Source organism: Neolamprologus brichardi, chromosome 12 (genome assembly GCF_056152115.1).
Source record: "Neolamprologus brichardi isolate AB-2024 chromosome 12, ASM5615211v1, whole genome shotgun sequence".
Taxonomy (NCBI): domain Eukaryota; kingdom Metazoa; phylum Chordata; class Actinopteri; order Cichliformes; family Cichlidae; genus Neolamprologus; species Neolamprologus brichardi.
In genome coordinates, this window is record NC_142115.1 from 6503780 (window position 1) to 6788862 (window position 285083).

Genomic DNA, 285083 nt, shown 5'->3' on the forward strand with positions numbered 1-285083 from the left:
TATTACAAAAAACAAACACATTGCTTGAAAACGTGTATTTTGGTCACATGTAAGAGGAAAGATTTGGGAAACTCAATAAAATCTCGATAAATGTCCACCAAAGCCTTGTAAGATAATTTAAAACAAAACAAAAAAAAAACATTTACCAGACTAACAGGATATATTTTCTGCATTTTAAATGTTAATTCAGTAAGTTTTCCAAGTTCGCAAATCCTTCCGGATTTTTTAAATATAGATTTTTTAATAAAACTATGTAGTTTTAGTTTTTATAGTTAAAACGACTTAAGTTAACTAGGTATTTGTAGTTCCCTTAACTAGTTTATTTTCCTTTAACCAGTTGATTAGTTTTAGTTAACTATAATAACCTTGGTAATGAGCCTGTGACCGTAGAGTCACCGTGATTAGCCGTGACAGGCCTGTGTCTGACATAGCAAACCATGAACTGCGTCCTGGAAGGAAACTCTATAAAAGGTAATATAAAGAACACTCGAAGAAGATACGAACAGAAATTTGCTGTAAAAATTACATATTTAATTCTATAATCTTGATTAAAGTTGTTCAAGCTACGAAATTGTTCATTTGGAACGAACAACGGGACTAGCTTATCTGATGTAGCTAAACTGGCTAATAATGAGTTAGCTTTAGGGGGTCATGACCCCTAACATTTTCAAACAGAAAAGCGCACTTTTCTGTCTGAAAATGTTTCGTTTCATGGTATTAAGAGAAAGAAATATTAAGGTTATAGTAAAATAATACAGTATAGTAAATAACAATATTGTGTCAAACTTGAACTGTGGAGGGGCTGTGTTGTGTTTCAGCATTTGGGAAGGCTATTCATGCCCTGTCCCGGGTTGGAGATGAGCTGTGGTTGGATCCAACGGTCAAAGGGGTGAGCAGCAACAGCAGCTAGATGTAAAAATGCTCATTGACGCTTTATTAGGTACACTTTGAAAAAGTATTTGCAAAGTTTAAAAAATTTAATTAATGGTATTCAACTGTTGTAAATGGCTTGTTGTCCTATAATCTGTCAAAAACGATTGAATAATATCAAGTCACCACATGTCAAAGAAGCTCTATTGGATCGAGTTGTGGTTGAACATTTTCATGTTCTCAGGTAGGCTGTAGCATTTAAACCATGCTTATTTAGTACTCAAGGGCCTAGAAAATATCCCCTACAGCATTACACCACCACCATCAACCTGGATTGTGGACAGACGCCAGGAGGGAGTCATGCTTTCATGCTAATTTATGCTGACCCCACCATGTGAATATTGCAGCAGATATCAAGACTCATCAGACCAGCCAACATTTTGTAAACACTACAGATGGGTGTTAGAAAATCACAGTAGACCAGCACATTTGGTATTAACAAGCATGCAACCTTGAAAGTCACTTCAATCCTCCATTCTGATGATTGGTTTGAACTTCAGCATTGCATTGTTGTCATGTGATTTGCTAATTAGATATTTGTGTTAATGAGCAGTTAAACAGGTGCAACTAATAAAGTGACCAGTGTGTGTGTACAAGAGCCTCCACAATAATTTCTCTCTCTCCCTCTCAAAGCTGGCCCTGAGATCAGTGAATTCTGCTCATTCTGCATACGCCTGCTTCCTCTTTTCGCCACTCTTCTTCCAGCAGTACAATCTGGATTCAGTCAGGGAGCAGGACAGTGGACCAATCAAATGCAAGCTAGTCATGAAGGTATATTGGCATTGCTGGTTTTTCATTTGTAGGCAGAAACATCATCGTAACAAGTGACTGTTCTGTAAAATTAGGGCTACACATCATGCCGTTCTTTCAAGACTTTATGATTAAACTGCGTCTCTCTGTTTTAAAGTCCGTGCTGCCACTTTTCCGTTGTTCGACTTCTATTGAGCACAGTGTGAAACGGTGTCAGATATCAGTCAGCACTGGCAGTGACCAAGTGATCGTTCAGTTTTTCTGCAGACACGGTAGGAAACTGCATAAATGACAGTAGGTGTGCATGCAGTTTATATTTTGAACACATGGTGGCACTGTGCTCTAAATGTCTCTGTTTTTGAGTTAGGCATAACAAAAACCTACAATGTGCGTTTCCTGGAAAGTGAGGCGCTGCAGGCAGTGTTTGCCTCACACCTCTGTCCCAATGTGCTGAAATCTCCTGCCAGGTTAGCATTTCAGCATTAGAGCCTCACTCTTCTTTTCTACAATCAGTACATGCTGGCTGCCTGTTGGTTTTGTGTTTCAGACAATACCAAGAATATATATTGACAGAAAAAAAATGTTAAAAGTAAGCAGCCAGAGCTGCCTGTGTGTGTTTTCCTCTTTCTTCAGGCTTCTAGGCGATATGGTGATGCACTTCCACGCGTCTCAGGAAGAAGTCACTCTGTCGATGTCCGCCCCGAAAGTCAGTCTGAGAAATTACAACGAGGGGAGAAATGGTCAGTTAATGTCAGACTGCCATTTAGCTCAGCCCACGTGTGACTGACACGTTTCACAAAGTGCTTAAAAGTTGCACAAGCTTTGAGATGAACATTAAACTTCCTAACATACTGCATGTTCAGTTCTTTAAGCACATCAAAGGAAACACTGTAACGACTGCTGTTTGACTTGGATGTACCTGTGTGACAGATCACATGAAGATGATGCACACTGAGATGTCCTTACACCCAGACGAGTTTGACTACTTTCAAGCCGGAATGGACTCGGACATAACCTTCTGTCTGAAGGAGCTAAGGGTAACGGGGTTATTTTTGGAGGCCTCCTTGCTCCTGTCACATGAGAATATTATGTGTGCGGAAAGCGAGAGTGACACTAGCTCACATGTGAGCAATTCATGTCTAAGATTGCTCTCCTGTACTCGGTGCTCGGTATCATTTCCATGTGAACTTTCCCCTCAGTGCTGTCACTCATCTTTATAGCAAAGATGTCTTGACCCAAGTGAGGCTACCATCTAGGTAGAAAAAGTAACTGAAGTTGAAGGCTCCTCATTGCATGCTTTATTATAAACTTTAAAACCAAGTAGGAATGAGTGTGGACTTTATGGGCTGCTTAAAGATTGGCTATTTATAATTTGATTAGCAGAAAAAGCTGAGAGAAGTGTAATGTGTAGACTAGTGTGATCAGTAAAGCAAAATCACTTGGCTTATAGAAAAAGGAGACAGTTTTGTTGGATATTTGAAATAAGTCTGTGTACGTTCAGTTAATGAGACTTGGCCTGCATTAATGCCTACAACTCTTCACCCTAATGTCTTGGAAAGTCACTTGGGCTTCCCGCTGTGAGGCTCCTCGTTAGCCCGCCTAGTCGTCTTGTTCCTGTCGGTTTTGGAAAATCGGGTTTGGACGGATTAGAAACTAGGCTTTAAGTTTTAGTCTTAGCCTTAATTTGATGTATATCTCCAGGCTGATAATAGTTAAACATGTCACAATATTAGCCCACACTTTTCAGCAGTTAAACTCAGTTGTTGCTTTTTTGTTTTTTCCAGGGGTTACTGTGTTTTGCGGAGTCACATTGCCTTCCGGTGTCGGTTCACTTTGGCGATCCAGGAAAGTACGTTTCCTTGCTACTGTCATTACCTTGAGTGGAATTTATTCACTCAAATTACACAGGCTCTGTGGTGCTGTTCAACAAATTAACAACAGCTAGACTGCAAAATTCTTTAACGTTTATATATCACATCACTAAGTGAGCAGTTGTGGTGTGTTTGCTGCTAAAAAGTAAAAAGTGCTGACAAATAAAAAAAGAAAAGAAAAAAGAAGACACAGTGAAGGGATTTCTGCCATGGAAACGCACTTTGTTTGCAGGCCTGTGTGCTTCTCTGTGGAGGACATGGTCCTTGAGGCCACTGTGGTGCTGGCTACGCTGGCTGACTTTGAAAGCAGAGGCCCCTCACAGCCTACAGAGACCCCAGCTACACACAGGTAACGACCACCCCTGGCTTCACTGGCAATACTTTTAATCATCAGTGCCTGGGGGGAAAGAAGGGTAATTACTGCAGTACATTTTTTAAAATTAATTTGAACAAAATAAAAAACCTGAGAAAAATCACAGAACATAAAAGGAATTCATCTCATTGAAAACACAAGAGACCACACAATCTAGTTAGAAAACAAGTCATTGCCAGATAAAAATGCTTAAAAAAAGATCAAAATCATTCAAAAAAACTGTCATAAACAAAAAATCTGCTAAATACTGCAACAGATAAATCATGCAGATTTACTTTCTACATAGTCCAGATATTTTATGACATAGAGAAAGGGTCCTCAGGCCTTTTTGAACTGCCTGTTTGTTTGTTTTTTTTTAGTGGAGTTTGATGTCATTTGTCTTACCCAGTCTATAATATCTGATAGCTTGAGCTTCCATTTACATTTTTAAGCTATTAGCCTAAAAGTTTGTTTGTAATTACGCCCCTGGATGGCAATCAATTAGAATCTGCACTCATCGGACACTTTATAGAAAACCTTTTTGCCTTCAGAAATATTCCTTAGCTATTTTAGTCCATACTGACATGACAGCATCACATAGTTGCTGCAGGTGTCTTGGCTGCATATCCATGATGTGAAACTCCTGTTCCACCACATCCCAAAGATGCTCTGTTTTACTGAAGTCTGGTGACTGTGGAGCCCATTTGAATTCATTGTCTCATTCAGGAAAGCAGTTTGAGATTATGAGAGCTTTGTGAGATGGTGCGATACCTGCTAGAAGCACATGTCAGAAGATGGAGACGTACACTGTGGTCATAAAGGGATAGACGTGGCCTGCAACTATAGTGTGGCCTTTAAATGATGCTCAGCTTGACTAAGATCCCCAAAGTTTGCCAAGAAAATATCCCCCACACCTTTACAACACCATTACCAACTCAAACTATTGAAACAAGGCAGGAGGACATGCTTTCATGTTGTTTATTTTAAATTGTGGTCCTGTCATCTGAATGTTGCAGGACTTCTTTCTTAAATCATCAACATTTTTTGATATTCTGTTGTTCAATATTTGTGAGTCAGCATGAATTGGATTCTCAGTTTCCTGTTTTTAGCAGACAGGAGTGCCACTTACTGTGGTCTTCTGCTGATGTAGGTTATTTGAATTACTGTTGACTTGAAGCGGTGATACATCCATCCATATATTTTGTATACGATTATTATTCTAACGATTTAAATTGGCAGGAGTTACATGGGTTAAGGAATTATGGCGTGTGAGGAGTGTATTTTATCGTTATGTTGACCAGCTGGTGTCATTGTCGCAGTCTTTGTGCGTCCAGTTTGTCAGGTCTACAATCCAGTGTACTGAAGAGCTACCTGAGCCTCTCTCCTGGAACTCAGTCAAGCTGGTTTGCCCTCATTGGCTGTTTTTAGCCTCTTAAGAGGCATCATGTTGCAGCAGCCAGCCTTGTGTCTGTAATGGAGATAAATAGGGCAAGGTCAGGGCACGCAGAGTTGGGTTAGAAGCCCGTCAGTGTGACAGTCTATAATCCCCTCCTCCACGCTATGCTAGCCAGAGTCTCTGTCCTGCTTTGCTAGCCTGCTCTCTCCCTATTGTCCTCTACTTGTGCGTCTAGTTGGATCTTATTACACCATTCCCAGCTGCACTGCTCAACATCTGGGTCATTTGTAGCTCGTTTTGCTTGTGTACACTGCTGGAAGTCTGCAGAGACATCACCAACCCCATGATTCGACCCTCTGCAGTGCTCCCGTCCCTAATGCTCAGAATTGATCTACATTTTAATACTTTTTTTTCCTGATGAAATTCATCATGCAGGATATTTCTGACTATATGTAATGTATTTGTGTTTTTCATGGTATGATAAGTACAACACTTGCTTGCTTGCAGACTCTGGGGCCTTTAGAAGCCTCTTTACTCCTTCCTGCTGTGCTCCTAATTACGTGTCTAGGTTACTTCTGAGGTTGACGTGTCGTGTGGTTGCATGCACGAGGTTGTTGTTTTGTTCCCTTTTACCGAGCTTAAGGCTGCTTTCACCATCTGCTGATACAATGCTAGGTAGTGTTTTTGTAAAAGCAAATAACGGCTATGTTTTTAATATTTATATGGATTGGAAGGTACTACACAACATCCTCATTTCTAAAACTAGTAGATATGTTTATCAATACTGTCTGAATATATGTGTGTAAAAACACTCTGAATCTGTGTTGAGATACAAATTTGCACCCATGTACCTGCATCATCTACAGCTTGCAGACACAAGTGTGTTCTGTCTGTTCCCAGCTGTGCAGATGCAGCTGCTCTGCCTGTGGGTATACATGAGACTCAGAGCAACAACCTCCAAGTTCTTCCTGATGTAACAGAGCTTGTTGAATCCAGCCAAGGCAGCCCTATAACCTACCCACCTGTTCTGATGCAACTCCAATGCCAGGGCGACAGTGCTTGTGCTGGAATGACCCCACCTTCCAGCATGGTAACAAGAGCTCGCTCTTGATTTTTAAATCTTAACTGGGATCTGGAGATGGCCTGTGTGTTCCTTGTGGTTTGGATGCTCTACAGTCTTTCTGAGAAGTATGGTTCAGGGTGTGCTGTAATGGTTTACAATATCAGCTGAGACATGTCTTATGTTCTTTGTCACCCTTTAAGATTTAAAGACTTTTGCTGAACCCAAAACCTTTTATCAAATATCTTCTGTGCAACTTTCCCTGTTAACACAGGTTTATTGCTTAATAGTGTTTAAATTTAAGACTCCTCTGATGAGCCTTCAGGTCATCCTACAAGCTGCAGACTGCACTGTGAGGACACCTCCGGTGCAGGCCCGACTCAAGACAGGAAGCGTTGCCAAAATAAAGCATGCTAGTCGAAACTCCACCATCCAAACTTTTTTTCAAATGCACAAGATTATGAAGGCAGATGTGCAGCACTAAGTGAACTTAAACTTTTGCCTGTGTGCATGTGAAATAACTGACTGCTCCAATACTGTTCTGCATATCAGTTCTGTAGCATGTCATTATTTTGAGCAAATTAACTGTAATGATTTATCATAGGAATATATTTAGAAAAATCCACCGCTCGCCCCTGCAGGCGGTCAATCCTTCAAGCTCGAGTCCTCTACCAGAGGCCTGGGAGCTTGTGGGTCCTGCGCAGTATCTTAGCTGTTCCACTCAAGATCTTGAGCCAGTCTCCCTGTGGACACTGTTTTTAAGTGACCCTCATGCAGTGTCCTCTGTTGTACTGAGATTTAACGTAAACATTGACAGGTGGTCAGAGCAAATGCACAAGTGCTGTAAATCTAAAATGAGAAAAAAAATGGCAGAATGTTCTTGAATGAACTGCATACACTCATGTTTGGCTATTTGTATCCTGTAGATCTGCTCCCTGCTGTTCAAGGCCTTGTCCTCAGAACCTGGTGATGACGATGATGATGGTGCTCCCAGACTACCTGTCCTGGCATATTTCAGTGATGAGGAAGACTATCCGAGAAGCCCGTCACTCTGAGGGAATAGCAGTCACTAATTAACAATATTCTTTAAATAGTTATCAAAGTGTTAATCTCTCCAGAATAGTTTTTATTAAATATTGTTTATTGTTAAAATGTTTTTTCCAGTTACTGTTCATTGGAACAATATACCATCCATGTTGTCGGTCAATAAAAATGTGCCATCTCGGGACGATGCCACACCCATCTGATGGTAACTGGCACGCATTGTGTCTGAGGAATGTTGTAGCACAAACAAAATGTACAAAGTGTTCCCAGACTATAGAGTAGTGAGCCAAATGTCCTTCATGTGAACAAAACGCAGCTGCAGTGTTCAATACACATCAGAGCCATGAAATACAGCAGGTTAATAAATATTATAGTCTTTATTTAAACATTGTACACATGTGAAAATGTTTTTGTTTCTCCCACATAGACATGCTCTGGTTTAAACAGAAAGATGAGGCGGATGAAAAGGAGTCATCCAGGGAGGTGTGAAACAGGAAGCAGGGACAATGGAGCTTACAGTGGTAGTGCCAAATGACTGGGAGAAGTGCTTTATCATTTTTGTTAAGGCTGCTTGGATTGTCCTCAGTGCTGTAACACTTAGAAAAAAAATAAATAAATCACATTTTGCCAACTAACACTGTTCACCGTCCTGAATCTGTTCTCATTTCAACATGACACCTGACAAGGTGTCACATTAAGGAAACTATCCTTTCGATTAGTGCAGATTGTAAACAGTGATCTAAAGATCCATGGGAAGGATTTTCTAAGTGTGGGATGGCTTTAGTACTATTCCTGATTGAGTGCAGAGAGGAAGCAGATTTCAGGAGAACGGGGGAGGGGGGATAAAAACAAAACACTGGGGTTAAAATGATGGTGTTAAGACAGCAGGGCATGATGTGAAAGCTCTCTTTTTTCCAACTCTTATGGTTACTTAACAGTTTAATGCTTTGTGCTCAGTGCTGGCACATTTTTAGGGGGAAGGTTGAAGACTTATTTGCCAGTATCAATGACACATGATACAAGGCACATTGTAATATTACACAAAAATGTGGATTTTATCGTGAAATCTTCCTGTAGTGACGCAAAGAAACATACTGACCATTTTTCACATGAAACCTGCAGTGACATGACTTAAGAATGCGCCACTGGAGCTCTACAAGCAGGGGGAGAGGAGGGAGGGAGAGAGACAGGAAAAGCAAATGGTGACTGTGAACAAGAGTTTCTGTAAGCTGCTTGACGCGGCGAACAATCCCCACGGAACAAAGAGGTTACAAAAATACATTTGGTCACCTGACCAATTTCCGCTGCGTTGAACTATTTCAGATATGCTCCTTAAGCTTTGTGCGTTTAAGGCTGCGAGACCAATTCAGACCAGCGGATATGGAGAAGTCTCTAGCCTACACATCCATTTCATTGACACCGATTGCACATTACTCAATAGACACACACCGAGGAGCTCATGTGCATTCATCACCCATTCATACACACATCACACATAATCACAATCAAGACTTCAGCAGCAGCTGTGAGATTAAAGGGAGGACATCAGTTTGACTCTATCATTTATACTATATATATATTTATCTTGAGAGGCTTTTGAGCTACAAAATATTCTTAAGTTACAAAATATGTGCAATACTTGAACTGGTATGGAAAAGGCAGCTGCCACTCTTTATGAAATCTTGTTGGATTATCCTGCCACAAGAATCAAACCATCTGTGTATACCCATGTCACATCACACTTGTTTTGTTTCTGCAAACATTTAATGTAACATCCCAGAACAACATACCATTCATATCAAACATATGCTCCCTGCCCTTTCGTACAAGTTTCCAGTCCCTTTCATAAAGGCTTCCTAAGTACCACTGTATTATTAAGTGCTTGCACAAGACAGACCCATTTATTGAGCCTTAATGCTGCCATTTCTCGTGCGCTTCCCTTCTTGAGGACTGTTTAGTTCTGTTCGGCAGGCCAGTACGTGGCCACATTCACATGCTAACACACACTCTTGGGCTATGTCAGCATCCGTCTTCTCTGAATTGCAGCTTCTTTCCTGCGGCAACTATCAGAAGAGGCTGACTTATCCTCATCAGCATGCCCAATGATCCCAGCCAATGGGATTATCTGGTGAGCATTGGAACACTGCAGCCCGGCCAACGGGGTGTGTGGCCTTTAGTTGGATTTATCTGGCCACTGTCTGATGTAGAAAACGACAGAGAAAAGGGCATGTTGAAGGATTTCTTTTGTTTGTTTTTAAATGTGCGGGGCCAAGTGGGGGAGACGGTGGGTGGATGAGGCAGAGTAGATCCTTTAGGTGTGGGGGAAGCAGACATTAGCTGTACATCCTGGCCAGCAGGAATCAAAGCAGTCCATCACCTGCAGCGGCAGATGGATACTCCGTGCAGACTCTAGTCAGTGTACTCAGCTACTATGGAGAGCAGTACTGTGATGTCATCTGGTTTTCCTCCTGCATGGACAGGAAACAGCAGCCAGTTAGGTTTGTTGCTTGAAAAACACGTTTGTAACCGTTCAAATTACAAAAAATACTCATCTTTTTTGTAATACTCGGACACTTACCTCTTACATTCAGTCCATTGTCACAGGCAAACTGTGCGAAAGGTGACATGTAGTTGGGGTCATAGGCCAACACGTGGGCCTGCTCTGCGATGCTGCGAGCCGTCTGCTGAATGCTCTCATAGTTTGTGTTCTGAGGAACCAAACAAAGCAGGCATTAGGCGTTTATCGTGCCCTTTTCTGATTCTACGGCAGACATGTTTGTCACTCACCTTGAGTTTCTTCAGCTCTTGCAGTATCATGTAGTCTGGCATGTTGTCAAAGAGCCCATCAGTGGCAGTGAGGATGATGTCGCCCAGTTGTACGTCAAAGGAGGTGCTGTCTGCAGCGTCAGGGCTGAGGGACAGACACAGGTGAGTTTCAGGTAAGAGACGGGTGCAGTAATTTTTGTCATTAAACGTACCGACTGAGCTTAGCAACAGAAACTTGGTTGCTAATGGATAATGAAAAGTTCAGGTAATCATCACATGAGGTTTTTTTGTTTTGTTTGTTTTCTTGGAAAGGACAGTTGGGTCCAAGAAAAGGTGCTGCCATTATGAAGGCGCTTCAAATACACAGAGGCAGAAACCAAGTTAGTTTGCCAGTGTCGGGTTCAGTTCCTGGAAGATGTCCTTACCCCCGAAATCCAGTCGAGAATGTGATTCATTACAAACTGTCTGGACTGCATCATGACACAGTGAGCCAAAGCTCCCAGGAACAGCCTGTCCTGTGCTCTAATTTTTTAATGTATTTTTTTTATGAAGCCAAAACTACAGTCACATGGGGAGAAAAAGCTGCTGTAGCGGCTGTTCTTGCAGCTAGTTAGCACTATGATGACACAGCCACACTTACCAGAGCTGTTCCTCACTCTTTGTTATATGTGCACACTGGGTGATTCATCATTAACATATTCATAAGCCAAAGACATTTGTGACACTTGATAATTACACAGCCAGTATAGTTATGAAGATAATCATCGGGCAAGAAGGCAGAAATCTGTGGGCTTATAGCTATGAAGCAATGCATCAAGAACATGATGTTTCCCTTGTATATTATTACTAACACAAAGACAGGCAATGAAAATGAACGTACAAACGGACTTGTGGCAAATAAAGAGCGGTGTGGCATTATAGAGAGTGCAAAGTGCTTAGCTGTATGTTTAAACATCTTTATTCAACTTTTTAGTGCACTCTCAGGAATGCTGTAACTAGTTGTTAGCTTTGACCCTTGCACTCTTTTCTGTTGGTTGCTACATTAGTGACTGAAAGCTTAATCTGCTGATGCACTAGGACTAAATCCTTCAACCAAATGAAATGCTCGAATGTAAAAGGATTTCTCAAATCTATGGGCTGTCTGAAACAGAAGCAAGGTCAGCATTTAAGAAAAGTAAATACATATATCTATAGTAACAAGTAAGCTCACTTGCAATCTTTTGTTTATATTTATTTTGTAAGAATAAATTGCTTAATTTAAGAGGAGTCTGCTGGTGCAGGATTGGCTGTGGACTTGTGGATTTGCCCTATCAGCCCACACAGACTTTGACCTGAGGTAAGAGGGAAAGCTTGGCACACATCCAGGGCCTGTCCTGCATTCTGACATCTACTGTGCTGCTGCTTGGCACGCCACAGCAACGAGACACAGCAGCACGTGGCCTCAGACACACTGGTACACTGCAGCTCGCTGCAGCGCAGTCGCTATAGACGCTCAGTCTTGCAGCAGGCGCTATTGAATGTTGTGCAGTGCATGCCGTTTCTGCAAGCAGTCTGCCTTGTTATAAGTACAGTATCATGTATCACATCTACTGTAAAGAACACATGAATGAGCAATGAAGTGTGCTGATGACACCCGTCCGTGTCACCGGCAGACTCGCTCAAATGAGTGTGGGAGAGCAGATGCACCAGGTGTTGCTCGTTAAGTGTTTCACCTGTCACTGAGGACGGCCCCCTCAGCCCCTGGGGGAGCAATGGACAGCTGGAAGGGGGTGTTGAAGTAGTGCTGCTGCTCATCTGAGCGGTGGACCACCTCCCCTCCCCGGACCACCAGGAAGCCAGAGTCTCCCAGGTTGGCCGTGTGCAGCCGATGACTCTGCCGGTCCAAAACCACGATGCAGGCCGTGCTGCTTCCTAAAAATAAAAAAACAAAACCCACACGTCACTTTTTATTTTCAATGCAAAACAAAGAAAATGTTTAAGATTAAATAAACAAATAAAAATGGGTAAATGCAACACTATAGCACATTAACCATCTCTGCACCCAAATACGTGTTCAGCTCCCAAAAGAAGAAAGAAAGCACAGATGCAACATTTAAAGCTGGAAACAGCCAAAAATCTTTCAGCTTCCAACAACAACGGACCTGTCCTCTCTGGTGCTGCAGACAAGACAGGACAACTAACTTATGAGTCTGAACTCAGAAGTTAGCAGGAAGCCAGTTAGTCGTCATGTACAGATGCCCGACTTATTTTTTATAAAAACACAAATGTATAGCATGACTTTACTCGTAAACACAGAACCACAATACCAGCAAGATGTATGGAGGGAGAAGGAAGACTAAATAGATTTTAGGACTAGGAAAACAATGATCACAGCACTCAGCATTCTGAAAATACACATCAACATCAGCCGCTGCAGAGGCTATATGTGGAAACGAGGTCAACAGATCTTCGCTTCATCAAGCGGCTAACTGATAAAAAAAACATTCTCAAGGCACATTTTAAAAAACGGGAGACATCTGTGTGAAAGGTCACACAGATTTAGATCAAGCGGCACAGTGCTTCGGTGTCTGCATGTCTGTTAGTTTACCACGTAAGGTTTGTTTGTGTGTCCATCTGATTTCTGATTAGAATAAACTGACATTTGCACCGTTTTGCCCTTTTCAGAGGAGGCCGAGTTGTAGGACAAGTACTGTGGTTGCTAATAACAATAACAATTAACAACGCCTGAGTTCTTTTCCAGTATGGCGTGAAAGTGTGACAATAAGCCAACATGCACAGCACTGGCCCACTGGAACTGGAAAAGGTTTGAGCTGGAAACCATTTATTGATTATTTTAATACCTGTGCTTCTACTATTGTCACTACTGTCACATGTAAATAAATCATCTCTAACAGCAGGAAGGACGGTCATTATGGAGTACAGATTTTAATACATACATTTCTTTAAAAAACAAAAACAAAAAAGTAACACTTTCTCTTACTTTTCTTTTAGTTTTACACAACTTCCAAGTGAAACTGGGAGAAAATGAGGTCAACTTAAAAGCACAAACTTAACAATGAGAGAAGATTTTTTTTAAATTTGTCCTTCTGTGATGAAAGGAGGAAACACGAGCTAGTAGAAGAGGCGGACAGCGTGTGATCACACCCTGCTGGTGAGTCATCTGTCCCACCAAAATATGCTCTTTGGGGGGATCAACCTTCAAACCCCCTCACGCACTCTGACTCACTCCCTTTCTTGTCTCCAGCAGTACAAATTACTCACGCTACCGGCCTCAAGAACATTCCTTCTGCCATAAAAAAGCAACACAATACAGCGTTGTTTCCCCTGGTGCACATGTGATAACGGGATGGAAAAGTACTGACATGCGCCGAGACAGATCTGTTCCAAACACATTTGTTCACTGATGTTACGCGTTTGTACACGTTCTGTCGTCGGGAAGCGGCGGAGAGCAGGAAAGAGATCGGTGGAAGTGAAGTGCATGGAGCAGGTTGAGCCTAGGACTTTCTAATGGGAGCTGGCTGTTCTATTACTCATGATGCAAAAATCTCTAGCCAGCTACCATTAAACAAAACAGATGTAAATGCAGCCCAGCCCAAGAAAACTGAGCTCCATGGAAAGCCTCCTGTTTATTGCCTCTGCACAGCAATGCTTTAAAATCTACGGCCCTACACAGTGCAAGTATGTACCAGAAATGGAGCATAAAGATTTGTCCACAGCAGCTGTCTGCAAAGACTTGTTGATGTTTCTTGACAATTTTCAGTAAACCCACAACGCTGTGTTCAAAATTTGTACAAATTTTAATGATTAAAAACAAAAACAGCTTTGGTGGCCTTTATCGTCAAATAGGCACATTAAGTTGTAGGCGCGACTCAGATTTGAAGTCAGCAGATGTTCAGTGTTTTGACCTCTTCGACTACCAGCTCTCAAGGTAAACGTCTCTCGTCTATGTGGCACCCTCACTTTGGTTGACCCATTTCCAGAAATGGCCTCAAGATATGAAATGATCTGATGAAGTTAATGAATTATGGACTATTTCCTATTAAGCCATGGCCTTTGAGGCTTTTAATAATGGCCGCCATTATTTCAGAGCAATCTTTTCCTCTATCAGCAGAATTAGGTTTGTACCTCAATCCCAGACTGTTATAAACCAAATCGGATTTTTATAGTCAATTGTCAAAAAGTACATGTCACTTGATTCAATTTCACACTTTTAAAATTTGCTTTAAAAAAATAAAATAAAATCCTGCCAACCAGGCTTTTAAGATCCAAGAGATATTTTTTTGTGAATCACAAGAATTTGTGGATGTTTTTCATCACCCAGAGAACATTTTGTACCAGTTTGTATTATGTCACTTGTTGTTTGTTTCTTCTGTGAAGTAATGATGCCAATTGCAAACCAAATCAATATGTACAATTGCACCACCCTAATACTTAAGATGCGAGTCTTCCAAAGACTCGATGTGAGAGCAATGGTCTTTTTCACCATTTTGAACTGTTAATCATAGATCACCAGTTGGGCCTACTGAAGGTTATTTTTAGAGAGCGTCTGCACATTGTTTCTAGCTGCAGTTCAGTGTCAGATTTCAAGGCAATCAGGCTTACAGTGCAAGAGATGTGGCTTTTCTTATATTGAATTTGTTGTGCTGTAACCACCTTGATACCATCTAGCCGCCTGGGATCACATTACTTGGAAAGCATTTGCCCATCATTTCCATCGACTGTGCCAAATTTTATGGTTGTAGCCCATTTAAGCTCATGATTTGACAGATAATAAAAAATATATATAAATAAACTGATACAAGCTGAATATGGTTCTACGCTTTTGGGAAAAACTGAAACCCTGCGTTTACAGTGGCTGCACTCACCCAGTAGTGGCACTTTGTTCTGCAGTAGCTCATAGTAGCTGGTTGTGAGGACTCCCACCGGGTTGCTGGGTACAAAGCGTCCTTCCTTCACTAACCTCTCACATGTCTTCATCAGTGTACCCGAAAACTGTGACGGGTCCACGCCATAGTCTCTCCAACCACCTACACCATCCGCCACACCTGAAAGGAGTTGATTTCATTATGGGAAATAATGATTAATCCCTTATTACATTAAAAAAAAAACAACTTTCCTCATAACCATTAATTGTGTAATATGTACAATGTTTAAAAACAAAAATGAAAGAAATCTGCAAACTGGAACTCCATGTTTCAGTTAAGAGCATTGAGGATTAAACTAGCACCAAGATGCAGATATGATTTTTAACATTCCACAAGTAAGCCTGGAGGACAATGCCTCGCAGCAGCATGATGAACAACAACAATCACTCCCAGCAAGATGGAAAAAGACGCAAAAATGACAAAATGTACAAAGCTTTCAAATGTCCCATTGCTCAATTCAAGCATTTCTCATGCTGATTGGTAGAGTCTCTGCTCATCTAACGACTTCAGAAAGTTGCTTCAAGTAGCTCCACATTGCCGTCCAGCTTTATGTTTGTTGTAATTTAACCCACCTTAAAATCTGTCCCCTCAGTTAAATGCATTAAATCCATAAGGGAAACCTTCATTAACCTTTTTACAGAAACATGGCCTGCTTATTTGAGTTTCACTAAGAGCTTTTGTCCCATAAGGAGCACTTAGCTATGTGCAAGATTTTCCTAGGAAGGAAACTCTAGTCTTGTTACTCCCAGGGCGCAGACATCTGCTCCACTGACCATACATGGAGGAGTCTCACCACCCTGTGCCACAGCTAAGAAACAGGCCTCCTCAAGTCAGGCACACAGTTCAACTGATGTGCCGAAAAACAACAACTTTGCGAAAATATCACAGTAATCAATAGCAATCATTTAGAAATACCCAGACAGTCGTTAGATATGCATAAAAGCTGCCAAGGTCTTCAATAATAGGTTTACACGGGATCAAGGCTTCCGTGCTTAAGAGTCTTTTTCATCAGCAGGTTTTAAAGTCTGTATCGGTTTTGGCTGCTTAAGATATTCTTTATGTCATGAATGAATGCTGCAAGCAATATGAACCCACTAAAAGTTCAAGCGTACAAAGATGCAACAAGCACAAAAGTCTGAAAAATACACGCACAAATTTAACACTCAGAAGGCATTGACACGAGCCTTCTGATCCGTTTCATTCTGAAAAAAACACGTGCAACCCACGGAGGGGCTGACCCCTGACCTGTCAGTCACGTCTTACCCAGTGTACATGGAGCAATGTCTTATTGTTTGGTTAAGCTTTCATCAGCAAACAGACATGGGATACTCACCCAAAACATCGGCAGATCTGTGTCGGGCAATGAAACACGCGTCGTCCCCATAGCACATCCCTTTCTTCAGGATGCCTCTGCGGAAATCCTTTCCAAAACCGCAGCTCGCTGTCACCAGACTGTAGTCACGGCTGTCTGTCTGAGAAAGTCCGCCGATGACAGCTCTGGCAACCAGTCTACCGTACGACAGCACGGACAACATCACCTACGACACCAGCTCCCACCGAAAAAACCGGCCAAGCTAGCAGTCCTGCTAGCTCAGCGTCGACGCGAGCACACTATTATATTGACTCGCTAGTTTGCTAACGAGGCTGGAGATGTGCGGCTGAGCTACCCAGACAGACAACAGCCGCCACGCACGCCCAGACAATGCCTCCCGCTGATATGACTACAGCCTCTGCGTGCTTTATTCTTCCGCCTTGATAACTAGGAGAAAGTTAAGGAAAAACGTCGCCCGTTCCCCTCCAGAAACCCTGTAAGCGTTGATTCTCGGCGGCCATGGCGCCACTTCTGCCTCGGAGACGCTACATAACACAAAATGTGGACCTACAGCCCTGCGGTCTCAACACACTCTGCTCCACGAACCCGGTCTTGTGACTGCTCTGACGTCAGACATCGTTACGCAACGTACACTTCCTGATATGGAAATATTATATTCAGTCAGCTTTTACGGCATAAAAAGGCCACAAAACTCCAGTAGTAGGCAGGTTTTACGCGTAGATACACATTTTAAGGACAAAAATACATTTACATGGCCTTTTTCTGAACAACTATAACACATGGAAATAGCTACGAATATATTACATTAAAATAAATAAATAAGAACGCAAATAAAAACATTAAGACTTTTTATTTATGAATTTGCTACCCTGTACATATACAAGACTGCTCACATCTGGGATTATTTACCATTTCCTTAGATGCAACGTAGTTTGCAGTATGTTCTATCTCCCCCTTGTGGGTATCCCTGGATGGAAACTACCCTTAATTATAAGATGTTCTTGAGCAAGATGGTTAAGTATTTTCGTTTACAACTGTTGTTTTTTTAAAAAGCTGTAATTTCTTTGGAATAAATACACTCAGACAGAAAATTTCCCCCTAAAACACACTCAAATGTTTATTAGAAAGATTTAGACATTACAAGAGTGTATCTTTATTTGTTTAATTTAGCACGACTTGTTTAAAAATGTGATGCAGTGTACAGTCAGCGTTCTAAGACACTGACGGTTAAATGAACACAATATAAAGTTTACAGAAGTAAACAGGTGTTTGTGACTTTCTCCATAGTTGTATAGCCATTAATAACATTAATTATTGACAGTGGGGGGGAAAAAACAATGATAAAGGAATAAGACATGAACGAAACTGGAAAAAAATTGTGCACAGCTTCAAACAAGGCATTCCTGTGCATAAGTAGCCATATTGTTACATTTTTCCTGATTGAACAGTCATATGTGGCAAAGACTAGCTGCAAAATGGGAGTGCAAAACACCTGAGGTTTTCATGGTGACATATCAATTTACCCCTGTGGACAAAACAACAAAAATATTTTGCTTTCATCGAGAAGGAGTGAATATCTTTTCAGTATTGGCAGCATGAAGGATAATCAATCCCTCAAATGCAGAAGAACAGAGCAGAACAAAGAAGTCAGAGTCTGGCCATCCCTTCATTTCTTGGCTTGCTTGGTGACCATGCTGCGGGGGGGAGTCACAGGACGGCTGCCGTTGGGCTTCTTCTTCTCAGCTGGTTTCAAAATCTATACCAGGTTGAAAACATTTAATGAATAGCTGTACACTGTCTGTACAAATAGCTTAGATTAGATCACTGCCACGAAAACGCAATGCTTAAAATAAACAAAAGGTACTGTACCTGAAAAGAGCACATGAGAGTCTCATCCACGCTCATCATGGCACCGGCGTTGTCAAACTCCCCACAATAGTTAGGCGCTGAAAACAAAGTGACGAGCTGCCTCTTTGCAAAAAATTCATAGCCATCCTCGACAACCTGCCAGTGAGAAAATGCAAATAGGAATGACATGTTTACACATTTTCAAAATACATAAACTAGGATTAGCCTCGACTAAATCATGCAAGTAGACATTAAGGTGGTCAGATCTAAAGCGTAGTCTAGCAGTCTAACCCAATGGGTTATGGTTCACAGGATCTTTAACTCAATATAAAAACTCAAAACATATTGTCAGGTTTGTAAGTGGAGTCTGAGCGGAGTTTAAAATCAAAACCAGCAGGGTGTGAGTGAAATGAAGACTTGAAGCTTTAACTCAAGCACTCCAACAAATAACAAAATAGATTCCATTTATTGTTAAAGGCATCTATTATTAGGCCTTACTGGCCTACCACTCCAAAATAACCTTTATGTATCTAATTGGTTTGAGAGGAAACTAGATTTCTGCACCTCCTTAATAGTGGCACTTCTACAAATGCACATGCATGTTCCCTTAGATGGTTTTAAGCCCAGAAATTCTGCATGAAAAGTTGTTATTCAACGCTTTGGCAACAACTGCAGACACTGGAAGGCAACCCATCAAAGACAAACCGATTAAAAACTCTGGCATGTACCTGCAGAACCGGAGTTACCAGCAGTAACTACTTTATTCTGAGCTTGCCGTTCCTCTCTGACAATGTAGGCTGCTCACTTGTGGTAGATAACAATGCAATCAGTCGATGACTAGCCATACTGAATGTTGATAACAGCTTTTGGCCAAAGGCTAACGGTGCAGACTGATTCAATTTTATGTTTGTGGAGCAAATGAAGGGTGTGCTGCATCTGTCTGCGCTTTTCTGGCTTATGAGGCTTATGACAAAGCACAGAGAGCTGCACAAAGTACCGCGAAACACCAGCCTATCAGTTTTGCAGCACACAGATAAATCTGATTGGACACTATACACTTCACAATTCATCTTGATACTTCTATCAGCAGCTACATCATCAAGTACATTAGTGGCAAAGGTTTACTGGTCACTATTAAAGTCTAGCCTGGCCTCTGGTCAGGAGTTTCAAGTAAAACTTGTGTATTTACGTTCACAATCACTTGTCTTAATTGCAGACTCAACATGCCTCAACATGCCTCAACAGTGTTTTTCCTTTTTGGTTGTCGTACTGACCAAACTCTATATTTACATTAATAAGCTACACATTATATTCTACTACAAGCTACTGTCTATTCTGAAAAACATGTTTTCCACAAAATTACACAAGACTGTATTGAAAGCTGAGCTCTCTTATCTTTGCACTGGCATTAAGTGGCAGCATTAAAGTAATTTGTGACTATTCTAACATCAGTTTCTCTCCATATTCTTTATAGAAGTAAAGCTTTAATTGAACACGTAACAACCTCTGGAAATGCGCAAATAATTTTACTTTGATGCAAACGCAAGCCAAAAAGGTCAAAACCCACTGTCCACTACTACACACACCATGTGTGCTAGTATATCATGTCCTGTACCAAGTGTATCTTGCCTCTGGCCAGTACACGGCCACCTCCCACCTCCCACAGTGACGTTTCTGTTTGTGATGACGGAGGTGATTACCTGATGGGCACGACAGATCAGGTCCAGGTCATGCTTGTGCAGGAACTTGGCTACCACCTCTGAGCCAAAGGTAAATGACACACCCCTGTCGTTCTCCCCCCAGCCCAACACATCCTTGTCTGGATCAGACCAAAGTAAATCGCACAGCAGGCCCTGGTCAGGCACGTCAGTGGGACGCATGATGCGTCTGATCTGCTCCATGGACTGAAGGTCAGGGGACAGTCCTAAATGGAACAGTAAAGTAAAAGTACAAATAAACACACTGATACTGAGGTCAGCACCGATTGGAACTGGGTGAGCTCCATGTCAGGTAACAAACTGCAAAAACAGCATTTCTCAAGGACAAATAAGAAACGCTGATATCAAATGTACACTACTTCTAACATCATGCATACAACCAAAACACTTTAGAGTTGATAGTAGAGTTTTGTGCCAAAACATTCATTCTGCACATTATAACCTACCGCCATGGCAGCAAAAGATCTTCTCATCAACAATGGCGGCAATTGGGAGGCAGTTAAAACAATCTGTGAAGGTCTTCCAGAGTTTGATGTTGTACCTTCTTTTACCTAACACAGTAAGACAAGAAATTATATTTAATTTTTTTCCATTATCTGATACCAACAACCTCCTCCAAACAGTTTAACCAGCAAAAGATAACACAACAGAGAGTCTGACAGGTACCCTTAATGGACACAAGAGGCCCCAGGTTGGACATTTCTAGTCATTCAACAATACTCACACTCATCATAAAAACCATATATTCTGTTGATTGAAGCACACTCATGGTTTCCCCTCAGCAGGAAGAAGTTTTCTGGGTATTTGATTTTGTAGGCCAGTAGAAGACAGATGGTCTCCAGTGACTGCTTCCCCCTGTCCACGTAGTCCCCCAGAAACAGGTAGTTGCTCTCAGGAGGGAAGCCCCCATACTCAAACAGCCTTAGCAGGTCATAGTATTGCCCATGGATGTCACCTGCAGGGCAAATACCAAGCTGAATTATACACATTGCTATTGAGTCATACACCACTTATCATACGTCAGTACATACTATCAGTCAATTGCTGAGTCAATCTTTCTGGTAAGTAAGTGCATAGCTTTTCTTACCACAAATCTTGAGGGGGGCCTCCAGCTCCAGGAGAATGGGTTGACTGAGGAAGATCTCCCTGGACTTGAGGCATAATCCACGAATCTCGTTCTCCTGCAGCTGAACATTCTTGCCAGGTTTTGCTCCTCTGACTGGAACAAGAAGACAAAAATCAACAAAAGTCAGTAAGAATAACACCTAAACACTATTCCAGCTAACCCGGGCATGACATCTCTGCCCGGACGCCAAGTGGGACAAACGGTGAGTGTAGAAGCCATATGCCGTGACGGACTTCGCGGTGTTTGTGTATGAGAACACAGTGTACATGACATGTCGTTTCACACCCTTCAGACACACCAATATTCTGACTCAAGAGACGCATTACATAAAGCTGGTAGCCGACATTAATTAAAATATTAAGTTATCTTGCAAATATTTCTGATTATTGTTACTAATTATTGCAACAAGATGAACACGAGCTAAAGCTAGCTATCTACTATTAGCATTTACCATAACATTTAAATAATAAAACAAGTGTTTCGTGGAAATTTTGTATGTACTTACCTTCTAAAAGCCGCTGGATGATACTATCTATGTTGAGCTTGTCAACATCAGCCATTGCAAGCGTCGGTGTTACGAAATAATCGCTCCAGTCAAATCTAGGTCTTTGCGTTGACACACTTGTGAAAGCTAGCCCGCTAGCTATCCTAGCATTAGCTTGCTAATGTTAGCTTCGTCTATTTTCCGGCTGAGGGTAAAAGATGTTGCCGCGACCCTGATACCGTTTAGCCACTCGCCGACACTTTTGACAGCCTAATACGCTACTTAAAGATCGCGATTTTAAAAATGCCAACATCAATTTTTCGTTTTGTTAAAAAAAAGGGACGGGGACTATAAAAAAATAAGCGTCAACCAACACAAACGGTTGCTAGCGACGGTGTCCCGTTTCTGTTTTTCCTTTGCCGCACCTTGTACTGCTAAGCCAGCGGCTTGTGCTGGTAGCTGCTACACTACTGCCCCCTACTGTGCTGGATGGGGACAGCGTCAGACCTTCTGAAGTCCTTTAATGTTTTTTTCTTTGGATATTTGTTGATTTTTCACTCATTTTCAGTCCAGTCCTTGTACCTGACAATTTTCAGAGGGATATGTTTTTTTTAATTTGCGTGCTTTGTAAGCTACTTAACCCACAAAAGGGCCCTAACTCAATAAATGAATCAGTGTTGTTTCTACACGTAACACGTTGAGCCACTTTGGTATTGCCACCTGACACAATACCTGAAAGTCATGTCGTTTGGAGAACATGAAAATTATACCAAACACACTGCCAACACAGTACAAAGTATATCTGGATAGAAAAACACACACTATGGTTTGGCCTCCTCAGTCACCGAGTCCTCAACATTATCGAAGCAGTGTGGGATCATCTCGACAGAAACCAGAATAACAGGCAGCCAACATCCAAAGAAGAGTTTTGATTGTCCTTCAAAAAGCCTGCAGAACTATTCCTGAAGACCGCTTAAAGAAATGCTAAGAAAACATCCCTAAAAAAGTTCAGCTTGTTGTGAAGAATAAAAGTATTCATATCAAATATTGACTTTGAAGTTCATTAGAAATTTCAAAACTTTTGGCTTATATAGTGTATTTCCATGTATGTTTGATCTCGTTTCAATAAATTGCTCCATTTATTTTCCATTTCCCTAGTAAAGTATAACGAAATTAGGTTTTTTCACCATACCGGATATTAATTATACGCAGTTCCTGTTCTGTGTTATCTGATTAGGAAATAATTCAGTATGATGAACACTTTTGCTTCAATTTGAAAATCAGTTAACCAATAAAAACCTTAGAGATGCACCAATTTCTAGACAATCAAGAAATTGATTTACATGTAAAATAAAGAGATACATAAGTATAGTAAATGATACTGGGGTATACAGAAAGTGTAATTACAGATTAGCTTTACCATTAACAGAAGGTGAGCTATGGTGGAGTAGCCACATAGAGCCTTTAAAGGACACACTGTCTACCTAGCAATCCTTTCCCTTATATTTATACACTTAAAGTACTCTTTAAGGCAAAATTGAACAAATGGGACTTGGAGCTTCTGGGTTCCAGTGTTCTTCTCCTGATCAACAGTGAGCACTGAAATAAAATCACTATATACAGATAATTAAATATCACTACTTATGGAAGATGAAATACACCGAGATTCGCTTCTTCAATGCATCTCTCTGAGGTTGAATCTTTCTTTATTGATTTGTCAAAAACATCCGAGGTCAAACTCTTAATTTCAACTTTGAAGAGATTACTCATATATATTCAAATAATATACATACATATACATGTTATAATCATGAATGAATGAACACATTGATCCATGTGCATATTCAAAAACTGAAGCTGAAGTTATTTACGTTTTTGCTTTCTGTTTTTGCTGTCATATGTGATCATATCTCAGCACAAATACGACCCAGTGAGGGAGGATGTGATTATTCCTGGTCTTTCTCTTCACCGTGTGTGATGACATAGACGAGGTTCTTGTAGTCCAGGTTCCCTGCTACATCTGGAGGGAACGCCTGAAACATCTGCTCCATCTTTGGGTACGAAGTAAAAAAAAAAAAGAGGTTACAGAGCGTATCTGCATTTATAAAAACTCAAGGCTCAACTATCTGTTACATCGTCGGAGGTGGAGCACTAACCTCTTCAGCAGAGAATCTGTCAGCCTGGGTCGTCAGCATCTCTGTCACACTGTGGAGACGAGCAGTGATGATGAGCAAATGAGACGCAAATGTCACGAGCCGCTTAAGAACCAGACTATTACTCACAACTCTTTCTTTAGTGTTCCTTTTCCCTCAGGGTCAAAGACTTTAAAAGCATTAAGGATAGTCTCCTCTGGGTCAGCACCTGCAGATAAAAAGTGGCAGTTCTGCATTGAAGAAAAATGATTTCATTTTTTGAATGTCATATAACAGCATCTTCGTTTACCTTTTAGTTTCTCTCCAAACATGGTGAGAAAGACAGTGAAATTAATGGGCCCTGGTGCCTCCTTCAGCATGTCATCAATCTCTTCTTGTTTGACATTTAAACGGCCTGAAAAACATGGAATATATGGTGAAACAGGGGTCGCAATTAATGCTCATTTTTTAAACTGATATATTATTTATTGAAAATAGTCCAATAAAGAGATTAAAACAAATCCACAAAAGCTCAACGGAACTATTAGATGGGTTGACCATGCCATCCAGCCCAAAATGACCAAAGAAGGAACTGGAAGGGGATGCAGTTGCTGGAAATTTGGAATAACAACAGTTTTCCAGCTTTGTATTAAAAAAAAAATCAATTGAGATTTTTTTTCAAGGCACATTCAACACTTGGTCCTTTAAATATATTCTAAAACCACTGGAACATTTAAACAAATGTAAAACATGACGTCAGCAAGCTCGATGGATAGTACTCAATATAATACACAACATTTTCCCAAAAAATTAAACAAAATTGAATCCCAGGTTGATAAAGACTAGAACAGATTTGTTGCAGTAAGTTAAGGTTCCTCTTATACAAAATAAAAACTAAATGAACAATAAAACTCTTTTGAATGACTCTATCTAATCAAAGTATTGGAATAGAAATGCAAAATGGAATAAATCACACAACAAATGTCGAGAATAACTAGCTCAGGAAATAGCTATCATTATATCCAGAGGACATAATATCGTTTATTGCAAAATGACTCAGTTGCAGGTTTAATACATTTAGTAGAAACAGTTGGAGATATTTCCAGGTATGCAGTAAATATGTTGACAGTAAACCCTAGGAAGGAAAACATATGTATTAAAATAAAAAACTTTGAAATATGTGGAAGACCGGGAGTCATGTGTTATTTGAAAAGATACAAATATTCTTTTCTAGTCTTTAAGGACCCCAAGGCGCTTTACACGTCCAGTCATCCACACACATTCACACACTGGTGATGGCAAGCGACATTGTAGCCACAGCCACCCTGGGGCGCACTGACAGAGGCGAGGCTGCCGGACACTGGCGCCACCGGGCCCTCTGACCACCACCAGTAGGCAACGGGTGAAGTGTCTTGCCCAATGACACAACGACCGCGACTGTCCAAGCTGGGGCTCGAACCGACAACCTTCCGATTACAAGGCGAACTCCCAACTCTTGAGCCACGATCGCCCCAATGTAAATTTGATCATGTTTGTTTGCTGTGCTTTTCTTGTTTAGTCTGTGTTGTAATATGTTTAATAGGTTTGCTTGTTTATGTATAATATTAATAAGTCTTAGGTTGGGGGAAAAGTCAGCTAATGATTAATCTCATGACTACTACAGCTCGATTTATCACTTATCTGTTTGTTCAGACAGTATTTTAAAAATGGCAATTATACATCCCAGAACTCAAGGTGAGCTCTACTAGCTGAGACAATAAAATTCTTACATGTGAGAAGCTGGAACCTGAGAATGCCTAAGGTTTCTTTTGTTTTTTGCTGGACTTGTGTAATGTATTCATGTGAAACCGTCACAACAGGAACGTGACACACAGTGAGTTTACCTAAAGCTGCAAAGGTGTCCCTGAGGTCGTTCTTGTCAATGAAGCCATCTCTGTTTTGGTCCATGATAGTGAACGCCTGCGGGAGTATACAGAGTGAGCAGACATCGCAGTGAGTAAACTGCTCAAATTCAATGTGAAAGAAAGCGTTTGGCAGAGTACCGACTTCTTTGAACTCCTGGATCTGGGCCTGTTCGAACATGGAGAACACATTGGAGCTGGCTCCCTCCGCTCTCTTCTTTGCTTTCTTGGGTGCCTGTGGGGGGTTTAACGATGACACTCTTAATTAGATCCAATAGCAATGACACACGATCATCACCTGGCTCTTCCGTACAGCCTTACTCATTATCGGTTTTACTGTCACACGTGGTAATGAGCCGACGATCAGCTCACTCTCACTAAGTGTGTGTGTGGGGGGGGAGGGGGGGTATGCATCTATTGCACAAGAGGAAAGGTTTATACTGGGGGGCACACATTTCATTAGTGAGGATTACAAACACTGTCAGTTTGTTATGGAAATATTTATTCGAGCCTCCAGTTTTGGGAGCACACAGGGTAAGCCTAGGGAGGGTGTGGTCCACTGCCTGCACTCTCATAGTCCCAGGATCACATGAGGGATTATTCTATAGGGTCTATGTGATGACAGGAGAGTACACTGAGCCCTGTTTGATCAGAAATCCCTCAGAGGCAAGGATTATGTTGAGCTATTTACATGACTGCCAAGGAACTGGGAAAAACACTGTAAGGGGGATGCAGCGCAGTGACATCATGTTGCTCGGATTCAGGGTCCTCTCGACAGCTGCTGTCTAACCCTTGTTGTGGATTAGCTCTTGTATATCTCATGGAAGGGACCTCTGGCACTCAGATACATTTATTTCATTATTTATTTTGTTTTAAGAGGATTCATGTACTCGTGGGCAATGAGGCAGAGTTGTTGCCCAATGCACATCACTGCTGGACCAGCGGAAACTTTATTGGGCCAAATATTACGCGAATAACCACTGACCTCTTCATAGCCTGCACCTGTTGCTCGTGTTTCTCTGCTGTCTGCTCCGCACTCCCTTTGTTTTGCTCTTTCCAACCCGGTTGGCTGCTCTTCTAAGTCTCTTCTCTGTTTTTTTGCTCCCTTTCTCTCACCTCTCTCCTCTTCATCCCTCCTATTTCCTCTCCTTAAATGTTGTGTGTGTTTTAAATGTCATTGCTCCATTTTATTGTAAACACGGAGGAAAAAGTTGCAAGTAAATTTTTTTTTTTTTAAGATCAAAGCTTTCCTTAGAGACAGTTAATTTGTTGTCATTTTGATGAAAATACGAGTAGTCGAGTAGACAAATATCTCATCAATAGGACAACGGGAGCATTGTCCGATTGATTATTTAAAGGAAAAAAAGGCCTCACAACATATTGACATGGAGTACATTGGTGCGTTATCTGTTGTTTGAAAGGAGCAGACTTTGACGGACTGTTATACAGATATCTACAGTAAACACATTAATCACACAGCAGAGACAGACTGTCTCCTCACAGTCTGGCGCTTATTTTAAACAATGTTAAAGACAATAACAATGAGATCTGTATCCACTCACCATGTTTCAGTGTTAGCTGGATTTGGACCAAGCAGTATCCTCGCTGCTTTATGATGAAGCAGCCCCCAAAACGAGGGGCTGATATACTCACCCCTCTCCCATCTATAATGGCGCACGCTTATGGGCTATAAATACTCCATGCCTTGTTTAGGCAGAGACACAGGTAAAGAGGTCTATTCTCTCACTGCCACCATTGTCTGAGTTCATGAGATTTAGGGATAATAGCCAAACACACATACCCCATTACTGAGCCCCCAGAATAACAACAGGACATAGCTCTGGCTCGGGAAGGACAGTTGTGTTTGTGACTGACAGTTGCACTTGAAGGGATCCATCATCCAGCTGTCCTGTTACTGCTCCACAGAGACTGAGGGACAACCTCTGACTGGAGCCATTTCTTGGTAGCACAATAAACAGAACTGTTAGCTGAAGCTTTCCGAGCCCTCAATCAGAGTTGATCATAAACAGTATGTCATGCTGTGGAAAATAGGCAACCTTATTCATATCATGTGTTTTTTCAAAGCAGTGTTCAGTTTCTGTCCTGCGGCAGTGCTGGACATCCAGCAGTGAGACTGAGCTTCATTAGATAATTAACAAGGTAGTGGACGCACTTAATACACCATACTGCAAAACACAGCGGTGTAAAGGTGAAGTTTTAGCGCTAACTGACAGCAGCTTGAGCGGATTTTATGTTGGCAGTTTGCTTCTGAGATAGATCGGTGCTCTGGATCACGTCAGACTCGGGCCTTTGAGTATGTCTGCAAATTCCTCAAGTTCATACTGAGCTTGGAAAACTGCTTCCAGGTGCTCTGGTCTCACAACTTAGAACTCACCACAACACCACCTCTTTGGTATTTCTGAATTCATAATGAAAAATCATTTAACTTCCATCTTTACCCATTTGATTTGATTTGACTCTGACGCTGAGCTCTTCCATCCCTAATCAATCACATTTGTATATTCTGTTCTTTTTTAATCCCCTTTTATTGTTCATTACGTATCTTTTATTTTTCATATTTGATGAAATCTGTCTATTATTTATATTACTAGCTTTGCTGTGAAAATAGAGACAAATGCGTCACCTTTTACTAATTTACAAAGACTCCTCTTTTATTTCTTTGACCAGTCATTTACCCAGTTTGTCCAGTAGATAGTGCTAGCAACCCACAACATTCAGCATCCAGGCTGAACTAGTATAGAAGGCATTTTGGACCAGTTTCTGGAGCATTTAAGAGCTTTCTTAGGGTGTCTCCATACATTTTATAGTAAAATTGTCCCCAGATAAAATCTACAATAAACAATCATGGATGGAAGTGACTGCTCACTGTGTGTTTATTTATGGCACACTTGTTTGTATCCAGTTAAACAGCTGGATACTGTTTACATATGTTCATGGTTTTCCTGACTTTTGTTAAAATGTCTAATGTCACAAACAGGAATTATTATTTATTTATTAATAAGTTATTGTAATTGTGGCTCAAATGGCACAGTGCTGTCCTCTTCCTACTTTTTGCACCATACTGAACCTGTTATAAATTCAGAGCAGACTCCCACGACGTCTGTGAGGGTTTAGCGATTTTGGCCTTAGGCGAGTGATGGGACTGGGACATTGCATCATTTTCAGCAACACTGAATCTGTTTACTTTCGTTGTCTCACGCAATTTCAAAACCTTTAGTGTTCTGGTGTTTCAAAAGTTTTATCTGCAATCAAAGTGCCTCAAATAGGGTATTTAATTATGTTGATATAATTTCTATTCATGGACATTTTAGGATAATATCACATTTTCCAATGAATAAATCATCAAACCTTTGCGTGGTTGCTAATCACCTAACTGAGGTAAATTGCACATTTAATATAGTGCAGATGCATTGTGTGAACTCATATACTTCGTATGATAATCTCAAATAACAACATTGAAAAAAGAACTCCCAGGTATTAACAATGTTGTTCGCTTTCATAAGAATGCCAGCGGAAGGTTGCAACTAAAATGTAGCTTTAAAGTTATGATTTAGTCCAAGTGTTAGCTCTTAACCAAGTTAGCACAGTTAATAAGTCAGTTATGAATAATGGGCAGTATTTAACACTTGTTTATTTTACTGCATGCAACTACATTTCTTTCTTTTCTTTCTGCTCTCCTTTCTCTTCTCTTCCCTCATCCCAAAACTGCTTTTGGAGATGTCTGCCCCTCCCTGAGCCTCTTCCTGTTAAAAGGGAGTTTTTCCTTTTCGCTGTCGCCAAGTGTTAGCTCACAGTCTAATTGTTTTCCCTCTAAAATTATAAGATCTTAAGCGCAAGAAGGTAATTGTTGAGAACTGGTACATTATAAACAAACCTGAATTGAATAGAATTATTCTTTCTTTAATAATTGGCTCATAATCACCTATTATTTTACAAAGGCTGCAACCTGGCAAAGAAATGGACTGCAATTTATATAGCACTTTAAAAGAAATCTTACTGACCACTCAAAGCTCTTCATACACACATTTATGCCAGGATTTATTCATGCACTATATGTAATTTAGGTATACCACACAGATTTTAGACCAGAAAATGACATTAGGCAACAGCATTAACTACTACACCACTGCATTGCCCTGAAAGCAGTCAGCATCACTGCATTTTAGAGATGAGCATTTGAACGTTCCTCACAGCCAAAGATGTGTACGTTTGCTCGACTGGTGATTCTAAGACTGGCCATGGGTGTGGATGTTAGCCCTGTGATGGAAACCCTATTCAGAGAGCACCATGATTCTCAGCCAGTGACGGCTAGGATAGGCATTGTATAGGATAGGGTGAGGGGTTAAGAAAATGGTTAAATGCGTATTTAAATAAAACAGGCTACAGTTATAACCCTTAACCTTGCTCCTGCTGAGCACAGCCGAAGGTTCTCAGCAGCGTGCACAGGCCATCTTTCTGTTTTTTCATCTCTCTCTATAAATGGTAAAACACCATTAACATATAGGTATTCTGATCACACTGATAAATGTTCGATTCATCTAAAATGAATCTCCAGTGAATTATTATCAGAGTAGCTGCAGAAACGTGCGTGAGACACTCTCCTCTTCCGACTGAGACTTAGGTGGAGCTTTTAATCCGTAATAAAATCACCAAACAAGCTCGGAGAAGCTGCTATCATTCATCAAAAAGCTGACACTTTATTAAATATACTGTCAGCATTTTCAAAGAAATGCCTCATTCAGCGACCTCATCAAAGCTATGATTTTATTGTTCCCATCTGTGCACACAGTCCTCATTTTAAGTAACTGTGGATTTCTTTTTAGATTAAGCTTTTACAGAAGAATGTATTAATTTGAATGAGGTGACGCGGGTTACTGGAAGAGGCCCGTAGTGCTTTGTTGATGATGGTGGTGAACGTGGGGTCAAGATTATATTCAGAGCTGATTGAGGCTGTGAGATTGAGCAATTTTTCAAACGGCTGAATTTGGATTTAGGGACCTTGACAGACACAGTCTCAGCAACTGGAGCCACATTTAAGTCCAGCTGGGTCCCTGCAGAGCCTGGCCTCTCTCTATATGTTCCTGGTGAGCCAGAACAGTGTTCCTGGCTGGCACTGGAAAATGTCTGTGATTGAAAACAATTTATTATATCTGCTGGCAGATAGAATTTCTCTAGCGTGAGCAGGCGATTGTGCACAGAGAAAACGTAAAAGATTCATCTAAGAATGTGTGTGTGTTCCATACGAACTTTATGTCCTTACTTAGTGAAGTGTGCTTGATCAGAGGTGGGCTTCATTCTCACTCCTGTTGGCTCGGGGTTCACAGGGAGGACACATTGGGGTGGTGTCCTTTCCCCTGAAATTTGGAGCATCGTACACTTATTTTCCTTACACTTTCATGCTCCAATTTGTGCATTTTCTGCATCAGTTTATTTATGTAAAGGAAAACACAATCATCAGGCTGCAGCTCACACTTCAACGTATGCTGGGACCTCAGCGGCTTTCCGTCTTGCTTTCAAATAATCATTCTCAGCTTTTCTCATTTAGTGGCATCCTTGCTAAGCTAGACACGGTCTTCTGTGCTTGTGTGCTTTCAGACATGAGAGTCAGGGTGTCTGATATCAGGCTACCTCTATGCCACTGATAAATTCATTCATTTTGATATATCAACCCCTCATTTTTGAGATCATGTACATATCATCTGTGCTAATCAGGTTGAATGAAAACGATAAAGGCCCACAGCAGCATTTTATAATAAAGAAAAACAAACAAACAACTTTTTGAGACAATATATCAGATCTCTTGTTTTGCTCTGTCAGATAAATCTGCTGTTGCCTGTATCTAAGGTGTCACAGAAGATGCTGCAGAGCTGCTGACTGAGACCACAACGCTGTGTGTCTTTAAATATGTGTGTTTGCATGCGGTGGTTATAACTGTGTTTGAAGAATTGCATTAACATATAATTCATTCTTGTATTTTGGGGGTTAAAAAACAGACTTTTTGGGAGGCATTCCTTTTCTGAGTGACGTTCCCGTGGTTCTCTTCCTCAGTAACTCCTCTGCTACTTTCAGGTTTTGTTTTGTTTTTTTCATTGCGGTGGGGGTGAAATGACACAGATATTGAAATCTACACCTGTGTGTGTGTGTCTCTGAGATTTATTTCTCTCCTCAAATGTAAATAAGAATAAATCATATATATATATATATGCATTCTAAATATGTCAGAATGACAACAGAGGACGATTCAACATCATCAAGCTGGGACCGCTGCTGGTTCTCAATGTATTCATTACGTTTTTCATACATCCTAATGAGTTATAAGAATCACAGTGTTTTCTATAGCTCAACTGTGAATGCTGGTTTTCTGATAACTACCTTCCTTCTTACATATGAATCCATCACTTTAGCCTCACCCTAGAGCCAGAAATAAAATGCAATAAGCAAAACTTTTAATAATTTCCCTTCGCTCTCCCCCTAAGGTGTTTGTCTGTGGCAGAGAAATATGTCATCGTCCCTGGAGGTGCTTAGATTATGACTCGAGAGAATTTAATTTTCTAACTGGGACTGATTTTTCATATAAGGGATATATGAGCGAGAAGCTACGTGGTGCAAACCATTTGGGTTTTACCTGTGCAAGGAATCACACAAAGCCCATCCGCACATAACCTTCCTTCTGACTCTGTGGTGTCAGCAGGGGGAGCACCCGACTCCAGTGTTGTAGCAGTACAGCAGCATCTCCAGACCAGAGGAATGAGTTATTTTAAGTAGACAAAGAGCACCCTCATGCTATAGTCAGTTAGACAGTCGATTTTGTGACAGTTTAACTCTTCCCAGCATTCTGCTGTCAGTAATAGGAAACGAGCCAATTTCCTAAAATCCATCGTTATGTTTTTATAGTCTTACAGTGAGCGCGTTTACGTCCTAATTTGCTCCTCTTAATGTGAATGCACGATTAAACTCAATAGCCACCAAGTCACAGTGGCTCATTTCTATTCTATAGAAATTGATCCAGAAGAAAATCCAAATATGGTAAAAATAGTGTAAGTAGTAGATCATGTGGAATGTTTAATAACAAATGTGGGATTGAACTTTTGACAGTAACTGTCTGCCATCAGAAAGTGATTTGGGAAAATAGCGTAAAAACATGATTGAAATGTTCATCTTTGTGTACATTTTCCTTTAAATGTGGAGGAAGAGTTTCATAATGCGCAAGTTTGCTCTAATTTGCACGACAAGAAGGCGACATGCGGACTGATAAGTGGCATTCTAATAATAGTTGGACTACACGTATCGATAATGTAGCCCATTCTAATTTGCAACTCTGCCTCTAATTAGTCAGTCCCATGTGCTCGTGTAATAAACACGCTAAAAAAAAAGTAGGCTTGGCTAAATTCCCAGAACTCCACTAATCTGCACATCATCTCCTTTCCTTTTCCAGACACTATTGATCAAACTCGGGCTTTTTCGTCACTATTGATAACTTTGCCTAAGCGAAATCAAGTGCAATTGTCCAGTTAATGTCGGGGACAGAGGCACGGATACATTTTGTTCTTATTCTTTTTCTTCTTTTTTTAAGACGTGGGCACTTTTCCAGAAAAAAGAACAACTCTACTTTTTTTTTTTTTTTTTTTTAAATTCCTACTCCAACAAAAGACATGTTGGCAGACTTGTCAAACATACGTGCGGACTCTCGTGCTAAGTCTCTCCGTTACTTTTTTTAAAAAGTGGGACCGGTGATCGTAAACGTTGTTTAACGAGGGGGAATCCAGCCCACATATTTATTGCAGCCGCTGAAAAAAATCTCCTCAATATCCCCCAAGATGGCCGCCGATGTAGGATCGATGTTTCAATATTGGAAGAAATTTGATCTACGGCGGCTGCAGGTTAGTGCTATTCTCACCTTTCTCGCTTTATTTTTCAGCGGTATGCCTTGCTACTGTACTCCGGGGTGTGCTTGCTTGTTTTGGGCGGACGTGAAGCGAAAGGAAGCGCTGTTTGCATTGATAGTTATTAGAAATTGATCCCTCTCCTGCCTTTGTTCAGTTCAATCATTGATCAGCGGTGGAGCGACCGCGGAGCAGCACAGCCTTCTGTGCCACACCGATCTGGGATCAGCACCGCGGACAGCACTGATGTTTATGCATTAGCTTTTCTTCTTCTTCTTCTTCTTCTTTTTTTTTTTACTCATTATTGTCCGCGACGAGCACAGCCGTACTTACATGTACGGAAACTTTTAATGCGCCTCCGAATCGCTGTCCTTGGACGTAGGCTGTAACTTTTTCTCCCAGCTTAATGTTTTATGCGGTTTGTGTCGACGGTCGTTGCGTTGCTGCTGCACCTTTCAGCAGGCTACAGTGCATTTCTTTGAATTTTACATTTTCTGCTCCGAAGGATTTGCATGTCGGGAAGTTTTTAAGTGTGACGTGGAAAGTTAATTTAGTTATTTTGCTCGGACATTTTTATTATGATAAAATATTTAATGTGCGGACTAGTGTTTGGGCTGTATTGACACAGTAGACTACTGTTAGGCTACATTCACACAGCGTTTATTCGCGGTTCACAGACGACCTTTTTCTTTTTCTTTTAATTTTTTAAAAAATTTTTGGACTGTCATGTCGCTGGCACCAAAATGTTTGTGATTAATAGCGAGGAGAATGTGGCAGGTGAGCGGTTTGTTTGTATCACAGCCATAACATGTAGTCCCGTTAAATAGCATGTCAGCCTCCGTAGCCTTTGGCTACAGCTTGAGCCACTCAAACTCAAAGTTGGATTTATGAAGCACGGCGCTGACGGGCTCGTAGCTCGCTCCTGGTCCTGGAAGCAAACGTTGAAATAAGGTTGAGGAAAGCTAAACGCTGTTTTCAGTGTCCACTCCGCCCCCCACCCCTGCTCCTCTCTTCTCCCCCCTCTCTCTCTCCATCCTGAAGCCGCATAGGGCTGCTCGGCCGGGGGAAGCTGTGTAATTGTATTCCCCGCTAATGTTTGTAAATCAGCCTCGGCCGGCGCAAGGGCACCGTCTCTGCCGTTTGACTGATGTTCTGTAACATGAGAGATGACAGGGGCATGGCAGTCCGGCTCTGTCGGAAAAGCCTGCCGAGGAGCAGAAATCAGATCTTAGTGGCTCTCCGGTTGGTCGAGTGTTATTCCAGCTCCCGGCCGCTGGACACCTCTCACACATCCAGGCTGGGGATCCAGAGGGGCGAGGGAGCTATTGTTGTTGGCGGCTTCATGCAGCGTCCTCCCTGCTGGCTCTCACCATGTCACCACGGCACCAGATTTATGATAGACGTATACATGCAATATATATATATATATATATATATATATATATATATATATATATATATATATATATATTATTATTATTATTAAATGCGTCTCAGTAGGCGAGGAGCTAAATGTAAAGTGCCCCTTAAGGATGCCCTCTGTCAGGACCACTAATGTGGCGGTATATAATAAAAATGGAAGCCCCCATTCGGTAACTGATGATAATAAGGCTTATAATAACCAGCTGTATAAGTTAAATTCATGGTGCCTGTAGAAAAGTGTTAACTCATACTTGTTAAATGAGGCACCCTTTGCTATAAAGTAGTAAATCCCTTTCAGGTCGTTTATTATCAGCTTATTAATAAATAACACCTCTAGTAGTGAATGCCTTGAAGGTAGATGGCATTTGAACTATAAGTATGCGGTGCATATTATAAACAATAAGGCAATCAGGTGGAAACAGGTCATTGTGTGCAAAGGCAGAAATACAGGTGTGTTAGACAGCAACTAAGCTGAGATCCATATGTTGCTACCTGTCTTGTATTTTAGCACCTGTGATAGGTGCACTCATTAGAGTGTTAAAACTCATTGCACGCATGCATGTGATGAAAGTTGTGGCCGTGTTGAAAATTAATCTTTTCTTCTTCTATTCGGTTTTTTTTAACCCCGAAACCTTTAATATTTTTCCACAAATTTGATCACATTATCCTGCAGAAAGCAGCTCCGGTAATGTAAAATCATTACAGCCGTTTCGCCATCTATTCCCATATAGAACCCGAGTTTTTGCTCTAGCAGAGTACAACTGCAAGCTATTTATTTGAACAGTTCACACTGGAACATTTATTTTCTCATTACAAGTTATTATATCAGTAAACCGAGTGTGCGGTGTTTTTTTTTTTTCAGTGTTTGTGCAGTGGATTTGTGCCTCTTGAGTTGCACAGGATGAATAATTCACCTGCAGGCTGATGAAAAGAGGGCAGGGAAAGTGCGAAGTGCTGAGGTGGAGTGACCTTGGTTCCTGCTGGCTGCAGGTCACCCGGCCGTTGCTGTGGTAATCATTCACACCAGCCAGATGGCATTTCCGTGGGCGAGCATGAAAAGGACGGGTCAGGGTCTGTCCTGCCAGGTCCTGCCAGGCTCAGAAGCAACTCTGGGCCAGTGTGGTACCTGAGGAGTAAGAGAGTGTTTTTGGATGGTCTGGCGATGAGAAGCCGTGGTGAAACCAGGTGGAAATGCAGCTTGATTACAGTCACGGTTTGTTTAGTTATCACACATAATGTTACCTTTAATTGCCCTTTGAGAAGTCGGAGAAAAGGCTATCGTCAAAGCCGACTTAAAAGGCCAATTAGATTTTCCTTCAGCAAACTTGGGCTCTGTGCCTTTACTACCAGTCACTGTAATCCCTCTGTTGATTTTTTTTTTTTTAGTAATGTCGCAACGCTGTGCTCATATGGTGAAATAATACTCTGCTTATTTGTTACCGTTTCTCAGCGTTGTTTCCAAATTCTCTTGCATGAATCGAAGAGGCAGCGGGGTTTTAGATCAGGAACAAAAGCTTGTGATTGTACTACATTTAGCATGACTCAGTTGCTCTGGTGTCAGCTCTAATCCACACACAGAGACAACAGTATTGCCAAACAGTGAAATTGCTTTGCAGCCTGTGAGCCTGGCTGCCTCCGCTGCCAGCCTGCTCTGTGTGCTGTTTGCCAGTAGCTCCTCCACACACGCACGCACACACACACACACCCTGCAATCTCAAATTGGCTGTGAAAATCGGTCTCTGTCTCCCTTTCATTCATGCTTTCATATATTTGTTTGCAGATATTGTTAATGTCACATGCGTCACCATAATCTCATTGTAGTGGAGAGTAAGTCCAGAGCGCCTCAGATCTTGTGTTATTTATCATAATGGCTGTATCATTTTATTCACATACCGCGATTGATGTAAAAGGATTTGAAGCTGACCTCCACGGTGGCTGCTAAAAGTGCTCATTAGCTCATTTTTCAAGACTTGTCTTTCAAATCTTTGCAAGATTAAGTGCAAACCTAAAAGCCAGCTCACTTGTGCTCGCCTCTCATATAAACATTTCTTAACGCGGTTTTGTTATTCCCACTTCTGTGAATCGATGGGTGGGGCATGCCTGTCACGGTCCCCGGTATCCTTCAGCTTGCCCCTGTCTTCCTTTTGACAGTGACAACAAAGCAAATAAGAAAGAAGGGGAGCTTTTACACGACTATCTGGAGCAAATTGAGATGTGAAATCCAAGAGCCATAACCCCCGGTACATAAAACGGAGAGGAACATTAGAGAGCGAGAGGAGTGAAACAGACTTCAGCATTAAGCTGTTTAACCTCTCTGTGTAGCATTAGTGGTAGAGACTTCAAAGCAGATGCTTCAGCGTTGGAAGCAGAATGACAAATGGGTTTAGAGACAGCTACGGTGAGCATTCTCACAGGAAGACTAGGCCTGTCATTAATGTCAGCTTAATCACTTTGACCTTCCTTCAAGTAGATTTCCATACCTATCCAATCATTTTGCCTTGCTTGGGCTCCTGTTTGCAGACTGTTTCCCTTTTTCTTGGTTGATAAGCCCTGGTGTGATGATGTTACTGTTTATGTAAACTTGAGATGTCCTGAAAGCTGTAAAATGAAAGGTTTGGATAATACCAGCTACAAACATAGTACCGTTCTCAAATAGCTCCTCCACGGAAAGTGGAGTTGATTGTGATGTCCTTCGCAGTCTTTATAGCTTTGAGGAGAAAAATGACATCTGCAATCTATCTCTACTATTTTATGCCTCATAGTTTATCTCCGTCTTTTGGAAATCACACATTTCATCATCCGTACGAAAGCGTTTAGTAGCAATGCGGTAGCGAAGCCTCCAGCCACTACTGGCAGCACTGAGTGCGTCGCTGCTCACAGCACTTAAGCAAGAAAAGACATACTATGAAATTAATGATTCTTGTAGTCTAAACCATTCCAGTACTGATGCTAGCATGCTGTATGTATGTTAGTAGCATCAGTTTTTTTTTCAATATGCCATTAAATATTTCATATGTGCTGTTTATGCTCCATCCATCCATCCATTCGCTTCCGCTTATCCTTTTTCAGGGTGATGGGGGGGGCTGGAGCCCATCCCAGCTGTGTGTGTCTTAGGGCGAGAGGCAGGGTGCACCCTGGACAGGTTGCCAGTGTGTTGCAGGGCTAACACATGGACACAGACAACCATTCACACTCACATTCACTTCTGCATTCACACCTATGGGCAGTTTAGAGTTTCCAATTATGCTACAATCACAGGGAAAACAGTGGTTGGACACTGCAGCACAACCAGAATTATCGCGACCATAGGCAATGAACTTGTGATTTTTCTGTCTTTGAAATGCTTTGAAGATGGGAACCAGGTCTGTGAACACTTGCAGTCAGCTCCCATCTTGGCGACTTTGGTCTGTCAAGACGCTGTTAAAATGGCACTAAGCGGCATTACGAAGGAGTCGGTCTATTAGTTTGCAATTGAATTGGGTAAAAAAAAAAATTCTGGTGCAGGTAGAGTCTCTCTCATGTCTTTTTTTTGCACTTTTAGTAGTATTATGGCAGGTGTCAACCAGTGTTAAGGTGTACTACTTCCATTATGATGGTTATTGTTAACACTGGTCCCAGTATGTCATATGTAATGCTTTTGTTTTTGCATTTTCCAGCGTGCCTTCCTGGCTATTCTGGCCCACAATCCTTTGTGGTGAATGTGACGAAGTCATATATCCCAGTTGTATGTTTGCAGTCCTGTGAAACTTTCGACATGGAATAATAATTAGCTGGCTCCGGACTTCAAGTAGTCACAGACAAAGATGACTTAAAAGTTCTATGTTTAAATAAACAGGCTCATTAATGCTAGTCTGTGTACACAGAGCTGTTCACAACCATTTAGTAACCAAATTAGTTGTCAGTCATATATAGTTTTACTGAAAAAAAAAAGACACACATTTTATTTTTTCATTGTTTTAATCTGATTGGTATTTCTTGATTTCTCTGGCTAAAGACGTCCACATCCGTGTGCCTGTGGTGGTGTTTTTGGTGCCATACTTTGACCAGTTTTGGAGATGATTTGTCTGTTTCAGGCGTGTTTGCTGGGAGTCATTTGTAAGGGCAGCTGCAGTACTGAAAGTAAAGAAGCGTTTTAAATAATGGATCTGAGGTTGCTCTGCTGGACAAACTATGTAATGACACTATTGTTAAATGACTTGTGCCAGATGTTTTTTTTTGCCTCAACCTTGCTTAGAGGATTGTGACAAATTTTATGAGGCGCTGCGCTCAGCGACTGAAATGCTGTGTGATGCAGAACTGTAATATGGAGGTATGGTGGTCTAAGGTTGGGCTTAGAAAACACAACCTTTCCCTGAGTGATTTGTAATTTTTTAAATGTATTTTTTATTGGAAGTATTTTCTACCAAAGAAAGGTTTGCTTTTATTCACTCAGGTTTTGAGTCTCTGAATCTTCCCTATCTCCAAGAATAGATACCACTAGAGGTAAGTGAGAAAGTGTGCGCGTGTGCACATGCGAGTGTGTGTGTGTGTGTTATGTGAGTAGACCCTTTTCAGTCACAGCAACAGAAATTGACATACCTCACACATGATTTCATAGCACTGATCCCAAATTACTGTGGCTAATGACTACTAAGATTTTTTTCCATTTACCTGTGTTGTAATTTGCTACCTTCTTGAAGTTATGCATATTAGCTGTTTTCTCTCGTGTGGTATTGTGGGTAAAAACATAAAAAAACACAGTACTTCCAATGTTTCAACAAGAACACCCCCTTGGTAGTTGACAGTGCTTCATAGCAAGAGACGCCAGATTTTTCATAGCAGTGTGTTCTTCATACTGCTGCCCCTAGGCTGGAGCAATTGTTTTGCAGGAGTAAATAACCAGCTTTAACAAAACTTCAGGGACACATTAGTGTGCTGGAGGATGGCTCCATGGCGGTAGGGCAGCCTCTTCTTCGCTCGCAGTGAGGCAGGCGGAAGCATCGGGAGGAGAGAGCTAATGGCTCATCGGCATTGGTATAAAGCTGTGTCCTCTCCCTGCTGACAGCCAGTCCCCTGCCCAGTAAGTCCATATTGAGCTGCGTTTCTCCACCGCGGCCTTGGCTTTATTTGTTTTGACTGTCTGACGCCACTGCAGACGTATTGAGCAGCAGTCCTTTCTTGTTCATTTTACTAGGCTTACAATGAATCCTGCTGCCCTCTCTCTCTCTCTCGCTCTCTCTGTGTCTCCATCTCTCTAAATAACGTGCCTCAGCTGTATTTGGGAGGGTTTCAGTTGCTGTAGTTTATTCCCCTATTGTCCATTTTGTCCTTCATGAAGGAAGAAAAAACACATTTTTGTTTTGTTTTTAACCCTCCAAATGTGCAGCTGCCAGGTTTTTCTGTGTTCTGATGCTGGTTGTCTGGTAACGTGGGTTTGCGTGGTGTGAAGGGTGCCCCGGCGCGCACTCATGAGATCAATGCTTCACTAACCTTCTCCAGGTTGTCTTCGGGGATCTCAGCCACTCTCATTATGTGCCAGTGCTCAGAGTGTGTTTACCAGACTGGAGGAATACTAGTCTTATACATGCCACCGATTTGTAAGGCCCATTTGTCCTCATTTAAGTGGGAAGAGAGAAGAACCACGAAAGACAGTCTTTTGAGTATTAAAGCAGCATTTGTTATTACTAAGCAGATGTGCTCTTATTTATCAAAATAACACAAAAGGTGTGTTATAGCAAAAGCAGATGGATCGGGCTTGTTGTGTTAGCCGGTCTCGTCTTTGTGCAGCTGCTACCCCCACACAGTTAATTACTCCCTTATTCATCTCCAACAATGGGAGGGGATGGAATAAATCTGAGCCGCGCACTCTGCCCGCTTCTTCCACCAGGAAGGTGCAGACCGGGACCCTAAAGCGAGCGAGCGGCTTCAAGAGGTACAGTTTATCATTTTTAATGGAGAGGAACAGGAAGTGGAGACGTGAAGCTCGGCTCTTGATTTATACGTCGCCTCAGTCGGGGGAGAGAAAAGAGCAGGTCTGCCTCCCTGTCCACACCTCTGGTTTGCTTCCACTACAGTCATACCCCTGTGGTGTTCTCTGCTCCTCTTCAGCACCGCCAAAATACACTTGCACTTTGTCCGAGCCACTCTGGAGAAATGGGTAAACAGTGGGAGAATTTGCTTCACCTAACCATAAGATTGTTGGGAAAGGAGATTGCCCTTCTTTTCTTTTTTTAATCATAAGTTATTAATATCGCCAATTATACAGGTTAACAAATGCATTTATTTTTCTGGCGTGTGGGAGCTACCCAGAAATCACTTTTAATCTTTCCGCTGCTTCCTGCCTCTCACTTTCTCAAGCTTTGTTGTTCCCTGAAAAGCCCAGTGATGTCATGCTTCCATTGTCACCTGTTCATTTACTTTCGTGGAGGAGAGCATCGGGGTATTGATTAGGGTTTGCAACTGTGTTAGCAGCTCTGCCGGTGTGTAATATAGGCCTTGAGGCTATTCTGTCTTTCCCTTCAGTCTCACGAGTGCTTTCCAGACCTTGTAATCTTAATTAAATATGCAACTTTTGATCGCAACAGGGTCACTATTTTTGAATTTAAATGTGGTCACCCCCCCACACACACCTCCTCGTCTGAGAATAAAGGCAGACATTTTGAATATTAATGACAAAAAATAGAGGAAAGAACAAAGAAGTGAATTGAGACTCGCTTTTTTCAATTTCCCTTGTTAGCCTCCTGCTGCATTCCCCCTATAGTTTTTTTTCCAGATGAATTTTATGATATTTTCCTCCTACCCCTCACTCCCCCCACACTCTATCGTTCTCCCTCTTTCTCGCTCTCTCACTTCTCGGCAGTTTTCCCCAGACAGGTTCCACAGTGTTTTAGAGGGGATGGATTTAATTGCTCTGTGGGGATTGGTTGGCTGTGCCGGGCTCGGCTGTTTAATTAGTGTACCCTGCCGGAATTGGTTTAATGCTTCATGATCTTGAAATTGTCTGATTGTTCAGCCCTCTGGGGACTCTCACTGCCTACGTAGGCCAGCAGGTTTAGCTAAACATTGCTCCAGGCTTTTGCTGTATGCGGCAGGAGGAACAGTATGCCTGAGGAACTGGAATGTGGCTAAGGTGGTGGTGGAGGAGGGAGAAGTCAGAGGACACGCATGTGAAGTGGACAGTCTTCTCATTCTCCTTCACTGCAGGAGGTCTGCACAGACCTCACAGGAATTTATATCTTTACATTACTTTCATCTCCGCTTGACACTGTATGGAAATCATCCAATTGACTATTAATGCAGTACCAATATTTAGACTGCAATTCAGGCTTTCTGTATGATAAGCATATGATTTTTAGCTCTGGCCAAGCAAAATAATTGCTTTGCTCCTCTGTTTGCGCTCACAGTTTCTCGAAGAAGCTTTTTTTCTGCACGCTTTGGCAAGATTGTTTTAATGCAAGCCACTCTCTGCTGCGACAAGTCCATCAGGATCATCTCACATGGGTCTCTGAGTTATGTGCTTGGTCACCTTGAGTGAGGGGAGATGGTGGGAAATTACATTTGTGCAAATGGGCGCGGAGTGTGTCTGTGTCCCCTCGGTAGCCTTCTGCAGGATGCCCTTGGTTTGGCGCAATCATGGCAGCGATGTTGACCTCAACAGTAATAGCGCTTGGCATCCTGAATAAGGGAAGAGCTGTTCTGTTGTGTGGCCATACAGTCAGGTACATATAGTACCCACTGAAGGCTAAACTCATTGCGCTTCATCAGACTGATCGAGCCCACTCACTCAAAGAACTCAACCTTGAAGTGTATAAATCTCTAGTGGATGATAATAAGAATACCTTCCTCTGCCTCTCTGCCTGGACTTCATAATGTGTTTGTCCTCACAGTGAATGATGACTGAGTGCAAAAATGATTACTGTTTGTCTGAGAGCTTCCTCTATTAGGAATCTCCAGGTAGACGCCACACGGATCATATACTCGGCAGTTGTTGACTGGATCCTCCACGCTGCACCCAGGGGGTAATATCTTTCATTGGTCCTGCGTTTATTTTTTTGTTTACATCTTCCGAGGCACCGAGCGGATGCATACGATCACCACGGCGATGGAGCGCATGGCAGCTGAGCTGCTCCCAAATGAGTCGCACCCTGAGCGTCATCCCCTTTTCTCTCTGGGGGAGATGCCCTGATTACAGAGTGACTTTGTGTTAGAGTTGAGGGGCCTCTCCAGCTGTTGGCATTGTTTGTGCAATGATGATAAGGGTTAGCGAGTAATCAGAGTTGGGTTGTGCCGACAGTTGTTTAATCTCTCTGTTATGAACGTTGTTCAGCTACGTCTGTACATTTTATCCATTTGTGATAAATGCTACTCTTCATGCTTCCTTTTCATTTAGCACTAAATAACAGGAGGACTACCGGAACATAACATGAAGCCGAGTCATATCAGCAGGATTGGAGATATTCATTGTTCTCTGTTATTTTTAAAGGGACACCCTCAAGTCAATTGCGGATCATGGCCAAAGTCAACAACGCCGCTCCTTCATAAATAAGCCTCAAGACTTAATATTGCAGGGCTGGTTCTCCTTCAAAGATAAAAATATTATTGCATCCCACCCCCATTCCCCGCTGCCTTTTGGGCAGGGTGTGAGTCCAGCGTCCGTCTAGACGTGCGGCATCATTAACCTGCCGCGACCTCGGCCTCTGATGAATTCACTCTCACATCCCCTGAAGCCTAGCGTTAGCAGCCCTTCTCGCATCCACTGGGAACTGGGGCTTCTCCAGGCTGGCCATTAGAGCCACTAGCCTCTACTGTCAGGCATTAATAGGCCAAGTGGCCGGAGCTTCTCTCAGACTGCTGAATAATTCAGACCGTCTGGTCCCTGTCTGGTCCCGGGGCGCAGGGGGAGGTGAAGTGGGGATCAGGGTGCACGGGGCTGCGTGGTGGTGCAGGGGTTAATAACAGGTCTCCCTCCCTGTGTCAGCAGCTGCTCAATTCCCCCCCCCTCTGCAACCCCCTCAACAAAAGCACCTAACCCCACCCCACGTATGAAGGAAACCTATTCAGTTGATTAGATTTTTCAAAATGGATCAATTTTTAATCAGTGGAGCATCTGACTATGGTCAATAGCATTGTCGCTGGGAAGACAGTTGTTGGACAGCCATCTTTATTTACAGGAATGTTTGTTTTTTACACTATGTAGATGGGAAGGCAGGAAATGGCTTAGGCAGATCATTGCACCACTGCAGTCCTGGGCCTGTCCAGACCGAGGCTTGTAACAACAGCAACAACCAACATCCAGTGCTCTCTGATCAGACTCTTTGGAAGATCACATCGAATATGAATTCACATCAGAGCAGAAAGGTGGATTAGTCTAGTATCTTTTCCTGTGTGAAACATGGGTCTGGTCTGTCCAAAGAGACATCTCTTACACATTTACATCTGCCTAAGTAGTGAGTAGGAGTGAAGAGCCAACAAACTAGCTGTAATACTGCCATCAAAATTTCATTGGGCTGTGGGGAGACCCTAACATGTTAAATAATGAGGAGCCCATAAACTTAATGTTCAGAACCTCTCTGCAACTGCTGATGATGTCTAGTTATGACTCGATATGTAGGCAGAATTATGGGGGGATCATCCTTCTTCAGAGTGCACCTCATTTTTGCACATCTGGTCTTTAAACACCCGACTCCCAATATTATTTGTGTGATCGCTTCAAAGACGTGTATGTTGAGAATGAAAATGTTTACAGTGGGCTGCAGCATTACCTGCCTTTTTTTTATTATTAACATTTGAAATATAAATGCTATAAATATAAATGCTATAAATTCTTGAAACTTTAATATGTAGCGTGGCATTTATGAGAGGAAGTTGACACAGCCTTGCTCGGTAACGCACTCTAAATAACCGAGTGTGTACTGGAAACATGAAGTTAACAAACATGTCAAAATCAAAAGCAAGCATATAAAAAAAGTTTCAAATATATTGAAAGGTATACATTTGCTCACACGGCATTCTTTTCAAAGTATGCAATAGACCAGATCATGCAATATCTTATCGAATCAATAGTGTTCTCTGCTGACTGGATTAAATCAGTTAATCAAAGTTTAAATAATTATAAGCATAGTATGATTATGTATGTACAAGTTCTAGACTAATTCATGGTCACAGAAGCTAAAAGACTGAGCAGGTGATGTGGAGTAGAAGGACAAAAGAAGACAGAAGGTGATGGGAGAGGGAGGAAAACGCAAAACAAAGACGAAAATTCTAGCTACAAGGATAAAAAGACAATAGACTAAAATCAGAGGGAACATATTCTCTTCACAGTTCTAAACACTGACTGTAGGTAGAGTAAGCAGTGGAGTGGGTGGCTGGACAAAAACAGTAAGATTCCTAGGACGTAGCTCGGCAAGCAGTGACTAAATTCCATTTACAAAGGCTGACATTGAGGTTTGTCAGGTTGTTTTTTTCTATAGAAGAACTGCATTGTGCATATATACAAACAGATATAAATGCTATTTACAGATTGACAGACACAGAAGGTGAAATATTTTTCTGCTTTTACATGATAACATGGCACTGTGCCACGTGCACAGTAGTTTCACAACATACTGGCATCATTGCGTGTCGAATCGGTGGTATTATGAGATACTGACATAACGTGGCATACACTGGCATGATATTATCCTCTAATTTGTATCACAGTGTAATGACATGGGCATCATTGCAGTGACCCTTTGGCGTAATGATATCACACTCACATAATGACTTACCGCTGTACTGACATAATGACATTTTGGCTTATTTACATATTTGTATATTGAGCATATCGTGACATAATGACATTTTGACATATTGACCATATCATGATGTAATGATGTTGCTGTCATTGCACTGGCCTCCATAGGGATCTGGGTCCCACTGCTTTGCTGGCATATTGACTGTGATATATGACATAAGGACACACCGAATGGCATATTGACTTATTCAAAATATTGGCAAATGGCACTGGCATGACTTGGTGACATGCCTGCCTTATTACCAAGATGGTGTTAGTGTGGCTTGTTGGCATTATGGCAATGCAACACTGGCACATAGTTGTATAAGTACACACTGACATACGGTTGCTTAAAACCAGCGCTGTGATGCTTCCTTGCGTCGTAATATTTGTGCACCACCATGCAGCCCTGAATTGCCAGGCTGTTCCTTAATGTCAGCGTAGAAATAGGGCTGTGCGATATGACCAAAATTTCATATCCCGATATAAGAATTCTATCATCCCGATAACGATATAAATCACAAAAATGTAACATTTTCTGTAAATTCTGTGAATCTCGGGCAGCTCGACTTGCGGGAAGTGTTTCCAGCTGCGCGTCATGTAGCTGGAGTCAAGTGTTTTAACCGATGCATGAAACGGTACATTTTTAGACATAAGTTGTAACGGCCGACGTTTTCTTTGTGAGTATTTATTACACGGCGTGCTGCGGGGAAAAGCCTGTTCTAACCTTTGAGTCTAAGGTTTATTTTTTAGCACCTGGCGGCTCTTTTTTTACTTCTCATCCGTAAATAATCTGCTCTTTCACGTGATTCAGTTTATTTTGAAAAGTCTCAACAGGATCTTGAGCTTTATTGTGAAAGGTTTATGTGGAACATAAACAAGCGGACACGCGATGCTGTTACCGTCGTTGTTGCTAACCACAACACATAAAAACAGGCTTGTCCGTCCATTGTGTGGTTATATTAAATATAAGAGAAAGAGAGAACTTTAATAAATTAATATAGCCACTACAGTGACCATCAAAACCATGAAAAAATATTGCCGTAAACAGTTTATTTTGCGACACCAAGAAACAAACTATAGCGTAAAATGAAATGATAGACGTTTTTACATCGTCATCCGATATAGCCCTATGTAGAAATGTTTCTGACTTTATATATTTTTAATGGAGCGCACAACCAAGAGTAACCTGACGTTTCTGCATTACCCTGCCCTGGATATAATCAACTTGGGTTACAGTTACTTGTTACAGCTTTATTTTTGCTTTATATTTTTGATGCTCCAGTTTCCATTCGATGGATGAAACACTCGGGATAACAAGAGTCCTAATCAGATGGTGTAACTAGTGAGAAAGGCTCTTGCAGAGCTTAGACTTGACATAAAACCCCCTGTCCTCCATCTAATCTTCCTTCTTAAACATCAAACTTATGCAAAAAGAAGCAATGCTCTCTGTAAGAAGTACTTATTTTTTGCTCACTAATGAAAATGTTTTGAATCTCTTTGGTGCGCCGCCAATGGCGTTGTTTTCCTTCTTTGCTCTCTGATTATAGAACTGTATAAACTGGGCGAGATTTTGAATTCTTAGTTGATTGCATGCCTGTAGCCATGCACTTTCTCTGCTTTCCTCTCTAGACCTATTTCTACTGATAGCCTTTTTTTCCCTGGTACAGAGAGATGTAGTGCACTTTATATGCAGTTATGCTGAATAGGTGCTGATGTATGTTGAAAACAGTTTTGCAGGTGCCTTGTCAAAATGTGCAGTGGATAGGCAGTAACACAATTCTGTTTAATATGCTATCAATCACCCGGTAGATTCCCATTTGTACATACAGCATTATGAGTCTGCCTCTCCCCAGACTGTCATGACATTGCTGGTGTTTAGCTGCTCTCATGTCCTCTAACAGTCTGTCCCTATTGTCTGTTTGTCTGTTTAATATGCGAAGGTGGTCATTCAGGGAGTCGTTTTGGAACAGTGTAAACGAAATCGGCAACAATGATTAGCTGGCGCTGCAGAGGAAGTGTCCGTCTTTGTGCGAGTGCATTTTGAGACCATCAGGCCTCCCTCAGGTCATCTCGCTGCTGCAATCTCAGCCTCGTGGAAGACACTCTAAGAAAAAACCCAAACAGCTCTAGAGTAAATACACTGTAAATGGAGTTACTTAATGGGAGATTTTGCATGCTTAATTGCAAGTATGGATTGAAGGTCCATTAAAAGGAGTCCAGCATACAGTTTGAATATACTTGAGATGGATTGATCCATTGACTTCCTTTTCTATCTGAGAGGAGTAATTACAGGCAGAGAGTACTTAATATTTTTCAATACTTTTCTGAATTTGAAAAACAAGAAATAAACCTCTGTTATTGTCCAGGCAGTCCAGTTTCTGATGCGGGAACTTTATTTTTTTTGTTTTGTTTGTTTGTTCAGTGTATGCAAGCATGCTTCAGGGTGGCACCGTAGAAGTCCAGAGGGAAATATCAGGCTTATTTATTGGAGCCTTTTTAGCCCCAGCTCAATAGCAGCAGTCTGATGGCTGGGGTACACAGGGACTATCTGGCAGAGGAGGAGGTGGGGGAGGAGCTGGGCTTGGCGTCAGCCCCACTGACAAGCTCTTATTTACCGTTCAGATCTATGACTCTTTTTATGTACCTAATCGTAAAGCACAGAGATTTATCGGTGGTAACGGGACAGTGGGGGAACACCCCAGGAGACTGCTCAGGTTCAGCCCCACACTACCTGCTACCCTGGCTTCAGGTTCAGTCTACCTGGCCCAACATCTTCTGGGAAAAGGAAGATGAGGAGGTCCATAATTCTGTCAGGTATGGACAGCTGATAGCACATCTAATAAAAAAGAGGGTCATAAAAATTGGATGCCTAATGGATGACTCTGAGGATTAATAACAGCTTATTGGTCAGGTGCAGTGACCTCTTGCAGAGCTAACAATGCATTGGCCAACTGGGCTATCGCTGCAAGCAGCACCGCAGTAGATGACCCGACCAATAAACAGTAAGGAAGATTATGAGAATTATATTACTCATACTATTTCTGATACCTGCTGTATTCCCTTATGCTTTTTTTCCTGGTTTGTGAAGTGCATTTGAATTTTGTTGGTTTATAAATAATGCATTAACTTCTGGGAGGAAAAAAAACCCCTAAAGGTTGACATCCTCACTTACCATCATATTTTCTCATGTCTGCCACTCCAGAAATGGCAAACGGGGAGGCGGGGGGGCAAAAACAAGAAGGTATTGTAATACTGCCTTTGTTCTGACAGGAGCGCTCTTAGAGCCTATTTTATATTCCTGCTGAAAATTAAAATTAAACTTTCATTGTTGTGCATGCTGTTTAATCCAATAACGATCTGATGTAACAAACTGCCGTAATATCTCTCAGCATACTTAATCGGAGCGGACTTAGCCCTGTCACTTTATATTAACCTCTGCTGCAACAAGAGAAGGGCTTCACTAATCTGCCATTGTTGGGTTTGGCAGTGTGTAGCTGGTGCAAAACAGATTTGGCAGTCAGCGCAAAAAGTAAAGGCTTTATAATGACAGTGGGGCCTCTCTGCTATTTGGGCTAATAATGTCAAAATCTAATAATGCTGTGGCCCTTGGAATTAGATGGGAGGTGAAATGGGTGGGAATGGAGGTAATGTGGAAAAGGATTTCGGTGGGGATCGGGTTTGGCCTCCCCACCTCCTCTCGTTATGTCGTTCGCTTTTAAAATGGCAAATTAGGAAGCAATTTAATCCCTAATGACCTTTTAAATTCTCCCATTGTGGGTCTGCGCATGTGTTTGTCTTGTTGTCGATTAAAAATGTATGGTTGCGAGGAGGACGGCTGAAAGAGAGTACTGTCCTGACACATGACAACATAGTTGGATGCAATTGTGTTAACAGGATATTAGATTCGCGAGGAAGCATCCGAGCAAAGGGACCTCAAGAGTCTCGGCTAACGCGGTGATCTCACAGTGCTCAGCAAGGCGGCATCTGCAGCGTCATCAAAGCGCTCGACTCCTGTGTTTCCCCCCCCTGAACGCAGCCTTGTAACCAAAAACAAAAAGCTGATTGGATGCTCTCCCAGCCTCCCCTCATCCCCTCTGCTGTGGATGAGGTCTCAACCCGGGAGATAAAATAACAGTTATTTCTCATGTGCTATGCCATTTTGTCAGTTTGACTGTTCCACTTATTCAGTGTTTTTTGACTTGCTGAGCTTGAGGGGATGTGAGTGCCATTTCGCAGCTAGATCTGAGTTGTGTTGATTGAATTAGACAAAGTCGGAAGATAATTAAGAACCGCAAGGCACTGCAAAACTGTCTGCTTCCAAACTGGTGAAAATGAGACGCTGCCACATCAATGAGCTAGCTGGCTCTGCTTGATGTCAGTGGTGGGTTATATCAGTTGACACCCTTACCTCCTAGTGCTGGAGCCAGTTTCCCTCCTTTTCCCTTTAATGTTTCTCCAAATATGATTAATCACAAGCCGTTAAAACCGTTGCTTCTGACAGCGCACCACGTTTGCACAGCTTTGTTTGTTTCTTTCACGCTAGTAATATGATCCTCAGCTGCCAAGTGTGGTTTTATGGCATAAACACAACCCCAAAGAGGTGTGTCTGGGAGTCAAATGGGAACAGCATCTCTTAGACTTAACTCACTTAGTCACTTTAAGTGTTTGCAGTCGCGTTTGAGAATTTTATGGAACTTTTGGACATTGATCTGTTGATATCTCGCAATAATCAGATTAAATAATTGTACTGGCAGCTAGATTGCTAGCTTCTATTTTACATGGCACCTACTGTAATCTTAATAAAGTGTTTTTACTGCTAAAACATGAAGGTACTGTAAAGTATATTATAGTCATATTTATCTATATTTACAATTTGGCACCGATGTCTCTTGTCTACTTTGAACTATAACAACATAGGAGCTTTTGTTTTGTTTCCACAAGACACTCCTTACACTCCAAGGTTATGGGAACTCTGCCGAATGCCACATTTTACCAAACGCAGCCGTGACTTGTAGTCTAAACTTAAAGTAAACTTTAACAGTATTTTTGGTCATGCAAAAAAACTCCCACAAACAAGTAAGCCAAAACAATCAATGATTTGAATGTAGACATGGACATTATGGCATCATTAAAAGAAGTATTGTAGTTTATTGCAAAAGCACTGCATGTACAAAATGCCATGTAGTTCTACAGTAGTTTGTTACAGTTCACTAGTCCATCTGCATGGTGAAAAAGCAAATCTGTATTTTTTGACAGATGTAACTTTTTCACAAAGTCATTTAAGAAATGGGGAGCGGAGGGGTCAAACAGCTGGATCTGTCTGGTAATGTGCTGGCAGCTCATGTGCAGTCAGGCACCTCTCAGCCTTTCAGTTCCAGCCGTTGTATTTTTCACCCCGTTTTTATGGATGCCGGCCGAGTCGTGCTTCTCTTTCATTTCCATTGGCGGGTAGGTAATGTAGCTGTGAGGTTAATGTTGAGAATCATATAGCTCAGGAACAATAAAACTGACACCGCGAGACCCTAAAGAAGTATGTTTATAGTAGCGCGCAGAGTCTGCTTTTGTTTGTGTGAGGCTGAATGCGGAGAAGGATCGGGATTGTTCCGAGGCCTCCCCAAAGGGTCTGGACTGCATGCGAGGAGGGTGGGAGCGCAGTGGAACACGGGGTGTCAAAGGCTAATTTTCAAAGCCCCTCACGGGCGCTCATCTCTCACTGTGAAGTGGCAAGCGTGGCAAGTGGCTTGCATGTTGTCATGGATACTAAAGCATGGGACCCCAGAGATGGGGAGCGGGGGACGAATGGCTGCCCTGTCTATAGGATTCCTGTCAACTCTGGCCTGATAGATGGCATTGACGGATCATTTTTCATACTGTAATTGTTCTTAGCAAACACAGAATACCCTCTAGTATAAACAGTGGTGTGCCGGCGGGCTAATAAAGTGGGAAAATGGAAAGGGATTCACTGATCCACAGCTTCTTTCAGTTTAAGAGACAATGCCTCTGTTGTCCAGGCGAGGCTTTCTGATTAGAGCTGTGAAGGCTGAGGAAAAAGCCCGGCCGAGAGAATAAAACAAGGCAATCATAAAGCAAACGGCAGTCACTTCTCTGTATCGATGTGGCTAGGCGGGGGTGAAGTCTGTGAGAAGTGTTGACAGCTGAAGGAACAACAGGAGTAGGTCTAGGAGTGATTCGTTTTCTCCCCCCTCTCTATTTGGCCAGTGAAACGGTGAGGGAGAATGCTTGTCCAAGATAACAAATACAGCACAAGTGCAGATGCATAGCAGGGACTGGGAGCTCTATCTGCCAAGCTCTGAGATAGCCAAGCGCCTGAGCTGGGTGCAAATGACTCTGGGTACAAAGGTACTATTTGTTCACCCTTGTTTTTGTATGGGCCCCGTGTCTCTGCTATTACTATTGGGATTGACCCAGTGCCATCTTGGAATGCTCTGCCTGTGCACGGGGCTGCCGAGGTATGTAAGGGACATGACCTGGGACTTATGATGTCAACCGGAATCAGCGGAGCTCCGATCCAGCTTTCATTAGTTGTGATTCTTTAAGAAATCCTTTCAGAGGTGCAGATTAATGGTGATGGCGGAGAGCCAGGGCACCAGCTGGACACAATACTTTGGAATTCTCACCAGAGCAGAGGGTGTAATGTACCCATCATATCCTGGGTGATTAAAATTTTAGCAAATTACATCAAACTTTTGAGATGCCCACACTTTTGCTCACTCATTTGCTCTCTTCATAGCTATTGAGGGAGCCTGTTTATCTCTCGCCGCCGCTTCATAGTCCAGCTGTAAGCATTTTTGTTTTTGTTGGGTTTTTTTTTTTTTTTTTAATGCAGGAGGAGGTCGGTAGGTGGATGATTCGTTGACTAATGTGTGTGTTGGAGGGGGACCTGCAGATGTTGTGTGGCGAGGCGAGCAGTCCTGGCACTCCTCGTGGAGCACCTCGCCCTTCTGACTGCACTGTGACACGCCGTGACGCCCGAAACACTTTAGGCTGACCCGGCCGCTCACCTCCTGCCTGATGGACAGATTAAAGGACCATTAAACATAATTACTGTTTCAGTTGGAGAGGCCAACTCATCCTGTCAGAAATGGTTACAAATTGCTTTACCTCTGCTCCCCCCCGCCCGGCTCTTAAATTCTGAATTTCATTACATTTGTCTACTTTCTTGCCATCAACAAGTTCGGGCTTTGAAAGCAGAAATGGGTTTAGCGAGGAGAATTGAAAAGGCAAATGGTGATTAATGGAAGGGTTTGAGAAATGTATTTTTGGAGCTTGCTTTGTAAAGGTTTTTCAGCTTCTGAGGCTCTAAGCCAATCAAAGCGAGCGTGATGGCTGTGGAGAGGAGTGTGACAGGTAGTTGATGTGATCTGGAGTGGAGCGGTGTGAGTGTGTGGTCTGCTGCGCTGTCTGTCTGATTATGTAAAATGTGGTGAGGTGGTGTAACGTTGGCTGGCTGTTGCAGTGGTTTTTGCCAGCTTCACAGGGCCTGTTGCCAGTTTTACATGAGAATGTGCAGCAGTGCCTCGTAATGCTCTCTCTGCTCTCGGTATCCATAAGAAAACCCACACTGCCGCCCTAGGGAAATTGGTCGATACCATCATCCCAGCTGGAGGCGCAGGCGGCAGACAGAGTTTCCCCATTTTTTTCTTTCTTTTTTTTAAAAAAAAAACCACATCAACACTGATGTTTACTATGAGATCTTCCTCTACTGTAACCTGCCGCTCTTGCGCCCCTTCTCTTCCTCATTTAGCTGATTATTACACCCATGGTGAGAACAAACAGTTTCCTTACTTAATAATTCACATCACTTTCATCTGATACTCAGTTACCATGGGCAATTTAGTAGTTGAATAATTTTGTGAAAAATTCATTTATTATCGCTGTGCGTTATGAATCTGCAGAGACAGAGAGTGGAGTAGTGGAGGATTTTAAATTGCGTCTGTGGAGCGAGAGATCCGAGGGTAGGTAATGTGTTCTAATGTTCTCAGCCATATGCATTGTTTTCAGGGCTCATCGGTTTTACATCGATTCCCACTGAAGTGTTTAATTGCATCATGAATATGATCTAATTCTGTCCTTTTCACTGAAACTGGAGCACTCTCTGTAAATGATGTACGGCCTTGACAGCACCACATCAGGATGTATTTTATATGGAATGTAAATTATAGTGTTAAATTAGCCTGGAAAGATAACTAGCTGGCACGGGGGAATGGACTCAACAGTTTAATTTAGTGTCAAAAGGCCGTGAAGGGATAAATCACCTCTCTCTCCCCTCTCTGCTGTGCCATATTAGGCTTTAATCATTCTCTTTTCTTGTAATATCACTTGTTTCTCACTGCTGCCTAAGGAGTTCTTGAGAACTACACTGCATTTCTTGCAGCATCAGTCGGCTGCTTACAAATGCTTCAATTTGAGCATATAGAAGACAAAGCTTGCATCTTTCACTTTCACAGTTTCCCCCCCCTACTTCAAATACAAGCAATTTAGCTTTCCCCTGAAGATCCCAAATGGCTCCTAAAGACCTAAACTAGCTCTCTTTACTCGTAGCAGCATCTTTTTGTCACGTGAGAAAGTACTCAGTTGTAATCTATAGGGCCTGAAAAATTAGGCCAGCACGGAACTGCTGGAAACCGCAGTCCCTGGAGTGGCCACTGGAGGCTGCCTCCAAAACCGAGCCAGTCCCCACAGTCTCTTATGTTAAAATGCCCCATATTAACAGCATTAAATGGTGTGTTTATAGCCTACTACAAAAACTTGCTTTGGTCTCCATGAGTAGTTTCCTGCTTCAGCTGTACTATGGGTGATTTGGTATGCTTTCTGGTAGAGAAAGTCACTGGTTTGAGTCCAGCTGGAGACGCAAATCACCTTTGGGGTTGCACCAGGAAGGACATCCAGCATAAACCTGCCAAACCAAACATCTGGAGCTACTCCTGTGGCAAGCATTTGTTTCCATTTGGGTCCTGGTAAAGCTAAAGTTGGGGCTCTTGCTGCTTTGATTTGATTTTAAGTCACCCAGACACAAGCAGCTATAGCTCCCAGAGGTCTGCTGGGCATCACCTCCACTACAGTGAGTTGTGAGGTTTTTTTTTACCTGATTTTTGTTTCTGAAAAAAATAAGATCCACGTAACAGGACATTCGTTTTAAATTTCGATAGAACAGTGGCAGTATAATGTCCTCATAAGTGGATGTCAGGCCCTTGTAGAGCACAATTTAGTATTTTGGTCTAGACAACCCAAAATGTGATGTCCACATATGTGGATGCGAGGTCCTAGGAGGTTAATGTACATATCTAACAAATCAATTTTTTTCATTTTATACTTTTTTTTCTTAGTTTACTGTTTATATATGTGTATTGAATCCTTGGAGCTCGCTAGCCTTAGCTGATAACTTACACTACATCATAAAAAACAACAACACTAACTTTGAGACTATAAAATGCAGAATCCAGAAACCAATAGGTGATGTCAAGGTGTCTAGGTCCATCTTTTATATTCTTCTATGGAGCAGACAAAAGAAGGTTAGGAGTGTAAGGCGTCACTGCGTAGGTGGGGGTATTCTTAAACAGATAAAAGCTGTTAGGAGATAGACTTGGGCTTTATAACAAGGATCTCCCCCCGTTTCCTGTCCTCAAGGCTGGAGTGTTTGTCTGAGTGGCCTTCGCTATTATCCAGAGCTACCCTCCATAGGCCGCTGTGCCTGGGAGCAGCCCTCTTGCAGCCCGGCCCTATCTACTATGATTGTGTCCTTGACAACAACTACAAGAATCCACCTGGCCAAGATCTGGGTTTTAATGTGAGAACTCGTTTGGCTTTGTGTTCCCAGAGCCCTCGTTGTGAATTGACATTCACTTTAATTCACTTCTTACCCACTTGATGGGGATGGGTACATAGATGGAGGAAGATGGGCTCAAGAAAGAGCTGAATTGGTACCTCAGGTGACTCAAATTCGGATATGTTTTTTTTAAAAAAAGAGTGAGTCACAGACATCCTATAAACCAACTACTGCTCACTCAGGGTACCTCCTCACACTTTGAATTCCTCTCAGTATACCGCTGAATCTGACAGCTCTCTGGAGAAAAGAGCCCTTAAATTATCAAGTGGGGCTCTAGTTGTTTTCCTTGTTGTTTTCAACTCCTAAAAGGAGGGGGTAGGGTGGGCTTTGGGGATGAATTGGTATGTTAAATGAGCTATGGGAGGTCTGCTGAGTTTTTTTTTGTTTTTTTTTGAGTAGGGGGGAGTTCAGTCAGACGAGAATTGCTGCGTTGGGTGTTTGAGGCAGCTGTGTGAAGTCATTTTCCGGGAGTGCAAGCGGGAGAGAGGTGCGGATTAGGCAGCGCCTCTGAGCCGGAACAAGTCTGTCTGGGAAGGGATGAAGGCTACAAACCATAGATCTAATTCCCTCTCACGCTGCTAGACAGCAGAGACACTCACACATAGCCAGTGTGAATTAGGCCCATTTGCTCCCCTCAGTCTGAAGCGAGCGAACACGGGGAGCAGACAGGGAGAAGTTGACATACTCCTCACATGCTGCCCTCGCTCCCGACTCCCCGCGCTGCTTCCAGCCCACCTCCAAAAGCTGTCTCCAGCTTACGCTCGGGTTTTTTTTGTTTTTTTATTGTTTCTTGTGCTGCAGGTCTTTATTATTGCTGACATTAACATGAACACAGTGCAAAAACAGGCTCCAGTGTAATCCTATGAGAGGGGGTGGGAAAAGGGCATTCCACTGGCAGTGCAGAAAATGTTTGCACCTGTGGCCACATTGATCGCGTGCTTGAAACTCCAATGCTCTGAAGTTCATGTCTTTTTAATGTGTGTAATGCCTCGCCTCAGGTCATGCGATTGCCCCGAGGTTACGGAAGGTCCACGAGGCTGCGTGCGGTGGTGGATTAGCTGTCCTCCTTCCTCCCTGCCTACCTTGATAAACATGGTACCCTGTCTTTGGCTCTGCGTGCACGGAGCCAAACCTAGTGCCCTCTCGTCCACACACAAAAACCTGACCCCAGAGCTCAGATCAATGCGGCTGACCCAGATACACTGTCCCCCTGTCTCTTTGTGATTGGACATACAGTGGTTTGCTTGTGGGTCAGAGGCAGCAGGGGAAGTTACAATTCAGAGCTGAATGCTACCCACCATGCAAAGCAGGCACACAGTGGCCTTGAGGCTGTTTGAATTTCACCCAAAGTGTGAGCAGTATTTCTGTTTTTTCTTGCAATTCCACCGGCATGGAAAAACACGGGTGGCTTTAGTTACTAAGCTTTTGTTTAAGAGCTTTGCTAGTTGTGAAGAAAGATGGAGATGTTGGTGTAAGAGGCTCCACCTACCCCCCGTCCTCTCCCTGTTGTGCTTGTCTCTCCCATCACAGCCCTCTCCACCCTGCGTGCCCAGTAATGAGTTGTATTACATGCTCTGTGGTGGGCATGTCTTGTGTTAGGGGCCTGTATTCAATCTTTGTACTGTGAATGCAGGGGAAGGCTCTTTGTGTGTCTTTGAGATGCGCTGAATTGAGACGGTGTGCACCGAGTGAAGCTGATGAGGAGAGAGCGAGTCCTGAGAGGAACATGTGGATGCCTGGCAGGCAGCGAAACGCTCTTGTATGTTTGTGCGCGCTTGTGCGTAGACGCCGTGTTTACGCCGTGTGCGTTCGCTTGTGGAGGGGCGGATTTCAAGGAAGTGTGCTGCTGAGCTGGATGCGAGTTGAATTAGTCTTAGTAATTCAGTTTACTTATCCCCACATTTTCAAATGGCACGCCAAGAGGTAGTGTATATTATATGAATGAAAATCTACTCCAGTCGGCTCATTCATCACTTGAGCCTCTCATTGTAACCCGCTCTGTGGACTGGCGAGGGGCCTAGCTATGGGCTAAGTGATTTTTATGAGGGAGCATCATGGGGCTCAGGTCTTATTCCTTTTTGTAGGAATGCATTTTCTACTTAGATGGCAACAAACTGCATTTGCACTTAAAACATATTCTGTAATCTTCTGTTATTTTACATACAAATTGCATCCTGGGCGATGCATTCATCATTGCTCATATCCAGCCCACTCTTAAATGAAAAATGTATCTGAGATGAATAATGGATCCTTCCATAGTATAATTTTATGTTTCTTGAATATACTCGAGAGTTCCTCCTCTGCTATATCCTCTAAATTTTTCTGCCTTGTCTGGATGAAGTTTTAGATATGAAGAAAAATTACTTATTTACCGTGGTTATTGTTTACCTGAGAAAATTTTACAATATGAATCCTCTTCAGTGCAGATAATATGTGGAGTATGGCGTCGAAGGAAGAAAAAAAAAAAAGCACTCTGCCGTTGTACAACTCCAGGATACTTTATATTTGAACGGCAGTCAGTCACGATCGTGTAGCGTCTTAAATGTTTAGTGTGTGGAACTCTCGGTCGGGAGATGATGGGGTTTGTAGACAGCTAGCGTACACGGCTGCTGATGTAGTGGCAGTGTGGTGGGGTTTCCTCTTGGGGGGGCTACGGGTGGGCAGCCGTGTGTGAAGCTGGGAGAATTGAGGTTGAGTAGCCGAGCCCTCTGTCTTTATCTCTAATTACATGGTGAGTCTTGGGGAGATTGGGCAGCACTGTAAAGCCCCGGCAGATAGCTTTGCGGCACCCTCCCCCTGGCTGTTACAGCGCAGGATCTAGGGGTGTGAAGCAGAACCAGGTCTGGTGGGGCCCTAATGCCCCTACAGATTTTCTCTCTGGGGAGCCCCGGGCGTTCTTTCCTCTCCATGGCAGCGCCGCAGTCTGCCGCATTCCAACCTGCCGCTCGGGGAGAAGCACACCGAGGCTCCGGGAGCCCACTCTGTCGTGCTCTACTTGCTCCTGTCGGTTTTTTGTCGTCCCCGAAGTTTCGCAGCTCGTCCTGGGAGACGTCTTGACACAGAGTTGCAGATGGGAGGCACTGGACCGAGGCAGCTGGTGTCACAATGTGGATTGGAATTCACAGTTGGGATAAAATATGAAACAAATATGTCATTACACATATGTTTTCCGCTGTTTGTTCACCCAGCTGTTTCCTAGCTCAGCTCCCCCCACTCCCCCTTGCCTTGCCATATAAACCTGGGCAGGGCTGACTACTAATAATCCATGATTTGTCCCATTGTGCCCCATTTATTTTATTTTTTCCCCCCCCAGTTACTTATGAGCATTATCCTCTGTAGCTGTCACTTTGGTCTGCTCAACAGAGCTGTGCATGCTGGAATTTAATGTTTGCACTTGTTTTTGATGATACGAGGCGACGCCATCAAAAGACGGCACAGAACATACTTCACTACAAATGAAGGCAGAATAATTCCCAGTCAGTTAAGTGTCCTTTGATTCTTTTGCAAGTTTAATCTGCAGAAATCAATAAAAGGATGCACGTTGGGCCTGGGAGTCAACAGCAGCCGTGTTTGATGGGTAAACGGACAGCCAAATGGATGATGCGAGGGAGCATTCATCTTTCTTTAGGCAAATTGGGCTGCTAGGTCCCGACTAATTGATTGATCGCATGGACTTGCTGATACAATCAAAGCCTGGCCTGATTTATGGCGATAAATCGATTGATTAATAAGGTTTTCTGGGATGGGTTTGGTCCGTGATGGTGGCGAGAAGCAGGGGCGGAGGGGAAAGACACCTCCGAGCCACACATCCGTCTTGGAGCCATCAGCCGTGTTGGTTTAGTGTGGTAATAAGAGAGGCCCGGATCTCCCAGCTGACATTTACAAAGAGTCGCTTGGCTATGACCCGCTCCCTAGATTAACCTCCACTTGTTCTCATAAGTATCCCTGATATTAAAAGATGGGAAGCGGCATCAGGCGGCGGCGGAGGGGGGCAAAAAAAAGAAAAAAGTGTGACTTTTTTGAGTACACCGTTTGCATACATCATTAGGGAGAACAACAAAAATCAATTGCACATTCCAGAATAAATAAAAACAAATATCTTGAGCGGGCCCTCTTGTTGACTCATTCCAGATTACATTTAGTCGGCTGTTTAAACGCTGATTTACAGCAAGATGGAGTCCATTCCCCACACTCGCCTGCCTGTCTGCCTGCCTGTTCAGAATATGAAATGGAAGTTAAACACTGTGAATCTCCAGCGTGAGGAGGAGGGCTCTGGACGTGTGGGCAGTGTAGCATCAAATAGATTGTGTTTCCTCCCGTGTAAACGCCTAATGTGTGCCGAGCGCTCTGACACAGATGAATGTAAGGAATTTGCTGTAAAGACTTTACGGCCCTTTTGAGAGACATGGCTGGAAACCGGCAGCGTGGAACCTCCTCCACGCCCCCTGAGCACATGTCCGCACAACACGCGCACGTTGGCGAGCGCTTGCGTTTGCACTTGCACACGTGGCGAGGCGCACGGCCCTCCGAGGAGAGAGGCTGCATCAAACTGGCGAAGCTGGTGCAGGCATCGGGGATGCTTTTTATTTGCTTTGGGTCAGATGTGGTGGCCCTGACGATGTGATGAGAATCATCCCACAGACCTGCTCGACGCTGTGCGCCGTATTACGGCAGGAAACAATCTCCTGACCGAGCTTATCATTTAATATACTACCTTCTGTTGCACAACAGGGCAAATTTTAAAGCGACTGAAGTATAAACTGGCCTTTCAAGTGGCTGCTCCCATTTTGTGACAACAGAACTCGCCTGCCAGTTCCCCGAGCCTTTTGTGACGGAGCTCAAAGCTCTCGGCTGCTTGTTGTCAGCTCCGGTTTTATTCCCACTCTCACCGCTCTATTTAGATTCATTTATTTTTGGTTCAAATGCTGTAAAATGAAAGTGTGATGCCGAGAGGGAGGGTAAAGGGAGTGTTCCCTCTCTCTCAGACAGGTGGCCCCGGTTTATGTCGCCGGGCCCCAGGGGCCCCACTAACTGAGTCTGAGCGAGAGGAGGGACCCGTCTCTCGGCGCTACACAGGTGGTGTGAAACGGAGCCCTCTCTCCACACCTGAAATATTCAGATTCTTCCAGCGGCTTCGCTTTGATCTCACCGCAATCGACAAGGGAAAACGTAGAGGATGGGGTGGTGGGGGGTAGAGAAAACAACAAAAACAAGAGGAAGAGCAGCACACCTGAGAGCGAACAGATTGACATTTCTTAAGAGAGAATAAACAATCGCAGGTTAGCTGTGCTGCATCGCTGCAGCTCGTCGTTTCAGGTGAAAGTGGGCCACGGCAGCGATGGCTGCGTCTGCGGAGCCTTCCTCCTCTCGTGCAAACTGACCTCAATGGTGAAGCTTCACAGGAACGAGTCCCCCGCAGCACGCGCCTCTGTTTCCACTTTGAAAGTTATTAGAAACCAGAAAGCAAAACCTGTCCCCAATTTTATTCAAGTGCGACACTGTTGCCGCTCGCCTAATTTTTCACGCATACGCCAGAAAAGAAAAAAACCAACTTGTTTTGGATGGTTATTATGTTTGAAGCACCGGGCTCTCTCTCTTTTTTCTAATTCTCAACTATTGTAACACCTCCCCGTTGCTCTTTCATATTCACATCTCCGTTTGAGCCGATCATTTTGGCCGACCGAGGTTATCGTGTCTTCGCTCAGGTTTCAACCCACTAGTCTGCTAATGAATCATAGGACTGTGTAATTAGTCACCCTGCATGTACAACACAATGACAATAGACACCCTGATTGTAACCACAGAGTTTGAAAGGAGCAGAACAATGCTCGGCCTTAATGATGATATATAAGGTGTTGTAATTGGCCTTCGTTTGGAGCGCTCAGTCATGGATTGTAATTTGAAGTTTCTAATTGGAGGGCATTTAAAGTTATTCATTGGTTTCAGAGTGGATACAGGATTGTTTGAAAGAGCCGTAATAAGATGTTTTCATGATACCTCTTGATACTATTTTTGAATAAGACTTGACAATAAATGGAATTAGGGCCTCCCTGGTCATACTAAGATGAATTACCAGTGCATTAGTGTGAAAAGAAAGAGGGAAAAAAGCGCGTTTGTGTGTACATGTGTGTCCAAGCGTGCATGTTGGATTTAAAGAGAGAGAAGTGTTGACAAGTAGGCTGTGCTCTGGCGCATCAGGCGCCGAAAACTCTCTAAATGAAGCAGGGTATGACGAATAATGGCTGACAACACCAGTCACACCTTTTGCTGATGGTTGTAACGCTCACGCGCTTCTCCTTCCTTTTGTAAGATTTAGCATGCTGTTTGAAGACAGCCTGACTGACTGGGGATTAATTATTTTGGATGATTTATCAGACTTTCCAGTCCAGAGTTGAGCGAGGTGTCAAAATGAAACGTGATTTTTTAAAAAACATTTATTTATTTATTTTCCCTCCGCATTCGCCGGTAAGTCCTCGCACACAGTCTGTACACTATACACCTTTACCTGTTTATGCACAATGCAGTCAGCATTGCTGCTACACAGTGGACGGAGCTAGGGTTCCCAACCTCGGTGTCAGGACCTCACAAGGAGACACAAAATGTATCAGAGGAGGTGAAAGGAGACTTATTGGACACTCGGAGCACACATGCTTATTATACACAGTTCTTGCGTGACTGCTGCAGCATTTTTCAGCTGCTGCAGCTTGTACGCTTTTATACGACGCGCGCAATGAGCATGGGATCAAACCTCCAATCCTGTGATTACTCTACTCCCACAAATGTAATAAGGCAATGGCAAGGGAAAAGGAAAGGAAGGCATCATGTCTTCATATCATTCGAAGTCTGTTTAAGCTGCAGAATTTCCTCTCGCCTCCTCAGACATGTCAGGCCTGCTGCTGTCCTGCATCGCTGCCCCTCCACTACCCCAGCATTCACCTGTGGGCTCTGAGGGATAATTACTTATCATGTCCCAGATTCTACGTGTGTCATATTTTTGGGAAGAGATTATTTCAGAGCTGAATTCTCGCTATATTCTGTTGCTTTAATAAATCAGTAAATTCAAATATGAGCTCTCTGACTGAAATAGGCATGGACTGTGATTTTCTGGGCAGATACAAAAATTATGATTTGGCTGATAGCTGATGCTTTATTCTCTCTCGTCTTTATTTTTTTGTGGTCACTCATTCTGCCTTTTTCCCCATGAAAACAAGGAAATTGTCTTTACAGATGATACTTTAACAGATTTATTGCCCACAGACATTCATGTTTGTCCTGTCTTCCTCTGCTAACTGCTAACCCGTCACGGCACATAGCTGCCCCTCCTTGAGCCTGATTGTGTTGGAGGGTTCTTCCTATTAAAAAGGAGTTTTTCCTTCCCACTGTCGTTTGATTGTTGGGGTTTTGTCTGTATTATTGTAGGGTAGTTACTTGTTGTTGTGATTTGTCACTAAATTGAATTGAATTGAATATAAAGTTGAGGCAAGTCTGTGTTACCTTACCTAACAGATGCGTATGCAAATAGCTGTGTGTGGAAGCTGCTTATTTGCGCCTTATTTCTCTTTAATTAGCCGTTGGCAGTCAGTGTTTGGCAGGTTTTCAGTGCAGACCTCGTCATAACCATGTTTAGATAATATTTTTGTGGGTAGACCGTATACTTTGTAACTTTTTCTAAATCTTTATCTTGGGTTAAGCTCAACCCCATGTGGCACTCACAGTTGTTTAAACAAACTGGGAAATATTGGGTAATAGTGGGTATTGGGTAGTTTGGCTGAACCGCAGTGTGATGGTGACATGAAATGATGTAGAGCAAAACTAACGAAGCATCAGTTCGGGGAGTAAACAGATGGAGGGGGATGCCAGGTGATAGCATCCCGCCCCCCCACAGCATCCCTGTCAGAAGCTGCATGCTCAGCTCACATTCCAAGTGTGGGGTCGCGGAGGTCAGAAGCTCCTCCCTGCTGGGTTTGTCTGGGCGGTCTAGCACCCACATAGACACACGCTGTCTGTTTGTGCCCTTAACTGATGCACAGCTCAAGGAGGCCAGATAAGAGTTCATTTTGGATCTTTCATATGGACAGGCGCCAACGTGCGCCTCTCCCCGAGCTCCTCTAACCCCTTCAGCCAAACCACTCCCTCCGCCGTTAGCGGCTGGGAGCGTTTGCCAATCATAATGTTGAGGCCAGACTAGACTGCAGTGATTGGGGCCATTGATTGTAGTGATTTGATTTATTGATCAGTCTGCCCTCTCGAATGTGGCGTCTCAGATGCGGGGCTAATCTGAGGCTGCTATGGACAATCTTGTGCCTCACAGAGAATGAGAAGCGATAAGGAAAGTATGAAAAGGAAACTACACTTATCTTAATCACATACTGGTCCCCGCTCTGCCTCGCTCGCTGCAGCCCCCCGTGTGCAGATGTCAGCGCACATGTGTCTGTGCGCACACATGTGTGCCAAATCTCTCTTTTGTGCAAGACCTTGCATGCAAAGAGTGTGTGTTGTTGTGTCAGTGTGCGTATGCGGTGGGGGTTGTGAGGCAGTACAGTCACCAGGCAGAACAGAGTGGATCTATAAATTGATGGAATTCAAAGCCTCCAGCATCGATTACCATTATAACAAACAGCAGCACACAGAATGTCTGATTATTTTTAGACAAAGATTCTGTGCTCTCAGCAGCAATTCTGCTGATGCTGTCACACTTTCAGACATCTGCCTATGATTGCAATTAGATGGGATACAAAAAGAAAAATAATACCCCCATCTGCATTTTCCCCTCTCTCCTCCTCCTTCCTATTTTTTCCCTCTTTAATTTGTGCTGTCCAAGCCCACTGCACACAATAGTGATTTTGACTCAGTCTACCTCAATGCAGTACCTTGCTAGTTTTCTTTTTTTTTTGCACAGTTGTCAACATTTTCCACCACGGCTTGTCTTTGTGAAAGGCCAGAAAATAGCTTACCACCACAGATGTAATCAAGATGAGCTAGGTTTAATGAATCAATGTCAAATCTACTCCAACATAACACATTAGCGAGTCCCGGATTTTACCTAAAACATTCCTGCTTGCACAGATTGCTACAGCACATCATTTTGCTCCAGTTTTTTTTTGTCAAGAACAATTGTGTTAATTAGCTTTTATCCAACTTCCCTTTGCCTAGAATCATCATTTAAAGAAACATAACATACTCGCTTTGTCTTTTTTTTTTTTGTCAGATTTCTTGCCACCTCTAACCTCCAGTTTCTTGCCTGCTTCTCTCACCCTATGCAGTCTGAAAGGATCTGTGCCTGTAGCCTTCGCTGCAACACGCTTTGCATAAACCTCAGACCTCTTAATGTAGTATAAACAGCTGCTTTATCATATCATCTGATGGCTCCACTATGGGGTCCGTCTTTGGTCAGTGTCAGAAGGCCACAGTCTGCTTTTGTAAGCCAAAGGATATGTGAGTCATGATTTCACAGCTATTTTTTCCTTCCCTTGTGTTTAGCTGGTCGTTGAGCCGCTAGTCCGTTTACAGGCTGCCAATAGGGTGCAGATCTAGCCTGTTAAAACCACTAAGCTCCTTCTTTCTTGGTCTTTGTTTTCGAGTCACCAAGATTGCCTTCTTCTCACGTATCGATGGGAGCACACCAGGACTGGTTCCATTCTCAAAATCCCTCTTTCCTGCCTCCTCTGGTCCCAGTGACAGCTCCGCCCTCCCAGGGGAAACTCATCAATTATGGCTGGATGTTTGACTGGCAGAGGCTTAATGACAGGAGCTCTGTATTGACCTGACTGCCACACACTGAAAATTTGGTCCCAATCGCCCTTTTTAAAACCTGTCAAATGATTACTGAGAAACTCCTCTTTGCACAGCTTGTTGCAACTTGCCTTTTCTTCCTCTTTTTTTAAGACGAAGAAATCTACATGTTCATGCAATTGATCCTGTGAAGGATGAAGCCCAACATAATGAAGGGAGATAAGTAAATTTTATCAGGGATCTTGAAGGTCCCCTGGTTGTAGGTTGAAACGGATCACATCTGATTAGGAAGCAGAGGAAAAGTCTTCCTCAGTATCTTTTGTCTCCAGAGATAGCATTGCTATTTCAGCAACATTATATTGTGAGTTTCTCCCATCATCAGTCTGAACAAGACAACCAAAGTAGCAAACCGTCTGTTCTGCCTCACTTCTTTCCAGAAAGACAGGCAGTAGGTTTCATTTGATGGGCTGTTGCCCAGGCTCCCCTCCCTCGTAATGGTCTAGAAACTGTGGGGATGCTTTCAAAATAACCGTGCCATAATGACTGCACTGTTTGACTTGCATACTGCATGAGTATCCACCATTCTCATCAGCTGAGCTGCAATAAAAGTGAGCCCAGCTTTACGGCGAAGCCACTGACGCACGGGCAGACTCAGAAAAACCACACTGTTATATCTTAAGTACTTATAAAATCCACTCAAAGTCACTTCTTGAGGAATTTTCTCTTGGCAAGATTAGCCAGTCTAGGGCCATTTGAATCTAGTGGAGGTTGGCCGGCTTCTGAAAGCCGACTCTCTAATCTCCAGGAAGGCTCATCCCAGATGGACTGTGAGGACTAACAGGAATTTATAAAGTCCTGTCGCCTTATCCTGTACAGCCATGCCCTTTTCTTTCTTTTTTTTCCCTTCTGTGACAGCACGATTTACAAGGAAAGACACATTTCCTTCTCACCAAACGTATCATAAATATTGGAACGTTTTGACGTTTTGGTAGATGTTCAAACATGTTACGTTGGTCTTTGGTATAAATACAAGGATTGACTTCAACTTGACCTGTCATTACTTGAAAACTACACATTGCATTGCTGCAGTTTAAGTTTTTCTTTCGTTTTTTTTGTATTAATGCAAAGCAATTTCACACAGACCCAGACACACACAGAAAATAACCGCAGCGAGCTATGAAAACAACTGACCCAGAATAAAATGGGTGGCAATGTCTATTATTCGTATTGTTAGCAGTCTTCCTTAACCTTCTCAGGCTCAAATTAAACTTTTTGTTGCTAATGCACAACCAAGTCCTGCAGTGGTACTTCTGAGTAAAAAAAACTCATAAAATGTGTATGTGGGGTAATCAGGTTGTTAGTTTTTAACTGTTGCAAATCGCAGCAAAAAAATTTTCTGGCACAACTTCACCTGCTTCCAAGGTGCATGGAGAGGATAAAAGAATTCACAAAGCAGGAACTCCAGCAACACTTGAGGGAAGATGAACAACTTTAATAGACCAACGCGTTTCGGTTTGTGGCCTTCATCAGGGTCATAGTAAAACATTGTAAAAATTGCTTAAATACAAGACAGGAAATAGAAAAAAATTCCAAATTAACCAGTCAAAACTTCATAGATAGGTCAGCTGACATATTGCAAATCGGCATCGCCTGCCTCGAGAGGGTTAAAAGACAAAACTACACTTGATTAATCTGACTTATCGTATTGCACTATGTATCTTCTAGCTCGTCTTATTTCTTTATTTGCGTGCACCTAATCTGTTCAGTTGGCCACTGGTTTATATGTTGCGTATATACCACATGAGAACAGTCTCATGTAAGGCTTTGTGAACAGTGAAAAAATATAATATAAAATATACAATGTTTAAAATAACTTGGTCGATTGTCTATACCAGTGCTTTTACTTCCTGTCCAGGATAGCAAATACATTTAAAAAAATCTTTTTCTTTTTTTTATATTTAGCTTTTGCTAAAGTGACACAAATGATAAACATCAATCTCAATATGTGATGCATATGGGTGAAAAATGAGCAAAGACGCTAACAGAGATTGGCTGCTGCCACAAAAACAACCAAGAAATGATGCAGTCGAGAAGAACCAGACTTTCCAATATTTGTTAACTTCACTATTTTGCTAAAAATCTTCATCCAGCAAACCTCTTGGCTATGAGCGGAAAACCGCAGCTTAGCACAGCAGCACATGCCTGGAGGTGCAACCTGGCCAGTCAGCAACATTTGCCCCCTTGTAGTGATGCTTGTGACTTTTCCGTCTTTAGCCTGTGGCGATGACGCTCTGTGTTCAGTGATCGATCACCGATTTCTTGGAAAGTGAAGTTTTTGTCAGAAATTAAATCCTTTACAAACATGTTACACATGACTATCCATGTGGGTTGTTATAAAATTACTATAATTCACCAACTGGACACAGTTCGACAGTTCAAGTTTAAGATCTATAGAAAATAAACAAAGCTGCATGAATTAAATCTGTTTATTTATTTATTTATTTATTTTTTTTACATGTTAGGGCACACACAAAAATTAAATTGAAAGTTTTAGACCTCAGCTTGGCTCTCGCTTGTTTCATTGCATATGTCAACTGGGCTGATAGTGATATTGGAGTGATGGATCAGTACATCCTTAGTTGTATGGTTTTTAACCTTTTAATGACTGAAAGTGTTGTTTTGATTGAACAAATTTAAAGATTCAGTGTGTTGCATTGAGGCTGAACGCCAATGAAAGAGTCAGGAAGTCAGAAAGAATAAAATGCTGTTATAGTTTTGTGACATACAATAATGCCATACCTAACATTTAAATGGACTTCTGTGGAACATTTTATAGGCTAAGACGGTTGGAGAAGAAAGAGTTAGTGGGATAAGTTTAATATAACCTCCTGTAGAGGAACCTGGGGTGGATTGATGGGCATTAAAGCTGTAGCTTTGACATTGGACGCCGCTGTCACACCTCAGGAGCATGGACCTTGGCCAATACAGCGCCAAGGTTGTAAATGTCCTCAAGGCTTGCATGCTGTCACAACAAACTTTTACTGCTGAGGCGATAGCATCAGTCAGGTACCTTTCTTGTAGACAAATTGGTAAAGTTGTGGCGTTAGTCTCAGTGTATAGCATCTCGCTTAAGACAGTGCACATTCCTACTTTAGCCCCTTTTTGACTCGCCAGTCCAGGGACTTGAACCAGCAGCCCTTCAATTAACAGACCGCTTCTCCAACCGACAGGCTGTCACCATCCCACGAGGCCACGGCTGGTTGGAAGCTTCATCCTTCCATTATCTGACTTTTTTCCCTCTCCTCCTTGTCGTGTTATGATTTATTAAATTGCCTTTAAGTAAGACTGCAGATTAATTAAAACACAGTCAATTTAATTTCCCGGCGTCATATATAAATTCGCAGTGGTAATTGAATCCCCTACTCCACTTTTTATATTGTAACCCAGCAGTTACAACAGAAGAAGATCCTCGTCAATTACTGATAATCACAGTCCAAACTAAGAGGAATACACTGCTGTCTGTCTCACTGCTCGGTGTAGGAAAGCAGAGTTCGAATCTGCTTTCTCCCTTTTTTTTCTGTTTGCTGAAAGAGCCGGGAATTGGATGACTGATCGATAATATTGGATTTGCGGATGGCATGTGGTGCAGCTGAGTCCACGGTGAATGCAAGGTTCTGATGAAGGGGCCTGCTGCACAGGCAGCTATGCATAGCGGATCAGACATGTCGACAGGGCGGAGCTCTCGTTTTCCTATGACTACAGATATGTAAGCAACCGATGTGACATTAATGGAATAGCAATTGGGGCCCGTTGTTGTAGCAAAACGGGTAATGTGGTTTAAAGCTATGGAGGCTGCTGTCGCGTATTGAAAATCTGAGCGGGATCAATATAAAGATTGGTGCGGGCGATGGGGGAGAGAGATGGAAAAGAGGCTGAAAATAGATCTGACCTGTGGTAATTACTACAGCATGTGAGGCGCTCGTGTGTTTGAATCAGGTCTCGGCCGGGCTTAAAAAACAGCCACTCATTTCAGAAGGAAGCTCCATTTGTTTATAAGGGTGTTTGTCAGGTTATTGGGCCTTAACACGTGACCCCCTCCCTCCCTTGCTCTCTCTCTCACCCTCCACCCTCTCACCCCATTCGCTCACTGGCGCTCTATAGCCGTTGCAAGTGTATTGATTATTTCAAATACTGATTATCTAAAAGGCCTTCTGCTACTGTAGGCATTGGATTTATTTTGGCTTAATTATTTATGGGCCAGGGCTAGCTGTAAGTATTACTGCTGTGAGATCATGAAGGATTACATTGTTAATATTCAGCAGTGTATTTTTATTTATGTACACTCTTAAGCTTTACTGGATGAGCTTTGGCCGGCTCCCTAAAGTGCCGTCTCTCTCTCTCTGTCTCGCTCTGTTTCTCTCTCCCCCGTCTCACCGTTTGTCTGTCTTTTGTGTGTTTTGTAGAGGGAGCTAAACTCTGCAGCGTCTGAACTGGCGGGTCGACAAGAGGAGAGTGAACATTCCCACAAGCACCTGGTAGAGCTGAGCAGAGAGTTCAAGAGAAATGTCCCTGAGGTGAGTCTGACACCCCCCCCTCCTTTTACACTGTCTCACACATACACACATATGACCCCCCTACATTATTTCAACTATGTGCCATTTTGCTCATCTTCACCTCAGCAGGTACTGACTGTCTGCATCACTGCAGCTGCTCAAGCCCCCGCACATACCTTTTTGAACAGGGAGTTATTTCTCTTGTAAAGCCTGCATTAGCATACTGTATGTTAACAGTGCGCAGCACTTGCGAGAAATCAGGGTTAGCCTCCTCCCTTCCCCTTTCCAGTAGATCAGTTAATATTTAAATGCGGAGGCCTTGCAGTATTAGCCTCTGACTTGGTGCGATGAGGGTTGAGGGGGCTCATTTGCAAAAAAAAGGTAAGCACGACTGTGCTGGTTGCTTTCAACTCCAAAGCTAAAGCACCACTTTATGAAAAAGTTATCTTGGTGTCAGAGTTGGCAGTGGATGTTGATATATCTCCAGGTTTATGTGATGGATCAGGAACAGGTGTCTCTCCAAACCCATTAAGGAAAGGGATTCTGACTAAACAATGTGATGAATGCTGATTAGGACGCATCCCCCTCTGCACCATCCCGCCTGTTAGGGTTCACTACTTTGTCTCTGGTTCTATGTTACAATACAGAACCAGACATAAGTTTTGATATACACTGAGCTATCAAAGCAGCTACTTTCCTTTCCTTTAACAACAAGTGAACTCCGTTAGTCTGATGTATCTTCAGTTCATTCTTTTTCTGAACTCTCTTCTAACAGCTTTCACTAGAATAGCATGTTTTGCAGTCTCTTAAAACAAAGCTCCACATGGCTAATTACCATAACCAAGCACATGGCTAATTAGAATATTATTACATATACACATTACCCAAGCTATTTCTCAACATATGTTTACACACATGCTGTACACAAACGTGAAATGTGCTCATGCTAAAAAAAAAAAAAAAGTCTAAACAGATGCTCAGATAAAATGTGTATTTTACTCCAAAGCTAGGCTAACATACAAGTAGCATCCCTAAAGTTTGCTACAGTGATGAAGCAGGCCCTTTTAGCTTCTTAGCCATAATCTCACATGTAATCTCATAGCTTTGTGTTTCTTTACATCCACTGTTTGTCTTCAGCTGAAGCGGTGTGGACCACTGACTCTGCATTGATCTTTTCATATAGCCTCTTGCTACTTCCTTCCTTCCACTGTCTTGCCACCAGCACTATTTTCCCCTCTTTATTTTATTTCTTAATTAATAGTTAATCTGTAATTCTTAGATTTTCTTGTTGAGGGGCAAACAAAAAAAATCCTACCCTAAGCCAAAGTCAAATTTAAATGTTGAAGTTGTTGTTTGCCAATGATGAGATTCCTTTTGAGACTTTAAAGCGAATGATACGGTGGCCCTGAGAGTCAAAGCACAACAGATGTTTTGGGGGTGGGGGGGGAGGCATTAAGGTGACAAAACAGCTGCAGAAGTGACAGAAACCAAAACACGTGAAGGGTTGCGCTGAGACACGCTTAAAAGAAGGATTAATCAGTGCCGTGAGGGAGAAAAAAACAAAGGTAAGGTCACATGGTTCATGTAATACTGTAGCTACGTGTTTGCTATTAGCCGTTTATTGTTAGCTTGTCACTTTCGCAGCTTGTCACGTTATCGTCTCCACAGAAACACTTGAGTTTCATTTTATCTTTTCTCTTTCCGTTGTGTTTTGTGTGTGTAGTTTTTTTGTAGCTTTTCTATATGCTGACGTTTTCTTAAGTTGCAATGCATTTGACCTCTCAGGGCTGCCGTAGAATGAGGACTGGCGATAGATATTGATAAGACTTGATACCAATACTGTTATTGATTCTTCTTAGCTGAGCCACAACAAAACAGTTTTTATTATGTTAGTTTTGAACACAGTGTAGAAACTAAAGGAGAAAAAAAGTATTTGAGGTGTGCCCCACTTATTAAAAGCTACCAGTTGGCACTGGTAAAAAGGAGTGATGCACTTGGAGCCATATGATTCTGATGAACTGGACAATCTGGAACCAGTTCTGAATAGCTTTCCTTAATGAAATTTCATTGCATTAACTACAGTGTAGTCAGATATGAGATCTCTTTGTGGTTAGCACCACCGAGAGAAACTATTAAACACAAGCAATGCATCTTTCAGTGTAAGTACTGGAATGTGAATGTCATTTGAAGCGAACGTAAGCTATAATATTTCTTCTGTTTCCAATCAGTTCTTGTCTTGTCATTATTTAGGGGTACTAAAAATATCTTATTTAACCAGGACTCATTTTCTAGTTCCATATTTGTGTTCTTGGACCTGAATAGCTTTGCATAATTCACAGTTAAAATATAATCTTTATTGAGCTCGTCTTATCTTCTGTCTGAAGCGAGCCGTTTTCCCCCTCCATTTAAGAAAACTTTCTTCTGACTACAAGAGGTTTGAACATCAGGTGGGTGGGGCTTGAATTCTTACATCCAGAGGTGTATGGCTCAGGTGACTACAACAGGGATATCCCCTCACATTGACATCATGCAGGACCAAGAGTAGAAAAAGTGAAAGAGAGCATTTTTTTTGTCACATCCTGACTAATCATACTTTCAGACGCTACTAAATTCTGCTAAAAGGGGCGGATGTCAAACTATCCTAACCATTACACTTAATACATCACAATAAGATTTTAACAACATGTAGAATTTCATGTGTCATTATTTATGTTCTGGGCTATTTTTAATACCTCCTAAGAAGCTATATAGACATCACTTATTTTCATGTTCTTCTGCTTTACATTAAAAATGTGCTGAGACCTCGATGCACCTTGCTTTTGTAAAGCAAAATGGCAATTAAGGTAGATTGAACCGAGTACATGAAAAGCAAAACCTAAGAGAGATACAGATATGATTTAGTCCTTTTTCATCATCTTCCTTTGAAATGATCAACTATTGACATGTAGGCTGAATTCAAAGAGAATATTTTTATATTTTATAAATTAACCTCCAGGCTATTTGCTATGCTGCCTGCCTATCTCAGCCTGTAGTGCGCTGCTGTAATCTTGTCAGTATAATACAGGCGTTTAAGACAGGATCAGGCTGTCACCACTGGCAGCACAATCCCCTTACCTGAGGCTGCGAGAGCTCGCACACGTCTGGATCTCTAGCTAGTGGAAAGCCCCACTTTTGAAACATGCCCACTCAAACTCTTCAGGTTTAACCACTAATACTCACACCCCATTACGACGTAACTCACCGGCAGCACACGTGCAATGTGAGGGAAGCTGTGGTGAGAATCTCTTTCTTATGTTTGTGCCGCACTGGGACTGGTAGACAGGTGGAGGGTGTGCAAAAACGACAAAGTGCTGAGACAGAGTTTACTTTTTTTTGTCTGTACACAGGAAGTCCGGGAGATGGTGGCACCTGTTCTCAAGAGTTTCCAAGCCCAGGTGAGTCGCACGACTTTTGCATGTTACGGATCACTGATTCAGCAGTGGATTTAGCAGATTCAGCGCTTTTATCGACGATGTCTGAGGCTTTGTCTGCACAATATTATAATCTACTGAAAGGAGACACTTTTGCTTAGCACACTGACCAAAGCAGACCGCTGTGCTCCTGGAAAGAAACACTTGATTGATAGGGCAAGGAATCCATGGCGTGCTTTTCATGTTACTGCTCATCTGGTGCTTATTGACTGATGCCTTTTCTGTCAAAGTGAAGTAGCATCTATCTGCCATTAGATGATCAGATATCTGGCTTCTCATATTTTCTTGGCTGAGACAAGCCCTCATTTCCTGTTGTGATGGTGCATTCAGCGTGCCCCCTCTGACGTCGCCATATTGAAAAAGTCATCTGATACCTACCAAGACTCTGCTCTAGCCATTAAACCAAGGTCATAAATCACATTTGTGAGCTGCATTATGGTCCACGAAGCAGAGGCTTATGGAAATGATACCACAAATATGTTTCCAGTCTCGTTCTCCCCCTTCTAAACTCCCGCTCAGCGCTAACCTGAAAGCCTCATCATCGGTAAACATTAGAACGCTCGGCATGGATTGTTCAGATCTCTTGGAAGCGATTATTGGCAGCTTCTTTTTAATGCTTTATAATTGACTATGCCCAAGTAAGCGTGTTTTCTGGCAGGAGCTATCACATTCAGCACCCTGTGGTTGATTTCTGTGCTAATTCAATTACTCCGACTGTAAAGTTCCACAAATATCAGAAGCACCCTTCCATATCTTTATTGTGCAAACAGGAACCCAAAGGATTAATTTAAGCACCATTGATGTCTGACAACTGGGAGTCTCGAGATGTTTCATAGTAGATAAAATAGATGGCTGATAATGAGCAATGATTTTTTTCTTTTTTTTCATGTTAGCTGCAGGCCTCTCTGGGTACCTCTTGGTCTCTCTTGTGTAACTACCACAGGCTCGTGTTCTGCACATTTATAAGTAAGCCAGCTTGCAAAGCAAAAAAAGCTATTTTTTGATCGCAGGGTGCAGCAGGCAACTAAGCACACCATAATAATCTAATCCTCTGGTGTTTTTCTGATACACTTTGACCTTATTGGTAATGTCAAACAGCTTGCAGAGGCTTGTGAACTTTACCCAGCAGTAGTCTGCTCGACCTCAGTGTAAGCTGTGGGACCTCGACCTGCTGCTGCTGCAGGGGGAGAAAGTGGAAGGGAAGGTTGGAGTTGGATGTGCTTATTTGGCTGTGTGGTTTGGGATAGACCGAAGCTCCCCTGCAGGTGCACTGTACAGGTGGTGAACCGTAGAAAAGTCCCGGCGTGTTGTGCGTGTGCGTGTGTGAGGATGCATACTTGCGAGGAGGAAAAAAAACTGGGTCCCTGCCCCCCTTTTCCTCCCCTCCCTCATTGCAGTTCGGAGGCCCAGAGGAGTGCCTCTTGGTATTTGGACCCTCATCATGCCACTTCTAAAGGAGAAGTCGGCTCCTTTGAAGTGTTTGCGACATGACAGGTTCCCTTTCTTTTCTTTTTTCATTTCAATGTTCCCCACCCACTTTCCCTCTCTTCTCCCGTCCAATCTCGCCTTCTAATTATCACTAACCAGGCGACTGATTAGAAACACGTTGCCGACCTAGTTTTTCCGCAGAGCTGGAGGAGGAGAAAGGGTTAATCCCAGAGCTGGTGGCTGTCATTGGTCGCTTCCCTCCTTCTTCTCCTCTCTCTTTTTTTTTTCTCCTTTCGTTCTGCTCTCCTCTTTTCTTTCCCTGGAAGTTTGCTAATGAGGTCCCGTCAGAGCTGAGGAGAGGTGTTAATTTGGCCTTGTGAAGTAGGAAGGAGATTAAGGACAGTGAGGAGCTGAGTTTACGGCTTAAAATACACCGCTGTCCTTATTAATCCACAGGGCCCTGGGAGACCGGCGTTTTTGGTTTTATAATGAACACTGTCTTATTAAGAAGGTAATTTTAATAAAAATTTACGGCGAAGAAGAGGAGATGGTACACGTCTCCATGGTCTCAGGCACACCTTTGGGGCTGAGGGATATGACAGTTATTTCTCAAATAACCGATCGCTGGAGAGCCGGGGCCCGTTGGACCGCGCTGTTCACACAGCTCTCTCTCTCAGAGCTCTCGCTGCCATCTGAACATACAGGAAAAACAGACTTTGCCGACTCTCACCGAGACTTCGCGGGCTTCTCAGTGCAATTTACACCTCCCTCTCACTTTAGAGTATAAACTCCCCTCAGGACGAACTGTGATTCCTGGTATGTTTGCAGGAGAGAGGCAGATTCCTCCTCACATCCGGACAATCTGAATATCAGGCCCAAATTAAGCACTCATTCTATTTTTCTCTCCTCTCCTCTTGATGTCGTTCGGCGATCTCGGAAAAAGAAAACAGCAGTATGGGTCCCTAATTACTGAAACTTGCTTTACAATGATAATCCGTAGAGTAATTTAGCGTGCACAATGAGAGTTGTGGTGCTTGCGCAGATGGAGATTCTGATAAATAGTTTGTAACGTGTAATTAGCAGCTCTGCCGGTTACATGCCATTAACCCCTCAAGCTCAGGAATCATTATTGGCCCTCATTATCAAGCAGTAAGGTACGATCGAGCTGACTAGACATCAAAAACATCAAACAGCTATTAAAGCAGTGCGAGCTGGGGGCCGGTGGACACCTGTTTATGAGTCTAACTGTGCCATTTCTTCCCCTGAGGTGCTAAAAGTGATGATGTGAGGGAAGACAATGTTTTCATGTATATTGTTGTTGTTGTGGTTGCTTGTTTTTCTGTGTGAGCTTTGGAGGTCTTTTTCAAACGAATTAAGACATCTCAAAATGGCTGCTGTGTGTTGTCTGGAAAGGTGGACTGTGCTGGTAATATGACCTTTCACGCTGGAAATGTGCAATAAAAACGACAAAACAGTTGTTTGGATTGTCATATCTGCTTTAGTGCATTTTTGTTTTTGTCGTTAAAAGCTTCTGCAACTGTATTTTCATCTGTGTTTAAGGCTTCTTGCAGATAATTTGTCCACGAGTATAAGAGCTGAGTGGAGACCTTTGCCCATAATGCCTCGCCCTGAGCTGCCCTCCCGTACTCCACGCGGCGAGGTAGACGACCACCGTCTTTGATCATCCATCGAGAGCCGACCAGTTTTTCCTCCTTTTTGATTAATTCCTGAAGGAAATGATAATTTCTCTTGAATGTATGAATATGTTATGAATAGTGGAATGAATCAAAGAGTAAAGGATGATAATTAATTACAGCGCTATGATAAAAGGCTGTGGGTGTTATGACGCAAGCTTCCTCTGTGTCATTATGAGAGGCTCCGTAATTACCTTTCTGCACGAGCCAGCGCTCCTGGCGGTGCTGGCAGTGAGAGTGCCGCTCGCTGAGTGAGTCTAACGGTCATAAAGCTTTTCTCTGCCTAATTGTCTGAGGGGCTCTATGGCACTTTCATAGATGAGGGACTGCGCCGTTAGGAAAAATGCTCGGCGACGCTACAGCTTTTCCAGCTCAATGAAGACAGATCTTCATCATGGGCTAAACCTTGCGGTTATTAGGTACAGATTGCATGAGTGGATGGCTAACTTGGGAAGGTGGTGTCGGAATGAGTGAGCAGCAGAGTCATAGAGTCTGATAAAAAGCTGCTAGTAGACTACGTACAGTTTTAAAAGCAAGCTAGTGTGGATTTCTTTGTACATTATAGGCTCATATTTCTGTGCCAGTGAACCAGATCTGTGCCTCCCAGGTACCTCTGAATATTCCCTTTGTGTTATTATTCATGCCCTACCTTATGTAAGGGGCATTTACGACACCCTCCTACTCACTCCCACTCGCCCATCCTCCCATGCTTCCCCCCGGCTATGACCAGGCTGCTCCATACTGGGCCGGCGAGGTATCTCTAATGCCTGTCTTCTGCTCGGCTGTCTTAGCCTCATTGAGCAGCAGGCCAGGCCCAGGATCTCCAGGCCATTACCTATTCATAGCACGCACCGGCCTCCAGCCTATTGTGGGGAACATAATGGGCTCCGGGGCCATGTAAACCACCGGCTTTCTGCTCCCAGTTTATCGCTTGTGTCCTTTTCATGCTAAGGAGAGGGAATGAAGGTGAGAGTAAGGAAGTTAGGAGAGAGAAGGGAGAGCCAAGAGGGAGAGGGATGTGAGGGGGCGTGGGAGTGTAATTGGACATTAGATAATACCTTCCTTGAGTCTTCTACGTCCTTTGCATCTCCTGAGGGTGAATGGCCTTGCATGTTCTCCACATCAGTGCAGAAAAGCTGCTTTGAGCCAAACGTAATGCACCTCGATTCACTCACTGTTTCAGTTTCTATTACTTTAAAGTTTACTTTTATCGATCACGATTAATCAGAGATGAACAAGCTTAATGCAACTTCATTTCGTCTAATGCCAAGTCCTGTACACGAGCAGTGAATAAATAGCCTTTTTCTGAAGATACTGATATTTCTTAGAGATAGTCTAGTTTAAGTTGACACATCACTTTACATTCTAAACGTATTCAGTGCAAGTAAATGGCCTCTGGGTGAATTTGAACCTGGGCCTCTGGTTAACCTGCTCAGCCTTTTGCACTATACCAACATCCTTGTTTGGAATAACTTTAAAGTGACCTGTGTAACTTCTGCCAGGTACTGTGGGCACAACTGACAAAATACAGAATAATAAATGTGAAAATATTGTAATCACCAAGTGAATTTTAAGTTGGTATATTTACAGATAAATTTAATATAAAGCCAGGACGATGCCACCCACAGGTTTGTGAACTTTGGCTTTTGAAGCCTAAAAAAAACGGATAAAAGTAGAATTACCCCCACCCAAAAGCATGCACTTCCTGGGTGGTTTGTTGGTACAAAAAGGCATTCAGCTGTGTCAGCATTCACCTTTCACTCAAAGAGGGCATGCTGTTAATGTGCAATGTAAAATTGTAAGGCTTATGAAGGATTTAAATGAACGAGAAAAATAAAAATCTACCTGCTATCAAGTACATTAGTTATAAAGACCAAAAATGTTTATTGTAATTGTCATTTTAACATGAAAGTTTATTCAATTCAATTTAATTCAATTTTATTTATATAGCGCCAAATCACAACAACAGTCACCTCAAGGTGCTTTATTTTGTAAGGTAGACCCCACAACAATACATACAGAGAAAAACCCAACAGTCATATGACCCCCTATGGCAAGCACTTTGGTGACAGTGGGAAGGAAAAACTCCCTTTTAACAGGAAGAAACCTCCGGCAGAACCAGACTCAGGGAGGGGCGGGGCCATCTGCTGCGGCTGGTTGGGGTGAGAGAAGGAAGACAGGATAAAAGACATGCTGTGGAAGAGAGTCGCAGCTTCCTTTAAGATAGCCTCAAGTGGCCACTAGAGGAACTGCAGTTTTGACAAGCGCTTCATTTCCCAGAACTGGAGGTTAATGCTTGATATGGACAAATTACTTTTTCTAGGTGACTCGTATAGGTCGGGATTTGTTGCTAGCTACAAGTAAATATTGAATTGGTGAACACTGCCAGTTTTGTACCAAACCAGTTTGTTCTCATAAAATAAAACGGAGGGCTATAACAGAAAAAGCCTTCCACGAGAAGGACAAAAATAGAAATCATTATCTTGCAGATCCAAACAGAAAACACAGGTTGTGTTTTCTTTTTAAATATGCTTGCTACGTATGTTTTCTGTCTGCAGAGGTGAGCACTTTTTTTTTCTGGCCAAATTTATAGCTTAAGAATTTACCATCCGTCTGCTTGGCAGAAGCTCAGACAGTACCTTTTTAAAATGAAATATCATTAATTCAGTAAATGACAACATAAACAAACCCAGTAGTTGGGTGGCAGCGTTTCACCAGCGCCGCACCATCTTTCAGCTCCATATTGGGCCTTTTGTAGAAGTTTAATATATCTGACTGCCCTTGTTTGTTTCCTGTGTGGTGACTGATTGTTGTGATTCTGCCGGGTGTTTTTATGCTGAGACGCCTCAACCTTTCCATCAGCCTTCCCAGTGTCAGTCTTATCCCTCCTCTGCTGTGCTGTGATCTGATGGCGTGTGTGTGTGTGTGTGTTGGCGTGTTTGTTTTCCTGTCCTGACTGATGCCCTGTCGGAGCGTCCCAGTTGGGTGTATTCATCATTATGGATGCGTGTTTAGAGTCAGGGATGCACACCAGGTAAAGAAGAGAAGATGGGGGGGTTGTTATAAATAGGCACTTGGCTCTCTAGCCATGTGGAATTGATGAGTTTCAGCACATTCTGCTCTGCAGTGCCAGGTTTAATTTCTACCGTCCTGACAGCACAAACCTCAGAGCCCAGAGACATCACGCCTGACTGCCGCTGCTGTGCAAATGTTAGCCATGTTTGAGGATGGACGCACGCATAGCGCCGGCTGCAGCGCTCCTATTGGATGTCTGACTGGGTGTACATCCCCTCCTCTAAACCCCTGTCACCTTAACAGACAGGCAATCACATCCCTGACTGGACACTCACCAGCAACACACAGTAACTAATCCAAGAGGCAGTTTCTAAGACTGAGCTCGCCTCGGTCTTAACATGGTCAGCTACTGGTTACGAGGCAGGTGAACGCCTCTGTTTCCTCATCTGCTCCCTCCAGGCACCCTAAGTCAGACAGCAGCAGCAGCAGCAGCAGGACGAACCACAGCAGCAGCACTGTCTCTGAGATTCTCCGAGTCCTGGCTCACTCTCAGCTGCTGGCAAGAGCACAGTCAAATTAGCCAATAAAAATGTGTGAAATCGGTGGCTCAGTGCCGGCGAGGACGTGCCAGGAGAAATAAACATCAGTGCTCGCACAACCAGGAAAAGCTCGTGTGAAGAGGAAAAAGGCGGAACGGGAGAGCTGCTCCGTCGATTCTACGGCACGACTCTCTGATTTCAGGCGCAGAATCGGAGCTGCACAGACACAGTCGGAGTAAAGTTGTTTCTCCCCTCCACTGAACACAGAGACCCGGCACCGGATCAGGCCGGTGTCAGCACAAGTCAGAAGAACATGAGCTTCTGTCAGAGGATACACAGGCCTCACGTGCCGAAGTGATTTAATTCCCACTGTTCATCTGCAGTGGTCTCCCCCCTCACCATCCCCACCATCCCCACCCCCACACCTGAAGCCTGGGAATACCAGTCTTCATTTCACATGATGCTCGGCTGTGAAGTTTAATTTCAGCAAAATCTAAACACGCTAATTAAATATCATAACTTTCTGAAGAAGGCTCTTGTAAAGGTACCTGAAATTTTAATTTAGACTTCAAAAGAGTGAAGACTTTAAAGCAAATCTATTGTTTTTCATTTAGACTTGCAATTTTCTTTTCTCTGCAGTGCTGCAGTACGAAGTTATGATTGATCTGGTAATTAAAATATGCAGAGAGGGAAAAATATTAACTGCTCCTTTTTTCACTTTCTTTTTGTTTTAGAAAACAGCCGACACATTTTCTCTGCTCTTTCCAGCACAGATAATTAAATTTTGCACATTGATGTTCTTTACACAGCATTCATCGGCCTCATTATTTTTCCATTTTCATCTTTCTGGTGCGAGATCGATAGATTGATAAAATGATGGAGCCTATCTTAAATAATGCAAGCGGTGAAAAGTTACACTTACTTTGCTGCTGGCTAAGTGTTTGAACTTTTTATTCTTCTTTCAAATTGTATTTAATATCCCATGAAGGTAGATCTCGCAGTATTACATGCTAGCATAAAACATTTATTCCCATTTTTGCTGTACCTCTGCAAAAAAAAAAATAAGGAAAAAAGATGCACCTCATCTCCAGTTTTAGTGAGCCTATGGTATATGAGATGATGCTTGTCAAGGCTAATATCCTAAATGATAAAGAAAGTGGCAATTCAAAGAAAGACAGCGTAAAGTAGGCCAATTAGTACCTAGGGAACATTTTGCTAGAAGAGATAGCAGCTCCAAATGTCACATGCACGAACATTAGGACCGATTGTTTATAATGTGACCTGACAGTTTGGGTCTCTTTAATATGGGATTAGCTACAATGCTAATTAACATGTGGCTCTATTAAAACCAGCAGCTGCAAGTGAAGTAACTCTCTTCTGATGTACGCCCCACATTAAAGTGTTGCGTCCTGATCACAAATCAGCGCCAACACTTTTAAGAGACCTCCTCGTTTCCTTTCCTATTTTCTACTGGAAATGCGACCTCCTAAATCACCCCCCCCCCACACACACACACACACCAAAAATATTTTAAGCCCACAGATCAGAGTCTGCTTTGCCTTTGTCACAAACAGATATATGTTTTAAAGTCCCACTGCAGGGCTCTGTGTTTCATCAGAGACGTAAGCCACGGTGGCCTGAGGAGAATGTTAAACACATTCTCAATTAAAGCAGAGTAACTTTGCATCTCCTCGTCATTTCTCCTGCAGTCCCTGTAATTGGGTCTCTGTGGATTTAGCGGGAGAGTTCCAGCTCTTCTTGTGGAGTGGGGCTAAGGGGACAGCCAAAGAGGAAAAAGCTGCTGGTCGTCTGGCTCTGGACGCTAGCAGCTGGCAGGAAGGAACAGGAGTCAGATGCAGCCAAACGGGAGCACAGGTGGAATGAAGGCGCTCGCCCGTGCTCCAGTCCCAAACAGAGAGGCACTGTTAGTCAGTCAGGGCGAGATAAGGAGACGGGAGAACCGCCTGGGTGGCCTGGTTTTCCTGCAGTTGGTTGCTATAACCAAGAAGTTGTAAACATTTCATTACAGCAAAATTATAGCTGCAGTAATTTGAATCCGATACATGAATAGTGCATCAATAGATTACATTAGATTATAATACTGTAATGAGATTAAGACAATTAAAGAAATGGCTAATCCTTTGACAAAACTTTTAATTGGCCAACCTGTGACAATAGGACCTCTGAGTAATTGGAGATTCCAGAAGGTCTTGTTACGTATGGAGTTGGGGCCTCTGTTCTTCCCACAGATGTTGAGCCGAATTGAGATCTTGGGTATGTGGAGACCAAGACAGACACGTTGAAACTATTCCTGAATAGTGTTTCCAGTATCCTGATGAAAGAATCCACCGAATGCTATTGCCAGGATGAAAGCATGCATGATCTTTAACAATGTTTTAGTAGGTGGTACATATCAGAAAAATATTCATGTGATTGCCAGACACAAAGGTTTCCTAGGAGAATGATGCTCAGCGCCTCTACCGGCTCTCCATAGTGCATCCTGGTGCCATCTGTCCCCCCTATAAACAGTAACAAAGATACAAGGAGCAATGGAAGAAGACCAGTGGAACCAGTGTAGGCCCTTCCAGCTGTGGACAAAGCTCAGCGTGGGTACGCTGACTGGTTTATGGATATGAAGCCCCAAGGGCGGCAAGCTGTGAGGCACTGCATGATCTAGTAGCCCTCTGTTGCTAGCATCAAGGTTTGCAGCATTTAAGCACTGCAGCACCCCACATGACGTACCATGTTGGAAATGCAACATGAGAATCAGAATCCTTTATTAATCCAAGAGGAAATTATATGGTCACTGTTGCTCCAAGACAGGGAGACAGTAATTAGCAAAAGTAAAATAAATAATACACTATATTACTAAGTTACAAAATATAACAAAAAAGCTTGAACGAGTCAAACTGGTGTCTGGGTGACAAAGTCAGAATCATGTGGATTCTAAAGCTTGGCCATTTTCATCCATCCATCCATCCATCCATCCATCCATCCATCCATTCGCTTCCGCTTATCCTTTTCAGGGGCGCTGGAGCCTATCCCAGCTGTCATGGGGCGAGGGACAGAGCACACCCTGGACAGGTCATCAGTTTGTTGCAGGGCTAACACACAAAGACAGACAACCATTCGCGCTCACATTCACTCCCGCATTCACACCTATGGGCAGTTTAGATTAATCAATTAACCTATCCCCCTAACTGTGGGGATGGATATTCAGTTGGCATTAGTTATACTTGTAGTTATTGATGGTGGTGATCAACAAATGACAAACACATTGCAGATGAACCAAAGTAACTGGAAAAACCAGCAATTGTTCTGCTGTTTTCTGAACTCTTATAGGTCTTTTTATATATAAAGGCTCACAAACTCAAATGTGTGTGTGTGTTTGTGTATCAGCGTGTGTATGTGTATATATTTGTGGGTGTGTGTCTTCTTCTGGAGAGACATGTGAAGGACAGCCGAAGGTGCGGCGAGATCCAGTGATGGGCTTGTTTTATTACATCTCATATTGAGACCAATCTCTGTCCGTTCACCCGAAGGACAGCCAGCTATTCCCTAACTAAATTAGCCAGCCGCTGTGGTGTGAGAGGGCCTCCACAGGCACACACACACAATCACAGAGGCAGGTACAGGCGGTCATGCAATATTGTGCATGGTTCTCCTCCCCCTCTACTCTCACGCAAACTTCCATACATATTTACACGTCCTGTTGCTCGCTTTCCCTCTCTCACACTCTCCACATGCTCACACACTCCCCTGGTGAGGGCAGTGGATGTGGGGTAATTGCAGTCATTGTGGTAGGTTGCGTGTGTGCCCCTGTCATGGAGGTCTGCAGACCTCCTTGTGGGACCAAGCAGCACAGATGCAGCTACCTTAAGTGTAGCAAATGCGTGGAGTTTAGCTTGAACCGCGCGGTTGCTGGAAGGGTGAACGTTGTCTTTATGCGCTCTTGTCCCTAATGAAATGTCTTTTGTAGATTCAGTCTCACACACACACACACACACACACACATTAGAACATCCACTGTGAGTGAATATATATATATATATATATATATATATATATATATATATATATATTCACTCACAGTGGATGTTCTAATGAGGCAGAGCCTGAAATAGCAGTGGGGCTAGCACTGCAGAACTATGACATCCCAAGTGAGAACTTGCCCAAATCACAGTGGCTGCAGCCGTGCGTCAGGTTTCTTTATTTATAACCCGCACGGTATTGTCCTACACTCTGAGCATATGGAGGATTATGTAACACTCAGCATCCAATAGATAACCACTAAAGTGAGGGCCTATATATAAAGCTCGCTGAAGACTTGTTTCTGAGGCTGCTTAAGATTGATTTGGCACTCCTGAACGTCTGCCTCACAATGATGTAACAAAAAGCATATTTTTCCTGGCTCTTTCTTTAATAGGTCGGTTCACTCAGGTAAAAAAGAAAAAAAGGAAGTATTTTGTCTATTAACTTTAGTGATTTTTATTTACACAAGTTTTCAAATATCTACAATGTTTGTGTTTTATTCTAAAGGCTCTAGTCATTTTTATATTCCATTAGGCACGCCATCAGGGAGACATCTAATCAAAACTCATTGTTCGACATGACCTCAGAAATATGGCCGGGTTCTAATGTCATTTCCACAGGATGCTGTGCTGCTCTGAAGTTTTCGAAACATTACCTCGCAGAGGTACCAGCACAAATTTCTGACTCAGTCATGTAGGACAATAACCCGTGTTTAACCTGCCAGCTCACTAGTTCACAGCCTGTGTGTGTGAAGCTAATAGTCTGGTGCATTCACTGCCTTTGAGTGGGCGTCGTGTGTGCTGCCTCCTGCACGCTCTGTCCAGGCTGGAGCGTTTTCTGTAGCGTGAACCCATCTGAAGTGCACTACTTCCTCTTCTGTGTTATGTGTGATAAAGGAAAATTGTGGTATTTTCTCCCAGCTTGATTTTTCTGAAATCGTTCAAAGCTGATGCGTGAAAACACGTCTGAAGAAGTACGTTGATGGATGTTGTGGGGAGTCCGGTGAGGAGAGAAGACAGAATACTCTGAGAAAGCCGTAATCCATAACAAAAACTGTGGCATGTTATTCAAGATGCCTAGGGGTAAAAAAACAAACTATGTGCCCTCTACCATGGAAAATAGTGCAAGAGTGCCGAGGAAGACTAGTACTGTTTTAAAGGCAGTGGGTGGGGGGGGCTCATCAAGGTTGAGCTTATCTTTTGTTGCTGCACTTTGTATGAGGTTATTTGATCAATAAAAACTATTCATGGAATTATTTTTGAAAGTATCTTCGGTTTCCTCTTAGTATCTAAATGCTTTGCGCAGTTGTCGGTTTGTGAGATTTGCCTCCACCCCTTCATACAATGGATGAGGAAGGAATTTCGTTGGTGGTCCTCAAAGCGAAGAAATATTAAAAAAGAAGCGATGTCCTTATTACTCAGGATAATTCAAGGACCTCTCGTTATTTTTATTTCACATTCTTTTTATTGAGGAGAGGACAAAAAAAGTCGCTAAGATGAAAAAAAAAAAAAAACACTGGTAAGAAAACTGTTGAAACTGTGGCTCAGTGGTTTCCAACCTCACGGTCAGGACTCCTGCAACGGGTTCACGGATGAATCCGAGAGGTCAGGGTTGGCAGATGCTCGCTGGAGTAAGATAAACTCTCTAAATCTGTGATATTGGCTTCTTTCTTTTGAAATGCTGTATAGTTTTAGTTTAAAAGCACTAATGCAAATGCTCCACGAGATTAAAGAGTCAAGTAGAAATTTTATCTGTCAAAAAGGTGTGAAACTGCAGAATTTTATTAAATGAAATACTACATTTCTTCAGCTATGCCTCACAAATGTACCTACTAATATATTGCAACCGAATGCCTTTAACAACATCTGTTGACTGATATCAGAATATCTGTTTATGTCATGTCCATAGCGTGCTGAATGACTTTCAAACTTTCATGGCACAAAAAAGGAGAACCAATAACAAAGCAAAAGAATCAGTGTCGCTATCTGCTGGCAGCCAGATTGCTACTTGAAAGAGGAGTATTAGAAAATCGGTGCATCCCTAAAAAAAAAATCATAATTTTTGGTTAACTGACCTTTTAAGAAATATCAACTAATAAAATGTGACCGCTGTCATTTTGTCGATCGTCGCCGAGATCTGCTTTTGCAAACATCAGCTGTGCCGCTATAGCCATCTCCTCTGATTAGTCCTCATTCACTCAAATAGAAACGCCACCTTACGCTTGTCACATTGTATATGAGTGATCAGGCAGAAAGCTGGTCATTACAATCATGACATCAAATGCCTGGCAGCGGAGGTCAATCAGTGTACATTAACCAAACAGAGCTCGTTTGTTTTACAGCTTTTAGTGGCATGTTGGCACCAGCGTACATGAGCTTTAGGCTGGCATCCAGCGGGCACAAAGGGCCTCCCAGCAGAGCGGGAGTAAGATGGGTCTTGGCCAGCCCTCTAACGGAGGGATATGAAGGAGACAGAGTGTGGGGTGTTAATGTGCCCCCCCCCTCCTTTTCAAGCATTCAGCCACTCAGGTGATTTATGTAGCTGAAATTAACTACTTTCACATTTGGCATTCATAAATATCTAAAAGGTATACAGTGATGGACAGGTAACTGCCAGAAAGATGCCTTTTTTTCCTTTCTTTTTGACCCTCCACACTTTTTTGGTATTTGACACGTCATTACATTTGTGTGTGAGTTGGTGCATAGACAAACACACAGGGAACCCAACCCCCACCTGGTCCTAATTATAGCAGATGAAGCCACATTTCAGTGGCACTCCGGTGATCTGTCATCGACAGGCCCTCACCAGTCTGGCTGGGAGTGATATCTCTCTGTAAAATATGTATGACATCAAAAAGCCTTAAAGGTTATTACAAATTAATAATGAGTAGTGGGCTGGGAGCAGTAAAAAATAGCCTTCCCTTGGTGTCGTGTTTAAATGTTTAATTTAACATGCTCCAGTATAAATGTGGACTGCCTCCCAGCAAGATGTGCAAAGGGCCCCGAGGCCTCGCCAGACTGCCGGAGGTCTGCGGCGTACAAACCCAGACTCCTACGTCGGACTAACGTGTATTAAAAGCGACATTCAGATTAGACTGATTCATGCAGATGTGAATGATCGCCCGTCTGGAGCCGTCAAGTGTTTTTGAAAAGGCGCCTCTTCATCTGCGCCTCTCTAAGAGCATACAGAATGAAGAAAAAAAAAAAAACACTAAAGGAAGTAGTTTTACTCGCATCAAGCGCAAATTCTCGGAAGACTCGGAGACACAGAAAAGCTCTTTCTGAGCGTTTCTCTGAAGCAAGTCGAATCATTGGCCCTGAACCCCCCTCACAGTAATGTCTGAAGACACTGTACAAAATTGCCTTATTTATGCCTGTAATGTAAGCTGTCTGTTCTACTGTCGCTCATTCTCTGTGGAACCAACGATGGTGGCAGCCGAGTCTGGAGTGAATTTGCCGGGCGACTACCTAGGAAACATCAACAGTCATTAATTATGTAAAAACTCCTCTCATAGTGGGAGCAGAAAAAAGCTGCATACAACTGCAGCGCCTGCTTCTATTAGGCTCAATGTACTCTACAATGAGCCCTCGCTGCCTGGGGGTGTGGAGGGATTATCAGCCTACCACCACGACCCCCACACCGATACACACACGGGCTGTACAGTACGCTCACACTGGCACACTAAATGTGACGTTCCATTAAGTTCTGCACAAATGTATGCTTGTGTTTAGCTGCGGCGGAGAGGAGCAGAAATCTCTGTGCTTGTCTCTCCTCCCTAGTCACCCCATCATTCACTCCTCTCCTTCGCAGGTCCCGTTTCTTTTCCCCGGCAATTGTCTACTTTCCGGCTTTTTCACTACAATGAATGAGATCGGCAAATCTGACAGGACAAATGATACGGCGTGTTTGTCAGGGAAGGCTGGGTGAAGGGGGCCGTTTGATTGTTGATAGTGCCGCCACCAACGTCGCTCTCGTTCTTCCTCTATTTGGAGCCAAATTAACCGCAGAGCCGTCCTACGCGGGGCCTACCTGAGATCTTCCTCCGAGGCCTTGCGATTGACAACGGCAGATTTATCAAGCAAATAATGGACCTAATTTCTGCACCATGTGTTTCCGATCCGTCTTCTGCCTGCAACAGACGCCGGATTGTTTGGCAGACTTCAAGCCAGCTCCACACCGTTCGCTCCTCTGTCAGCTGCGCTCTTCTAACCGCGGTTCAAGGCTCGTTCATCAGCGCTGTTCTTTTTAGCGGATGCGGCTTTGGCATGATGTTCCTCCATGCTGAAACAAAGGCAGCGCTGACACCTGTAATTAATTAGGCTATTATGCATTCCGCAATGATAATTGCCTCACTGGAAAGTCACCAGCCTTCTAAGAGGGAGAGAGAGGAGAGGTGGCTGGAGAGCGCTATCCATCATAGAGGAGCACTCGCACTCCCTCTTTCGCTGCCTCCCTCTCCTCTCGTGTCATGCTGTCTCACCTTGACTAGTGTAGGCAGGGCTAGAGAAACACTGTCAACATGTGTCTGGGGGGGCGAGATATGCAGCTGTGCCTCCCCCTTAACCAGAGCTGCTCCACCAGCGGCCTGCCAGGGTCCATCCACTCCAGGGCTTTGGCTCACATTGGCACAGTTACCCGTGACACCCCATCTGTTGTAGCTCTGTTCACTAGGGCAGTACAGTGCCGGGATAATGGGGGCACTTTATTTTTATAATTAGCCCTTACCTACACTTCTCCTCTCTTCTCTTCTCTCCTCTTAACAGTTCTCCCAGCACAGAAATCTAGTCCAGGTGCACTCATTACTACTTTTCGCAGCCCTCCTTCTCAGCACATCAACCGGTGCCTTCATCTTACCCTCAGCACGCCCGCGCTCCCTCCCATCATGCCGTGATGGATACATTTTCAGGAGACACACTTTCCTCAAGGTTTAGGTCACTCGGTGCTTGAAACATTTGAAAGAGCAAACTCAAAGAAAATGACAACTCCCGTCTTTTGAACTACAAAGACGTTCAAAAAAGATTTGTTTTCTCTTCTCCGTTTGTCTCTCGTCGGCTCTTGACTTTGACTTTGCTGTGACTTTGAGGTGTTAGTACGGAGGCTGGTGCTTTTGAATTTTGTTGAGAGGGTGGGAAACACAGTGGTTCTACCGCCTGTTGATGATGACTGGGGTGGGGTGGGGGTGGGGGGGTACCCAGAAGGCACCTGCTGCCTAGCGGAGACAGCAGGCCCTTTGATCTCGGTTTAATGTCGTGCCATGTTCTCTGTCTCTCATGCAGCGACACGTGCCACGTCCGTCAGGATTACGTCAGCCCCACCTTGATCTGTAGAGGTTTGCTGTCTCTCTCTCTCTCTGTCTGGGTCATTATCAGCATACTACACTGGGGCATTGACCTGAAGTCTCTCTCCTCTTACACAGTATATGTAGATTTGCAGTTTTAGCCATGTTAGCTGCTGTAGAGAAAATGATCTTGGTGTATCCACCTTTAGGCTCCAACTGAAGTATCTTGCAACTATTAGATGCAAACCTTAAGTCTTCAAAGGATGACATGTGTCTTTATAACTAGCATGATTCTGAATTATTAATTTGGCAAATCTTATATATGATTGTATATAAAAGATTAATGTAGCCATCCTGAGGTTGTCCATTGGTTTTATTTAAAAGCCTTGAGTTTAATATTTTGGCTGTCGCCATCTTGGTTATTTGAACCAAGCAGGTGTAGAAGTAAGCCTGTTTGGGTGAGAGGAGTGCTAACACTAGCAAACCATACTAATAAGATGCGCTGACCCACTTGCATATGTGTTTCTGGGAGTTTTTCTGAAATCTGCAAAAAAGGCACAAAAATAGGAAAAAATTAATGTTAGCAACTTGCTATTTGCTGCTAATTAAACAACGCAAAACTAAAATAAACTAAAACAACGCAACTTTTGCAAATCACTCGTAAAATTAACTTCAACTATAAGCATTATTTGGGGATTGTGCTCACACAGTAGTTTGTTGCGTTCAGTCAATCTGGCCCTGTGTAGGCATATTGCCCAGACATGCATATGGACAAAAGTACTGGGCCACGGTACACCTACAGGAGCTGCGTGGATATAAAAACCCAAACCATGAAGCTCCCAGCAGACAGTTTCTGTGCTGATGTTAAAGCCAGAGGAGGGCTGGAGCCCTGCAGTTATTGAGTCAGTTGAGCGTCGGTGACTATGTGCCTCAGCACTCAGCGACACCGCTCTTAGGCTACGTTCACACTGCAGGCGGAAGCGCATCAAATCCGATTTTTTTTGACCCTATGCGACCCATATCCGATCATGGTGTGACAGTGTGAACGGCACAAATCCGATATTTTCAAATCCAATCTGGGTCACTTTCGTATGTGGTACTGAATTCGATACATATCTGATGTTTCAGAAAGCGACTGCTGTGTGAATGGTCAAGTCACATTAAATCTGTCTTTTACGTCACTGACACACAACAGACACCAATTATCAGCGCCAGAGAAGCGCTCGATAAGACATCGCGAACGCTTCCTGGCCATCCGGTGAAACTGCTGGGAGAAACGTTAACATTTTATTTATACTGCATAATCTGCAGATTCTGACAGAAATCTGCAACTATCCTTTGAAGCACCGCTCCTCTCTAAAACGGCAATAAGGATCATTATTAGGTTATCTACATTATTATGTAAATAACAAAATAACTTAAAGCAAAAATTGGGAAACGTGAAGTCCGAAGTCTTTATATTAAGGGCCATCAGTTGAACAATATTGTTTGCTCTGGGTCTAAACACAGTGCGTTGTGTGTGACATCTTCTTTTGCGCATGCGGGCCGCTTCGAGCGTTCACACTCGAGCGCGTTTGCTGTCGCATTTTATTTGTAGTGTGAACGAGCAGACAAAAAAAATCGGATTTGATCAAAAAATCGGAATTGAGCATCAAGACCTGCAGTGTGAACGTAGCCTAAGTTTGCGTGACCTGGCACTTTGTGGATGTTTGCACTTTGTATTAATACCATTTACAATTTAATGTGGAATTAAACTGTAAATGGCTCATTAGAACGTCAAGACTGTATGGGTAGGTGCTTGATATTATACACCTGTGGCAATAGGTGTGAAAAGACCTGTATTCAAAGAAAAAAGCTAATTATTACTGAGTAACATATATAAAATGGTAGAATTTACTTAGGAAAACTGGAGCACAGATTTCTTGGATGGGCTGCTCTGTATAATTAACTGCACAGCAGGCTCTAATATTTGTCAGATAATTCCATTAAAAATGCTCCAAATGGCACCGAGAGAGTTGAGAGGTCAGGTGCAGTGGATTGAATTAGTGGATGTAAAGCCGAGCTGAGCTTCAGCCGCAGACACCTGTGTCAGCACACCTGTAAAAGTGGCCACACCTCAAATAATGCACAACTTTAAGCCTTAGAACAGGGGTGTCGAACTCCAGGCCTCGAGGGCCGATGTCCTGCAGGTTTTAGATAACACCCTGGGTCAGCACACCTGAATCAAATGATCAGTTTATTACCAGGCTTCTGGAGAACTTGTTCAGGAGGTAGTTTAGCCATTTAAATCAGCTGTGTTGGATCAAGGACTCATCTAAAACCTGCAGGACACCGGACCTCGAGGCCTGGAATTTGACACCTGTGCCTCAGAATAATTTAAATTGATTAGTTTTTTTTTTTTTTTAAAAAACCCTTCATAACATAAATTTTTGCACTAGGATATAAACCTGTTTAATTTGTTTGTTTTTTCTGCTTTAAATTTGTTCCTTGTAACACTTAATTTTGTGGGGACTATTCAAGGAACTGCTGTAGTTCTGGCTTCAGTTTCAGTCCCTGAGTGTGAGCATTAAAACCTAACAAAGCTTATTATATCTCATCATTCAGACATGTTTTTTTGTTAACTGCCATATAAAATATCTGTGGTAGTGAACGTTATCAGTGCTAACATGTATGTTAATGTTAACAAGCCCCCAGCAAACACTTTCTCTCACATTACGGTGAGCATGCTGACGTTAGGATATAGCTCAAAGCATGACTTCCTGTACAGGGTTGCCTGCTAAAGCCTACATGATACTCCATTGTGGGCGCAGACTGTAGAAGCCCCGACAGCCAAGTAGTCATTCCTGCTATGCTTCTTCGATGTCCGCCAACTGGATCACATGCATAGTTGGTGCATTCTAATGTAAATTCTCTATTGATGAGTCTTTAAAAAAAGGCTGGCCTTCGAACATCTGCACAGACCCTTGAACTCCAGTTTGCATCACTGAGACCCGAGTGCAGCTGAGCAGACTCACGGACACGGAAAGTATATAACCACAGCCTAATCCAGTAGCAGCTGTAAAATGCTATATGAAAACCTTTCTGCCTTCTTCTCCTCAGGTTAATAGGGTCTTGAAACCTATATTGGATTTTTTTCTGGTGTACACTTTATAAGGTCCTACTCTGCCTCCATTCATTGTACCATTCAAATATCATTCAACTATTCCAATACAGTTGAGCCTCTCCCCTTGGGCTTACAGGCTACCATGAATGGTGTCAAATTTTCACATTGAATTTGTCATTGCTTTTGTTGCAGCATGTATTCACATGAGGAGCGGATAAGTGGTTCAGAAGAATATTGGTTTGGTCAGCTTTGGCCATTTATTTGGCTGAGACGGCAGCTCTGCCGTGGCTGAGTGGCGGCAGCGTCAGTCTTTTGTGAGCGCGGCGCATTGACTGACAGGCACCGCTGATTGGAATTGACGTGGCGACGAGATGTGTGTCAGTACTCTGACTGCTCATCTCACCGGGCACCCAGAGATGGCTGCAGCCACCGCCATGCTGCCACCACCGCTCCAAGATGGGTGTCACCATGATTAAATCTGCCCTCAAACACAGGCTGAATGAGAGCAACTTGATGTATATGTGTGTGTGTGTGTGTGTACGTGGGAGTGCATGTGTGGGTGTACACGGGTCCCTCAATGTCCAGACTGTATTGCAATAGTGTTTACCTCTGACTCTCTCCTCCACCCACTCATCAGTCACTCCTCACCAACTCATCTCTGCGCTCCCGCCTCTCCTGTGAACCTACTCTCAAAGCAAAACAACCGCCTGCAGTGACAGCTGCACAAGTGCTGGGCCTGCATGGCTAAGATCAGATCTCTTTCCTGCTTCTGAGGAGAAAATGATGATAGTTTTCTCTTTTTTTGCATTTGTTTTTGTTTTAACATACAGATCACATAAAAGAAACTGAAAGCAGATAACTCACAGGTTTCCTCCTTGAATTGTCTTTTACAATCGAAATATTGCGGTGTTTCACAGAGGCATTCCTGTGACCAGTCAGTCATTAAAAAGTCATCATGAAATTATTTTAACTCTTTTGACCTTTATTTAAGGCCTCCTTAATGCTCAGCTATAAATTACCGAGTGAGATGCTGAATAATTTTGCTGGCTTTAAATGATGATTTACAGATGAAGGACCCACTGACCAGGAAATCCGCACAGGTGCTGATGCCTGAAATAACAATTTGGCTGATGGATGATAACAATATTTTTTTTGTTTACCAGTTTTTGGTTATTTATTTATTTATTCATTTTTTTGGCGCTAGGGAAACAAAGAAATTTTGCATTGAAGCCACTATGAGATACTTTATCACAGTAATTTTACTCAGGACAGGTCAGAATGAATGTTGTTTATAGGGATGCACCGCTGGGTATCTCTATAAACAACATGCATAGCACAGATAATTATCAGCCACAGCCACGGGTAAATGTCACCTTATTTCCAGAGTGGTAGTCAGCAAGTGCACCCCTAAAATAGTATTACCTGCAGACTGGGAGAAGTCAGTCCACTAAAACCAATGTTTGGAAATGTAAAAAAAATATCAAACAATCACTGGGGGTTATATACTGAATATATGTTATAGAAATGTATCTCAGGAAAGAATAATATCGATCGTATTTTGGCTTATCTCCTGTATCAGCTCCAAGGAGTATATATTTGTCACATATCCAGCAGATTCTTCCGGAAATTCTGGTGACAAGTGGTGCTGTGGTGGTAGTGGGCTTCCCACTGTTTTGTTCTAATAAGCATGGAGCGGGACCGGGGTTGTTGTGACATCCTGTCAGCCTGTGGGCTGGACTGGAGCTCAGTGAGCAGCACAGTAGGATGGACTCCCTCTGATTGTGCGCTGACCTTTGCATCATGGGGAAGATGACAGGTAATTTAGAGGCCTCAGGGACTGTGGAACCATACATTTTCTGTCCCCAAACCACCCCCAGCGACGACCACATTCACCTTGAGATGGAGGCGGCGCATCCGCGAATACACACATGCACACACTAAGTCGGAGAGAATGAAATGGCACGCTGCTCACACGGAGGCACAGATGCATATGCAGACATGCTCCAAGCATTCACACATTTATTTGCACACTCTCCGCGTTGACACCCGCCCAACACCCCCATCATTGTCGCACACTCTAATCACCTGCATCATCACAACCCATCCTCAAACAACCAAATCACAGGGGGTGGCAAACTGGTAAGGCAGAGGGGGGAAACGATGATTTAGTGTGATAATTGCATAATCACCAGTTGTGATAATTGTAATTGATGACTGCATAATTGCTAATTGCGCTCTTTATGGGAACGTCTCTTTTCTGTTGTCTCTCTGTCTCTCTCTCTCAGCATTGCTCAGTAGCCCTTCATGCTGCCTCCTCTACTTCATTCTTGACTTGTTCTCCTTTATTTATTCCTCTCTCTTCAGCACATGCTAGCTATTTCTCACATACACACATAGACACTCACTAGTGGGCACTGTAAGTATTCTCAAAGGCTTATCAGTAAGTATTTCCCAGCAGCCTTGTCCCAGAGGCTGTGCTCTGCCCACTCCGCTGCTGCGTGAAGAGTTATGGAGGAGCGTTAACAGGTTTCCTTTGTCTCTCTTTTGCTGCTCTGCCTCAGGCTTTATTCCTCTTTGGAAAATCAACCTGCGGCCAAGCCCATTCCCTTGGTAGCCATATCCTTAATCATGAAATGGGTGAAAACAAAGAAAGAAATGTGAGCCAAACCCAAGGCAAGAGCCATATCACACAGCCAAAAGAGTAGACGTGATTTGGTAGTTATAGACCTACCTTGAGCTGCACCTGTTCTTACAGGTCCTGATTTTTGGCAAGCTGTTGTCATCCTGAGACCAACAACACGCCCGGAATAACTGCCTCAGACCAAAAAAAATAAAGAAGGATTAAGAAAAACAAGCTATCCGATACTTAAGAGCAGTGTGAAGGTATTTTCTCCACACTGCTGCTACAGCTTCACTAATATCATGATATTATAAAAGCACAAGTTTGGGCAGTTTGTTTGTGTGTGTGTGTGTGTGTGTGTGTGTGTGTGTGTGTGTGTGTGTGTGTGTGTGTGTGTGTGTGTGTTAACACAATGCCAAGGAGGAAAACATCAGTTTAAATAAGCAACTGTAGCTGCCATTCAAAATCTTGGAAGGGTTATAAGGCCATTTCCAGACAGGTTGCAGTCCTGAGCACCTGCAATGAGAGATGATTCACAAGTGGTAAACCTTCAAGGCAGATGCCAATCTTTACAGGAGTGAATGTTCCAGCAAATTCACCCCGAGATTAAACCGTGCAGTGCTGAGAGAAACTAAATAAACCCCAAACATTACATCTCACACTTACATCTCAGTCCTCGGTTAGCGTTTTAAAATTCATAACATTAAAATTAAAAAGAGGATAAACAATTATGGCTTTGCGCCTAGTAGTCGTAGCAGCTACTTTTGGCTGTTCCCTTAATCACAATTGGTGACCACAGCTGTAGCTCCCTGCATATCTGGCAGATTTTTATGCCAGCTTCACTTCCTGATGTGTCCCCCAAGAGATTTGTCTGCTCCCAGAATTGAATCGGGGTCTTTAACTTGTTAGGCAAATGCGTAAATCATACACTACGGAGACACTTGCCAGAAGAAAGTCTCTTCTCACTAAAACAACATGGCATCATATCTTAGGTTTGTAAAGTTGCATTTGAACAAACCATGACGCTTCTGGAAAAATGTCCTTCGGACAAACGAGACCAAAGTGGAGATGTTCGGCTTTAATGCAGTTCTAGGTTTGGTGAAAAGAACATGCAGAATATTAGCACAAAGAGCTCATACCAACTGCCAACCACAGTGGTGATGTGGTGATGATTTGGGCTTGTTTGGCAGCAAAGAAACTGGGCACCTTGCAGTCACTGAGTCCACCATGAACCTGTCTGTATACCAACGTATTCTTGGGTCAAATGTAAGCCATCTGTCTGACAGATAGAGCTTGACTGAACGTAGGTTATGCAACAGGACAACAGCAGCAAAATAAAAGAATCAAGATGATCTCAATTCTCCACAGCATTTTAGCGTTGGTAAAATTAAACAGATAATGGTTCCTTTGAGCTCCAAAAAGTTGATTCTGTTCATCTGGATGTGGCGTTTTCAGTGGAGGAAACGTTTCGTCACTCATCCAAGTCTCAGCTGATTGCAAGTTTCCCCAATCTTATAAACAGTACATTTGCATAATGATTGAAACTAGCACCACTGATGAACAATGGGCTGTGAGGTCAGCTTTTTGATTAATATGCAAATTGTCATGACCATCGATCAACAACCATTTCTTCAAGTTCTTCTAAAGGTGATTCTACAAGCTACTAAATAATGGTTCTGTAGTTTTTCCACAATCTGCTTCTGCATGTTGGCTTAGTTTTTATTATATAAACAATGATGTGGTGTAATGTCAAATGAGCTGTTGTTCAAGTGAGTTTGCATATAAATAATTGTAAGATTTGGTACGGACAGAATTTTTTGGTTTATGTCCTGGTGTGCAAAAGCATAGTATTAAGAGGGTTTTACTGTAAATTTAAGTTGAAAAGAATGTGATTCATATGGATATTTAAAGTGTACGAGCAAAATATATATTTTTATTTAACAAAGCAGAATTTTTAGTTACATATTACTAGGGGTGGGGGAAAAAATCGATACTGTGTAGTATCGTGATATTTTGTTTGCTAATAATGTATCGATACAGGGACAGCAGAAATCGATATTTTGTTACAAAAAAAGTTTTTGTGGACTGAGCATATTGATCCTTTTTCTGAGCAAGAATCCTGACATTCCTTCACTATCCAAATGTGTTTAACTTGTTTTTTGGCAGCAATAAACATGACAGTTTACTTATTTTAATTTAAGACATGTTTTATTTTAATTAAGTTTAAAACTTTTTTATTTAATGTAAAATTATATTTGGTTTTAATTTACTTTCAAATTCTTCAGTTGCTGAATGGGCTGCATAGTTTTCATAAATTTCATAGTTCAGAATAGCTATAATTGTACCAGATGGTTGCGTTCAGTTAAGTTGGACTAGACTGTAATACAAACCGTTCAAGTTTGTCAACAATAAAACTGAAATGAGAGAAAGACTGAGTGTGAGACTTTGATATTAGATAAAATGAATATTGATAAAGTTTACCTTTATGTACAGAATCTGAATATCGCAAAATATTTTTAAAAAATTGCAATAATATCGTATCGTGTGTTAAGTATTGTGATAATATCGTATCGTGGGATGTATGGTGATTCCCACCTCTACATATTACGTTGGTGACATATCTGGCAGTTTAATATCTAAGCTAAAACTTGGGTAACAATGAAATTGCACGTTAGCAAGTTACAAAGCAAAGTTAAATCAGCAGCATAAACACAGATATTTGACTCAAACATAATTTTGAGTCAAATAACATTTATCTCTATATTTAAAGGATGCTAGAAAAAGTTTGGGTTAGCTAACAAAGCAGAAACTTAGCTGTATTATTCATGTTTATACTTCTAACCTTTCTCAAATGTCCTAATGCATTCCTAAACATAGCAGGTTGTCCATAATACTGTTGTGTTTGTCGCTATGCAGGAGTTCAGGATAGTCTTGGACAGGTTTTTCTGGTAATATTTGCCTAGCTCACCTGTGTTTTCATGGTATAACAATGCAAATGCAAGAAGCAATTCCCCATTTTAGTGTCATCAAAGAGTAGTCAACATAATAATACTGTAGTAGAAGACTGTGAACTAAAGCTGGCACTGGATCTTTGTGATGTCATCATAAACATTGATCGGCTGAGGTACTTGTGATCCCAGGTGTATCATACAAATGCTGGTCCCTGTGCACCAGCTCCATATGCTCATATCAGTTAGACTTGTGGCTCGAAAATCCCACGTGCTTGACTGGAGGTGGATTATCGTGGTCCTGAGGATGTGATTATGCACAACACCTCAAAGTGCTTTGATGATAGGAAAGGCAGATTTGCGTGGGGGTGTCTTTACGCAGAGCGGACACTAACGTGAGAAGGCATCAGACGGGCGTGTGATTGATGTCTTTGCTAGCGTCTGTAGGCAGGTTAATGGTGTGATTGTGAAGGTAATCTTCGTGTTCTCTCATTAAAGGATGATGGAGGGCCAGCAGACCCTGGAAGATTCAGCCTTGGCTGGTGCCTTCACAAGGAGCTTGGGCTTTTTACATATGCAGTTGGGAGTCTCATTTGATGTATATGCTTTGAGGAAAGCACGCCAGCCAGCAGACTGTCAGTGAAAAGTTGATGACTAGCTGTGGGATCAGCCACCCTGCTGTAGTTGCCATGTAGATGAGGTGTAAGCTCAGGTTGGTGATAGTTTGTCTTGGTGTCACAGAGTGGTGTTGTTGGTTTGCTCATTGTCACGCTGAAGGGAGGAGAAGGAGACTTTTTAGTTACTGCCTCAAAAACAAGCTCTGGGTCACCAAACTGCTCCTCCTCGGGAAGCAAGCATAAAAACAGTGTCTCATCATTGGGAATAAAGCCCGCCTCAGCTGAAGCAGCTCAGTTGTTGATGTACTCATAAGCAAAAGATAAAGCCGGAACGTTATTTATGGTGCCACTGAGCTTCGTGCATTTTCACTGTTTGTGCGCCAACATGCCAACATTAATGTCATGTTCCAAAGGGACAGGGGAGACTGGTGACTGGGGGAGGAGGGGGGCAAATGGAGGGTGGTGGGAGGGTTAAATATGGGTAGAGCTGAGTGAAACAGCACAGCATAGTGTAGCAGGCAGCTGACTGAGAGCGGCAGACTATTGCATCTGTATTGATTGGGCTCCAGCCTTTTCCATTTTCCATGAACTCCTCGGAGCTGCTCCAAGTGGGAGTGATGGGGGGATTTGCCTGATCTTTATGATATTTCTTTAAACATGATGCTGTCGTTATGCCTCCCTGGGGAAGACACCAGCCATTTCCAGTAAATCAAAGGCTCTGCATCCCTCGCTGTTTTCCACACACCTTATTTATAACCCCACTAAACCGCCCCCAACACATTGCCACCATTCTCATAAGTGTTTTCTGCCTTTGCAAAATGAATGTTTTTTCTTTTTTTTTCCTTCGAGTGCAGCCGTACTGATGAGGAGGGGCCCCGGCTTAGCCATACTGCACACTTGACCCACGGTGGTGGAGTCCATTGAGCCAATTCGACAGAGTCTGTAATCAACAGTGACAGAAATGACACGGACAATAGATGACAATAATTTGAATTCTATCTGCTTTTGGAGTGGGGGGCCATTTGAACAAGCCTGATCTGATTTACTGTTGCATGAGGACATGGAGAGGCAGATTCTGACTTACGAAAACAGGCCCGAGGTCTTAGCGGGAGCTGGGAGCAGAGTAACCCACATACCCACTAGTGCAGGTGCCCTCTCCATGGGGCCAGGTGGTAGCTAATTCACTTTCTTTGTCCCTCCTAATGAATCGTTAATTGGTTTGCATCACCCGCAGCGCCAAGGATAGCAGGTGCTGAGTGCTGCTGGTGATGGAGGCCACTGGCAAGTCTCCTCGCACACACCAGCACCTACATTTAACAGGCCAAATGTCACCTCGCAACATGTAGCATCTTGGCAGTGAAACAGCAAGGACATAGTCGTAGTTTATACCTTGTATCTAGTTGTCGCAGATTATGTACAGTAGAAGCCACGCAGCATTCTTCCCGGTATGCACATATAAAAGACAAGCAGAAATGTTTGATCTATCGGCAGGATGCTGTGAGGCTGACCTTTGCTCTCGCTACCATTCATTTATTGCGAGCAATAGGAGAGTTTGCATGCTTTCTGCTCTGTGTAAAAGCGTCAATTTAATGCCTGCAGTGCAAATATTCTGTGCATTGTGAGTTAGTCGTGTGCCAGGATCCTATCAGTCCGTGTTTTCCTTAATGGCATCTTCTCCCCTGCAGGTGGTTGCTCTGAACAAGCGCAGTAAGGAGGCAGAGTCTGCGTTCCTGGGAATCTACAAACAGCTTATCGAGGCCCCAGGTGAGTCTCCCACTAAGACCTGAGATGTGCATCTTCACAAACAACAGCAGCGGCAGCAGCATAAACACCGGCGTTACTCCTAGAATTATCTCTCTCCCTTCCAAGATCCCTCCCCAGAGATCAATTCCCTATCACTGGACCAGGCCTCTAAGTGTACACGCAGAGACTTATCATGCATATGTGAAGAAAAAAAGTAATTTTCTTACCATAGATAGATATGGTGGAACAGTATATGATACAAGATGCATAAAACCCTATAGCCTGTGGCTCTTATCTGGTTTTCAAAGTCTACGCTCTCAGAGTGGTTTCCAAAACTCTGCGTGAGGCCACTTCAAAACCCAGCACTGGTCCTTGAGTGTAGCCTGGCTGAGGAGCGAACACATCCTTGAGGAGCTTTGCTGTTGATTGTGGAGGGCCAATTAAAATCCCAACTGAAGTCTGGCTCTGTGCGGAACGCAGGTCTGATGAGGCCAATGGGGGGGAAAAGGGGGGAAAGACAGTAAGTAAGAGCAGAGGAAAGACATATTGCGTGTTTATTTAGTTGTTATTTCAATGCCACGCAGGGCACATGTACTGTATTGCTCTTTGTTGCAGGAGACGGCAGCAAAACGCAGCCCAATCTCAGTCTAGATCAGAGAAACACTTGTGGCAGGAGTAGAGAATGCTGTTTACAGATTCAATGAATACAAGATAAAAGTCTGCGTCAGAGAAATAGCGACGGCGGCAACTGACTTTTAAAGGTCTCCATTTTTCCTTGAAGTCCCCTGCTTGATATTGCACCACCACACACATGCACACACCCACACACATACACTCTCACACACTTTGAATGGAGTTATTTCCTTGATAAAGATAGCTTTCTTTGAAGATGTATTCAGTTTGATTTTCTGACCTATACCTTTTATATCGAGGCCTTAATTCAAGCCCAGGAGGGTCTTGTGAGATATATATTGTCAAAAAACTCTCTCAAGTAGCAAATAGAGTCAACTAAGAGTTATGTTATGTTCAAGAACAAAGACTGATAAATTAAAAAAACAAAAAAAAAACAAAAAACAAAGGCTGATGTCATCCAACACCTGCTGTTAAGAAAAAGCATTTGTAAGGTAACGACCATTTTTTTCTCTCCGTGTTTCTTTATATCGAGTGTATTTATTCACCCCGCCTGTGGTCATTATATCGAGTATGCAGGAGTAGACATTCCTGTATCAGGTTACATCAGGTGACGTAGCGCAGCCAGCCTCCTACCTCCATTTGACCTTACATTTACAAAGGGAGTCTGTTTCACTGTAGCACTGCGACTCATACAGAGTGAAGCGAGTTGTTTTCACTCTCAGCACTCCGCAAAGGTCAGGGAGTTAGCTATGGTACTGAACACCATGAGGCAGTCATTGCTTGTACCTCCACGGGAGCATGACTTAATACTGTAATAACTACTCAATGAAAACTGTAATAACAGCGTAATGATAACCTTACGTTTAGTGCAACATTGATTTTTATTACTCAGCTGAGCAGAGGTGACAAAATTACAGAATGAAGCTGACAGAAAAACGAACCTTAAAAGTAATTTTTAAGAAGAATTTTCAGAATTTGGATTACATGCTATATGTACTACTAGTATTACTACATTACTCTCAAATTAAGGTGTAGCCTCCTCAGTATTCATTAAAGGTCCTGCTTTTTTACAATCTCAAAAGCATCACTCTCTACACGGCTGTCTGCACTTTTTTACCACAGTGACAGTCACCGTGCTACCCACTGCACTCATGGTGTCACAGCTTTGTGTTTTTTAACTTGTAGGTAAATTGTGACTAGCAATCAAGGTACTAATTGGGGCAAAATCAGAAGAGCACTTGTGAAAAATAATAACACTTAAAAAATAAACAATTTTGAAATATCTGTCAAATATCAATTCAGGAAAGCTCTGTATGCTCATCTGTTTGTCTGTTATTCACCACAATAACCTTGCCATGGTTGATGTCATTTGGACGACCCGTTTTCATATTTTGATGTATTGCCTTTTGTTATTGCCTGGTCTGTGAGTAGCGCCATACATGCACACAGAGCCATGTTTTTATTTGGCTGTCTTTGTGAGGACAGCCTCTTACTTAAGTTTAACAGTTGAACAAAGTGACAAGACTGTACCCGAACCAAATTTTAACTTTCCCTTTAAAATTGAGCTCTTAAAGTTGTCCGGATGCTCCAGCTCGCTGTCTTCCCATTCTGCACAGCTACATCTTTAACAGGCACAGTCACATCAGTAACATCTGACACATTTATAGGGCATCTGTAAATTGTAACTGTGACCAAAGGAAGTTAGGTTACACTGAATACACAGGCTTTTTAAATGAGAATCAAATAACTTATTTTTTTGCCACTCATAAAATATTACATTATTCTGTAATGATGTGGCCAGGGTCTCCATGTCTGTCTGCTAGCATGTCTCACTCTGCAGTTGCCTACTCACTGTCACATGGTGTGGTTTGATCACAGCAGCCAAATCAGTCAGAGCACTTATGTTTTTGGGCCTTCCAGTATCTGCCATCTGTGAGAAGGGCCTTCAGTATCCTGTGCGTGTTTGTCACTGTACATCTTGCTGCTTGTGTCCAAGGTCACCCCCCCACCCCACACACCCCTCCCCGCCCACCTCTCGCTAGAATGGATGACTCCAGGTACAGCGGAGGACAGTCATTTGGCTGTGGCCCCACTTCATTTCTCTCTGCCCCTCAAACACAACAGTGAGCTTTCCCACCATTCCCCCAACAAACGCTACAGCTCATGTATTTTTAATCTTTTGACAGATGCAATTATTCTTTACACGCCGTGCTCGTTAATCTTAATGCAGTTATTACTATTCATTGCAGGACGTTTTTCCCCTCCTATTATTTTATTTGAAAGTGCCTCTCCTTCAGCGTTTGTGTGTGTGTGCACGCTCAGTGTGCGCCGGCACCAAGCCTGTGGTCCAATCAGAGCGGGCCGACAGCGGAGTTAATGAATGCAAGAGGAGAACAAGGAAAGAAGGGGGGAGGGGCCCACGGTGCAGAGGCTTAATAAGTGACCTGTTGTATAAGGATATTATTAACATGTGGTCACATATCAGTTATTCACTTTGCCACGCACGCTATCGGCTCCAAAAAGCCGTTGCAGTCGTGAGATTCCAGCGTGATAATGCTGCGGTTTGTTAATGCTCCTGTTCAGATTGCAACAGTAAACTCAGAGCAGAAATAACTTTTTGATGCGAGTGATTGAAGTGATTTTTTTCATCTCCTTTCATGAGGCCCCTAAGCCGAGATGTCAATCCGCTGGAGTGTTTCATTAGCGTTCTATATTTTGATTTGCCTGTGACATCTCCCCATGCTGTGCAGTGTAACTCCTACCCAGTCTGGGGCTTGAAAGAGGCCTGTTAACAGTGTTTCCCTAACAATGTTTATATCACCTCCACATGGTTTTGATCAGCGCACATAAACACCTCCTGATCACTGAATGCTGAAAAACAGTGGCAGCTTCTGCCCGAATTCATCGGTTTCCCAGAGATGCTCCCGACTTCGTCTCTGCCTTCTTCTTCCTCGCCTTCTCTCCCGGAGTGTGCGAGTGCGCGTGCGTGCGTGTTCGAGTGGCGTTTGAACGTCTGCGTTTGTTGCCACCTCTGTGAGAGCAAGGAGGCCCTGTCGCCAGGGGCGTAGCCCTGAGACTGACGCTCCAGGTGTTTGCTCTTCCTTTCCTCCTCGCAGTTCACACACTCATCCCTCAGGATCCACCCCGCTCCCCCTCTCCTTTAGAACACATCGCCTTTTATCTGAGCGGGGAGCTCACTGAGACTTTCTGAAGATTCTGATCTGAATACACCCCTCTAAGTGTGTATGTGTGTCTGTGTTGGGGCCTACGGCGTGTCTGATGTGTGTGTCTATTTATGTGGAAATGTTATGACAACAGCGCTTGCTAGTGGTGACCGCGAGCACTGCAGACGAGAGCCCAGGCACAAGCAGCTTTTTTGCCACATTAAGGCGCGCGTCGTCTTGTGTTAAGAGATGCTTGTAAGTGCCTCACATATTCGCATCAGATGTTTCCCTCGGCTATGAGATTATCTGAACGCAGCACGCTGACCTTAGTAATTCAGAGTCGTTCAGATGCATAAAGAATAGTTGTCCTTCTTCAACCTCCCATATACAAATGCGAGCACCAGCAAGAGAGGCCTGCAGGGCACGGCGAGCTGGCTTTATTGTAATTGTGCAGCTGAGTACCTACAGTCAGGAGGAGAGTGAAGGAGAAGTGCCTTGTGCATTTGTGGCAGTCCTGTTGGAAAATAAGGGCATATAAAAGCTGATGGAAAAATGAAAGCTCTCTGGGCGGGACGAGATTATGCACAAGTGATTAATAAGAGCAGTAATAAACAAAGGCCCAGGAGATGTTTGAGGTGCTTAATAATGCATTATGTTCATAAAAGAGCCGGGGCCTCTCCAACTGATCCCTGTGGAGTAGGAGACCCCAGAGGGACCAGGAGAGTGTGTTCTTAAAAGACAGCAGTGTTTGTGTGTTTGTGTGCATGTGTGTAGGAATGCATGTGTGTGCGTGCGTGTCTAACCAAAGTATTCAAAAATTTTTTTAAACAATAGGTCGGTATATTTGATGAGGTTATATCATTGTGATTTGTCTTACAAGTCTAATAAAACAAGACTGGGAGGTAGGTGGTTTTATCATTGTCACATTTCCAGTGAAGTTTGGTTTGGATGTTATTGGCACATCTATTTTTTTTCACTGCAGCATCTCGTGTTAATTTTAAATGCTGTCTAGCTCTACTCTTTGTTCCAAAGCCCCGGTCTTTGTTCTGAGCTTTAAAATGTCTCGGTATTGATGTCATTCCTTCTTCGTCCTTCAGTCTGTCAAACAAAGACGCAGAACGGCAATGAAAAAGAACAGGTTAAAAAGTTTCTCTTTCAGCTTTGTTTTGTTCGTGCACACAAAAGCCTCCGCTTCCCACAATCATATTTTTTTCATTCCACCTTCCATCTTTTTTTCATTATTTTTTTTATTTATTTATTTATTTTTTATTTTAGCGTTTTCTCACTCCTGCCACATCAAGGTAAAGCGAGACTTGGGTTTGCTATCTGAATATCAAATGCTCGTTGGTTTAAAATACGCCACAAAAGGAACAAAGTTATGTTTCTGAATTTGCTGCAAGTGGTTTGTGTTTCTTCTAATCAAAACGAATCCTTGGGAAAGAGGCACCGTTTTATTCGATACATCTTATGTCACGATGCATTGTGTGCGAAGGTGAGAGCGAAGCTTTAGTGTTCTGTCAACCTAGTTTTAATCCTTGACAACAATATTACAGCAGTCTTGCTGTTTGTTGCAGCAGCGTCAGAGCATGTTTATGGACCTTGAAGTCCACTCAGAGGGAAAAAAAAAAAACAAGACTGTTTTGAATGAAAAGAAAAAACCTTGGAGCACAGCCTTGTAAATTAATTTGTTCGTGTTGTATGATGGGAACACAGCTGGCCTCATTAACATGCGCACAACAAATAATTATAGCTTCTTTTTTTTTCTCTCTCTCTTCAGCCAGCCAATGCTTGGCTAATGGGCTTGCTGGGTTAATTATGTCAGAGCGTAATTACACAGGGCCCAGGGAGACATAATGGTGCACCCTACTGCGCCCACACCGCCTAATGATGGTGTATCGCTGACAGGGCCAAGACGGACCGCCCCGACACACCTGCTTGTCTTGGCGCACGCCACGCTCGTCCACCCCCACCCACCTAGACGCGCAGCCTGAACCTGTGCACCCTCCTCCTCCCCCCCGGTGCCACACGCCATCCGCCGAGCCAGGCTCTGACTGCTGGACCAAAGGCTCACCCAGACACACAGTAGCTGCTTTGAGATGTGTAACCGCACAGAAACAGCAGCACAGTGACCACAAGCAAGGAGCTACAGGGTGGTAACCTCATTATCGCTCAGCTAAAGTGATGAAACTCAATATCAACATAGCGAGTGAGGTGGCGTGAAAACTTTAAAAAGTCACACTAACCTTTTGTTGAGGATCAGTTGGGGTTACATTAATCAAATGGGTATTGTTTATGTAGTTTGCCCTTCTCTTATGTTGGTATTAATTACATTGTAATTTCTAATTAAGGATGCACACACAGCAAGATGAGCGAGACAGCCAGAATGAAAATCTGCAGCACGCCCATGCATCTTCTCTACTTCCAGTTTTCTCACATACAGTTAACGATTAGTGGCAACTTCTCATGGATGCGGACGATTAAGAAAGAAACCGTGTACGACATCATCAATAATGTGGCGACATCAGTGTGAAACAGTATTTTATGTTAACCTGTTGTTTTTTTCATACTTATATCTAAGTTTTGCAGAGCACCTGACCTGATCAGGGTTTAGAATATGGTCTTTACCACAGACTGTATATAAAAGATGGATGTATTCACTGTGAACTTCCCAACACATTCTCAATCCCAAAGCGTGATATGTTGCGCTAGGTGACAAATCGTCAACATATTACGCTTCACGTGACGTCCCTAAATGACGAGATTGGAAAAATTAGAAAACATGAGAACCGTTTGGATTCAATCTACACATGTTCATTCATTTTACTTAAATCGCTTTGGAAAACACTATTTAACGTCATTAAAGTGCTGGTTAAGGTTAGGGATAAGGTTAGGGTTAGGGCTGGAATACTTGGCTGCGGGGTGTATTGCCATGTGTATACCATTATCATTCTACTGGATTTCACCCATAACTCGGCGCATAGCATAACAACAGGAAAGGTCACCTTTCGCGTTCCTCAGGAACACCGCGGGGTGTGACAAATTGTCGGGATGTTACGCCTCGGGAGTGAGAATGGGCTGCAACTTCCCCCTTATGCTTTATTGTTTTTCTGAGTCAGAAGTTGCCACATGTGGATGAGATGGAGGCGTTCAGCAAGTCGCATTCATAGCCTTTATGGGTGGATGCCAAATTTTGTTTGGCATATTAAAAATTCTGTCATTTCACACAACAAAATTGGCTAATCGTGCAGTTAAGCTCATAGCCAGTCAGTGATATTTAAAACTAAAATTTAAAACTGCATTTGAAAATGCTCCAAAAGGCATCAACAGCACAGACGATGAGAGACCAAGTCCAGGGACTTCAGGTCATGCCAGGCAGATGTCTAGCAGCTGCCATCTGTCACTCAAAAATGGCCTTTTAGCCATAAATAATATTTTTAGAAGTTTAAATAATGAATGCATAAATAATTCACCCTGGTGCGTCTGTCATCTACTTGGAGACTAACACAATATTATGTATATTTCACTTGTAACGTTGGGTATTTTAACATGGTAGTTGATGTGGAGTGACTTACTTTTGTGGCAAACCTGAAGGAACTGCAGTTTTTGATACCTGGAAGTTTCTGCTCAGGCTTTACACATTCTTACTGTTTTGACAGTTTGCATATAATGAAATTTACAAAACTCTTTTTAAAAACGTCTTGATGTGACTGGATCAAGAAACACAAGAAGTCAGACAGGCCGACATATTACTACCAGCCTCCCTTATTTAGAAGAGGAAGAAAATCTCACTCTGTTCAGTGGCTGCGATTTCAGTGGTTGCACACGCGGACCTATATTAACCAGGGAAAACGATGCATTAAATGTCCTGTGATTTATTAGCTGAAACGACCCGCCGTTGCCCAGTCACTTACCACGACCTGAGAGCGCACATCCAATCATCCATAATTAAGATAAGGGATGAATTAAATGGAAGCATTTATTTGGGCAGACTCTGGTGTGACTCGCACAAAGTACATAATGCCTCATCAGCTGCATTATATTTCTTGATTGGCGGGAATGTGAACTTTAAGGTTAGTGTTGAATTCCTCTCCACTTCCAGTTTTTTAATGGTGGATTTAGGACCAGAGCTGCTCTGAGAAGAACCTCCATCAATTAGTAGCTCTATTTTCCAAAGTTAGCCGCAGTCTTTCTGGACTCTCCTTGAGTAACTGTAGATCCGAGCCCCTTGGAGAATATCCTCTCTGCTCTACTTTGATGGGGGTTAATTTTGTATACAGACTTAAGTTATATCCCTTCACTTTAAATTTGACTTTACTTTACTCCCCTGCCACTGATTGATAATCCTGGCTTGTCCATGCGTGAAAGATCCCTTACTATAATCTCTGTCCTTTGATCATTAAAAGTTGAAAGGATATATGGGAAAGAGGCTGATAAAGTGATTTCTGTGACAGTGGGTCGATGGAATAGCAGTGCTTTAAGTCATCCTGTTTGTCTTAGAAGAGCTGTGCTCTTAATAGTGATGTCCCTCGTGACTGATGCAATATCTCTACAGTTGGTGTAACAATGAATGCAGACAATGTTTGACTGTAAACGGTCCTGGGAAAAATAGCTCAATCAATTAAATGGCCCAAAATGTTTGTCTGATGAAAATGCAGATACGGCGAGCTGCAATGTTCGAGCAGGATTTCAACAAATTGCACGTTGCAGAAGTTTTCGGCTCTTTGATGAGCGTTTATTATTTCGTGGCCTGCTGGTTCAGAGTTTGCATTCTCTCGGTGGCATCTGGCAAAGTTTAAACGTCTGTGGCTCCAACTTCTTATGAAAAGTCACTTCAGTCAGTGCCCATACTGAAGAAGGGATCCAATTGGGTTCCACACAGAAGTCTAAGATGAGTGGATGAAAGCTGTGGGAGAAAAGTTTGTGCAGCAAAGCAGCGATTTTCCTCCTCTTTTAGAGTTTTGAAGGGCTGCGGTGTGTCTGTGCATCTGCATGTGTGTGTGTGGGTGAGTGTAAATGTGTGCGCGTGGCTCTTGCTCCCCCCCCCCCACTTGTCAAGGAGCTCCCCTGAGCTTCCTTCTCTGTGCTTTGGCACTAGAAGTCACCTCCTTTGGTGTTCGGCAGGCAGGTACACAACAGGAGCAGCTCTCTCTCTCTGAGCTGTTGAACTTTTCGGGAGGGGAAAAAAGGGAAGGGGAAGATTAAAAACAGCCCTGTGATGTGGAGTGCCGAGCTGCCTCCTGAGAATTCCTGGCATAATAATTTAAATGATCAAATGATACAGAGGAGACTTGTTAGCTGAGAAACAGCCTCCTAGTTGGCCCCATGGGCCTGGTGCTGCCGCGCATGCATTGCAAAACAGCTCCTCTGTTGTGCTAAAGAATCCCGCTTTTTTTTTAACCTCCTTTTCAGGAGCAGAGTTTTTCTACACTTTGCCTAGGTGTATACATGGGACTTAAGTCTCTGTCACATATTCATTGTAATCTCTCTCTCTTTTTTTTGTCGTCTTTGCCATTCATCAGCATGTGAGAGGACTCATTAGATTAGATTTTTGAACATGTGAAGGGTCGGAACAGCACTTGTGTCATTAGGTCCAGGCTGTGAAATTTTCAAAGGCGGCTGAGTGGGGAAAGTCTGAGAGTCACTCTTTGGAAACAAGTCTCAGCGGAATAGCCTGCTTCTGTTGAAAGTGCGAAGCAGAAAACTCTGTAATGTGCTTCACAGACAGTGCACACAGTTAAACAGCTATTTTGCCTTTTTTGAAAAGTAGAAGTGTATGGGTATCATGTGAATCTCAGTTGTTCTTCCTGCACAGATTTGTTTGCGCGTGTTTCCACAGATCCCGCTCCTGTGCTGGAGGCCTCACATTCCCTGGAGGAAAGACTGCAGCAGCTTCAGAGTTCAGCCCCAGACAGCGAGGCCCTGGTACGAGAGATCAGCGGGCACTGGAAGAAACACCTGGAGTGCCTTGAAAAGACAGGTCAGCCTCAAATCATCTACATTAAGCGGCTGCTGCAGTACGTGTCTGCAGGTATACGAAGCTTCATTAAAATACACCTGGTGTTGAAATATATCTGAGTATCGGAGGAAGCGTGTACAAGCAACATCGTTAAATAAAATAAACTGTCGTGTTTCATTTCTGAGCCCTCACTTTACCAACTCGTGGCTCTTCATTTACACAGAGCCCGCAGAGGACGATCAGGCAATCTCAGACACAGCAGTGAATAAAGAGGCCCCAGAATCCAGCCCTCCAGCCTCCCTGATGACCCCAAACAGCACCCCGGCTCCTGGGGCCCCAGACTCCCCACAGCAGAACCACCGGGATCGTGCTAATGATGGCGGGTGAGAGCTAGTTTTTAATTCATAAAAATAATAAATTGTTGTTATAACCTGTGCACACAATGGTTTGTAATTCTTAAAGAAATATGTAATTGAAGATTATATTATATTTTCCAGCTCATGCTGACTTTAAACTGACTTTATTATTCTCATGTAGAGGTTTGTTATTTTGGGAATCTGCTTGAACACATGCTTTAATATTCCATCTTACACAGCTGCACCTTTTCTCACCCTGTCTGAAATACAGCTTTTTAGCTCCCATCCCTTTTTCACAGGTAGCTCCACATATTTGATTTGTCAGACTTTTACCCCAAAGTATTTCTAGTACTTCCAGAAATGAACCAGTCTGTTTTTGAGGCAAGACTGTTGACTGCTAACAAATCCATTTTGGCTTCTGTGCCTTCTAACATTGTCTCTGGCTGATAATTTTAAACATAAATGTAGACAATATCACTACACAGTCATTTCTGTAACTTATGTGAAGCCATTTGCGGTTTAAAAAATGACTCTAATGGCCGTGTTTTCACCACATAATGCTGCAGAAACATAAAAATATGTTCACACATCTTACATACAAATAATGTAAATTTAGCTGTATAAAAATATAGCGTATGTGAGCCCAGCGAGCGGGAGAGAAGCAAACAGATGGTAAAATTACACAGGGATTTTCCTTTTATGGTGGGGATATTACCGTCAGAACTAAAAGTTATATACTTGGTCTTCAGTTCCTCAGATGTTGGGAATACATGAAAATGTTTGGGTCCACTCCTGCAGCACGCAGCGGAACATTTTGTGTACCTTGCTAAGATCTTTTAAAATTAGCAAAAGCAGCTCGAGCATGGCGTTAATGGGAAGCAGCTGACTGCATCTGAATTTTTTAAGGCAGCTGCTCGTTCTTTATCTGAAAGTTTGAAAAATTAGTTGCTCTAAGGGTGTCATGTTAGCATGCTGCATAGTGAAATGGATAGAGAACAGAAGAAAAGCCTGGCAGTACACTAGCAGTGTTTCCAGATTGGGATGGACTACCCTGTATACTGGAGAACTTTTTATAGTGGGCAAAAACAAATGCAGTAAAACGGGCAAAAGAATGTGGCCAGCCTGAAAAAGCTAATAAAACGATTTTAAACTTGAGCTAAAACTGGCTTCTTGTGTGTGTGTGGTGGAGGAATGGTTGCAAACATCCCACTTTATCTACACGCATCAAATGTGGCCCAAAACACGTCAGCATTTCAGTAATTTAAAGCATTTTCCCTTTGCTCTACTTGGTTTTGATTAACATTAGAAGTGCGCATTAACGTATGGCCATGATGTAGGCAGGAACTGACAAGAGTTTCTTTTCTCAGGGAGGAGGAGGAGAGCGCTGATGTTAGCATGGCTGACAGACTATCAGAGGCCGAGGAGAAGATCAAAGTTCTGCATTCATGTAAGTGGTTTAAACACTGGCATGTGCTGTAGCTGTTAGATTTAATATCAACCCATTAAAGAACCATTGCTTTTCTAATTGCAGTATGGTGCCCCCTGCTGCAACACTGCTCCCCGATTGGTGCTCGTGTTTACATAAATAAAAATGAGAAGTTGATATATTTTGTCAGTCTAAGTTGTTAGCTGTTAACAAGCTGTGTTTTGAATCTGGACTGGATATTGATCCATCCTGAAATTGGACCTGTACAATGTAGCTTTAAGGTAAAAGTTCATGTGTCTTTTTTTTTCTTTTAACATGAATTTCTGACTCCCCCCTGTGTGTTTCTCATTAGCTTTGAACACTGCACAGACAGAGCTGCTGGAGCTGCGGTGTAAATACAACCAGGAGATGACGAACAAGTAAGAGTCTGCCTCTCATCTCACGTTTTCTGTTTACTTTGGCACACATTTCCAAATTTCAGAGGTTTTTCCCCGCTCCCTCCCGCAGTCGTGACGGCTGCACGCCAGCATCACCGTAGCATTTCGAGTGCTCAAGCCGCTCTTATTTTACCTACATAAACTCACGTCCAGTGTAGAGCTGAGGAATGCCATTGTAAAAGCAGAGAGTGAGAGTGACTCAGCCACTAATGCAGGTCGATGAGAGAGGTCTGTGTTTGCTTTCACTGGCAGCTGGGCCTTGACAGCCCTCAAGAAGAATTGCTTCATTTAAAGATTGCTTCAGAAAACACTCTACCTTGTCCTGGTCTTTGAGCGCAATGTATCCACCACACGGCTGAAATGAATCTGAGCTTGTATGAAGGATGTCGATAGACATTCAAAGTAAACACTCCTTTGTTTGGGTTGTGCTCTAGAGCACAGTCAGCCGCTGCTAATGGATTTTCTCCCAGGCTTAATCCTTGGCGCAATTGAACTGATGTCTCCAGACCCGCTGCCATCCATTTTGTCGGATTGGACACATTTTCAGTTTGGCCTTACCTTTTTGCAAAGAGCTGCGATGTGAAAGAGCATCTCTGTCATGTAGTTTGTCATACTGTGTGTGCGTGTTGCCCCGGTCGCATTCCTCAAGGCCGACAGTAGCAGCAGCGACTCCGCAGCTCAAGCTGCAGCTATCCCGCCCTGACCCCAAGCGTCTGAGCGCCGGGCCGGGCCTCTATTAGTCTCACTGACTGTTTCCTCGGTGCTGATAAGAAAAACTATTTGTCTGCCTCGGCTTGAGTAGCTGAACAGGTAATCAATACAAAACATTTTCCGTAGTGCACAAGTTCATTAAACGTAGAACTGACACCTGTTAGTGTTTACTGTCAGGAGGACGCCATCTATACAGGCCTTATTGAGCATGCCCATGACCCTTTAGAACTGGGGCTGCACCAACTGCAAGAACGGGATTGGTCGGAGGCATCATCTGACAGATAGCTGCACTACAGCCACGTTCACACATGCATTGCATTCCTGAACTTTGCTCATACATACCTGACAGAAGTGCATGTGAGAATTTAGATGTCCAATCAGACATTTGCATTCATACCTGCACTAGTTTGATTCTCTTGCAAAGCCACATCGTGTTGATGAGTGAATAGCGCAGCTTATCTCCTGGTGCATTTATTAGTAGTGCATGGATGCCATGTGTTCTGCCGCCTGCACACTTCTGCAAAGTCTAGCTCCTCTAAACTTTGCAGAAGTGTGCACCACATAGGAGAGAGAGAGCAGCTGATTCTCTCAAAATTGTCAAGTTCATTTGTCTTAATGTCTTATGCACAAGTATTGAAAGATTGCATTTGTGCGTTCTTGTGATCCCATTGGATTAATAATTTTTCAGGTAATCACAGCTTTTGATGTGAGACAATGGAGCAGATAGGCGCAAACATGAAAGATAATGAGGGTTTGACTGAATATAGTTAGTTTAATAAGGATTTAAAAAGTCTGATGTGTTCTTTGAACAGTTTTGTTTCCTTTGGTTAAAAAGGACTGCTGTGTCCCGAAACTTGAGAAACCTATGTGCATATTTAAATCAATCACAGCGTTCTCGTTAATTCATCCTTATCTACCTTTTGAAAATCTGATCCCATGTGTGCAAAATGAAACTGTTGAACTTCAAACACACCTCATGAATGATCCTGCTGAGCTTCTGTTTAAATTAGACTTCTCTGATTGTTAGATGTATGGAGGCTGGAAGTTCAGCCTCAAGAGTTCTGAGGGGGGAAAAAACACGATTCGTGTATGCATCCGCTCGCTCGGCCGCTGATGTTGTGCCATCAGAACTGTTCTTGGGGTATCTAGGATTATTAATTTAAAAAATCCATTATATTGAGAATATTTCCATGATTTTGAGGGAATAAAAAGTTCGGGAGTTAATTTTTTGTTATTGTGGACTTTGCTTTGAAAATATGTCTCTCAAATTATAATTGATAGTTTTTTTTAATGCTTGGTAACATATTAGCTGTAGGGGGTGGGAATTTAAACTCACTTTTTCCAAAATCCCAGCTGAGTTTCTAATTTGAGGTACTGAAATGCCAGAATACAGACAGTGATAAAACTCAATTGCCAGTTCATTAGGGACTTTTAGCCTCTAGTGTGTTGAACAGTTTTTTCCCCAAATATTCTGTGCATAATGATTTATGTGTAGTAAATGTTAGAACGTCCTTTTGAGTATAAAGTATATGTGTGAAACAAAACTCTGCAAAACTCTATTGTGCATTTCCTGTTGTAGGTCAGTATTTGCTTATAGGGCCATAGCTTTCCTGAAATATGACTGTCACGCTACAGCTTTTTTTTCGTGTGTAGCAGAATGTGTAATAGCAGTTGGTTTTGTTGTTTTGTTTATTTGAAACTGAAAACATGTCGCCAGTAAACCTTCTCTGTCTGGATGTGCATGTGCTGCAGGGCGGAGGAGGTCGACGGCATCATGGCGAGTCTTGAGAAAGCAAACCAGGTGAGTTCGGTCTTCCTGTGCACTCCTCTGATTGAGATGCTCCTTCATTAAGGTAATCACTCCTGTAATCAAGCCTCGGCTTTAATTAGGCACCCTCCGCCCTGTGCCTCCCCCCCCAACCCTCTCCTCTTCCTCCCCCCTTCTGCCTCCCGTGCCCTGAGAGTGTGATTAGTGAATGTAAACCCGAAGCCCCGTCGGTGGGCGTGCTACGGCAGCACGGCTCCACTCAGCAGAGAACAGGAGACTGCCGAGCGCGATTGATGCCGGAGTGCCGAACGCCGGGGTTCTTAGTTATCTCATTGCCTTGATTGCTTCCTGTCCTGGTGATACTTCTTTTCTTCTGCTTCCCTCTTCTCTGCTCTGATTTTCTCCCTCGCTCTCGTTCTCTCCCTCTCTCTCTGCTGCTGCTGCTCTCTGCCAACCGCTCCCAGATAAATGTTCTCAAAATGAATCATTAATTAGCAGGCCGGGTGTGACAGAGCAGGTAAACAGTTTGGGGAATAAAGTGGGCTGACTAAACACCCCTCGCAGCAGAATAAACCAGTGGCTGCACTCACCTCCTTGGGCCCCTGCTCAGGTTTTTGCTAAATTTTCTGAGCGAGGCCTTTTTTTTTTTGATTTACTATGTTAGTGTGCTCTCGCTGTGATCAACTCATTAGCCAATTGATGTGGCCGGTGTATGAAAACTGAAACGCTGTGATGCCGTGTCTGTGCGCAGAGAGCGGAAATGGCTCAGAGGGAAGTGGAAAGGCTAAAGGAACAGCTATCCAGTGGCCACAGCGTCACTGCAGGGAGCTGCCATCCAGCAGAGGGCACTAGCAGGGTAAGAACTGTTACATGTTGGGTGTAAAATATTTAATTTTCTTCTTCTTATTTTTTTTTTTTTAATGGCCACAAATAATGTATTACTCAACTGCAGGTATCATTTTGAGATATTTTACTTTATTTTCATTCATTTTCAATCCAGTCCTTGTACCTGACCATAGTATTGAATAGTATTGTATATAAACATTATGTAGGAGTAGATAGTGGATAATAGGTATTGATTTGTAAATAACTGGACATGAATAACTTCAGTTTATAATATAATATTAGACTCTAACTGTTAAGCTCGTTCTCTTTCTTTTCACGTGACTTTGCTTAAAGATGGAACAGATTTTTGGGTCAACTTGAAAGAAAGGCACACGTAGAAACGAGAGAGCAGAGGTCAAATGTGATATAGATGTGATCAGATTTCATTCAAATATTTTCAAGCTATCGTGTTTATATATCGTAAAATACACAGCTCAGCAAAAAATCCATTTTAAGTTTTATCTTTAGACACGTTTTTACTAGCAGCCACACTCACATGTTCTCATTTCTTAAGTTGAATCCATTAAAACAAGGTGATTTACAAATTTTACAGCTATTAGTCGAAAGCCTGGCATATCTGAGCATGCTGGGCAGTGTGTCCTTAGAAAATAGAGGAAATGGGTGCAGAACAAAAGTACTAGTTGGTCTAAAAAACCTACAACAAAAAATCTACAACAGATGAACGGTGTCTGAAAGTGATGTCCTTCAGAAATAGGAACAAATCCAGCAAAGTCTGACACAAGACCTCAGAGATAAACTTGGCCTTTTAGCTGATTGTTCACTGAAGCGTCAACAGAAACGGTCTCAGTGGAAGGATGGCTGTCAAGAAGCCCGTTTGAGGAACGCAAACCAGGAGAAAAGGCTGAGGTTAGCTAAATTACACTAGAACTGGACCACTGAACTGAAATTCATGGAGTGATGAATGATCCCAAACACCCTACCAGCATACCTGGATTTAAAACAAACAAACAAAGGAACACGGATGGATGGTCTAAGCATGGATTAGACTCCCCAGAGCCCCGCCCTCAAAATTGCAACTTAGAAAAGATAACAAACAGCCATAAATGCCTTCATAAGAATAAGTTAATACCACATATACCTAGGGCTGCTCAATTAATTGAATTTTAATCTCGATTACGATCTTTCAACGATCATTAAAAATGACTGAGACGATTATTAGCCCCTCCCTCGTGCTTTACTCTCGCACTGCTCCGTGTGGCAAATCGAGCGCACCTCTCTGCATTTCGAACACGTGTCACAACAATTAAGAGGACCCGAGGGAAGCTCGGAAAGCTAAGCAGAAGTTATTTGGAGAGGAGAGTGACTGCAGTTGGTTGAAAAGAGAGGTAAAAAAACTTCAGTGGTGTGGAAACATTATGGGTTCGTGGAGTCAGACGTGGATCAAGTAGACATAGTGTGTAAACTTTGCTACAGTGTCGTAGCTGCACCACAGAGCAACACTGCAAAGTTCACTAAACATAGATGTTTACATTTTTCATTTATTTTTTATATTGCAAACATTTGCACTGTTATCAGTATTTGCACTATTTTATATTATTTTTTTGACAATCTTTAAAGTCATTATTCAATACATTGTTATTGTTAAATAAATATCGTCAAATAATCGAGATCTCAATTTCAGTGAAAATAATCGTGATTATCATTTTGCCATAATCGAGCAGCCCTACATATAACATTTCTGGTGAAAAATACAGTGAAAAGTCTAAAAGTAACTCCATGTGTTTTGTCCAATTGTTTCACTCTGCAAAGCCTTCCAATTGGCTGGATTTTTCCCTGTGGGTCTTATGTTTGACACCATTGAACTGTAACTTTCAGTTCACATGTTAGCACATCAATCAAATAATGTTGATATAATACTACTACTAATACAATAACCACAAATTTGTTAAATCCATTTTTTTCTACAGTTTATACCATAACATGTAACACAACAGCTAGATAAACATACACAGATCAGTACACCTTTATTCTTCATGGCATAGATTCAACAAGGCACTGGAAACATTCATCAGAGACTTTGGTCCATATTGACAACGAATCACACAGTTGCTGCAGATCTATGATGTGAATCTCTCATTCTGCCAGATCCCAAAAGTGCTCTATTGGACTGAGATCTGGTGACTTCTGAGCGCAGATAACTCATTGTTGTTTTCAAGAAAGCAGTTTGAGGTGATTTTAAGTTTGGGCAATGGCGTTTCATTCTGCTGGAAGCAGCCATCAGAAATGTCTCCCACACCAACACCACCAGCACCGACCTAAACCAATGATACAAGGCAGCATGGTCCATCCTTGCTTTCATGGTGTTCGTGCCAAATTCTGACCCTACCATCCAAATTTTGCATCTAACTTGAGACTTGTCAGATTAGGCAATGTTGTTTTCAATCTCCTGTTATCTTCTTCAAGTTTGACATTCTCTTCTGCATTGGTTGTAACAAGTGGTTATTTGAGTTACTGTTGCCGCTAGGGCTGCCACGAGTAGTCGACTAGTCACGATTACGTCGACTATCAAAGTTGTCGACGACTGATTTAATAGTCGACGCGTAGTTTGAAGCTTTGTAAGATCACAAAAGCCGCAGGATTAAGTAGTAGGATTTAAGAGTGTAATAACGGACTGAAACAGAAGATGGCAGCACTGCATGTACAAGGATGCCAGCTGCCGTTAAACCCCGAAGAAGAAGTAGCTCTGTCCCAGAATTCATAGCGCAGCCCAGCTCAGTTTCCAACAATGGCGGCAGCTAGTTAGTTTTAATATTACTCTTATTATTCTTTCTGGGTCACAAAATAAAGTTTAACATATTTTCAGGAGAGAATGTAGCTGTGTAAACCTCAAATATCTGCTCAGTTTATCAAGACACCACATATTTTCAAAAGCACTCGGACGTTTTCGGAGACGTCTGTTACCCACTAGCTCGATAGCTAGCCGGGGGCAAGGCTCACTAGAGCCCGTGAGAACACCGGACTCCCAGCAAATTGTTTTCAAACCCACCACCGTCTTTCGCTACTCAGGTTAAACATGATATATAAGTAATTTAGATAACTTAAAATTTTTATTGTTTGGCTTTTTTAAAAAATATTTTATTTGTTCCTGAGTAAATCGGTTTGGCTGAGATTAAAGTTATAGTTTTTACACAGCTGACTAAACATCAAGCAGACAACTGATTATCAGAAGTGTGAGATGCTCGAGAATATGCTCCGGTGTCCCGTTATATTTTAGATAGCAAGGAGTTTATTAAACTTCACCAAAACAATCTGCAAATTTCATTAAAATTTAATAAACTATCATCTTGTCTTTATTTTTAGTTAGCACATACCTTAAACACTTAAAGCTGTAAGCTAATGATAGTTATATAAGAGCAGATGCTGCTGGTGCAATAAGCTGTACGTTTTATGTCCAGTGGATGATGATCTGATTAGTCGACTATCAAAATAATCGTTTGTGGCAGCCCTAGTTGCCGCCTTATCATCTTGAAGCAGTCTGGACATTCTCCTGTGACATCAATAAAGCATATTCACCCACTGCCACTCTCTAGGGTTTACAGAGAATGACCCTAAAGTTAGTTGTGTAGAAAAATTACCAGTAGAGCGTCATTCTGAAATACTCAGACCAGCCCGTCTGGCACCAACAACGATGTCATGGTCAAAGTCACTTAAATCATGTTTCTTCCCCAGGCTGATCGTCCGTTTGTACTTTAGCAGGTCATCTTGACCATGTCCAAATGTCTAAATGCACTGAGTTGCTGCAATGTTATTAATTGATTAATTCATTTGTATTAACAGACAGTTGAACAGGTGTACCTAACAAAGTGGTCATTAACTAGATATTAGAGCATCTTAAAAACGTATTATGTACACGTACCTTTTTAAAATTTTCAAACCACATTTGACGTTTTGTTCTGTACAAATCACCAGATTATGAAATTATGAAATCCCTGCCAGAGGGCTTTTTAATTGGTGTAGAAATATTGAATGTGTTGTCTTTTATCAGTCTCTGAGATAAATTAGAATATGCTGTTAATTGCGACCTCATCATCTTTGCAGAAGTCATATTCTCTCACCTTTCATTACCACAGCAGAGGTTGTGATTCACGGGCTGCCCTCACTCCCTTTATCACTTTTTTCCTCTCCCTCACTCTCACACCTTTTGTCACATCTTCCTGTCACCCTGTCAGGAGAAGAACGAGAAGGGAGAGGTGTTGCCCTCCCAGCTGGAGGCTGCCTTGCTGGCTAAAGACCGTGAAATCCTCCGCCTTCTCGAAAACATTCAGCGGCTGCAGTTCACACTGCAGGAAGTTCAAGAAACCTCAGCCAATCAGATTCTAGAGCTGGAGCGCCAGGTAGCCTATAAGACAGAAGCTATAGAGGTGAGTGGCTGGGACACATGATGGGAAATGTGGGGAAGAGTCGTCTGTCCGCAGAATCTCTTATTAATTCAGAGTAAAATATTATTCTTCTGTGTTTTTGTTTCAGAGATTAGAAGCTAAACTGCAATCCCAGATGGACTATGAAGAGATTAAAACTGAACTCAGGTGGTTGATTGATATCGAACGTGTCAGTAATTCATAGTAATGTTAATGTACATCTAAATATATGACTGTGCTTCTTTTGGTTTTCGCCGTAGTATCCTAAAGGTAATGAAGCTGGCTTCAGCCAATGGCAGCTCATCCCAGGTACGCATGTTCCTGCACTTTGTACTTTTGTGTTACTCGCAGCAACAACTCCACCTCATTGTTAGTCCATTTAAAAAACTCGGCGCTTTTCCTCAACATTTTGCCGCGACATTTCAGAGAGCGGGAAAGTAAATAAGCGGCAGACAGAAATGAGGCAGGTCGAATCTTCTTGCGTTTCACGCATGCGCAGTACTGGAACATAAGCGTTTTCGGCCGTTTCAATGTGGACACACAACTCTGTGAAAACGGCTGAAAAGGGTAGTGTGGACGCGGAGCGTTTTCAGACAAAAACGCCATTTTCAAATTTATCCGGGCTAGTGTGGACGTAGCCTTAGTGCCAGAAAAGAATAAATACAGCAGTGCAATTGAATGCATCACTGGTCCATCATCCATTATATCCAATATAAGGATATCGACAGCCACTACAATGGATTAATCTAGAATTAACAGCTTTTGTGTGTGTTTGGGTGTGTGTGTGTGTAGGATTCTGCTAAGGCTGCAGAGGCTCTTTTGCTGGATAAAGAGGCCTTTCTTCCATCTCACAAGTACCTGGTGGATAAGACCCGAATACTACACAGCAATGGTAAAATAAATGTCTCATTTTTTTTAGCCTATAAAGTTAAAAGAAAACTAGTACTAAGAGATTGTTAGTTTCTAAAAGGTGTTGAGTTTTGTCATCTACCAAATACTGCCCGTTTGTTTGGCACTCACTGGGCAGCTGATTCTATAGTTGATTACTTCCACATTTAAATCTCTGTGCTTAAACTGAGTTTGCATAATGTAGTCTGGATTTGCAAGGGTATAAAATAAGCGATTTAATTCAGGAAATATCTTTTATAAGCTGAATAATAGTTAGGTCTTCATTGTTAAAGCCATGTAGCTGTACACATCCCATGTGTCCTGAGTGAGATGGCTTTTCTGTCACCAGATGATGACCATTCTGAGGATGCAGGCAGGGAGATAGGCAGGCCGCCCGGATCCCACTCATCCTCCTCTCAGGTGGACAGTCGTGCCTCCCCCAGCCCCGGTCCCCCCACCCTGGACCGCTCCTCCTCCAGCCATGATCTCCCCCGGCCTTTCTCAGTGTCGCCGTGCTCCGGGGACCGGCTGTCAGGAGACCACATCCTCCACAAACAGCTGTTATCTCCACACTTTAAAAAGGATGGCCTCATGGCTTTCCCTACCGCCCTCTATGCAGCCAAAGTCGCGCTTATGTCAGCTTCACAAGGGCCTGTGGGGGCGGGCAGCGTTGATGCCGGCTTGCCCAGCGACCAGTCAGAAAGCGGCAGCTCGACCGCAGGAGACGATGACCAACTGGACACGGCGGAGATCGCCTTCCAGGTGAAGGAGCAGCTGCTGAAGCATAATATCGGCCAGCGAGTGTTTGGCCACTATGTGCTGGGCCTGTCCCAGGGTTCGGTCAGCGAGATCCTGGCAAGACCCAAACCCTGGAGGAAGCTGACTGTGAAAGGCAAAGAACCTTTTATTAAGATGAAGCAGTTTCTGTCTGATGAACAGAACATTCTGGCACTCAGAACCATCCAGGTCCGACAGAGAGGTGAGTGCTAACTGCTGTGTGTCACAGCCTGGGTCTCTGACCCATCGCTCTGAGTTTATTTTTGTATTCTTCTCATGTTAGCTTTGTGATAATGTGTTATTCATGTCTTTGCTTAGGTTAAAGGCAGCCATTATTTATTGTTTCCTCGGTTTCCATGTTTGGATTCTTGCCTAGTTTATCATGTGTTTTAGGTCTGTAAGCTTAGTGTTGTCATATCTAGTTTCCTGTTTTATTTTGAAGTTGTGTGTGTGAGTGTGTGTTAATGTGGTTAGTTTTACTGTCCCCTGTGTTTTCATTATGTTTAATTCTAGTCAGCTGTGTCCTCATGTGTTTCCACCTCCCTGATCACCTCATGTGTGTATTTAAGTCCTCATCATCTGTTATCCACATCATAGTAAATCATAGTCTGTTATTCAAGTCATTGTTTATCATAGTTTTCTTAGTTTTCATGTTTCCATCTGCCATCAGCCAAATAAAGGCTTGCTCTTTGTTTGAATTCAAGCTCTGTTCTCCTGTGTCTGCATTTGGTTCGCATCTGAAGCACATCGGCTGCTCAGCCGTGACACTGTGACAGGACACGGACTAAATGAAATCCATGCTGCAACACACAGATGTATAAAGTGCAATACACAATACCATTACAGCACATAACAACAGCTGACATAGCGTCAGAAAGTTTGGCAATTTAAGTTTGTTTTAAGCATAATTTAAAGACCGCTGGCTTGCAAATCAAACGTTAGAAGTGACAGTGATTTTCATCCACTGCACTGATACATGACAATAGATGAAGCACAGTGAAGGTCATATTTTACAGTAACGATGAAATAATCAAATTAATTAAACAAGTACCAGTCTGGAAACCATTAGGCTAGTCTGCTGACTGCCGGCAGCCAGCGGATATGTGTGCTAAGACTTCTGTTCTGTGCTCTGTTCATTGTTTTTGAATGCAGATAAATGGGGGGGAAAGCTAATAAAAAGTGAAATCATCATCAGATAACTGTGGTTATTAAAGGCATTTTGGTACAGCCATTCCTCTTTGGCTCTCCATACAGACAGTTTACTTGCATGCAGCCAAAGCTTGAACATGCACTGCAAGCAGACTACAAATGGTATCCAGAAATATTCTTAATAAAATAAGTTTTTAGACAAAGTGCATTTCAGAATGCTTAGCGGAGACCTATTGCACTAATTTGCAAGTCCCTGTTTTTATTCCTAGACTAACTTTGTATAATTCAAAATAATCCTTATTTAGCTTCCCCTTCCCTTTAAGGCAGCTGTCTTCTGATTGGTTGCTGTTTCCAATCAAAATCTTTGAAAGACATGTTGTCTGGGCTTAGTGGTCACAAGCAGAGCTGTGTACCTGTGATGACCATATTAGGCAAATATTCTCTCACTGACATCAATGAGAGGCAGAAGCAGAAAAAGCTGTCTGAAGGCTTCACACAACTGGATATTCTGACCTCATTATTTGAAACTTGGCTGATGTTTGTTATGAGCATTCGTATACAATATATGACTGAAAAGCTTCATCAGTTCTGTGCTACTATGTACGCAGAGGGTTTTAAAGCAGATGTATTGGTGGCTTAGCTCCTGGACCTGTGCACATTTAAATCTTCTACATTTAAATCTACTTGGCCCTCATCCTTGACTTCATCACAGTTTCCTCTGCCATGTTTATAGTGTTACTTTTAAACTTTGTTTTCTCCCTAGATTCACAGCTTTTGAAAGTTGAGCTTCCCGTATACTGCAACCTCAGACAGCACGCGCTCAAAGGCAGCCATTGATCTACCAGTCAAAAGCAAAGCCTTGGAACTGCTCTCTGATCAACCATCCCACTCACCCCCTCCTCTCTCCTCCCTCTCTCTCTATCTCCATCTCTTTCTGTTACCCTCTGTGGCAGGGAGCATCACTCCACGCATCCGAACTCCTGAAACTGGGTCAGACGACGCCATTAGGAATATCCTGGAGCAGGCTAAGAAGGAGATCCAGTCCCAGAGGGGTGAGGATGAAGCTTCGAGTCATAAGTCATAGTTAAAAGCCCTATTGATTGTTTTTTGGTTTTTTTCCTATGCACAATGAGTTCTATTATGTATTTTGATCAGTACTTGAATGCATCTAGATTAGAAAGGAAAGGTGATTTGAGTGTGCGTCAGTGTCAGCGTGCGTGTTTTTCTTGTTTAGGTGATGTCAAGTCATCTCTAAACAGCTCATCAGGCAGAAGCAGTAATGGGCCTGGCAGCAGCTCTGACGACACCATAAAGAGCATCCTCGAACAGGCCAGGAGGGAGATGGAAGCTCAGCAGCAGGCCCTGATGGAGATGGAAGTGTGCGGCAGGGCTTCGACTGCTAGCTCAGGAGTTCAGGTGGAACGTCTGGGGCCCCCCGAGCGCTCCAGGGGCCTGCCTTTACCCATCTCCATCAAGCAGGAGGAAGGGGGCTGCATTACAGTGTGCACATCCAACCCCGTGAGCAGCCCCCAGACACCCCTCAGCGTCCTCTCCCCTGCCGCTTTCGTCCAGAACATCATCCGCAAAGTCAAATCAGAAATCGGCGAAGCGGGCACCTACTTCGATCAGCACTGGTCTCAGGAGCGGGGATCTATGGTGCTCGGCGGCGGAAGCAGCTCTCGGCCCTTCAGCTCGGTCTCCCCTTCCTTGTCTTCCTCCTCCTCCGGGCCCTCCACCTTACCCCGGCCGTGGCTGCGTCTGGAGAACGGCGAGGGTCTCCCCAACAGTGAGGAGGCCTCTGCTGCCGAGGACGAGCTGAGCCTGAGCCGGCCGGTGGAGGTGAAGGTGGAGTCAGATACCTCGGTAAGCGGGGAGTCCCCAGGACCCGGCCCGGGACGCCTTTCCTATTATCCAGCATATATCCCCCGTGCACTGAAGCCCACCGTGCCCCCGCTGACACCAGAGCAGTATGAGATGTACATGTACCGGGAGGTGGACACCATCGAGCTGACTCGGCAGGTGAAGGAGAAGCTGGCAAAGAATGGCATCTGTCAGAGGATCTTTGGTGAAAAGGTCAGATGTTGGCCTTTCACATTAAACGCATACTGCAAATGAAACAGCCGGCAAATACAAAAGAAGAAAAATGATATTAAGGATTTAAACTTTTCAGATTTTCAGAGCATGTGAAATATTAGACTGAGGTGATCTCAGTAAACATAAAACACATTTTAATTATGTTAAAAAAAGAACATAAAACTTATCCATGTGGAAAAGTAATGGACTCCTTTTAAACCTAATAACAGGTCCCGACACTTTAGTAGCCATATCTGCAGCTCAGAGCTTTGCATAATACGGTGCTGGTATTTGACATCGCTGTGAAAGAATTTTAGCCCGCTCTTTAGAATTTCTTGCAGCAGACTTGACATAATGATGTGAAGTCTTGACATTATATGCCCTGTAAAAAAACGGTTAAAAGTTTGCCGTTTTATTACTTTCTGCATACAACATTGTCCTAAAAAGCCTTCAGGTGCTTTTCCCCATATGTCAGACAGCAATAGATTCTGCTTTGCTGCTCTTCCTTTGAATCCTAGTTTCTCGCATCTCTTTCTTAACCATCAACATTTTTAGCTGAGAGGCTTGCGTTTGGTTGAGTTGTCATTCGTGCCCTTGAAAAGCCTTTTAGAGGCTGCCCGCAAGTTTTACCATACCACATTATTCTCCCTAGCTGTCACAGTGGTTTGGGAGGGCTTTCCAGAATGAGGCATCTGAGCAGCTCATCTCTTTCCGAGTTACATTTGTGGTGCAATGTGCTTGTGGGACTTTTGTGGTGTCAACCTGAGGGAAATACGGCTATTTTTTATTAATTAATTAATTTTTATCGGGTGTTCCTTAAATTAATAACATTATAATCTCAGTCTCTTATCAAATCCCACTGAGCATCAAATGTCCAGTGATGTTTTCTGGGGTTTCTGATTAGCGTCTCTGTTATATCTGAATTTGGTTGAAGGGTGAAATGTAAATTTTTGGTTTTCCACTGAGAATTTTTCTAAATTTAGTTAAATTTGGTTGTTAAATGGTTGGGATAAACCAGCCATAAAGCATTCACTCAAGGTTCTTTGACAAAATATATATATATATTATAGAGGTCTCAGTGCTATCAAACTTTACTGCTGGGACAGCTCGGTGGTGCAGTGGTTTTTACTGCTGCATAGCTGAAAGGTTCTGAGTTTGGATCTGTTGCTGGAACGTTCTTTCACTTTTCAGCCAAAGTCATCTTTTCAACAACTCTTTGCTGAGCAGAACGTGTTAGTTTTCCTTCACCCAGGTGTTATATATTTTTTTTAAAACGGTGTGTTCAGAACACTGTGTTTTTATTTGCATTTTCCCTGAAATGAGCTACTGAAGACTCTGTATCAGTTTTGTTAGTTCAAGCCCCAGAAAGTGTGCCTTTATTGTCGGTAAAATCCCTCTGGGTGTCTTCCTAGGCAGCCTTTGTGATATATCACTTTATTCTGTCTGGAGTGGATAAAATATAACGAGTGTCACAAAGGTTTTTCTGAGTAATATGAAAGGTGCTGTCTTCCTTCTCTACTGTGTTGATATGACTGTTGTAAAATATCTTTAATGCAAGTCCCACTAAAGCTGAAGACGGTGCAGCAGTTTTTTTTTAATTTTTATAATATACGGTCATGTGGGAAAAAAAGGAAGACAATTTATCACTACAGAAATTTGCACATTTGAATTGCAGAAATATAAATCACATATGAAAATAATCAAATATGAGGTGTGCTGCAAATCGAACTTATACCATTAAACATGAAGATTTATAGTACATTGTCTCCCTCCAGTGGTTGTATGGGGAAAGTGCATGACCAAACAGATTTCCATCTTTCGCAATAATAACTTGGAGCTTCAGTCGTTTCTGTGCAACATATACATTTGATGTGAGCAATGACATAGATAGTGTGTTTAATTAAAAGGTAAATATATCAACCAGTGTTTGTGTTCCAGGTGCTGGGGCTTTCTCAGGGCAGCGTGAGTGATATGCTGTCTCGGCCCAAACCCTGGAGCAAGCTGACCCAGAAAGGCAGGGAGCCCTTCATCCGTATGCAGCTGTGGTTACTGGATCAGCTAGGACAGAGCCTTAACCAGCCCCCAAACCAGGGCCACACTCAGGGTGAGTCTGCATTTCTTGAGAATATCTAGACTGCTTGAGAAACTTTGCAACTGAATAAAAACCAAACAAAAACACACACAGCTTACATAGTCAACTGCGTGTATTTATTTGATTGGTGTGACTGTTCTTTCCTACTTACAGATAAAAGCCCAGTGACGGCCCAGTCCTCACCATCCCCACCTCCCAGCCCAGCAGACAGCCACCCAAGTCCCCTGGTAGAGCCTGTGAGTCTCTCCCTGGAGAGCAGTAAAGAGAACCAGCAGCCAGAGGGCCTGAGCTTGGGGTTGTCCACCCACCCAGAGGGAGTGAAATCCACTCCCAGCCTCATGACCCTGCATCAGCCCACAAACCCACTGGGCATCCAGGAGCTGGTGGCCATGTCTCCAGAGCTAGATACCTATGCCATCACCAAGAAGGTCAAAGAGGTGCTAACAGATAATAACTTAGGTGGGTCTGAGTTCACAACTTGGGATAAAAAACTCCCCAAAACACTTCTTAAAGACACCATAGCAACTATACACCTGTGTATATTTGTTCTCCACAGGCCAGCGTCTTTTTGGGGAGACCATCCTGGGCCTGACGCAGGGCTCGGTGTCTGACCTGCTCTCCAGACCCAAACCATGGCACAAGCTCAGTCTGAAAGGCAGGGAGCCCTTCGTCCGCATGCAGCTGTGGCTCAACGATCCTCACAATGTAGACAAGCTGAGGGCCATGAAAAAGATGGAGAAGAAAGGTGGGAACCAGAGTCTACTCTGTAATATGACGGAGGACATGATTCTGACACGTTTGTACTCTGCATGTCATACTCTGCATGTCTCTGTCTGCCCTCCAGCTTATTTGAAGAGGCGATACGGCCTGCTGAGCACCGGCTCGGACAGCGACTCGCCCAGCACTCGCTCTGAGTGTGTGAGTCCGGCTTTGGCCTCTCTGGACTTGTGCCCCTACAGCCAGGCGAAGAAGCCTCGGGTGGTGCTGGGAGCCGAAGAGAAAGATGCCCTGAGGAAGGCCTACCTTTTAGAGCCCTACCCTTCTCAAAACACCATCGAGATGCTGGCGTCGCAGCTCAACCTCAAAACCAACACCGTCATCAACTGGTTTCATAACTACAGGCCAGTCCTTTGTAACCTTTACAAATGTCTGTTTTTGTTGTTTTTATTATTACTGTACATTTACTTTAGGTGGACAGCTCACACTACAATCAAAATCTGTTTTTTCTTCTCTGGCCTCCAGAGCTGTGTTGTCCAGTGTTGAAGAGAACCGCTATAGAGCCATTTCTTGAATAATATGGCAAGAGACATTACAGAAATTTTCTTTAGGAACTATTTTCTTTCTATTGTCTACATCCAGCAGAAAGAAAATAGGCAAATAGACGTGTATGTTTTGTTTTTTTTGAGTAATCAAGTCCTGATTTCTGAAATGTAAAACCTAAAGAGCCAAAGGAAGAATATGTAAATCGAATTTTGTGATAAACTGTCTCTTACACTTCAACTGAAATCTGATTTAGAAAGTAAACTTTAGTCTCTAAAGTCTCTTTCAGTCAATGTCTAACTGTGGTATTTGTGTGCAGGTCCAGGATGCGACGGGAGGTGCTGATGGAGGGTCTGCCAGACAATGACACGGATGCTGAGCACCACAGCTACTCCCCCTCAGTGACACGGAGCCCTCACTCTGACGGAGAGGAGAGGAGGCTGCAGCAGCCCTCAGGACACATCCATTCCAGCCTTCCTCTTAGTGCCAACACCTCACTGCCTCATGTCAAACAGGAGGCATTAGACAGGGAAGACGACACAGAGGAGGGAAGGGAAAGCTCGGCGAAACAGTCCAGGGTTCAGTGTTTTCCAACAGCCGTGCCGCTGCCGCAGTTGAAAAGTGAGCATGAGGACTCCGTCGCGGGCTGTCGCGAGCCCCACTTGGCAGGCCAGAGCCTGAGGCAGGAAGAAGGTCAGGGTCTCTACCCTGGAGGGCTCTCTGTAGACGGCCCACAGAGAAGCAATCAGACCAGGCACGAGGGGGAAGACTCCGGAAAGTCACCCGTCGACCCGGTCAGTTTCAAGGCTTCGTCAGAGCCCTGCCGCAGCAGCCTGGAGGTCTCCCTCAACTCGCCCTCTGCTGCATCCTCACCGGGCCTCATGATGTCAGTCTCGCCCGTTCCCTCCTCCTCTGCGCCCATATCGCCCTCGCTGCCCAACCCTCCATCGACGAGCACCAGTCACAGCCTGGACCCTAACCCGCCCCCTCCCTTCCAAAGTCCCAAACTCAACAGGAGCACTCAGAGACGCACGGAGAAAATGGCCAACCTCAATAACATCATCCACAGGTTAGAGAGAGCAGCCAATCGAGAAGAGACTCTGGAATGGGAGTTTTAAGTCCACTTTAGGTGTATCCAAACCTTTGCGCCACACAGGAGAGTCTCAGAAGCTTCCTGACGTCTTTAAATGGAGCGTGGCTCCTGAAGGCCTGTCCTCCAAGAATGATAACTCACAGGAAATGGGAACACGGAGCTAATCATACGGTTGAATTCCCTACAAGAACTTGAGAGTTGAAAAAAAATTTATAAACGTGTATTAGTTCGTTTGTTTTTTTTTCTTTTGATAATGCATACTACTTTGAAATATATGTGACAGCACTAGCTGTCATTTTACCTACTGGACTTGACATGAAGACTTTTGCAGCTATGGTGTCATCAAATGTACACTGAAGTTCTGTAGATTGCCACTGGGTGAGATTAAAAGAAGACCCCTGTCTTAAGCCATTAAAAGCACTATAACTATTTGAAAAGAGACACTGACCAAATTTGCTACTTTTTGAATAGCAATTTTTCAGATTTTGTCTGTAAGACTGGACAGTTTAAGTCAAGTAACATGAAATCCTATTACTGACTGAGGGATAGTCCTTTAAGACTCTAAATATTCAACATCTTGTATGTACTTAGTTTCCTGGTGATATGTTTTGAAATATTTGTAACTCACTCGTATAAAATGTGGTTGTACATGTTGTAGAATTGTCTGCAATAGCCTTCTCTAAACCTGATGTAGCATGGTACTCACCTGACCCTGTTTATCCTCTGTAGTTAGTCACCTGTGATTATACTTGAGCGAAAACACGAGAAAAAAGAAAAAAGTTGAAAACCCTGCAAAAAATGCGAAAAAAAAAAAAAAGGAAATGTTAAACCTAATGAGTAGAGTACTTTTGAAGTGTTTTTGGTTTCTTTAGTTTGCTTTGAATAATCCTCGAGGTTTACAGTTTAGGGCCCTTGTGCTTTTGGTAGTGAGTGCAACAGTCACTTCGCACGAGCACAGTTTACACGATTTCTTTCAGACTTACCTCTCTGACTCTCTAAGGCACTGGTTCTCAGACTGTAACGGGCCAAGACACAGGACACCCAGTTTACCTCAGATTATGTTGATGCACATCATGCGACGACCATGCGTTCCATTCTTTTGCATAAACATGACGCACACTTGTTTGGACCGAGGGAGGGAAGGCGCTGGCGTATCATGCTTCGGGTGCGAGCTCACGCCTCAGAGGGTCAAACAATGAAGCGAGTGGTGGTGGTGATTGGGGGGGCTGGGGGGTTATGAGATAAATCTGCTGCTGTTCGTCCCTTTGTATGTGTTATGGAGTAACACCTGATTGATTGCACATTCTGAAAATGTGCACTGTAAATTATACGGATCAAAACACCTCAAGCACTGAGATGCTGTTTAGCTATGCCACCCCTGCTCTGTGTTGATCTACTTTGAGGCTGAAGTTCCCAGTGTTTAAAAGCATGATACGTACAGTGTGACCTCTCATCAGTCTGTAAGTACGCTATATTCAAGAACACAAAAGGTTACAGGTATCCCCTCATATTATCTTTGACCACGTGTGTATTGTGTCTGTAGACGTTTCTTTGTCATGCTTGCAAGATGTTCTTTATGTATTTTGCCTCTATTTTATACTCAGAACAGTTAACTAGATATTCAATACCTCGTGTATGAAGTACTTACAGCACTTAGATTTTTTTGATAATTGTGAGGACTCAAGAAAAATCTCAAATATCAACATTATCCTAACTTAGTGTCCACAAGTCTTTGCCTTTACTGTATCGTTGAAGTTGGTAGTGAACACTTGCACATGTCTACATAGTTCAGAGGACTTGGATTGTATTATGTAGAGATATATATTACACAATTACTAAAAAAAAAATACTATCTTACATTCTTGGAACAAAAATGTGCTGATTATATTGAAATAGAGTGTACAGATTTAATAAACCAAACCCATTCAAGCCAGTTCTGGTCTGGCAAGCTTGCCCACGTTTTAGACCTTCTCTCAGGGTAGTCTTGCTTTTTAAAGCTTTATTGAAACAGTTGCTCTCATCAGTGGTGTTGAATATGAAAACTATGTGATGTGGAGAATGACTCCGTTAAATATTCGACGAACATGTGAAAGTTGTATGATTACGGGATTTTCGACACTCACACGGAGGGGAAAAAAAGCGGATTGTTAGAAAGTCGTGGCTGTTTTGTAATTCCTTACATGGATGTGTCAAAGTACAGTGTCGAGCAGAACCACCGGGATGAGGCTAAATGGGTTGCATTTTTTAGATCAGTAGACTTTGCTCTTGGAAATACTGTTTTTTTTTTTTTTGTTTGTTTTGTTTTGTTTTTGTTTTTTTTCTTGGAGCCACAGAAGATTTCTCTCTGGTTTTCTTACCATCATATTTTGTGCATAATATACTGTATGATTAGAAGTGGCATTTCTTATGTGAAAGCTTCATTGTTTCTCAAGGTAACATGGACATATGACTGAAAATGAAATGTATTTACCCAGACCATTATCTCTTCATGTAAAGCTCATCTCATTGTTTTGCATGCAAATCCATTCTGCTCACACAACAAGGGATAGACTGTTTTTGTGTTATTGTTCTTGCACAGGGACATTGAATCAGCACTTGAAGTCTTTTTGCATTAGGGAAGTCCACACATGGTGCAGCTGAGAAATTTGGCTCTCACAAACTTGTCAAGATTATGGTCAAATCAGAACCTGAGACTGGCCCTACAAACGTTATACTTCCAGATTTATTTTGTGCCATATCACCTGCCCCATGCATTATCCTCATGGAGAAATGCCTTGTGGTGAAGTCTGATCTGAGAGCGGTGTAGGGCTTTTTGTAAGTACAGAAAAAAGCAAAGCTTTTTCTATATCACAATAGCCCTGCACAGTAGATGTTTTAATTTTATAACTGACTTCAGTCACTAAATAATGGAGAAACTGATTGATTGGCAAAACTTGAATAAAAGCATTAAGATTTGCTTATATAAAAAAAAATCTGGCACTGAGGGTTTGTCACCAAGGGAAGTTGTCATTTATAAGTCAGCTGTGGGCCAATGGAAAGAAGCATCCTTCAGGCTTAGATAACTGTCTGATGCCTCACGCCAGGCAATTAAATGTTAAAGAATGGACAATGATATGCCAAGCATCTTGGAAATGAAATTGCATAGGCTGTGTAAGCCATCAGTCAATACATAATTGTTTAAGATCCTGCTGTGTTGTGTTTTTATTTATTTTTTTATTTTATAATGAGCAATGAGCGCTCCACACATTAACATACAAAAGTTACTGCAAATTAATGTGCATATATAAAACCTTACACTGTAGCGTGCGTCCCTAACTAAGTGTAATCATTTTCACATCGCACTCTTCTCTTTCAGTGAAGGAAACACTTCATCTTTCCTATTGAATTCAGGGTCATTCATGTCCACTACATTAAGCATACAATGATACTTGGGCAATTGTGGATCTTATAAATATGACAATAAACACCACTGGATTTTCAAAGAAAAGCCAGTCAAACAAAGTAGACTGAATGTTTATTTATTTAGGAAAATGACTCACTATTGCATTCATTAATATGAACTTCTAGGAATAAGAATAATGCTTTTGGATTTCACTGATGACTAAATGTCATTGAGTTCAAACATCTGACTTCTAATTTCATTCACCAATCAGATATATAACTACATATTTTACTTTAGTGTGTAAAATTAGCATATATAATATAGTGTCCCATTTGTTTAATTATATGTTCTCTATCTGCTTATAAGACGTTTGAAAATCGATGATACTTGAGATCGCCTTTCTACCTAAATACAAAAAAGGAAAAAAAAACGTTTTAAACCTGATAATATTAATTTATCAGGCATCCCACTTGCCAGTGTTTACATTACTTACCGTGTGGCTGAGCCCCTCCCCTTTTCCAGAGAACCGCTCTGACGCGATGACGTCACTCACACGTAGGGCTCTTTAGACGGGAGAGTTCGCGGCGATGGCGACGACGGCTCGGTGTTGGAAAGGGACGCAGTGAAGCTGGCCTCGGCTCTGGTATGATTCATGTTCATTTTGGACACGTTGTTTTAATGTTTGGTAATTGCACAAGTTCCGGATGAGTCTTTGTCGTCTAACACCTCAGCACTCGTTTGACTGGTGAGTCCGCCGGTTGTAGTCGTTGCTCGGTGTGTTTTGACAGAGGCCTCCGCTCTGGGGTCCGCCCTCCATCTCATAACAACAAAAACAGTTGCAGAAAGCAGCTTCAGCCTAACCAGCTAGTGCTAGCTAGCAGATATACGCGCTGCTCTGTGTCACGGCTTTTAATGCCAAACGTCGAGTGTTAAGAGACCGCTGCATAACAGTTCACTGTCTGCCAGCAAATGTTAATTTCCACTGTTTGCATGTAAATAGCTCTTCGACTGAGCGTTAGCTCGCTAGCATTATTTTACGCTGTCGAGTGGTTGTTGATGAACACTGGTTAGCCAACAGTTTACATTACATAGCTGCAGAAAAACTAGCTAACCGCTATTCAAAAATAAAAAGAAAAAAACGAAAGAGGAGTTACTTGACTTAACAATCTGTTAGTACAAGAAACGTTAGCTATTTTATTTTTCCCCTTGCAAACGGCTTTTCGTCAACTAGCAACGTGTTAATGTAACGTTGCAGAGCACTTGCGAGAAGCATTTGTTTTTGGGTTGACCGTAGCTTATTTTTTTTTAGTGGCCAAAACTACCGGTATCTTTACATGGAATACTAACTAGTTGAAATAACATTAACTGGTGATTAAATAAGTCTAGTTTACGTTTTAGTCACCGTAGTGAAGTAAAAGGTAACGACAAAGTGTTAAAATTGAGCTGGGAAATCCTTTTCCCCAAAATACGAAGTTAGCCGAGGCTTTTGCGTTTAAACACTGTTTAGCAGCGCTGTTCAGTATGGCTACCCGGCTGTAAACGCAAAGCTCCGCTGTCAAACGTGTTGGTTCATTGTCTCGTTTCTTGTTTTTTCCTTATATCATTTCGACGCTAGAGTGTCGATAATGTTACCACTTGTGAAAATGACTGGCCTGTCACGGGATAGGAGTAAGGTTAAGGCTCTAAGGGGCTTAGACTTTTCTGTGTGACTGCTGAACTGAGAGCCAGACTGAGCCGTAGCCACGGGTCACGAGCGGGCTGCAGTAAACAGAGCCGTGTGTTGGGCAGATATGCTTTATCAGGTAGCAGCAGCAGTAAAAGTTGGCCTCTACTCTCAGTGAAGTAATGACCTCGTTTGCCTCCTTCACAACTCTCTCAATGACCGGAGATACTTTTGGCAGTACAGCGGGATATTTTGTCTTCTTTCTGTCTCCAGGCTGCTTAAATGTTCCTGAGAAGGTGTGTTGCTCTCCTGAGCTGCCCCTCCACTGACCCTCTTAGATCAAGTTTCAGTCTTTGCAAGCGTAGCTGACCTTTACAACTACTTGTGGGCCTGTTTGCTGAGAGATCCTAACAGGTTGCCTTTTGAAAAGTGATGTTAGAGGATATCGATAATGGAATGTAAGAAAAAGCTCTTTATAGATGGTTTACATGATCTGACCAACAAAGCTGCTGCTGCTTTTACTGTTTTTGAGAAGTTTCATTTCTTTTGCTCTTTCAAGGGCAACCTGGGTAGGAACTTGAAACCTGTCAGCCACTGGACAAGTCCTGCAAGGTCTTTGGCTCTGCTTGGCCAACCATTTGGGCAAATTACCAACCATTGTTGGGTAGTTGAACCACAAAGCACAATTCATTGAACACTAACATTTCTGATGTCTTTCACTACCCTTTAAGAACCTCAAAATGTGACTGTTCTTAAATATGTATTGTGCACATAATTGTTAATTTTTTATTTTTTTGAAGGTGAACATTAGCCGATCAGTTCACGTGCCTGAACCATGTCTTTATGCAAGCTAAACTGTAGGCTCGGAGAACCAGCTGGCTTATTTTCCAGTCTGCAGTACAGTTTTAAGTGGTATCTGGGCTCACATGCAAGCCACTGTGACCACCAGGGCATCTATATTTGCCAGTGAATCAAAAGAGCTTCTGTAGCTTGTGTGTCTCAGTACGGAGAAGCATTTTCTCATTATTCACTTTCATTTCCACAGATTTCCATGTCTTACTTGTGAGAGTTTCCACACAGGATCATCAGGTCTGCTTATCATCCATTCGTGATTGTTTGTGGTAAGTCTAAAAATCTGTGTTTTCACATTTTGTTCATTTTCTTCAATTTTAACCATGTAAATCCAACCATTGGATTTTCCCCCATACTGCCAGTTTTCTGACTGCCCAACATGTCATAGATGATCATCGTTTACAGTTACACATTGCATGGGAAAGGCATTTGTGCACCCAGGTGCTCATGTACAGCCTCAACGTATTATGAGCCACTCCCTGGATCCTTCCTTTTTCTCTTCTGCTTCTACTACTGCTTCTTTTATATGTGTAAACTTAAAAATATGCTCACATGCTTTCTTTCTTTCTGCCCAACAGAAACACTTAAAATTTTTGTAGAAAATGCTGCTAGTCTGTTCATGTCAGCAGAGAAATGAGAGGAAAGGAGGTGAGAGATGAGGCTGATATGCAGCAGAGATTTGTTCTGGAGTCAAACTGGGGATATTGTAGTTTGTGGTTGGTGTCTTAACCCCTCAACCACCCTGGTGGTGTCTACACAAACATGTATTTACATACAGGATTGGGCCAGGTTTGAAACCTTAAAAGTGGATTTCAGTGCATTTCTAGCACACCCACACCATCAAGAACCAGGGTTGTATGTGGGCAAAGGTGAGGGTTTCTGGTTTAAATAATTAAATGCATGTTGAACTGAATTGCAAACGTAATTGTGGATGCATTCACTTCTGGCGAAATGACAATGAAATTCTTACTAGGGTTATTGGCCAACTAGTCAGACCAATTTGCTAATTTGTTTTTCCATAAATTCTGTTTTTTGTTTTTTTTTTTTTTTACAATGGAGATCCACGGTCAGCATTCATAGTGAAATGCTTTGATAAAGTTGATTAGCCAATTGCGAGTTCATTTGGTTTTGTGCCAGTAGTTCTGACAATCATCTGTGATGCTGACAGGCTGAAGTAAACCCTAGATCAGGGGTCCCCAATCCCAGTCCACGAGGGCTGGTGTCCCTGCAGGTTTTAGATGTGTCCTTGATCCATCACAGCTGATTTAAATGAACAAATTACCTTCTCAACATGTCTTGAAGTTCTCCAGAGGCCTGGTAATGAACTAATCATGTGATTCAGGTGTGTTGACCCAGGGTGAGATCTAAAACCTGCAGGGACACCGGCCCTCGTGGACTGGGATTGGGGACCCCTGCCCTAGATCAATGTGTTGAAAGAGATGACTCTGTTCACTCTTATTTGAGGATGGGGGAGTTACCTTGCCTGTGTTACTGGTAATATGTACTACTCAGTTTGCAAGTGACAATGCATATCTATGAGAGATTCCTTGATAGTCCATCCTCCGTTTAGACATGTTGCATGCTGCAAGGGCAAAGCATCAGAGAGAGGAGGCAGATAAATCTGCCAGAATTAAAGCTCTTGGTAGACTATAAAATTGGACACAATTTTAAAGCTTTGTCTCTGTGTAAAACAAAAAATGAGCATGGGTAGGAGGCGTCTTGGTTTTTTTTTTTCTTCTTCTTTTAATAAAACTTTTTTTTTTTTTTAACCAGCAAATGATCTGACTATTACTGACAGTGTTATCAACTCCAGCGTTTTAACTCTTCTTTAAATGCATCTTTGCTGCCCGTGTGTGGGTTCAGCTCTTCAATAAACTACAACAGCCCCTCCGCCTCCCAAAACCCCCCAAAAATCTTGACCAAGGGAGTTCTCAAGTTTGTTCAGGTGGTGAATGGAGATTTACTGGACTAGGTTATGTTTAAAAATGTTTCTGATATCTATTGACCTGGGGTAGCCTGTGGATTGGAGAATTTCCATTAATAATTTGATTAATTCTTGGAAAGCCTGAGTTTAAAACATTACCAGCTATAACAAGATAACTTGATATTAAATGAGCCATTTTCTCCTGAAGTTTCTGGAATTTTTAATTTAAAAAAGAAAAAATTACTTGTCTCTTTGTTTTTCTACAGACAGATCCAGGCCGGAGTTCCTTGTTGGGTGACCCACACTCCTTGACAGGGGCCATGGTAATGTATTATCATCCCAGGCATGCTTTTGATAATAACTGTTGTGTGGCCTGAGTACTGTCTCTATAATCGGAACTCTCAATTGATTTTTACCCTGAATCAGCACGGTTTACCAGGAGGCAGACATTTACGTCAGTGTCAGCAGTATCAAAGGTCCTCCAAGTTTGCCATCTATGCAGGAACACTTTCAGTTTCCACTGCAGAAATGAGTTGTTGCATTGCACTATGACATAACCTCTGGATCTGATGCATTGCCTTTTTTGAACCTGGCTTTTTTTTCTTCTGTTCTCATTTTTGGCATGCTGCTATGTTGTGCCTGTCCCTGTCTGGCCTAGGCATGGTGCTCTTCTAGCTGTGGGAACTATTCATATTAGCTCTGCTCGTGTTCAGACAAGATCTCGGAGGAAGTTCTTCCACTGTGTGATATCTATCATCTCTTTCAAACAAACTTAGATTGAAAACTGAGCAAAGAAAGACTAAAATCTGTTAATGGCCAAACAAGAATGCTACAGAGTCTGTTACTGTCAGCACAAGATCATTGTGTGCCTGTATAAGCATAAAATACAGTTAGTTTTGACCACAGCCACTACATTACAAAATATACGGCATGCATCTTCCAAACAGATTAGAAAGTAGTCAGACAAAAAAGGAATGTGTGTGAAGAGGAATGTCATAGTTAAAGTTGTTAGTACTAGTTAACTAGAAACATTAACAGACTGTTGCTCTGTAGGAGGAGGAGGGGCAGCAGAGCTTGGAGTGTATCCAGGCCAATCAGATCTTCCCCAAGAAGTCCCCCGTCCTGGAGGAGGAAAACATGCAGGTAAGAAAACCACTGCAACTAGCTGCTTGTTTTGTGCAGTATGAGGGCGAAAACAAACTCGGTGACAGTTGTGTAAATCTTTCCTAATCAGTTACACAACCCTGATGACATGCGGGACTTTTGCTTGCTTGCTTGCTTACCCTTTATGCTCAAGAGTTTTTGTTGAGGATTGAAGTGTTTCTTCAGAAACCTTTACCACCTCTTCAGAAACTCATTGTTGCCGAGTTGGACACTCTGACTCTTTCTGGTTACTTATTTTTCTTTTTGTTGCTTTGAGTCAGTTATTTTTTTTAAATGGGCAAAATGTTGACACAACTTTCAAGTTGTCATATGACTCATGACTTTTCCCACTATATTTGTGTCTGTGATGTGTGTAGCTCTGCAGTTTATTTGAAATGTTTTCTCTCCTGCTGTTGTCAGGTGCCCTTTCCTGAGCTGCACGGGGAGTTCACAGAATATGTGGGGAGAGCAAAGGATGCCATTATTGCAATGTCCAACTACCGCTTGCACATAAAGTTCAAAGAGTCAGTTGTCAATGTAAGTATCTCTAAGTGACAAGTGCGCTTCAGTGTTGTAGCTTCAGAGAGAAAATCTTTCACGTGGCACAAAATCACTGCAAAATGAACCACATTGTCTCCGTTGGAGGCTGTATCAGTATGTCTGTATTTTGTGAATGGACAGAGCTAGGGCCAGCACTGTGGTGACCAGGCCATTCAGAGCTGCTCTCCACTGGCAGCAGTGCCATGTGACTCTTCATCACCTCTCTTTCTACACTCGTCTGCTCGCTTTGGCTTCTTTCTGGAACTTCCCGTTGCCATGGATGCAGTTGGCCCACAGGTTCCTGCATAACAGCCAGGGCCCTTCTTTTCACTATGTTAGAGACAAGCTTTGTTAACAAAGTATGGTCTTCATTAACCATCACACTGGCCTTGTATGGATCTTTACTTTTTCTTTTTTCAGAAAAAGATGATTTATTAGGGCCTAAAGTTACACAGGACCCTTTACACTATCAGTGGTAGTCACCCTGTCATGACTACTACTCTGTGAATTTCATTGGCTTTTCATGGTTTCTCGTCATCATATTGCAGCTAGCCTCTTGCTTGCCTTAAAGACCTAAACTCACCAGGGTCTTGGTGCCTGCTGGCCACCTTTACCTCGTATTACCAGCCTGTTAAAGCCCAGTGGTCCTGGACTTTTAGTTTATTTAAACTGTTTTCTGTTGTGTAGTATTTAAAGTTATTACTATTTTTTTTTAATTTTTGTTTCCGTTGTTTATCTTGAGTATCTGCCATCATTTGATAAAGCTAATCTGCTAGTGACGTACAACCACGAGACAGTTTTGCAATGTGCAATCATGTGCTACAGAAGTTTTTGTTTCACTTCCGCCTCAATGAAAATGTTTAATCATCTATAGAGAAGTTTATTTGCTCATTGTTTTAGTGTTGACATGTTTTTATTTCATTTGTCATTTCAACTCTCATTAAAAGACCAAACGCACAAAGAATCTCATCAACTAGTAATATCTTTCTGAAAAGTTGAAAGTGTGAGTGGCTTTTTCTTATTTCAAAGTCATACAAGCTGTAGTTAATCAGTAAATGAAGGTATGAATACACCAGTTTTAGTCTCAAAGACAACTTATCCAAATTACTGGAACATTTATTTATTTAGGTGTATTAACTCCAGTTTGTGCATCCATCAGTGTTTCCTGTTGACCTCAGGAACCCTCTGGTTCATGCCTTACACAGTGCCTCCCTGTGCCCATGTCACACAGCCAGCATTTTCTTCACACATATTTGGATGTGTTGCATCACATGGCAAATCTGTCAGAGCTCACAAATCAGGGGTGGGATGTGCTGCAAGAGAGCGAGAGGTTGTTAACAAGCAGCCCAGGAATTTTCATGGTGGCTAGATTAGGGTTGCAGATTAGAAAGTGGAAATTAAGTTGTGACAGCAAGATGCATGAATGTGTGGAATGTGCGGTGACGCCAGCCTCACACAAATCGACATGCATCGCTTACATTAGTATTCTCTTTGTTTTGCATAGAGTTGTTGTTGTGAGATGTCAGTAAGTACCCAGAAGAGCTGCATGGTGTGGTTAAACTGTACAGTTTTGTGTGTATCTGCCTGTTAACGAGCTGGCCTCAGACTAGAAAACTGCTTGTTAGTTTTGCACAAGGTGCTCGATTAAACTAGACATGAAATGTGTTTGGGGGAAATCTATCCTCACAGCATTTAGGTTGCCAACCTCTAAATCAGGGGTGGGAACTCCAGGCCTGGAGGGCCGGTGTCCCTGCAGGTTTTAGATGTGTCCTTGAACCAACACAGCTGATTTAAATGGCTAAATTAGCTCCTGCAGTTCTCCAGAGGCCTGGAAACGAACTAATCATGTGATTCAGGTGTGTTGACCCAAGGTGAGATCTAAAACCTGCAGGACACCGGCCCTCGAGGCCTGGAATTGCCCACCCCTGCTCTAAATACTACAATAAAATCTCCATATGGCTGTGACTCTGCCACTGTGCATATGTCTGGAGAGCTTGACGTGCTGATGATCATGCATGACTCCAGACTGTGTGAACATCAACTTTTTATCCCACAGAGCTACTGAAATATTATCTAATTAACAAAGCTTAGTCAAAGGCAGCATAGGTATTTCCCTGCAGTATTTAAAGTATGCTGTTAAGTCATAAGCACAAGCCAGTTCTGTACTTTGCTATGTGCCGGGGAGAGGGGAAAAATGGCTTTGTGCCAAAGGGAAATGCAGATACAACTGTAAGATCTAGGATGATTGCTTTTTTCTTTCTCCTTGCAAATGGGGAACCAAAAGGAAAGTTAAGAGGATTATGTGCTGTCTGTTTGGAAAGTTTTCAGACTCTTTCAAGTTTTCCATATCTTGTGTGGACTCATCCTAAGATGTTTCCTTTTTTTATTTATTTTTTTTAATTTTTTTTTTTTGCTAATCTACACATTTAATTTTTTCTTGTTTTTTATGGGGTGTGTGTGGGGCGGGGGGTTATATAAATAGTTTTCCCATCAAAATTTTAATAAACACCGATTTATTCTGTCTCTTCAGCACTCTTAAGCAATGGCCTCAGTTGTTCCTAGGTGTGCTGTGTAGGTTATTCCTTTCTCTAAGAGTTTTGAAGGATTGGAGTAAAACTGAAATAAGATTTGAAAGAGTCTGAATTTTCTGACAGCAGTGTATATTTGCAGAGCAGAATGGGATGTGATTTATGATGATGTGATTAAAATGTACTTCAACAAATAACTTTAACGTTGAATTTTTAGCACTGACTGATGGTTTAGTTTTTATTTATACTTTAAACTGCTCTTGCACATCAGCACATACTTTGTGTGTTGTTGGCATGAAGCCACTATCCAGCCACCACTAATTTGCTTAAAGGATTGCTGGAGTCTGCCACACTACCTGTACTGACTGCATGGGTTTGAGATTATTTTTTTAAGGCTATACACTAGTGTTGCAGTGTATAAGTGATGTGACAGTTCCTTGTTTCCCCCCCCCCCCCCCCTCTTCAGGTTCCTCTTCAGCTCATTGAGTGTGTGGAGTGTAGAGAGATGACCCATCTTCATGTCACCTGTAAGGATTGTAAAGTCATCAGGTATGACCATTGAAGCTTCCTGTCTTTGTCTAGATGAGAAACTTTGAGTCATGTTACTTCCATATGTTTGTATTAATCACTGCAGTATCAAAAAAGACATTAGGTGATTACAGTGTGAGCCTGCTTTGTATGACAAAATGACAGTAAACGGGTTTGAAATGTTCTCTTGAAAACTAAGGATAACATTTAAGATAAAGTTTGTACTATTAGTAAAGATTAATATTTATTTATTTTCGTATTTGAGTACTAGACTCCTGCATTTGGTACTTTTTAAAAGATCACATTTTAAATTTTATCCCCAGATGTCAGATCTCCACCTTTGAGCAGTGCCAGGAATGGTTGAAACGTCTGAACACAGCAGTGAGGCCTCCGTCTCGCTTGGAAGACCTCTTTGCCTTTGCCTTCCACGCCTGGTGCATGGAGGTGTACGCAGGAGAGAAAGAGCAGCATGGCGAGCTGTGCAGGCCAGGTACCCCTCGCTTGTCTTCACAGAAACGTACCCAAACCTGTATTTTGCTTATCGGACATCTCTGCTGTCGCTGTAGGTGAACACGTGACCTCATGGTTCAAGAATGAGGTGGAGAGGATGGGCTTTGACACTCAAAATGCTTGGAGGATATCTGACATCAACAGCAAGTTCAGGTAGATGCGGCTTTCTTTCAGGATACTGCTTCGTGTTGATTTCAGAATTGCAGCTAGAAGATGGATCCCATCCTTTGCTTTCATTGGCAAACAACACAAGTCAGTATGTGTTAAACAGTGGGTGGTTGTGTTATTGTACTCCATGAGTGCTGAACCCTGGACAGATAAGGGGCTGGCCCAGGATTAGGTGTCTGCAGACAGAGACTTTTGTTGAGCCATCACAATCCTTTGGTGTTCCCTCTCCTTGTTTAACTTTGCTCTTTGTGCCCTTCTGCACTGCCAGGCTTTGCCCCAGCTATCCTCAGCAACTCCTAGTGCCAGCCTGGATTACTGACAAAGAGCTAGAAAATGTGGCAGCCTTCCGCTCCTGGAAGAGGTTTCCTGCTGTAGTTTACAGGTTTGTTTATTTCTTCCGCAGCTATTCAAAGCAGACACTTGGCCTGTTTATCATTAGAGAGGTAAAAAGCTTCCTTATGCAGCGGAAACGAAGCAATTGTTGGATTAAAATCTTGACTGTTCTATATCAGTGCCACAAACCCTCCTAGCTTCTGATTTATTTTTTTTGTTGTTTAGAGTGTGCTACCCGACCAAAAGCACTGACGTCACCAATTTTGGAAGTGCTTCAAGCATTTTTGGCTCTTTTTGTTGCACTGTTTGGGCAACTTAATGCTTGAGCCAATCAGAAGTGAAGACTTTGTATGCCTGTTTTGTGCATCACAGAACATAAAATAAATTTCAGTTTTTTACTATTTTAGTATATTAAATTGCATGAACTGGCATTTCCGAAGCTTTGTGCCTAAGAAAAACTAAAAGGTCTACCTCATACATGTGACACACTGAGTTGTGGTAATGAAGTCCTATTTTTAATATACTTGTGCGTTCTAAGTCTGGTGTTTTTTTGGAAATCTAAGAAAAGTTAAAAGTAGTATAAAATGCTGTGAAAGGGAATAAATTGTCGTCTTCTGTAGGATTTGTACTGGTATTACTATCATTAAATTGATTACTTTCATTAAATAAACTCTACCTTGGCCAGACATTACCAGTCTAACTTCTCCTCACTTGCCCTTCACATAGGCATACAACTACTGGGGCTGTAATTGCCCGCTGTGGCCAGCCAGAGGTCAGCTGGTGGGGCTGGAGGAACGCTGATGATGAGCACCTGGTTAAGTCCATTGCCAAGGCCTGTGCCGTGGACAGCAGCTCCCAAAAACATGTTCCCAACGGTAGCTACACCAATAGCTCAGACCTGCCTGACACTGATTTTGGTAAGAGCTCTCACTCAGACACTTTTATACTGCCCACTCAGAGTAGGATATGTTAATATTCTGCTTTATTTGGCAGCAGAGGTTGTCAGAGCTGAAATGTTTCCCCTTCTTTCTCAAAGTCTGTTCACCTGCTTGCTATTGTTTTGAAAGCAGAACCCATATGTTTGAAATTTGGGTCCCTGTGTTGCATCATACTAGAAACTACTGTTACATCATGTTAGCCCAGCATTCATTCATAATACTCCTCACTGCTGCAGTGTTATGCTGGCTCTCTTTAGTTCAGTGTAAACAAGCAAAGCTATCACAAGGAGCGGCCTTAGTGGTGCAGTGAGATCTGTGTAAAATGGCCTTCAGTCAGCCTCACTGACATGCCGTGTACGCCCACAGACAAATGCATGCTTCCAGCTGAACATACATCTACCACTGCACATTTTCTTGAAGTGTTGCCGTCTTTATGAATTTGCAGCAGACACTGTTGACTTGTCTGATTTGTTGGTGCTTGTCTGAAGCTGCAAACTACAGTAAACGTCTATTAAAGACATGTTTGATGTGCCTGAAAGAATCTCACTTATGCCCCCAGAAGGTGCTTTTTACAAGCTGAGCTGTAACTCTTTTGTTTTTGTGTGTGTGCCTGTCAGAATCCTCCATGACCAACAGCTCAGAGGTGGAGACACTGGCCAGCCAATCTCAGACGTTACTGATCTTAGATGCCAGGTCCTATGCAGCTGCTGTAGCTAACAGGGCCAAAGGTGGAGGCTGTGAATGCCCAGGTAAGTCCCGTCTGTTTGGTCCCAAGTCGCATACAGAATTGGGTCAGTGTGTGTCTTCGATTTAGCAGCTCAGTTTGGCTTAAAGACATCCATTTTTGCTTATAGTAAGTGTTACTTTCATCTTATTTCAGAATACTATCCCAACTCCGAGGTGTTTTTCATGGGAATGGCTAACATCCACTCCATTCGCAAGAGTTTCCAGTCTCTACGATTCCTCTGCACTCAGATGCCTGACCCAGCCAAGTATGTGTGTGTTTGTAAATATGCCTCCAGCAGTACACCCAGATTTCCCAAGTCAAGATTTTATGACACAACACTAACTATTAAAACTCAAAACCCCAACAACCTTTAGTAGTAGCTGGATGTAACTAGTAATCATAGCCGTTTTGACTTTGGCCTTACAGCTGCGCCTGATACTGAGAACTTGGCCCAAACCCCCTTTCCCTTTGCACTGCCATATTCAACACTGCAGTGATGTGTAGCTGAATTGTCAGCTTTAAGTGTTTGTGTGGAGTTTTGTTTTTTTTTTTCTTCTTATGGTTTGCAGATCAAGATGGAGATAAAACAGTCTGAAGCAGGGTGTTTATTAGGGGTGGTGGTGTGTGTGTGTGTCTATTGATCTAGAAAACACAGTTGCGGTTAGATTTATAATCTATGTAATGTGAAAGAATCATAATTTATGTGGGTCAGGGTGTATGTATGTGTCCTACTAGTCACATAACATGGTGTTGTTGGACTTCTTTCTTTCTAAGATGATATTCATTTCAGCACTTCAGCTTTAATAAACTGGGAACTATAGGCTTTTGCTGTCTGTTTGCAGCTGGCTTTCTGCACTTGAGGGCACAAAGTGGTTGCAACACCTGTCCCTGCTACTGAAGGCAGCTCTGCTGGTGGTCAACACTGTGAACAGAGACCACAGGCCTGTTCTTGTGCACTGCTCTGACGGCTGGGACCGCACACCACAGATTGTTGCTTTGTCCAAGCTACTGCTGGACCCTTACTACCGCACTATTGAGGTATGGATGGAGATGACAGTGTTGTTGTATGCAAATAAAATGTAAAAATGATAAAAGCATTCATTGGATTATCTCATGCAGGGCTTCCAAGTTTTGGTGGAGACAGAATGGCTGGACTTTGGTCACAAGTTTGCTGACCGATGTGGCCATGGAGAAAATTCAGAGGACCTGAATGAGCGCTGCCCTGTTTTCTTGCAGTGGCTGGACTGTGTTCACCAACTGCAGAGGCAGTTTCCATGCTCATTTGAGTTCAATGAAGCCTTCCTGGTATGTACATTCAATGTTTTTTAAAACAACAACAACAAAACAATCTTTAAAAATGCGCAATTTATCTACAGACATAATGGTTTCTCTGATTAAAGTGTAGTTACATTCAGGTTCCAGATGTGAGAGATTGATATGCATTTACCTTCATGGTGTGCTAAAATGTAATATGAGGAACTTTTTATCCATGCTTTTGTTATACTTGATAATGTGTATACAAGTGTTTGTGTCACATTTGTGCAGGTGAAACTGGTGCAGCACACCTACTCCTGCCTCTTCGGCACTTTCCTGTGTAACAGCGGCAAGGACAGGGAGGATCGTCACGTTCAGGAGAGGACCTGCTCGGTCTGGTCACTCCTGAGGCCAGCCAACCGCTCTCTGAGGAACATGCTCTACTCCTCACACTCCGAAATTGTACGTCAACACTTTTAATCATTCAGTCCTGCTAAAAGAAAGCAAAGATACTTGTCTTTGTGGTCTTTTCTGACTTTAACATTTAATGTTTAAACTTAAAGACAACTGGGGCTGTACCAAGCTATTGGACAGAATTGATCGTCTCCCAGCTCAGAAAGCTGGATGGGCATGTCAGTGACATAATGTCACTATATTCAGTTGTGTAGTTACTACACTGCGTCAGCAGCAGTTTACTAGTTCAGAGGTATTACACAGCGAAGCCGACAGCTTTTGTCTTGGCATCTTTACATAAATGTAAAAGTTGCATAGACTTACTTGACCAAAGTGAAAAGCTCAGACAGCAATACTTTTACTGTGAGCTTCGCTGACTCTGTCTCACACTCATTATGCTGTCATTAACCTATCAGCTCTACTCAACACGTGGTGTTAGTGAGTGTAAGTAGGTGCACTAAGAGTGAGGACAAGGAATAGAGAAACTAGTGGCTGACGGCATTATGTAGAGGCCTGATTGCGTGCTCTGATATGAGAAAAGTATAAATAAAGTGAATAACATAACTGTATTTCAGTTATATTTTAGTAAAGCAGTTCCTTAAAACCCTTATTACTGATCTAACCGCATCAGTAATTTTGATCCACTTTTTGCCCTTCCTGTCGTATGGAGTGCAGCTAGCAAGTGCTCCAGTGATGCTCTCTGTCTCAGACATACCTCAGCTTTTCTTGTTGTTGCGTACACTACAGAACAAAGACATGTGGAATTACTATGGAGATGTAGTGAACTTTGGTGAAACTCTGAAGTCAGTCAGATCGATTCCTGCAGTTAAATGAAGGATTTCCTGAAGTTCATTCAAAGGTTTTCTGCTTTCAACAAAACTGACTAGAAGTGAACAGGATACAGTATAAAAGGAAGCTTGTGAAGAGATCGTCCTGTTTGTCAAATCTAACTATCTCAGAATCAAGATCTGTGCTTCTTGCCATTGCATACAGCATGTCTTCACATGCTGCTTTTTTTTTTTTTCTTTTTTTAAGGAACCCAAGAGTGCTGTAAATTTTTGTACATAACAATTGGCAATAAATCTAAAATACTCTGAAATACCAGTGCTTTTGACACCCTTCTGAGAATTGCATTTTTGTGGTTACTACTTTTGCATTTGCTTTGTGTGGGTGGAGACAGGCAGACATAAATATTGTCCTCTTGGTATGAAAAGAAACTACATTCTTGGAACAAGTTTAGTTTAGATGTTCTTGACAAATCTTATAAAACTTTATTCATCCTAGATTTAAGCACTTCTTGTTCGTTCGTTCGTTCATTTATTCTATTTCACTCCCTTCTAAAGATTTGCATTCAGATAACTTTTGTCATCGTCATGTCTGATTATATCTTGAGTTAAGTTTGCAGCTCTTGTTGCAGGTTCTCCATCCAGTGTGTCATGTACGGAATTTGATGCTGTGGACGGCCGTCTATCTGCCCAGCTCCTCCCCTACCACTCCTTCCGATGATTCCTGCGCTCCCTACCCAGTGCCCGGTGCCAACCCGGAAGATGCACCCCTGGGCAGGTGAGCCTGGCGCGTTGGCACCCGACCCCTTCCCACTCTTCTCCCTATTGTGTAAGATAAAACGCAAGCCACAGACTACCCACAGCCAGAGGGGGCCGGCTTTTCCACTGCTGGTCACATGCTCTGCTTAGATGCAGTCTATGCTCTTATCTTGTGTCACGACAGTCAAAACATCTTGGAAGTGCAACAGGAAGTGGTCTTTAAGACTGTCATTAAAGCGCTTCAGGTGGTCGATAGGACTAGAAGTGCTATGAATGCCCGTTCATTTACATAGTTTGTGACAGCCAGCTCAGAATTAAAGAGATGGTCTGGATACTTTGCTGAAATGTCTGTTTTGATGAGACAGACATGAGAGCGATTTGTTAGGCAAACATTTTATAATTGTTTGCAGTTTCTCATTAAATTATAGGCTGTCAAGCATACTAGGCTATTATGTAATGAAATGCCGCTTGTTTGTAATTATTTTTCTCCTTTCCTGTTAAGGCGAACAAAGACGCGCTCCTTTGACAACTTGCCTAGTGCGTGTGAGCTGGGAAGCTCACTGGCTCCCAACCGTCGCTCCAGTGACCCAAGCCTGAATGAGAAGTGGCAGGACCACCGGCGGTCTCTGGAGCTCAATGTGGCAGTGGGGCCTGAAGGAGGGGAGAACCAGGATGAGGTGCAGCCATATCATGACAGACTGGACTCTGAGATGGATCACAGCAAACAGCAATCCCAGGGCTCAAATACTGAACGTAGAGAAGAGTCTTATCTGAACCCAGCAGAAGATAAAGCGGAGGAGGCAGAGCTCTCTGTGGCAGTGGGTGTGGCTGAGGGACAAATGGTGAACATCCTTCAGGAAGCCACAAAGGAGGAGGCAGGATGCGACGTGCCAAGAGAGGACCATGCTGATGCTGCTCAGGTTTTTAATGCTGTAGACCAGGAGGTGGATGGACATGTAGAGCAGCATCAGATGGTGGATGTCAGTGAGACTGTCATGAAGAGAGACATGTTCGCTAATGGTCAGCTCCCAGAAAATGGTGAGATGAAGGCTCAGGAGAACGGTGACTCTTTTTCTGTGCCCACGCAGAAGGAAGAGGAAGAGGATCAACAGGAAGCCAATGCGTCTCAGAGAACTGAGGACTTGGTGACGGAGAATGTAGAGGAATCTTCTGTACAAGAAGAACTTGCGCTTGTACCGAAGGAGTGTAGCACAAGTGAGCCAGAAGAGCCTGCAGCTCATAGAACTATAAATAGTGACTTAATGTATAGGTCACCTGAAAAACTAGGCTTAGATGAGAGAAGCTGCCCTGACTCTGAATCTGACCACAGTGTCCCTGAGTCAGTGGAGTTGGTAGATAAAAGGGCCTCCTTGATGGAAAGCTCCACAGAGACTTTAACTGAAGAGGTCTGTGGCAGGGTGGAGCTCCCTGTGCAGCCACCTGTTGGTTTAAACCATCACCTCATGAGTGATGGCAGGAGCCCAGTTCCCTCTTCCAAGAAAGAGAAGGGGCTGGAGACCAGTGAGCATGGCTTGATCAGAACTTTAAGCGAGGGCAGCAAGCGGCCCTCTGTCAGTGCCTTTCAGTCAGTTCGTGCTGACCTTAGCAGGGATGGACTTTGTAATGGGGACAACTCCGAAGGGGAGCCAAGTGGAGCACCTTACTGGGCCAAAGGGAATGTGGAGAGGGCCCCTTTGAGCCGTCAGGTATCCGTAGCAAGCTGCAACTCTCTGATCCTCCACCCACGAGGCAGCTGCTCTCAGCACCGGTGGTGTCACGCCTTGCTAGGCCGGGTCACCATGAGCCCTGAGCAGCCAACTCGCAGCCATCTGGATGACGATGGGCTGACGCTGCACAATGATGCTATCCAGCAAAGACTGAGGCAGATTGAAGCGGGGCACCAGATGGAGGTGGAGACTCTGAAGAAGCAAGTCCAGGAGCTCTGGAGCCGCCTGGAGAATCAACAGCACATTATCTCCCACCGGATCAACGGAGACATTGGAGATGAAGTGGTAAGCCACTGAAAGTTAACTGACCCTCTGATCTGTTTGCAACTTGTAAATGGAAGCGATCCACTTCAGACTGCCCTGCTTACCATTGCCAGTTAAAGTGAACCTTACTCTGATCATCTGTCTCCCTCCATTCAGACCTCAATGACGGACTCTGAGTACAACTTGGACCCAAACTGTTTGTCGCGCTGCAGCACAGAGCTCTTCTCTGAGGCCAGCTGGGAGCAGGTGGACAAGCAGGACACTGAGGTGAGCAGCTGCAGCCATATAAAGACCCTCGTCAGGGAGGGATGGCACAAGGCTCACAAAGCGGTCTTTTAGCAGCATTTATGCAATGCAGAAGAACCTGGATGAGCTGCTCGGTATATGGAAACTGAACTGATACTTTCCCCAAACATTGCAGGTCACCCGCTGGTACCCTGATCATTTGGCAGCCCAGTGTTATGGCTGTGAAAGCAGGTTCTGGCTTGCTACCAGGAAACATCACTGCAGGTGAGAACAGCTTTGTTTTTGCAGAATCTCAGGCCTTCACTATCAGTTGTCACAAATCAATTCTTTCTCTCCTGTTGAGGCCTTTGCTGTTTAGCTCACTCATCTTCGGGTCAGATGAGCTTCTTGTATGTAGGTTCAGCTGAGGCTGTTCATGCTTGGTACCTGAAGATGAACTTGAGAATCTTTGTCAACCCATTTGTGACGAGGTTTACTTCCTCTCTATGGACCAAAGCTTAAAATCAGTTTGCGTTGAAAGCCAAAATAAGAGTTTCTCACTTGATGCATTTTTCTCAAAGTATGCATGTCTGTGTCCCTGCACAGACATGCAGCCAGTCTTATTTCCAGCATCCACATAAAATGCAACAGGTACCACTTAAATGGGCACCATCATTAAATCCTCTAAATAAGGTAAAAACAGATGGCGTACTTGAATGCTTAAGAATACTGCAGTGCGGGTCTTTCAAAGGAACACCATGTGCCCCTGTTGACATGATTCCCAACTATTCTAAATGCAGCCAATTAAGTGACCCAGATTTGCCTTTTTGATCCAAGTGTTACTCTCTAATGAATGAAATCTTTAGAAAGTCTTTAAGCATGCCCTTTGTGCAAATGTACGAAGTCTGTTGTACTGTGTGGAAGTAGCCTTCCAAAGAAAGTGTCCTGCATGCTCTCTACACCTGCTGTGGATGAACAGTCAGGATAGTTGCACGATTTAAGGCTTTTGGTCCCAGTATCATGTCTTTCATTCAGGAGAGGAAAGTTATTTTTAAAATTTGAGGACCTAATTTGCATTTCATTTGCCAATGGAATGAGGCGCCACTCTCTCTGGTTGTCTGTACTATGTCAATCTATAAACAAGAGCCAGGGAGCCAAGTAAACTGTTGATTGGTTGTTTAATTTATTGTAGATGCCCTTTGTTTTGCACCGATGTGTCCACACAAAACTGTGTGGTCAGGTTGATAATCATGTGGTGAATTAGCTCGCGGACACTTCCTCCTGGTGTCATCACTTCCTTTTATACTGCTGACTGCTCTGTATTTCCCTTTTTGTCAGTGGATCACATAAGTCACTCAGAACTTTGAGGTTGAATCTTTTAGGATGTTTAGTTGTAAATGTAATTTGTGTGAATGCAACTTAAACACAACACATCTCCATCAGGACTTTTTTTTTTTTTTTAAGTGTTATGTTTTCTCTGCTGTTCAGCAGTACTTATCCATTTTCTGCCCCTCTCCTCCTCTACAGTGGCAGGGAGCCTGTTCAGGAGGTCTGGTGAGATCCGGCTCCCCTGTCCCACCCACCCTCCAGCCTTTTCAACCCAGCATCCTTCAGTTTCCTCCTCATCCTAACCCAATCCCACCTCACCCTTTCCCTTACTCACCTGCTGCATTTGAATCCCCTCATTCTGTTTTGGCAATCAGCAAGTTCTCAGGGAAACCTCTTCATTTCTGAGATGGGTTGATTTGTGTGTGTCCTCCAGCAGTAGCAGTGTGTTTTCATACAGCAGTTTTGAATTGGCTGTGACAGTGAGCATGGTGCTGTCACTCGGTCAGAGGCTGCCCGTTTCATTGGAAAATTTGTAAATTTTTACTAAATCAGCCTCGACCATCCTAGTATAGCATCACATCAGCACCCTGCCCCCGACTCACCCACAACATTAGGGTTGTAACGATTCTCCAAATCCACCGTGGCACGTCTGGAGACCATGGACGTTTGTTACTGCAGATTCTGTCTCTGAACCGTTACACCCCTACACGGCACACACCCTGGCAGCATGCTGCCCCTAACCAACCCTGCATCCCACTTCCCAGCAGCACAGCATGGTGTAAGACACCTCTCAGGCCACTTGGTGGTGCAAAAGGGTAAAGAGTTGGAAGAAAAACAGAATCGAATTCACTTTCTGCTCTGTGTGGTTACAAGCAATTGAAAGGGAGCGCTGTGTGTGTGAGCATGGCCTTACATCAGAATTAGAGCATGGGTGTTTGAAATCTTCAGTGTGACCTGTCTGTCAAGTGATCACAGCAGTGTTTTGAGTTGAATAATCAACATGTTCTGTTTGGAGCACCTCTGCTAAGCGGCATGTAGTAAACATCACAGCAGAGCTGCACTGTAAACTGGATGGGTGGAGTCTGCCCACAACTCTCAAATCATGTTTAAAATAAAAGTTTATCATGCGTCACACATGGTTGAATCATAGATCAACGTCACTTCACCAGGTGTGGGGTTCTTTTTTCTTTTTTTTTTAAATAAGTAGCACCTAAGTCCTGTTTTAAATCAGTGTTCAGTATTTCCCTGTGTGGACCTCCTAGATAAGTGAATGTTTGTAGTTTAATATAAACTTGATCCAGATAAGCTAGCCCACACGCCAACTTGATATTTTTTTCTTAATTTATTTCTTCCCCTGAAAGCTTTTTTTTTTTTTTTTTTTTTTTTTTTTTTTTTTTCCCTCTTTAAACAAAAAAAAAAAAAACAACTCCTCACATCAGTCCAGTTTAAGTAAACTCTTTTAAATGGGGTGTTATTTTCTAAGAATCTACCACAGGGACGCATGGTAACTTGAGGTGTAAAGAATGTGAGAGTCCCCCAAATAACATCTCCGTGTTCCTTGGCAGGAACTGCGGTAACGTGTTCTGTGCCAGCTGTTGCGACCAGAGGATCCCAGTGCCAAGCCAGCAGCTGTTTGAGCCCAGTCGCGTCTGTAAGACCTGCTACAGCAATCTCCAGCATGGCTCAGCTACCCTGGACCTGGAGCTGGAGAAGCCCATTACAGCCAGCTCCAACTGAGGACCAGGACAGACGGGAGTCGGGCTGAGCTGCAAGTCGCTGATGCAGAAGCACTGCTGAAGAGCACAGGAGCTAAAGAATGTCCCACCAACTTTGTGAGTGCTGCTGCACTTTGGAGTGTGAGTGTATGTGTGAAAGAGAAGCTGAGTGGCATGTTGGTGAGATGGGACTGCGCACAAAGGAATGAAACTGGACATCCTGGTGCCTTGGACCAGGCAGGCAGAGGAGGTTGTCTCACTGTATTTGCTGAAGTCTCCTGGAGGACTTTGGTCTGTGAAAGATTCTCCTGAAGATCCTGAAAAAAAATCATAAAGGTTTCTCATCTCCTAGCCTGGAGCATGGACTCATCTCTGCAGGGTGTTCTGACATCCTGGCAATCACGAGACTGTCTCGCAGCATTGGAAATATCCACATAGCAAGCCAATGTCTCAGTGAAAGATTAAAGGAACAATTCATCCAGATCACCAGAGGAGATGGTAGTCATATTCTCTCACTTCCTATGGTACCAACAATCCAGCAAAATGTATTATGATTTGACCTTATCTGAGATTTCTGCTGCCAATTAGTCTGCAGGTCATGTTATCAGTTCAGCATATTTTTGTGTAAATTGTTAATGCTGTAAGGTTGGGCTGTTTTTACCAGAAAACTTGGTTACATATTCAAACAGTCCAAAATGAAACCTAAACACTTTTATATCTGAATACATGTAACAAGCAAATTTGAGAAGCCTGATCCAGTGTGAGATTCAAACTATGAACTTTGCAATGCTACACTTGCAGGTATGATTTCCACATTAAAATAAGACTGATCTGACTGAGAGGCACATACCCATTGAACTTGTTACACTTTAGAATTGTCCTAAAAGTGCAGGAAACTAGTTTTTTAAAATTACTACTAATACTTCCGGCTATGTAGCTCAGAATCTCGTTTAAAAATGCTGCTTTCTAATGGTAATGACTTGATAACATGACCGCAGACTGAGTTAGTTAGTAATAAACTACATGGAGTCCTCTTTAGAAAAACTGACTTCATGCTTTTCAGACATTGGTTGATCATCAGCTAACGTGACTGAAGTGATAGCATCCTATTTAAAGATGGGTCACTTAAATGTTGATGTTCCCCACTGCTCAAGAACCTCTGTAAGCAGGTGATATTTACCATACATGCATTTGTATTGTCACCATCAACTAGTAATAGCACACTTGGGAATATTTGGTCCTCTCTACCATTGTGTGCAAGAGCTCAGTACATTTGAAAACCCCATTCCTCCCTCTCCTGGACTGGGAATGCTGAAGTGCATCATATTCCAAATTAAACCAGAGTGCCTAAGAAGCTTGTTTAGGCTCCATATATTCAGACTTGTTGAGAGTGAGGCAAGTTTTGCCATTTTGACTTGGTAAGAGTGCTGTGAGGATGCTTGCATACAGTCACATGTTCAGTCTAGAGGAGAGCTTGTCTGAAAAGTGTGTAAAACAGACAGACAGTATCTCTTAAAGAAACTGGCCGCAGCCTTTGTTTGCAGTGTCATTACTCTGGATAACTGGGTGAATTGAGCCTTTAACTTTCTGTGGGCCGAGTCTCAACTGTGCTTGCTTTGTTTGGGTGAGCTTTTAAGCAGCTTTTCAGAAGAGAGACGCACAAATGGGGTGGCAAACAAGTGATGTACAAATCAAAAACCCCTTGATGCTTTGTGAACATCACATTTAGTTATGGTTGAGATTCAGTCCAGAGTACAGAAGGGAGGCTGGACTCCTGGAGTTTGTGAATTTGTAAAATTCTGTGCTGTTCACATATTTAAATGCACTTTTTTTTTTTTTTTTTGTTCCCCCTTTCTAATTGCTTTTTTATTTTTTCAGTAGTTTAGCATCCTTATCCTGACCACAGTGAGGATGGTGAATCATTTTGTGTTTGAAGCCCCTGTGTAGACAAGTCATACAGCAAGTTAGTGAGAGGAAAAGCCTTGTGGCTATTTGATCTTTTAACAGCTCGTGCTGCGCTGCTCCTCCATACCAACAGACTGTTTATTACTCGTGTGCAGGGAGCACTCACTGTGAGACTCTGCTGATTTCAGGCTTTGGATTTTTTTTTTTTTTTTTTTGTTTCAAAGCATTAACATCACACAGGTTTGGCCGATAGACCTGCATCAATACCGACGTTTTTTCAGTTTGTCTGCCGTGGACAAACTGAAGCACACGACGGTGCGGCCAACTGCTGCCAAAAGATCCAGTTTTGTTTTACCCAGCAGGCACTGGGACGGAACAACCTGTTTTGTTTTTTGGGTTTTTTTTTTTTTTCTCCCCTCAGTCCTCTGGTACTAATCAGACGGGTGTAAAGCTCACAACAAGACATCTTTTTATCTATGTATATATATTTTTTTTTTTCTTTCAGGTGGCTGCCAGCCACTATGAAACAAATTCCACTTTGTCTAAATCACAGAGGAGCACAGCAGCAGTAGAAAGGGCTTTCTGCATTTTCCCAGGTCTGTAACGCCACATGAAATCTGTCAAAGCATCGCTGAGACGCCTGCTCAGCCTCACACCCATTTACAAACTACTTGTGCACACACAGACACAACTTTTGTACAGTAAATGAGAGGAATAATATATTCAGATACCTACATAGCATTTAAGAAAAATGTATAGAATCTTTGAATAGTGGCACTTAATTAGTCACCAAAGTTTTTTTTTTTTTTGAAATTGCATAAAATACCTATATTTTGCAATCTGTTTAAGGCAGTTTTTGTTTTGTTTTTTTGAATAAATGGAGAAGCAGGGTGACCTGATTTGATGCTGTAATGGTTCTCTCCTCCCCCTACTTGGATTTTATTTATTGATATTTGTATTGTTGACTTGCTGTTAAAACTCCAGTTAACTCAGTTTTTGCCACACGATAATCAGAAATGGAGACTGAGCGGTGGTTCTGAACTTTGGCTACAGCATCCCGTCAGAATATTTTGTGTTGGCCAATCACAGCATGTGTGGATGTAAAGATTTCAGCATTATGAGGGGGTGAGCAGTCAAAGGTAGCCAACAAGATGTCTATGCACTGAGTGAACAGTGGTCCAAAACAAGCAGCCTGAACCCAAAATGAAGCCCTGCCCCCTTTAAAGCTCTCATACACTTATACCATTCACACCCATCTACAAACACTACCTCTACTTGCATCCACACTTGTTCATGTAGACACACATACATTCACATACTGAGCTTCTAGTTGCTGAGTGACTCTTGCTTTTCAGATTTCCAGCGCGAATGGGTTGTTGTTGTGTTGCAAATCTTTTTGTAAACCCCTCCTCTGATTACTGTTCAGCTGGAACATTTAAAGGTACAGCACAGAAGCGTAGACTAGGTTGATAATCTTTGTTCAGACTGCCGATCTCTATTCCCCATGATCCAGCTCGCTGTGTCAGATGGCTGCTGTAGATATAAACGCAGCAAGTTTTGGACTAAGGGAGGAAACACAGACATTTAACTGTGATTGACAACCTGATGCTACTTAATTATCCTAAAGCTGTTTGACTGAGCCCATTCCTGTCACTTCCTGTTGGATTTGTGCATGATGCTGACTTGAGATTGTTGCCATCTGGTGGTGGAGCTGCTGTTTTAGGTGGTCAAAACAACCGGCTTCAAGTGTGTGCTTTTTAATGTCGACCTCCTGTGGAAGTGTGTTTAATTCGACAGTCTGACCTTTAGTCTTTCAAAGAGAACTGAAATATATTATTTTGGCCCTCTCGCGAAAGATGAGTCAATTCCACAAACTACATCCGATGGCAACAAATTGGAGCAATTGTGTCCAAATAGACAATTTATTCTAAGACTCCACACTCCCTTGTGAAGCCAAAGCTTTTTGACCTCCCCCACATTGACGACCAGCAGCGTGAGTTCCCTTTTTCGAGTTTCACCACCGTCACAGGGACGTCTTGTTAAACAATCCGTGAATGTGAATGGTCTCACGGGAGAGGAAAGGCTGTTTATTTGCACATGACATTAAGTAAACACTGCCACAGGGTGCATCTGAGTAAAGTGAGACTGAAAGTGTGCTTTTCAGTATTGCAACAGCATGATGGAGTTATGGACAGATCTGTGTGTGTGTGGGAGGGGCTGGTAATGTGGGCTTCAGTTAACGTTGCTGCGTCCCCACCCCCAGTATCCATATGTTGGGGTTTTGTTTTTTCCACTCACGCTGACTAGCTTTTAGAGGCATCACTGCAATGGCCCAGTAGTCACATGAGGTGTGAGTGTATAAATGCATCAAGCATTTCAAGCATTAGTGTGACTGAGTGTCTCTTTGGTGGAGCCTGGTGCCAAGCAGTTTTTATTACGGGTCTCTCACAAAGGGATCACTCGTGCTTTTTTTTTTTTCTTTTTCTTTCTCTCTCACCCCCTCTGTTAAGCACTTTGAACCTTCTCATGTCTGTCGAGTGTATGGCTGTACATAGCAAATTCCTGTAACAACAAGTGCTCCTTGTTCAGTCTGAATATTTTGTTCTGTTTTGGATTTCCTTTTAAAGAGAATTACATTGTTGTAGAATTAAAGAAATAAACTAGAAGATGAATCTCTGACTGTTTGCTTGCTAGATGATACCCGCTTTCACTGACACACGTTGCTGTGGTGGAGAATCTGCAACTGAGAGCGCACAAAGAAGAAAACAGACACTAGAATCATGTTTAATGCGTGTACTGGTATACAGCTCTAAAAATCAAGAAAATCTTAAGTTACACTGTCTAACATCAATTTCTACTTATAGAATGCAAATCCAAGTGAGTACATGACAGAAAAGAACAACCAAGAGAATCGATCAAAAAGCGACAGTGCTGCTCTAAGTTAGTCATGCTCACTGATGTGATGAGTGGGGGTGGTCTTGCTGCCTCTAAAGAAACGATACTAGCAAGTGACGACCCCTGACGGTTACTGGACTTCATATCACTGCACAGAAACGGGACATCTGTACCATAATCGGCAGCAGCGGACTAAGAGCAAGCTGAGGCGCTTCGAGCCAGCCTGACAGCACGGCGTCCGGCATCAGAGGCAGAGCTGCGTGTTTCTTTCTTAGGTTTGCTAAAAACAACACGAGGAACACTTGGAGCGAAACACTGCTTAATAATTGTTTTACAAAGTATGGCCGGACAACGACGGTCGAAGCAATCGTATGCAGTTATATATCAAAGGCTATTCAGGCAAGAAGACCACACGGTTGATCTGGTCGCGTAACAAAAATGAGCTTTTAAACTCCTGATCAAATCCAGTCTTGTGTGCAAAGTCTTGCCTCCTCAGATCTCCCTTCCGTTAGTGAGCTATGAAAGTAATTAAATGTCAGTTTAATTCTCTTAACGGAGAAAAAAAACCTGTGATATTTCAGATTCTTATGTAAGGTTGATATTGTACGTCCTAGCCAGCGACAGCGTTAATCTCCCTGCAACATCTTTAGAAACTCATTTTTTAAAAAAAATAGACATGGCTTTACCAGCCGACTCTTCCCTTTTATCTATAAAAACTCCGACAGCAATATTTACAACTTTGAGGAGATAGAAAGTAGCTTCTGTAGATCAGCATAGGTTCCCTGCCACCAAATCTACTGTGGGACAACTCCCATCAAAGCACGTGTCAAGAGGATTGTCACAGGAGACGTCTCCCGTTGCAGGTTTTTGTGAGGTTGAACGAGGAACTGACGCTGCACTATGTACAGGCAATGGTGTGGGTGTGTGTGTGTGTGTGTGTGTGTGTGTGTGTGTGTGTGTGTGTGTGTGTGTGTGTGTGTGTGTGTGTGCGCGCGCGCGCGCTTGCACTCGGGGTGGAATAAGGGCTTTTGCAGTTGGTTCTCTACAACCTCCAGTCAGGAGCAGCAAGTGGACTCACACTGACGACTGATCCCACACCTGCAAACACAGATTAAGAGCAAAGGTCAAAGCGTGTTACTGTGGCTTAAACATCATGAATAGTTTGGTGTTGTCTGTATTTACTGAAGAGCTGCAGCATCAGTTGTGAAACTAAAGCTGAGTGGCCTTACTGGATATGTATTTAAATGAATGGTACAAACATGATTTACTGAAGTTTGCAGCAAACTGCTAAATTTAACAACAAAGCTTGTCTTATTTTGCACCTGATCGCTGCTGCTAGTAATATTTGGAACAGCAGGAGGGAAGCAGGGAATCCCAGTACAAGGTGCATATTATAGGGTTTTTCCTCAGCAGTGTGCACACACTTTGAAGGTGTTTTGTTTTCCCTGTTTGTTTGATTTTGACGACTATTATCAGATTTGTTACACACTATATAAAAATGTCTCAAGAAGCCGCTCATGTCTGCATATTACAATACTTAATATTATCTATCCTCAAACAGGGCAGCTGAGCCTCATTAACCTTAAAAAATGAGAAAGTCTAATTTATTTTTTCGAATTCATTTTTAAAAAATTAGTTCTTTACCTGCTCTCACACCACTGGGGTTGCAGATGAATTTGTCTTACACAGCCTGGAGTATTTTAATAAAATCTGCAACTCTAATCAGAGGTGATCCTTTTCCTGATGCTGGACAGTGACGCAGCTTTTAAATTCACGTGGCTTTCTCCCAGTCTTACTGAACCCAGCGCTTAAAGCACAAACACATTCATGTAGTATTTCTCTGCATCCCCACACATCAGCTGTTTAGCCTTTAGCCTGTGTGGTGTATTTCACCTATAGTTCAGCACTTCATCTGCAGACAGTAACTTGTTAGATATGGAAAAAGAGATCCAGCCTATTTAATTCACTCATTCATTTCAATTCAGTTTTATTGACAGACACCCTATAACGATTCCTTCCTCATTGCACACGCATGTGTACACCTGTCTGCAGAGTCACTGTGTTAAAATCAAAATAACCTACTGTGTGTGTGGTTATGTGCACAATTGTTTTAACATAAATGATCCCAAATATATCTGTGCTGAGACAGAGCGCGACATTCTCCACACTTTACAGATATAAACGGTGTTTTTCTGCACATTGACAGAAATAACCGGGGAGAAGACATCTGGAGACATGTCAGAATGATGTATCCACATTCAGCAGCAGCTTTGTGTTACCATATCAAGAATAGGACTGTTTTTGTCTGTGATCAAATCCAAGGCAGAACACACTCATTAAATATTTGGATGCCCTTTCTACCAGAAGGGCAGCTTGATTTTGTTCATATTTCTCCTTAGCGCATCCACAGGCCGACTGGAAACTTCTACATACCTTGTTAACAGGTGCGAGCTGGGTTCGGACAGAACCAGCGTGGAGTCGACTGCTGTCTCCGAATCTTCCAGGAGACCTCTCCCTGCGGCTGTCCAACACCCTGCCCGGTGACTTCTCCCGGTCCAGAGGCCGGGCAGGAGACTTGTCTCTTCTGAACTCTGTGCGGCCCTCCCGATAACGATGTGGGGTGCTCGGCTCCCGATGCAAGCCGTCATGGCTGCCGGGGCCTGAGGTCAGACGCTTAGAGATGTGCTCTGTGTAGGTGGGTGGACACCGCTTACTGGGACTACTGTTAACAACAACAACAAAAACACACCATGGATGGTAGCAGACATAGCAAAGCCAACCTTCCAGTGATTTATAGAAGACACTACAAGCGCTCAGGAGTTTTTAGGTGATTTGTTTTGTGTTTGAATGTTTAACTCACTCCGACTGTCACTGAAATATTATTTTTCTTTGTTTAAACTGGATTAAAGTGAGCAAACAGAGTGAACTGACCCTCGACTGGACCCGGTCCTCTGGAGCTCCCCAGACTCTCTGATCAGACTTCCCTTACAGCAGATGACCCGCAGTTTGTTCTGGTAGGAGGAGGCGAGGTAAATTGCCCCAGAGGAAATAGCTGGGCCCAGGTAACGTGGATTTGGGATATCTAGGTGTGCCAGCACTGTAGGACTGGAAGAAAAGACCAAATTGAGGGAAATGCAGCTGAGAAGTAAACTCAATGAGTGTAAGATGTGGCACAAAGAGGCCACTGTGTCTCACCCCAGAGCAGCGTGCCCCTGCACCTCGATGACATCCAAGGAGTTGAAGTAGGTGACAAACAGGTAGGGCTCTCTGTAGGCTGCAACAGACGACACACAATTATTTAGTCTTATAAAAGGAACCTTTGCAAAGTGGATTTGGTACAGTTAATGTTTGTTTTTTTTAATCCAATGAGAGAATTAAGATGAAAGAAGCAGCAGTTACCAAACGACAGAGGCAAACGGCTCCACTTGATTTCCTCAGTGCGGCTTCTTCGTCCATACGAGTCCACGAACACTCCAAACTCTGCCACAGAAACATTTGCTGCACTCTTCATCATACTCTTACAGATAAAACACTGTGTGCAGACAGCAGTATGTTAAGCACACTTTTATAATATAATAGCTTTAATCCCCAAAAATGTTATTCAGCTTATATTTATATACCCAGATTAGACATTTATTATTTATAGATATATAATGTGAGTACATGTCTTTGGAGTGTCGGAGTGGTAACCACTATGCAACGAGTGCATTAAAAATCCTGGGACACTAACAGTTTGTGCTTCTGAAACTGCAGTACTACTAGCACAACAGGATGCATGTGTAAAACACATTCACCCAGCTGAAAATGTAAAACACTTGGAGCCTGAAACATGTTTCGATCTAGCCAGGTTAGAAGAAAAACCCCTTCTGTTGCACTGATTTGGCTAATCGTATCTCATGAGCTCATGGAGCTCAGTTCCTATGGATTTACCGTGAAAACACAGAAGATATTCCTCCTTCTGCATGCTGCTGGCCACCTGCATGATGGCGATGGGAAAACTGTGAGACGAGGCTGCAAACACAGCCGGGGCCAGCGAGACGTCGTTCTTGTCCAAGAATTCTGCAGCGGAAAAAGCTGATGTTAAAAGCCACACAGTGATCCAACAACCGTAAAATATCATCCTGTGACTGGCTGGTAACTGATTTGGTCCTGGAAGCATTGAAGGCATAAAGAAGTACTTCACCCTCAAGTACAAATTGCTTCATTTCAATCTCGTAGAACTTGTTTGTGCCGATGATGATGCTGTAACTGGTCAGATGGATGCAGCTGCAGGGCTCCAGAGTTTCAATTTCCTGTGAGGGAAAGAATTAGGTGGTGAGGGAAAGCCAGTACTTTGAAGCACATCTAGTAGTAGAAAATGTTTTGAAGGTAGAAGATTTATCCACTTCAAACGTTACCTTTGTTTGGTCAAAAGAAAAAAAGCATGACATACTTTCAACAGTATAAAAGACTGTACTGTGTCATACTCACCTTACGAATGCAGTATTTGCTAAGATTTTCATTGTAGCGCAGAATGGTTATTTTGTTTGGCATTGCAGCACATATACAAGGCGTGTTGTCTATCTGCAAAGAGAATGCACACGCTCGTATGTGCGATCACATTTCAACCATGAAAACAGCATTCATGCAGAGACAGAAGAACTACCTTTCCTGCAGCAAACAGATGGCAGCCTTTCACAGTCTCAAAGATGTATGGAGCCAGTTCAGACTGGCTAGGCAGGTGGGACTGGGCCAGAGACTGCTTCACTCTTTTAATCTCCACCAGACACAGCGCTCGCTCATCCCCTGCAGCACACAGACATTACACATAGCTTGTTCAAGGATAAAGACATTAGTCACTTTTAAGGCACCCTGCTGTCTTGTGTAACAAGATATTTACAAGTTTCTCCAAAGTTATTAGTATGGCAGACCAACCTTTCCGTTTAAATTATGGATAATAATTGCACTTCATCAATTATGCCAGTTATTTGTAATGGCAGCTTGTTATGGCAGCAGATATTGACCTTTTGATTTACGACCGACACTGAATGTCTGAGCGAATGAAAATCTCGAGTCGACTCCTGCTGCTCAGCAGACATTTATTTTCTACTGAAAATACCACAGCTGGGCCTCTTACCAACAATCATCAGCAGTTTCTCCTGCTCTTTGATGATGTAGATCTGAAAGACTGACCCCAGGCCAGGAATGTGAGTCAGGGAGTTCTTGATAACATTCAGCGCATACAGCCCCTCTTCAGAGCCCACCAGAACGATCTGCGGCACAGCAGCGAAACACAAAAAAACAAATATTCAGGTGAACGTGGTGACATTTCAAACTGGAGCAACATGCGGCAAATCCTGGCAGAGAGCCCCGAGCATCTGCTCCATGCTCCAATACATCGTTCTTCTCCTGAATACAACTGCAGATTGTAATTTTCTAATGCTTAAAATGCACAATTAAGAAGTAAACATATTTTCTAATAAATATATATGTAGTTACATATGAATATCATTTTATAGCATATAAAACATGTCCCTACCTGATCTGTGAGCGGAAGGGTGCAGTTAATGTCCAGCCTGTCATCTCCCTCCAGCTTCAGCAGAGAGTTTCCCAGCAGCTTCTGAAAGAACAGAGAGGGGTGAGGGGTCAGCTGGATCACGACCTCCACGCGACCTTGGGTAGGAGGGAACAGAGGAGCAGGACGGGAGGGGCTGGATGGCTGGAGGACTGGGTTCAGAATCACAGTGTCAGACGTGGGACCAAGTCACAAGCGGTCTTCAGCTTCAGGTCACGGATAAAAAGTTATACTTGTTAGACCTTTAATAGCGCGCTGTTTTATTCAGAGGCTCTACAGTACCAAAGAAACGATGCTTTCATTTGTAATAAAGTAATTTTGTACCACTTGTCAGCATTAAAGGGAATAAAATATACTTTTAATAAACATGTGTAACTCCTACGAAGCTGAGAACAAGATTTTACATTTGAAATGAATAAATGAAGTAAATATTTTGCCAGTGGTCAAGTACAGATTGCAAAAAACGTAATGTTTACACAAATGATCAGAGTGAAAGGATCAAAGTCTACAAGCTCTACTGCGTTTAAACAAGAGTCATTATTAACACTAATCAGCATCACCGCCGGCTTCCTCATTACTGAGTCAGTGTTCCAGCTCATACGCTGCTGATATCTTATTCACATATACAACAGAATTACATCAGATACATACAGCTGCGAGCTGAGATGAGAGGGTCAAGCAGATTAGGACAGTCGCCATAGCAACTTAAACTATTAATATTAAAATGTGGCAATTGAGTCTGATAGGAATTTGAACTCCTTTAGGGATTGGGTAGAAGTACAGTAGGAAGCTTTAGGCCTCACTCGCCTGTGTACCCAATCAGCATCTGTGCTGATTTATGTGGATGACAGATGTACTAAGCTCATGTCCATCACATAGTGCTTATACAATTTCAGTGATTGGTCTATAAATAGAGTAAGTTATGAAAAATGAGCATTGAGCGTTTACAGAGTTGCCCATAAAGTGACTTCAAATTAACTCCATGACTGACACGAGGTTTCACTTGTCGTTTCACTCATATCAACCTGAATTTACAAGCTAATGAGGATGAGAAAAAATTACTTGGACAACATTAGTTTCAAGTAATTTTAATATTACCACATTCAGCTCTAGATCCTGTTGTTGCTTTTTTTTTTAAAGATTAGTAAGAATATGACTTGCGTCTCTTGGTTAAGTCAAGTGACTTGAGTCCCAGCCTCAGAGGAGTGTGCAGAAAGGGCAGAGGTAACAGCGCAGACAAGTACACAAACAGGTAAAACTCGGCAGTGCGATCCCTGCTCCTCCGGACAGGACAGCTGCAGAGATTCAACCCAAAGATGATCAGACATCTTGGCGAATATTTGTGTACTGTGGTTAGAAAAAAGGACATCGGAGACAGGGAAGAATATTTGAGAGTTTGTTCAGGATACAGCAAAGGATAGTGAAAGTGAGAAGTGGTCACAGCAAGTGAAGTGACAGCAGGGTGGGGGGCAGGTGACAGCCAACGAAATGACAGACTCATGCACTACAGCGTGCCTCGTGTAGGATGTGCAGTGCTCGTGTGTGTCAAAATGTCTCGTGTCTAACGGTTTACCTGGACCAGTGGAGACAGAACCATTTGTCTTTTGGACACAGCAGCCTATGTGTGCAGTGACACATGGGTAGGAATGGAGCAAATCGACAAAACACGCCCATATGCCGGACATACAATGTGTCACGATGAAAAAGCAACAAACGCAGGCGAGAGAGACAAAGAGAGAGGAGAGAAAGAGAAAAGAAGAGAGAAGAAAGGGACAATTAATGACGCACGTAAGCGAAACTACCCGTTAAGCTTTAAACTCGAAACCTACGTCTTAAATAGACTACGGAGGGGAAATCTGCTCATGGTGAACAGCACCGACACAGTCAAATATCATGTTTACGACCACAGACGCGACAGCTGTGTCCACGGCCGGATATGAATTGAGTCAGGAGACATTAAAGACAGAGAGCGAGCTGCCCCGGGTTGCGTTCGCCTGCTCTGGAGATACTCACTGCGTCAGCCTCTGCCTTCTCCCGGGAGGCTCGGCCCGCAGCCACCACAGACTCCATCACAGCCACCCAGCGCTGTTTGTCTGGGAAACTGGGAGCCATGAAGTAAACAGCCTGACCAGGCCAACAGGGAGTGTGACACCGTGACTCCAGCTTTAGGACATAAGGAACATCTGACACACAGAGAGAATAAAGTATGACACGACTTCAAATGATTAATATTTGACAGACTTTTGAACAACATTGGGAAGGCAAAGGCTGCTTGGTACACTTCACATCTACCTGACTTGGCAGTGTTTGGTAGTTCAGATGCTCCCACTGCTCCATGAACCACCACCTCCCCATCTGACAGACACAGATCAAACTCCTCCAGTGGTTTCACTGACTCTGAGCAACACACATAAGGAGATTCATAAGCACTGGCGCCCACTCGAATAACTTTCCATCTATCTAAAAATCCAGACAGCTAAACATGTCACCTTCTCTGGGCTCTATCTCATAGATGGATATTTTAGTCCCATCCAGGACCACATATTTCCTCTCCCAGCCCTGGCCTCGTTTGCCATTCCTGCAAAAACATAAGACGACAACAATACCACTGTGAAGACAGATGAGTGGATTTTACCAGACAGAGTATTATGAGGCCCTATGAGGAGTTGTTCTCAGTAACATCAGGCCACCATCAGTTAGAGGACATGGGTGCATATAGCTCCCTCACTGTAGAATGACAGACTCCATATTCTATGGAAATGTATGTAACTTGTGGTCCCTTCCCAGATTGGCAGGTACTAACGATTGCTTCTTTAAGATCATCACTGATGTCTTTCCTCCTTGACACTGTAACACACACCCAAATGTTCCAAAACTTCTGCTTTTACAGCTGTGAGCATGTGAGTTGCTCTCACTTGTTGATCATCAATTAATCAATATATGTGATTAGCAGCAGCTGGCTGCTACGTTCCCTCGTAATTGAGTACAGGTGGACTTTGTTTTTCCACACACTGTTTCTGTATATTGGCTGAACTATTGATACAGTTGACCACAACATATTATTCAAACGACTGGAGAACTGGGCAGGTCTTTCAGGAACTGTACTAAACTGGTTCAAAACATACTTAGAAAACAGGAAATACTTTGTATCAATAGGTAACTTCACATCTGAGCAGACAAGTATCACATGTGGAGTTCCCCAAGGTTCCATCTTGGGACCCCTTCTGTTTAACATTTACATGCTCCCACTGGCACAGATTATAAAGAACAACAAAATAAACTATCATAGCTATGCAGATGACACACAAATATATATCACAATGTCACCAGGAGACCGAGGCCCTGTACAGGCTCTTGGTAAATGCATTGAGGAAATTAATGACTGGTTGTGCCACAATTTTCTCCAGCTAAACAAAAACAAAACTGAGGTAATAGTCTTTGGCGCCAAAGAAAAATGATTACAGGTCACCAGAGAACTTCAGTCTATACACCTAAAAACCACCAACCAGGCGAGAAATTTGGGTGTAGTGATGGATGCAGACCTAAACTTAGAAAAACACATTAAGACAATAACAAAATCAGCTTACTATCACCTCAAGAATATTTCAAGGATAAAAGATCTGATGTCTCAACAGGACCTGGAAAAACTAGTCCATGCATTCATCTTTAGCAGGCTTGATTACTGTAACAGCATCTTTACAGGTCTACCTAAAAAATCAGTCAGACAACTACAGCTCATTCAGAACTCTGCTGCTCGAGTCCTCACTAAGACCAAAAAAGTTGACCACATCAGTCCAGCTCTGAGGTCTTTACACTGGCTGCCTGTCCGTCAGAGGATAGACTTTAAAGTTCTGATGCTGGTCTATAAAGCTCTGAATGGTTTAGGACCAAAATACATCAGTGACCTCCTGACCCAGTATGAATCTTCCAGATCCCTCAGGTCATCTGGATCCGGTCTTTTATCAGTTCCCAGAGTCAGAACCAGACACGGAGTAGCTGCATTCAGCTTTTATGCTCCATATATCTGGAACAAACTCCCAGAAAGCCTCAGATCAGCTGAAACACTCAGTTTATTTAAATCCAGGTTGAAGACTCACCTATTCTCAGCTGCATTTGAATAAAACACCAAATCCACACTTAAGCTTAAATTTTAAAACTTACATTTTAACTACTGATTTTATCTACTGTTCTGATTTTATCTGTTTTGATTTTATATACTGTTTTGTTTGTTTGTTTGTTTGTTTGTTTGTTTGTTTGTTAATTAGTTAGTTAGTTTGTTTGCTTGTTTTAATCAATTTTTAATCATGCTTTTTATTTGTTTTTGTTTCTAATGTCTCTGTAAAGCACTTCGAATCACCTTGTTGTTGAATTGTGCTATACAAATAAACTTTCCTTGCCTTGCCTTGCCTATTGTTTGATTTATTAAGTTTTTGTTAATGACGTATGCAATATGTAAATCCCCTAATTTAGTATTTACTTAACTAGAAGATCTGCTAAAGACCAGGTGAGTCCTGAGATAACTTTGCCGTCTTGGGTGTCATTTCTTTTTCACATGACTGTACATACGAAACATCAGGGACCAGATGTATAAAATGCTGTGTGAGGTATCCACCCTTGTTGTCTTTTTTAATTTTTAAAGCTGTTTGTACAGACACTCCTCGTTTGTAAATCTCTACCGTTGTGAAATGTAACACATGTGGATGAAAAGATCAGACGCTCAGATAAAATCACTGTTTGTAAACATGGCATTAAAAAAACAATAAAAAGAAGCCAAATACACAGTAACACAAAGTGAAACTGAGAACTAGAGAATTACAGAAAAAAAGGCAAAAAAAAGTTTGGAAATTTGTACTTTTACTACTACTAATATTCAAAATATAAGGTTGATATTTATCAGACACTATAATGCTCTAATTTGTCAGATTTTGTTAAATCGTGTCTCACATTCATCTCCATCTCACTGCTGGAGGTTTAACTCACAGGTATGTATGAAGTCTGCACATTAGAACTGCAGATTTATGTGCAGCTGTTTCGGCAGGTGATGTGTAGGACGGTCTTGATATATAATAATGCAAGTGAGCAAAGACTGAGTCAGACACCACTGTGTCCACAGCTAACCTGGGCTGTTTCATCCAGCCCTCCAAGTGCATGTGTCCGCCGGCCTCTTTCAGCTGCTGGCCCGGAGCGCTGCTTTTATCTCGACACAGGCCCTCAGACAGATGCAGGGAGCAGTCACTGGACATCCCGCATGTGGCTGGAAGGCAGGGGGAGCATTTCGGGTGGCACAATGCATGGCATTCTGAGGAGAAAGAACATTGTTAAAGAGAGCCGAGCGACACTACTGACACCGCCAGTCTAAAAGGAGAGCGTGTTAACACGATCAGTGTGAGGAGAATGCACAGTAGGTTTATCTGTCCATAAAAATGCTCTCTTCTTGTGAAAAAAGCTTGTGTTTGCTAACTGTTAAACATCTGCAAACCGTCAAAGACTGAACCTTTTGTATATGTGTTCACTGATGTAAAGATTTAGAGATGAAATGCTGCTATTTTTGCGGGGCATAAAGTATCAGGAGTGTTAGGCAACAGCAGAAGCAGCTGTCACCAGGGTGTTCAGCTTAATAAAACCCAGAATGATGGCTTTCATTGTAAAACGGAAAACTTCAAAACACAGACAGAAAGGCTAATGTCAACTTTGGTCTTATCACAGTTTTTCTGAATTGGTAAAACACTAAACTCCATTCTCTAAGCCACCAAACAGTCTTTTGGCCAAACCTTAAACACGGTTCAGGTACTTAGACACAATTTGCAAAACTCATGCACTCTGTTTTTCAAAACCTTAAACATATCCTTAGTCACTAAACACATTTCACATGTGTGTTGCAAAACTGTAAACACTGGCAGCAAAATGTGAACACAACTTCAACACAGCTGTCATCTTTTACACACAGCAACTCACGACTGAACACACATGTTTCTAATGATGTGATCAGACCCTCTGCGAGACTTAAAGATCTACGATATCAGTATGTGCGAGTGTAACCTGTAACCAGCGACTCTTCCAGTACAGTTCTGTGCCCATAGGCCTCCTCTTACTGTTGGCTAGGTTGTTACAGATGGTACTCTTGCAGTACTGTAGACTATATTGTAATAGTGCACATATATCTGGAGTGCATATACTGTAAATACACTTCATTAGTCTGTCTTTCTGTATCACTACTTATCTATTATCTATTATAGAGAGTGTTTGAAAGGGATTCCATGGAAACCTCCATGAGATATATTTTGAAAGATGAATCAGGGTTCAGTCTGGCAAATAGAAGATGGAGAGACAGTAACATACATTTTTTTTCCCAATTGTTTACACACATTTCCTGAAAACATCCCTCATATTGTCATATCAAAAAAATACACACACAACGAGCAAAACCCTTCAATTCTCCTGCAAAATGAAACTCTACATTAAAAACAATGTAATTTCTTGTCAAAATGGCGTTTTGTTTTCAAATGACACACAAACCATCACATGAAGAGACATTTAATAGAACCAGTTAAACACTGATGTGCTTAATGTAAAACACTATGACCACTTCTTCTCCAGTCATCATAATGACTTAATGTAATGGTCTGTATTTGTATAGCGCTTTACTTGGTCCTAAGGACCCCAAAGCGCTTTACACTATACACAATCATCCACCCATTCACACACTGGTGATGGCAAGCTACATTATAGCCACAGCCGCCCTGGGGCGCACTGACAGAGGCGAGGCTGCCGGACACTGGCGCCACCGGGCCCTCTGACCACCACCAGTCGGCAACGGGTGAAGTGTCTCGCCCAATGACCGAGGCTGTCGGAGCCGGGGCTCGAACCGGCAACCTTCCGATTACAAGACGAACGCCCAACTCTTGAGCTACGATCTCCTTTTTTGTTCAGTTTTGCACTTTTCAAAATTGTAAACTCAGTTGCCCAACTTTGCATACTAACCACATTGCTAAACACCTTTCACACATAATTGCAATTAAGAAATCAGAGCTTTTTGTTCCAGTCTGTTTCTATAGAAAGCCCTGATAGATACTTTGCAGAATGGGATAGGATCCTCTCCAGATTTATATGGGCGGGTAAAAAGCCAAGAGTTAAGCTTAAAACACTTCAGCTTCCCAAGGATAAAGGAGGACTAGGCCTCCCTTGCCTACATGACTATTATAGGGCAATCCAAATAAGGAGTCTGGTGGGCTGGTGTAAACCTGGATATTGTTCAAGATGGAAGGAAGTGGAATTTTCCTTGGGAGGTAACTTCCTTGTTGGGGCACTGATAGGAGATCCCTCAGAGTTACGTCTCCTGGGAGACCCGGGCAACCCTTGGACAGTAAGCTCAATAAAGACATGGAAAAGAGTACTTAAAAAGTATCAATTAAATCAGAGGGCCGGATTCCTTAGGTGGTTTGCATATGACCCAGAATTTTTGCCTAGTAAGATCAACTCAACATTTAAAACATGGGCTAATAAAGGTCTCACCACATACAGTATCTCATAGAAAAGTGATGAGTTTCCAGGACCTTAAGAATAAGTTTGGGTTGCAAAATCCAGACTTTTTTAGATATTTGCAACTGAGGGACTTCTTGAATAAAAAGCTAAAACATCCCCAGTTATCGACTAGGAATGAAGAAATTATTTACATATTTGAGAATGCATATAGAGATGCATCCTATCAAAAAATGATTTCCAAATTATATTGTTCACTGACCAACCTAAGGGGTCATGATACAAGATATGTTAAAGCAAGATGGGAAACAGAGGGTAATCTATCCCTAACAGGAGAGGAATGGGATGGGATCTGTAGGCAGCAGTGGTCGGTAACAAGCTCCCACTCGTGGAGGGAATTCAGTTGGAAGAATGTAATTTGTTATTTTAATACCCCGGCTCAAAAATCCAATTATTCTCATAAGACAACATGCTGGAGGCAGTGTGGACATGCAGCAGCAAATCATTTCCACATCTTTTGGGAATGTCCTCGTGTGGCTCCATTTTTGACTGAAATACATAAGGTCCTGGAAACAATCTTCCAATTTCATTTTGCAGTGTTGTACCCAGGTAACTTAGAGAGTCTTAATCTATGTAAACCGGATAAATATTTGTTCAGTGTGCTGTTGGTAGCTTCCAAAAATCCCATAACCCGCCGTTGACTTAATGAGGACACTCCTACTATAAATGAGTGGATTGATGTGATAGATACTATTTTTGTTATGGAAAGAATAACTTTTAGGCTAAAGTTGCAGGCGGACTCATTTGACGAATACTGGTCGAAATGGTTGAACTATGAACAAAATGGGACGCCCAATTTTGTATAATCTCGTTGTATTTGCTGGTTTGTTTGTTTTTTGTTTTGTTTTGTTTTGTTTTGTTTTGTTTTGTTTTGTTTTGTTTTTTTGTTGTATATGTTGTATAAACAAGAAAACCAATAAAACATAAATGAAAAAAAAGAAAAGAAATCAGAGCTTTATACAGTTTTTCTGAATTGCTAAAACACATTTGCTAAAATCTCATCTCTTTGTGTCAAAACACAAACTGTAAAATTCAACCTACGCTCACATAACCTTTAACTTGTCTTGCAAAACCAAACATTTGACCCAAAACTATTTTAACTTTACTCAGAATCAACCACTAATGTCAAAAGCCACACAAAACCAGCCAATGTGCAAACACAACTTAGCAACTATTACACACTACAGAAATAAATGCAAAACACTGTGAGATAGCAGGAAAATAATATTTTTCTATTCATTCATTTATTCTTGTACTCACATTTTAACAAAAAAAGAACTGCAGTAAAAAAAAGGGAGCATATGGTGGAAGACACACCATCCAGGACCAATCAGGAATGTTACTAGAAGTTTGTTGTTGTATGTTGTGTGTCTGTAAGTGCAACACTAAGCAAAAGGCTTACAGTAAGTCATTATGATGACTTTAAGCACATCAGTGTTCAACTGGTTCTTATAAATGTCTATTCATGTGTCATTGAAAACAAAATTCCATTTACATTGTTTTGAATGTAAAGTTTCATTTTGCAGGAGAATTGAAGGGTTTTGCACATTGCGTGTGTGTTTTTTGATTTGTGTGCAGAGTTCTGACAGTATGAGGTGTGCTTTCAGAAAATGTGTGTAAACAATTGGAAAAAATGAAATATAGCAAGAAGTTAAAATATGGTTTATGTGAAGGTATACATCACTGTCTAGTTGAAAGTCCTTGTGAGCACAACTGTAACTTACCAAGACAGGTAGCTGCCTGGCGACCAAAGTGCACAGTATCCAGGCACACGGTACACTTGGCAGCTCTCATGTTGAGTCCCACTGTGAAGCGGTGAGGCGTGTTGTGGTGCATCACCCTCTCTCTCTCTCTCTCTCTGTCTCTCTGACTGTCCTTCAAGCGACGGCTATACTCTGAATACAGTCAGTAGAGAACACAGTCAGGGCAGGCAGCGCCAGCATGTCAGGTACATCCATCGCTTTAAAACCTCAGTGCATCATGCCATACCATCTATGAGATCAGTTCAACCAAAAAAAAAACAAAGCTTTCCAAAAGGAGTGGTTCATGTTTGGCAAAATGCATTAATGCAAGTACTCTGAAGACGGAAATGCTTGAAACAGATTCTTCATTTTGTCAGTCCCTCTGCTTGTGCCCACACACTGCAGCATTTTAAAGGCATTATCCAGTCAGCATCAGCGAACTGCATTCTGCATTAAAGATGGTTGAAAAATTTCACGTCATGATTATGGCAACAGAACGATCGCGCTTATTGACATAATAATGTCAATCAGTATGAAATTTACAAATCTTGTGTGTACAACCAACATGGAAAGAAAGAAAAATGTGAGCACTTTATTTCATGTATCTATTGAATATTGTTGTTAAGTTACTGATGAATATGGCCCCGTTTGTATTTTTCTCATACAAAACTACCTTAATGTGATATTGCATGAGAAAAGTATGAAAGAGACCAAATCAGTGAGTAAATCATAGTGCATAATGGAATAATCAATAGAGCCATATCTCACTAATAGATGCGTATAAGCTCCGAAATCCTAGCATCACATAGTGCTGGGCCTGTTGTTTAGACCTTTATTGTAATAGCAGGGAAATGAAGGCAAATCACAGTCTAATTGGACTTAAGTAAAATGTAAAGCCTTGGTCTTTTCCCCCGCCTCCAGTCTGTCCTAAACTCAGCTGCCAGACTTTTAACAAAATCAAAGAGACAACACTATATCACTCTCAGTTTTGCTACTGCATACTATCTATTTTATCCAGCTATTTCAGCTGATTTTAAACTTGTGCCACGCTTTTACCTGTGTTATAAATTTACAGTCAGACCCAAGGAACCGAGCTGCTGGGTTGTTCCTCTGATCTTAACTGTTCTCTATCAAAGGAGCTGACGTTCGCAAACTCACCTTTCATTTACATCTAGATTACATTACAAACGTACATTTACAGACAACTGATCAAAGTGTTTTATCTTCTTATCACTTCTTTATGGACTTATTTATTTCCGTGTTTACTTGTAATACCGTTCACACTGTTCAGCGTTTATGTTCTTTTTATTTTAACTGCATCACTTCACTTTTTGATTCTGATCTATATTAACGAGTTCTTAAAAGCACTTTGAAAATCTGTACATTTTACACTTATTTATGATTAGAGCTAGCAACTTAAAATAAATCATAATAACTTGGTCATCTTCTTTAGTCCTCTTGCATGAAACACATACATTAGTGTCCAAACTGCTGTGCAGCTGGCATTCATGCGGATGTTAAACCTCCAAGGTAAGCGCTGTTACAAACTAAATACACTTGCCCATTGGCAATGGCACCCACTGACAGCAATGGCCTTCCCCCAGACTGCAAAGTTGTTTAGGAACAGCTTGAGGAACACAACAATGAGCCAAAGGTGCTGAACAAGTCAGATTCACAGTTATCTCATCCGGCATCCCAGAGAGAACCCAAAGGATCTGACACAGGACGCTCTCAGGGATCCTGTGTCTGTTCCCCAAGGCCTCTAAGCTGTTTGTGTCCATCAGATTTGCTATTGTAACTGACAGCTGTACATCTTTTTCTTTCTTTCCTTTCTTGCTTCTGTTGTTTCTGTTTTTGTCTACCAGGTCACTATGACATAAAACGGCGATATGAGACTTTTCTTTTCTTGATGTAACCTTGACTAACAAAATGGCTAGATAATACCTTTAGATCAGAGTGTGGGTTTAAAGTGCATACAGCGGTTTTTGCATTGCAGCATTTTTAATATGGTACATTTGTGTATATGATGTGAATTTGAGGTGGAAATAAAGTGAGTTAAATAAAGTAGAAGGGTTCTGCAAATCACACGCTTCAGCAACCAAGATAAAATGCTTCAGATTTCTAAAGCTCTGCACTGAAGGTTCTTCGGCCTCATCTGACAAACCTGTTTGGATCTGACATTTTATACTATAAAAGTGCAGAGCTTTTAAAATCTGGCCTGTCAAAGATGTGGATGTAGCAAAGTAGAGGAGAGATAAGAGACCAAGCTGCAGAAACCATGAATTTGGATGACTTACTTTCAAAAGTGACCCTCCTTCCCTCTGAAAGGTGTGTGAAAGAAGAGACAGTAAGAGCTTCAAAAATCAACCTTTGAATGTGAGGTGTGTGCTGCAGAGGCAGTAGAGGAGAGTCAGCTAAGAGATAAGACATTTTGCACTCAAGTCATATGATACGTATCAGTTGTGCCTCACTTAAATAGACAACCAAAAAACGGCTGGTCTTTGGGATCAAGTCAACCCCCCAAAATTGATCTAGTGTGACTGTAAGAAGATTTAACAGCTGTCTGAAAAATATAGTTACAAAAAACTAATAATTAAATAATCAAATCCCCAATTCTACTCATATTATTGGTGATAATGAAATAAATACGAGTACAACTTGTCCACAGTTCTGAGAGATGAAGAAAACTGCCTGAACTGTATCAATGTGACAACAAGACACATTGATACAATGCTTTATTCTATATACTTCGACATCCAATTAAAATGACAAGTTAAAGTATACAGCGTGTCTTTGGACTGTAGGAGGACAACAGATTGCTCAGAGGAAACCCACTCAGACACAAGGAGGACATGCGGGCTCCATGCATGGGGGCCCAAATCAAGTCCTTTCCTGCTGTGAGGCGACAGTGCTAACCACTGCACCTGCTGTGCTGACCATTATTCAAAATAGCAAACAAGCACAAGCACTAGGAGCTCAGAATCTTGCTGCATGCAATACTGTATACTTCTGCAGATACTCTAGGTTTGAAGGATAGCGGTGCAGGGGACCTGTGTTTCTTTTTCTTCTGTAATTATGCTGCATGATAGTGCTCGGGCTACAGCGCGTCTAAAATGAGAACAATAATTCTATAAACCACTGTGCCACCACAGCACGGTGGCACAGTGGTTAGCACTGTTGCCGCACAGCAAGAAGGTCCTGAGTTCAATTCCAACATCAGGCCGGGGTCTTTCTGTGTGGAGTTTGCATGTTCTCCCCGTGTTTGCGTGGGTTCCCTCCGGGTACTCCGGCTTCCTCCCACCGTCCAAAGACATGCAGCTTGTGGGGATAGGTTAATTGGATAATTTCAAATTGTCACTAGGTGTGAATGTGCGAGTGAATGTGAGTGCGAATGGTTGTCTGTCCCTGTGTGTGCTGGCCCTGCGACAGACTGGCGACCTGTCCAGGGTGTACCCCGCCTCTCGCCCTATGACAGCTGGGATAGGCTCCAGCGCCCCCCGCGACCCTGAAAAGGATAAGCGAATGGATGGATGGATGGATAATATCTGCTCACTGGTATGATGGAAACGAGTTTAAACCTCAAATATCTCACTTGATGTAAGCACAGCTTACCACTTTCCCATGTTACACCACAACCACAGTGTTTCTCACACTTATACTAAACTAGAGCACTTTACTGACTCCTTCACATGTTTCTACACAGTACATCTGATTGAACTTAATAAACTGAGCTGCCAAAAAAGGCTTTGACTTGAGCTTTTTACACGTCTTCTTAAATAGTTCTTCCTTACACAGCAAGGTAAAAAAGAAGAAAAAGTCTCATGGCAAAAATTATGAATGGTTGCCTAAATGAGATAACAAACCTGCCGGCTCATCTTACCTCACTCTCCTCTATGCATCTCCTGTGAGCCTGCATGTTTGTGCCATTGGATTAACAAAACACACTGAGCTACTATGAAAATCACCCTTTCCTTACCCTCGGGTGTGGGAGTGTCCTTCCTCCGTCCAGAGTTGGAGGGTGCAAGGTTGGTGGGGCCCTGCTGGTGCTCAGGAGACTTCACCATGGCAGACATAATTATCTGTTGCCGAGCTGTGGCTGGGTTTGTAGAACTTCCGTGGTCCTTATACTGCAGAGCTGGGTTGGAAAGACTAACTTTGAGTATTTTGTTTTAAGTAAAATTTAAAAGAATTCTTAGTTCAAGTTTCTACTGATGATTATAAATGAACAACAGAGTGTAAATTGGAGCCCACAGATTGGTGCAGGGCAGTCTCACCTTCTTCTCTCAGTGCTCGCAGTTCTGCTCTCATTTTCTGCAGAGCATCTTCTAACTCTGTGCAACGAGAACGTTCTTTGTCTAGAGCTGCCTTCATGTCGCTGTACTGCAGAGGCACCGGCTGGATGGCAGGCACAGGGGAAGCCTGGCCTTGAGTCGGAGTCTGACCCTGAGACTGAGCCTGAGCAGCCATGGCGGCCAACAGGTCCTCCCGACGACGTCCAAAGAGACCCTGAGACGCACACAAGCAAACACAAACAGGGAGAAACACAAGAAGTGAGCCCAGAAATGAACAAAAAGACATAGAAAGATAAGATAAGAGAGAGAGAGATATTTAATCCCATCTAACCTTTTTCTTCTTGGAGCCACCGTGTGCCTGGGCCTGGAGGAAGTCTATGAGCTTAGTCTGCTGGGTAATGGTTCCCTCCATTTTCACCTTCTCATGAGAGTATACAGCCTGCAGGTGGAGCTAAGTGAACATCACTACTGCCATGAATTTCTCCTCAAGTACTTCATTTCATACAGAGAGGTTGACAGAGACAGAAAGTAGGGGAGGGAGTTGTGTGCTGTAAAACAAACAGTGTGTGTGCACATACGTGTGGCTCAGAACAGTGGGGGAGAAACAAGACTGAAAATGACACAATCCAGCAACGTACATGTACCTGCAGTGATTTAAAACTCACATGGTTCCTACATGTGTGGGTTTTTGTCATTTCTCTTTAGTAGGCGTGTGCATGTATGTGTGTAGCAGCACCTGGATGTTCTCCAGCTGGTATTCCAGGTCAGTCCTTTCAGTTTTCAACAGGTCAGTCTGGTCCAAAGCGTCCTGCAGCCCCTGGGTCAGACGAAATATGTGGGTCTTCTGGGCATCCATCTGCTGTTGCAGCTTCTCTTGCTGTGGAGGTAAAGCACCTTTACATCACCCTCTGAATGTCTTTACTAAGCCACACACACTTCTTACAACTGATTGCTTTTACTGATCGCTAAACCTTTCAGCGTGGTTTCACACAGAAAGGTTTATTATTATTATTACTGCTAAGAATTTCTGAAAAATAGAACCGACTTATTTTCCGGTTTTGACCATATGTCTGTAATAAAAGTGTAATAAAACCATCAGATCAGTGGCTCTGTGAAAATAATGAAACACTGTGCCTCTTCCAGCAGCCTCTGCTTCAGCTCTCTCTCACTCTCCAGTTTTTGCTGCAAACTGCGGGCGTTCATCTCCAGCATGGCATGCTTCTTCTCCAGATCGTTCAGCTGAGGAATGAAAAGGAAGAGTTTGCTGCGACATCTGCTAACTACACGAAACTTAACAGAGGTTATTCAGGAGTGTGAAAATGCGTACAGTGTCTGCAAGGCTCTCGGCTTTGAGTTTCTGGTCTTTGAGGGCCTGCTGCAGGGCCAGGATCTCAGCTTTGTGCTCTTTAACTGCCTGTTCCACAGCCTGCCGAGACTCGGTGCTGCGCTGCTCTGCACGGAGCCTAGATCGGAGAAAAGTCAGTGCCAGTTATTTTTCAGCCTTCAAGTGCATGCTCTTCAAGTTCATCTATTATGTGTTTACAGGCTCTTTGAAACAAACTGACTAAAGTATTTCGTAATGTTCATATTGCTGTTACACTCAATGGTTTGTTTGGAGTAAAGTCGTGTGGTTCTGGATAGAGAAAACCACACCACTAAAAATGTAATTTCAGTTTTTGAATGCTTTAAAGTTTACCTAATTTTCATCACTTTCCACTGTTCCAGGCAACTCAGAAAATCATTTCCTATTTTACCTAGAATTCCTGCTTTGACAGACCTTAGACAATACGGCAAAGCCTGTCGAATCCAGTGCGTGTAGGCGAAGGGAGCTTTATCCAACACTGATAGCAAGAGAAACATTTAGAGCAAAAATAGTTTTCTCTGCTGATGAAATAAGAAACTCATAAGCCTTCTTAAAGGTCTTGTGGCAAGATTACATAACTGGACTATTGCAATGTGCAGAAATAAATATACTAACGTTTCTTTGAGGCAACTATAGGTGCACTGAATATAAGTTAATGTGCTCTAGACTGTTTTCATAGTAGCAAGAAAATTACAAGCAAAATAGAAACAGAACATTGAGGAAAACATTTTGGCTATTTAGGATTCATTAGTTAACACCCACAGTTACAGTGATACATCTTGTGGTGGTCACCTATTCTGTTTTTCAGTGTCTAAGAGTCTCTGGATCTCTCTGGTCCTCCGCTCAGCCTGGTTCTTCTCCTCCTCCAGTGTTGACCTCCAGGCATCCCACTGTCTCTCCTTCTCCAGCAGTTCATCATTCATAGTCTCCAGCTCCATGACCTGTTCCTCCAGCATGGTACACGTGGTCTTCAGAGTCTCAAGATTCTGGTGAACAGATGAGAATGTTTCAGACTGTTTTTGATCTGTTTGAGGTCGTCAAGAGGGCACATCTTTAAAATGTTCAGCCCAGGCACACAGTTCTGTTTTTTTGAAACCAGAAGCCACGCCCACCCACTGTTCAAACCTTCTGTTTACAAGAGGCTGCCAATCAGAAGAGAGTTGACAAGAGTCAAAATGGCTTGTTTAAGAATTAATCAATTAACAGTGGATGCAACAAGACCCAGTTTAAGATAAATAAAGATTGTTTAAACTGTAGGACTGTGAGAAAGCAACTCTAGTAAGAATGCCAAACTGGAAGTGAGCTGGTGCCATTTAAATTCCCAAGCTATGGTTTTACTATACTGTAAGCAGTCCCCAACCCCCCGGGCCACGAACTGGTACAGAGTTGAGGCTCAGGTGTGAAATTTATGGTTTTCAGGGTTTTTATTTTTATTCTTTAATCGTTTTTATCATTAACTCGGTTTCCCCGGGTCTTTTCCTGTGTGTTATGAATAAATCTTCTTTTTTTTTTTGGTGCCAGTCCTGTTTTATTTTGATTTTTATTATATTATTATATTGTCAGACATAAACCGGTTTGTGGCGCAAAAAAGGTTGGGGACCGGTGCTTCATTTACTATGGGGAAAAAAAGTTATCCAATCCTACCTGGAGAAAGTAATTGCCCCTCCCTGTTAAATCATGAATTAACTGTGACTAATCACATCTGTTGGACAGCTGCATTCAATTTCACTGGCCCCACTCAGGTCTGATTACTGCCAGAGCTGTTGAATCAAGAAATCACTTAAAGTTCAACAAAGTAACTGAAATCTGTCAGCTTAGAAAGGTTTACAAAGCCTTTCTAATGCTTTAGGACTCCAGTGAACCACTGTGAGAGCTATTCTCATCCAGGAGGTCACAAAAGATCCAAACACCACAGCTAAAGAACAGCAGGTCTCACTCGCTTCAGTTAAGGTTCAGCAAAGTATGTATGGGAGCGTTCCACAGAGAAAAACACTTCTGACCAAACAGGACACAAACACTCGTCTCACATTTGCCAAAAACATGTGATGATCTCTAAAACTTTTGGACTTATGAGACAAAAGTTGATGTTTTTAGGAAGGTTTGACTCTGGTATAAAAATAACAGCATTTCACAGAACATCACTCCTACACTACCTCCTGGTGGTGGTAGCGTGATAGTCTGGGGCTGTTTTGCTGCTTTAGGACCTGTACAGTCGTAATTAAATACTCCATCCAGGTCTGTATTCAATTACAGTAAAGAGCAGAAGCATGAATGCAGCTCTCGACCATAAAAGTCTTATAGAGAATGAATGTCCATCAGTTCATGCTCTGAACCTCAAGCACACTTGGTTCACGTAGCAGGACAATGATCCGAAGCACACCAGCAAGTCCACCTCCTGAATGACTCAAAACCCAAAACTAAATGAAGGCTTTAGATTGGCTGAATCAAAGTCCAGACATTAATCAGATTGACATCATTTAGGGCGATCTTAAACAGGCCTTTCATGATGAAAAATCCTCCCATGTGGCTGAATTAAAATTCAATTCTGCAAAGAAGAGTGGGCCAAAATTCATCCACAGCGATGTGAAATCCAAGAATAACAAACACTTGATTGTTTTTGCTCTCAAGAGTGGCACATCCAGTTATATTACGTTATTAATTACTTTTTCACATTGGAACAGGAAGGTTGGAGAGCTTTTTTCCCTTAAAAATGAATTTAGAATTTAAACAGCATTTTATATCTAATTGTCTGAGCAGATGCACTTATGATATAAATGTGAACATTCTAGGTGATTTTCATAAAAGATTAAGCCTGACCTTGAAGTCAAAATTACTGAGATTCAAACTTATCAGAGATTTTTATTTGCCTTTACTTGAGTTATCATATTCACAAACGTGGGTATCACGTCACCCATCGGGCACTGGGTATCAAAAACTGTTTGATGATCTGAAAAATGTAGGTGTAACAAATATGCAAAAAACTAAGAAGTCAAAAAGTAAAAATGTTAATCTGTTAAAAAGAAACCACAATGCTAGAGCCAGGCACTCACAAACTGTTTAAATAATATACATGAAGTCTGACAACTAACGTTCCATGTAAATGACTATTTGAACCTTCCTTTGAGTGGAGTTATTTTCATGCCTCGAAATGTTTTCCTATATTTTTCACCAGGCCTACACAAAGCTCCATGTTTAATGTCGTACAACAGACTCCTTTAGACAAAGCATGGGGAGACAAATATAGCCTCTGCCGGTGCTGCAGCAACACCACGGCCCTCTGAAGTCCAATGCTTCCACAGCTGACACGACCTGGGAGTGATGGGGATGACACATCCCTCCCACACACCACCCCATCCCTCGTCTATGACTTCCATCGGTGGTTACACAACCAGCAGGACTGAGAGCGCTACTGGACACCCACACACAAATCCTCCCACAGGGGCATCACACCATCACACAGCCTCCTCTCTCTTTCTCTCCATCTCTCTTTCTCACTGCGTTGAGAATACGACGCATAACAATAATAAAATTATTCCAGTGTTTCGGCTGCCTGATTTACCCTTGGCACTCTCGGAGCTGAGAGCGATGTCTAGGTCACCTGTCACAGGTGTTGTGGAGATATCAAATAATGTGAGTGTAAGTGAAAAGCTCCTGTCTGACTGTGAGTGGGAAGTGGGCAGGGTGAAGAAACTTGAATAAGAGGAAGGAATACAAGTGTTTTAGAAAACAGAAAATGATGTTTTCTCACAGACTTCAACTTTCATGCCACACAAAAGCGGTGGCATGTTGGCGGAGTGACTGACTCTAAATGCTGGGTTCAGATGTCAACTCTTTATGTGTTTATTTGCTGAGTGACTGGCCGCCCGTGCAAAATGATATAGAGAATGAATGCAGACTTCACACTTTATCTGAGTTTTATGTTTTTCTTTCTCGCTTATCTGATTCGTGCTCTTCCTTTGCAGTAAAATCTGTTTTTATTTCACATCTGGTTGTCATGTTATTGTTGTCTAGTGTTCCCTGTGCCTAATACAGTGTTCCTGTCTGTACATGTAGTTTTGCTTGCTGCTCTTCATCTGATGCTCACGCTTTCTCTGACAGACTTCCTGTTACTGACCCGAGCTTAGTAAACAGTTATTTGATTTGAACCTGCCTGACTTTTTCTTTTGAGCAGGAAATTCAGTGTCAGAAGCTAATAAATCTGCTGGTAAGTAATAAAAAATACCAGCTGGGTTGTTCCTGCATATAACAATTTTCCCAGCACCAAAGGAACATCCAGTCTGTGTAAAATGTAAATGAAAACAGCATACTGTGATTTCATTCACAACAGAAAACAGAAAATATATCAAATGTTTAAACTGAGATGTTTTACTAGTTCATGAAAGATCATAGCTCATTTTTAATTTGATGGAAACAGCTATTTCAAAGTTGAGATGGGGGCAATAAAACATCAGAAAAAATGGAAGTGGTACTAAAATTAAACATTTTGCAAGTATTTAGGTTAATTAGCAACAGGTCAAAACAAAACTGGGTACGAAAAGATCATCTTAGAGACATCAATCTGCAAAAAGCTATGCAACAATTTCTCCTGAATAATCTGCAGCACATAATATCATCAAAAGATTCTTAGAATATGAAGAAACCTCTGAGGACAAAGGACAAGGCCAAAAATTTATATTGGATGCCTGCGATCTCTGGGCCCTCACAAGAAACAGCATTAGGGGAGGCTGTAGCTCGGGTGGTAGAGCAGATCACCTACCAAACAGAAGGCTGGTGATATCCTCATGTTGGTGTTGTTCCCACATCATCATCATAAATGTTGTTCCAGGTTCAACATCGCAAGTGACCAATCACATTGTTTGACGTCATACTTTTGCAAGCTAAGCGATTCATTCATTTATGAAATTCCAATGTTGCAAGGACAATATGTATAATGCTTACCGTTTATTAAAGAACAGTATGAAATGCAAAGAATTCAAATTGCTGGATCGGTGGACAGAGGCGGTTTCTTGCAAGTTAAGTAGATTTTTTGTTTAACGCGTTTTTTTCCGAAGTCACAAACGTATGATGTCACAACCATGTGATTGGTCACTTGCAATGTTGAACCTGGAACAACATTTATTATGATGATGTGGGAACAACACCAACACGAGGATATCTGTGCGTCTGGCACATATCCTTGGGCAATATACTAACCCCATGTTGCTCTCAGATGCGTCCATCAGAGTATAAATGTATGTGAACGTTAGATAGGAAGCTTCCTTATGGAAGTGCTCAGATTGAGTAGAAAAGTGCTATATAAGAATGAGTCCATTTACCATTAAAAAAAAGACATGATTCTGAAACACTTCCACAAATGTTCTCTTTTCTGGTCCAAAGCTCATTTAAAATAGACTGAGGCAAAGTGGAAAGCTGTTCTGTGGTGAGACAAACCCAACTTTTAAATTCTTTTTGGAAAATATGGACGCCACATCAACTAGATTTAAGAGGAGAGGGACCATTCAGCTTATTATGGGGGGCATCACTGCCTATGTCTTTGGCCATCTGGAAAGGCACCATCAGTGCTAAAAGCTGTATACAGGCTTGAAAAGATTTGGGGCTCAAGAAACAAACAACACAACAAAGTAGACCCAGGACCGCTGAGCAAAGGATCCTACATCACACAACAGTTGGATGAGTTTCCTCATTCAAAAGTCCAGCAGCTGCTCGCGGTGATTTACAGACTAATGTTTAAATAAGAGGGAATGCCACACAGTGATAAACATGCCTCCTGACCCAGTGTTTATATATGCATTCTGCTATCAAATTCATAATGAGTGATTATTTACATTTTGTCATTTTAAACCATTTCTTTATTTCTATGTTCCCACTGTGAGTGAAATATGTGTTTATGAGAATCGCAAATCGTTGCATTTTTATTCAGATTTTACACCTTTTTTGAAATTAGGGTTTTATTTTTATGAATAATAGATATTAATGTTTACTGTAGTGGAAAATAACAACAATAAGTAATGTATTACTGCATGTGGTGACATGTGAGTGGCCTGTGTAGTTGCTCCATCCTGAGTCAGGTGAAACCCTAACAAGAGATTCAACAAGCCTCTTGAATCTCTCTGGGCTAATAGTAGAGGTTCAGTGTGCTTTCTGGTAACTAAGTTTCTGTTTTTATTCAGGGTTCACCAACCCATCTGCATTTTAGGACTGTACACCATCATCAGAAGTCAGCACCTGTTTCTGGTTGTTAAGGTGCATTTCACGGTCGGCCACCTCCCGACGCAGCCTGTCCACATCCTGGCTGAGCTGCAGTCGATCTTCTCTCTCATCAGAGGCCTCATCCAGCTGCTTGGACAGGTAGAAGTTCTGACGGTTAAGCTCTGCATTCTCCTGAGTCAATGTTGTCAGCTGCTCCTCCAGGTCTGTGATCACCTACAGAGTAAAGGGAACATTCATCTTTCACATTTAAATGGCTGAATACATACACAGTATTCATCTGCAACTACCCCCAAAAACCCAAAACCTTTTGCTGCATTTATGTATAATACTATAAGGCTGTAATGTGACACAAAGTGTTTTTGTTGCTCCACAGGCAGTGTGTACCTACACTGTAAAAGCAGAACTCCTGGATGTTCGGGAAAAGTAATAAAAATGTTAATTTTACAATTCGCACATAAGAAAAAGTTTTGGTGCTGTTGTGCATATAATGCTCAGATCGTTGCTCCTCCACAATAACAGCTGACCCAACACCCCACACAATCTCAACTCTACTGCTGCATGATTACATGATGCAGATATCTGGGTTAGTGATGTAATGCAGTAATCATTTTTCGACGCTGCTGTTTCAACCCAAGTAGCATTCAGAATGAGAATAATCATTTCATCAGCATCGGTCTGTTCCCTTAATCAGCCATGACTACAGTGCACACTGTAAAGAGATGAGGGTTATACGAGGCTGTCTGTTAAAAGCCCCTTATTCTCAGCTCTTGTGGGAACAAGGGGACCACACAGAACGTCAAGGTGGCCGGGAGGAAGAGGCAAAGCTTTTAAGTACATAAATTAGCTGCCTGTTCTGTACTGACTCAGTGCTTCTGCTCCCTTTCGGCAGGGGACTGACAGCAGCGACTAAATTCTTAAGGCAAGGCTAGAAGTCAACAGTGGAATGAGTGCAGCGGTGATCTGGCAATTTATTCCAATCATCTGTCAATCAAATCTATAGAGCAACTTAAACAGCTAAGGTAAATCACATCTAGATCTGCATCCTTAACGCTGCTGAATACAAACTGCTCAGTGCTGTTTGTGAAATCTGTGGCTGTCACACACTTTCACTGATTAAAATTAACATATCATTTATTGCTTACCTCTGCCACAAAACACAGAGGAGGATCTTTCTTTCAGTGAGCAGTGTGAATGCTATAGAGTGTAAATGCAATGCTGATATGCAGGCAATATATAACTACATCCAATGAATTTGCAGTCTTTATCAGTTTTAAACATTGCCCACAGCAGTCTAACACACCCATGATGGCTTCAGCTATAATCCTATAATATACAGTTTCTACACATATTTAACATATTGGTTAACTACAATGTTAAAAAAGTGAAGATATGCTATGAACCTCAATGAATACAGATTTTTTAAAAAGATCATAAAGCAGTGAAAACATCATGAGCTCCCACATCCGGTGACTAGTCGCTACAATGCTTTCATAATACAAAACGCACACCATAATGCATTAATAATTTCCGGGAGACCTCACTAAATTAAATGACACTTTGGCTCACAGTTGTCCAGATATCCTGTTCTCCTCCAAAATGCTCCACAGACTAATGGTTCAACCAACACTGCAAGTCAGCAGGGCAAAAAATAGAGTGGCATTTCAAGCTCTGCTTGTTGCTGAATTTGGCTGTGCTTGCCTGAATACTGGCCAGCTAAATCTATGGTTGTCGCTTTCTGAACAGTTTGTGAGTGGGAGGATCTCAAAAGTAGGGCAATGGGATAAAGGAAGACTGTGACGGTTTTGGTATTTATTCAAGATACATAAACTTGACGGCACCTAAATACCTGAAAAATGACAACATAATTTCGCAAGGTTAGTCACATGTCACAAGATCATGTGTTGGTAAACCAAAGAGTTACCAGGAAATGTTCATTCATAACAACGTAAAGCAAATAAATATAAAAAAATTTGGAGCTCCCAAATAGCAATGATCACCGAATAGAGGGCATTATTTTCTGATTCAGTAGGGCTAACTTTGGTTAGTGGAGGTTCACTTAGTTTCTGTGTTAATGTGCACAATGGTGCCATGAAAACAACAAACAGTTCTGAGAGTTAGTCTAATATTACTGTAAAAATTGTATCTGGAATAACAACTCTCACTTTGACCAGAAACATAATGTTTTGAAAACAGGGTGGAGACCTGCTCATATTTAAGGATGCACATTTATGCAGTCAGCTTTACATCTCCATAAAGATCACCAACAAGGCAGACAAACGTGATGAAACGGGGAAGGTGTTAAAAGTGACACGGAGTCAAATGATTTTAAATTTTAATTCATCCAAGAGTGACAGAAACACATATGGACTGAAACGAGGCTACTTCTAGTGCGATGATTCAGCTGGTGTTCGGTGCCAGAAGAGCTGTTTATTCCTGTAAAGAGCGAACGACAGAAATAAGGGTGTGAGCAGCTTACCGCGCAGCTGTCTCTCAAGGCATCATATTTGCGTTGTATTTCATCTCTGTGTGCCTAGGAGGAATGACAGGAAAGATGCAGGGACAGATATTACTGCCTACGTTACACAACATCAATGAGACAGCATCTTCGCTACTTTTTTTCCCTTTCCATTTCTCTTACTCTGAGCACAGTTATCTCCTCCTCGGCCTCTGCAGTGGTCTCCTCCAGCTCGGTCTTAGCCTGCTGCAGCTGGCTTTCCAGGGCATGGCGAGCTGCCTGCAGGTTGCTGATCTGAGATTCACGCTCTTGAAGTGAAAGGGTCACCTCTGTCACCTGACGTTTAATCTCCAGCTTTTGTTCCTCATGCTCCAGCCCAATCTACAAAAGCAGACAGAAAGACCAGGATCAGGAGGAGGAGGCGATTCATCCCCAGCGCAGTCAGACACATGCTGACATCACTTCAGTGTGAGAGCATTACACCTGACACATGTCTGACTGCCTTCAGTTATTAGGCTTCACTTTTTGTAACATCTGACTTTAAAATAGCAAGTGAGACTTTTATGGCCCGGGGAAATTCAAATTACAAGCTACTATGGAGATAAATGGAGTACTGTAGAAAATATCCTGTATCCTAAATCCCAAAAAGTTGATTCTGTTCATCTGGACGTATCCTACATTATGCTACTGGGTCCCAAACTCCATATATCATAATATGCACTGCACATCAAATGGTCCCTACCTTTTCAATGTCCATATATTACCAAACAACTATTTTATATGCACCACCTGCTTCCCCAAGAGGTCATGATATATATACTACACTATAATTATTTCCTCAATATACACTCAGAGACACAGTTCCACGCAAGTGTGTTTATACTACATGGAGCCAGATCAACACAGATGGAAGAGGTTTACTGCACAGCTTTGTCTATTTAATGTTTAAAAATGCCTTTTATGCTTTGATAAAATATCTGTGCAGATACTCTATAATTAGTTAATATATTATTAACTAAGATTACTTCATATGTACAAAATAAAGCATAGAAATAAAAGCCTCTATGAAGTGGATGGTGCTGTGACAAACAGACAGGGAACAGAGCAAATACAAAGAAAAGTGTTGTCACACAGTTGGAAAATCCACCACCATCTATCAGCAGAGATATCCTGCACCTGTTCTAATGTCTCCTCACCTCTCGGAGCCTGGTTTCCAGCTCCAGCACGCGGCTCTTATTGCTTTGCTCTTGCTGAGTCATTTTCTCTAGATGCTCTTCCAGTTTGGCATTCTGAGCTTCCAGCTTCCCGGCCTGAGACTCCAAGTAGAACTTCTGCTGGCGAAGCTCTGAGATCATCTCCTCTTGGGCTTTCCTGGCAAGACAAAACATCAAAATGTGCAAAAGGTTAAGTAGAAGGCTATGTAGCAACGGCAAGGTCAGAATTAAGTACCTTCCAGATATTATTGCACACAAGCTGCAGCTTCACTCTGCCCAATAAAAGGACAAGCTTACAAGCGTATCTTTATCTATTGTATTATTATTGTATTTTATTGTTATTATGGAGCACAATAACAATGCTTTGTGTTGGGATACTTACATGTTTTTCTGGGTATAGATACTGCTGTTAGCTGCTAGTTTGTTGGCCTCAGATAGTTCAGCAATTCTCTGCTCCAGACTGTTCATCTTTGAGTCCATTGCATTTATTGTCTGAAAAGAAAATGTGGAAGCTGTAACATACGCTTAACAAACATTTAGTTTGGTCTTCCTATCAGAGGTTTAAATGGGATCGGATTAAGGGTGATTTTTGTGCTTTTTAATTATACAATCATTATTCCAAACATGGAATCTATGTCAGTGTGATAAATATTAAAATACGCCTGAAATAGTGCTCCCAAGCTGGTCAGTTCTTACCGCCTTCTGTTCACTGATGATGCTGCACTTCTCCCGCACCTCCTCCTCATATTTGCTCTGACTCGACTCCAGCATCTCCTTATCGGCCATGTCCGCCTTCATCTGGGCCTCTAGCACCTGCTCAATGCCAGGCAACCCACAGACCCATAGCCGGGATATCACTTAACAGGGTAAAATATGAATTTGAATATGACATATTGCTGCTCTTCCCAGCACCCCGGCTAAGGCACGACCTCTAGACAAAGCACTTCCAGCAAGTTTATCAGGACATTTCTGCATGGTGTTTTACATCAAACCAGTGGGTCTGCGTATATGATTGTGTGTGCATATTTATAAATCGAACCTTTATCTTGTCTTCGTAGAGCTTCTCTTTCTGTTTCAGATGAGTCTCCAGGCGCTGGGCTGTGGCTTGAGTCTCTCGCAAATTCTCCTCCAGCTCCTACATGAAATACAAATAGGTCACTTGCTTCATGTTGACATCAGCAGCCATGCTCGCAAACGCTAAAGTAGCCATCATTTCTGGCATAAAGGTAATGCATAAAACATTTCATCACAAAACACAACTCATACATTTGTTAGAGGCAGTGCAAAGGACTTCAAAATCACTAACACCTAATCACAATCAGTGATGGCTCCTGCTGCTCACCAGCAGGTTTTGAGAGTTTTGAGATATAATTATAACAACTGTTTATTTAGCTCTGCTCTGGGTGATTGTGGTGTCTGGTAGTCAGCGAGAGATTCAATCACCAACACACAGCTGTTTTTTAATCCCTCATACAATAGAGGAGAAAGATTAGTATTAAAATGCAATGATTACAGTGTAAAATTTCCTTGTCTTTGTTACTATGGATGTAGAGGAGCTCAGGTAACACAAAGTCATTTATATCAATGAGTCCAGCGTCAGCTCCTCTCTTTTTTGGGCTTTATTAATAGCACAGGTTTTGGCTGAGACGCAGCAGGGAATGCACAGGTGGACCTCACACACACTGCTGCAAAAGGTCAATTTCTATGACTTCTTTTTAATCAAAAGTAAATGGAGAAGCTTTGTGACTCTCTCAGAGTTTTAAAAGGGACTTCTTTTATTATTGATTGTCACAAGCAGACACGGGAACCAGAACGTTTTCACAACACAACATGCCCATAATTTAGTGCCTTATAGATCTACCCTTAGCAGCAATAACTTGAAATAATCACTTTCTGTATGTCTTTCAGATCATTGTGGTTGAATTTTGGCCCACTCTTCCTTACGGCGTTGCTCCAGTTTGTCGAGGTTTGCAGGCATCCATTAATGCACAGCTCTCTTGAGGTATAACATTTCAATCAGATTGATCATGACTAGATCATTACTAAACCTTGACTGTTTTTTTCAGCCTCTCTCTTAGAAATTTGCTGATGTGTTTGGCATCATTGTCCTGTTACATGAACAAGTTTTGGTCGACGGGTGGCCGTAGCTCAGGAGGTGGAGCAGGTCGTCTACTAATGGGAAGGTTGGTGTATTGATCAATGGCTGCTTCCGTCTGCATCTCAAATATCCTTGGGAAGACACTAACCTCAAGTTGGTCTCCAACGCATCCACTGGTGTGTGAATGTTAGTTAGAAAGACAGAAACTATTTAAGTGCTTGTGTGAATGGGTGAATGAGTTAAAGCACTTTGAGCACTCAGGTAGAGTAGAAAAGCCAGTCCAGTTACCATTTACCTAGCTTCAGAGAAATGGGTTCACTGTCACGGTCCTGGGTCAGTGACCCAGTGTTTTGAGTTTCTTGTGCCTCTGAGTTTTTTGTATTATGTTCTTAGTTCTCTTTGTTGTCCTAGCTTATTTTTTAGTGTAGTGTCTTAGTTTGGTTTTCTTGTATTCTGTTTAGTTCTCTGAGTATTTAGTAGCTGCCCTCTGTGTCTCTTTGTTGTTGGTATTGTCTGTGTTTCTTAGTTGCTCTGTCTCCCCTAGTCTAGTTTGCGTCTTCCTGTTTTACTTTGAAGGTCTGTGTCTCATGTGAGTGTATCCTACTTTGCTCCCTTGTCTCATCAGTTCTGATTTCTCCCAGTTTAGCTTAGTTTACTTTGTATGCTCGTTTTTCTGTGACCAGCAAATAAAGCTGTGATTTTGAGTTCATCCCCTGGGTCTGAGTCCTGCACTTTGAGTCCTCATCTCCTGCCTGCCACACAGCGTTTCATGACACTCACATTCAAATCTAGAATAATTTGGCACACAGAGTTCTTGGTCTGCACTGTAAGTGCAAAGCAAGCCCAAATCATCACTGCTCACCGCCATGCTCAACAGCTGGTATAAGGTGTTTGTGCTGATATGCCGTGTTTGGTTTTTGCCAAACGTGGTGTCGAGCATCATGGCCAAACGTCATCTTTGGTCTCATCTGCCCAAAGTACATTGTTTCAGATGTCTTGTGGTTTCTCCAGCTGCAACACTCCCTATGTGATCAGTCTTTTTTCAAATTGTGCTGTCAGCTTTTGGTTTTGTTCCTGAGCACTGCACGGTCTGATTTCAGGTGAATCTGCAGTGCACAATATATGAATTTGCGTAATATTCACACTCAGGGGACTGTTATGGCATTGTGACAATAAACACATGAATCATCCAGATCAGCAACATGGCAAAAAACTGCTTTTATGGAGGTGCTCACACTTCCTGATCATCACTTAATGTTAATGATGCGTTTGGTTATCAGCAAATGCACTCACCCTGTTAATTCATATGAATAGTACGAGGTGTTCTTAGTTTTTCACGGGACACCAAAGATTTTTTTCAGATGACTGCATGTATTTTGTGCTTGCTCATATTAATTTCCCTATAATCGCTGTGAGGCAAAAGCTCATGATTCACAGTCCTCTAAACTGTCTGTTTGAAACGGTTTTGTCAGCTCTGAGTGGATATGCTTAATACTTTCATCTCAGGCACACAGTTCAGACGCTGATAATGCAGAAAATAATGGAAATAAAGGAGTAATTTCTCATAACAGGTGCAACAAAACTATTGGAAAAGTTAGAGCGAGATCTGATCACACACAGTCTGGTGATGTAAACGGATTCAAAGCGCTGGTTGTATCACAGCTGTAAGGCAATTAAAATAAAAATGTGGAGTGTCTGAGCACTGCATATGTAAAAATATTAGATGTAAATTTGCACTTCTTTTGCAATGATGACAATGAGTTCTGTTTATTTCACACCTCCTTCTTCATTTTGCTCTGCTCGAAAGATGAAAGGTGGGTTACCAGAATCTTATCTGCCATCTGCTGAACCTGCTGACCCTTGCTCTGGATTTCATCCTTCAGTTTGGCCTCCCGGCGCTCAACAATCTCGAGCCTCTTCACCTGGTTCTCAAGAGTCTTCCTGCCATCCTGGATAACACAAAACAAGCAAAAGTTATGCACAAAAAGGAGCGATGATTTTTTTCAAATTCATCCACAAGTCAAAAGAATTAATGCTCTAAAACAGTGGTTTTTTTGCTATCTAGACATAACACACAATTATAAGAACAGCAATTAACTTTAAATTTCCACTTCAAGGAAGAACTGGGGACATACTGTAATGGTCACACCCAGTTGGCTTGTTAGGGATGCATCTCCGCTGTGTTTATATCTCATTATTTCAAGTTACTCCCAACTAAAGTTCCACAGAGCTCATTTCCTTTCATGTTGGGAGGTGTAGGAGATCTTTGGAGCTGTATAAATTTGACCTTGTTGCATATTCTCTTTTCTCTGACTCTAAGTTATGCTGTTTACAGAAGTACTAAGATATGGTCATAACAAAAAGACCCTACTAAAACTTAGGTGATGCTAAAACTAAAGATATGCTGCTGGTGCCTGATTGTGTGCACACTGGAGTGTTTTATTTTTTATTTGCTTCATAAAATCTAAATCGGAATTTAAATTGTGTTAAAGGACTAATCATTTTGTCAAAATAATCCATTTTTTTTTATGTCAAAACAGGACAAAAGGCTTAAAAAAGGAATGTGCTGCTTTAAAAAAGATGTTAAGGCAGTCACCTGAATGTGGCCTGGAATAAAACTGTATACAGAAACAGCCACTCGATGATCATGTAGTAAAATATAATAGGCAGCCCGGTTAGCTTCACAGGAACAATCACAATAAATGTCCTTCTGTCCAAAACCACACAGTCGCTACATAATGGATACAGACTGAAGCCCTTAAACTAAAGAAAATAAATGTTTGTTGAGCATTTTTGTCTAGTTTAATCTAGTGTCACTCACAAGAACTGGACAGCGGGGGGAGATCCCGACAACCAGGAAATAATCAAATCCCAAAACAAAACCTCTCTGACAAGCAACGATTCATTACACAACAGGTTTGTGCTTCTATCAGATTATTTAAGACTTTTAACGCAGAAATTTTGACGGTGCAAATCTACAAATGACTGAAAACACAGAATAGCAAGAAAAAAAAACAGAACGCATGTATGAAAGTCTTTGTGCATGTGTACAGCGTCTGTGACAGCAGTGTTTGTGTGTGTGTACCTCAGTCTCACGGAGACGTCTGCGTAGGCTGTCACTGGAGTCTTCCTTATTCTGGAGCCTCTCTAGATCCCGCTCCGTGCGCTCTTTGGCCAGTTTTGTAGTCTGAAGGAGGTCAGTAGCCTCAGCATTTGCTTTTAATGCCTAGTAATTACAAGGAAAAGATGGAAAACATTTAGAAGGAATAACCAAACGTTTACTCTCTTTCTTACTTTTAAATAAACTACTTTACATTGCTCATACCAAATCCTTAAGATAATTACATGCTACATGTTAATTATTTCACATTTAGTTCACATTGTGTCAGATTTAGGCCAATTGTAGCCAAAACTGTTTGACTGTTGATTATTAATCAGTAACTCCAGTTTAATCGTTCCCTGGCAACATCTACAGCCTACATCTGACAGGAGACCAAAGTTTAATCAAGAGACAGAGAGAGAAAGGAGGGGGTTGGGAAGGGTAATGAAAAGTTTATAAAGTCATCTCAAAGTGCAAAATACTGCTGCATCTCTTCCATTTAGGATACAAGTTCAAATAAATTATTAATTGGTCTTTTAAACAAAAATATTTTACCTTGGTGAGTTTTTCCTGTAGCTCTTGGATCTTGACCTGCTGTTCAGTATTTGTCTAAAAAGGGGGAAAAAATCATTTCAATATGGAAATATTATCCCACATTAAAGTCATTTAAACTCTTCAGCGTCTTTACCTAGAATAAATTTTCGCCCTCACCAATCACACAGTTTTTATCACGAATAAATTAACTTCACGAGCTACCTTCTCCAACTTGGTGATCGTCTCATCTCCTTCTGCTTTCCCTTGATCTTTGGCCTGTGAAGATGAAGGTCAGGAAGAGAAATGATCACTACTTTACTAGAAAAGTTGCAAATCATGATCATGTGGTTGCTCTGTCACTGTGAGCGCTATAATTGCCAATAGCCAGATTACAGGTATGCTCAGTAGTTTACATAGCATTCATCAAATCCACCAAGGGTCAAAATGAGGCTCAAATATATGCACACACCCACACTAATATTTGGTTTAATGCCCCTTAGAAAGTTGCACAATTGTTTGGTTTCCTGTAACTGACCTGCCTTTAAATATAGTCCACAAACTTAGGCACTCAATTCTTGTGTTTTGGCCATTACAGATATATGCCATACAATCACTGCTCAACAATGTGGAGAAAGAACATTTCAAAGAAATCATCAAAACCCCCAATACCATGACATTCATGCCCACGATGCAAACGTCTGACCACAACTGTTCATACAGTTTGTGTCACCGATGCCTTCCTAAAACCTTTGAGTCATTAAAAGCTTTAGTTCCAGTGCAGACCTTCTGAATCCTGTGCTGGTACTCTGCAGCTTTCCTCTTCAGTTCTTCGCTGGCCTGGCGGGAGTCTTTCAGTTCTGCCTCATAAAGGTCGCTACGGCGACGGGCAGCAGACAGGTCCTCTTCCAGCTGTCTAATGGAAACTCGCATCTCCTCCAGCTGGGCATGATATTCCTACACACAGGTAAGAGAAACCTTAGATTACTGGATAAGTGAAGCTGAACACAAACAGAAATTAAAGCAAAGGGTCCAAGTAGTCCCACAAAATGCTGACCCGACACCACATCTACCCAAATTAGGTACTCTCACATAATTCAGACTTGAATCTAAATCATCACAAGGGAAGCATGGTGATGTTTTTCAAAATTTAGGAGCATTGTCCGATTGGACTTTTACAAATGGTTTTATACATGGTGACAAATAGGGCTTTCCAGATTCACAGTGACAGGATTCAACCTTGAAATAAGGTTTCTTAAAGGTTTATGAAAGCTTACTAAAACATGTTGAACATACTGTAGACAACAAAGACAAACACTCGCAAGAAGCTCTGTTTCCTTAGAAGCAAAACAATGAACAAATGAGGGTTGAATTAATACTTGTGCACAATATTGCAAGGATTTGATATCTTAATCATAAGCACTTAATCCAGGTAACATAACTATATTTTTAGTTGCCATTAAGATTGTCCTCATTCCAGTGTAGCATATTTGGTTAGAGCAAATACTGCACGCTTTCTCAAACAACCTTAACATTGTTTGACTAGAACCTGAAGAAGATGTCCTCGTTAGAGATCACTGCATTATTTATAGCAGTCCCAGGCACACGTTCAAAACTCATCACGTAGTAGAGGAAAATAAACATTTATGAAAAGACCGTTAAAAGGAGAAAAGAATGTAGAAACAATGATCGGCCACAGTCATTTGCAGATGTCTGTTAAACAGTAATTAGTCACTGCATTACAAATCTTATTTTAACCACCTCATCTGCTTACAGGGTACATCAGCCTGTTTGTCAGTCTAATAAAAACTAGCATCATTGTGCATCCAGGGAGCATTGGTGCTCAGCCGACGCAGATTAAAACTGGTCTATGTGGAAGCACACAGCATCAGACATGGTGATCCGAAGAGTCTCCACATTGTCAGAATGTACTGCTGTGGGCCAGGAAGAAAAACATCACTGAGCTGGTTTGGCACCATGTTGAAGTAAACATTTGCCTCCACCATGACCACTTTGGCTCCATTAAAGCAAGGCAGTTTCCATTATAGTGACAATTCATTGGATCCATAGGTACATCTCCCATTTGATAGTGACAATAATCATGATTATGGGTTAGAAATGTTTCTCCAATTCCAGTCATTCTTTAGCAGAACGATGATTTGGCCTAAAGAAATGAAAAAGAAAGCTTTCAGTGTGCTAAACAAATACAGCTTGTGAATTGCTGAATCACAGCAGCGGTCTTTTCTTGAGATGGAACATAATTGTGGCTCAAGCACCTGCACAGAAAAAAAACTCAAGACATGACATTCAAAACTTAGATGAGCTGATGCAATGAAGGCAGCCACTGTTAACACCCTCGAACCCCTAAAGACTGAGATCTTCAAATCTGTGTTTACTTGTAAAGAAAAAAAGCAAGCAAACAAACAAAAAAAGTAAATAAATAAATCTGTTTTTTTTTCTATGCAGATTTCTTTTAAGAATTGATAAACTCAAAGGAAAAAAAAACAGGAAAAAGAAGCAAATTAATGACATTAAATTGTTCCTACTTGCTCACTTCACAAGACAAATACATAAGGATCCATAAATGTATTGTTTCTAAGGTAATTTGCAATTTTCACCTTGAAAATGAATTAAAAACAAAAGATAAAATTGTGAATCTAATGTTATTGCTATGTGCCAGTTTAGTTTTGTTGTTAATCATAAATAAAATAATTTTAAAAAATGTACAAGACGTAAAATTAAATGATAATAATATAATAATACATGTGGCATGCAGTTAAAAGCAGTTACCTAACTATATATATGTATGCATATAAAAATGCATATGAAATAACCTTTGGCTTTTGCAGTCACCAGATCCTAAGCTAAAAGAACAGCTGTGGGGGATTTTAATTGCCCTCGTCATCACCAATATTCACAGAGGTAAAAAATTCTGATTCTGAATTGTGTTCTGATGTTTCAAACCTTGCGTCTTTAGTTTTATTTGGGTGGTGTGCTTACTTGGACCGCATTGTACCATATCAGCCTAATGGAGCATTTCAGTCTCAGAGTGCAGGGTTATTTGTGGTTCCTAGGATATTTAAAAGCAGAGTGTTCAGCTTTCATGTTCCTCTCCTATTGAACCAGCTTCCAGGTTGGATTCAGGAGACAGAAACTCTCTCTACTTGTAAGATTAGGTTTAAATCTTTTTTCTTCCTTCTTTTAGTTTTGCAGTTAGAGCTGGATCAGGTGACCCTTAATCCTCCCTTGGTTATGCTGCAATAGCAATAGGCTGTTGGGGATTTCCCATGATGCACTGAGCACTTCTCCTTGACGCACCTCTTTCCTCACCTCCAACCGGTCGCAGCAGATGGCTCCGCCCCTCCCTGAGCCTGGTCCTGCCTCAGATTTCTTCCTGTTAAAAGGAAGTTTCTCCTTCCCACTGTCGCCGAGTTCTTGATTATGCTGTAGGCGATTGTGTGATTGGTGGGTTTTCTCTTCATTACTTTATTAGTTTTCTCTCTATTATTATAATATATTACAATATAAAGCAGGCAACCATTGTTGTGAGTTTGTGCTATACTAAAAAAAATTTAATTGAATTTGTCTTAAATGTTGTTTTAGTTATTCCCACTCAGTAAGAAAAATGTTAGGCTCTTGAAACTTGCAACTGATAACAATGAAAGTCAACAGGACTCAGTCCTGGCCAAAATCTTTACTCATCTCTTGGCTTAGTTTGGGACTGTTCCACGGAGGGACCTATTAGGAGCAAAACTAAATTCAAACCATTGTTGGCCAGGGTTTTTTAAAGTCTAACATTTTTTGTATGCAGTATTCTATTATGTATATATGCAGACACAGTACATGCGCTCTTTCTTGGTACTTTCTTAAATTTCATGACTTCTAACCTTTTTTTGTTGATACAGCAGAAAAAAGGAGCCGTGTGCTTTTCTGTGGGTCTTATTTACTCTCGTATCTTCAGTGAAACTGTCTCTTTCTATATGTTTGCAGGTCTTCCTGGCTTTGGCACAGAGTTCTTCTCTTTGTAAATGAATCTATCCCCAATCTCTCTTTGTTGATCCAACACTGCATGATTTTTTGCACAAAAGTGATAAACACTGCAGTCATGTGACAGAGCGTGGGAGACAGATGCTATTCAAGATGAAATGCAGGATTTAGCTGGTGTAAATACCCTGCTGGGAGGCACCAGTGGAAACACAGAGCCGTATAATACACACGAGCAGCAGAAAACCCTCACAAATTTGACAGTGTAGTCTGAACTTGATTTTAGTCAGAATTGATCCATGAAGGGCTTCCATATAAGAAGAAAACTGAAAAGAAAACACCTAATAATGTTTGATATTTTAGTACCCCAGCACAATCAACCACAACCCTAATCTCACTGCTGTTAACTTAACTCAGTGAGACTGACTGTACTCTCAGGTTATCAGTCTGAGCTGTGCACAGTAACACGCTAAAATGAATAATAGTACTGAAATGTTGAGAAAAAGAAACAACTCAGACTCCTGCTGAGGGATCCCCGCGGCCACAGTATGCTTTACGTGAAAAGCAAGCTGAAAACTGATTCTTCTCTGTGTCCAACATCTCTGTAACTTTCCAAAAAGACAATGTGATAACTATCCTCACTTCGCAAAGTGACTTTACAGCTTTGTGACAGGATATCACCCTCCATTTCAAGCTTTTTTCCCATTTTCTTCCCCCCCCAGAAAATACTTCCATCACTTTTTTTCTGGACAATTTATTAATCTGAGTGGTATTTTGCAATCTCTTCCATCACACGGATCACTGTTTGTTTAAGGAGAATATGAAGTGATGGTCAAAATTTCTGTTTTCCAAACAGTATGAGCTAAGGCCCCAACACCTCATCACGACAGCCTGCCCACTGCATCAGCGCTCTCCTCACTTGTAGGTATATGGCTCTCGTCACCATGGCAACCAGTTATATTCCCTGTATTCAGTGCTTGGTAACCGGCACTAGTGTAGGCTGAGGAAAACAGGTTGCTTTTTAAGAAAAAAAAATGGTGCATAATGCCAGGAAGATGATTTTTCATGCTCCTTATCTCTTGTCCTAAATTGTCAATCTTGTATCAGCTTGATTCTCACAGCTGGCAACATTCTTTCATGATGTGCCGTCACCCCTGCAGAACTATACATGCTCGCACAAACACATGCCACACTCATCACTTTTGATTTCATTAATTAAGAGCTGTGTGTACACTCCTGTCTCATTCGATATCAGACGTATTCTTGATTCCAAAGAGACTCACTGAGTCGAAGCACTTTACAGACTCAGTGTATTTTAACATCTTAAAAACTGCACGATCAACTTAGCCTAATAAAGCAAGGTCTTACAAACAGAGGAGTAAACTAAACCTTTGATGAGTTCTTTCTCAGTCTTGTGGTAAACAAACCTTTTTCCAATAAAGCGCTGTACATGCACTCCATCCATATAACGTAAATTGAATATATACATGTATAAAAAAGATTTTCAAGGATTAAAAAAAACACAATCATTTACATTAAGAGGGTACTCCAACATGAGGCATTTCTACACATGATGTAGGTAATGCTATACTGATTGCACCCCTGCAGCCTGTTGTGGGTAGGCATGGGAATCAAGAACCAGTTCCCAGTAGTCCAATTCATTGGAACTGTTAGTCTCCCTGCCTGTCGATCCCAGTTATCCCTTCTTGCACTTGTGCTACAATCAGCTGATTTCAGAAGAGGAAAATAACGATGCAGTCTAGAGCTTGGATATGTGCATTTATTTTTATTGCACAAAAGAGATAAATGATGAAGCTTAAAACTGCATCCAGGACCGAAACAACCGCATTATGCTGCTAACACAACTTTCTTTGCAAGCATCTGCCAAGACAGCATGCTAACGCTAAGCTAGCCAAGAACCCAGGGTAAAAGCTGAGTGAATGCAGACATTGAACTTCAACAGGTAACAAGCAGATGAGCAGTCAGGCTGCAGCCTCCCTTTCTACCTGTTCATGTTTCTAAAGCAGAGTCACTGCAGCGATCGCTTTTTTGTGCTGGTTTTCATCTTTGCTTTGTGCGGTCAGCTTTGTATTCTGTTAAGAGAAAGATCTTAGAGACGTGTGTCCTCGTTAGGGATTTGTGTTGGTGTGTGTGGTTGTTTATATTGTAAAATAGTGATTATGAGACAGTGTGTTTCAGCTTTTTACAGAGTAACATGAAAGTAATGTAACAGGTAGTACAACAAATTACTTTCTCCTGGGAGTAATTTAGAAACGTACTGCATTACATGAAAATAAAAGTGTGTATTATGTTAAATGATGACTTTTTGAGTAATGACTCCTCACTGATCACAGCAAAGAGGGGAAATAGCTCAGCAAACATGCACAAACATTTGACCCACAGCTTGCAATTCATTTGCATGAATGTAATTTCTTCGTTGCTGCTTAGTGATGGTGCTGACTCTCAAAACAGAGCCAATGAGAACCCAATGACAATAGATACGTGATAAAGATAGTGCAATCGGAATCACTAAATTCTTATCAATTCCCATCCCTAGCTGTGGGGTTTCAGCATCATGTGCCTGTCTAATTAACACTCACAACCCACACACTCAGCCTTGGTGGCTTGACCTGCTCCATCTGACTGCCATTATGAAATCCTCTTAAAATGTTCTTTCTGAAAAACATAATTCATTATTTATGTAATACAGTACTTCCTTTCACTGCAAAGTCCTGCATGAATACTCATTGGAAAACGAAGGGGAAACAGTCACTAAAGAAAAGTCTTTTCACTCAAAAGAACAAAACTTAATGAAATCAAAAAATGATTGCAACAGTAGAGACTAATTTCCATTAATTATTCAATTCTAAGCCCACAGCACCAGGCGTACTCTCATCCAGCTGACCTATGTGACACCCGAAATGTCGTCCTACCTGCTCTTTGATCTCCTGAAGTTTGTTGCTTTGCTCCCGGATGTCATGAAGAAGCTGCAGTGCTTTATCGTCCTCCTGTGTCACTTCCATACGAGCCTGTTCCAAACTGCGCTTTAGACTCTGAAATCAAGACAAACTTGTGTTCAGTCAGCTGACACTTTGTTGGGAATACGCAGCTGAAAATAAATCAACCTGATATCAAAATCCTGAAATAAATAGTTAGCGTCAAATAGGTGTCGTTTCACTTTTTGGCTGCTGTTGAATCGTACTATCATCAGCCAAGTAGTATTTCCAATATCTTGTTCATCTACCATTGCATTTTAGTGAATTGACAGCTAGAGTCATAGTATATATGGCATACACACACATGCATATGAGGAAGCAGCCCATATGTTAGCGATTGCAGTAATACAAAGTTCTTGTAGAAGCAGTTCTTACCACTTCCCAACCATCATGAGACACTTCTGGTGCTTGATTAATTCCAGTAGTCACACATCATAAAAAACGTTAATATAAAATCTCCTGTTAAATCTAATAAAAATAAATTTTGCCCCAAAATAAGGCGTACTAAAACTTTTTACCTGGTAGTTCAGTTTCAGTTTTGCTTTTAGCAAATTTTTCCATAGATTTCACAGTCTTTCCAGTGCTATGTCTCTGTCTTATAATCCCTGGAGATACTCACGCTGCATTCGGTGATATAAGTGGCCAGATCCTGTTCTAGGATTGTCCTCTGAGTCTCTGAGGCCTTCAACTCTATGTCCTTTTGCTGGAGCACTGACTCAAGGTCAGACATCTTCCTCTGAATGAGCGAGATCTCTTGCTCAACCTGAAAGGAAAAACAGTACATTTGTGCAATTGTCACAACATGCATGTAATATGCTTATCTGTCTGTGTGTGTCTGTGTAAAAGTGCAGTAGACTTGTTTGGTGCCACATGTCATTGGTAGTGATTGATGTTACAATTACATTTGCCATTATAGCATTACAGGCCAAGAGGAGGGTTGGAAAGCAGAGAAACAGCAGGACAGGCAGCACAGTCACAGATACTGTGACAGCGCTTAGTCTATGGCAGCACTAACACAGTCATAATGCAGACACATGCTCACGAAAACACAGCACCACGGCATGGGTGTTGCAGCCAGTAAAACCAAAGGGTCAGTGTGGTACAGGAATCCAAAATGATGTGTCACTCACAAGTCTTTCAGCAGACAGCTCAGAGAAATACAGTGACATGAATAAAGGTGCATTGAAATCTGCACACATTTAGATGTGACACTGAAGTACACTGCTCATTATATCTTCATCCGGTTGGGGCTTGTGGAGGTGTTATAAGAGGTATGTTTTGAGTCATACAGATTACATTAGCCAGATCTTATAAGTCACCAAAGTTTCCTTCTGACAGGTTTAAATATGTGCTTAACAACGAGACGGAGGTGTTGAAGTAGCTGAGATATTACTGTTCCCTCACTGATGGATTCTTTGTGTCACAAGCTGCTTGGTTTGATGTACTGAACCAGATGCCTAACTGAGTATTTTGATAGAGTTGCATACAAAAACAAACAGTCAATACAAAACGGAATCTCACCACCAATCAGTAGAGCACATTCAACAAAATAATATATTTGTTTGTGAGAATTAACTTGTGTAAGCTATGAAATAAAATGGTAATATTTGTTGATGAGCTTGTGCAGCGAAACAAAAATTAAAAGGGACAATTTTTCAACTCCATATTTCTATTCTTGGACTAATGTAGCTTAGCATGATTCACAATTCATAATGACTCTTATTTCACTTGTAAATGTCTGAGCACCTTCTCAGTTTTGCCTCGCCACAGTTACCAAGTGGTTGCTCACACAAGGACATCTGATTGTTGAGGTTTGTCTCTATTATTGTAAGGTCTTTACCTCCCAGTATAAAGTGTCTTGATGGGATGGATGTTGTGATGTGATGCAATATAAATAAAACTGAATTTAATATTTTTAAATGTTTCATCACCTTTATCACGACAACTTTACGAGAAAGATTATGCAGCTTCTTTGCTAAGCATCACTTACATCACATCAGTCAGGATTAATTAGTATATTTTTCACAGCAGTTGCTGAACTTCAGAGATTTTTATTCTTACCATAGCCGTTAAAGGTAAAGCACATAGTGTAGCCACAAGGGTAAATAGCCAGAAATTCCAAACATACAGAAAAACACATCAGGCAAGGCAAACTGGCAAACAGATGGCTGACTCTAGAAGCAAACTCTTACCATGTGAAAAGTTATACCTGTGACATGTGTCTGGCAATCCTGGCCTTTGTTTTGGTGCTTTTAAAGTAATGAGGCTGTGCCAAAGGAGATGGTCTTATCAGGAGAGTTGATAGATGCAGTCATTAATCTGTAGGTGAGAGTGAACGGATTGCAGTTAGAGACACATTACAATAAACAGTTTCTGCTAACCCTCTCTTGAAATATGAAGGGCTGACTCAGTGCTCTTATGTAAAACACTTACCTTTCATAATCATACTGTATAGATGACTTATTCCATAAGTCAGTTGGGATATTTCCTGTGACCATACATAACAGAATTCATGTGTCTATGTGTCTACATATTTAAAAAGTAAATAAGTGGTATATTTAAATCCCAACTCAAATGCTCACTTTCATACCAAAAATAGCATTTATCAAACAAGCACTGAAGACTTGCGAAATTCACATAGCACACAGTCATTCCAGAGCAGCGACACTTTATACATTAACACTTACTCCATTAACATGATACCACAGATGACTAGAAGATAAAGGATGCTGTTCACAGCTTAGATATTTAGTAAGCAAACCACTGTGCCGATCAAATACGTGATCGTATATTCTCTCCTGGCAGAGACTAAAAATAGCCCGCTTGTGTTCACAACAACAGCCTCTTTTACCACCACTGGATATATTTGGCAGCTTTTGTGATCAAGTAGCATGCACAAGAATGAGTGGCAGAGGCAGGATGTCTATTAAAAGCACAGGCTCACCTCCCACTCCTCGCTACAGTAACAAGCTCAGCTCAAGCTCAACTACTGTATGTGCTCTACTGCCGCTGCACTGTGTTCATAAGAGATTTAATTTACTATTTAAATGCTTTATTATTTCGTTTTAAGGGCATCTAGTTTGGTTCCTCTGATTTTCTGCCATATAAATGCTGTTGCAGTGGGGGATGGTCATATTAAAGATAGCGAAATTTCAAATAATGAAGTCAGAATATGTACAGATAATGTTTAAGCTTAGGGTTTAGATGGCTGGTAATGTCTGTAAAGAAATGAACATAGCAGGAACACTTCCATTTCTCAACAATCCTCTGTTAGTGAAATTTTGCTATTTTTTCCATAATCAGGATGTTTACCAGAAGATTGCATGGATTTCTAAGTGGAAACTAAGCTGTGCACACTATGCAGATGAACAACACACACTGTGAACTTCTAAAGACGCTGCTGGTGCTTACTAATACTTCCCCCGGAAATCTGACATTCTGTAATCATCATGCTTCAAGGTTTTTTTTTTTGAGTGTTCTGTCCGGTATCACAACAGGCCACGCAGCATGTGCCCAAGCTGCATCAGCCTAGAGTTCAAGTTTCACTGGCACAACATGATGCAGGAGCAGGTGGCTTGTAACGGGTGATGATGCATGAGGTTAGCTTCCTCATGCACCTGATGATTTTTCAGCCTGTAAGCACATCACGTCAGAGGCGCGTGTTCCCTCTGTATAGTTTATATGAGATGTCAAAAAGTCCCATTTGTATTCAACGGTGACGGTGCGCTTAGAAAAACAATTTTGCAACTGTGATCCCCAAAAGATTTTCACTCCTGTGAAATTGTTTTGACTCAGAGAGGCACAGAAGATTTATGTGCCTTTGGTTCATGTCTGCTCGTGGGTCTAAGAGGCTCAAAGCCACTAATGAATCTATATGTGCTGACACTTCTTAACAATGTGGAGAACTTCATCAGCAGGCAGCCAGTGGTAAAGTTGGTGGTTAGGGGTGCCATCCGAGCATGAGGCACCAGATGGGATTCAGATCTGGCTGTCTTCCTCTAAAATTCGAGTGCTAGCTGACTGCCCATAATCAGCTGAGCTAACAGACTGTGCAGCTGGGCTCCTCCTCAGCAATAATTAGCTCCCACAAAGCAATTACTAATAACTATACTTTTAAAACCTCATTGCAACAACAGGAAAGACAGTTTGACCTCTGAGCTAGCCAATCTGTATCTACTGAACATCTCTAGATTTGTGTTGTTCAAACTTAACAGTGTTCAAATCCTGAACATAGTTTGGCGTGCTTGTGCAATCAAAACAACTCCAGAAAAACTTTAAATGAGACAAATGAGAGCTCCGAGAAGAACACTGGCTTCATTCGAAGAGCTCTTTTTCGTGGGCTGAATAATGCGTGCTGGGCTGTGAGTCAGAGTTGTTGAAGAGGAGGAGAGTGGAGAGAGGTTGCATCCCAGTCATGGTGTTGCTCCACATTCAGTCTAGGTGACCAAGGGCCACGGCCACTGTATGGGCAGCGGTGAATCACAGACCTGTTGCAACTTTGTAGTGGCACAGATTAAGAACAAGCTCAATGTCTTTCTTTCAACCACTTCCCTCTAAGTTGATCTTTCAGGCCATCTTTTCCATGTATACTGCTGATTGTCATGACAACGACAAATTAACAATACCCCAGTGCAAGGCTCTCTAGCTCCACAGTTTCCTGCTAGCATTTTAGTTTTGAAGGCTGCTACTAATATAGCCTTATCCATGTTATTTGGTGCTTGACTACAGTAATATTAATTTGAAGGTCCATCATAGGCCTAGTGCATGAGAATATCAGAAATTGATATAAGATGCTATTTTCCATAAGATAGAGGTTTTAAGGCAATTCAAGTGACACTAGAAGTTTTTATACTTGCAGCATGAAGAACTAGCGCATTCAAAATAAACACTGGCCAGAAATATCATTTGTTACATAAGCTTTACAGGAAAATTCCACCCTGAAACAGTTAAAATGGTATTCAGAGCTGCACTTCAATGCTTCCAGTTACCAAGCAGCCAGTTGCAGACAGATCTGCTGCCATGTTAAAATGTGCAGACCACAGTTAGACTTTAATCACTAACTGACTGGTTAGCCTTCCTAAAACCTTCATTGATGGTGATAACTGTCCTACATTCACGACGTGGCACCAAAAACACTTTTACTTTTAACTAGCTCCATCAGTGCTACGGACTAGCTACTGAATGCTCTGGAGCTCCAGAGACAGCCATTATCAGCGATCAAATTGAATGAATGTCACAATTTATGCTGAGCATTTGGAAAACCACTTCACAAATCTAGCTCATCGTTATACTTCAAATCCAGATGACAAAGAGGATCAGTGTGGGCTTCTAAAGGAGCCTTTTGGGGAAATGACACTTGAGGATGTGGTGCAGCCGAACTCTCTCTCGTCGCTGCTCGCATTAACATTGGAAGATCTTTACTGCCGAGAGTTTCTCTGTGTCTTCTATTCTTTCTTTGCCCTCTACCATCAGACTGGCCTGCCTCCGCAAACAGGAAACTAGAGATGAAACTCCAACAAACCAACCCTCCAGATGAACTGTTTTAAATTAAAAATAGTCAGAATACTATAGAAGTTTAGAAATCCCCCCCTGGTTTGAGTTGTGTTTAATACTTTTACACAGTTTATTGTATGTAAATTTCCTCTGTTTTCTTTCACAATTTTCTCATTAATATTCGGTTTTGCTGATCCTCTTAAGTCCCGTCAGTAACGTAATTTGCAATCCACCTAAATGTGCGCCAGAAAGAAGCCGCAAGCTTCCTTCACCTCTCTTCTAACCTTGGCATAACCTGCTGTTACCATAGAGATGCCTTCCACCAACCACAGCCTTCATCTTGTTACACTTTTTCTGACTTTATCAGACTTTGTTATTTCAGACCTTTTTCCACATATAACTATTACAGCCAAGTGGATTGTTAAAGTGAGCTAAGATCATCTGAAAAATCCTTACATGATAAATAGTCATGTCAACTTTGTTTCAAAACTTCCCCACTCTTATAGATAGATGTTTGGAAAAGCCCGATGTGATCGTAATCTGACCATTTACAAACAATGGTGAGTTTGAACACAACCCTAGGGAGTGATAGCCATCTGTATGAGTGTATGCTACAGTAAGCACAGCGATGAAGAGAGATGGGCAAACAAAGGCACAGCATTTCAGTGTCGTGACCAAGAACAGTGCTCAGCCCTGACAGACGGGATACAGCTGCTGCGTAAGCTCAACGCTGCCTTAGTTATCTCATAAGTCTATAAATCCTCAGCTGTAGTGTCAGACAATCAATCAGTCAACTAATGGTTCCAGCATGCTTAAAGGGGAAATAATGCACTGTCACACCTGAAAAGCAATAAAAGCCTGGTTTCATTCTTTCCCCGATCCAGTCATCACCCTCACTCATTCTTTATCCTTGACAGAAACCCGAAGTAAAATAGTATAACACTCACTCAGCGACTGCTACAGCTGACAGGTTTCCTTAGAAGCTCCTTAGACGCGGCACCTCCTCGTCCAGTAAGCCCATTCATGTGGGGTCTCCCTCAGAAGCCACCAGCCGGAATGAGAGCTTCGCTGGTTCATCAAATTCGGGGTTGTCATCCTCACTGGGGAGAAAGTAGAGCCGAAAGGAGAGAGAGTGAGAGAGAGAGATAGAATGAGAGAGAGAGAGAGCGAGAGAGAGAGAGATGCGCTGTGGCAGGGCAGAGAGCTGCGAGGCAGTGAGAGCGACCGGAGATTACTGCTTACAGAGAGTGGAGAGAGGGAGGGAGTGGAGGACTACATAGAAAATGCATTGTAGAGTAATGCAGCAGACCAGATCACATACCATAGTGTGAGAGGAAGCTATCTCTCTCACTTATTTCTCATCTGTTCACCCTTACCGTTCCCCAAATTCTGTCTTCCTCTCTATTCTGTAGCAGCCAGAACTAATCACACTAATGTCAGCAGCCTGATCCACGTACTGTACATCATTTGTTTTGCTTAAGACTTCTTAAACTGGGCACCTCATTAGTTTCTAAATGCAGTGACTATTATTAAACAGCTTCTAACTGAGGAGCAGAACTGCAGTCTAATAACTGACAGGACAAGAGTGCTATTACAGCAAATATCTGTTTTCATTTTCAAGTTGACGGAAAAAGACTCAAGTACTCCAAGGTTGTCGGTCAAATATGGTTTGTAACCTACAATAGTAATCTTTTTTAAATTACTTTAAATCAGCAAAGTAATTAATCAGTCCATTTGCATGGACTGTGAAAGACTTTTCCCACATAAAGGCAGGAGCTGTGAACAGCTGAGTCAGCCACATGTTGCAGTTTCACATATATTTTCCCTCTTTTAGCTGAAACCCAGTAAGGCCCAATAGAAGCAGTAAACCATAATGGTGTCTAATAGCTCTGTAACAAAGTACACTTAAAGTACTGAAACCAGGGCTAACAGAATAATGGTACATGTCATGTCACAACTTAACAAGGTCCCTGGTGTCTGGCAATCTAAGTGACACGTCACCGTGGCACTGACTTGCAAACTACACGCACACAGTGACAGATTACACACTCTGTAACAGATGGCAGAACCTAACCTGGCAAGCAGTACTACATCAGCGCAACAGAAGGGACAAAGTGCTATCAAGGTGAAAATACAGTACTGTACATTTAGTGCATGTGACAGTAATCAGTGGCAGACAGAGAACATGGGCAGTACTCACTTATGCTTTGTTATGGCTGCTAATTAGATCTCCGTGTCTTTCATACTTAAAAAAAGGTTATGAAATCACTGCCTTAGTTGTGTAACAAAAGCTATCTTTTTTCTTTCTTAAGGCCTGCATACCCCCATATGTTGGCCTTGAATCAGCTCACACCTCCACTTTCTCATCTCCAACTCTGCACATCCTCCTTGCTGTAGGTAACGGACCAGTTTTGCCTCTTTGCTCCTTGAATCTGGTGCATTAACAACACTTTTACATTGTTTCAGTTACTGTGAAACAGCCTGTGTCTGCAAAAGCACACATACAGGAAGAGCCCTTAATTATAGAGTTCGGCATACAGACTTTGGGATGACACTCAGAAACAGCGCACACACACCTGCTATGGAAAACTGAAAACCAAAATCTGTGGAGTAGAGTATTACAGAATGTTTGTTTTGTTGATCCTTAAATATCTGAAGGAAAAAAATGTGTGATGATTTATAAATAGAGCTACTTCTAGCTTACGCCACTGCACAATCCAGCATGTTATTAAAGGTATGTAAAGTTTCCACTTGGTACTTTTCCCAACCTTTATAGCTAATATATATATATATATTATATATACATACATACAAGTGTGGATCTACATTGAATAGATGGTAAAAATTGACCTGTCATTACAAGTTAGTCTGATTACAATTAACATTAAAGTCACAATCAAGTCAATTTACTGACAAAACTGTTCATGGAATATTTTAGTTAGCATGATTTACTGGCATTAGTGTGAAATAAGGGTGCATTTTCAAAGTGATCTTGAGTACTGGGCTGAGCACAGGCATCATACTGATGTTACCTAGCAACAAGGTATTGTATGTGTCTAAGACCACAGCTTAATTCTGAAGTGAAGATGGAAAATAACAGGCCTTTTCCAAGGCTGTTTTCACTTGTATTTCACTGTAATGTACACCACTGCTCATGCATTAAGTAATATGGATGGACCAACATCCATAATGTATTGACTGATGATTGGTGGCAAATCGTTTTAAAGCGAGCAAGCACAGGATTCTTGAATTTAGGGGTTATTTTGTTCCTGTAAACATTAGGAAATATTATTGAGCATACGAATGGCATATGAAACTATCAACAGGGAAAAACTGAAATTCCCAGAAAGAGCAGTACCTCTTCTGCAGGTGTTACAAGCTTTCCAAGTCATTGACCAGAAGGAGCAGTGCAAAAACACTGCCACCCACTGGCAAAATATTTTATATTGCATCATTTCTGCATTCTGTATGTTCTGCTATGTTGGTTTAGGGTGAGGGCTATCACGGAGAAATAAATACAGTAATCTAGAGGTTTGAGGAGCCTGGTTCTGTTACATAACAGGAAGCCAAACCTTGCATCAGTTGAAAAAAAAAGGCAAAGTCAGGCCTGTATGACTAAGGGTTGGTGTTACATAAGCACAGAACACAAAGTACTAAAAGACTCTGCTCATATTCACTCCAAACTGTCACTATTAAGGGAGCTAATTTTGCTCTTTAGAGGATTTTAAAATTGATTACTCAATCAGTTAATTAGCCAACTGACGTGAAAAGGGGATGGAGAATTGTCACTCACAATCCAGCACAGGCAGAAAGCTCTTCGTCTTCTTTTGTTGGTCGTTCCGACTGCTTCTAAATACTGAAGCTTCACAGAATATGTCAACAATTTACATATTTTGGTCATGAATCTCTATAATAATGTTCACTTGTTTCAAAACATTTTGTACACAAAGGGATTGGCAATGATTCAGAAAGAGCTCAGATACAGTTTTATAGCATAAATATTTATAACACATCACAATCCTAAAATACTTTTCAGATCTGCAGCAAGTGAGCTGCAAGTAGGGAAAGTAGGATGATCATCTCTTATTCATCACTTGGGGAAGGTGCATGTAATATCATCATCTTTTCCACAGAGGGAGCCACAGTCTATAATAAAGAACCACCGGGGTTGGTCTGATTTGTGTCCCTTTGATCATCAGCCCTAATAATAGGCTTTAAGCAGTTGATTAATCCCTTATTAGTCAAAAAAGGAAGTAGAAGAAAAAGAAAAAATATGTATTTTTCATGATTTTTCTTGCATATAAAAACGTTGTTATCCTCTGAAGAAATTTTTACCCTCTATTAAAAAACTGGAAAAGGTTTCAAACCTTGTTTTTGGCCAGGGAGTTTGCATTTACTTAAACCTTAAAAATGATTATCAAAAAATAAAAGGAAAATTAATAAACTTATGCTAACAAAGAATAATTTAAAATCCTTCTCCCCACATACAAGGTCTTGAATAACCAGGCCCCATCTTCTCTTAAAGACGTTATAGTACCATATCACCCCAAAAGAGTACTTAGCTCTCTGATGGTTGGTTCCTAGTATATTTAAAAGTAGAATGGGAGGTCGAGCCTTCAGCTTACACCTACCTTAGTTAGGCTTTCTTCCACAGTGTGTCTTTTGTCCTGTCTCTCTAACCTCTTTCCCAATGGCAGATGCCACTCCCTGAGCCTTGTTCTGCCAGACGTTTCTTCCTATTAAAAGTACGTTTTTCCTTCTCAGTGTCGCCAAAGTGCTTGCTCATAGGTGGTCGTGTAATTGTTGGTATTTTCTCTCTATTTTTGTACAGTGTTTACCTTACAATATAAAGAGACTTTAGGCAACTGTTGTTGTGATTTAGCACTATATAAAAAAACTGAACTGTACAACTATTTATCTATAGGACAAATGTTATCATTTTTCCTTATATTTGCAAACAATATAATATAATATTAATACGGATAAATTCATTAAGCTTAGGTTTATCAAAGCAGAGTTTATCCACTGAGCTATGGTGGCACCCCCATCCACAAAGTTAGGCCATGGTGGGCCAGCAGGCTGTGACCCACTTCTTTTGTGCTCCCAGTAGAGCCTTTGTTTGTAGGACCCTACCCCATCTTTAACCCCATCCCCCTCATTACTACATACACACATATTACAGTATCTGTGAAGGACTTAGCGAGTCCATTAAAAACCTTTAACTTGTAAACACATGACCCTAAACCTAATCCCTGTGGCTTAATCCTTTATTTATCAACTCACCCTGAATTTATCTCTTAAAGCAGTTAATAAGCAGTTTCCCATCATGCATTTCTCCATTTTCTTCCTTATGATTTGTGTTAGTTTATATTTAGTGGGCGCTTTTGGAAGACATCAAACTGCTGGGTGGACGGAGGTCGCAGCACCTATTTATAACTACTAATTAATATAGCCTAATGCTAAATTTGTGTAAATTTGACAACAATTAAATTAGCTATATCTTGATACACGGTGTACAGACATTTCATTTCACAGACAGCTGTTAGCTCATTATGCTAATTAGCTTCTCTAGAAACATCTGAGAGGCTGCTTGTATTTTTCAAAGAACAAAAAACAAGTTATAAAGTTACTCATTCCCCAAAATGTATCATATGTATCTTATGGTGTAAATAATTACATTTTTTTTCAAATAAACGAAACGTAATATGATAACCTTACTGGTCACTTTGCTTTGGTATTACATTTTGAACCTAGACTGTAAATGTGCACGTTATCAAATATCGTGATAACTTCGTGTTGCAGACTAGTTTTGCCAGAAATACCCCTGAATATCCTCTGACACTGTAATCCAGCTACACCTGTAGTCCAAACATACCCACAAACTGTGGTAAGATCGGTTTATGTAGGTAATAGTCAAGATTCTTTATTTGTCACGTTCATAGTTATACAAGTACAATGCGCAGTGAAATTAAATGTGTCCTGAAACGCTCCTCGACTGTGCATAAAGGGGACATTATATATAGTAAGTAGTGAATTATATACATTAAGTAAATTAAATAAAACAATCTGGATTTTTAAAATTAAAAGTCTGAAAATGTACATTGTGCGAGTGGAAAGTTAAAGTGTCTTGTGCCATATTAGCACCGCAATGTACTGACAGAGCTGTGCAGGTAGAGAAAAAAAGTGCCCACAGTGATATAAACAGAGTAATACAACAGAGTGACCAGAGTAGTACAAACGGTAACGTACAAGGTATTATACACAAGGTAATATAAAAGTAAAACTTTACTTTTATGTTATCTGGAAAAAGAGCTATATATTAACACTAGGGCCTATAAATAACTGATGTTTATTTAAACTCTAGGTTTTTTTGGGCCCTGCGGTTGTAGTTTTTTTTTTTAACCTTTTCTTTGTTTTTATTTGCCTTTTGTTCATTTACATAAATCCATGTTTACCAGCCTATTTATTTGGACCAAGCGATCAAGTTGAAAGATTCTTTTTTAAAAAATCGTGAAAGCTTAAGTTTAAATTAATCAATGTAAAAAAAAAGTTGTATTTTTTTTTGTTGTTGTTTTTAAGTGCCCGCTTATGTAGGTGTAGGTGTAGGTTTTAGGCTCCTGCACTACTGAAGGCAGCACAGTGTTTTCATTTTATCCCTTCACGTGTTCATTTACTGGATGTCACAGATGTGTGTGTGAAGCACCAAAATATGGCGCTATCATTTTCAGCCAATCGGCTGCTCGTTTGTAACAGGTTTCAGCTGGCGTCACGGCCGTGGCGGGAACGCGCATTAGGAAAGGAAGGAGGTTGAGAGGCATCGGGATCGCGCTTATCATGTTTGGCTGCTAAGTTCCTCCGGTGTGGAGGCCGATCATTATGGGGGATCCAGGACCCCGAGACGGGATGGACCCTGACCGACCGACGGCTGCGAAGAATTCACTGAGGCGGTTCATACCGGGATAAAGATATTTTGTTGTGAGCAATCATAAACAAGCAGTCAGTGAGCTGCAGAGGAGGCGGTGTTTGCTGGGATTCAATCAGAGCCACCGTTGCGGCTGGTAGGTTAACGAGGAGAGGGGGACGTGAGGAAATTGGGAAGGCAGCACTTTTTAAACACCACGGGATCCAAAGAGCGACGATAATGGATGAATTGTTGATTAGAAGCCGGCCCGGTCAGCCCAACACAGTCGGAGCAGGGTGGGTTCATCCGGTGTGAAATCAGTCGGCTGTAATCTGTTGGCCTCTCCTCCGCCGGGCGGCGATGTCCGCGTTCTGCCTAGACCTGCAGACGTCTGCCGTGGTTTCAGCACCACTGGAGCTGGACAGCGACTGCATGGAGTCCCGGGGTAGCCCCACCGCTCAGGAGCCCGGCGGCTTTCAGGGTCATCCGCTGCGGCACGCCGGTTCCGGAGGCCTCGGGATGGCCTTGGAGGAGGAACTGGCCATGCTTACCGGGGAGCGGGGAGGTGAGGAGCAGCTGTCAGACCCAGACACGCCTGCGGTGGGGCATAACGCAGAATTGCTGTCGCTCTTTCGCCAAAAGGAAAAAGACTTGGTTTTAGCTGCTAAACTCGGCAAAGCGTTGCTGGAGAGAAACCAAGACTTGACCAAGCAATATGAGAAAATGCACAAAGATCTCAACGAGAAATTGGAGGTAATCTAAAGAAAGTACGCCTGATAAGTTTTAATTCAAGTATGGTTTTGGTTTGTGTCAACTTTAGGCCTTGTTTGGAAACAAACTCAGCAACAAATGCTGCCTGCACACTTGCAAGTTCTGTCATTGTACACAATGTGCTCCAAGTCTAGTTATAGTATACAGTGTAGATAGGCATGCTGCTCAGTCCAGTCTATGGCTAAAGTGACCAGCACAGCATTCACTATAAACTCATCATGTTTACAATGAAGGCTTAACAGCTGATCTTTTGTTCTTGTTGTTTTCCAAATGTTTCGAACAACCAGGCACATGGGCAGAGAAAAAACAAATCACATGAAAAAACACAGGGACTAATCCTGGCCTAGTGTATCTGCTGTACATCTGTTCATCCCTTTGATCCACATTTATCCTCAGAGAAGCTGAGCCCTAACATCTCCTTATCATTGATGTTGTTTCATTTTTTTTTGGCAGTGCTTGATGTTGTTTTGTTTTGAGTCTATGTGATACCTCTTTTTTGTGATTGCTTGATCCTAGGACCATAACAGCTGGCAGCTGCTGGTGGTGCAATGCACATCTGTCCACTGCAAACTGCAGAAAAAATACCTGTTCAGTGGATTCAACTGGTGTTTCCAGTCTCAACTTTTTTTTGTTTGTTTTTTAACCACCAATACTCTAATGTGTTTGCCCAAGACAGATTTACTTTCTCAGTCCATAGAACCACCAGTATTTGTCATTGTCAAACCCCCAATAGTCTTTTTTGGTACTTGTGTTTAAAGTTAAGGGTTTTAAACATGGTGACCTCTTCTTCTTGTCAACATAATGCAGCACCTGGAGCAAGAGAAGCATGAGCTGCGACGGCGTCTGGAAAGCCGGGAGGGGGAATGGGAGGGCCGGGTGGCCGAGCTGGAGACGGATGTCCAGCAGCTGCAGGGCGAGCTGGAGCGACAGCAAGTCCAGCTGAAAGAAGCTGACAGGGACAAGACCAAGGCCATCAGCGAGCTCTCAGAACAGAACCACAGACTGCTGGAGCAACTCAGTAGGGTGAGGAATGCTTCAGCCCGTGTGCTTGTGTGCATGTTTGTGCTTCAAATGTGTTGCTTCAGGCTCCCTGGGCCACTCTCAAGGAAGATTTAATTAGTCTGGGCTTTGACTCATCAAATCACATGGTCTTAAAGCCGCTGTAAATGCCCTTCCACCCCACCGAGAAACACGACTCACAGAAATGCCAGTATGTGCATCTGTGTATCTGAATAAGTGTTTCTCCCTGGCCTGGCTTCAGGGCCAGTGAGGCCACAACTCAGTTTGCCTGGCTGATATGACATAAGGTGCTCAGCCAAGTGAGGATTCATCACCCCTCAGGATGGATCCATCTTTATTCAGCCCATCTCTCTCTGACTTCACCTGAATTATGCTAACTCATCAATATAAAAGTGTAGCTTCCAGGTCTTAAGCGGAATAATTTAGAACGATTGGACTGCACACTTATGCAATAGCGCTCTGCATATTGACAGGTAATTTGAGTGCAGTTATTATGACTGGCACAGTAGAAAAGGTCTCATAGCAGATCTCCAGACAGACACATTACAGTAGATGAGCACTCAGATGTATAATAAAGCAGCGATCGGGGTCACCATGAAAGCTTCAGGCTCTATCCTTGTTGGATATACTGGAAACACATTAGGGTAAACTGAGTCTGACAGCAGGTGGAGACTGACAGAAGTGAGAATGCTAATGTTTGTAGCCAGAGCTGATTAAGCCTTCCTAAGGAGCTCAGTACAACACCTCAATCTGTTCAATCAACATCAAAACAAGCAGCCTCTATTCAGACCGAGTGCACACTTAATTGCTCTATTAGAGTGTCCTTTTATTCACACTGTTCACCTCTGTGATAATTGCACTGCCACTTAATAAACAACGGTTTAATATTATTTATGTTCTGCTTGGTGGTTAAAGGTCATCGTATTTAATAACAGATGTCATAGGAATGCTGTGCTTTCACAGACCAGAATGCTGCTTGTGTTTGTGGCTAGATTTGGTGGTCAAAGGAGCTTGCAAAGAAAAGCGTCTGGACTTCTTTAAGTTACTTGAAGACGTTTCACCTCTCATCCGAGAGGCTTCTTCAGTTCTAAGGTCAAATGGTGGAGAGTCCCAGATATAACCCTAGTGGGAGTGTCCCCCCACAGAGGGACAAAAGGACCCCCTGATGTTCCTCTAATCGCCTGAGCCAAGGTGTGGAACTGGGTGTGGGTCCCAATCAGCCAGAGTTTCGGGTGGGTTCATTGTGAAACCTGCAAGCTCCTTTGACTACGATGACCTGGATGACTGAGAACCTTCACAGACATATCGCTAGATTTGGTGGCTTGTGGTGTGCCCTGTTCCTTTGCACATGAAATTTAATTGCCCCCTCCCAGAATTGAATTGTCATATCAGTGTAACCGTGGGTGGAGATCATGGGGGTACGGTGGAGGCCAGATCCCCCGTTCTTTGTGTCGTCTACCTTAATGCATTATCTAGTATGATATTTAGCAATGTAACAATATGCCCAGAAGTCCTTTTGTGCTAATTATAGCCGATGAACAACTATATATTCTACATGTTGAAAAAATCGACTCCCCCTCATATGCCTAACAGTGGCTTGGTCCACTTTCTGTCTCCTTTATAACTTTAAAAGTGACCTTTAAACAACGGACCTGTGAAGCATCATTCGTTTCATACGCTGCATTTCCTAAGATCCAGTACCTCGCTGTTAAATCAGTGTCGCTGCCATCACTTCTTACAGGCCAGCTATGTGTTAGAGTTCATGTTTATGGAGGCTGGAAATCTGTCAAGTGGTATGGTTTTATATTTATTTCAGACAGAGTTTTATGATTTTTTTTTTTTACTCTTGAAACGCCCCTGATCCTGCTCGTCTCGCACGTGAGAGAAACATACAGCACCTGTCAGGCTAGTGTAACAACTTGACTGGTGTCACGTAGCTTTACGGTGGGTGCTGAAGCTACAATTTAAGGTGCCCCAAGGCCCCTGTACAGAACAACTGACAGGCCTGTACAGGTGCTTCGATAATGCCGTCACTACTGCCTCTGATGACACTCAGGATTGTGCTTGTTTCCTCTCCTGGGAGAAGATATGATCTGCTCCCAGGCACATGGGAAAGGCCCAGTGCAGTTGATTTTTAACCCACACTTTTCCCCCTCATCTTCATCAGGTTAAATCAGCCTCCTGAGCTGTTTTGCTCCAACACCGCGATCGCATTGCAATCAAAGGGCGGTGCTGGGCAAGTCAGTTACTGTGGATTGCAGCAAAAGTAGACACTTAGAATAATTAAACTGGATTTATTTCACTGAAATCCTGGCATGGGAAACTATGAAGATATTCCCAGAAGTGGTCTGTGTTATGTTTTGAGGAGGACAGCAGATTTTGTGGTCTCAGGGAAATTCATGAGAACAAATTGACTGCATCGATCCAGATCTCATGATTGAGGGTGCTGGGCAGACAGAGGAAGACCTACTGGTTAGTAAAAATAATGAGGTCAGCCACAGTGCTCCCACCATCTCACTTTATTCTTTCTTCTTTGCGTCTTTCTTCTTTTTCTTTCTCTTTCTGTCTGGGCTCATTACTAAGCAATGGCCTGTGACTAAGTAATATTAGCTGTTTACATGTCTGGATGAATGGAGGGAGTGTAAGGCTACCCCGAGGAAACTGTGCAGTAGTAAAGCCACAAAAGGCCTTTCATTTTCATCTGACCTGTTTCTTGTAATGGTTAGATTTTCTAGTGAAACAGATTCATAATAAAAGTAGATCTATATGTTGTCCTATTAACCCTGTTAAATAAGTTGGCTAAGTGATAACTAGCTTGTCACTGTTGCGTAAGCCATGCCTCCTAAAAATCACAATGAAGCACGTCTACTAATTGTTTTCAATCATGTTGCTGATTTCTAAAAAAAAAAAAAAAAAAAAAAAAGTTGGGATGCTGTGCAATCATCATTCATTTTTAATTGAAGACATGCCAGATGTCGCAACTGAGAAATTAGATTATATTTCAAAATTTTTCATTTCATTCTGACATAACGTTTGAAAACAGTTGGGACAGTGACACATTTCACTGTGTTGCATCACTTGTTTTACTAAGGTACAGTTGGAAAACTGAAAAGTTGGATTTTGGAAACAAATGCAAAAGTCTAGCGTGCAGGTGGGCGGGCACAGCTCACAAACTATTATTTTTGTTTAGTTTTCATTGTGGAGCCATGTGATTGGATGATGTGCACAATGGTTAATGTGTGGACGGCAGATGTCTCTCTAAACCCTGTGTATAATAAACAGCACTTATGGTGTCTTTGCAAACATGCAAGCCACCTGTGACATCGAGCACAGTAACTAATGGACTCTTCTACTGGAATTGATGGTGGGATTTGATCACTGTGCTGGTGACAAGCAAGACAGTTCCTTAATAGGCCTAAATGGGCCTGCGTGTTTTTGGTTTTTTGTAGTGCTTTAAATTGCATTTGTGAGCTGTTACTTCACTTATTGCACTATTTGTTATGATGAGACAGAGTTTTTCCTCAGAAATAACTGTTCAAACGATAAAGACGAACAGTGTAAAATATACTGTGCAGTATTGTGGTCACTTAATGTCAAAGAGAAAGTTACATGTTACAGCAGGGCTGGTCATCCAGTTCTAAAGGTCTAATAACACACACAGGTTCAGTACATACTCCTTATAAGGAAGCACAGTATGTCTCTTGACTATCAGTAAGCTGCAAACTGTCCTTGTGACTTATCATAGAGCTTAAATTTCCAGTACCATCAGCAGATAGTCAGGTCATAGTATTCCCAAAGCCTCCACCCACACATTGAGATCTCACCAAATACCCCCCCCCCCCCCCCCTCCCGAACAAACAAACAAACAAAAAACAAACAAATAAAAATCCAAGATATAATATTTTCCTAGTCGTCAATGCACTAAAATGTCTGAGTTTCTACATTTGATAAGCTATATTTGTACTGGCCATTCTTGTTTACATTTTACATAGCCTTGCACCTTTTCCTGGAAAAGTGTTATACATCACTGCACAAACAAGTGGACCAGACACAACGCCACGGAAAATCCAGCCTTGTCTCTAATTCAATCACAGAGATCAAAATCAGACCTGTTTGGCAATAAAGCATAAATATATGGATTTACAAAATGTAGAAGCAATTAAAAAAAGTAATAGAGAAATCATTAGCATTAATTATATTTGCAGGTTTATTTTAGCTTTTATTTCTCTGGTGAATCACATTAAGGTCAATTTGTGAATTGATCTCAGCTTTTTTAGACAGTTATTTTTTTTAAATGCTAAATATTTCATGATTTATGCTTTTATTTATACATTTGCCCATTAAAAAGTCTGTTTATGTAAAATGGCCAGCTTTTCAGAGGAAGTAAAACCTACAGGCAAATACAAGAAAACAGTGTTATGCTCTTTTAACAACACAGGGATCAGCTCTTAACAGGCTCTTTTCATTTGGCTCCAGTGAGATGACCTTGACAAGCCAGGGCACTTCATAGGAAGTGATGTAAGTCATGGGGTAAGATACGGTCCTGAAGGGATTAGCTATAATCCAAGCTAATAGCCTTGCTATATGCATTAAGTCAGGAACCAAAACAACTTCAATCCATACTCTACTTAATTAATAACAGCAGCAGGTAACGGTGGTATTTGAGCAAAGAAGATCATAAAAATAGTCCCCTCCTTCATGGCTTTCTTCGGTCTGGGCACTATATTTGTGTGTATGTGTTTTGAATGAGTCCAGATCTGACTATTAATGCTATATGTTATTTCAGTGCACTCAGAGAAAATAGGCTGTCATTGATTCAGGAGGTGTGTGCTTGTTTCCGTGGGTCTGGAGTGTCAGGGCAGCCAATCTCATCGGGCTTAATCTGATCAGAGCGAACAAGCAGGAAAAGGGACCTTTCTGTAATTACATTACCACACAGGCTGGGAGAAAGCAGAGGGTGCCCTGACTCTGCCAAAAAAAGCGTCACGCTTTATGTTTGGGGTCAATTCTACTTCCCTCAACATTCAGAGTTTACTTAAGGAAACTCTGAACGTTGTGTTTGATTCATTTGAGGCTGTACAGGAGGAGTCAGTGCAATTTTTTTCCTCATCGCTTACTTAAATTTACCTGTCAGGTTAGTTCAAACCTTACATTTATAAACTCCAGCCAGTGCTGCTCATCTGTCCATCCGTTTGCTGACACTATATGGAGCAGTTGCTGGAGCACCTATAAGATCTGCTGTCGCACTCACGTATTGTCACGTGGGATTTGTTATGCAACTGTTTAAGACGGAGGGTTCCTCCTTCCATGCAAGGAACGGCGCTCTGAGAAAGAGAATGCGGAAAATACCACAAGTACTGAGACCCCAAGTCGCAGCTCCGCCAATCCCACTTCTCTGCGGTTGCTATGACAACCAGAGTGACATGCAAATTGAAACCCTCTGTGTTGTTACCATGGGAATGTGCTCTACAGAATGGCACAAGGATACAGATAGTTTGATGCCAGCTTGTGTCACCCAAGACCCCTGATGCACCTGAATCGGGTCAGAAAGCCCCAAACAGCATCAGCAGCAGTGACTCTCCTCCTCTTCCTCCTGCCACCTTTGGAAAAGCGAATGTCACGTATTTACCGGAAGTGATGTCCAGAGTAAAGAGGCTTTACAGTAACACGTCTCTCTGCTCAGCCCTACTTTGGTGCCCTGGATTCAGTCGCAGCAGTCTGATTTCTTTTCCCCCCAGTTTGTCCTGTCATGTTGATAATACTTGATCTGGAATCTGAGGAGTTTATGCACAGATTAAGTGACTGTTTGGAACTTCACGGTCGACTCTGCGGTTTGCCCAAAACGATTTCAATCTGTCAGCTTGTTGGGCCAGTGGGTCAGATGTCACATTGGCCTGCTTGTCACACTGGCTCCTGCTACCTGTCCCTGTTTTCCACTCAAAGACAACGGCACTATGTAGTGTTCATCCAGATAAGTACATCTGGGCTTCTTGACTGAACTAATCAGATCAGACTGTCAAGTATTTGTATGTTTTCCTTTTTCTCAGCAAGTTTTTTGGAATGACATATCCCATACCTGCATTTACATTGTTTGAAAAAGGTGTCCTTTTGTGTTATTTCAGAAAACATGACTGTAGTTTGTCAAAGGTTTACAAAGAGTCAACTACATTGACTACCCAACCAACAAACACTTGTTGAACAACATGTTAAAAGGACAATTATTACAGTCTAATTAATGACAAACTATGACAAAAAATTCTCTAGTTGAAGGAACGTGTAGATTAGAGGTAACAAACATAAGGAAACGCACACACACCTGAGCAGCCCTGAAATATGAATGAAACCACTCAGTTCAGGAAAGAGAAACACGTGTTACGAGGGGGGAAAACTCCATGGAAATCACATTTAGCCGACAAAACATCCATGAATCTTTGGTGTTTGGGATATAACTTGGAGTTTTTCATCTCTCTGCTTTCCCAAGTTATATACATCCATCGTTGATTCTTGTTTATATGCTTTGTGTAAAAAGTAAAAAGAAGGTTTTCCACACCATATTTTTTTGATTCATAAAAGCTCATTCGGCTCCTTTATTACAGCATGGCACACAAAGCATGCTTGTTTTCAATTCTGTGTTTAAGTACCAGGTGCAAAGCTGACACATGAATAATTAGACCTATAAAAACTAAAGTTATTGCTTAGTCATCACTTAGTCATCACTGCTCTGCCAAGTAGTTCATGCGATTGGTTCAGTTTATCTACTTGTTGGTAGGATTACTCAAAAAGTTAAGAGATGGGGCTTGTTCAGCTTAGAAGTGATTAACTTTTAGAGTTAGTTGGGACCTGAATCATGTTTGCAAATATATCACAAATTTATCTGGATCCAGAGATTATTCTAGACCATCAGTACCACAATGTTTTCTGAAGGAAAGCTTAACTTTCACTTTTCAACTTGTTTTTACTTTTTGCCCTTCTGATGTAAACATTATTGACTTGTTCTAAAAGAATAACATATAGCAACCCCTGTTTTCATTATTTAATCCAGGTCATATGCATGCAGGGAAGGATTTGATTGTCCATGAGGCGCTAAGTTCTGTAAATCAGGATTTTTTTTAGTGCTTCATGATGGATTGAAGTGGATGATAAACTGATTTATTTAAAGGTAAATAGGCCTTTGCAGGTAAGCAGTAGAAACGTGAGTAGTCATGGTGCTTACACTGTGTTGTTAGGTGCTGTTCAGAGTGGAGCCCCAGAAATGGTCACAATGGCAGCCTGTCTTTAGAGACTTCCCAAAGAACACTGACACCACAAACAGTGCTGCTTTACAAACAGAAGTGAACTAAAATGGCCTGATGCATGTACAGCCCAGCTGTTGAGCCCTTTCATCTCTCTGTGAGCGCCTCAAAAAGCTGCAGCAGCGTGTAGTGCCATCTAGAGGCTTTTATTGATATTGATGCAATAAGTCATCCTCACTTTCATTCAACACTCGGTGATTAAAAGGCAACAAAAATAAGGAAATATAAACGGACTTCCTGCTTCTAGTTTGTTTTTCTTTTGTTAGTCCATTTACTCAATTTTCAGTATCTCCTGAGAGAGATAAATTATGCTTTTTAGGATTTTGCTGTTGCCATGGCAGTGATGATAATGCAAAATGTAGCTTCCTGAGTGCAGCTTTATGCTAATGATGCACAGCCTGGCTCTGTGTGGTCTGATCCCACCTGTCCAATAAGCTCTAGTGATGCACTAAGGCTGCTGCTGCTGCTTCACTGGATTGCACAAATAGCGAGCAGATCATTTCCGTTGTTTGAGGCTTTTAGCAAGGGCCATGACTTGTGGGTGAATTTGTGCTTTTAGAGAACCAGCTATTAAATGCACCATTTACCAAAACAGACTAGGGAGGGCTGATTTACAGCACGTCAGTGTCACTAACACAGTGTGAGTGCAAACTGAACAGCAATGTGTTTGAGTGTCTGCATGTGTTAGCCTCCAATGAGTCACCATGGGGGAGAAAAGACAAAAGAGTTGCAGTGCCAGTATTCTAATTTAAGTTATCAAGTTCTGCAACACGTTAACATTGATTTTTAATGCCAGTATTACCACGAACAACGCTTACATGAGCAACGTTTTACAGTGCTAAATTGTATTCTTTCAAACTAAAAGCCGGCCTCTTTTAAGCTCAGTTTCTGTCCTTCCCTTTCTGTCTTTGTCCAGGCTGCAGAGGTGGAGAGGCAGCTGTCCACTCAGGTCCATTCATTACGGGATGACTTCAGGGAGAAGAGTGTGTCCACACGCCAGCACATGACACGACTAGAGACTCTACAGGCTGAGGTCAGTCTTGTGTGCATCCCGTCTACTTTATACATAACTTCATAACAAGTACAGTTGATTGAACATGCACAAAGTGAGAAAACTCCTCCTAAAGCTGACTAGAACTTCTAACAGGAACATTTATCTTAGGTACTTAAGAGTTAAAAAATCATGGTGCCTAGTAGAAGCAATTTAAGTCATTTCTAGTTACCAAGAACTGTACAATTCTATAAGCTGGTCTGTTCAGATACTTCATTTTGTCCACAACCATGTAATACACTGTTTTTGACAGGCCCAGGTCAAGTAAGGCAAGTTATACACTTACCAGAAATGTTGGATTTTGCACTTACATTTAAAATGCATTATGCCAGTCACCACTTATCTAAAAAATGTTATACTGAAGATGGCGCTTTAATACGCACCAGCGCCAAACTATGCCACATGCATGTCACATTAACATCAATGGTTGATTTAAAAAGGAAAGAAAATCTGCATGGCTAGGCTAAGATTGCTAATCTGGACAGCTAAACTAAAATAGCTAATCTAGCTAAAATAGCTAGTGTGGACATTGCCCTTGGATGCTGACGATATTCTGCTGGCTGGAAACTATCGCAAACATACACGCAGCTATTTGAATATTTCACATTTTCACTATTTCTTTACTTACAGTGCACTGCATGAAGTCATTCTTGTCAGAGATACACTCACAGGGCACTTCATTAGGTACAACTTGCTAGTTCCCTTTTGATTCAGAGCTGCTTCAATTCTTTGTGGCACAGATTCAAAATGATGCTGGGACCATTCCTCAGAGAATTTGGTCCATATTGACATCATAGCGTCACACAGTTGCAGCAGGTTTGTCAATCCTGTTCCACCGCAATCCCAATTTACTCTATTGGATTGTGATTTGGTGACAGCAAAGGTCATTTAAGTACAGCCAACCAGTTTGAGATCATTTGAGTTTTGTGACATACTCTGACCTTTAATGGATGGACGGGGTCAGGAACAATACTCAAGTAGGCTTTGGCATATAATTAATACTCCATTTGTAATAGGAGTAATTCATAAAAGGGGCTAAAATGTGCCAAGAAAATATCCCCACACCATTAAACCACCAGTACCAGCTTGACCTGCTGATTCACGACAGGATGGATCCATACCTTCATGTTATTTACTCTAAATTCCAACCCTACCATCCGAACGTTGCAGCAGAAATCAGGACTCATCAGACCGGGCAACATTTTTCCAGTCATGTCCAATTTTGGTGAGCCAGTGTGAATTGTAGCCTCACTTTCCTATTTTTAGTTAACAAAACAGATACCTGGTGTGGTCTTCTGTTGCTGTAACTCATCTGCTTCAAGGTTTGACAAGCTGTAAGTCAGCGATGCTCTCATCCTTCCCTTAGCCTCAGCCTAAAGCAGCTTTCCACTGACATGGGATATCAGCAAGAAATTGCTCATTTATTGGGATTTTCCCAGTAGGGTTTTTGAAATATTTAGACCATGTAGACCAGGGAGTGTATATAAGAAAACAGCCTCTAAAGTGAAACCACTGCGTGTCTCACCTGAGGCTTTACCTAGGGCTTTGTTATGAGTTACAGCACAGTCTATGGTCCATCTTTTATTTAGTTAGTATAGCGAGTTCAAACATTTAAGTGGGAGACTCGAGATGCATCATTAGTTTTAATTGTAATCGATCGCGAGGTAGGTAAGTATAAATGTTGCTGTTTATCTGACATCCGGTCCCCTCACTTTGCTTGCCTAATGATGATGACTTTAAAGAGTCAGTATGCCATTATCTTGCAATTACCACCTGTAGCCACAGTGTCCACTTGTTCAATAAAAGACACAGTCTTGCTTTAAAGTCTCCACTAATGATGAAAAGAAAAAGAAAAGTCTTTCTTCCTTTAATAAATTATTTTTTTCTCAGGGGATGATCTTCCCTTTGAACTCGAGGCACTTGTGTGATTTCTTTCCTTTCTTCTTTATCTTTTTCGCCTTTCTCACCATTTCCCATTCCCCTCACCCTCCTTCCTTCTTGGTTGGAGCAGCAAGGGCTAGAAGTGAGTGGTTCCCCTGCACCGTCTCTCAGCCTGACTGCATGCTGCATGTGACACACTGTAAAACAGCAGGAACAGCGAAGGCGCTGATATTCGCTTTGATTTTTGCAATTGCCTGTCATGTGTCTTGATGATGGGGCAAAATGCTGACTCTTTTCACCTTTATAGTATGTAATATGTTATGTGCGCAGCATTTTTGCCGATCCCTGTTTCCGAGGCCAAGCTTGGATACTTTTTTTTTTGTTTTTATCAGAGCATGAGCTGTGTTGTGATGTCAGTTGTGCCATATGTGAATGGATATGTCCTCTACGTCAGTGCTGTAAGAGTTCAGGTTGTTCCGCAGCTTCTCTTCAAAGCCAGGGAGAAAACACCCAGACTGCAGAGCCTGTGCTATAATTGGGAGAAAAGGCTCCTGCTCTATATTTAGAGATACTGCAATGTCTGGGTGCTCCCCTTATTCCAATGCTTTGCCTTTATATGACATGTTCTTGATGACTAATGGCTTTTTGGCCTGTTAGGATGAAAGCAGAGACTATCGCAGAACCCAAAATATCCAGAACCTGATCATGTAGATGCACATGTGCCAGTAAAAACAACTGTTCTGCATGAAAGCTCCCTGTGCTGCGAAGTAGGTTATCAGATGTAGGTCAGAAGCAGGAGGGATAAAAATGAGCAGAGCTGATGTTTGTTTAATGGGCAAAGCTGCTCAGGCAGCTGCAAGGGAAGACAATTCATGAAGTCTATCTTGTGTCTTCAATATAAGGCCATTACCCAAGCACGGTAAGCAGTACACTGCTATGAAACTTTGCTTAGATGCTAAAGCATCACCAAAACATTCCTGAAGACGAGGGTGGCGACCAATGCAGACACCCGTGCTAGGCAACGAACATTCTTTAGGCCAGTGGGAGTGCTTTTAATCTTGTGCAAGAGCCCAGCTTCCCTCACAGGCAGGGAAAAAACAATATGCAGCCTTTAATCAGGTCCATAGCTGCCCATTTGTTTGCGATCGACCAGGAAATCTGAGCAATGCTTGGATTCTAAACGTAACGCCTGCTTCCCACAGCGCAGGGTCTAACTGTCACTGTTTGAAATGCTAGATTAAGATGCTGTCAGAACGGAAGATGGAGTCGGAGCACCAAGTGCACGCCATGCTCGAGGAGAACGAGTTGCTGCAGAATACTGTGGATGAGCTCCGGGAGAGGACGCTGGTGCTGGAGAAGCAGTGTCACGAGAAGGACCTCCAGGTACGGACACATAAATGAAGCTTCGGGGAATAATTGCTACCTACATTATTTCTATTATTATTATTACAAATGATTAGAGTGGTTTTAGATTATTTTGCTTTCCCTTCTTTTCTTTCATATCTAGCTATTACGTCAGTGTATAAACAAGTAATCCCTGTGAGTTTTTAAGTGCATAGCCAACCAGAAAAAGTTACTTAAAAGAAGGAGAAAGTGAGGTAAAACGGCTTGTTTCAGACAGAGGAGGAGCTGATGAACTCCACTAAGGTTCAGTATTGCATAAATAACAATGATTTTGAACTATCTATCATCCAGAGCTACTCTAATATAGCCCAAGTATAAAAATATAGAGTTGGAAATGAGATGAATGCCACTGTTAAGTCTTAGTTAACTCCTCTCTCGTGTCCAGTTGCGGCAGAGCCAGCTGGAGCTGCTGGAGGTTCAGGTGTCCCACAGGCAGCTGGCCGCTAGGTTGGAGGAGCTGACGGAGGAGCACAGCCTCCAAACTCTGACCCCCCATCCTTCCAGCCTGCTGTGTGAGATAGAGCAAAGTATGGAGCAGGAGGAGCAGGAGCAGGAGAGGGAGCAGGTAGCGATGTTTATGACTGCCTGATCGTATCCACAGTCAGTTTGTTTAAACTCGCTGTGAGCATCAGGAGTGTTGGTGACTAATATCTAAACTATCTTGTCTTGTTGATCAATCAGCTACGTCTTCAGCTATGGGAGGCCTACTGTGAAGTTCGCTCACTTTGCTCTCATCTGCGGGGAAACGATGTCACGGATTCAGCGCTGTCCACTGACTCCTCCATGGACGAGTCCTCTGAGACTTCCTCAGCCAAGGATGTGCCTACTGGGAGCCTCCACACCAGCTTGCTAGAGCTACGGAGGCTCACTCAGAATCTGCTAGATGGCAATGAGTCTACGGTAATGAGCAACAAGCTGGCAGTCAGCATTGTTGCTGTTAGACTAATATTAGGTGTTACCTGAAAAAGTGAGATAATGACTAATTTTGGACTACCAGTAATTTTTGGCGATTTCAAAAGAAGAACTATTTATGTAGTACTGTACACGGCAATACAGCATCTTATTTTCTGTGTGACAAAAGTCTTGAGCCACCGCTTGTTCTCATCAATAGTTCTCCAGGCTTTTCAGAGGAATACTTCTTTAGTTTGCTAAGCCACCTAACACTGACCTGTGAATCATTCAAGCATAAGAAAGGTACACAAGGAAGGAACCAGTGTTGTGACTACACACAACAGACAAAGAATTCCATTTTAAATTTTATCTTTAGGCCCTTTGGTGCTAGCAGTCTGTCACAGAAACATTTGTTATAACTATTAGATGAAACTTGGCACTTGGTGTGCAGTGTGTCCTAAAAAAATCTGAGGAAACCGGATAAGTGGAAGTGGTGGGCCTAAGCCAGCTTTGTCCAACTCCAGGCCTCAAGGGCCGGTGTCCTGGAGGTTTTAGATAGCACCCTGGGTCAACACACCTGAATCAAATGATTAGTTCATTACCAGGAGAACTTCAAAACATGTTGAGGAGGTAATTTAGCCATTTAAATCAGCTGTGTTGGATCAAGGACACATCTAAAACCTGCAGGACACCGGCCCTCGAGGCCTGGAGTTGGACACCCCTGGCCTAAGCTATCTGCAGAAGTTGGGCAGTGTCCCAGAGTCACATCCTTCAGAAACAGGAAAGACCTGAGAGACGCTGTTCACTGAAGCCCCATCAGAAATGGTCTCAGGCTACGTCCACACGTACCCGGGTATTTTTGAAAACGCAGATTTTTCTATGCGTTTGCACCTTTCGTCCACACGTAAACGGCGTTTTCGGTCACTGAAAACGGAGATTTTTAAAAACTCCGGCCAGGGTGGATATTTTCTAAAACTCAGTTTTTGCATTTACGTGTGGACGAGAAAAACGGAGAAAACACAGAAAACGCAGCGTCAAAGGTGTGCGCCTTTTTTGACGTCACACTGTGCGCCACGTTATTGTTTCGGTGAAATGAATTTCTACAATACTGTTACTGTTAATTGTTCTCTCTGCAGTGTTTAAATGCTTACATATACACACACAGTTACTGTCCCTCCACACATACGACTCGGTTCTGCTTCTATACCCCAGCTTTGTTTACTATTTCCCACCGAGGCTTCTAGACTTCTGATTGGCCAACATTTCTACACAGTTAGGAATATATCGCCACCTGCTGCTTTGGCATGTTCCTAACAGCGTTTTCCTTCATTTCTGCCTTTACGTGTGGACGGGATTATTTTTTAAAACAAAAACGGAAAATCTCAGTTTTCAAAAATACCCGTGTACGTGTGGACGTAGCCTCAGTTGAAGGGTAGCTGTCAGGAAGCCATACTTAGGGACGGGAAACAGTCTTATGGAGTCATTAATCTAAATTTGAAGTATTTGGTTCAAATTATCATCAGTGTGTATGGAGGAGGCCAGGAGAAAGGCACACTGAATGTCTACAGACTTTCCCACTACTCTGTTTTTATGTTAAACAGGCAATGCTCACCTCACTTTGTCTTTACAATATGTAATGCCAATTTTTAGCATTAAAGAAATCATCATCACTTTACACATGAGTTCCTTTCTCATAAAGCCGATACTGTCCACGGTAAGTCTTTGTTGTAACGTGTGTGCTTTGTGTGCAAAGGGCTCACGGCGTAGTGATGAGGAGGCTCTGGAGGAGCAGGTGAGGAAACTGGGAGAAGAGTTGCGGGAAGTCAGAGAGCTGCATGAGGTGGAGCAGGACAAAACACGCGGCAATGAAGAGGAGCTGCTGCAGCTGCACAACCAGGTAAAACAACCATGTGTGTGCATTATGTATGTGCATGTCAGTCAGAGATTTAGATAATAAATGTAGCTGAAGTCAAGATCCTTTCCTGTCTTTCTGGGGTAATAACGCTGCATTAAGGAGTTTATCATGTCTAACAAGAACACTGTGTTGATGTAGAGCAGCAGATGTAGTCCTCACCCTGTCGTGCATCAGTTTGAATTTGATGCATGCTTTTTCTAATGTGGGACATTGCTTCAACCTTGTTCAACCTTCTCTCTGCCAGGACAACTCACGCTCTCCTGTGGGTTTAAAATGCCGTCTTGCATGATTTAAATGACACAAGCTGCTCACGCACTCCATCATCTGCCGAACTAGGTCAAACAAATATTTCGTCCATGAGCACCATGTTGTCTAACTTTGCCATTAAACCGTGCACCCTGAATACATGGCCTCAATCTCACAGGGATGTTTCATTCGCATTCACTCTGCACGATCCACAGGTGGCGCTGCTCTCTGTAGAGATGCACTCTCTCCGAGAAGAGAACGAGCGAATGAGGACAATGGCTGATGTTCGAGAACCCAGCGAGCAGCTCCAGAGTGCGATCAGAGACCGAGACGATGCCATAGCTAAGTAAGACTGTGCGATTTCACAACTAGCTTAGTCCTTTATCACTACTTCAACAGGTGTTTGCACGGGTTTAGTAAGTTCATTTTGCTGTTGAAAAGATTAAAAGTTTTATCTTTTTACTGTATTTACATTAAATTTATGCCTCAGATCATCAAACAGTGCGACAGCGCTTGAATTTTTTTCAAGTTATAACATAATGAGATGTAAATATTTTCAGCCATCATTTCAGATTTTAATCATATGTTTGATAACTGAATTATCAAGTCTGTTAATCCCTAACCCTAAACCTTATTATTCTAGAGCAGGGGTCCCCAATCCCAGTCCACGAGCGCCAGTGTCCCTGCAGGGTTTAGATGTGTCCTTGATCCATCACAGCTGATTTAAATGGCTAAACTACCTCATCAACATGTCCTGCTGCTGACCCAGGGTGAGATGTAAAACCTGCAGGTACACCGGCCCTCGTGGACTGGGATTGGGGACCCCTGTTCTAGAGTCTAGATAGACGGAAAAAACAGTTTTAGACCAGCTGTCCCCAACCCCCGGGCCACGGATTGGTACCGGTCCGTGAGTCGTTTGGTGCCGGGCCACGAGAGTTGAGGCTCAGGTGTGAAATTTATGGTTTTCAGGGTTTTTAATCTTTTTTTTTTAATCGTTAACTCAGTTTTCCTGGGTCTTTTCCATGTATTATAAATAAATTTTCTTTTTTTTTATACCTACTGGTGCTGTGTTTTTTTTTTTCACGACACCTTAAAGGCAGGTCTGTGAAAATATTGTTGGACATAAACCGCCCCGTGGCGCTAAAAACATTGGGGACCGCTGTTCTAGACCATAATGTCATGATCTAGAACTGTGACATACATGCTGACAAAGTGCTCTTATCCATATAAACTCTGCTGCTTGTGCAAGTACAAATTGATACAGCATATATTCAACATAACTGTGAGGTTTGCTGCAAGAAGTCAACTTATTTTGTCACTGAGTAATGACTGATTTGTGTGGCAAAGTGCCAGAGCTGACTTTGTGCGTGGCCTTCATTCATATTGTTGTGTGTGTGTGTCTGTGTGTGTGTCTGTGTGTGTGTCTTGCAGGAAGAAAGCGGTAGAAATGGAGCTGGCCAAATGTAAAATAGACATCATGTCTCTGAACAGCCAGCTGTTGGACGCCATCCAGCAGAAGCTCAATTTGTCGCAGCAGCTGGAGGCTTGGCAGGTGGGTCAAAGGCTATATTCAGCATTTTTTTTTTTTTTTGGAACAGCTCATTTTAAAAACATAAGTTACGTAAATGCCAACGCAATAAAAGATGAAGTGCGACTAAATTAGGTTCGGACAACTATAAATACACTTATACATGAATAAAATGCGTCTAGCTGCTAGAACAGTTTGTCCATCCCCCCTGTCTTCGCTGTAGCTTGTGTCAGTCTGTTACCTTGCAGCCACTCACAGCCTCTGTGTATTCAAACATAGCTACTCACTTTACTGCCGAGGGAGAGTGTCCGTTTCTCGTCTGTGATGGACAAAAGTAAAGGAACATTACAGTGCTGTGTAAAAGTCTTGAGCCAATATTTATTTATTTTTTGCTTCTAAGGAGCCAGAATTTCTGGTAATTTTTTAAAGTGGTCTCAAGGAAAAGTTCTCCAGGACTTTTAAAGGTTTTAACACTGAGCCATGAAACAGTCAAGCATTAAAAAAGCACCTAACTCAAGGGAGGAACCAGTGGTATCTTCAAATAACAGACAACCTGGTGAAGACTGAATTTTAAATGTTATCTTTAGGAACTTTGTAACTTGCAGTCTGTTACAACCCTCCTTTAAACTTCAGGCTATCAGAAAGTGTCTGAAAGTCATGTCCTTAAGATATCAGAAAAACATCCAGCAAAGACCTGACACAGGACCTGAGGGATCTGGCATCTGGCCCTTCAGTTGATTCATCTACTGTTTGATGAAGTGTTGTACGGGTGGAGGGTAGCTGTCAAGAAGCCATTCTTACAGAAGGGAAACGGGGAGAAAAGACTCTGGTAAATTACACAAGAACTGGACTGAAAATCAGTGGCAACAGGTCTTATCGAGTGATGAATCCGAATTTGAAATTTTTGGTCCAATTCATTATCAATAGACAACTTAAAGAAATTAATAATGGATTGCATTTATATAGCGCTATTCCGGGACCCCTCAAAGCGCTTTACAGTTCCACTATTCATTCACTTTCACATTCATACACTGGTGAAGGCAAGCTACAGTTGTAGCCACAGCTGCCCTGGGGCAGACTGACAGAGGCAAGGCTGCCATATTGCGCCATTGGCCCCTCTGGCCAACACCAGTAGGCGGTAGGTGAAGTATCTTGCCCAAGGACACAACGACCGAGACTGTCCGAGCCGGGGCTCGAACCGGCAACCTTCCGATTACAAGACGAACACCCAACTCTTGAGCCACGATCGCCCCAATCGAAATTAGAAGATTTAGATTTTGTGTGACATTTTGAACATTCAAGCTGTGTTGAAGAATAAAGTCAGTGATATTGACTTTCAAGATTGTGTTTCAATAAATTTCTACCCCCACCCACAAAGGGTGACTCAACACTTTCACACAGTACTGTGTTAGACTTTTTGCTTGAACATATTGTGTGTGCGTGTTCCCTCCCCATCCCCTTTATCTGTAACAAGCTGCTCTTTCCTCTCTCTCCTCCCTACCCACAGTTTGCCTCCTCAGGGCTCTTTACTGTTTGGCTCTTGTGGTTTCTGATCTAGTGGCCTTTCTCAGCGTCTGTACCACCCCTTCTCCCCTGTGGTACCCACCCCCCCTCCTGCCTTAGAGGTGAGCCGGGCAGTGCCATCTCGCCGTTTAACCTCGCACCAACTAAACCAGCCACCGCTGAGCCATTCCATGCCAAGAGAAATGCCCATTTCAGCTCTTTTTTCCCTCCCCATCTGAAACCATTAACCAGCACAGAGAACCATCTAAACCCACCACCTCCTCTCTTACCACCTGTTTGTGTCCTCTCTGCTTTCACTTGCATATGCCGGTCCACTGGTCAGCTTACCTGTTGAGAGAACACCCCTTTCAGAAGTGCAGGTCACAATATTTGAATTGTGTATGGTTATATTTTTGCTACTGTATGTCGGTGACATTAGGGGATAAATTAAATTATGGTTGTTTTTTTTTTCCAGGTACCCAGAGTCAGTCTGACATCACAATTGGTTTCCACTTTCTTAAACAGCTTGTTAGTGCCCTCTGGTGGCTTTATACCTCAACAACAACAACCAAGAATGAATCTGGCATCAGATTCAAAGTGTTTGGTGCAGTTCAGAACAGTGGACTCTTACACAATGTGCCAAAATTATGCTTGTTTTATTCTTTTTTTTTTTTCAATCCTTTACTTTGTTTAGTGAATTACTTAATAAGTTTAAATTCCCGTGCCTCGCAAAAATGATTTAAATAATGTATTCTGAGGGGAAACTACTTTTTGTCAAGACTTTACAGTGTAGTAAGGTTCGTATGATCTAGAATAGAATCGAATAATACAATAGAATAATCCTTTAATTGTCCCACAAGGGGAAATTTGGTTGTATCAGCAGCAAAACAAAAAACACACATATACAAAAAAGAACAGGACACAGAACAGAAAAATCTACCACAGGTGAAAGGTAATGGTGGTGTTTCTATAATTACTATCCAACAGGTAACTTGTTCAGTGGGTCCAATGTTTCCAGAAGTGCTTGTAACATCTCACCGCACGCCATCTCCACATGACCTTTCCTTCTTGTCATTCACTCATTTACCTTTCTGCTTTTAGGATGATATGCACAGAGTGATTGACCAGCAGCTGATGGACAAGCACCAGGACGAGTGGCGCGCAGCCCCTACATCTCTGTCGGGGTCGTCCGTAACCCACAGGGGTCAGTCCTCAAGAAGAGCTCAGCGTTTCTCCGACCGGGACAAGAGACTTTTCTCTTTTTTCAAAAAGAACTGAACCCTATCATGCTGGCCCTGAGCACAGACGACAGACGCAGACGGACGAGGTGCAGGACAAGGAGGGTAGTGGCATCACAATACAGGGGGTAAAAACACAGCCAAAGACAGGCAGTGGCACATGCACACTGAGGTTTTTTGTTTTGTTTTGGGTTTTTTTTTTTTTTTTTGGGGGGGGGGGGGTCATTTTGCACTTTATCTGTCCCATTATTATTCTCCTAGTGATTAATTGGTGACTGCTGACAGTGAGTGAAATGTTGAGAACTTCCCCAGAGGCTTTGGCTTAAGGCCCCTCACATAGAAAGCTATTGATCTTACAGAGCATGAACAGGGTCATGAAATGTACCTCCAGAAGGGGAGGTTTCCTTGTAGTGCCTAAAACTATCTCTACTACCCCACTGCCAACTCTGTAGAGAAAGAAGACTATTTATTAACTCTTACTGTATGCATCCCAGTTAGCGGGCCAAGGAGTCTGGGGAAAGACGGGCAGATACGTGGGACCAAGCAGGATCACGAAGAAAAGATGAGGATAGTTGGAGAAAGCTATAAGTCTATAATACTATAAGACATGACAGAATATGATTGCTATCCTCTAGGTACAGAGTAACAATGCTCCAGTCAGCCCATGTGATCTCTCAGGTTTATTCATTTGTTCAGGGGAACATGAGGCCTGATGTATCAGGAATATAGAGTGTTGTTTACTTGGCTTAAGTGAGTGGGGGGGGAGCCCCATCATTTATAGCCCCACATCCAAACACTCAGAGTAAGAAGATATCTCTACAGGGGTATCACAAATATATACATACTATTAAAGCTGCACTAAGCAATATTTTTATAGAAACAAATAGCTTAACGTTTGTTTGCTTTTTCTCATTAAATCCACCAAGACATCACTATCTTTATTCCATTATTTTGATTCCAACTTTTTTGGCCCTGAAATTTATTTGGCACAAAGAAACGTATTTTTAAAACGATTGCTAATGCTACAGTCCATTGCCCAATGGATCAGTGAACCATAGACTTTATAGAAAATTCTGGACTCTATAGTTTTGAAACTTCAATTTAAGCATTTTGGCCACTGCATGTTGTGTTTTTGGAGCCAGAGCTTGGATCAGAGGCTGGAGTGCTAAGTCATGCTAGCATGATTAGCAAACTGCGTTGATAAGCTAATTAGTGCTAAGTAGCATTAAGAACATACCAGAAATTCATTAACCAAAACTCCAGCAGATGTTCTGTATGGCACGGCTGCCGTATATATTTTCAGAAGATTCTACTTTAAAAAGTTCAAAAAGAAAAGAAACCACATATATGGTGTTTAGTTCAATTTAGCAGAGGTGAAGCCTAGTAGCTATACAGCTTCTAGCTAGCTGTTAGCACACCTGCTAGTCAAAAGGTCTACACCCAAGTTTTTAGCCTTGGGTTTATACCCTAATGGAAGAGTTAATTATAAGGCTGTAAACATAGATTTTAACATCCATGTTAACATGAGACTTTAGGGGAATCACTCACTTTTGGAGCCATCGTTAAGTGACTGCTGCAGGCGTTTTCAGCTCTAGGGATGTGGTCATGTTGCCAAACAACTTTAATAAAATGTGACATTATGTGTTTTTGAAGTATTTGCAGATAGTTCCATTTGCAACAGTTGGTTTAGTTTTAAAGAAATTATTTTTCCATTGAAAGCAGGAGAAGAAACTCAAATCCTAAGTTGTTGGGGTTTTTTTGTATAATGCAACCAACACTCTCCGACAACTCTCCAGCCTACCATTTACCTGTTGTACTTTACAACACTTTTTTCGGGTTAGTGTAAGTTTCTAGCTTCCTAACCCAAAAAGAAAAGGATCATAATATTTGTATTATATTAAGAGAATATCTGAATTGCGTGAATGTGTAATGATCTGTGTTATGAACACAGTCAGGCCTCCATGTTCACCTCTGACACCTGAATAAACCTTTGGGTAGCTCAAGTAATTTACAAAGTCTGTCCAGCTGTTATTTTTCTACATTTAATGTTATATTTAAGATTTAAAAATGTATAATTTTTTTAAACGATAATCTACTGTTGAATGTTGTCCCCATGATGTCAATCATCTTCCTAGTTGACCAAAATTTCCAATATGTTTACATCAGCTTGAGAAGAAAGCAGAACTGCTGTATGTAGAGTGCTCATCAGCTCTCCGTGTCAACAACGTGTTGAATTTCGCATTGTTAAAAGGCATGTCAGTGTACAGTAACTCCATGAAACGTCCCCCACAGTGGTCAGCATTTGCTGCTTTGCTTTGCGTTTACCACTATCAGAGAAGTTCTACCTCCATTCTCATTGCTTCAGTACTTCACGGGCACTTTGATTTCTCGGCCGCGGGCTTCCGTTCTTTCCGTAGGTGACGTCTGTCGTCGAAAAGCAGGCGTTGACCTGAAAATGCATGGACGACTCCCAGTGTGGTGCAGCGATGTCTCTCATGTCTGTCTGTGTTTGAACTCACGTCTAACGCAGCTGCGCAAACCTATGCAGATGTCTTTGTGTTGTCTCAGCTGGTTGTAGGGGGAGGATCAACCCAAAGAGTGATTTTTATATAGATAAAAAATGGAATAGGTTTGGATGAAATTGATATATTTATATGACAAAAAATGTGTACCTTTTGAATGAAAGTCTTTTTGTAGACAGAAGAACACCTGTATAATGTTGTTTGTAAACTGTATTTTATTTTCTTCTGTTTTTGTTGTTCTGGTGTGGCATGCAGTTGAGATTATAGTCCCAGTCAAATTAATCCCAGGAGATCAAACAACCTAAACTTTGCATCATATCTACAGTAAACCCTTAAAAACATCACCTCACTTCAGTTTATCTGACACGTTCTCATACAACTTTTTGACAAGGCATCCCATATAAATAGTTCATAAAATATCAGGAGTAGTTTAACTACTACTAAATTGCTTACTAATGCTTTAGGGATTAGTTATGAGCATTGGTTGAGATTTTAAGTTTGATTGAGAAATATTAAAGTGCTAATACCAACTTACTGTTGGTAGCTGTTTGTTTAGATGTGACTATGTGTCTGAGTGCAAATATGACATTTATGACATATTCCTTTAGAAGTCCTGTGTAAATGAATCAACAGGCCACTTGCTCATAACACAGAAATAGGTGACTTATTTTAAAGATCCCAATAACAGTCTGCATAAGGTATTACAAAAATATCAGTGATCATTTTTTGACCTTTAATGCAGCCTTTGAAAAATCCCTCCATTTAGGGGTGTCTTATCACAAAGTTCTTTCCTGCTGTGTTTGATGTGTTGTGATCAGAAACGTGTTCCCCCTTCTGGCAGAAATAAGCAGTAAGTATGATGGCATATGGATTTAAAAACTGGACCTTCAGATTTGTGACTGGATGACCGGTGTGAGAAAGCTCTGACTCAACACCAGTGGCTCCTGCCCATCACCAGACTTCAGTTTGTTTGTTTTTTTCATATAGAGAAATCATACTGTGTACCATATTCAGTTCTGTCAGCATCGTGTTCTTTTCCTCGGTGTATCCGCTCCTTCATTTTCCGACTGAAAGCATTTTTAAAACTCTGTGTGCTGTGTCTCTGTGGTAAACATCACGCTGCTGCCACCGTGGATCGAGTGTGTGTCCAGGGGCAGACAGACATGCCATTGAATGTTTGCTTGTGTCTCCTTGGGCGGATGTTGTTTAGGAATTTAGAGCTTTTGTTGGGCCCATTGTGTTCCATGTGAGTGCTTCCATTCACCCATGACTAACGGCACTGTTTCAGTTAGAAAACGCTTCAAACTATTCAAAATATTAATCATGCAATTTTCTTAAGACTTTTTTTTGGTTTGTTTTTGTACGAATAAATACTTTACAATCAACTTGTCTCTGCTGACTTGGATTTGAAACCGGGACACTTTCTGCCTGTGGTTCTCAGAGCCACACATGTTTTAAGCAGGAAAAAGCAGTTTTACAAAAGTTGTATTTTTATATACACGTGTGTGTGTGTGTGTGTGTGTCAAGGAAAGATGAATAAAGTTATACCGATATAAATGAATTCCTGTTGGCCGAGGAATCCAGGAAGTGACACATCCATGTCATGTTTGGGATCTGATGTGATTCGCTAACAGATGAACCAGATGAATTTCATTCGAGCTTAGATAATGCCTTAACTTTTCATCAAGTCTTAATTTGTCATATTCTTTAGTTTATGACCAAAAACCTACAAAAGTAATAACACTGCCATTACTCAGACAACTTTAGCACTGGACTCCCAGCCAACCAACCAACAAAGCAAACTGGTACTTATTTAACACTACGGGTTCAGCCCAAGGAATCGTTAACATGCAAATGTCATAAGCAGGGATCAAACCACTGACATTCCAATTGGCAGAAATCCCTGCTTATCTTCTGAGATCAGACATTATTGGGCATGGTATGCATGTATTATAACTTTCATGATAAACTGTAACATATAACTTGGAATACATTATGTTAAATTTAAGTTTAAAATAAGTTATAGATGATTTTTTTTTTATTTCTCAAACACTGTAGATGTATAATTTCATCTTAAAATCACAAAAAGTGTTGCTTTTATCACGAGCACGTTCCACATGAAGCTTCTTTTAATTACGGTATTTTTAGTTTTTATGATTTCCATCAGTAAAACTGTTTCATCAAATCATAAATCATATTTTTCCTCTGTGCAGAAATTTTAGGTTCAACCCAAAAGACAACACAAAAGCCATAATAATAATAATAATTTTGAAAAAGTTAAATGATTCAATTATTCAGAAACTGAAAAAAACAAAAACACTCAATGACTGACTGACAGGTTTGCTTATTTTCTCACAGCATTACAAACTAGTCATATAAAAATTTTAATAAACAATTCGAAGTATATGAGTAATTTATCAAATCCTTCTCATTACTTCACAGCGACTGAAAAAAGAAGCTAGTTGCACTGACCATGTAAAATCAGGCAGGTATGAGTACTAATGATGTTTAGTATAAGATGAGGGTATCTACTCCACTTGGTGCTCCTTAAGTGGCCATAAACCTTTAAATGAATATGAACAACCCACATAAGAGTTAAGTAGTCACAGGTTTTCCAAAGACCATAAAACACTCTTAGAAAAAGGCAAAAATAAAACAGACACAGGTTTAAACTCAAGTTGGGACTGAGCCTCCGACCACTGACAAATGAGATCAGTCATTATGTGTCAAATATTTATTCTTTTAAAACGTTTATTACTGATTAAATTCATGTAGGGAAAAATGAATAGTACATCTTTGTCTCCAGTGTACAGCAAACCACAGCTGACAAGTGTCTTTCAACCACAGCACACGGCCCATGTTTAACACATGTGCAGTTGGTGTGCTAATCATGTGTGTATGTTCTATATTGAATATAAACACACAAATATATTTATATATACATACACATAATGAAGAGAAATCATAAAATGTGAGATCTGATATCATTTCGAGGCCCTTGAGGTCGCGGTGACCTTTTGACACGTATCGGGATCCCAAACCAGCTGCCGGAGCCTGCCCAGAGGAGGAAAACAAAGCGTTTTCGACAGAAGCTTGTGCAACATCAAGCTCGCTCCCAATTCCAAAGACAGAAAAAAAATTAATAATAATGTCAGTAAGACATTGTACAACGCTTCGGCCTCTGTGGCAAATCCGGGCGGGGAGGGAGCGGATCCAGTGCTGCAGTTCATCCCCATTTGTTCTTATATTAACAGTCCCACTGTGCGCCACACTCTCAATGTGGAGGGTCGCCAAAAAACACTGTCCTGTAACACTTCAATTTGGGCAGGTAGTGCAGGTCATGACCATGAAAAGCAAAGCGATAAACCTTAATGCTTTAGTCGACTGTTTAGAATATTCTGCAAGAGAAAACGCAGGAAATCCACAAGAGTTTGAATGCTAAAATGCATGGCATATCTTTTTTTTTTTTCTAAACACACCCAATCAAACAGTGTTACATGCTCAAAAACACAAGATTGAAAACCACAGTCTGCAATGTATTTGGGAGGTTTGGGTGGCTGCACAGGTGTCTTGGCGAAGAGCTTCCATGCACCGTCGCTGGATCAAATGCAGGAGTCCATCACTGAGAGGGGTGCTGATATGTGGGCATCAGGGGAGAGAAGGCTGGTCGCTGCAGGAAAAAAGAAGTAAAAGAGGGAGAGGGATGAAGGGAGGGAGCGCCCGAGGACTCAATTCACCAAACGTCTTGGCCAGCCACTGGCCACTATGGCAACTGTCCAATGAGAGGCGCTGCAGCTCCTAATATTTCTTTTTTAATATATGTAATATTGGCAGTATCACGGTTTTTTAAAAAAAAGGAGAAAAAAAGATTTTGGGGGAAGGTTTTAAAGCAAACTCTGAAGCATAGTAAGACTGCAGTGAAAGGTGCACGAGGAGCTCGACGTCCCAGAGCTCCGAGAGTGGTTCAACTGCTCCGCTGCACTCAAAAAAAAAAAAAAAAAAAATCTATTATGGATGGCTCAGCACTACTGGAAGTTAGAAAGGAAACAAGGGAAAACTTGGCAAAATACAGACAAAAAAGAAGAAAAAAAGTCACCAGTTCTGTCCATCAGATTAGTTGCTAAAGATTGACTACCAATGATCCTTCTCCTCCTCCAAGTGATTTTTTCCCCCCAACAAGTCAAATAAAACAAAACCTAGAAGTTCATGATCTGTTGGCGTGAAGCCATCATAACACAGAAATGTTCAATGGAGATGTTCAGTGGAGAGACACCTGTTCCAAAAACTGCCCCCCCCTCCCCCCGCCCCAGAAAACAAACCCAAATAAATCCAGGAAAGGTGAGCCCTCCTCCTCAGACGCAGAGTCCAACCCGACTCTGAATGTCCCGTGTGCAGTGGAATGAGAAGGAGAGATGAGATACTGATGTGAGAGAAACAGGGTTGTGGAAGTGGATACAAATCGGAGCATTACAGCTGTCAGTTGCAGATCCTTGAACAAAAAATTAGGACCTCAGGTCAATAGTGCCCATCTGCTGAATTCCAAATAAAACTTGATCTGATGTCTAATAAAATCTGTACAATTTTTTTTATTAAAGTCTTCATGATTAGTTTGTCCAAAGGGGACATTTTTGCCATCATTTTTTTTTAAATCTTTCACCATATATTTATTAAATCTTTATCTGCTCTTTAATTTAGATGCTCTGAGTCCCATCGTGTATGTGTGTATATGCATGTGAAGACGCCGCCCGCTTTTCTGTGGATGGCTTCGAGTTTGTTAGCAGCACTTTTTCTTTCGTTTACTGTTCCGGGTGAGTTTGACCACGTCGTTTTGTTGCTGCTGCTGCTGCTTGGCTAGCACTTCCTTCTTGGCTTTTAGCACTAGCTCCGTGATGCAGTTGAACATCTGCCGAGAGAGGCACAAACCAAAAAGCATGAACAGATTAGAGCGGTCAGATTTGTGTGTCATAATGGTGACAAAGGAGTATTTAAAGGAACAGCTCAAAGCCTCACTTGAGTCTTATTTCTAAATATGAAGCTGCAGCCTGGATAACTGAACTTAAGAATCAGGCAACACCCACAGCTGTTCACAATGCTGGAAAACCTCTGATGATGAGTTTCCACATAGATGTTGTTATTTTGTTTTGATTAGCGAATCTTGGGGTGGATTTGTTTACCTATGTACATGAGCAGGCTAGCAAACTCGACACCATTCTCATTGCTATTCCTATAAATCTGAAGCCAATCTAACACTGCAATAAAGCAGAAGAGCACATTAACAGCCTTTGGTTAAAAAGTAATAAAATCCACTCTTAGCTTTTCAAAAATAATGACACTATTCTTTGTGCTGTGTGATTGTGAACCGTTTTAAATAATAGCACTCACTTGAATTAACTGAGTAAACGATTAGCAGATTGTTTTGTCAGGGCAAAAACAGTAACTTTCAGCGATGCTTTGTGCAGTGACAAGCTGATCAGCAGTTATCACAGAGCTTCTGTGCATGCCAGACAAGCTTATCAGTCTGAGGCTACAAATAACACAAAACAACTAATTACCTCTTCAACATTTACGTTCTCTTTTGCACTCGTCTCGAAAAGGCTGATTCCCATCTGCTCTGCAAACTTCTGCGCGTCAGTCGTCTCGACCACCTTAGAGTTCGGGTCGTCGTTCTTGTTTCCCACTAAAAACAGAAAACAGCTCAGTGTAAAATAATGGAGCAAGAAATTATTCCCATACTGCCAGCAAATACAAGAGGCGTGCACTGGAGTGAAGGGCAGAGTCTATTTTTAAGCTAAAGAAGACGAGGCGAGAACAGTGCCAAGGTGTTTCTTTGGAGCGCACTCACCTAATATTCGGCACACGTCGTCACAGTTCTGGTTGATTTCATGTAACCATCGTTTTACATTGACAAAGGACTCAGCACTCGTGACGTCATATACCACTATGACCCCATGTGTTCCCCTGTAATATCTAAAGACAGAAGAAAGGGGAAACAGTCAGCGAAAAAGATCATTTGAATTCATTTTAATTTTATTCATATAATGCAAAATCACAACAACAGTCGCCTCAAGGCACTTTAAATTGTGGTGTTAAGACCCTACAATAATACAGAGAAATCCCCTAACAGTCATACAACACCCTTTGAGCAAGAACTTGGTAACATTGGAAGAAACCGCCAACAGAACCAGACTCAGGGAGGAGCGTCCGTCTGCTGTGACTAGTTAGATAAAATATTTTTAATTAGCTAAACAGTTATAACGACTTCTACTTTTACTATAGAGAAATGGTAGCATAGCAGCAAGGCTAGAGAACGCTAAAAGTGTTGGCCGAAGAGTATGAACAACAGTATAACTGATTACCTAAAGATAAAAGATAACAGGCAGGGTAAAACATGGACGTAGCTTTGGTGGCGGAAAAAAAACCCTTTGACCTGCATTTTTTCTGAACACCACATGATGGTGAAGGAAAGTAATGGATAAATTTAAAAGTAAATCTAAAAGTAATGCCTCAATAGAAACTGTTAGATAGGATTAACGAATAAACAGCAGAGATATTTTGGTAAAGGTAATAACAAATAAAAGGAATTATTAAAGCTAAAGTTGGCAAATAAATATGTAAAAAAATAATTTGTTAAAGTTAATAGATGAAAATAAAATACACAGCAGAAATGGCTAACACACAAAACAGACTGGAACATTAAAAAACATAAAATAAAAAAAAGGCCAACAGGATTGATGTGTGAAGAGTTTTTGATACCACTACACCGTGTAACAGTTTAAGTATGCTATGGCCTGACCTTCGGTATAATTTTAATTTGAAGGCATCCCTAACTTTCTGAGCTAATAACTAATGTTATCCAGCGAAGGGAAAGACACTTGAAGGGGCACAACTTAATAAATATATTCATCAGGACAGAGTGTATGACTGTGTGAAGGAAAAAGCAACAGCACTACATTTATACCGCACAGACAAATGAACCGGCTTCAAAAACAGAGGCCAGATCTGAGAGAGTGAATCCCCAGTACCACTGCACTACGCCAAACAAACACAAAGAAACTTTTGTCAGGGATTCTGTGTGTGTGTGTGTGTGTGTTGTGACAGTTTGGGGATACAGCTTGTTTTGATAGGGTTTGGTGGCATCAAGGATTTACATCACACTATGTTATTAATGTAAATTAACATTATTGGGCATGATTTTCAATACCATAAAAAAACTATTCTTACTACTGAAACTGATACAAGGATGATCTGATGAGATGTTTTGTACTGCCAATACAAGAGTAAAGTGTAAAGCCAACGCAGACCAAGCTCAGTTCTCCTTATTTATAGAAGGAGAGCGCTTCTTATTATACATACATGCTACAATTAGTGAAGTTTGTAGAGTCTAATTTTGTGGCTAAACAAATCAGACTGCCTTACTGTACTGACAATTGTTCTGCACTGCTCCTGCTAGCAGACTGGTATTAATAGTGCTGACTAGTATGGGTGGAAACATCGAATTGTTTAATTAAAACTACAATGACAAAACCAAACAAACACCACAACACACACAATACTACTGTATCCTCAGTAAAAAGATACCACCCAAGCCTGTTGTCTGGGTTTGTCCCCAATGTCCATCAATGATGGACAGACACACAGCAGCGGTGTGTGGCTGTGCGTTTATGTCTGCTCAGTGCACATGAATAAAGAACCTTAAACTGCCAAACACACAAACACCCTCACAGCCCAACCTGATGTACCCTTTTCTGTAAAGGGTTAGCATACTGAACTCACTGAAAGTCTCATCATTCAGGTGGATCTCTGCTGGCGCTTGAACATGGGACCTAGATGCTCTTGATAGGAGTCCACCTGCGGACTTTTTACTATTGTTAATCTCATTATGTGCTCTTTTATTTACAATGCAAAACAGTAAATAATTATGAGAAAAACAACAGTGTAAAAGTGTCTAAAAGAGAAAAAGATAAAGTTAAAGTGATATTATGCTGTGGCTAAAGCCTGAGGCTGAAAACACACAGCTGCTCACTGACATATGGCTACCACCTCAGGTTAGTCTGCCTGAGTAGACTCAGCAGGTCACTGCCCATGATCCATCTCCACAGAAACATTCATTTAGGATCTAATGAGGCACCATGCCACTCTAGTTCAGCACAGGGAACAATCACCCTTAATAGGCAGCCTGCTCGCTGGAGGGATTCCTGCAGAACAAGTCGCAACAATCCTTCCAAACTAGGACTGCTATGCTCCACAAGAGCTAAAGCGTTAAGGATTTCACGCTTTCTGGATGATTTTAGCATTCTGATTGGCCTCCCTGCAGCAGTGCTAGTACATAAGAGTCAAACATGCCCTCCTGGTCCCATTCAAGACGATACTCGGGAGGCAAATGACGCTCCAATATCTCCCAAGCGCAGTCTGTGTCTGCTTCAGTCAAAGTCAAAAAGGGGTAAGCATGTGAGATGACTGCAGTTTAAGCTGTAGGTCACATCAATGATGTTCCTATCAGTGCTGCTCAGAGCACTGAGTGAGTGACTATTTGTCATGAATATAGAAACCTATGAATGCAGACTATTTCTCTTGATACAATGGCAAAGATTACTGAAGTTTATTTTTGAGAGTCTAAAAATGTGTTATCCATAATAAAAGCAATCATATTAATTTGCATCAAGGGGTTTTTTTGCCCACTAACCTACCATCTGTCACCTGGAGGTCAACTACTGCTGCATCATCCAACCTTAAAACAAATGTAATAGACTCCAGACTTCCACTCGTGGTATTGCGAGCTATGTGGGTTGACTTAAATGATGGGATGTCTTCTGAAAGCTTAGAGAGCATCTTTCTGTAGGCTGCCATCAAACCACAAGACCAAACTGAAGCGATAATAGTTAGTAAAAAAAAAAAAAAAAGCCTGCACAGACCAAAACCAAATTTATGCTGTTAACAACTGCTATCTCTATATCCTGGCAGACTTCATGTTTATTTGTTGTGAAAGTCGACCAATGCTTAAAAGCTCTCAAAAACAGAAATTAAAATTTGCAAGAGTAGCAGCAGCACGTTGTGTTTTTAGAGGCTTTCTGAACAGCAGTGAACTTCTGGGACAGACAGCAGGCTGTGTTCTTGGTCTATTCAGGTAAACTGTTGAGAAAAGAAAAATTTAGGCCAAAGTTCCTTCTTAAAGCGTGGGAGTGCCGATCATTGTGAACCCTCAGGGCACATGGACAACAGTGTAAAACACGCTGCAAGTGTAAGAGGGTAATGACGTACACTCGGCACCGTCATGGAGCACTACAGCACACAACAAGGAGCCTCCCTCTCACATCTGTAATTAGGATGTGTGGGGAATTCCACCCAGTTTCATAGAACAGCAATAACTTATTCTACTGCTTCCTCATATAAAACCTAATGTCAGGACCGCAAAGAGCCTTTCATGGTTTCAGACTTAATTGTTGAAACATAAACAAAAAGTTTCACCTGAAAACTCCAAGCCTCCTTTGCTTGGAGTTTTCAGGTGAGACGTGTGTGTGAATGGATCCACTTACGTTGAGGTGATGGTGCGAAAACGTTCCTGCCCTGCTGTGTCCCAGATCTGTAGCTTCACCTTCTCCCCATTGATCTCCACTGTCCGGATCTTGAAGTCCACACCGATCGTGGTGATATAGCTACCTGCGAGTGGGCACGCGAACACAAGATCGAATTTATTATGAAAACATGGAAACTAAAACGGAGAGGAGTCCTGATTATACATCGCTGCTTTGGTCGAGCCCCGCACCTGAAAATGTGTTGTCTGCAAATCGCAGGAGGAGACTGCTCTTCCCCACTCCTGAGGAGGAAACACAAGCACAGGAAGAGGTTTAAAGTACAGCGGCACAGCAAAAAAAATATACACTATAACAACTCTGCATTTTTGATACTGGCAAGTCTGAAAACACTTTTTTTGCACCACAACAGAGCAAGAGTTTTGGTTTCGCATATTATATCCTAGTTAACCAAGAGCAGCGCCACGTGATGACGGCACGCACACACACACACACACACACACACACACACACACACACACACACACACACACACACACAAAAGAAAAGTGGGGGATGTCAAGCTGAATCGTTCCTCTAATCTTTGTGTAAATAAAGATTTAGTTCTTCAAGACATAAACACGGATCTAACCTGCTGCACAGTGTACAAGCTGAAGGCTTCGGGTAAGCAAGACTACACCCTACATGCTCATTCTGATGACGAAGGTAGCTCTAGAATCTTAATCGATTTAACCTCAGTGAGACAGACACCGGGAGGCTTCTTAAAAAATTCAGATATGAAACAGTGGAATTCAGAAAGAAATAAGAGTAATAAAAGATGACAGGAGAGGACAAAGAAAAAAGAAAAAGGGACTGAAAATGAGGTTCGTTTATAAGTGTGAGTAAGATTGATTGTTAGGTTACAACTGAAAGTTAGGAAGTCACTCTGCTGGCCTGAGGTGGGACTGAACCTGCAGCCCAGTTACACAGGTTATCTATTGTGTTATTGTCATTTCATGTTTGATTTGTCCTTACATAAAAAGCTATCAGGTTCCTGTGATCTCAGCACTACAGAGTTTTGTTCAAACATACAATGACCAAAGCTTCAAAGCAGTAGAGCATTCATCGGCTTTAACATGTTGTGTGGGCCTTTAGCTTGGCAACCCCCCCCCCCCCCCCCCCCCAAAAAAAAACAAAAAAACTTTCAGGTGTAAAAATATCCAGGACACCTCTGTTGTCAGCCTGTAATTATATCTCTACATCAATGGAGCATAAATTAACCACAGACCATGGAAAAAAGGTAATACATATCTGATACATGAAATGTCGCTCAAATTTCCATTTAGAGAATGATGTTCATGTGAAATTTTGTATGTCCTCTAACTTGTCATAGGTTAGAGGGTGTTCACGTTCAACTAGGGATTCAGTGAGTGGAGAATCTGATTCCCAGCAGCAGGTCTGACAACAGAACAAGGGCACAAGGTCAGAGCCCCCCAAATAAATAAATAAAAATCTCTGTGCAGCACTGCAAACAGTAGTGCTTCCATGCTGCAGCTGAGGGCACACTGGCCCCTGTGTGTGACATGCAGTGAAGGGCTTGCTGTACTGCCTTGTCTCTCCACTGTGAGAAGCCAGCTGATGGGGCAGTGCCAGGACCGGAGCTGTCAATGAATCCAAAGACCATTGCTCACAAAAGAAGTTCAGCGGGATGAGGCTCTAGCTGCTGAGGGTGGAATACTTTTTTTTATTTTCCCGCTTTTCTTAAAGCATGTTTTCCACTTAAAAACAAGAGGGGCAAACATTTTTTCCCATATATACACAGATCTTAGTTATGCATCTACCTGTGGCTGTTTGTTCTAATTATTAACATGATAAAAAGGTGCTAAACATGAAGAAGCAGTCAGAGTCTTTGTGCTGTTATACCTTATATACTTAGCTTATACACCAAAGGGCACTTTGGTTGACACTAACCGCGGTGTCAGTCTCACTTCACTGTAGTCTGACTAACTAGATACAAACATGTCTTTGCAGTGCAGCATTCCTCCACTGTCAACCTCCTAGGTCTCACAAGCTAACTAGCTAACTAAATAAATAACAAAACCCATTGCAACATCTTAACCGGACTTAGTTGAATTTGCATCTGTGCCGGAAACTTCTTAGCATTTAATCTTCCCGGTGCAGCAAATGATAACTAACAGTTATCAACATATAACCAGGCAAGGAATTGTCATGTTAGCCTAGCTCATAGCTAGCCAACACAACCTAGCTAACTGTAGATACAAACAAAAGGCCAAAACTACATCCTACTACCCCAGGAACGGTATAGGTCACAGTACGTGTTGTGTTACGGCGGTAAAACAATTGTGTAAGCCGATATAAGAACAAGATAGGACATTTTCAAGAGATAAATCCTTAGTGTCTGGAGGCGGTATCCGGCCTCATCGGCTGACATGCCCAGCCCGGACACACAACCTCCGCCCTGTAGCTGACACGAAAATATGGCGGATGTGTACGTTTAACAAGTAATTTCAGTGCCTAAAAGACAAAATAATACACTGCAAAAGCGCCCGGATGGTACATAGCCGGGTTAAAAGAGTACTTCTGCTTCCCCCATTGTAAAAAAAAATAAGACAAGGCCCACTTCCCGTCCTGCATCCCCGGCGTCGGCTTACCGCTGTCACCGATGATGAGCAGCTTGAAGAGGTAATCGTAGTCCCTGGCCATGCCGGTAGCTGGTGGCTCACCCCCGCCGTGTACCGCTTCTTTGCTCGGTTAGCTGTCGGACTCCCTCGGTGCGTAAAGAAAATCACCAGCCCCCAGATCCCCCCGGTATAAAACACCACCACCACTAAGGATATCACAAACTGTTAGCCCCCCGAGCCGGCGGCGTTTTTTCTCGGGGTTTCGCGGCGTCAGCAATCCTCACTCTCCGCTGCAAACAGCCGGAAACTCCGCTTCCTCCTCTGGTGGAGCTGCACCCAACTGTGACCCAGTCTCACTGCGCAGACTCGAGCTACAGCACAGCGGTCCCATCTCATTGATGAACACAAGAATCATGCCAGGAGAAACGCTGGAGAGTCGTGCCGTCGCGCGGATTCATGCTTCTTTTTAATGCACTGAAAACAACTTAAACCACACAATACTGAGAAGCACGTGTTATTAAACTCGTAGTTTAACTCCACATTGCAGTAGTTTACAGGAAGTTCAACTTAATTCGTATTTGCATAGAGAGGAAACTCAGTTTGTCAGTTTTGTGTAATCAACTAGAAATAATTTGGAGCCATAAAAGGGGGAAAGACTTATTTTATTTCGCTGTTGTCTCATGGTTTTTATATATTATTTGTATCACAGTAGCTGAATTACCTTTCTCCAGTCTGCTCCACCTTTTATTTCATCCGGATTGTTGCGCAGACACACCAGGCTTCAGAGATTTCCCCCTAGACTGGGGTACCTGTTACTTCATTTAAATATGTCCAAGACTAGAAATTATCCGATATCACTTATAATTTGATGCATTGCCAGCTTGATCATTTCCCCTTAAGTATTTCAAAATACTTATTTGAGCAATTTTAGTGAAAAGGCTTTCATTATGACCATTTCCAGCTCTATAGTAGCAGATATGGGTAATTTAACCTTTTACATAATTCTTATTCATCTTACACTTATCCTTGGCGTTTCCCCTCAGTGCATCCTGTCTGAAATGGACTGTTTTAGCTGCCAACTTAAAGTGGTGTGCCTGAGATAAAGGGTATCTGCTCTCAGTGAGATCACACAAAGCCAAACCATAGAGAGAAAAAAAAAGCCTTAAACGGAATTTAGAGCAAGGACAAACACCAACCTCATTAACTGAAACTAGCCTCATTTAATAAGTGTCCACTGCTGTAAGAGCATACATATGGCAGAAAAAATGAAAGGCATAATAGTTCCCCTTCCTCCTCTTAATATACAAGTGGAAAACCAATCCTGAAACCTTTTTCTTCAGACATTTAAGGCCACTTGATAATATTTCAGATGTGAATGTACTCCTGCATCTCCTCTAGGCTCTGTGTCCCTGGTTTGGAAAACCTAGAGAGACTTCAGACCAAATCACCAGACTAGAAAAGAGAGAAAATGCCACATAGAAAGCAAGAGAGTGGCGAGGTTTAAACTGGAAGCCAAAAGTTTTTGTCTGCTGAAGCTTCAAGAGTAAAATCCAGCAATTGGTTAATCAGAGAACTTAGTGGAATTCAAGTGAGGTGTGACAAAGTCTGAGAGATGCCAACCTGAGAAAAACCAAGCATCCAATATTTCACACACTACATTATGAAATCCAGAACCTTTTATTATGTATTGCCTTTTTACAACCGCATCACTGACATAAGAATGATTTGTGTTTTTATAAGAAGTTGCTTTCCCCAAATAACCGTCACACTCAAAGTTCAAATAAAAGGTAAAGATAGGGGGGCTCTGTTTCATTAACAGTGGCAATACTTGATATCATTTTGGTAAAATAAGTAGCAAAACACTGAAATATCAAAACAGATTTGGCATCGTGTCTTCCTATTGTTGCTCGGTACAAGAGAACAACCTGTGCATCATATGATAAAATAAATTGGGCTTAAAGGCCGCTAAAACAAGGATTTAAAGTGGGGGGGGGAGGGAAGCAGAAAAAAGAAAAACGGCAAAAACAAAATTACATTTTCTGGGGAATACAGCCAAAACACTTCTCATCTCAGGCTCCCAGTGTGTCTGAGGTTCTCATACACGGATTTGTTTAATATGTCAGTAAATCTTCTGCTGCTTTCTGCAGATCAGAGCACTTCGTTGTTTAGTCCATCATGTTAGGATTGTGTCATCGATCTCTTCATTGGAGTCTGGCTGGCTGGCGATTTTTTTCAAAGACCGGCGGTGACACTCTGACAGTAGGTCATTGCTGGCAGAGTCAAGAATGGCAGTAATAGTCTGAAATGCAGAGAGAGGAGCGTGTAAAAATGTTTTGCTCTACAGATTACATCTGTGTGCCGATTACAGTAGGGAGTTGATAGTCGCACCTGCATGGTTTCCTCCCCCTGGCGAAGCCGTAGCAGGTTGACGATTGTGTGTTCGCTCTGGGCCCGGACGCTCGTGTTCTTGTCCTTGGTGTTGTCCAGCAGAGTTTTCAGCAGAGGTTTGATGAGATTCACGTCCACGGAGGGCAGTGATGGTTCTTTGAATACCCACCACAGCACCCGCTCTGACACCAGTCTGACATCACTAGACTGGTTCTGAAGACACTGCAGGGTCACGCAGACAACAGATATAATGGCACAATACACACTGTTCAAAAAGGTAGTCAAAGGACTCATCTTCTTATAAATACACAGGCTTCACAGCAAACACCTGATCAGACTGATATCAGCTTTCATGCTGTGCTTTTAGTGTGGAAATGTACACACTAATCACTCACACACAAAAATAAATGTTTTCTACACTCCTCATTTACAGATGCTGATTATCCTGTTGAGCACACTGCTTAGTTTCTTCCTGGTCCTCTGTACTGTGCAGGTTCTTTCTCTTAGTGTTCAGTTTTCTACCTAAAGACTAAGAAGAGCTGTGAGCCTAAATAAAACAATGAGCGTGAGCTATAAAACCAAAAATGATAATACTACAGCATAACTCTACTACAAGCAACTATGTTTGTATTACACATAATTTTACTGTGAGAAGTATTAATTTAAACAGCTACACCTTTTTCCAACATTATACACAGTGGGCACGAGCCCATTTTTGGCAACTTAACTGCTCCCACTTCCTCACCTGTACAAATATAGAAATGGGAAGAGGACAGGGTTTGATTCTCTGCTTTACCTTAACAAATTGTGTAATCATCTGCTGGGAAACACCACTGCTCCCCTCTGTTCTCAAATGATGCTTCATCAGGTATCCCATAGCTCTGATCCCACTGGTAGCAATGGGAATCTGGAAGAGGAACAAAATGCCACGCGTGAGGACAAAAAGAATCTAAGATAATGCTAGAAGATCGATCAGTGCAGCTGAAATTGCTACAAGGATGACTGACAAGCTGATAAGACAGTAACATATTATATGAAAAAAGAAACTTAACAAGTAAATTCAATTAAAAAGATGTGAAAGATAAAATTAAAATGCAAATAATTACATTAAGAATACATCAATGAGATTAAGAACACACACACACAAAAAAGATAATCGCACGGTGCATTAAAAGGACAAAACATCAAAATATACAATATTGAAAATAGACCAATCAACAGTAATGAGACAATCTAGAGCAGGGGTGTCAAACTCAAATACACAGTGGGCCAAAATTCAAAACTGGAACAAAGTCGCGGGCTAACATTAATATTTATTGAAAAAAAAAAAATCTTCCTCCAGATTTAAGAATGAATCTCTTCTTATGGACTCAAACAAGCTTTGCTGAAAAACTGAATATGGAACAAGCAAAGCTTAATACTAAACAATATATATATTAGCTGTATAATACCAGCAGGCCAGCTCTAATAATAATTTGGTATGGCTTCGCGGGCCAAATGTAATTAGGCTGCGGGCCAAATTTGGCCCGCGGGCCAGAGCTTGACACCTATGATCTAGAGCAATAGATTGTCTCGCTCTATGTTCTTCCTGTGCTATATCTTAACGCTCGCTCGACCACCCGGGAAATGGCTTGTATTTGTATAGCGCTTTGATGCCAAAAAGTAAATTCGTTTACGTGGACAGAAATGCTTCATCATTCACAACCTTACAATGCTGTGTTTGCAGCCAGTCCTCAGTACTCTGTAGCCATTTGCATATCAGTCATGATGACTGTGTGGCTCATTGCTGTGCAGTAGCACTGATTGTTACATAACTGTACAGTTGAGGTTGGGGAACCTACAGTCAGCTGAAACTGGATGTAATGAAATATTTTTCCCGCTGAAAATGCTGTGTCCAGATGAAAGGACTAACTTTCACTTACTTTTGGTGCTTCGCTATTCAATAGCCTGCAACCAAATATTGATATTTGTTATTAAAACAACAGGTGCTCTCCACTAATCTGACTAACCACAGAAACCATCTCATTAATGGAAATAAAACTATGGTGACGAAGAAGAAACACATAGGTTTAAAATAGTGTCATGCACAGGAAAATAAATCAGTGAGCTCATTAATTCAAGTGGAACATTTTTATAATGTAATAATAACAGCAGGTCCATAGTGCTTCACACACTGGGGTTGCACTGGGAGGCACACCCAGTGTCAAAATCTGCCAAATCAAATGACCCCTTGCGACTAAGGGAGCCAAAAGTAGCTTCTATAAAAAGTTAGCAGTCAAACACACACTGACACCACCACAGTGCAGCAAACAGATACCCAATTCCTCCTTTTTGAGTGTGCAGGGATATTTTTTTCCTTCTTATGTTACTTAATATCTGGATGTAGAGAGTATCACAGAATCAGTGTATTATGATGGATGGTAACAGTGAATGAACCGGTTCATATACAGCGCTTTTCTACTCCAGCACTCAGAGTGTTTTATACAACAGTATAAAGTATTTCTATACTGAAGGCATGCATGACAATGGTTATATGGGGCCGCTGAACAGTGACAATGACATGAATGTAATTTCTTTATTCAACCAAATTAAACACCTATGTTTAATTCCTGTGGCTCGACCTTCATCAAAACATGAAATACTTTGGAGGAAAGGGGTCCAACTCTTCAGAGTTCAAACCTGGAGAATCAGAGTGGAGGAGCACTGAAGCTCTACTGGCGACACCTTACTGCGAGGCATTACGGGGATTTTTCCATTACCGCCTGTCACATCTCAGTTGTTTAATCCTTATAGTAAAAGAGTGCATTGGTTTATTAACAGTGGTTTGAAATATATTTTTTGATCTGGTGTTTTTCAGAAGTGACTGTGTCACCTTGATGTTTCCATTTCAAACTTCGCTGTCAGCCGAGGAGACATTACCAGAAAAATCACAACACACTTCCCAAAATGGCAACTACTTCTACTGTTTTCCAATCTCCCTGTGGGTATCCATGAGTAAACTCTGCTCACCCTATCAGCGGTGGCATTGGCCAAGATGGTCTCTCTCACAGTGTCACAGTACTCGTTCCCACACAGCTTCCCGGGAGCAGATTTGACGGCGATGGCCATGGCCAAGCTGCGACCGTGACGCACCATCCAGTCCACACCAGACACGTCGGCTAAAGAGAGGCAGACCGTTCATGAGCTCGTGGCATCACTCCTCGGCTAACGCACAAAATAATGCAGCACACAGCAGCAGACAATAACAACCTGAAGCTTTTTTTGATGCAGATACACTGGACAAACATACATTAAATGTTTTTATAAAAGGATTTTTTAAATTTCATATTTCTTAGCGCTATAATTATTTCACTCTATAACTCACAATGAGCAGGAAAAAGGACATCTGATGATGGTCACAATGGCAAAGCAATACTACACACACTTACAATGAGATCCTGAGAGAGGTGTAAAATAACTGTGCACACAAATACCAACCTAAGACATGCTGAAGTAACACACTCTTCAACTCCTCCTCTGACAGGAAGGCACACATCTCACCAACACAGCCGGCTGAGGCCATACGAGTTGCATCCTGCAAGTGCACACACAGACACACACACCAATAAGACAGCCAGACAGAGACAGGTTGTGTGTCATTTATTCTCAAACTGACACGAAGACTAAAACCACCTTTTTAGAAAACCACATCCTCTTTGTCTAACTTCCGTTTTTCTACCGTGATCACAGAGGAAACTACTTGTGAATAACTCTGAAATCTGCTTATACACGTACTTCACTGCTAATTACGTTGTATCCAGTAGCTACTGCAGGTTCTGGGTTGGAAAAAAGGGTTGCAACACATTCAAAAGAAGTCTTTGAGGGCTGCTCGTCATACCTCGTCATGTCCCAACATGCCTAGCAATGTGGTGGTGATGTTTTTGCGGATGGCTGGGTCCACCTTTGATCCGGCCCCCTGGATGACAAACCTTAAGGCCTGGAGCATAGTCTCCCTGTGAACACAAACAGGAGGATTAAACTAAAAGACAAAAGCAAATATTTGTTATTTTGTGTAAAAACATGTAAGCAGATATTGTATTTTGGAAACACACAGCACAAACTACAGTTTTTGCTAATTATATGCTAAAACTCAACTTCCCAGAAATATGATAGAAAATTTGAAGTAAATTTGTCAGTGCTTTCTGGTGGACAAAGGATGTAATGAGGAACTATATTTTTAAAGATAAATCCAAACACATTTGCATTTCTGTACTCTGGCTCTCCTTCCATCGTACACTTTTTAGATTTAAGCTGGTGTCAAGCTGTACTTTCAGCTTCTAGTTAATAATATTTTGGGAGAAATGTCTCAGACTTTAATACTGACTCCAAACCAAGCAGCAACTAGAAATCTGAAGCCAGCAGAGGCCAAATTCTAACTTATTGGCTGATATTATTACTGCTTATGCTTCTTAAGCAGATTTTCCTAACATCTGATATGTGTACTTATTTATTAATTGCGCTCTGCTCGACACTGCTCAGATCAGATGGTTGTCGCATTTCTTGCAAACAGTGACGCTACAGAGTGCCCTCTGATGGACAAACTGTGCAATGTCAACACCCATAACACAACTGAAGAGTGTTTCTCCAGCCTCTTCTTTACCATTTAATTTTTATCAGCGCGGAGATCGGTAGAGTGGCAAATAGCTAATACTGGTCACTAATTTAAGCCTACCGATAAATTAAATAAATGCTCTTTATGTTCCTTATTAGAGCCAAAAAGTTACAAAAAACAAACGCTGTTGTGTCTACTTTATAGAAGTTAATGTTGACAATACAAGCAGCCTCCACTAGGTTTCAAGTGACATCCCGGTGGGTATGACCAGACTCGATCAGTTACAATCCAACATATTTACAACCAATCAACCATTTAATAACAGCTGTACTGGAGAGAATTTAAAAAATAAATCATTCTTTCAATGACACGTGTGCCAATATAAAGAGCTGTACTGGCAGCTGGTGTGCCCAGTTTATGACTTCTCCATATTTTTGTGCTCATGGTGCCTTTGGGAGTCTTCATGATGACATTAAGTGACAAATAAAATGACTTTCTGGGTGATTCAGTCCATCCTGAAGTTTGTGCTCTGTGCCCTGAAGGTTTGGTTCTGGTGTTTTGCAGTTGTTAGCACGTAAATGCTTTCTTAGCTTATTCTATTGTCTAAATGATTGTTCCAAAATAAAGGAGTGAACTGCCCTCTTTAATATACAGGCTATGCTTCATACACACATTTTCAGACTAATGGCTCCCAGTCTGTGCTTGTAACATTAAGACAAAGCAGCATCTTTAATCAGATGATAAATTTCAACTTCTCTATTTGTGGAGATAAAATGATTTAAAATATTAACATCACAGGCTCGCACATTTTGAAAATTCTGTTGGGGATGTTTATTGTTGCTGATTCTGTAGTGAACAATACCAGACTGCACACAAACCTGACTCCAGAGTCCTCGGCATTGCGAATTGCAGAGAGTTGCTCAGTGAAGAGTGGATCGACCTTGGTGTGGATGGAAACCAGCTGACCCAGAGCCTCTGCCGCCCTCAGTCTTACAGCACGGCTTGAATCCTGCAGGGCTTTCAGGAAGGTGGTCTGGAGCTGAGGCAGGAAGGGCTTCAGGGCTATGCCCACCTGGAGGAGGAACGCAGTGCAGAGGTTAGAGCCTTCTGACAGAAACTTTGACCAGCTTTGGAGAGGAACGGTTGGCCATTTTGTCTTCCACCAGACCTTTGCCAGCAGCAGGGTGAGAGTCTCTAATAGAGCAGTCTTCACAGTCCAGGCAAAGCGGTCTCCTAAGATACGAATAAGAGGTCCAGTGATGTTGACTACAGACGGCCGCAGAGCCTCGGGAGACGTCAGTTTGATGACCCCTCCTAATGCTTTAGCCGCCTCTTCTTTCTGTTCAGGGGTGCCAGTGAGGACACCTTCTCTCAGCACTGGCAGGATACAGGTCACACCCTATGTAAGCATCGAGATAAAAATAAAAATATTAACTGAACAGAGCTGAAAGAAACCAACATTTCCCAATTAATGTTTAATTGGTGGCATATTGAAATTACTTTTTTGTTCCCTGAACAGTCAAGAATCCACAGATAATATATATACACAATGATATAAACACCTTTTGAAAGCTGGATCCAGTGGACATGTGGTACTTTGCGTTTTTGAAGAACTAAACAACATCACATTATTACTGAAAGTGTGTAAGTCAGGTTAAAACACACTTGGCCCATTGCAGTGGCCCTTATTGAGCAAATCAATAGAAAGACCTCCACATGAATGATCACTATTAATGAGTTTCTAATTATGTGGACACAGTTCATGTCACAAATGTGCCCACACAAAGCTCTGCTCACTTGACAGAACAAGAACTCAATAGGATGAATGAGCTGCTGTGAGAATGACATCACTATGCTGTAATAATGTAGCAATAGTGTTTATTGTGTCAGGCGCTGCCCTCTTACCTTCTTGGGCAGACAGAAACCAGGAAGGTGCTGACCCTTCACGTCTCCGGCTACTGATCTAATGTCTCGATGCAGATCGTCGATTAGAGCCAGCTGGCTGCTTGCATCCAGTTTCTAAAGAACACATCAAAGCCACAGTGAGTTTGCATTTCACCTTTGATGTAAAAACAATCAAAAGGTCCACTGTTTTATTTACTACCATATTTTGTACTAGAGTATGAAAGCTCATGCAAATGGAAAGAATTTTTTATAGGAACACACCTTGGTGATGGAGTTGATGGTGTCCCAACTCTGAGACAAAACCTCTGGGTTGGAATCGTTAAGAAGGCGGATGAGGCCTGACAGCAGCGTGCGTGTGTGGGCACTGTAGTCCAGTCGGGTGCGAGCAAAGTAGGCATTGAGGATGGTGACGGCAGCCTGTCTGAGGCCAGGATCGGTGCCCCGTGTGGCCTCCAGCAGGTCTTCTATGATGATCCGCTGGCCCACTTCATCCTCCACAGAAAGGATCACCGTCTGACAGCTGCACAATTCCTGGTGCAAAGGTAACAACATCCAGTCATATCATTCAGAAAGGCAGTTTAAAATATGCAGTGTTCACAGTAAAATAACCACCAAAAAGTCTGAGTTAATAGAAGCAACACGTTGACATTTTAATGGAGCTCACTTCTCGCATAGATCTGAAAAGTATTTCAGGGTTTAAATGCGTTGTAAATATTTATGCCACAAAACTGCAGCTCTTTCTAAATCACTGCCAATTCCATCCATCCATCCATCCATTCGCTTCCGCTTCTCCTTTTCAGGGTCGCGGGGGGCGCTGGAGCCTATCCCAGCTGTCATGGGGCGAGAGGCGGGGTACACCCTGGACAGGTCGCCAGTCTGTCGTAGGGCCAACACACAGGGACAAACAACCATTCGCGCTCACATTCACTCGCACATTCACACCTAGTGGCAATTTGGATTATCCAATTAACCTATCCTCACAAGCTGCATGTCTTTGGACGGTGGGAGGAAGCCGGAGTACCCGGAGGGAACCCACACAAACACGGGGAGAACATGCAAACTCCACACAGAAAGACCCCGGCCTGATGTTGGAATTGAACTCAGGACCTTCTTGCTGTGCAGCAACAGTGCTAACCACCATGCCACCGTGCTGCCCTACACTGCCAATTCCTTTGTGTACAAAATGTTTTGAAATAAATTAAGAAGGTTTTAAAAGACAGGGAGACCGCAGACTGGATAGTAACTGATTTAACCTGGTGATGGTCAAAGCTGTGCTTTAAAAGGGGAAAAAAATAATCTGAGCCTAGAGGGGAGACATGGTGTTCTGGTACGTCTGCAGCTGCATTTTGAATGACAATAAGAGGAAATCAAAGTAGGACATATGGCCTGTTTAGCAGATAAGAAGGATTTTAATTCTCCAGTTGATTTAAAATAGAAGAAGCCACTGAGCAGAACGGGGCGCCAGCAGTAGTGCTGGAGTATTGTCTCAGAATACTACAAAGTTAACATATACAGGAATAATAAAATAAGCCCTGATCAAAAGCCTTGCAGTTCTCCATATCTATCTTCGAGGAACTGCAGCTCTTGAGTGCTGTGGTATCGTATTAAAAAACAAACAAGCAAATAAGAAAAATCTGACCAAAGGACGTTAACAAAACCCTCAAACACAACAGAATCAGTAAGGAAGCTTTATAAATAGCTGACCTGATTGGCTACCTCCCTGGACTTTTTTAGGGGGGAGGTAACAATGTTTAAAACAATAATAACAATAATAATATTTATATTTATAACAAGGTGCAATAATAATTAATGTGCAATAATAACAGTGTGCAATACAAATACACTTATTCTTCTTTTTTATTACTAAGTTAATATACTGTGTTGTGTTGTTTGTGTTGCGTTGTGATGTGTCATATCGTGTCGTGTTGTGTTATATGTAGTGCCGACGTAGGACAGTTTTCCAATTTCATTGTACTATGTATGACTGTGCAATGACAATAAAGAGTTATCTTATCTTATCTTTATATTTGGAGATTGCTGGTTGTACCTGTGCTTCGTCCTCTGTTCCCAGTTTTCCTTTGAGGGAAGAGAGCAGGGCAGGGAGGATGACCCCTAGATGACGTGTCAGAGCATCTCCAGCCACAGCAGACAGGAAGGCCAGTACTCGGGTGTTTACAGGAGGAGCAGTCAGCTAGCAGAAGCACAGAGAACACTGGATTATAGTCACACAACATAAAAATGACATAAAGGCCTTTAAAAGGAAATCACGTGTGATGCTTTACCTTTGGAACCAAGTAAGGCAGCACAGAACGACTCTTTACTGCCATGACTTGCTTCAGGCCATCCAAAGCAAACTCAGCCGTTTCCTCATCATCCTGCAAAAACATGTTCGGTATGAGATACAGACTAGACTGCAAAGCTTCTTAAATCCTACAGATTTCATATTACATTTTCCCCCTCACTCGCTCACCAGCTGTTTGAGCAGGGTAGGCAGGATGTCATCCAGCGCCTGGTGACCGATGGTTGCATGGAGCTGCTCAAAGGTTTTGGCCGCAGCCTCTCGGACCTCCTCCAGAGGGTCACACAGAGCCTTCCTCACTGTAGGGACGAGTGACTCAGAGAAAACAAGCACCTGCAACACAAGCATCATCAGATTTAAGGTTTTAAGTTTACTAGAATTTTCAGCTTAAGCTAAAACAGTCCCCACTGCTTGATTCAGAACCATTTTTAATAAATAAAATCATTGTAAAAGTTCCAATTCAATCCCATGAGCTATAATAATTACAAACGCGCGGAAAAAATGTGTGTTACAACAGCAGTGTGACTCACAGCGTCTTTACTGGTGGACTTCATGATTTCACTGAGGCCGATGCAGACTCCTTGCCTCTCATCGCTCTTGTCAGAGCGCAGGCCCTCCTCCAGGATGGGAATGATCTCCGGGAGAATCTTCTCTCCAAGTTTCCTCACCAGATCCCCCAGCGTCCGAGCAGCGATCTAAAACCGTGCAGACAAATGACGTTAACAAAAAGCTCTGTATGACTACTTTCACGTCAAGAGCCAAACAGAAACACCAGAGATCATAAAAAGAGTTAAAGAAAAACAAGCATTACTGTTCTTTTGTCAGGACACGTAGAAGCCAGGAAGCCCAGCAAGAGTGTGAAGAGGGTTGGGAGGATTTCTCTCAAAGTTCTGGGGGTGTTGGACACCACGATCTTCCACACGTGGAGAGAAGCTTGTCGAACCACGAGCTGGGTGTCTGAACGGCCCATGTAGAGGCCTGAGAGGACGCGGTTACGACGCTCAGCTCCCAGAGCACTAATGATAGCCTGAGAGGGGTAAAGGTCAAAGATCAGCAAACAAAATCACAGTTAATATCACAGTTAATAGGAAATGAACAGCTGAGAAAAAAATATATACATTCATACTTTATTGGATGCAGCAGTTCCAAAGTTGTCGTCCTCTGACGCCGTCTCTGTGGTCATCTTTCCGGTTACTCCAGAGATATGGAACAGCAGGTCGCCAAGCAGCTGCACAGAGCTGAATCTATAAACCAACAAGGGCACGAGTCAGCAGGTCAGTAGCTCTATGAGTGACATTTATTGAACTGCCAACATGTTACCGTGCATTTATCTGACCTGATTCTCCACAGGTCATCAAACAGTCCTTGTTCCAGCTCGGGAAGCAGCAGTGCGATGGCGGTCTCAGCGTACATGCTGATGATTCTCTGGCCGGCTCGCAGTGCCGTGTCTCGCACGTACTCGTTCTCATCGGCCAGCGCCTGGTGGACGAGAGAGAGCATGAGGCTGCAGTGAAACATGTACGTGAACACGATACACAGTGAAAAACTGAAAATAGCTATACAAAAAAAAAAACATTTTTATATTATTATTCATTGTGATTTTAAAATGTTTTACTCTTAGCAGTAAGTAGCTCTTAGTAACCAGTACCTTGAGAATGCAAGGGATGATGGGACCAACATAGGGAGTAAATTTATCTCCAAAAGTGAGCGGCAGGTAGATGAACATCATGATGTAGCCATCTCTGACGTGGGAAGCAATGTCCACCTTGCTGGCAGTTTGCACTACGTCTGGCATTAGCTTGTCCAGCTTCTCTACTCCCAGTCCAGCCATGACCTCAGCCAGACCTGAAAAAGACCGTCACACAAACCACTGAGCTCTTGGCTTTGAGCACAAATCAGAAACAGGAGGACAGAGTAAAGAACCCACCTTGTGCAGCTCCTGAGCGGTCCACAGAGCTCTGCTCAGAGGCCAGCGTCTCCATGAGCCACGGCAGCAGGTCGTCAAAGCAGGACTCACCCATCCCCTTAACCATGGCACCCAGGGCTTTAGCTGATACTGTACGAACCTGAAGGGGGAAAGAGAAGGAAACATGATAAAAGATGAAAGGAAAAAATGAGAGGAGATAAAATGAAGTTAAAAAAAAAAAAAAAAAACACGGAGTGAACTGCTGCTTCATCGTCAGCTACACACATACAGGATTATTTAAGAATACTAAACACACCTCAGGCACCGGGTCCAACAAGGAGGCCTTCAGTCCAGGAATAACACTGGGTAGGTATGGTGACAGATCCTGTAAGGAGCAGAAGAAAACAAAAACAAAACAAAGCAAACAAATCATTAAGAAAAAGCTTTGGAAAACACTAGTTTTACTGAATACTCTGATATTTCGTTTATCCCCGTGCACCTTCTGGTCGGTGAGCGAGTACATGTTTCCAATGATCTGAGCAGCCATCTTGCGAGTGTCAGTGGAGCGATCCTGGAAGGCTCTCTGGACGATGGGCATGATGAGGGCGAGAGAGGGGGCGTCGATGAAGTGCACAAACTTGGTGTCCAGCAGCGTCTGCAGGCACGTCTGGGTTTTCCTGGACGGGTCGGTGAGAGCATCCAATAGGATGGGGGTGATAGCTGGACGAGAAAAACAAACTTAGCTGTTAGCATTACTGTACCTACCACTGGTATAATACCAGTAGATTACAGATGGTCGCCCTCCCTAATCCTGGTTCTGCAGGGGGTTTCTTCCTGTTTACATGGATTTTTTCCTTCCCACTGTCGCCAAAGTGCTTGCTCATACGGGGTCGTATCATCATCATCATCGTTTATTTATATAGCACTTTAAAAACACAAGGCTGACCAAAGTGCTGAACAATAGAAAAATAATAGATACCATAAGAATAATAAATACGATAAAATAATAAACATAGCGAAAACAATAAAATATAAGTAAATGCAAGTCAGTCAACCACTGAGTCAAAAGCCAGTGAATAAAAATGCGTTTTCAATCTGGATTTAAAAACCAGCACTGATGTCGATTGCCTAATGTGAAGAGGAAGATTATTCCAAAGCTTAGGAGCCACGATAGAGAACGCTCTGTCTCCTCTCAGCTTCAGCCGTGATTTGGGGACTGAGAGCAACAGCTGCTCAGCGAACGAGTGGGGACATAGGGCTTCAGCAAATCAGACAAATATGCAGGTGCCAGACCATTTAAAGATTTAAAAACCAATAAAAGAACTTTAAAATGAATCCTAAATTCAATTGGAAGCAGGGCAGGGAGGCCAGAACTGGAGTAATGTGCCCAAATTTCCTTTTACCAGATAAAAACCGTGCCGCAGCATTCTGTACTCAGAGTGCCCGGTCCAACCCCTATTAAAAGGGAGTTGCAATAATCCAAGCGTGAGGTTATAAAAGCATGGATTACAGTCTCCAAGTCACGCCTTGAAAGAAAAGGTTTAACCTTCGACAGACGCCTGAGTTGATAGAATGACGATTTCACCACCCCACTCACGTGGCCATCAAAGGTAAGAGCAGAGTCAATTTTTAACCCAAGATTGGTAATTGAGCTCTTCAGGTGAAGGGTCAGAGTAGCAAGGTCAACATCAGGGATATCAGAGGAACGATTCGGGACAAACTGAATTGCTTCCGTTTTACGTTCATTAAAATTTAAAAAGTTTTGAGCCATCCATGACTTAACATCACTAAGTCAATCAAGCAGGAGTCTAATTGGGGAGCCATCAGAATGACTGAAAGGAAAATAAAGCTGGCAGTCATCAGCATATAGATGAAATGAAACTTTGTGTTTACGAAAGATCGCACCCAGTGGCAGGAGATACAATGTAAACAGTAATGGCCCAAGAATAGATCCCTGTGGCACACCCCATGGCAGAGGGGCCACAGAGGACGATGACGAGCCCAACTTAACACAGAAGCTCCTGTTTGAGAGGTATTATTTTATCCGCAGGAGTGCCAAGCCAGAAATGCCCACATAAAGCTGTAATCGAGAGATCAGCAGGTCGTGATCCACTGTGTCAAATGCAGCAGTCATATCTAGTAGTATAAGCACTACATGTTTACCACAGTCCGTCGCTACCAGAATATCGTTCATAACCTTTATGAGAGCTGTCTCTGTGCTATGAAACGGCTTAAAGCCGGACTGAAAAACTTCAAACATTTGAGAGTTGTTTAGATAATCCATCAGCTGAGTGTGAACAACTTTTTCCAAGATCTTACTCAGAAACAGAAGTTTAGAGATGGGTCTAAAGTTTGACATTACTGAAATATCTGAGCCTGGCTTCTTAAGTAAGGGGTGAATAACTGCATGCTTAAGGTCGTATAATTGTTGGATTTTTCTCTGTATGTATTAGGGCTGCACGATTTTGCATAAAATGAGAATCACGATTTTTTTGCTTAGAATTGAGATCACGATTCTCTCACGATTTTCTTTTCCAGTATAAATATTTATTGCGCTTATTAACTGCACATCAACTTCGTAACAGTTGAGACTGAACATAAAAACAATAAATAAACATAAAAACAACAAATGTCTCACATTTTGTCGTTGCCGCAAAATGTTGTACTGCTTGAAATTCCGTCTCCACCGTTGCTCGACGCTGCGTGTATAGAGCAGGTAGTGCAACAATAGAAAAATAGTTGCAGGACGGCGCTGTGTAGCGTTTGTCTAGGGTGTTGATTGTTTTCCTAAATCCCTCGTTTTGCACAGTGTTGATGGAGCCATATCTTTGGTCAGGTGATAAGTAATAGCCTCCGTAATTTCTTTGTGCCTGCAGGAGTTCGACGGGTATAGGGAAGCGCTGTATAAGGTTCCCGTTATTGATGTTTGGGTGGTTGACCGGGACGGATTTTCTCCAGTCACTTTCTCGTCATCCCTGACGTGCTCTCCGTTGTTTTTTCCTGCCAATTTTAGCAGCCAGCTTCTGTATCACGTGGTATAAGGCTCCGCCCTTGTCATTTGCTGAGCAGGAAGAGTGAGCGCTTGTTTTCATGCAGATTACGTCCCGGATCAAAATGTGGTGCAATCGTCGTCTTTTTTTTTTTTTTTTTAAATCGTTGTCATTTGGAAATGAGATCGCACATAAGTATGAATCGAGATCGCGATTTTCTAACGATTAATCGTGCAGCCCTAGTATGTATTATTGTAGGGTCTACCTTACAAAATAAAGCGCCTTGAGGCGACTGTTGTTGTGATGTGGCGCTGTATAAATAAAACTGAATTAAATTAATATGCAACTCGTCATATCATAAGGTGTTGTACTAGATGTACTCGACATTGTTGAGATGATTTGTTCCAGTCACTCAGAACAAAACAAACCTTTTTGGGCTAAATATTTTAGAGTTATTTGGTTATTTACATTCTGTTTTTATTGTTAGACTGTATTTGGTGCAGCCCCTCAGATGATTTTTTTCTACTTGCAAACTGCAGATTTTACCAGGTGGGTGGGCTTCAGTGCTCTGAGATTAAGGATATCTGTTCTCATTATTATCACACAAAGAGTTCAAAAGGACTGTCTGAAGCTGAGCTTTTCATGCTTTGGGCTGAAGTTTTGGCTCACGGAGATTAGCTGTACACTGACCTCCTTTGAAACTTTGAGCATGTTAAAGCTTAGCATTCACTGCTGGAAAGTATACATGACAAAATAAGGGAAAGTGCAATATTTCCACTCTAAAAAGTGTATTCAAATTTAGGAATGCATTCCTGTGTTAAAAAAGGATTAAACTCATTGCAGCAGAGTATAGCTTTCCTTTTATTTGCTCTTCATCGACACTACCTGAAACAGTAGCTTCTGAATGAAAACAAAGGAAATATTCAGTTTCTTTGGGTCCATATTTTATGACTGCCTATGAGCAACAAGCCTTCTGCATTGGCAGCTGTGCCTCAAGACACTGAATCACTTACCTAGGATCTCTGGGTTGCGGATGACTGAGCCAATCTGTCGGAGGGCCTGCTGGCCGGCCTTCTGCACCTTCACATGGGAGTCAGTCAGCACCTCCGTCAGCTTGGGCACAATGCTGGGCAGGCAGGAGGACAGCTGCTTGGGTGCACAGTAAGCCATGGCACCCAATAACTCCACAGAACCTGCAGGAACAAGAGGGGTGAGCGACGGGATTGGAGTAGTCATCTGACTGAGACTGATTATTACCCATTTATGAACTCTTCAGTGCTGTTACAACAGCTGAAAACCACACGTGTAACTACTGTTCTCTAGTTACATGTGTGTGTGTGTGTGTGTGTGCTAAAAAAACAAAAAACAAAACTAGAGCCCATTCTAAATACATCACTATATTCAAGACCTGCTGTGACACCCTTTGACTGAAGATGCGCTTTACCTGCTTTTGTCCTCCAAGACTCCTCCTCCAGGGCCACCAGCAGGGAGGGCAGGACCAGCTTCACCCCATGGGCACTCAGGTTCCTCATCACAGCCTTGGCACAGTCATCTGCAGCCTGGGAGGACAAGCAAGAGGGGTGGTAAAATGTCCCACTTGAGGAAAAGCCTCAAACAACTAATATTTAGACAACAACACGACCTGCCTGCTCACCTCTCTAACATACTGGTTCCCGTCTCCAAAACAGAGCAGGAGGTGTGGCAGCACATGGACCACGTAGGGCTCAAACAGTTTTCCCAACATATTACACAGCATCTCAAAGGCAAACAGCGCCCCTGCAACAAACCAAAAATAAACCGGATACTCTGAGCTGTGCTAATAATGGTGGCATCTGGTATAAAGAGGATGAATCAAAACCAGACAGTTCAATGACTCATGAATTCTTGCTGACCTTCCCTGCGTCTGAAGTTTTTCTTATCCTGGATGGCCTCAGTAAGTGTGGTCATGATGTCCTGCTGTTTAAGCGCCAGGATCCCGAGTCCTTTGACCAGTCCAGCTAGCCCGTACGCTGCACCCTTCCTCTCTGCGTATTTGTCGCTCTCAAGCAGCAGCTGAAGCAGGTTTTTAACAATCCCTGCAGCATCTTCTTTGATGGCGGGGACCAAAGGAGGCAAACAGCTGGCAACAGACTCCTGGACCTGGTGAAGGACGGCATACCACACAAGATGACGTTGTGAAAATCGGAGTAGTACAGGTTGAGTGGGTCGAAAAGGAGCCAAAGTAGGCCTTTACCTGCTGTGATGGTGTAGAGAGTGCGGTAATAAGCTTGGCCACAATGGGTTTGACTTTGGGGTCGTTTTTGTCCAAATGTTTGGCCAATGAGCCCATGAGAATAACCACGCTCTGACGCACAGAGTCGTAGCTGGCATCCTGCGGGGCGTTCTTCAAGAACTCCTCAAACACTGGCAGCAGGGAGCTCACGTTATCCTGACACATAAGGAAGGCGCATGAGATGCCGAGGAATACAGAAATGATAGCTGTCTGGAAAAATAGAACTGAGCGTTACCTTGCCGTGTGTGTTGAGCGCTGAGAGGGCGGCGTCCAACATGCAGCGGCGCACATCAGTGTGGCGATCGTTCAGAGCATCGGGAACGAAGAAAAGGAAGAGAGGGGTGACCTGAGATTCATCCAGGTACTGAGAGAGCTTGTTCAGAGCCAGAGCAATGCCACACCTGGGAATAAAAAACATAATCAGTGCACAAGAGCAACACTGCATTCAACCACAGTCTTTAGGAACACTTCTGAAGTCGGAGTCCTGATGTTTTCCCGTCATTTACATTTGGGTAATACAGAACTGTGTGGCACTCAGAGATTTTTTTCTTTCCTTAAATTCCATCAGACCCAGATTTAATTACCTGGCCTCCCACTGGTCAGGAGGGGCTTCAGAGATGACTCTGCCCAGTGCATCCAGCACAGGCGGTGGTCTCTTTAGAAGGAAAAAAAGTGAAGAAAGAACCGATCAAAACAAACTTATATTGTTACTGGGGGTAAAATTCTTACAGCAATGTAAATCGGTGGGTGGGACATGTTCTTACATAAAGTTTTTGATGGTAGAGCTCAGTGAGCTGGCAGAGCACCGTGGCAGACTGGTCTCTGTACTGGGACACGGCACTCGACAGAGCGTCAGCTGCTGCAGAGCGGATGGCTTCCTCGTGGTGAGTGACGTCCCCGATCAGCAGTGAGCAGATCTCAGGGACCAACTCCAGACCCAGAGACTCCCAGAGCCTGAGCAGGAGGAACAAACAGGGGAACTGGCCAATTTACAACATTGTTTCTCCACAGCACAAATCAAACATTTTCATCATGTTTTGACTCGAATATAAAAACCAGAATGGTTAAAATGTAAATTATCAAACGATGTTATTGCAGACATGCAACATGGGACTGAATGAAACATGAACGAACAAACAGGCTGAAGAACAAAAGTCAAACATTTTCAGTCAGTGACTGTTTGCAGGAAGTTAGGAACGTGTGTTACATACTTTTCAGCCAAGGCTTGACCTTCCTCCTCAACATCGAATCTGGCAACCCAAAGCCTGCGCAGCAAACTCATCCCGCTGGCGTCTGTGCAGTCTGTAGGCAGGGCAAACTCCATCTCCAACAGCCCCTGAAAACAAACAGGACGAACAGTTAATCAAATGTTGAAACTTAAAATGTTGATTTTCTTGAAAAACGTATGTTTGTTTCACATTTTAATTTGCTAAAATGCTTCAAAAAAGTTAAAAAAGAGGCACTGAAAGACTGAAAAACATCTGGTGGAATCTCTTAAAACCAGGTTAATTACATGAGTGTGTATAAAAAGAGCAACCCAGAGAGGCCGAGGCTTTCAGGAATACAGCTGAACAATTAAATTAACTTCATTAATTTATTAAAAGACCAAGTTAATTCAGAGAAATCTGTGGCAGTCAGGGACAAAGACTCTGAACTGTTCTGTAATGGAAACACGGCCAGTGAAATGCAAGACAGAGAGACACAGAGACACTTCAGCAAATATCAAAATGAAGTGATCCCAGGCTCACCCTGAGGGCGGCGTCACGGACTGAGAAGCAGGGTGAAAGCAGGGCGTTGAGTAAGACATCGATCTCTGGCTGCTCTGCTACAGTGCAGCCCTCTTCTCCTCCAGCACTGGCACACAGAGCCGTCAGGCACTGAGACGCCAACACCTGAAACACAAAGTGTGCAAAGTGTCACACTGTGGAGCTACGCAATAATTCTGGAGCAGAGTAAAACAAGACCTAAAAGGTGACATTCAAAATGACTTGATGTCCCACTGAAGCATTAGAAAGGGTCCAAATGTTTGGATACACAAACTCTACACTCTGGCATTTACCTGGAGCCTCGGTGCTGCGGTGGAAATGACTCTGGTCAGTAGCAACAACATGCTGACACGTGGAAGCAGCTCTGGGCCGTTCTATGACAAGAAAACAACAAAGAAATGATACTATGCAGTGTTTGGAAATGTACTCTATATCGTGCAAGTCTAGAGCCACTCTTCATTTTATTTACACTGCTAAGAGCCAAACAAAGTGCTCTTGGGCAATAATTCTCCAGACTTTCTGAAGGCCTTTCTTTGGACACTGGCTGTTTTTTCACTTTCAGTCCAGCGCTTGTAGCTGAGCATTTTTAAAGGAAGGTCAAGGGTAAATATGTTGTTAAGTTACTTAACATTGATATATGAATCATGCAAACAACAAAGGCCCTAACTCAAAGAATAAACCTGTGTTGTGTTTACACAGAGTAAACAAATGATTAGAAACTTTAGAAACGATGTTATATTTAAAGAAATGAGGGTGGTTCAAGACTTTTGCACAGCACTGTATGTTAAGACAAATATTTGCATATAACAAATTTCACACTAAAATAAAATAAACAGATCCAGGCCAAGAAAAAAGGGGGATGCTATGTAAAGCGTAATTTTAAAAAAAAGGAACCCAAAGATTTACAAATCTCATAAACTTAGATTGATTGTGGTTTCTATAGAACATAGAAAACATCTTAAACTGAAACATTTTACCATTTCTCAAAATACATTTCAGCTTACTCTGAAATTGATGGTGGCAACACATGACCAAAAATGTTGGGACAGGAAAAAAACAAACAAAATTCATAAAAAAAAAATTAAAAAGACTGTGGTGCTAAAAAACTGGGCTAGAAGAACTTTTGACAGCTAATCAGGTTAACTTGAAACGGGAACAAGGTGGAAAAATCAATACTGGATACCACATGATCTCTGGGCCCTCGGGCTGCACTGAATTAAAAAGCAGACACGATTCTGTTGTGACTCAGGAACACTTCAGAAACTGTTCTCTATGAACACAGGTCACTGTGCCGTTCACAAAAGCAGGTTAAAGCTCGATCATGTAAAGAAGCTCTATGTGAACCTGATCTAGAAATGCTGCCATCTTTCTCTGGGCATAAACTTGTTTAACATGGACCGAGGTAAAGTGGAAAACTGTTCTGTGGTCAGATGAATTAAATCGGAAATTTTCTTTGGAAAACAGTGAAGCTGCGTCCTCTGGATTAAGGAGCGATCGTGGCTCAAGAGTTGGGAGTTCGCCTTGTAATCGGAAGGTTGCTGGTTCGAGCCCCCGGCTCGGACAGTCTCAGTCGTTGTGTCCTTGGGCAAGACGCTTCACCTACCGCCTACTGGTGTTGGCCAGAAGGGCCGATGGCGCGATATGGCAGCCTCGCTTCTGTCAGTCTGCCCCAGGGCAGCTGTGGCTACAACTGTAGCTTGCCTCCACCAGTGTGTGAATGTGAGAGTGAATGGGTGGATGACTGGACGTGTAAAGCGCTTTGGGGTCCCTAGGCGGGACTAGTAAAAGCGCTATACAAATACAGGCCATTTACCATTTACTATTAAAGAAGAGAGGGATCATCCGGCTAGCCATCAGCCTTGAAGCCAACATCCTGATTGTATAGTCGTGCATTGGTGTTTATAGAAATGTCAGACTGTACATCTGGAACCAGGCACAATGCTGAAAGGCATATCGTGTGCTCCCATGCAGACAGGATGCATTTCAGGAAAGGTCAACAAGACGCTGCTAAATCTCATCCTGCATCTATTACAACAGCATGACTTCATAGTAGAAGAGTTCACAGACCTGCGTGCAGTTCAGACCTTTGACCAACTGAAAACATTTCAGTGCGTCATGTAACACGAAACACCACAAAGTATGGCGACTGTTAAGTAGCTAGAATCCTTTACGAGGCGAGAGTGAGACAACATTCATCTCCCAAACGTCCAGCACCTGGTTTCCCCAGATGTTTACAGACTGTTGTTAAAAGAACAGGGAACTCTACCCTGTGCCAACTTTCACGACACGAGTTGCTTCCATTAAATACCAAAATGAGCCAAAATCTTCCTTGAAGTTGAATATTTTCTCCTCTTAAATGTTTGATATGTTTTTATGTGCACTATATGAATAAAATATGAGTTTCTGCATATGATTGCATTCTCTTTTTATTTACACTTCACACAGACTCCCAACTTGTTTAGACCTCGCTCTGTGCAGATAACAGCCACCACACAGAAAATGGAATAAAGCCATTCGTCTGTACCTCATCTATGGCAACGTCATCATTGTCGGTGTCAGCCCGAAGCTGAGAGTGTTCATTGATGACCTGCAGTGCTCTCATCATGGTGTTCTCCGTCTCCTCGGTGCTGTCTGAAGACTCCCTGAGCGTAGCGTTGAGGAGAGGGAAGCAGAAGGAAAAGGCAGGAGCAGATAGAGGCGCCGCATCTGAGGAAAAAATAAAAAATACATATTGAAAGGAAAGGAAGAGAAGGTCATCCCTCTCCTGAACGACGCTTGCTTGATGCCGCCCAACACACACGCCAAAGTAACGCTCAATTCTGGGTTTTTTTAACAGTTTGTTTTCTATCATTTTTATGTTCCTCAGAATCTCATGTGACTTCTTTATGTGCCCGGATAATTATTTTTAGTACCTTATAATTTTAAATTATTTACACATGTATGCTATTAGGGTAATTATGTGCCCTCAAAGGCATCCACTATTGAGTTCCTGTTTCTCTTTATTCTTTATTATTCTAGTTGCTTCCGTACGTTTTTTGCCGCTGATAATTATTGCTATGACTTTTGGTGCTCATAACTTCTATACTTTTTGAGATTATGAATTTTTTATGCAATATTTTTTGCCCATTTCTGCCACATTATCAGTGGGGTCACTAGTTTTCCTTGCCCGGTTGAGCTGTGTTTTAGCTCAGTGAGATGAGCAGCCGTTCTCAGAGCGGGAGGCCGGGGTTCAAATCCTGCTTATGGCAACAATATTTTATTTTATATTCAGATGTTTTCAGCAAAAGCCTCTTTTCAGTAGAAATTCTGCTGATGCACCTCTTTTCAGTGCAACGTCCTGCTTCTTTACCACTTTTCAGCAGAAATTCTGCTGATTGAGAGGTCAATCAGCAAATTTTCTGCTTCTTTTCCTATTTTCAGCAGAAATTCTGCTGATTTACCTCTTTTCTGCAAAATTTTCAACCATTTCACCTCTTATCAACATAATTCTCAGCAGCTTCTGCTCATTTCAGCAGAATTGTAAGTTTCTCCATCTCTTTTCTTGAGAGAATGAGTTTGGCTCAGTGAGATGACTAGCCACCTTCAGAACAGGAGGGCTGGATTCGAATTCTGCTCATGGCAAAATTTCTTTTCAGTACAAATTTCAGCTTCTCTACCCCTTTTCAGTAGAATTTATTGCTTTTCACCACTTTTCAGCAAAAAATTTCTGCTTCTTCACCTGTTTTCAGCAGAATTTTAAGTTTTTGCAGGAAATGCAAATTTTTCTAGTTTATACTTGATAGCCTTGTTCACTACAAGGCCTGAATATATTTTTTGGGTCATTGATGTCTGTTGATAGTCAAGAGTACTGACCAAACCTAAATGAACATCACTGTTTTCAAGAAGGATCAAAATTACCGTTAAACGGCACAAACTCATCAGTATTTACAGAGATCAGCTCATCTTAGACTTTTAAAGACTGGGACTTTTTTGTTTTTAAACTAGTGCAGGCGCCCTCTGCTGGACGTTTGAAAGAATTCAGGTTTTCAGACCCATAAGGTATGACCATATTTTACATACTTTTCAGATTTTAGGTCTGTATTTTCTGCACAGGGAAATGTCTATTATAAACTTGTCTCCTTTATTTGAGTTTTCATCTGAATTATTTTCATATTTTGGGGGAAAAAATATGAAACTGAAACCAGTTTAATATTCATCACATTAAGGAGTTATACTGTGGTCACAGTGAGCAGCGCTTTAGTTTGTGTTCTTTAGATTTTATTCTCATCTTTGAATGTTTTTAATCATCAGTGTGGTGTTGGTTCAAGCCTTTCAGATTTATTGACTCACATTCATTTCATTTTGTGAACCACATGTACTCACCGGCAGTCTTGCCCTCTCTCTGTGGGACGGTGTGGTTGTGCAGCAGCATCACGGTGCGGTGAGCAGCTGTAGCCAGGTCCTCTTGTTCCCAGGCCTTATCCAGATCACACTCAGGCTTCAGTAACCGTAAAGTCACATGACCCACAAGGACAGCTGGATGGGGGAAAGAAAAACAAAAGTGATTTTAAACTGAGATGCCAGAAACAGTGTTTTAAAACTACACCAAGACAGACTTTGTACCCAGATGTTGAAGGCTCTTGGGCATGAGGCACACTCCAATATCCAAGAAGACCTGCTGGATGCTTGGAGCAGCCAGGGGGGAATGCAGCAGGGGCATTAGGACCTGGAGGACAGCAGGGAGCTCCCTGGTGATCTGAGCAGGTCTCTCTATCAGAGTGGCTTCCAGGAGACCCACCACACTCTGCAGCTCTCCATCCAGCTGCAAACAGCAAACAGGGAATTTTAAAATGTCACACTGGGGGCACTCTGTTTTAATGACCTGATTTAGTGGACAGACTTTAGAGCTCCTTACCTCTTGGAGTCTTTTGCGAGTAGCAGACTCTTTTTCCAGCTGGATTTGCATCATTTCCTTCTGTTTGGTAGTTAGCTGGATCTCCTCTTTGATACCTTTCTTCTTCTTGAGCTCCTGTCACATCAAAAAGGAAATTAACACATTCAAATAGTTTCAAACATTAAGGTCCTTAAAAAATAAAAAACGATAATTAATCTACCTCCTGTAACTCCAGTTCAATGATCTGTTCCTTGTATGAGTACGCCTTGTTCTCTCGCTTCATGTTTACTTTCTTAGTGTTTTCCTTCTGGGCACTGCAGCAGGTTAACAGAGGGGAGACAGGAGTGAATAAATGTCCCACAGACGGAGCTCTGAGCTCAGCTGCAGGTGAGTGAAACTGTGCATTTACCTCTGGATGATACTCTTGTCATACAGTTCTCCCTCGGGTGTCAACATGATGGCGTACTCCTCCCTGGTGACCTGAAGCAGTGCCGGTTTGGAAAGCCCTTCAGTGATGTGACTGATCACCCGCGGCAACAGCTTGTTTGGGGAGAGGCGTGAAAGGGAGCCCACTGCATTTCTGACCGCCTGAGGAGAAAGGAAGAAAATAAAAATAAATACATAAATAAAATCACTAAATATTCAAAGACCTTATTCATCACTTAAGATACAAACAGAAAGTCTGCAAGTGTACGAGTTTAGTGAACAGTAAGAAAAACTTTAATTTAAGATGAAATAAAAAAAGAAATGCTGCTTTTTAGCTGGAGAGCAAATGTAAAGAGGTGCATGTTTGTTATCATCATCTGAACACGTCTCCTTTCCTGGATCTAGATGCTACATTAAGCTGTTTCATTCTGTTTTTTCACCATTTTCTACATGAATCTGTATAAACAAATGTGGAATACAAGAAATGAAGCTGTGCGATTATCAAACCTGGTTGTCGGCATTGACTTTGAGCAGCTGTGGGAGAATAGCCTCCAGGTTGTTTTCTATGAACTCTTCAGCTTTCAAGTTCATGGAGGAGAGGAGAACAGGCCAGAGGCCACGGCGAGCTTCCACTGAAAAAGATAAACGTGGAGTGAGACATTTCAGATGCTGCTACCACCACCAAAGCACTATAGCAACAAAACTCTGGGTTATCAAACAGTGAAAACCATGTACCTATAGATGGATGATGAGAAACTATCAGGGTCTCCATAGCCAAACTCTCTGCTTCAGCAGGATCGCCCCACTGGCTGGCAGAGGAGCAAACAACACACAGTGCGTCCAACAGGACGCGAGGGGGCACATAGCTGCGACCTAGCTCAGTCAGCTCTCCGGACTCTGACACCACGCTGTCCTGCGGTAAAACCTGAAAGTTTACAGTAGTGTCAGTAAGATAAAAATAAAGTGAATAGAAAGAGTTAGCAACCAGCACTGCAGCGGCTGGAAATGATAAGTGATTCTGTACTTTGTGTTTGTTGATGACCACCCGCAGTTCCCCAAGAAGGCCATGAGCAAGACTAGATCCTCCCAAAGAGGAGAGAAGCTTCCTGATTGTCTGCTGTGCTCTCTTCCTCACACGCCAGCTTCGAGACAACAGAGCCGCAACCGTGGCCTGATGATACATCCTACAGAGCGCACAAAAGGGCAAATGTCATTAAAGCAAAACGGGATAAAAGGCAGACTGCGTGCTTCTTGCATAAAAACAACACTAGGTGACTTTTAATTTCAGCAAGTCAGCAAGTTTGGGTTTTGTCCTGTTTACTTCAACAACTCTTTTGGAATTGGGGTTGTATCTATATACCAACCAAACACTGTCATGGGCCAATATTGCCTTCCAGACCTGTATTTAAATGACAGACTGATGTTTTTCTGTTGTTTCCACTTTTTTACTGCTTAAATGTTAAAACATGGTATGATGAAAAGATTTAAAGCAGTTTTTTTCTTATTAAGATTTGTTACTAGCCTACGGGGAATAAATAACAACAAGCAAAACGAACTACAGGGATCAAGCATCGCATGTGAAGACTTTTTACACAATTTCTTGCATTTAGGCTCATACAGTAAAAGCACTGCCCCAACAGTATTAATACCATGGGAATATGTAAAATAGCATAAGCAAGTTGTGTAAGGTCCTTGTTGTGCCCTACATTTTAAACACTATTTCACTGCCCACTAAAAAAAGTACCATCACAGGTTAAAGTTAACATAACTGGGCTGATATCAGTCAGCTGATGTAGGCACTGACAGCAGATACTGGTATGTTGTCAATAAGTGCTATCATCAAAAGCCTTTAAAGCTTTTATTCAATCTTTTCAATCAATCAATCTGTATCAGCCATAAAGAAGAGACATTAGAAAGGCTCTAAGTTCACCTTCACCTTGTTAGAAATAACAAAAAGGGCACACGATGTGTGAGGACAGTATTTTGATATCTAAGTGTTTCTGGTGTGAATGAACACTGAAGTTAGACTCACTGTGTTTTGCTGCTGTTCAGTCTGTGGGCATGATCTAAAAACAGCCGTTCACAGAGCTGCAGCACTGTGAGCAGAGCTAGACAGAGTGCAAAACAGAAATGAGACATTTTTAAATCACTCATAAGTGATGTAAAACTATATAACAGCATTTTTAAAATGCTCTTACTTTCTTCACTGCCCTGGGAGAGGAACTTCTCTGTAGTGAATAACGGCTTCTTCTCATCCAAGATCAGATTCCAAAAGCTGGTGAATTTGGTCTCTGCAGGGACAAAAACAGCCTCTGTCACTTCATATTCTCTTAGAGGCTCTATAAGTGACAAAAAGCCACAGCTGGAACAAAAGCCTCACCTGTTTGTGTCTCCAGCAGAGCCAATCGACTCAAGAGAACAGACGCCGCCACGCCTTCCGCGAGCAGGGCATGCTGGGAGTTCTGTGCTGCAGCTTTCTCAATTGTCTGGAGCAGCAACGGTATGAGGTCTGAGGCTTGGGCCAGAGTGTCACCTGGACAACAGACAAATAAGGTTTGACTTCCTTTAAGCCAGCTGCACACGTGTGATGCAGCATAATGTGTCCTTGCGTCTCACTGACCTTTGAAGGCCCCCAGCATGGCTTGAAGGTAGGCATGCCGAACCAGAGAGGTGGAGGTCTTCAGGGTGAACGCCTTCTTGAACCAATCCAGCAGAGCGACGGGAACTTCCACCGTGAGGCGGTTGCTCCACTGGGAGAGCACAGACACTGCGTGCACCAAGGTGCCCTCGTGGACTAAACAAAAGAAGGAGAAGTCAGAATTAATGTGCAACAAGTTTAGAGTAACCCTGGATTTTGAGCTCACAGAGACACAGGACCAAGAGAGGAAGGTGAGGAAGATGAGCGTTACCTTCCTGCTGTAAATAGGGGATGAACATCACAGTGACCGCAGAGCTCAGAGTCTGGTTGGAGGCTCCTGACACGGTATGATGGCTGCAGCTGGCAATCCCTACAACATTTAGAGCAAATGCTTGCCTTTCTTTTCTCATGTTAAACAGCCAAGCTCATAAATACAGTGTTTGAAAGCCTGCATACCTGACAACACGCTCATCTTTTGGGCAACAACTGTGAGCTTTCCTTCAGAACCTGCAACCACAACAATGCTGCTTCAGCTCAACAAACCCAAACATAAAAATCTTCATTATTTGGGAAATAGTTAGTTCACCTCCGAGGATTTTGAAGAGATGTGTGACGACATCCTGCACAGCTGTGGGGTCGCTGCACTGCTGGGCCAAGTTCTGCACGGCCTGGACTGCTCCCTCCATCAGCTGGGCATTATTAGCTTTCAGCTGACCTGCAACACAAAGCACAACGATACCTCAAGCATAGCATCACACAGGCTGAGTGTGTGGTTTAAAATCATGTTGCTCAAGAAATAAAGAGCACCAGCTGAAGCCTTACTTGCGAGTGCCTTTCCGATATCCATGGCATACTGACTGAGGTCGAGCGTTACAGCAGACAGCAGACAGGAAACGGCTGCAATGACATCAAAGAGTTTGTTTGTTTTTCCCCATTTGCTGCATGAGCCTCAGACAGGTGAGGATTAAACACTATGACCAAAAGCTAAAGGCAGCTCACTCTGCATGGCGTTCTCCGGGCTGCGGAGCATCGTCTTCTGCAGGGTAGGGAGCAGCGTCTCCTTAAACTCAGGGTGAGACACGTGACGCAGTAATGAAGCGCTTTTGTCCAGAATGTGCTGCTGTGGTTTCGTCTTGCTCATGAGGACAGATTTCACGTACAGGTCCAGCAGCGCGCTCTGAAAGAAGCACACAAAGAACATCAGGGTACAAAGAGATATCAGAAAGAACTGCTAAAAATGGAAAATGAATAAAAACTCACCTTGTGTTTCTCTATAGTAGCGTTGTCCTTTTGAGCAGAGCAGAAGTCAAAACACACCCCCAGCAAAGCCAGAGTCGTGGGGCTCTGCTCCAGAGTCAACAGGGTGCTGATGTACTGATTGACCATCCCCGGGTTCTGGTAAAGAGAAACGACTGTTAGAAAACCTGTGTGAATCATCAAATGGGTAGATGGCTAAACCTAAAGCTAAATGCAGTTAAAGTTTCTGGAGCCTGTTCTACACCATATTTATATCAATGTCATGTTCAGTGGTAACTAAATATTAAAACATGGAGGGAAAAAAAACCTAAAAGAAAAAGTAGTGACTGATTTTTATAAACACACTGTCTTTGTTTCAGTGGAAAAAACTTGGAAATAACAGAAAACGAAAACTGAGTATCAGCTTTACTGTTAGCAAAACTGTTGTTTTAAACATCTGTATCAGCCCAGAATTTCACAGTTGGTCCATCTCGATTATTGAACTACAGTTACTTTTTTGAAATTTGCCATTAAATCAAATAGTGAGATAGTTTACATATCATTTTGAATACAGAGTGAGAAATACCCAGCTTTCTATAACAGTGTTAAATACATGCAGCTACATCATATGAAAACACTTCAGCAGTACACAATCATCTGGAATATGATATTCAAATTGGCCATTTTTATGTGTTTGTAAACTTTTGGGTTTTTAACTACAATTTATCACCTTCACTGTAGCCTCACCGTGTGTGCACACGCACGCTAAGTTATGTTGAAATGAACCCACGTAAGCAAAGGACAATTTCCGTTTGTGTATGCTGAGCTAATGAAATCAGCTTCGCATGCATAATTAAAGCCATAACAAACTGTTTATTAAGTGCTCTCTGTGACAGCTGACATGATCTGGTGCTTGTGAATTTAATATACTGCACCTTTAGGTGAAGTGAATGAAAGTGAGATGTGAAAAAAAGCAGGTCAGATCCAAGAATGTGTTCTAACTCACTCCTTTCCACAAGTGACTGAGATTCTTGAGGCTTGACTTCTTAGCGGTGGCCTTGGCTCCACCCACAACCTCAGCCACAAGAAGACTCTGAACCTCCACCTGAAAGAGAAGCCAAAACATCCAGGGGTGAGACCAACCTCCAAGTAAAACCTGTGCTCTATTACAGGAAGCAGGTTTAGTGAACAACTCTGAGTTTGTTAACCTTGAGATTTGGTTTTCTGTTCTAGAAAGAGAGCTAACGGACTCGCATTCAGGTTTTCTTCCTCCCCTCCTGGTGCACCTGAACCAGCTGACTGACACTCAGATTCAATTCCTCATTCATAAAGTTTAAAAGCGCACATTGGAGTGGATTCACCTGCAGACCTTCATGTTTTTACAAACACTGAAGTCACAGGTAGATGTAAGTTTGCTTGATTTTTGTATTAAAACGAGTGCTTTCTAAAAGGATGGAGACAGCGACTACAGCACAGATTTATCATCAGCTCAGAATAAAATTTCAGTTTCCATGTTTCTGACTCTGCGGACAATAACACAGCTATTCCTGTCAGCTGTCCCTGCACTGCAAACAATTATTGTATCTTATTGCAGCATTCACAGTTTAAATAAAACATCTCTGTATATGAAGCTTTAAACAGTCATTTGTTGTGTTGTCATCACTCTGGTGGAAAGATGTCCGTTACAGGTGGATCTTGGACATGTGATTATTTCAATGAAGATGAGGCTGAAATTAAATTAAATGATATTAAGACTCTACAAACTGAACAAAATGTATTTTAAACGGACGTTTTAAATGCAGCTGCAGACAGTCTGAGGTTTAAAAATCTCAAAATGTTGAAATTTGTTCACAGATTGAGATTCAGCCATTAAATGGCTTCAAAGAGCCTGAAATTTAGAGTCTCAACTTGAACATATTTTCAAGTGAAGAGCACCTAAATCACTCCCAGTGAGTCGACCCAGAACCAGGACAGGTAAAAGACTGTAACAGATCAGCAAACCGTGTCCAAGACGAATGCTAAATGGATTCAGTCCGGATCAGAACGTTTGCTTTTACTAATAAAACAGATTCTGTCATCTAAATTTGCTCCTGTCAGGTAAGAGCACAATAATTAGAATATAAATATTAAATGTCAAACTAGGACTCCATCTTGACCTCATAAAAAGTTCAAGTTGGGTAAATGACGGCCACAGACATAAATTTTATATCAAACTTTTATACAGTCTGTGATGATGTCAGAGGCCATCATGGTGCAAGCTGATTAAAACTCTTTTCCTCCTCCAATTTTTGAAGACAGATATCGGTCCACACTGATGTGTTCCTCTGCTCTTCCTCTGCTCTACCCTCAACTTTTATATTTATATGTTACCATGGTGAATTGTGGTATTGGAGCTCCATTGATGAAGCTTTCTTTACTTAATTATGCACTTAACTCAGGGGAACGGTCTTAAAATTGAACTTGCTCTGATCAGCTGTTTCAGAAAGAGAAACTAAGAGCTGCTGATGTCAGACTTTATTTTTAAACTCAGTTTGTTGACCATGCTTCCTGGAATATGGCCCTGGTCTCATGCGGGCAAATCCTGTTGATAAAATGTTTAAATAATGCTATTTGTCACAAAAAGAAAAGAAAAAAAAAAAAAAGAAAAAGCCTTTTCACTGACCATTTTCTTCCAGGTCGGTCCTTCTCTTTTCTCTGGGGCAGAGAACACACTGGACACTAAAAGGCAGGTCCAAGATAGGTCAATGAAGGCGGCGGAGCCTGTGGCTTTACTGCAAATACAACAAAGGAATCAAACAGAACAATATGTAAACAGAAAAATGACATTTTTCCACAGTGCATCCAGAAAAATGGAAGAACACTTCAAGTTTTCCAAATTTGAAAGGAGATGTGAGAACCTTGGAAAACAAAAAACAAAAAAAATAACAGCACTCCACCCCGTAAGTTTTTATGGTAATGTTGAAGGAGGCTATCCCAATTGTCGTAGGGCAAGAGGTGGAGAAGTCGTTAGTTCAGGACCCCCAGTAAGCACACTGGAACCCACTACCTTCTTGCTGTGAGGCGGCAGTAATTCCCAGATGGAAAAGACGTTACAGAATACCTACAGTCAAACATGGTCATGGCAGCAACATGCTGCAGGACTGTTGTTCTGTGACAGGATCACACAGATGGAAGGATGGATGCAGAAAAATACAGTGAAAACTTTTCTTCCAGACTGCTCCAGATCTCACATTTCAGAAACTCAAGAATATGAAAAGAAAGCAGTGTCTTCAAAAAGCTCTGGACTGCTGTCCTGCTGTGTGCTGATGCCCTTCTCAAAGGTTTAGAAAAAAAAAATCCAAGCTTTATGATCCAAGGCAACTTTAGGGCGTCGATGCTGTCAATGGCTTCACCCAAGCAAAGAATCTAAATATTCAGTTTTTACTTTTCATACACTTAGAAAACACTCAAACCCTCTTGCCATGTCAAGAGGATTGTGGAGTAGTGTGTGCAACGAGAAATCGAATGAACACTATTTACTATGCCATAAAGCAATGCACCCACATTATTTTAATTAAAGCCGCTACACTAAGTTATATAAATTGTGTTTACTGCGCCAGGCAAACACAGAAAGATTAAAGATGTTTATGACTCTTCTCTTCTGTAAGTTTGTAAAAGCAGGAATTTATTACCAGTGAACATCTGCAATGTTTAAAGCCAACTAGATCATTACCTGGGCTCTCCAGTTTTGCTGATGACTCCACTGTTGAGCAGGCAGTGGAGCAGGCTGGTTACCAGGATGTCAGGCTGACTTTCAGCCAGCTGGCCAATAACAGAGAGCAGCTCTCTGCGTGATGCAGCATCCCTGAAGAGCGCACACAGGATAGAAAGGGTTGAAACCCCTGACAACAACTGAGTGTAAAGATTCACCTTCACTCTTACAGATGATGTTAGAAACCCACCGATATCTGTGTGGAGTGAGGCAGAAGAGCTTGCATAGTCCTTTAATGGCGGGCTCTGGTAACGCTAAAACAAAAGCATTTCACAGCTTGTTATTGTTTACTGAAGACCGAACAGTGGAGAGATTAAAAAAAAGACATAAGCTCTCACCTTTGCCCTTTATACACCGTTTCAGATCTCCGAATATCTCCTTACGCTCCTTCACGCTGGCTGTATTCACTTTCACAGCAAATTTCTTCAGCGTGTCTGAAACCTGAAGCAACATTCACAATGAGAAAGGAAAACATGACAGCAGTCTTGTGTAAGAGCTAAAAATGTGCAGCTTCTGGTCATGTGAGGCAGAGGGGGGGGTTCAGTAACACATCAGAGAATGGGCTTGATAAGAATACTTGGGAGTCTTTTTTATTGGATGGTGTCTTAAATGACTGCTGAACTTAATTGTCAGCTCGGCTCTGCTAAAATGTTTGTCCCTCATACGTGAACGTTCATGTCAGAGGGCTATGAACATGGTCGGAGACGATGAAAACAAAAGTTTGAGGCGGTCCTCTGCTGAGTACCGACTCGCTCCTCTGCTCTCGTCAGCTGCAACAGCTCAGCCTCATCCAGTCACACTTGATGCGACGTAGCACAAAGCTAACGGCTTGCTAGTTAGCTGCTGTAGAGGGCCGCTCGAGTCTCGTGGCGAACACCGAAACCCGTCGAGATGTTCAAATAAATGGACCCCCAAGACACCACCATTTTTGTTTCTGCCTCACCTGAAAGCTATAGTAAAAGTAGTTAATAAAATCCTGCCACACAAACCTGCGTGTCCGCCGCCATCTTGCCGGTCTTGATGCAGGAAGGACTTGTTAGCGCCACTTCCGGGTCACGGCGGCTACGTATGCTTCTGCTGCATTCTTGAGAACTGGGAAAGTTCAAGTTCCAATCTAGTAACAAGAGAAATCATAAAGTAAACACAATATTAATCTGTAACACCTAATTTTGTAATTGCAAACTTTTATGCACGAGGCACTATGAATGCAACCCCATAAACCCACACGCACCACACCTTAAACCGCACTCAGTCCTGCTTTCTTTATAATATCAAACACACAGTTCCATATAAGATAAACTTCTGTACGCCCTGCCCTCGTCATGAGCTCAGGTTATTACTCTTGCAGCTATGAAACCCCTCTTTATTTAAAAATTAATTAATTAATTAAAAAAAGATGCCACTTTCAGCTGTTCCCTTGTCGCCACAGCGGATAGCTCCTTGACTGATTTGGCGTAGTTCTCCTGGCGTAGTTCTCCTGACGCAATCGCGAAGGAAATTTGTGTCTGCGATTGAACAGTGTGTAAACCACATTTATTTTCTTTTTAACCTGTGGTGTGAGTAAGTAAATGGTGTTGGGTTCAAATCTTTTTCCCAACCTAAGAAAGAGCAGTAATAACAGCAACAAAGTCTTGAAAGAGCAGCAATAACAATGATGTGTGTTGCTGCAGAAGCTTTATCCATTGCAAATCATTGTCATCGTCATGTCCCCTCACAGTTTTGTTCTCTCCTGTGTCTTGGAGTGTTGCAGAAAAATTCTAGTTTAACCTCACATGTAGATTTAGGCGGTTAGAACTTCACTGTATGATTTTGTAAAACATTTTTGTATGCTCAGATGAATGTATGTGTATGTGTCAGCGTGACTTTGTGAAAACTGCTTAGCTTTGCTTAACGATGTTTCGCTATGTTATCTGCTAACTCTTTTGCTCAGAAGGAGAAGAAGAGTTGTGTGTAGGCAAAGCTGGCATGACTGTGAACTGTAATGTTTGATGTGTGTGCTGGCTCTCCTGCGCGCAGTAATAAATAGCTTGAACACAGCTTTTTCAGTGTTTCAGACTTTATTTACAAAATCCCGCGACAGGGGGGATTAGAAAATTGTTTAACATTTGCATTTGGTAAATTTCACAAAGATTATGTCAGATTATAAAAGCTGTTCATTTTTTAGCTTTAACTTTTGCTCACATGATTTTATGTGTCCTCTAATTAATTTATACAAGGCCGTTATTGCTATTCTTCCTGTTGTGTGTATCTAACTTTTGGTGTTTGACTTGTATAATTTATTTATTTATGTATTTTTTACCATTTGTCATTTTAGTGTTATTTAATTATTTCTTTTTTGTTGTTGTTGTTTATATTTAATTATTTCTTTACACAATGGAGTCTCAAACTGAAGAAAAATTCAAGTCCACTTACTGAAAGTCTGTTCATAACGTTTCACAAAGCCTAAAGATAAAGGCTTATGCTATGAAGACAAAGTGTAAGGAAACATGTATATGGGCACATATGTCACTGCCATATGTAAATGTGGGTATGCTGATACTGAAAACTGTAATCTGTTTGCTTTTTTTTAAGTGTAGTAAAATGAGAATCCAGGATAGGCATATATTGTGTTAATAAGTGTGCAAAATTCAATGATTAATACTGTTAATATATAAATAAAAGTGAATCTATTCTGCTCATTCAAAAATCCATATTTTTTATTTATTTTCATGATCCAAACTTAAAAACAGACCCTTATATTTATCTCTCAAGTAATGACCATGCTGTAGTATTGCTTGATCTGTGGTCTCAGTCTGTTGTTAGGTGGTTGCTAGGTAACATGCTAAGCATCACTGATAAATAAAATGACAGTTATCATGTTATCACTGTAAGATTATAAGATTATTGTTATAAATTAGATGTTGCCATGAACATGCATTTATAAAGAGCTGCAGATACAAAAGAAAAAGCTTCAGATGTTGTAAGTGGTTGCTAGGCAACATTACAAGATCATAATATCTGATATAGATTAGAATCTTCTGGTGAGCAAGAAGCTACGTGCCAATTCTGGTTGCTCAGTTCCTTATCATGTAGGAGGAGTTCAGAGGCAAATATACAGAGATTCCTGACCCAGTTTGCTATCAAGCACATTGTGTTGATAACATATTTTATTCCCAGGGAAACTGTTGTCAGTCAGCTCTCACGGTTATCCAGAAATGATTTTGGTCTAATGAGCTAACAAAAGAACACA

The 285083-nt window shown here is 42.2% G+C and overlaps 10 protein-coding genes across 20 annotated transcripts; 4 read left to right on the forward strand and 6 right to left on the reverse strand.

Moving 5' to 3' along the window:
• Nucleotides 1–220: 220 nt before the first annotated feature.
• Nucleotides 221–8033, forward strand: rad9b (RAD9 checkpoint clamp component B). The gene is made up of 11 exons (XM_006797509.3): nt 221–471; nt 819–889; nt 1564–1701; nt 1838–1952; nt 2048–2147; nt 2314–2420; nt 2611–2717; nt 3465–3529; nt 3784–3900; nt 6200–6389; nt 7286–8033. The coding sequence occupies exons 1-11, from the start codon at nt 438–440 to the stop codon at nt 7412–7414; spliced, it is 1173 nt and encodes a 390-aa protein (XP_006797572.2). The 5' UTR covers nt 221–437; the 3' UTR covers nt 7415–8033.
• pptc7a (protein phosphatase targeting COQ7 a) lies at nt 7762–17013 on the reverse strand. The gene is made up of 6 exons (XM_087848951.1): nt 16428–17013; nt 15035–15214; nt 11882–12080; nt 10191–10314; nt 9982–10111; nt 7762–9871 (listed from the first exon to the last, which is right to left on the reverse strand). The coding sequence occupies exons 1-6, from the start codon at nt 16627–16629 to the stop codon at nt 9813–9815; spliced, it is 894 nt and encodes a 297-aa protein (XP_087705077.1). The 5' UTR covers nt 16630–17013; the 3' UTR covers nt 7762–9812.
• Nucleotides 17014–17518: 505 nt separating this feature from the next.
• On the reverse strand, nt 17519–22038 carry ppp1cc (protein phosphatase 1, catalytic subunit, gamma isozyme). Its single transcript, XM_006797510.2, has 7 exons — nt 21625–22038; nt 21081–21212; nt 20718–20948; nt 20440–20544; nt 19976–20199; nt 18297–18431; nt 17519–18183 (listed from the first exon to the last, which is right to left on the reverse strand). The coding sequence occupies exons 1-7, from the start codon at nt 21677–21679 to the stop codon at nt 18094–18096; spliced, it is 972 nt and encodes a 323-aa protein (XP_006797573.1). The 5' UTR covers nt 21680–22038; the 3' UTR covers nt 17519–18093.
• A 1254-nt stretch (nt 22039–23292) lies between these two features.
• Nucleotides 23293–27281, reverse strand: myl2b (myosin, light chain 2b, regulatory, cardiac, slow). The gene is made up of 7 exons (XM_006797511.3): nt 27199–27281; nt 25782–25871; nt 25619–25694; nt 24046–24150; nt 23886–23964; nt 23760–23808; nt 23293–23654 (listed from the first exon to the last, which is right to left on the reverse strand). The coding sequence occupies exons 1-7, from the start codon at nt 27199–27201 to the stop codon at nt 23550–23552; spliced, it is 507 nt and encodes a 168-aa protein (XP_006797574.1). The 5' UTR covers nt 27202–27281; the 3' UTR covers nt 23293–23549.
• Nucleotides 27282–33474: 6193 nt separating this feature from the next.
• On the forward strand, nt 33475–132562 carry cux2b (cut-like homeobox 2b). Of its 4 annotated transcripts, XM_035910636.2 has the most exons (23): nt 33513–33537; nt 39395–39444; nt 69758–69868; nt 73234–73281; nt 100277–100355; nt 109968–110108; nt 110311–110470; nt 111811–111890; nt 112222–112288; nt 114770–114818; nt 115537–115641; nt 119861–120052; nt 120159–120217; nt 120310–120358; nt 120842–120941; nt 121287–121916; nt 123817–123915; nt 124098–124936; nt 126875–127040; nt 127182–127487; nt 127585–127773; nt 127873–128149; nt 128608–132562. In XM_035910636.2, exons 4-23 carry the CDS (start codon nt 73246–73248, stop codon nt 129404–129406), a joined length of 4422 nt encoding a protein of 1473 aa, XP_035766529.1. In that variant the 5' UTR covers nt 33513–33537; nt 39395–39444; nt 69758–69868; nt 73234–73245; the 3' UTR covers nt 129407–132562. The 4 variants fall into 4 exon arrangements, with proteins under 4 accessions (XP_006797575.1, XP_035766529.1, XP_006797576.1 ...); XM_006797512.3 differs by lacking the exon at nt 39395–39444 and having other exon boundaries at nt 33475–33537; XM_006797513.3 differs by lacking the exons at nt 33513–33537; nt 39395–39444 and adding an exon at nt 34208–34317.
• Nucleotides 132563–137473: 4911 nt separating this feature from the next.
• Nucleotides 137474–157705, forward strand: mtmr3 (myotubularin related protein 3). 2 transcript variants are annotated; one of them, XM_006797514.2, is made up of 19 exons: nt 137474–137525; nt 138256–138345; nt 138766–138882; nt 141880–141962; nt 142265–142431; nt 142508–142604; nt 142888–143001; nt 143679–143869; nt 144508–144639; nt 144771–144882; nt 145460–145655; nt 145737–145922; nt 146163–146333; nt 147742–147887; nt 148371–149880; nt 150016–150126; nt 150281–150369; nt 151612–151638; nt 152979–157705. In XM_006797514.2, the coding sequence occupies exons 1-19, from the start codon at nt 137523–137525 to the stop codon at nt 153148–153150; spliced, it is 3714 nt and encodes a 1237-aa protein (XP_006797577.2). In that variant the 5' UTR covers nt 137474–137522; the 3' UTR covers nt 153151–157705. The 2 variants fall into 2 exon arrangements, with proteins under 2 accessions (XP_006797577.2, XP_006797578.2); XM_006797515.2 differs by lacking the exons at nt 137474–137525; nt 138256–138345; nt 138766–138882; ... (1 more) ...; nt 142265–142431; nt 151612–151638 and having other exon boundaries at nt 142494–142604.
• Nucleotides 157706–157802: 97 nt separating this feature from the next.
• citb (citron rho-interacting serine/threonine kinase b) lies at nt 157803–207764 on the reverse strand. 6 transcript variants are annotated; one of them, XM_087848953.1, is made up of 41 exons: nt 207447–207764; nt 203216–203325; nt 201626–201769; nt 200944–201063; nt 194813–194983; nt 194252–194305; nt 194051–194104; nt 193481–193621; nt 192219–192344; nt 189337–189432; nt 188994–189110; nt 188680–188789; nt 188280–188454; nt 187267–187464; nt 187105–187158; nt 184644–184841; nt 179211–179404; nt 178383–178518; nt 178190–178294; nt 177792–177932; nt 177387–177506; nt 177038–177269; nt 176740–176898; nt 175061–175084; nt 172746–172916; nt 168601–168781; nt 165972–166060; nt 165775–165879; nt 165496–165665; nt 165056–165100; nt 163447–163527; nt 163045–163180; nt 162574–162713; nt 162399–162491; nt 162112–162220; nt 161859–161987; nt 161328–161408; nt 161124–161202; nt 160860–161033; nt 160362–160650; nt 157803–159026 (listed from the first exon to the last, which is right to left on the reverse strand). In XM_087848953.1, exons 2-41 carry the CDS (start codon nt 203222–203224, stop codon nt 159003–159005), a joined length of 4974 nt encoding a protein of 1657 aa, XP_087705079.1. In that variant the 5' UTR covers nt 203225–203325; nt 207447–207764; the 3' UTR covers nt 157803–159002. The 6 variants fall into 6 exon arrangements, with proteins under 6 accessions (XP_087705079.1, XP_006797581.2, XP_006797579.2 ...); XM_006797518.3 differs by lacking the exon at nt 165056–165100 and having other exon boundaries at nt 177387–177494; XM_006797516.3 differs by lacking the exon at nt 165056–165100.
• Nucleotides 207765–213332: 5568 nt separating this feature from the next.
• On the forward strand, nt 213333–234364 carry bicdl1 (BICD family like cargo adaptor 1). 2 transcript variants are annotated; one of them, XR_015719834.1, is made up of 11 exons: nt 213333–214153; nt 214979–215194; nt 223400–223516; nt 226652–226798; nt 227205–227384; nt 227501–227719; nt 229464–229607; nt 230087–230217; nt 231303–231423; nt 232907–233024; nt 234004–234124. XR_015719834.1 is itself a non-coding variant. In XM_087848954.1 (10 exons), the coding sequence occupies exons 1-10, from the start codon at nt 213761–213763 to the stop codon at nt 234178–234180; spliced, it is 1845 nt and encodes a 614-aa protein (XP_087705080.1). In that variant the 5' UTR covers nt 213333–213760; the 3' UTR covers nt 234181–234364. The 2 variants fall into 2 exon arrangements, 1 of the variants encoding a protein (XP_087705080.1); XM_087848954.1 differs by lacking the exon at nt 232907–233024 and having other exon boundaries at nt 234004–234364.
• Nucleotides 234365–239395: 5031 nt separating this feature from the next.
• Nucleotides 239396–249164, reverse strand: rab35b (RAB35, member RAS oncogene family b). The gene is made up of 6 exons (XM_006797522.3): nt 248844–249164; nt 246426–246476; nt 246196–246319; nt 242505–242629; nt 242215–242339; nt 239396–241565 (listed from the first exon to the last, which is right to left on the reverse strand). The coding sequence occupies exons 1-6, from the start codon at nt 248893–248895 to the stop codon at nt 241437–241439; spliced, it is 606 nt and encodes a 201-aa protein (XP_006797585.1). The 5' UTR covers nt 248896–249164; the 3' UTR covers nt 239396–241436.
• Nucleotides 249165–250471: 1307 nt separating this feature from the next.
• gcn1 (GCN1 activator of EIF2AK4) lies at nt 250472–282890 on the reverse strand. The gene is made up of 57 exons (XM_087848955.1): nt 282844–282890; nt 282193–282295; nt 282045–282108; nt 281816–281947; nt 280766–280874; nt 279110–279208; nt 278128–278262; nt 277867–278044; nt 277690–277764; nt 277454–277582; nt 277324–277374; nt 277139–277237; nt 276850–277023; nt 276610–276762; nt 276428–276520; nt 276262–276337; nt 275254–275413; nt 274965–275154; nt 274737–274861; nt 274213–274391; nt 274024–274117; nt 273825–273938; nt 273533–273731; nt 273293–273445; nt 271455–271636; nt 269224–269304; nt 268913–269056; nt 268376–268500; nt 267929–268118; nt 267749–267819; nt 267400–267565; nt 267126–267320; nt 266785–267031; nt 266547–266668; nt 266337–266451; nt 265906–266085; nt 262402–262622; nt 262219–262287; nt 261924–262062; nt 261645–261841; nt 261333–261475; nt 261123–261240; nt 260808–261023; nt 260527–260691; nt 260168–260329; nt 259980–260072; nt 259745–259888; nt 257959–258228; nt 257698–257811; nt 256961–257191; nt 256671–256864; nt 255079–255193; nt 254679–254775; nt 254211–254359; nt 251998–252108; nt 251202–251423; nt 250472–251112 (listed from the first exon to the last, which is right to left on the reverse strand). The coding sequence occupies exons 1-57, from the start codon at nt 282859–282861 to the stop codon at nt 250987–250989; spliced, it is 8016 nt and encodes a 2671-aa protein (XP_087705081.1). The 5' UTR covers nt 282862–282890; the 3' UTR covers nt 250472–250986.
• Nucleotides 282891–285083: the final 2193 nt, after the last annotated feature.

Excerpts from the sequence above, each read along its gene's own strand:
- rab35b (XM_006797522.3), bottom strand. The coding sequence starts at position 248,895 with ATGGCCAGGGACTACGATTACCTCTTCAAGCTGCTCATCATCGGTGAC. Across the intron at positions 242,340-242,504 it reads CGACGTGTGCCGAATATTAG|TGGGAAACAAGAACGACGAC; the intron begins GTGAGTGCGCTC and ends TTCTGTTTTTAG. Across the intron at positions 241,566-242,214 it reads AGAACGTAAATGTTGAAGAG|ATGTTCAACTGCATCACGGA; the intron begins GTAATTAGTTGT and ends CTCTCTCGGCAG.
- rad9b (XM_006797509.3), top strand. The coding sequence starts at position 438 with ATGAACTGCGTCCTGGAAGGAAACTCTATAAAAG. Across the intron at positions 1,702-1,837 it reads AATGCAAGCTAGTCATGAAG|TCCGTGCTGCCACTTTTCCG; the intron begins GTATATTGGCAT and ends TCTGTTTTAAAG. Across the intron at positions 3,901-6,199 it reads GAGACCCCAGCTACACACAG|CTGTGCAGATGCAGCTGCTC; the intron begins GTAACGACCACC and ends GTCTGTTCCCAG.
- gcn1 (XM_087848955.1), bottom strand. Across the intron at positions 262,063-262,218 it reads TGTTGGACCCGGTGCCTGAG|GTTCGTACAGTATCAGCTAA; the intron begins GTGTGTTTAGTA and ends TTCCCCCTTCAG. Across the intron at positions 258,229-259,744 it reads GAACAGAGGACGAAGCACAG|GAATTGTGCAGCTGTCAGAC; the intron begins GTACAACCAGCA and ends CCTTTGCACCAG.
- pptc7a (XM_087848951.1), bottom strand. The coding sequence starts at position 16,629 with ATGTTGTCCGTGCTGTCGTACGGTAGACTGGTTGCCAGAGCTGTCATC. Across the intron at positions 12,081-15,034 it reads GAACAAAGTGCCACTACTGG|GAAGCAGCACGGCCTGCATC; the intron begins GTGAGTGCAGCC and ends TTTTATTTTTAG. Across the intron at positions 10,112-10,190 it reads AAGAGCTGAAGAAACTCAAG|AACACAAACTATGAGAGCAT; the intron begins GTGAGTGACAAA and ends TTGGTTCCTCAG.
- cux2b (XM_006797512.3), top strand. The coding sequence starts at position 33,475 with ATGGCCGCCGATGTAGGATCGATGTTTCAATATTGGAAGAAATTTGAT. Across the intron at positions 111,891-112,221 it reads GATCAAAGTTCTGCATTCAT|CTTTGAACACTGCACAGACA; the intron begins GTAAGTGGTTTA and ends GTTTCTCATTAG. Across the intron at positions 121,917-123,816 it reads CATCCAGGTCCGACAGAGAG|GGAGCATCACTCCACGCATC; the intron begins GTGAGTGCTAAC and ends CCTCTGTGGCAG.
- ppp1cc (XM_006797510.2), bottom strand. The coding sequence starts at position 21,679 with ATGGCTGATGTTGACAAGCTCAACATAGATAGTATCATCCAGCGGCTT. Across the intron at positions 21,213-21,624 it reads CATCCAGCGGCTTTTAGAAG|TCAGAGGAGCAAAACCTGGC; the intron begins GTAAGTACATAC and ends TTCTTGTTCCAG. Across the intron at positions 20,949-21,080 it reads GGCCCCCCTCAAGATTTGTG|GTGACATCCATGGGCAATAC; the intron begins GTAAGAAAAGCT and ends TTTGCCCTGCAG.
- myl2b (XM_006797511.3), bottom strand. Across the intron at positions 24,151-25,618 it reads GGACACCTTTGCAGCTTTAG|GCCGTTTAAATGTCAAACAA; the intron begins GTAAACTCACTG and ends CATGTTTTTCAG. Across the intron at positions 23,965-24,045 it reads GTTTGGAGAGAAACTAAAAG|GTGCTGACCCAGAGGAGACT; the intron begins GTAAACGAAGAT and ends TTTTATCTGCAG.
- citb (XM_087848953.1), bottom strand. Across the intron at positions 177,270-177,386 it reads GTGGCTCCAAGAAGAAAAAG|GGTCTCTTTGGACGTCGTCG; the intron begins GTTAGATGGGAT and ends TGTGCGTCTCAG. Across the intron at positions 161,988-162,111 it reads GAAGCAATTTGTACTTGAGG|AATTCTTGGACAAGAACGAC; the intron begins GTGAAGTACTTC and ends TTTCCGCTGCAG.
- bicdl1 (XM_087848954.1), top strand. The coding sequence starts at position 213,761 with ATGTCCGCGTTCTGCCTAGACCTGCAGACGTCTGCCGTGGTTTCAGCA. Across the intron at positions 227,720-229,463 it reads TAGATGGCAATGAGTCTACG|GGCTCACGGCGTAGTGATGA; the intron begins GTAATGAGCAAC and ends TTGTGTGCAAAG. Across the intron at positions 231,424-234,003 it reads AGCAGCTGGAGGCTTGGCAG|GATGATATGCACAGAGTGAT; the intron begins GTGGGTCAAAGG and ends TTCTGCTTTTAG.
- mtmr3 (XM_006797514.2), top strand. Across the intron at positions 141,963-142,264 it reads AAGGATTGTAAAGTCATCAG|ATGTCAGATCTCCACCTTTG; the intron begins GTATGACCATTG and ends TTTTATCCCCAG. Across the intron at positions 146,334-147,741 it reads ACTCCTCACACTCCGAAATT|GTTCTCCATCCAGTGTGTCA; the intron begins GTACGTCAACAC and ends CTCTTGTTGCAG.